The sequence below is a fragment of the Sardina pilchardus genome, chromosome 22 (genome assembly GCF_963854185.1).
Source record: "Sardina pilchardus chromosome 22, fSarPil1.1, whole genome shotgun sequence".
Taxonomy (NCBI): domain Eukaryota; kingdom Metazoa; phylum Chordata; class Actinopteri; order Clupeiformes; family Clupeidae; genus Sardina; species Sardina pilchardus.
Genome location: NC_085015.1, coordinates 9,101,290 through 9,387,757, shown reverse-complemented (window position 1 = coordinate 9,387,757; position 286,468 = coordinate 9,101,290). Strand labels below are relative to the sequence as shown.

Here is a 286,468-nt window from a genome sequence, read left to right as displayed (position 1 = left end):
CCACCAGCCTTCTCTCCCTCTCTCTCTCTCTCTCTCTATCTATCTATCTCTCTCTCTCTCTCTCTCTCTCTCTCTCTCTCTGTCCGTGTCGCTCCATTGGAACTTGACTCGCTGCTCCAAAGGGTTTGAGTCTGAGTGCCTCACCTATTGGAGATCAGTTAGATGTGTTCTACAGGCTACTGGTTGTATAGCTAAGGGAGAAAGGGGTGGGGGAGGGGTGGAATCTATCAGTGAGCATCCTCGAGCTCCCGGGCTGGTATTGACATATCAGATGGGATACTGGCAAAGAAATTGGCCTCATTTGTTTTCCCTGGTCCCCATAATGGCAGATCTCTTTCACGGGGGGCAAAGAATTGACAGGCCTGTGGTCCTTGTGAGCAACACCCTCCCGATTGCTTTTTATTGGCTTCCTCTTTGCGACGGCACCGGCCTAATGTTTCTCGGGGAGAGGCAACCTCCAAACCTGAAATGATATCCCTGGAAAATATTCATCATTCGGACCGGCCGATTGCTTTTGGTAAATCGTCGGAAAGATGGATTGTCAGGGAGTGGACGGATCTCTCACAATGGGAGACATTAATCACGCCTCCTAGGTTGACTAGGTAGGGAAGAGTAAAGATCTCACTGTATCACAATGACTGCAACATCTCCTCAGCCACGTCAACATGGTTTTCTGTTGGTATACATCAGTGCTGAGAGTCTGTTTGAAGAGCCTTTAAACATGAGATGATTGTTTATACCAGAAGACTATAGTCATAAAAATAGTGGAAATGTTGTACTGACGTTTTTGCCAAACATGTTTGACTCTATTTATTCATTTAGAAGACACTTCTCATAGGTCCTATCCTGATGTTGGACAGTGGACAGTGGACACCCTTCACAATCTCATTGGCCTTGCAGACTGGCTAACTTTCCCTTGTCAGGACGGACTTGCGCTCTGTCAAAATAATCATTCTTGTGCTCTGAGGACTGTTAAAGTCGCCTCACTTGTATGTCAGTGCCCATGAACTGAAATGACATGTTACACAGGGTTTTCAAGGAAGGTCATGAACATGGTAAATTTATTCAACGATAATTAATATCTCATCAGCATAATATTTGTCTTTATTGACGTGGTTGTGATTGGTTAACAACACTGATTGTCACCTTATATCTTAGGTATATTAGATTCTGTTTTTTAATTATTTTTAGAGATTGGTCTTATTTAGAAAACAATTGCACTGGAGCATCTATCAAGTGAAAGTAATGTACTGTAGCTCGAGAATGACTTTGAATGGCCTTTGGAGGTAGCCCTCACCCGTCACAACAGCCCCCCTCCCTTCCCTTTGACCCTCGTAAAGACAGCTGGATGGGAACGGACCACTGCTGTAAAGAACAGCAAATGTACACTCATAACAACTGGCCTAATCAGTTGCCTAAATTAACAAGTGTAATTAACCCTCGCTGAACTGCCATCATTAGCGTGGACCTGGCTATGACTGTCGGTTCAGGCCACTCAAGCAAAGGGGGCCAGACCCCCATGACTTCATTTAACCATCTGAACACCCAGTCAAATTATGCTGTTAAACAATAACATCGCCACAGTTACAATGGTGATTTTATCGGGTATGACGATTAAAAAAATTACAGATTTGTATGTCTCATTTTTATGAAGTTTTTGATTATTTGGAATTGTTCACGGTATTATAACTGTAATCTGCGTGCAGAGATATGAGACGATGTTTCCAAAAGGTTTCATTTAGTTTCATTACCACTGAGTAGGGGATCAACAAATAAGTCACACTGTGCCAATAAGCCCCACTGTTTTTGTTCGTATTTAACAAGCACCATTGCACTGTGGAAATAGAGTGATTCAATCAAAAATAATTTGCCAGAAGTCTCCGAACAAATCCAGGCCAAAGTTACAGAGACTTGTAAAACATTGATTAGCGAAACACTGTCACCCCATATTCACGTGCACTTGCAAGTACAGCACACTTGGTTGTAAAAGCTGAAAGGGACAAGACTCTTTCCTCCCCCCTTCAGTCACAAAAGCAGCTTCTCCGCAAGCATCTCTACTTTCATGCGTGAGTACCTCTCTGCTTTGTTTAAGCATGAGTTTGGTTTTGTGTGTATGTGTGTGTGTGTGTGTGTGTATGTGTGTGTGTCTGTATGCATGTGAGTGTATGTGTGTGTGTGTGCGAGCGTGTGCGCATGTACAAACATGCATGAAAATGTGGGTGCATGTGTGACAGACTAAAAGAGAGAGGATGTTAAACATTGAGAGAGACGCAGTGTGTGTGTGTATGTAGGGGGGGGGGTATGTATGGTTATGTGTGTGTGTGTGCGTGTGTGTGTGTGTGTGTGTGTGTGTGTGTGTGTCGTTGTTCAACGGAGGGTGTGTCGAGCAGAGGGGGTTTCAACAATTTCCTCCACTTAGAAATGAATCTCATCTAATCTCATTTCAGCGTGTCAAAAGCCAGCATGACATGCTGTTCTATTCCGTAACATTTGGTTATGCCGAAGCACTTGACTGCACCTCACGCTGGCCGAAGCCCCCTGGATATTAAGGGACCGCTTGTAACATTCTGTAGATGTGGAGTTGTCAGATTTATTTTAAAGAGAGAGAGAGAGAGAGAGAGAGAGGAAAAAAAAAAAAAAACTTTTTCGGACACGCTCTATAATTACTTACCTAAAACAAATCTTCACGTAGCATGGGGTTGTTTGTGTGGAGTAACTTTGACACTATTGCTGACGTGTGTGATATATCTACTCTCTTAACTCTGTGCCAATATGTCTTCTGTTTTGTATTATATTATCATTACTTTCAAAGTAATGACACCAGGCACACTTTAAAAATAGATAAAGTAACACTTGGATAGGCTGCCCACAAAGACTTAACAGATCATGTGTTTTTAGATTCAAGTTCAGGATGTAAAATTGTTGACATAACCAAATCCAACCCCTAACCTTCACCTTAACCATAAATTGCAGTTAACAGAGAGTGTCAACAGATAGTGTGTTGGTAATCAGAGCATCTGTGGTCGCCCTATCTAAGTAGAGTGTGACCACCGATACCACTGACAGAGGCGTTAGCCACGAGCGAGGTGAGAAGTAATAAAATGCTGCGCCGGTCAGGTGTCATGATTCATTATATTTGGAGGCCATTTGCATAATACAAGAGGCATCAAATTAGATTTGCATAATTCCTTTGATTACACTTGTTATTAAACGTGAGTGACATTGATTTACAAAATGGCTGGATATAAGGTTAATAGCCGATGTCACCTTCCCGGGGCCTGGGTGTCTGATCACTCACACACTGATCCAACCTCGTTTCCACTCTTCTGGAGACACAGAGCCGTCACACACACACACACACCTTCTCCACAGGAGGAGACGAGAAACATGGCACTCGAAGGCGAGAGCGCCAACACTGCAGAGATAGTAAGGAAATGGGTGTAGCGTTCGACAGCAGCACTGTGTGCCGTGTGTGTGTCCTATTCATGAAGCGGGAGCGAAGAGGTGGAACGAATCGTTCATGCGGGCCCTCGCTAATATGCCCGTAGCACGTAGCAGAAATGGCGGTGTCACCTCAGCGTGCGGATAGCGAGTGCAAATGAGAGGAGGAGTAGACTGCGTAGATCATTACCGTCTCAGCCACAAATGATGTGTTGATTTAGTGTTATTTGACAAGATGTGTGCGTGTGTGTGTGTGTGTGTGTGTGTGGGTGTGTGTGTGTGGGGGGGGGGGGATTATGCTGCTCCCCCTAAAAACTAAGAGAAAAATCAATACCACTGTAAAGCAAAGGCGAGCTAGTAAAGGTAAGCGATGGTGAAAGCCGGGGATTTTCTGTCAGCGATGCGTCACCAGCGAGAGTAGCACGTTGGACTTCCAATTTCAGCTTTTAATTTATTTACCAAATAGTCCAGATGATCTGTGGTCGCGGGGCGCCGTGCTCGCAAGCAATGAGGCCCTTTATTCTGTGATCTAGTCCCCTATTTTCTCCGCAAACTAGTGCTCCATTGTCTCAGCGGTGCGGGCAGTAAATCTGCTCTCCATCTCCCCTCCGGAAGCAAGACTTTTATTGCGCCGAGACAGGAGAGATGGGGTGGTGAAAAGGTGGAGAGGATGGTGGAGACAGGGGGGTGAGGGTGGAGGATTGGGGGGATGTGTGTGTGGGGGGGGGGGGGGGGGGGTGCGAGTAGAGGTGGGGTTGGCGTATTTTCCAGATAAAGTTGGAGGTTTACTGCTATTTTCGGGCGGTAATGCATTATTCGGTTAAAGCAATGATCAGGTAGTGTTGGATGAATAGGAGACGTTCAGCACCATTACGGTCCGGTACATCAGAGCAGGGCGTTATTACATTATTGCTGCTCTTTAGTAGGAGATTGGGTGTGTGACCGGGTTCTGAATACACTCATCCTGCTCGAGATGGCGCAAATTGCAAATTGGCTCATTGACTTCAATGATAAAATGTAAAAATGGCCTGTAAAGGGAACATAGACTTGGGTTACTCCTTTGCTGTTTGTCAGCGGCGCGGGTGTGACTTGCCCAGAAGCCAATTTTTTATTTTATTTTTTTTTCGTTTTCATTCGTTCCTTCTCTCTCTCTTTTTTTTTAAAGGCTCTTCGGAATGAAACCGAGCGTAATTTATGCTCTAAGGTATATGGCACTAAAGTGATATCTTACAGGAAATAAACATTGCGAGACCTATTTTGCCTCTGGTCAGTCGTAACAGCATATAGCAAAGTTTGCACCACAGGGTAAGATGGGATTTCCAAAAGCCATGGAAAACATCAAATTAAACAAACGACCTTTACACCGCTAACACAAGCCCATTTAGTACTAAGATATTTCCCCTAAGTGCTCATTGTGTCCTTCTTTTATCACATTCATAATGGTTTTCCTTACTACCAATTTGGTAAAATTACCAGAGATGTTTTGTCGAATACATACCAAACACCCATTTATAACCCCCCCCCCCCCCCCCTTCAACAAATGTAGATGACATAATGTCAAGAACAGGAAAATAGAATTCTAAATCCAATGGCCTCTTAATTCAACCGTGAGGTCACCACAACCAAACAGCATTAACAACATGTGTCGCCTGTCCCAAGGTTTCTGAACGTCATTGCTTTCTTTATTAGGCCAAGACATTCCATTTGGAAAATGGATATGGCTAATGTTATTTCTTACAACCCCTGAGAAAGGCATTAATCCTTGATAATTGCCTGTAAGGGAGGTAGATAAAGACAAACTAATGGTTAGTCTAATCATCAATTTGAAGTTCCGGGGCGAAGATGCCCTACATTTTCACACAGGAAGCCTCTTATTCTAGCATCAAGAGCTGGGGCGGCCTGGTTAAGTATATATTATCTTGTCCTTGGTTGGAAAAACAGTGCAAGAAATCATTAAAGCAAATTAGACTATTAACATTCTAAAGAGCATTTATCTTGTGGATCAATAGTCCTTCGTCTTCTCCATGGGCTCTGAAGTGTCTTTAGGTCATTATGAGGTAGATTATGAGGCTAGTCTATTTATTACATGCAGATGGGCCAATAATTATTGACACCACTGAAACCCATGTTAACCTTGTTTGAGGTGCACATCTTGCGTTTTTTATTATTTTTTTCGATGTGCAAAAATGCCGTTTTCTATTTAGACGGCATGAAATGTCATCTGGGACATCTCTGCAGGATGTCTTGAAATTTGCATATTATTTGACACTTTACCCCTGAATCAATAAGTAGAAAGCACATTGACCAATGTGGATACATGTTTTTTTATAGTCTGCAAGAGACAAAATAAACATGATCTTATCACCTTGGTTAGGTTTTCCATCGAACCGAGTATACTATTCACTTAATCAGGATATCATATTAAACACAAATGCTTCACCTTGTTGAAGTCTTTCTTCAAGTAACTTAAACCTATTTAACGCCTGCTGTATGAAAAGGCAGCCCGATCTGATAATCTAATGCGCTTGAGTCCCTCAGACGATGGTCTGGGGCTCCTGCCCTTTGACAGAATGAAGAAATGATGAACCCCACGTTTCAACCATTATCTGTCTGTTTTGGCCCAAGCTGGTCTGAGTAGTGTGCCATGTTGTTGAATCTCAATGAATTTCCACCACGGGCCTCCCCCAGTCGCCCCCCCCCCCCCAACCACCCCCCACCCCCCACCCCCCCAGCTCTGCTCCCACTTTCGCCCTGATCCAATAATAGCCCTAAATGGGAATAAAATGACTTTCCCCTTTTCACCAGTTGTTATGCTAAAAGCGGCTAACCTTTGAGTGACCGCTGCTGTGCGTATCTGGGTAGGCGTTCGCCACGCTTTCAATGGGGAAGCGGGGGATCCTTCTGCTCTCCATATGGCTGTATTATCTTGGTAATGCCATACAATGTGACCCCCCCTGCCCCCCCCCCCCCCCCCCCCCCACACACACACACACTACCCAAGGAGTCATGGCAGGCACCCCCCCTCGACCACCACCACCACAGCCGGGCGCGCTCCAGGCCTCACAGTCACAAAATAAACTGTTGGGTTCAAAGAGGAGACCAGCAGGGTGTGTGTGTGTGTGTGTGTGTGTGTGTGGGTCTGTGCGTGTGCATGTCTGTGCGTGCGTGTGTGTGTGTCTGTCTGTGTCTGTGTGTGTGTGTGTGTGTGTGTGTGTGTGTGTGTGTGTGTGTGTGTGTGTGTGTGTGTGTGTGTGTGTGTGTGTGTGTGTGTGTGTGTGAAAGATGCATTGCTCCAATCCATGTGTCAGGTTCTCTCGCTCTCTCTCTCTGTCTCTCTCTCTCTCTCTCTCTCACACACACACACACACACACTCTCTTTCTCTCTCTCTCTCTCACACACACACACACTGTCTCTTTCTCTCTCTCTCTCTCTCTCTCTCTCTCTCTCTCTCTCTCTCTCTCTCACACACACACACACACACACACACAAATCAGCTACCACTGTCAGAGAGGTACCATTTAAAGCACCCTCAGATCTGTCCATAATCTCTAGAGAAGAAATGTTCTACATTATTACACATCTATAACATAGTGCGCAGAATAGATAACCAGCTACAGCGCAGACAGTTATATCTTTACACCTGAGATGAGAGAGAGAGAGAGCTTCAAGAAAACCCCATGAGAGCCCTAGCTAGTTTAGGGGGTTAAATGTGAGCTATTGTTGTGCTGAAGAGTAGTGACTATCTATCAGGATTATCCAGTTTCAAAAGGATTTAAGGGTAATCCCTTTGGTTAATGATACTCTCTCTTCCCTAGAGTTTTGTCCTTTGGCATTTTGGCAGTTGCCTACAATATGGACGTCAACAAATATTTGTCAACATATAATAGTACCGTGGATTTCAGCCAGGTTGTTAAATGCAAAATAGTTAAGTGTATTGCACTGAACCATGCCACATGATTGACAAAAAAAAAAGTGAGACTATTGCCATCTCCGTAGCCTTATTTTAAACCCATACTGGAGGTGAGCCACAGAGCTACAGGCATCTCAGACTTACTAAATCAAACCCAGAATAGTGTTTTGTTTTGTTGAATTCTTTTATACTGATTGATTAGACTGCCTGGGCCGCTGTTCATACAGCATTATGAGGCTCCCTTTATTCACAAGTCATTCTGTGGGGTCCAAGCAAAGCCGTACACACATCCGTCTCGAGTTCTGCCAAGCAGGCTGCTCACATACAACACACTAAAAAACAAAATAATGTGCCGTGAAAACGCTAATTGGCCTTGAGGCCACAAGAGAGTCATCAGGTTTTGTGTGCCTCCTTTTTCATCTGACGCACATACACACACACACACGCCACACAGCAGCTTGGAGATGTGGTTTTAGACATCCCTCCTGAGTTTACCCCCCCTCCCACACACATCCACCAAACACACACCATCCTTAGCTCAGCTTCTTTTTTTCTTACCCCCCCCCCCACACACACACACACACACAAACACACAAACACACACAGACAAACACAAACACACAGACACACACATACACACATAACCCTTTTCTGAGCACCCAGGAAAAAAATCCTGTAAATTGTTGAAATATAGCTCAGGGACTGTGGCTGTCCAGTACTGTGCTATGTGGATATGTAGGGGTCATCTGGTCAATGAATATGAAGGCTCTTCTTATTATAACTTTGTCAATGACAAATAACAAACTGTTGGTAAATGAAATGCTACATTGCACCATTTTGTTGAGGACAAGGGACATTTTCAGCATGGCTGCCCATACCACAGCCTCCGAGCTGGCCCTGGAAAAGCGGTTTGTTTGACCCGGAGGAGTGAGAATTGACAAAGCAAGCCAGAAGCATTTGTTTCATCTGCTAAGCCAAAGATTGAAAATGATTTCCCAATGCCCCGTCTGAGATTCCCGTGAAGGGGATCATCAATTATTTCCTTATACGTGACACAATATTGTACCTATTTTACTGACCATGGCTTTACGCTTGGGCAGATAGCATCTCTTTTACCAGCCTGTTATTGATGGGCGAAGTGAGCACAGTAAACAGAGCCCTGAAGTCTATGGCCTTATTCCCACTCTTTCCCCTGAAAGGAACAGCTCAGTGGAAAATGTGTTTTGCTCTTCTACAAATAATAGCAGTACTCCCCCTCCCATCTCACCACTTGGCATTTGTAGGAGTGCTTCAATTCAAGCAGCAACTCATAGTACTATGGATTTAGGTTTATGCATATTTTTTATACCATCACAGCAGTAGAAGATGCTTTTGTATTTTTATTTTTTTTTTGTATCCTGTGACATACTCTATTTCTCTCTCTCTCTCTCTCTCTCTCTCTCTCTCTCTCTCTCTCTCTCTCTCTTTCTCTCTCTCAATTGTACAGGATTGTTTGAAGTATTTTGACACCAGAAGAGCGTTGTTATTGAATGGCCAAACGCACTGTACTTTAAAGTCTTCTTAAAGCTTTTACTGATTAATTTTCATTTGGCTGAGAGACGTGCGACTCCACCGAAAGCTAGCTGCTTTTTTTGTACGCAAATGGAGTTTCAAATTGCCTTTTTTTTTTTTTAAGCAGCACACGCCAGGGTAATGTCTAGAGGTACCGACACAGCAATCCAGTGGCAATGATTTATGGCGCAGGGCAGTCGCAAATTGACTTGTATGCAAGAAATGTAAATGGAACTGGGACACTTGATGGAGAAGCTCATTTCCAGACTTAAATGTTTTAAATTAACCACATACACTCACACAGCACAATGTAAATGGACATTTTTCTTCCAAGCAACTCCTTTTTTTACCCCCACCACCCACCTCACCCACCAACCCCCCCACCCCCCCCACCCCCCACCCCCATCAGTACCGGCAGTAACATAATCTGCATTATAAGTCAATTCATTATACAAACAGTGATATTGCTCTAGATTTGCAAGGATCAATGGTCTTGATGAAGAGGATTCATTTTGAGAAATAAACCTATGAAATTAGCCCTTCACTGAGGTAAATATTTGAATTGATGTGCGCTGGGTTCTGAGTTTCGCAAGAGGGAACCGATACTGCACTTAGATAGCCCAAAGGCTCTCGTGTTACGAAACACACACACACACACACACACACACAGAGGCAGTCTAACAAACATGTGAGCCCATAAATCCACCCTCATTCCATACCTAACCATGTAGCTGATTAGGAGTCTTTGCTAGCAGGAATTGCACACATGGTCTACTCCTGCTCAAAACTACTGGTGTTAGTTCTATAATCACATGATAATGTAATGTTTGTCCAGTTCATTAAACCCACACTATTCCCCTCTCACACACCCGCCCTGCAAAGATAAAATGATCCAGCCTGAAAGGAGCAAACAGTGCACACACGCACACGCACACACACACGCACACACACACGCACGCACACAAACACACACACACACGCACACACACGCACGCACGCAAACGCACACACGCACACACACACACACGCACACATGCACACACGCACACACACACACACACACACACAGGTTATACAAAAAGTACACTCACAGATACACACATATACATGCATGTGCGTGCGTACACTCATGCATAGATATAAATGCATGCAAATACGAAGGCTAACACACACACACACACTAGTCTACACACACACAAGTCCAATGATCCTTTGAAACCTCCAAGCCATTAGGTGGACCATTAACATTTTAGAAGAGTGTATCTCCTCAACCCTCTCCTTTCCCCCCCTTCTCCCTTTTTTCTTATTTTATTTAAAGCAATTTAAATAGTACAACCATTCCATCATGTCTATTTGCATAATTATACATTAATTATATGCAGTATGCAAATATATATTTATATGAACTGGCCTTTAATTGCAAAGTAAAGTCACGACAAAAGCCTTAATAAGACACAATGACACTGTTCACAGATGTCAGCCAATAAAGCAGACATTGAATATTCCTGTCAAACGGCAGTATGAATATGCTATGTGTTTGCTCTCAGCTGTTCCAACACAAGCTGGCTATTTAAAGTAGGAGTATTAGTTGTTTGTATTGTTGAAGAACAAATGATCATCCTCCCATACACCAGTTGGAGTTGGAGCACCTCTAATATCCTTGTTTGTTCTGCTTACCATGACAGTGTAGTCAGTCTGTCTTTCTTCTTTCTTCTATCCAAAGCAATACAAATGAACATTGAATTAGCCATTTCTGTCTAATTGTTTTGGTCTCTAATAAGAACCTCTGCTCCTAAGATTGTCATAAAAATCTTAGTCAGGGTCATTCCACTAATGTGCACAGCAAGAGAATATCTTAAAAAGCGGCACTTTGTTTTTTTTAAATTGTATCTTTGGGATCAGAGAGCCCCAGATTTTCTCTTTGTATCGAAAACCCTTTGAGTTATGATGATCTGTCATCTGATCCTGAAGATTCCTTCCTAAAGAAAAGAAACAGAATCAGTCAAGAATAGACAATTCATCGAATCACATAGAAGAGATAACCCTATTAAACCCTATAGAAGTGAAAACCCTGTATCCATAGGTGTTTATAGCACTAATATTTGGCAAAGACAGTTGTAACCTGTAGAAATACAAAAAAAAGGGTTGCTTGCAGTTTGCTCTGATCAGTATTTAAATATAATTACGTTTTTTCTATGTGTCATGTTTTTGATGACAAGGTAAATAGTTGCAATTGAGAACAGAATGGGAGAGCATGTCATTTAGTGAAGTGAAATGAATATTAGCTGTTTACTAATTTGTGAGGTGAAGTGTTTATTAGGAGCTATTAATAATTTATTAGTCCTTTATTTGATGATGTCTTACATTTCATGCCATTCATTATTAGTTAGCCCTTATTAATGAGCTATTCACAACCAAACAGCTAATAAAATCATTACTAGGAGATTATAATAGACGTGTGTCGTGAAATAGTTGTAATGTCCTCTGAAATATAGCATGTATTTATGTTTACATACAGTATGTATAGCATTAGACAAAGGTCCAGACGTAAAAAGACCTATACAGTACTGTAGCCTACTGTACACACTGGCTGTTGGTACTGCATGGTGCAGTGAGTGAGTGTTGCTCCATGCAGCTGCCCTTAATGCTCAAATAAAGCACCTCCAAAGCAGCTCTGGTGACATGACCAGGGGTCAGCAGAACAGGGGAAACCTTTAAACGGAAAAAAAAAAACATGTGCGGTGGTGTTGCATGGTGGGGGTGGAAGTGGTGTTGGTGGTGTTGTGTGGTGGGGTGGTGGTGGTGTTGTGTGGTGGGGGTGGTGGTGGTGTTGGTGTTGGCGGTGGTGTTGCTGTGTGGTGTGGTAGTGGTTGTTGTGGTGGTGGTGTTGGTGGTGTTGTGTGGTGGTGGTGTAGTTGTGTGGTATGGTATTGGTAGTTGTGTGGTGTTGGTGGTGGTGGTGGTGTTGCTGTGTGGTGTGGTGTGGTAGTGGTGGTTGTGTGGTGTTGGTGGTGGTGTTGTGTGGTGGTGGTGTTGCTGAGTGATGTGGTATTGGTGTTGTGTGGTGTGGTAGTGGTGGTGTTGTGGTGTGGTGGTGGTGTTGGTGGTGGTGGTTTGGGTGACTGGGGGGACTGAAAGCATATGAGCCCTGTGCCTTGGGGCCGCAGAAGTGGCCAAAGGGGACTAATTGTTTTCACATAAGAGGGGGTCCCCCCTCCTCGTGCCACAGGGGACAGATTAAGCGTTGTTTCATCAATGCAAAAGCAGTTTGCAAGCTGCTCATTCTATAAGGCTCCCCCGTTTGCCCTTGAGATATCCTTTTGTGGCACTTTTGTTTTTTTCTTCATTGCTATTGATACGGGGTGTCTATTTAAATGCACACTAGGGGGGATTAATTATGAGCCACAATTGGGCCCCCGTGGTTGCAGGCGTCGTGTCAAGGCCAGTGTGCGGCTCAGCTCTGCGTTTGGGTATTTAGAATGACACCGCTGACATGTTCTCAGACTCAAGAGGTGACACATGATGATGAGTCGTCATGAGGGAGAAGTCTGTGCACGTCTCGCATTAATGACATCAATGACAGGGGACTCCTTAGAAACCGGTATTTTTTTTGTTTTTCGTTAAGAACAATGATTTTGTGTCTTTGTCATCTGTTTATCACTTCTCCTCTGGATTGACTCATATAGACTGTTATTTTATTTAGATTCGTTTTTATTTAGATTTGTTTATTTCTTTTGAGTGTTGGGAGAGGAGGGGGTTAGGGGGTGTTTGGGGACAGGTAAACATTTGTAGTGCTTTAAAAAGACAGACTTAGTTGTTGAATTTGTAGACCTTAATCCAACATTTCCTTTAAAGCTCAAGCCCCTGGTTAATGCTGCAGGCTATTACAAGGTGTATTTTGGTAACTTTACTTGGATATTCTGCCCACAGAGATTTAACAGATAATCTGCCAAGATTCATGTTCTGTGTACAAAATTGCATTTGAACAATAACCAAATCCAACCCCTAACCTTAACCATAAATTGTAGTCAACAGAGTGTTAACAATGACAGAGTGTTCGTTTGCTGATAATCTGAGCATCTGTAGATCTGTGGTCTGTGGGTATCCAAGTAAAGTGTGACCATATTTCCTGTAATTAGCTGAAAGCTGATCAACTCAAAGGTGAGGTTTGTCTATTATTGGACACCGTAGGCACTATTCCTCACTTGGCTCCTATATCCCCAGCTAATGTTAGTGCAGAGGAAAGGATCTTTCCTGAAATTTGATTAAAAGTCCTCTGGTGCAATTTGACAAGCAAAGACCACCAAGGTAGAGAGACTGCCTAGTCATAGCTATGGGCCCATTGTATCTATGTGATCAGAGAGCCCCAGATTTTCTCTTTATGTTGCAAACCCTTTGAGTTATGAAGATCTGTCATCTGATCCTGAAGATTCATTCCTAAAGAAAAGAAACAGAATCGCTCAATTATGGATAATTCATAGAACCATATAGAAGAGATGACCCTATTTAACCCAATAGAAGTGAAACCCCTATAGGATGTATAGGTGTTTATAACACTAATATTTTGTATAGACAGTTGTAACCTGCAGAAATAATAAATAAAAAAAAAGAGAACACTTTGCGGTTTGCTCTGATCAAACCTCACCCATGATCCTTTGCAGCAGGGCGACAAGAACACATTGTACTCCCGCTCCCTCTTTAACTAGTCAGCCAGGGCATGCATGGGTAGCCGTGGGCCCGAGATCAGAAGGAAGAGGCTGAATAATGTCTTCCTAGGCTTTCAGGGGGAGGGAGGCACGCTTGGGCGATTACAGAGCGCCTTTGATAGGTCAGAGGAAGCCCTCTCCTTTTGTCCAGTCGCTCCGCATGGAAAAGGTGGACGCAAGAAAGAAGGGGCAGCCGCGATGGGCCTTTCAAGACAGATGCTTGTGATGTCTGCACAGCATGACGGAGGAAAAACGGCTACTCCCAAACCGCTCCCTGACCCAAGCAGGTCAGGATATGCATCGGGGGGGTCTTGCTATTCGCAGCGAAACGCTTCCTTTTGACGAGACCATATTGACCTCTTCACATCTTAGTTGGAGAGGCGTTTGGGGGTAAAATAAACATTTTGAGTAGGAATGTGATCCTAGGGAGAGAGAATACTGTTGCCAACATCTCTGTAAAAAAAAAAAACCTCATTGGCATGACAAGAGTGGCTCTGCAGTAACAGTGGAATGCTTATGTCTATTTTCATTTGAAGACATAACACGCACACACTCACTCACACACACACACGCACACACACACACACATACAGACATGCACATAGACAGTGCATGCACACACACTCCTAGCCATATGCATTTAGTCACATGCACATAAACCATCCCCCCCCTCCAACACACTCTTTTTTCAGGGCAACCAGACACATACATTAACATATACACACACACACACACACACACACACACAGACACGCACACACATACACATACAAACACACACACACACACACACACACACACACACACACACACACAGACACACACACAATTCTGGATAATAGCATTTCATCCTTTGTAATGAGGCCAATATGTTTTCTGCAGTGCTGCCATACTGGCAAAAGGCTTTTTCCTTCTTCTCTAGCGGCGCCTGAGGCAGTGCACGAGACTCTGGGGACCCTGCAGGACTCCAGAGCCTATTTGCTCTGCGGAATCTGTTATTCTCCTCGCAGCGCGCCTGTCACCAGGCCCCCGCCCGCACGCCCGCACACCCGCCCGCTCGCCCGCCAGCCCGCCAACCGCTGCCGCCGCCTCAAACTCGCCTCGGCTCGGCTCGACGTCCGGCTGGTGCTGTATTTAAACGGAGAGAACAGATGAGCGGCGCTCAGGATTTATAGTGGGACGCATTAGAGGTTAAGCAGCAGCCATTTAAGCTGCCGGTGGAGGGCCCCGGTCTTCAGGGAGCTCGTTTGGAGGAGTCTCCCGCCACGCAACGCTGCCCCACACAACCCACCGTGGACAAGGGTGGCAAGGGGAGACAGAGTGGGGGGGAGTGGAGGGGGGGGGGGATAATGAAAGTCAAGATTTTGAAATTCATATCCCAAAAATAAACCTCAGTCAACAATATCACAATAGCAATCTATTCGAATGCAGATGTTTGAGCCATGTTTTCATAAACAGGATCGTACCCACGAACTGACATGAAAAGCATCAAGCTTAACATGATAATAAGAGTACCTGCTGATTGAACAGAAACAGCAGCGAGCGCAGACAATAGCAACGGCATATGTTTTTTTTCTCCCAGCTATAGGAGGCCTCTTGTGAAAGCTTCAAAGGGCAACAGTGGTGTTTCTCCCCCCGTGCAGAAGGAGGCCTGACAACTCTAATGAAGGGACTGATGGCTAATGGATCTGCCACGGCTGGCTGGCTCTCAGCTGAGAGGGTATATAGGTCCCCAAACTAAAGACAATCAGCTACTTTGCTCCAAAAGTAAACAGATAGCCCACGGAACTATCTGGAACAGCTCGACGGCGGAGCCCAACCTTGATCAATAACATAATTTTAATCTGCAAGTGGAACAAAATGTGTAATTGCAGGGAGAGAGAAGAGAAGGGGACGGGGGGAAAACGGCACACTACGCAGACATTTGTTAGGGTGATTTCTCATAAACATAAAAGCGGTTTGCAATAATATAATCAATGGTGCAACGCGACCCACCACACTGATGAAAGCACATCATTACGGATTATTTTCCTTGAGTAATGGGACTACACCAGAGCAGATAATGAGATTCAATAACATATTTACTGCATTTTTAGTTAGTAAATAAATAAATAAATAAATAAAATATCCAAAACAATGAGGAAAATGGAAGCTACTGTAGGCTGAGTAGCTGGGAAACGTCAATAAAAAAAATGTGCTCTGCCTTTATCTATACAAAAATACAACACGATGTGAAACCGCTTTCGCACGCTTTTCTAAAACACAATGGACCCTATCAAAGACAAAAAAAAACAAAAAAACAAGTTGACTTCCACGCACCTTAAAAAAGCAAAGCACACCGAGTTACTACATAACGAACTAATAGTCCTGCCTATGAAATGGGTTTTCCACTGAACTCTTTGATATGATAATCAGGCCTAATCAGGGTCCAGTCCACTTGTGATGAACATACAGTTAGCGTTAGCCTAGAAGTGCTCTCCATCCACGCGGCCCTGTAATGGCTTCCCCCGAGGTCTGGGGATGGCGCGTCCTGCTGCTCTGTAGTAATAGCATCCCCTCATTTCCAGACTCCTCTTCTTAATATCCTGTAAATATACCCCAGAAATAAACACCATCATGATCGTCTCTCTCTCTCTCTGATTTCTTGCCATTCCCTAATTCCCAGGAGATGAACATTAAGCAAGACGTACAATAGGCGGTGGTTTTGGTAACGATAAGAGCACACACCATTCGGAGAAGGTTATTAGTGGGATCCTGGGGGAAAGTCCTATTAGCAATAAATGTCTGTAAGTGACAGAGATTGTCCTAAGCGCTAACTCGGTGGGGGGCACGCTTTAACTCTAATTCAAGCCGGGATGGAATCGCCCTGCTAAGAACTCATCAGCCTTATTGCTGCTGGGTTTTTTTTGTGCGTGTGGTTTTTTTTTTTTTTTTTGGTTGCCACTTTCACTGTTGTCCATGTGGGTCCTGTTGAGTTGCACAGGGGCAGAGATTTCTTTTTATCGTTTTGTCTCTTGTGTTGTTTTTTTTGTCCCCCCCTCTCCCTCTCTTCCTGTCATCATTGTCTCTGCTTAAAAGCACGGTCTCGGTCCAAAAGCACAGCTTGGTGTGGTCGTTGGGAGGGTGGAAGGAGGCCTCAGTGGGAGGTTTCAGGAGGAACAAGGACCGCAACTGCTTTTTCTTCTTCCTTTTTTTCTTTCTTTCTTTCTTTCCTTTTTTTTTTTTGCTGAATTCTAATTCCAGAATGCTGGGGTTTAGAACAGAGAAGCCAAACTGTTTCAAAGCTGTGATTACAGAAAACACAGTGTCTGTCTGACTAAACTAGCAGACTGCCGCTTTTTTTTTTTCCATCATGCGATAATCCAACATTTGCTCATCATGTAGAGAAAAGTATGAGGGTGGAAATGGCCATTCAGAGCAGGCTTTAGATTCCAGGATACCATACTCCAGGAGTTGAAATAGTCTGTATACGATGCCTAACCCCCTCGTCCTAAACCCTTTTTTTGCCCACCTGTATATTCAATAAAACACCTTCATACTAGTACAAATAATGATATTAGTCATAAATGTCACGTAAATGTCATATTGATGGCATGTAATATGATCAGCCCTCAAAGAAAAACTCAAAAGTCACTTAAGGTAAAGGAAGGAATATCAGTTTCATAAGTAATTCTATCTATCCTCACAAAAAAATATGACACGCCTTGTCGAAACTTACAGAAGTATACAGTAGAGCTTTTTTTTCTGCCACACTCCCAAAACTTGTACTCTCGTCACGTGCAACAGCCAGATATCTGCCACGCATTGCTACCCTCATTCAGATGAATTGATCTCCAGCAGGTCACCTGAAGCTCTGAGGCCTCACTAAGTCAGACAGGAGCCCGCAAGCAAACTGACGAAGCTTTCATCAATAAAGTGCCCTTGTATACATCTTCCGAGATATGCGCTCAATAGAAACCCGCCAGAATGCCAGGTCGGAAAGAAAAAAAAGAAGAAGAAGAAGAAGTAGAGAAGGAAAAAAAAGCCCATATAGCTCGAGCTCGAATGAAATTGTTGTACATAGTCAGTGGGGCCTGACCGACAAAATGGAGTGCAAATGTTAAATACTGCGGAGATGTAAAGTACAAACACATTAGAGGTGGGTATTAGCCTATAAACACAATGAAACAGAAAATTCTACCATTGGCACGGTTGACCCTGCAGACACGATTTTCGTGGCGGCAGAGAAGTTAAATGCTCGGGGAAATACACGGCGGAAAAAAAATACAGTAATTTAAAAAAGTGCAAAAGCAAACAATGTGTCGCTGGTAGACCTGAAAGGGTCCAGCGAAACAGCTGTCTCTCTCAAGGAATCGCCTCAGTAACTCTACCTGCCTTCCATTTACAATGAAGTCTCATCCAAGCCTGAAATGTGCTCTTTAGATCGTTAATAATAACACTGACAATATTATTGTACTTGAATCCACATACTAATGTACACTCTATGGAAGAGATAATGGCTATTGTAATGAATGGCTTTTAAAAAATAATTTGCTGTATAGCCATCATTAGCGTTTCTGTTTTTTTTTTTTTTTATGTAGTGCATGTAGACAACACCCACGCCAACCTACTTTTTTAATCAAACACAATCTCACAATAGTTTTGCCTTTGGAAGTTATTATTCTTCACTATCGAGAAGCTCAGAGACTTTCTAAGAGAGACTCTCTCTCTCTCTCTCCCTCTCTCTCTCTCGCCCTCTCTCTATCTCGCCCTCTCTCTATCTCTCTCTCTCTCTTGCTTTCTCTCTATCTCTCACATGTTGGGGAGCTATTAACAAATGCTCACTTGATGTGAAGGTAACTTTGTTACTCGTGCCCTTTAATGCCGCTTTATTAATGATGCCTAGAGTCTTTGGAGGAGCATAAAGTGCACTACATACTGATTTGTTGCATCTCCGCAGCACTTTTCCTGTTAATGAATTTTTAATATCCTTAATGACAGCAGAAGAATGATGTAATTAAGGGGGGAAGTTGGGGAAACGCTGACTTGGACTCTTTCTGGAGACTTATTTTAATAATAATTTGATTTAAATGAACTTATTATCGCAATGAACAAATTGCCTTCGAGGGGGCCTCTTTCTCCTCACCATGCTTGAATACCACCTTTATTTTTAGAATTTTTGCAGGAGAATGTATAAACGCCAAGGCGACGAGGAGACTTCACAAAACTCGCATTAAGGCACATGATGGGGGCATGAGTATCAGCGAGACACTTTGTATTCTCCTCATGAGCCCTTGGAAGTGTTTGGGTCTCTTCTTGTTTGTAGCTCTGAGCTATGTCGCTGGTGCTTGCGAAGTTGGGCTTCTGCTGTGGAGAAAGGCACGTGTAATTAATGCACTCCAAATAAAGTTGTCCTTGAGAGTGAGCAGGGGTGTGTGTGGGTGTGTGTGTGTCTATGTCTCTGTGTGTGTGTGTTGGGAGGGAAAGGGGGGGGGGGGGGGGTGAAGTGCCCTGAATAAAGGCGCACAAAAAAAACATTGAAATGGTCCGTAGTCTGGCCTTGACCATCACATTGCTGGCCAGTGACCTGTGACTCACCAGTCCCTCTATGGGCATTCACTGCCACTCTATCTGTGTGTGTTAGAGGCATTGTTAGGACTCTCTGCTATCGGTGTGTGCTGTCTGTTTGGCCAGGTGTGTGTGACCATTTTTTATTTTTCCAAATAATAAAAACTCGCCTCGCTGTTGTGTGGAAAAATAGCACGTCCATCACTGTCCTGTCCCAAACAAATAGAGTATTGTCACGCTCAAGCCACTGGCCAACGTCCCCACATGTACCCTCTCTCTCTCTCTCTCTCTCTCTCTCTCTCTCTCTCTCTCTCTCTCTCTCTCTCTCTCTCTCTCTCTCTCTCTCGCTCTCTTACTCTCTCTCTCACACACACAAAACTGGGCAGGTCCTGTTTTAAGGGGAAAAAAAACTCTTGACAAAGCAGAGAATATTATTTAAAGGGAGAATTAAGAGTGTGTCCTCCCTGTAATTTACCTACTGGACCTTACCCACCGCTGGAGTGTGAATCAATTTGTAAAGGATAGTTAAATCTCTATAACAACCTCCCTGTCTTCACACATGACTCTCCAACATCAGCCATTAAAAAATGAGAGCCCCCCCCCCCCCCCCCCCCCCCCAAAAAAAAATCACTTCCAATGCATCTTCTTTTCTGATAAAACTGTAAATGCTGATTGCTTCTCAACCTCTGTTGTATAGACTTATGATAAAGTCCTCGTAGGGATAAACAACAACATAGAAGCATCGAAATTAAATAAATAAGTTATATAAAAGAAACACCAAAAATAAAACAAAGTGAGATCATTCGATGCAAGCACATTAAGAAGCTGGATATCCCTTGGCAAAATGTTTTATCATATCCAGTGAAGGGGGAGCTTCTATTTTATTGATTTAAAAAAATCCTGCAGGCACTAAAAGGAACAGGCAATGATTAATGCCCCTCTCAGAGAAAGAAATTATATGGAATAAATTAAACTACTGCGGCAGCAAATTGAAAAATAAGGATGTAAATGAGGTCTGAATACTTAATATCTTATAAAGAAAAATAGTCAATGAGGCCCAAAAAATGATGAGGAATTGCCAAAGAAACACAATATTAATTCTAATGACCAGGGCTACAGTTTCTGTACTGTCAGAATTTACCTGTCACAGTTAATTTTTCTCACTTGAGACAAAAAATGGGGACAGCGAAGTATAGGGAATGATATAGCCAACCTGTTAATTTCATGTAAAGAGTCACAGATTGTAACACATGAAAAATGTACATTTATTCACTACACTTTAGTCCTCTTGATCTGGAAATCCTCTGATGAAGTATTGATTTTCAGCCTTGGCTTTTATTTTTTAAAGACAACCCTTCAACCTTGATGATGCCTAATTTCAAAAGAGAATGAAATAATGATGTATGCACTTTTGTAAGCTATTCATAACAATAACATACAGCTGATAAACACAACACATTTCACAGTTTCCTTGAAAATTAATGGTGTAATAGAATCTGTGCTTTCATTTATAACATGGGTGTACAAAGCACTATGCAGTCTATGAGAGTGCTTACAAAGGAATGTTATTAAACATTTATAGAGTGTTTGTTCCTTTTTTAAATAGAATAGGACCGTTGTTTACTTGGACATTTTCATGTTTTAATATTAGCTACATCAGGACTTGGTTATTGTCAGTGTGCAGCCAAGTTATTTGATAGAAAATGACGAAGCTGGGGAGGCAGAGTGGTGACTGAGGCACAAACAGATGAGAGTGCCTTGCGCCTCCATCAGTCTCCCCAGCCAGAGGAGAGGAGCATGCCTGCTCATTAAGGCAAATGATTTCTGATGTGAACGATTCATAATGTGATGAAGTTTATTCCTCTTTCTGCCACCCCGAAAAGGTCAAGCTATTCAAATATGGCGTCGATATGTCATGCCGGGCGTCATTAGAAGCAGGCGCCCTATTTGTCAAATGCCTCCCAGTCTTTTTTTGTCTTGGAGTGGTCCTGGCAACATATAAAACACCTCAAAACAACACTAGAGAGATGAGAGAGACTAGAGAGACTAGGGGGTGGATTTCATAGCGGCTACAGTACATCTTTTCAATTTGTTTTGATGTTTGTAAGTGAGTGACAGTGAGATTTTCTCTCCGAATTTGATGATCTGGAGAGGATTTGTTTGGTGTTCAACATCTGATGTGTACAGGGGTGTAGGGGTAAAATAAGAGGTGGGCAAACTATGAATTCTGTGATCACAGGGAGGTGCACTGCGCCATGCGGTATCAGATTTTTTTAAAAGGCATTCAGGGCCCCAGTCGTGGCGCGACTGGCTGGGGCACCTGCACCGCACGCCGGCGACCCGGGTTCGATTCCCGCCCCGTGGTCCTTTCCGGATCCCACCCTACTCTCTCTCCCACTCGTTTCCTGTCACCCTACACTGTCCTATCTGATTAAAGGCATAAAAGCCCCCCAAAAAAAATATCTTTAAAAAGGCATTCAGAATGTTTGATGATGCTGGAGGTTATAGTCCAATGTTTATAACAATACTAGTGGTATTAAATCCTTAGAGTGTTGATGAGTGTGTACATATTGTGAATGTGGATAAGACCGTGTGATTTTTTGAATGTTAAAAGTTGCAATTGGTAAACAAACTCTTTTGAGAAGTGAATAAACTCTAAGAAGAGGTGGATACACTCTATTTCTGAAATTAAAGGTGGATAAACAGTGTTTACTTGCATTTAGCAACCACTACGCCCCTAGATGTATATGTATATCATACATCTAATTGTCAGTCGCTACCATATTTCTTTATAATGTGGTGTGTTGCAGTCATTGCCATTCGTATGAACCTGTGGCCTCCGTGGTGGCAACACTGACAGACCGTGCAAACCGAAATGGCACAATGGTTTCATTCCGCTGCTTCAGTTTATACACACTATAGCTGCCCCAACCGGAATCCCATCTGTCTCAAATCCCAAAACATCCTCCCAAAATCTGTTATCGTACACTTTTAATTTCGGGGGCCCAGCCTGACATCCCAAAAAAGAGCCTTCACTCAGGGTGGGTTGTAGGAAAGGGGAGATGCGTGGGTGGGTGGGTAAGGGATGGGGGGGTAGGGAGTGTCATTCGGGGAGGGGTTGGGGGGTTGGGGGGTTGGGGGGGGGGGGGGTTAGACAGTGCACCCCATAACTCCAGCCGACTGGCGGAGGGGGTCCTGCATTAAATGCTGCTCCCTCGCTCGGAACCTTTAATTATAAGTCCTCAGTATCAGTTACAACAGCCCTGCACAGATGCTAAGAACCTCTCGCAGCTTGGCTAGCCTACCTTACTTAATCTCGCCGCAAGAGAAGGGCAAGGCGCCGGCGACAAATCAAGCGACGGCGAACTTTGCTAATCTCAAACAACACGCAGAGGTTCCGTGAGGATAGCCAGATGATGAATTGATGTCAGTTTTTTCTTTTTCTTTTTTTATTATTGGGGGGTGGGTGAGAAAGGTGGGGGGGGGGCATTTTCTTGATACATATTTCTCCCTCTTTCCCTCTGTCGTCATATTTACGACTCTATGTTTTTGTCTGCAATGCAGCATAACACGAGGTCTAAAGTCGCAATAAAAGCTAGTGAGGAATAAAATCAAATGCGCAGTGCTGGATCTTCTCACTGAAGGGACCTGTTTAGCATCTAGGGAGATGTGCCCCCTAGTCAAAGGCTCCGTAAATCAGGGCGCCTTTCAGCGTCTTTGTTTATATCTTTCTCTTTTGCATCTGCCACGCAAGAATGTGAGCCCCCTGTATCACCCAATCTCTGGTATGGGTCATAAAATGACTAGATGGGATGTATGTGGACATCTCCGGCTATGCCTCGCTGTTTGGCGCGGGGCTGCCACTCTGCCTTGATGGGGAGACAGTTTAGGGGAAAGCTGTTCATGCTACAAGCGTCATTGCTTTCACTGACGCCTATTTGAGTGGAACGCGGCCATTGAAAGATAGCTAATCAATATAGCGAAGGGGGCTGTACACGTTTGTGCTGTATACGAAATATGCCCCACGATTTTTTCATTATATTTTCCTTCTCTATATGGTCGTATGTCATGGCCTTTGCAGTGAATTGTGACAAAGCTTATGCAGTTGTAGAGCATTACCATAGACGCAACATGCAGAAAAGAAAAAAAACACGTTAAGATTATGTTGATGATGCTTTTGTTGAACAGTAAATAACAGTGATTTTGCAGTGAGTCCAGCACTTTCTCACATTGAAGTACTGTATCTCTTAAAAATAATTAAAAATTCACTGCCCTTCACCATACGGATATGCCCTAGATTGGGCCCTCTTCACTGGAAACAGCTCTGGATACAGAGCTTAAAAGATCAAAGTAAAGATTTTTGTGTAGTGGAGTGACCATCACATCTCAGTGACCTTCACCTTCATACCCACTGTAAAAGCAGTCACAAATAGCAGTCGAGCACATTCATATGGTACTCTCTACCAAATAAAAGGAACAGGAGCAATGTTAAGAGAGAACTCACAAAACACTCCGGTGTTTGGTTGGAGTTTTTCCCCCGTATAAACAGCTAAACTATAGTCCCTTTCCGGGGTCTATTGAAGACCGAAACAATTACTTTGATCAAAACGGACAAAGGTGTCTGTGGACACCTTTCAGTTAAAAAATCTGCTCTGTAGCGCGCTTAACAGGTCTCTGCACTGCTTAATAACTGAGAAATGGGACTGATTTGCTCATTGCTCTGTGTATTGTCCTGTAGCAGGTAGGTATTTCATTCTCAAGTGGCGGAGGAGAGTTACCCTCGGGCCATGGAGCTGTGTATATTTAATTGCACAGTGGAGTTGATGCCATTTCAGTGTTACATATATAGTGTTTTTCTTTGTTGATAAGCAAATACACACAAGTTGATCATTTACTTCAACATTTTGGGATAACAGTTAAAGGCAATTGCTCTGAGATTGTCCCCTGAACACCTAATACATATGCTTATTTGCTTGTCCTATCAGGCAGGAGCTGCTGTTTGCTAAACTTTCTTTGAATCTTTGTTGTTAGTGTATACGACATCTAATGACTCGCTCGTGCTCAATGGTGCAGATGGAACCTTGTGTCCATTCTCTGCGCTCGTTTCCGTCCGTCTCTTTTGCGTTTTCTCAAACCTGACGGACATGAATGAAACAAAGTGACAAATCTATGTTCGTAGGACAAGAGTGCATAATGAATCAGGCTTCACAGTGCTGGTCAGTACTGTGAATCCATCAGCTTGTGTGTATCATCACATTTGCTCAGTTTGAAATGCTTGTTCTTGTTTTTATCATCACAGAAAGACAAAAAGTTACTAGTTAAGGGTTGTAAGTAGTATTTTGCTGAATTTGTATTACAGTTAGGAGCAAAATGATTCATATCCCTGGCAAATATTGATTTAATGTTGATTTCCTCTTGTCCAGTGTGCATGTTCTGACTGAAAATGACATTGCCACCTGCCAAAAGGTTGTAAGACAATGTGGGACAAAAATGGAAATGAAAAAAAAAAGCTTTTTTAATTTTTTTATGAAAAATGGCATGTCAAAAATCTTTTGTACCCTTTTTAAATAATCAATTGAAACTTCTTTATTTGCGTTCACAACTCTGAAGTGGTTCTTACAATACCTACAAAGCCTCTCCATATCTCCATGATTCTAGACCGCACCATTTTCTTTTTAGCAGAGAACGATTAGCCTATTTGCCATCACTCTGGCCTTGTGCTCACTTCTTTGATGAATTGAGATCTAGACTCTGGCTGGGCCAATCTAAAATGTTGATATTGTTCTCTGTTAACCATTTCTTGCCTTGTTTGGCTTTATGTTTAGGATCATTGTGTGGTTTAATGGTCCAATGCCGCCTCTCAATCTTAATCTTAATGTAGTCCCTTGTTTTAGTGTTGCCATTGGCTCTACGTTACTACTGTAGGTCCCACTGTCTGAAAAACACCCAAAGCTAATACATTTATAGCTATTCTCCACTGTGGGTATGATGCTTTAGTGTGCGGACATTTCTGTCCTTTTTACTGTTGCTTTTTGAGTCCAGCACCTACAGTACCTTTTTTGAAATATTCAGATGTGCGCACCCGCTTCTACACTATTGGTGACATTTTCACCCTATCCCAAAATTGACCACTTGGCCATCATGGATACTGATCATGGATCACTCTTCTCCAGACATGCACAACTCAGCTTAACCTTGCACACCTGGACAAATAGTTAAGCTTTCACTGGATTTTTGACCCAGGGACATGGCCTGAGATTGGCTTAAAAAAAGAAACATTAAACCCCAATGACGCCATGTTCATTTCAAGTCTAAGGGTGAGATTATTCATAAAATTATTATTTTGGGATTTGTTTTTCAACCAGTGGGACCTGGTGACCTTCTGAAAGTAAATCGTAACACCAAAACAAGGGGCTACATTAAGAGACCTGACTCAGTAGGCGGCATTGGACCATTAAACCACACAATGATCCTAAACATACAGCCAAACACGGCAAGAAATGGTTAACAGAGAACAATATAAAACATTTTGGGTGGGCAAACCAGAGTCCAGACCTCAATCCATCAAAACAGTGAGCACAAGGCCAGAGAGATGGCAAATAATCGTTCCTGTCTCAAAACCCAGATTACTGCTAAAAAGGTGCGGTCTAGAATCATTGTGGAGACATCGAGAGGCTTCGTAGGTACTATAAGAACCATTTTTTGAGAGCTGTGAATGCAAATAAAGATGTTTCCATTGATCTTTAAAAACTGATACGATACATTTTGGACATGCTTTTTTTCATAAAAATTGTATAAAAAAGGATGAAAATGCTTCTTTTTTGATTCCATGTTTCTACCAGATTGTCTTACAACCTACAGTTTATGGCAGTGTCATTTTCAGTCAGAACAAACATACTGGTCAAGAAAATCAACATTAAATCAATATTTTCCAGGGGTATGAATAATTTTGTTCCTAACTGTATATTGTTGTAAATAGTAAAGCATACTACATGGATTTATTTTACACACTGAGTTTTAAGGGTCAATCTTAAGTGCTCACTTCATTCACTGATTAGTCAGCTGAAAGCATTAGCAACTCTTGTTGTGTCACTTTAAAAAGCCTGTAAATTAAGTCTTTGAACCATACAAGCCTAGTTACCTTCTCGAAGCACGTTAATACAACATGGCCCAGACACAATGTAATATTTCCTGCTCATTTTCATGGTCACCGGTGTTTGTAAATGTTATGACATTAATAATATATAAAAATACTGTTAATTGGGTGTAAAGCCTGACAATATAAGTTGGCGTTATTTTTTTTTTTATGACCAGCTGGCTGCGGCATCAAATAAAATGATTGATTGATTACCTTATTTGTTAGAGAATGAAAACAAAACAAAACAATCTTCATTCAGCACAGTGTTGCTGTAATAAAGTAGGCCATGCAGAAAATAATGCCTCTTGCTGTGACTTTGAGTGGCGGAGGAGGAGGAGAAGGAGGGCTGTGTGAGACTGTAACTCCGAGGGTATGGCTTCCTGGTGCCAGACGTACAAATGTAACTCCTGACACTGTAGTAATTTTTCTCTCTCTCTCTCTCTCTGCTGAAAAGACCCGCCGGAGTGGCTTTTTGTACCGTGTGAGCAGAGAAGAGACGATTCTTGTGTTTCTCTCTCTTTTTTTCCCCTGTCTGAGCCTCTCTTTCTCTAAGTCTCTCTCTCTCTCTCTCTCTCTCTCTCTCACACACACACACACACACACACACATACACACAGTTTTTTCTCTCTCTCTCCTTCTCTATCACACAAACATACACATTCACACACACACACACACACACACACACACACACACACACACACACACACACACACACACACACACACACACACACACACACACAGCTCTCTCTCCCTCTCTCTCCCTCTCACACAGACACACACATATACACATTCATACACACTCAGCTCTCTCTCTCTCTCTCCCTTGCACTCTCTTTCAGTTTCTCTCCCTCTCACACACACACACACACACACATACACACATGCGCGCACACACACACACACACACACACACACACCCCCTCACACAATGTGTTATTGTGTCGGCGGGTACCTGCGGCCGCCCTCCACATCTCAGTTTTGCCCCATTGGCCTCGTGAGGTGCAGGCGCGGTGTCAAAAAGACACAGCAATTTGCTATCCACACAAAATCATCATGTTATTCCCCCAAGTACAAGGATATAAGGTATTAAAAGGGATGCAAAGACAACATTTCAAACTGAGGAGAGAGCACTTTGAATGACTGCCTCATTCCCTTCCTCTGCTCCCAGCACGCCGCCCTATGCCCCCCCCCCCCCCCCCCACGCCCCACACACACACACACACACACACACACACACACACCCCTCCCCCCGCCCCCCTCGCTTGCTGCAGCACAAGGAAATAAACTATAATAACATCATTGAGTGCAGATAATGTACATGGTCTCCTCTAGGATTGAACAGGCCCCACACCGATCTTTACCAGTCATCACAGATTGTAATCAGACGCCATCAACAGTGCAGATTATCATTTACACTTTGCTGCATAGGCATATTTTGTTTGTGAATATGCACTCCTCTTAAATACAATCGTACAGCTTGTTATTATGAAGGGGAAACGTACATTAAAAAAAAACCATCATTAGTGAGTAGATATCCATTGCAGTCCATTGCAGTCCATTGCAGTCCATTTTTCAGCATCTGTTTTCTGTGAGTGAAATAAAAAGCACAACATATTTTGTTGTGGGATTGGTGGTATAATAGAGGTGACTCTGGAGCCGTAGTGTGCAAGGAGAAAACTTAACTTAACAGTCCTATGCATTAAACATATTGTAGAATCCAGCACCGCATTCATCACTGTCATTGGTGGAGTTTGTATAAATTTAAATGCACTGAAGCATGCTCACGACCCCCCCCCCCCTTCTCTCTCTTTCTCCAATTTCTCCTTTGTCTCTGTATCTGTGCATTTACAGGTAATGCCAGCTGAATGGACAAACAGGATGTTGTCCTTGCCTTGTCTTAGATATGACAACATGCTGTATTTGAATACAAGCGGTCCTTTCATACTGTCATACTATATAGAGTCATCTTAAAATTGTTTGGATTTTATCAGTATAGGGTAGAGTTTACTTTTGTAATATTTTTGCTCACCTTTGTCATTTTCGCTGCCATGGTCAAAACGAGCCACATAAGCCTTCTCAGTCAAGTTAAATATTACATAACCTCACAGGATATTTTTTGTCACCCATGTTACCCCCGGCCTCTGCAGTTTCCAGAATTCCAGCTCGTTCTGACCATGTCCACCCTATACCACAAAAAAACGACCGAAGTGGCTGTATGAAGTAAAAGCGTAGTGGGGTAAAAAAAAAAACAAAGCAGAAAAAGTGCATCGACGTGATATTTTGCAGTGGCCTGACTGGCCAATGTCTTGGCTGATTTAAAAAACAATCATGGCTTTAAGTGCAGAATGACGCATTGGGGGAGCCATGGCAATGTTGGGGGGCTTGACAATTTATACATTAAAATAAATTGCCTAACCTTTCCAACTTCTAGTGACAAAAACAGGAAAAATGAAAGATAATGGGTTATTATTCACAAAGGGATCCTATACATAATAATGATATCATCAATAATGGCCATGCTACACTACAGTTCCTGCGGCTTTTAAAAAAACATTTAATGGAATTACTTTTTTGGAGTCATCAGTCCTAGTCCAGTCTTTAGCCATTCAGCTGGAAAAAAGAAAGGGGAATAGGGAAAAGAGAAAGAGAGTGCAGGAAAGAAAAAGAGAGAGAGAAAGGCTGAGAGAGAGAGAGAGTGAGAGAGAGAGAGAGAAGAAGGGGAGGGGAGGCAGAGGAGGTGGCAAAGTGGGTGTCTCTGTGTATACGTGTGCGGGGAGAAAAATGTATCGAATTATAATTCTTTTGAAGTCTCTCACCAAGCGGCGGTCATGAGTCAATTTGCCAAATAATACAAGCAGAACCGGAGACAAAAAGAAGCCCATCAGTAGCTGCTTAGGGTGCGACGCAGTAAGTGGCCAATAGACTTACAAAGTATTGCGCCGCTCGCCCTGACAAATGCAATAAGCGACATTATCGCTCAGAGATGTGTTGCCGCTTGGTTGCGGTCGCCGCTCTCTGCGGCCTTTCCCTATACCCTGCTCCACACTCCGAGGGCTGAGACAGAGGCTCCGGGAGGGGGGGTGGATGGAGGAAGGGGTGGATGTAGGAGGAGGAGGAGGAGGAGGAGGAGGAGGAGGTGGTGGTGGTGAGGGGGGAGGTGTGGGGACACAGTCCTCGATGGGTGGGAGGCAACCGTGGAGAGAGCGAGACAGACGTGTAAGTCTGTGGTGGATGATGCAATCTCTTGCCGAGGAGCATATGGCGTGCATGCTGTATTTTACAATAAGCTATGGCGTCGAGAGTATTTCACACACTCGCTCGCACACACACACACACACACGCGCGCGCGCACACACACACACACACCATGTCTACTTTGTCTCTTCTTTTTGTGTGGTCAGCAAACTGAGCCCTCTAGAATAAGACCTGTGAGACCTTCCGTGGCTCTTCCGCGCTCGCGCCCAAGCGGCCGTAAATCACCGAGAAAGTGATTATGAGGAGGCAAAGTGATCAAGCAAATGAATTATCTGAGCAGAGGCGCAGGGCTAGTGGGGTGTAACTCAGAGAGAGGTGAGCGAAGCCTCACTGTCCTTGCTCAGTGTGTGTGTGTGTGTGTGTGTGTGTGCGCGTGTGCGTGTGTGTGTTTGTGCGTTGAGAGAAAGAGAGAAAGAGAGTGTTTATGTGTCCCAAACCTATTTGCTCAGTTCATTTCCACGAGCTGGTCTAGACTATATGCATGTAATGTGTGTTTTTGAGCCTGTGTGTGTGTTTGTGTGTGTGTGTTTGGTGAAAGTTGATGCTGTGTTACAATGGTGGACATTAGGGTGTCTGAGTGTGAGGGTGTGTGACTGTGCTGCAGGCATTGTGAGTGTGTGTGTGTGTGTATGTGTGTGTGTGTGTGTGTGTGTGTGTGTGTGTGTGCGTGTGTGTGTGTGCGTGTGTGTGTGCGTATGCCAGGGTTGATAACGCGTTACTGTTTGCTTCTGGTGACATATTTGCTAATGTGCGACACAGAAGTACATAGATAATGAGGAATTAATGTGTAATATCATGACTAATGATCCAGGTTGATAGAAGTATACACATACCTGATCACACACAGCAGTGAGGTAGAGGTTAGCAGTGTGGGGTGTCACTTATGAAACAAACAAGCAAACAAACAAACAAAACAAACCCACAAATAAATAAAAAACATCTGAAAATAAATGGCCACTTTGAATACACAGTGCCAGTCTCTGCTATGAGTTTGGGTCATTTAAGTGCTTTCAAGGGCTCCTTTTTTTAATGCAAAAATTGGTCACTTTGAAGACAAATTGGAAATGTAAGAGAATAAAATTCCAAACTCAGTACCTGTGATCTCGAACAGCTTGTGACTGACCGCTCTGACCGTTCATTGAGTATTCAGAGACCATCAAGTATTCCACTATAAAACACCCTTGATGGCCCCTCAAAAATGTAGGGTTTTTTTTCCAAGTTCGCTTCAGGCCTGTGTGGTTTCATAAATACTTAATCCTTGCGTTTAGGCCACCTCTCACGCGTCAGGGACAGAGATGAACCTTCTTTTCGGCAAGCTGCGCCATGTCAGTAATTCTGTAATTTGATCAGAGGAACTGTCACTTTAACAACTGCTGAGGTAATAAATGAGAAATATGCTGATTTTATGTAGTGTAAATGACTGCCCCTTCATGGATGGTTATTTTAGTGTCGGGACGTATTAAATAAATTTGAGGAAAAGGACCACTGATGCTGCTTTTTGCGGCTGTCAGCAGTACGGTTAGTTGTTTACCTGATTACCCTGACTCGTGATACAGGATCGTAATGGATTATCGTTAGGGCAACTTGTCTTTTTAGCGCATATTTCAATGTGACTCGTTTTAAAGTCAACGGCGTGCAGCTCTTCTCTGCCGCATTCTGTAGGAACAGTGCCGTTTTGAAACATCCTCCGACAATGTCAATGAGAGGCCTTGTGCACTGCACGACTATTATAAAATGACCAGCTAACTTATTCTTCCTGAAGAAATATTGATACACTATAGGAGAAAAAGAAAATGTGTGGTCAAACAATAGCTGCATTTTCCTTTTTTAATTGAAATATAAAAAGCAATGCAGAGGAAGCAAAGTGAAACAAGTGACATTAAAAGTGATTATTGTGGTGTGCCCACGCCATCACTTGATGTCGATGCGGGGCGATTCGGAGGCAGTAACAGCAGCCTAGGTGAGCCCATTGAAATGTGTCCTCCATTAGGACTGAAATTGGTTAATACAAAGACACGTCGGTAATAACAATGTCCTTTCCCGCAGTGACAAAGACAAAGTGCTTGCGTTTGGGAGTGCACCGGCGGAGGAGACAAGTGACGGCTGAAGGTAGACTTTGAGGGAGCAAGCATTTGAATTCCATGTCCAAGAAGAGGCAGGCCGTCATTAAAAAACCCTAATTTCTGTGTCAGGTGGAGTTACAGGTAATCGATCATCTTGTCAGGGCGATTTATTTTTTTTTCCCCTCTCCCTGCCTCTTCAAAGTGAGATTCTTTTTTTTTTTTCAATTAAACTTGTTGCTGAAAGAGGGAGAGAAAGGGGAAAATGTCTTTAGGTTTTTTTTTTTTTTTTTTTTTTTTTGAAGCTACATTTTGCCATGTTAGTTTTTTTACCCCCCCTCTCACCTCCTCCACTCGCCCCACTCTCCTGAAGTAATTTCCCTTGGTTCTCCAAGAACAAGCCCAGGAGATATCATGGCTCACGGGCCATTTTATGCGTGAAAGCTGCTCTGTCCAGGACATCAGCTGGTAGGTGACACACACACACACACACACACACACACACACACACACACACACACACACACACACACACACACACACATGCACTGCATGTGTGTGTGGTCATTTCAAAATCACCCCCAACCCCCTCCTGCATTACAAAACACCCCATCAGATGACACCAGTGCCACCAACCAACCACCTTTACATGCCTTCAATGGCACTTTGTCTTTTCCGTCGTTTACTTGACGTTTTATAAAAAAAACGCCGCTCTTCCCCCTCCAGATAAAAAAAAAAAAAAAAATAAGAGCAGGTTTGTGAGGACTCGGGTTTGCAGTCGGCGCTGGCTGACCCGGCAGTAATGACTGCGGGAGGGAGAGTCTCTAGCTAGCAGGTGAGCGAGGCACCTCCGGGACACTCTGGGGCTCGCATCTCTGGAAACCTCATTCGCTTTGACACAGTCAGTCCTTAAACAGCAGAGACTCCCAACACCGTCACCGCCGCCGCCGCCGCCACCGCCGCGAGCGAGCGAGCTAGCCACTAAAAGACATGGAATATCTCCGCATATAAAAGCCATTCATCGGTTACATTTTGGAAGGTTACCACCTGTCAGGTTCCATTTCTTTTAAAGAGGGGGTGGGGGGGGGGGGAGGCAGCGCACAGTCACTTGAGGGGAATGAGAGTGCCTGTGTGGTGTTGTGAAGGCAAGGGAGGTGGTGTGTGTGTGTGTGTGTGTGTGCGTGTGTGCATGTGTGTGGGTGTGTGTGTGTGCATGTGTGTGTGTGTGTGTGGGTGCGCATGTGTGTGTGTGTGTGTGTGTGTGTGTCGAGTGGTGTGAGACAGCACACAGTCACTTGAGGCGAATGAAAGTGCCTGTGTGATGTTATGAAGGCAGGGAGGTGGGGAGTGTGTGTGTTGGTGTGTGTGTGTGTTGGTGTTTCTCCAGTGTCTCTCGCTGACAGTGACAGAGGCTGTGTGTCCAGCGGCAGTAGCGGTGGTGGCGGCGGCGGCAGGGCCGGTGTGGGAGGGGCGGCCCCCTTTGTCCGCGGCTCTAATTTATTTATGTGGCTAATCTTCAGGGGGTGTGAGGGCCCGCTCTCCTGGGTGGGTCACGTAACCGCGGAAAGAAAAAACCCTGGGAAGATTAGTGACCTTACGGAGACTTATGGAGTTAAGGGGTCCTTCTTTTTTTTCAAAAATACAAAGATGATTTTACAGTGTAATTCTCTGTGTGTGTGTGTGTGTGTGTGTGTGTGTGTGTGTGTGTGTGTATAAACATATATACACACACACAAACAAACACGTAAACAGTGTTCTGTGGAAGTCAGTCTTAAAACATTCTACTGTATATACAGAATTGCTCATACAAATTACTACGATATTAATTCTAAAAGCACAACAAGCAATTCTTAGGTGTGAAGTTTTGTTACTTTTGTAGCTAAACCATTTTAAAATCACCCTCAATCGCCACATACCACTGGTATGTACTGTACATAATATCCATGTTCCTCCCAACTGCATGGCTACAAGGATCACATGCACAGCAATACGCTCATGTCACACTGTATTTGCTGTTGGTTGCACGAGGACCTGCCTCCGTCTGAAGTCTTCCTGGGTGTCATCCTTGAGCCTCTCGTTCATCTCCCACCAGCGCATTTATCTGGACAGGGATGCCATGGCAGCAAAGCGAGGAAGTGGTGCGCGAGACAGAGAGTTGATTAGCGGGGAGCCGCACCGGCGTGTCGCCTGATGACATATGATTGACTCGGAACAATATCCGAGGTGATCAGGACAAAGCACCGGCCATTTCGAAAAAGCCCCTGCAAGGAGGGGAGGAGGGGGGGGGGGGGGGGGATCTCATTCTAATTAGGGCCGATCATCACGTTCCAAATAAAATGGCTTTCTGTGGCATTTCAGGCCCGTTGGTTAATACTACTTCACTCCCCATCCCTCTCCCTTTCCCTTTCCCTCTTTTTCTTTCTCTCTCTTGCTCTCTCTCTCTCCCTTTCCCTCTTTTTCTTTCTCTCTCTTGCTCTCTCTCTCTCTCTCCCTTTCCCTCTTTTTCCTTCTCTCTCCCCCTTTCTATGCCTCTCCTCTGCTCTCGCTCTCTCTCTCTCTCTCTCTCTCTCTCTCTCTCTCTCTCTTGCTCTCGCTCTCTCTCGTTCTCCCTCTGACTCTGATTGATGTAACAAAACGAATAAAGAAAATGATTAAAGTGATAACAAAGGCATAAAATTTAAATTACAGAGGCACCACATCTGGGATCGGTATGCCACTGCACTGCCATTTTCAACCCCCCACCACCCTCAGCTCTGGCACTCCATTCTTTCTGCATGAAGGACAGTGGCAAACAGAGAGAGACAGAGAGAGAGAGACAGAGAGAAAGAGAGAGAGAGAGAAGGATTGAGAGCAGAGGAGGGGGGAATGGATGTAACATTAAAAGGTAGAGAGCGAGAACGCAAATAGGCCTTCAGCTTTAGTGTTATTAATGACTCCTCAAAAATCTCTCGACTTTTCCAATCTCTCCGAGAGGCGCTTGACGGAGCCCGCCGATGAAGCTGACCTTCAGAATGTTCTTTGGTCTTTAGTTAAGAAATTCTCTCGCCATTATGGCATCATTAAGGAAACAAGGATAAAATTACTCCATGTTTAATGACCTATAGGATCCCCCACCAAAATTTGCTTCAGATCTAATAAAACTGAGCTTAGCACAGACAAATGAATTATGAGGACTGTTATCCAGGGCATTAAAAAGTGGAAAATAGATTCTCAAGAGCTCGGAAGGGCTGGACTTTTTGAATCAGATGGCAGAATGGAATTTTCTGGACAATAAATTCTACCATGTCTCAATCTAATTTCTTTTCGCTGTGAAATTCGTGGGGTATGATTGACTAGCCGGGGACTCAATAGGCTTGAAAAATCTACTGTCAACTGTTATGTCTCCCTACGCCAGTTCCAACCACGTAAATAAATAAATACATTTACACACACTGTGCATCGAATTAAATAAACCGCTTCAAAGAAGAATTACCTTGTGTACTGTACAGTGTGTGTGCAACAAGCAAGCATGAATGAGAAGAATCTGCGTGGGCGATCATTTACTGTGAAAGTCTGGATCGGACTGAGCTGTCTTTCGTCTCTTCCACCAACACGGGGCCCAGACCACCCTGTGCCAGGGCTGGTAATTAGTACACCGTGTCACGGGGTATAGATGAAATGGGCAAAGGGCCGTTTGTGTAGACAAGTGTGACGTATGAAGCGGCAGACAAGCGCAGCGTTTCTGTGCCAGAGAGAGGGAGAGGGAGCCAGGCCTTGCCCCTGCAAATAGCTAGATTTGTCTCATAATGGGATTCAATCAGCACGTTTAGCTGCTTGCGCCCTGTGCATTACTAGCGCTCTCAATCAACAGGATGTGCTTGAATCCCTCCCAACCCTCCACGCAATGCTAGACGAGATCGTATCAAAAACAGAGAAACAAGCGATGTGGATTTTCGATCAAAAAAACACAAAACGAGTGTACGGATAATGCGTTTGCAGAGAAGCTGGACTGAGGTGTGTGTGTGTGTGTGTGTGTGTGTGTGTGTGTGTGTGTGTGTGTGTGTGTGTGTGTGTATGTGTGTGTGTGGTTCTGTGTATGTGGTTTTTAGGCGGAGGCATGGTCTCCCTTTAAACTTTAATCTTTCCTATTAATTCCCTGCAACTGGAGAATGTACGAGGGTTAATGTTCCATGAACGTGTTGCTCACTCCGCAATCTCTTCAAGCTAATTACATTCAGGTGCTAAATGGAGGGAAATTGCCATCCATTTGGACGAGGAAAAAATCTCACCTCCCGCTCCCTGGTGAAATATTTTTTGCCTCCTTCTCTCTCTCTCTCTCTCCCTCTCTCTCCCCCTTCTCTCTCTCTCCCTCTCTCTCTTTCTTTACGATGCTTTAAAAAACAAGGCGAGAACATCCAAACCTCCTCAGAGGTAAAAGAGTTTTTCATAGACCTTCGGCTAAAGAACCCACCACTTCTGTTTTCGTGTGTGTGTGTATGTGCACCTGTGTGTGTGCACCTGTGTGTGTTTCTACCTGTGTGTGTGTGTGTGTGTGTGTGTGTGTGTGTGTGTGTGTGTGTGTGTGCTTAAACATATATGTTTGTAGGTACATATTCTTGTGTGTGTCTGTTTGTGTTTGTGTGTATGTGTGTACACTTACATACTGTATACACGTACATGTTTGTGTGTATGTGTGTGCATGCACATGTGTGTGTGTGTGTGTGTGTGTGTGTGTGTGCGCATGCATGTGTGTGTGTGTGTGCACACAAGTGTGTGTGTGTGTGTGTATGCGCGCATGCATGCATGCATGTGTGTGTGAGACCACCTGAAACTCGACCCCCCACCCAGCTCGCTCTCATGCCTCTCAGCTCACCTTCAGAGGTCAAGAGGAGGCCAGCAGGTGCACCTCCTGACGGAGGGGGGTGGAGGTGTGTGTGTGTGTGGGGGGGGGGGGGGGTGCAGAACAGATGCTTGATTGGCATGAATCATCCAAATTGCCCATTAAAAACTTATGATGTGAACGGATAGGACTCCAGTTACTGAGAGAATTTTTAATAACTGTTTTGACGGGATAAACAGAGGAGAGATCTTTAAAAAAAAAATTTAAAAAAAAGTGTGAGAGAGAGAGAGAGAAATAGAAGAAGGAGGGGAAAAAAGACGTAATTTTTAATTAGATGAAAATGGTTATACTTCAAGGCCCGCTGAAGCCCTTATGGGCGAATATCAAATAACCTTTTCTGTCAATGTTGTCTGCTTTATGAGTACTTTGGCTTGCAGTGTTGTCATGGAAGGAGACGTTTAATGTGGCATAATAATTTAAGCGGTACAGGTTTGCACTGATGAGGCAGAGTAGATGATGATTAAATCTAAACACTATGTTTCTATGGACATGTGGTGCTGTTACTGCATCAGTTATCAATTACCTTGCAATGTGATATAGGTTCTTTCCTATAAGGGATTGGCACTCTCTTTGGGCAGGGACACAAATATACATCGTAAACAGTGAACAGTAGTGATGTATTTTAATCATAGAATATGTCTTTCCACTTACTACATAATAAGTTATTATTATTTATGCGTAATGTTTCATAAAAACACCTCTGATGCACAAATCAATCCTATTGGTCCCATTGGGACAGCAGAACTGAACTGAGTTTAAAATGTTGATGCACTTCATCACCACATTATTCAGCAGGTTGTGCAGTGCACTCAATGTTGTTGGTTAATTGTGCAGTGTTGTGCAGCCATAAAAGTGACTTTGATTTGGTTTTTTTAAATAAAAATAAATGGAAACGTTCTCTTATCACCACATTGTGTGTGGCGGGTGGTTGTGACGGAGGTGTGTGTGTGTGTGTGTGTGTGTGTGTGTGTGTGTGTGGTAGTGGGGTTCACTTGGGTGGGGGACTGATAGCAGTCAGACTCCTTCCTTGGAGAACAATGAAGCCATTTTGGATTTTTTTTTTTTTTGGTCAGGAAACCCAATCCCTGCCATTCACCTCCTCTTGCTCCATACGATATGCAGCTGAAGCCGAAGGAGGGAGGGACGCTTCAGCAGGCCATTTTTATCAGAAAGGAGTCAGCAGAGATGCATCACGGCGAGGCGAAGGGGAGTTTAAAAAGCCAGCTGGAATGGGTGGGCCCCCATCATCGTGATCACTCACCTTCAACCCAGATTTGTAGTCATTATCCTGACCAGCATTTGAAGATCAAAAACAAGGACAGCGAGAGTGATGAGCGGGACCGAGAGAGAGGGAGAGAGAGGGAGAGATAGAGCAAGAGAGAGGGAGAGATAGAGAGAGAGGGAGGGAAGGAGGGAGGGAATGGAGAAGGGAAAGAGAGAGAGAAAGAGAGAGAGAGGGAGGGAAGGAGGGAGGGAAAGAGAGAGGGAAGGAAGGGACAAAGAGAGAGGTGGAGTGAGCCAGTCCCAGACGGCGTCATGTAGCCCCCCCGTCATCTCCACTCCACCCCCCAATTTGAGGTTTGGGGTGCGGTATGTACATAGATGGCTGCGTTGGGGATGGGTGGGGATTGGGTGGATGGGGACGGGTGTGGTGATGGGGGGGTGGTGGTGTTGGGGGTGGGATGGAGGGGTGGAGGGGAGGTGGATGAGACCGATAGTGCCTTAAAACCAACCAAGCTGCAAAAGTAATGAATATTAAATTCACAGAGGGGTGTGGGAGGGGTGTGGGAGGGGTGGGGTAAATAGCTAGGCCCGAGTGTGGCATCGCTGCATTATACTTTCAGATTTGTCATCAGCGTCGTTCCGCCGTTGCGAGGGAACAACAAGGCGAATCGCTCTTGAGTTCCTCTCGGCCAATCGGGGGAGCCGCACTAAATATACACAGCAAGAGTGAGCCAATCGCGTGCGCGCAAACACTATCGAGAGTGTAGCTCCTGACCCCTGTCTTTCTATTAGCGACGTGATTCGCTGCGTACACGGCGACTACTGTCTAATCCAGGTGTGTGTGTGGTTTTTCGCCGCCCCAGGAATGTATAATAAATAAGTGCCACGGATTTAACTGGAGTGGGTGGGGATGGGGGGGTTTGGGATGTTAGGCTGCTGCAAATTGAATCTTGTGCCGAGCGCCGGGTTTACACCCCCGTTATGCCTCCCTTCATAAAGTGCTTATAATCAGTGCTCACTGTGACGGGGTGTGATCACCGCGGGGCGAACTCCGCCAGAGCTCGATGAGCACACCTGGCTCTCACCTGCCTGCCTCTGCTCTGGATTTATCGCCCTCGTCCTGCCGTCCTCGTGCACAGGCCTTCTGCTCCACACTTATCGCGCTTCCTTCCTTCCTTCCTTCCTACTCCACACTTCCTTCCTTCCTACTCCACACTTCCTTCCTTCCTACTCCACACTTCCTTTCTTCCTTCCTACTCCACACTTCCTTCCTTCCTACTCCACACTTCCTACTCTTCACTTCCCTCCCTCCTTCCTTCCTTCCTACTCCACACACTCCCCTCCTTCCTACTCTGCTCTTCCCTCTTCTCTACTCCACACTTCCTGCACTTCCCTCCTTTCTACTTCCTTCTACCTCTTTTTCTTTCGGCCACACCTCTCTTGTACTTACCCTGCTGCACTCTCATCCTCTGATAATAGTGTTATATTAGTAGTATTGCAATATTATTATTAGTTACTTTCGGTCTCATTTGCAATGTAGCTTGAAAGTCCTTCCTCATTTCATAAGTGGCTTTGGATGAAAGTGCTAAATTAATAAATGTAAATGTAAATGTTCTCTGCTGACACATAATAGCCTGAATCTGTCTGCCACAGCACATACCAAATTGCAAAGAATGCAGTCTCTGAATAGTGAATAAAAAATGTGACGTGTATGTTCAAAAGTACAAAAGTACAAAAGTTTAAATAACATTGGTGGAAGATAGTTTGTTCTATGTGACACATTGCCAATGGAAATTTACTACAAAATATTTCAGTATGTGAAAACTCCTAGAATGTGAGTATCAGTATATGTATTCAATTCTATCTTATCTGTGTTTAACTTGCAATTTGGTTGCTGAATCCTATGTCAGTCAAATGTCAGTTGTACACTTGCAGTATATGACCAATGTGACTGCAAGGAGTAAAATAGTTCAGCAAATATGATATTAATGTACTTATGGGACAGAGAAATGTCACATCGCCATGTTGTGTTGTTTTTAAAGTAATGCTTAAATCAGTCCCCTGTTCGGAATTTCATCTCGTCAGAATGCCGAGAATCCAGAGCAGTAATCCAACTGCGGCACTGCCGCACAGCCAAAGTAAATGAGAGTACCTGATTCCCATTGGGCTCTGCAGGGAGCGCCCGTCCCTAACTGTGCGAAAATCTCTCCCCAACCGTTTGCTAGTGAAAGCAAAGTTTTTTTTCTTTCTTTCTCTCTTTCTTTCCCTCCCCCTTGGATTTAATTGTCTTTTGTCATCCCTCTCTTTATCTACCTTCAGGGAAGCATCCGCAGCAGGGGGCTAAAAGAAAAGGAAGTGAAAAGACAAGAGAGGGTGTGTGTGTGTGCGTGTGTGTGTGTGTGTGTGTGTGTATGTGTGTGTGTGTGTGTGTGTGTGTGCAGGGGTGGATGGGTGGGTTTAAGCACACGCTCAGAGCACGGAGGATCGTTTTGTTGACTGTTTGATCTGTCTCCTCAGATGACACAGCAGGAAATTAAAGATGAAAAGGGCATTCACACTACTGTCTAATGAACAAGGAGAGAAACTGCTTCGTTTCCTCCTGTGTGTGTGTATATGTGTGTGTGTGTGTGTGTGTGTGTGTGTGTGTGTGTGTGCGTGTGTGTGTGTGTGTGTGTGTGTGTGTGTGTGTGTGTGTGTGTGTGTGTGTGTGTGTGTGTGTGTGTGTTAACTAAGCACTTTGCTCTTGTGTGGAGTTGTGTTTTTGGACGGGGTTCACAGCTTTACAAGTATTCCATTTCTTAAGTGACTCACCAATATACATAGGGGGCTTAGAGACTATTTTTATATAGCTTTCACTGAAGTTTTGTTAGATGTCATGAAAACAGTCTAACTCTTGTCTGGCCTTGTGTTATTTGGAATTTTGTATTCTTCCGATTTTTACTTTGGGGGGCGAGATCATTTATTTAACACTGCTGAGTGCACTGTTCTAGCTGAAGAGAAAGTGGGTCACTTTAAGATCAAACACATGTACGGCAGGCCGTCGGACTTTATGTACCGTCCAGCAGTGTCTGACTGTTTTCAAACAAATTCATTCCATTCCGTTGTGGCGGTATCGCGCATATATTGATTGAGCAAAGCTTTTCTGAGAGCTCGGTTACTCTCCTTGGAGACGTATATAACACATGTAGAACATTAGCTGGATTGATGTTGTAAATAATTCAACATCAACTTTGGTCTGTTGTTATTGAATTGAAAGCTGCACTGCACCGCAGGATGGCAAGGAAACGGTTCAAGGTGTATTTGGCAAAGGCTAAAGCTACTCTGGGTCCAAATGTTTTGGGAGTTTTTTAGGATTTCTGTGAAAAAATGGGCATGACTTTTTTTTTTTTTAAATAATGGAAAGTTAAAACAATTTCAGTTGAAGTATGGGTGCTTAATATATACAGTATTTGTCAAGGAAACATTTAGATGGGTTTGTAGAGACACCTTCTAAAATCACACCAAACAGCAAAAGCCCTATCTATTCCTTTATCATTCATATTTGAGCAGATAACTTTATGTGCAAACACAATGCATGTCATGAATCTTTTATTTATTTATTATTTTTCTTTTCACCCGGCTGTAGCGAGGGGGAAATTGACCACTGTAATCTCTCGATCTCGAAAGGCATGAGTTACAGTTTGGTTACATACACACCCCCAAACCCCCAACCCCCAGCCGCTGCCCCAAAAAAAAGACGAGAAAAAAAAAAAGAAAACGAAAAAGCAAACAAACGGAGCGGGGCGGCGAGCCTGGCAGGTGAACCAGCGGCCCTGCCAACCCGTCGGCCCCTTTAGCCGCTGATAACGCAGGTAATTGCATTTCCAGAAGAGCAGGACCAGATGAAACATGCCACGGACAGATACTAGCACTGGCACAGTGGCCCCCTTCTCTTGGGGGGGCAGGGAGGGGGGGGGGAGAAAAAAAATCGTTTTTCCACAAGGAAGCCATGAATGCTAAAGGTTGAATGTTTTTTTTTTCTTCTTTTTTTGGGGTGGGGTGGGGTGGTGTTGGGGGGGTCACCTTATCTGCACACAGCCCACCAAGTGGGGAGATGGGGGTGATTCATTCAACTGAGGCTCACCAACCTAATCCAATTTCCAGCCTCCCCCAGCAAGAGATAATTACAAGAATTAAAGCAGGTGGGACAGGGGGGACACCAAGGCCTCTCTCTAGCACTTCTCTCCTCTTCCTCCCTCTCTCCTGCTCTCTCTCCCTCTCTCCTCCGCTCTCTATCCCTCCATCTTCCTCCTTTCCTCCCTCTCTCTCTCTCTTACTTCTCCTCCTTCTATCTCTCTTCCTCTTTTTCTCCCTCTTGTTCTGTCTCTCCCTTCTCCTCCTTCCTCTGTTCTGCTCTTCCTCTTTTTCCCTCCCTCCTTCTCTTTTCTCTCTTTCACTCTCTCTCTCCCTCTTTCGTCCTCCCTCTATCTCCTATTCCCTCTTTCCCTGGCACCCCAACTCCGCTTGCGGGCCCTGCATGTACCAGGAGAGCAAAGGGATTTCGGCTAGCTGGTGGAGACACAGAGGGCGGTGGTGGGGCTGTGTGTGTGTGTGAGTGTGTGCATGGTGTGTGTGTGAGTGTGTGCTTGGTGTGTGTGTGCGTGTTGGCGGGGGAGGTGGGGGGTGGCAATGAGGGGGAACCCAAGCTAAGGCATTGTTCAAAACTAAGAAAGTGTGTTAACTAATGAGTCCCAGGGAATCCTCGGGCTAAAAAGGACATCCATAGTGAAAATGGCATAAAATAGCACAGGGCAGGTTCTCCCCGAGCACCCTCACCACACACACACACACAGACACACACACACACACCTCCCTCATCCTGTCCCGTGCTTCACTTTAAGCCCTCATGTCGATGGGCCTCCTTTGTTCGCAGAGGTACGCCGAGTATGCCGCACGACCTCTTCCATGCATGCCGATTGCCGTCGTGACCAGATTTCCGGAATTTTTCCCAACACAGCGTTTTTGTTTTCTTTTGTTTTTACCCCTGTCAGATAAATTCCAGCACAGTCCACAGTCCACAGTTCCAGCACAGTCCCCACATTTTTTTGGTCCTCATAATGTGTCCCAGTAAAGTGTATAAACTTGTGGTGAGATTCACCGCTAACACGGTACAATTGTGCCTCTCCCTTTTGTTTCTCCTCTGGGGTTGACCGGAGCAGCATACGCTCGCGGTAAACAGCACCTAAGTTCAACCCTTTGATGTCGCGACACGGGGAACAGGCCGGAGTCTCTGAAAAGATTTTGCCCCCAACAATAATAATGACTTTGTGGGAAGCGGATGTGGCCAAGAGCTCTAATTAATGGGGGTAGAGACACCATTCAGCTGCGCACAAAGGCCTGACCCGCGAAGCAGAACCTGGAATTGAATATTGAAGGGGGGAGCGAGAATGAAAGAGGACCCAAATAAGAGTCCCTGTACCACCCCTGTTTGTGTGTGTGTGTGTGTGTGTGTGTGTGAAAGAGAGAGAGAGAGCGTGCGTATACGTGTGTTCCTGTGTATCTGAGAGAGAAAGATTGTCTGTGTGCTTAGGCATCTCTCTCTCTCTCTCTCTCTCTGTCTCTCTCTCTCTCTGTCTCTCTCTCTGTGTGGATGTGCATGTGCGTTTGTAAGAGCATGTCTACAGCATGTGAGAGAAAATGTGTGGGTTTAAGCATACAGTGTGTGTGTGTGTGTGTGTGTGCTTTTCTGTGTATGTGTGTGTTTGTGTGTGAAGATCTTAGGATCCTGGAATGTCTTAAGATCCAACATTCTGCATGCATACATAAATTACATAAACATTTTGCCAATAGTTGCTAACAAATCTCCAATTTAGGCCGAATTGATGAATATTATTCATTCACTCTGCTGAGCAAAGGGTGTGTGTGTGTGTGTGTGTGTGTGTGTCTATGTGAGCGTGTGTGCTTTTGTGTCTGTGTGTGTGTGTGTGTGTGTGTGTGTGTGTGTGTGTGTGTGTGTGTGTGCCTGTGTGTGTGTGTGGGTGGATATGGGGGGTATGTTGGTAGTGGATGGTGAAAACACAAGTCAAGTCAGAAAGTTTGAAAGGCCTTCAGCTTGAAGTGTGGGCCCACCTGCCTCTACCCTGACCTCCCGCTGTTGCAGTTCAGTCATGACCTTTCCACCTCACAGAGAGCCCACAGCAGCAATCTGGTAATTAACCACAGGAAAGAAAGAAACGACAAGAGGCCGCTGTTGAGAGAGAGAGAGAGAGAAAGAGAGGGAGTGTTTGTGTGTGTGTGTGTGTGTGTGTGTGTGTGTGTGTGTGTGTGTGTGTGTGTGTGTGTGTGTGTTTGATAGAGAGAGAGTTGGAAAAAATGAGAGTGAAAAATGTGGGCCAAGCCGGATGTGTGAGACACAAACACACACACACACAGACACACACACACACAGACACACACACTTAATGGTATGAAGACCCACAGACCACTAGTACATGGTTTACTAAAATGTGCAAATATCCATCTCTCTCACTTATTTAGGCCTTAGTTTTAATATGGGAATGTTTTGCTATATGATATAGATTTAAATACTTTTGGTATAGCTATTTGTGGTATTTAAGTGATAAATAAAAGACATAGTTAATAAGTATCTTGTGTTCAAATATACTCTTAAAAAGATACTTTTAAAAACTGTTGCCAAAACTTACGAAGCCATTTAAATTTTCCCAGATATCATGTTTATGTTTGTTTGACATTATTTCTCCACTGCTGCGCTATTTACTGAATCGGTAGTGATAAGAAAATGTAAATGTTATCACTCTCTGGGAAGTAAAATCAATTAATTGAGACTATAAGTCATGATTAAGCCTCCAGTAGTGCCAGGATGCCATACACTTTGATTAACCTCGAGACCTTCAGGGGCTTGTATTGATTTAAGTAAATGTAGGAGTCCCATTATCTGTGAAGTGCTTTCACTGCTTTCTATGTAAAACTTGAAAGTGCTGCACAGTTCTTTCTCCGGTCGGGTGAAGCCCCCGGTTCCTCTTACTCCTCTGGATCACGAACACAGCCAGAGTGATGCTAATGCTATTCATGATTGTCGGATAGCAGATTGTTTTTGTCGTTGTTGTTGTTGTTGCTTTTATGTGCTATTTATCGCGTTCATGTTGGTGTGTTGATGTTTGGATTGACAGAGAAGGATAATTTAAAGAGGAACTTTGAGGTAAGCTGCAGATCTCTTAGATGAGTCGCCATAGAGGAACATAGTGACTAAAGCCCAGACAAAAATGAAAACAACTTTATTGTGTTGCTGATGACTCTCAAATGAACAAAAAAAGAGCCTGTTTTCGGATTAAGATGTCAAAGACTAATATGCCTAAAACCAAAATAGAGGATTTCCGGTGTGTCTGAAGTCTTCTGAAGGCTTCAACTGAGCAACAGCAACTTAGCATTTTGCCCCAAAAGGGATTGACTTAAGTAAGTGTTCTAAGCCGCTAATAGAGGAACCTAACTCCCCCCGAGACCCACCTCAGCTTTGAGGTCCCTGGCAAGTAGGGTCTTAGGAACCCAATGGGATTCCCATACAAAGAGAGAGAGAAAGAGAGAGTGGGTAAAAAAACGGCGCAACTTGCATATCCATTTCAATCACAGTTTTCTTTAAGTGCCAATCCAATTAATGTGCATCACGCTGGCAGCTTTGGCATGGTGATGGGGAGGCTTACTTAAGTTTGCGGTTCAATCAGATGCAGCCCACCCTCCCATCCACCCCAACCCCTGCCTCCTCCTTCTTCTAATTGCAATGTTGTTTGTCTCGGTGGGGTGTTAGAGGGTTGGGAGGGATTATTTATGCAACAGGTTCCTGAACAAAGAACCCATAATACTGCCACTGAAAGAGTTTACTGGAGTGAGGGGTCTCCACCATATTGTTTTGGCGGCAGCCCCAGTGTCGGGGTCCACTGAGGACTAAATACACAAATGTTTAAGACGCCAAACGGCGGCCATTTTAGGTGGCAATATAAAACACTTAGGTAGGTAGTGATGTTGTTTGAAAGTTTTGATTAGTGCTCTGAGTGTCCTGTATTTTTGCATTGCTGAGCTTTCTTCATTGAAAAAAAAGAATGAGATGGACAACCTTTTGCCATTGCGCTGAAAATATGTGCTTAGCAGTAAGAAGATTATTATCTGACTTTGTTACCTAATGGAGCTTTAATGCTAAAGGGTTAACATTCACATTCAAAAATCCCACATCATATCTTACCGAGTAGAAAAACATCAACAAAAAGTAAACAAAATCCTTCCTTGTAGAACATTTTACATCTAACCTCAGGAGGTATCTCAGTGCTTCTTCAATCCTCCTTTGTTTTGACTGAATCAGTATTCCCAATCAATATTTCATCATGGTTGAAATAAACCTACTGTAAGTCAGATTAATTATTAATGGAAGTTATGCATGAAAAAGTCACTATACCATATCACTGACTGTCTGGACTACCAGGGAATCCCAGCACAATTTCTAACAAAAAAATCCCTTTGTACTACTTCATATAATTTTCAATGAATGATTATTTATCTTGTACATATCTTTATTCTGATATCTGTACCAGAGTCTTAAATCTTGGTAAAGAGCAGACTGCTGGTTCTGGCTGTCTAACACAGAGCTGAAGAGTCTGACACAGCTGCTTTGTATTATATGTATAAAACGGAGTACTGCAGTGCATTATGAACATGCATTCGTTGCCTGTTTCAGGTTAAGCGTGATAATAGCATTTTTTTATTATTATTTTATTATTATTGCAGTCTCAATATCCTTTTATAGAAAATGACAAAAATCTGAATTAATTGTCCATTATTGTAAAGTATTACGGAGCTTTTTGAAAACAAAATTGAGTTTTCTACACCACAGACTGGAAGGGTTAGTCGGAGCATGTTCGCCTTCCAAACCATCATTCTGGTGACATTTAGCAGCTAATTTACCCACTGAATGTCGTGATTAGGCACACTGTACGCCGTATATGTCCCAGGCATTGTGTTAGTCAGTCAGGGAGTCCGCTCTGCTGTGCTCAGCCCCCCAATAAGCACTACTGCTCAGCCAGGCGCATACACTGACAAATGTTCCCAGCATTAAGTATTTACCTTGTGGGATGTAATGGATGTACAGGGTTTAAAATGCCTGCCGCACTAACGGCAGGGGCCAGTGGAGAACTGTTTCTAGATTACGAGGAGGAACGAGTGGCTCTCAGCACAGGGTCTATCCAGAGCACTTAAAAAGGCTTGTCTGTTTGTGTGTGTGTTTTTTTTTTAAATATGTGCTGTTTAGCCTGTTTGAATATATTATGTTATTCACAGAAGTGTAATTTGCTAAACCAGGTTGATTTCAGCTGTGGGTGAGGGCCTTCAGAAGTTTCAGTTAAACAGAAAAAAAAAAAATACTTTTACCACAGAGCAATAAAAAGAATTGTCTCCAGTGCCGCACCTACACGTAGATGACCTGCTATCAGGGTAATTCAGTGCACATCAAATGTCCTGTGTGTGCCAATAACCATACAGGACATGTTTTTTGTAGTTATTTATGTTTTGTTTTGTTTATTTATTTATGTGATCCCTAATGTTGCAGTTAGGTCACACTCACATATGGCACCATAAGAGTTAATTACTGTTCAATAAATGTTTTTACTCCTGTGGAAATGGGGTAAGCGTGAATTTGTGTCCTTATTTTCACTTGCCTCAGTTATATCAAATCAGACGAACAAAGGTCTGCTACAAACTTTATCAGAGTATTGGAGAGAAAGGGTGACGAATATTTTGCTCAATTGCTTATTTCTGAATACACAGTTTCAAATAAACAAAAGACCAAAAGGCCTAAAAAAAAGGACATAATATTGCCTTCTGTTAGCAAACGCCATGTCCAAAGCCAGACAAGAGAAAGACCAAACCTCATTAGTTAGCCAATCAAATCAAATCAAATCAAATTATGTAGTTATCAGGTTTGCGAGGCCCTCGCCACCTTGCAACTGACCCTGTGTTATCCATCTCTCTCACTTAGACCCGAGCACTCTCCATTCATCTGACTTCACACATCTGTGTAGCACAATGCAGAGCAGAGCAGAGCAGAGAGAGAGAGAGGATCATTGATACCTCATCGTTTGAAAATTGGCCCTGTAATTAAAGGCGGATTATAATAATAATAAGGGTACTCTTTATGGAATAATCCACTTGTTAATAAAAAAAAAGGGCAACTCTGACGGCACGGTCGTGTGGGAAAGTTCGTGGGCGGGGTGGCCGAGTCCAGGTCGCTGACTAGTCACGCAGTTCACATTAAAATGTGCTGACAGTGATGAGAGCACAAGGCTCCAAGAGAGCCACCCGCTAACCTCTCCATATCACCCTCCCCTCTCAATCTACTGTTACCTTCCCAAGGTACTTCCCCAAGTGGCTATAGGGTGCCCTCCAACAACAAGCAAACTTGGTGTGTTTCTGGTAAAAAGCCTGTAAAGTTGAAGAGAATGAGTGACCTTAGCCGGAGCACCCCCCCCCCCCGTCTCCTCCGTCTGTGTAATATGACGCAAGAACAGGTTGACCAGAAATGCATACGACAGCTACTTTAATACCGACTCTATTTTTAGTTTGGTATGGAATCCATACATCACAGCTTCCTCCCTTTTTTCTCCCTCATTTTTCATCTGACAGTGAGTAAACAATTTTGATACCTTTTCTCCTCAACAGTCAACAGCGTGTATTACCATCTACATCACACTTGCCATGTCCTGTATTTTGCATTTTGTGTTAAAAGTGCTACGCTGCTTAACCCTACGGAAATTTACCTTGCAAAGCTTGTTTGTTAGTGTGGTTTATTTATTTCTTAACGGGATATGTAAGGACACACTTAGAAAAACAAGGTAAAGGAAATTTAATTTGAGAAAACACACACACACTCACACACTTTAGGTCAGGGCAGCAGTGTGTGATGCTGGCAGTGTGTGGAGGTCTGATGCTGCCCCCCAGGGTTCCTTGGTGGTGGTACAAACCCCGATCAGCCTCTCCTGCCACAACGCACTTGTGCATCCAGGCGGTCTTTGGTATTATTTGCCCTCAATGGTGCCTTCCAGGCAGCGCTGCCTTCAAGGCACTATACTCCCCTCAGTTTAGGGGTAAGATGAGGGTTGTGGGGGTTAGGGTTAGGAATAGGGTAAAGGTAGTGCCTTTTAGGCTGTGCTGCCTGGAAGGTGCCGTTGGGGGCAAAAAATCACCATTGAGCGCATGCAGGCCACCAGCACAGAGCAGAGAGACCAAACAATGATGGGTGAAACTGCACTAAACACACACACACAAAAAAAACTGTTTTGGGACCGTGTCTGAAGAGTCACTGTGAGTTTAGTAATTTTTTTGACGCCAGAAATGAACTGTTCATATGAAGCATAGACTGTGAAGGGAGAAGTCAGCATTAGTCATTAATAATGATTATAATATATGCCATTTTTTTACTTTTCAAATCCAGTCAGTGTGTAAGCACGTTGTTTCCCACTGTTCTCACACATGCAAATATGTCTTTTCCTGGTTAGAGCCTTTTCAACCCATTGGAGAGCTTTACATACTGCTGTGTATATGCAACATTTGCATTGTACATACTGTACTTCCACCTTTCAGCTCTTCAGAGTCAGATTAAGAGTTTACAGCAAACTGAGGATGTCTGAAACATGGAGAGTATGTCAAATGTTTTGGAAGGCCTTTGGCTTTGTGGTGTTGAGAGAGCGCTGTTTGTGCTGCGATGTGATGTGTTGTGTTGGCCTGCAGGGACTCCAGTCGGCGAGACCCTGGTGGACCCAGAGGGGCTTAGTTCCAGGGAGAAGACTGCCACCAGCTGGACACAACATGTCACTGCAAGCTGTGAGAGACGACCACCAGTGAAGGAACGGTGTTCCAGCGTCTCAGAACAACAATAGAGGCATAACACCAGTGATGTGGGCACCTCAACGAGAGAATTCAAGAATGCTCATCACCATTCAGATATGCTTAAGAAACAGTGAACAGGTTCGTAATACTGTCTAATTTACATAGGTGATTTTTGTCAAAAGGTGTCTATTGCCCTCAAATCTTTAACATGATTGTTTTGCTATATCCACATATAGTCTGATTATGACACACATTTTAAAGGTTACCTTGCCTTTTTTTTATGTTATGTTGTGTTACATCGATGTTCAGGAATACACATGCGGCCATTTCTGCTACACACTGGTCATCAGACCATGTTGACCGCTGTGGTGGAAAGGTTTGCACTCGCAGCAGTTACTGTGGCCGCAGTGTCTCTCACAGAGAGACGCTTTATATAGCCCTCAGAGAGATCCGCAAACACTCCCGTCTCCGACTCACTCAGAGTTTTGTGGAGAGGAGTGAATAAGAGCTGGCCGACCATGTTTTAATGTTAGAAGAGTAGTACAGTTAAGTACCAAAACTTAAAGGACAAAATTATTTTGTATTCTACTATTTGGCCTTTGTTAGACACATTATTATTCCCTAAATTACCATACTGTATGTGTAGTACGGTGTTGAGGAATGTGTGTCTAACATGTCTTAGAATGATGGTTCAATAATGTCTGCCATTGATTAATGAAAGGAAAATCTAAGGTTTTAATTATTTTGTTCTGCAAATATACAAAAAGAAACAATACATCTGTTCATTCATTATAATCTTAAACACTAAGAACATAATGACGGGAGGTTATAGACTACAGGCTTATTTGAAATGCTTTCACCCATTCACTCAAAAAAGTGAATCAAATCCCTCAAATCCACCACAAAGTATGCCTCTAATCTGTGTCCAATAGGATCTGATGAAGAGGTACAGCAGATTAAGGTATTGTTGCTCTTGCCATTTGTAAGTTAAACGTATTGAGATATAGGGCGGGTGTCACTGACTGATTGTGCCATTACAGTAATAGCTCGTAGACTTGTAAAGCATGCATTGTGCAGTACAGGAATGTGTGAAAACAGAACATAGTTTTCAACACCTACCTCCCTCTCCCCCTTCCTCCCTCCCTCCATGTACATCTAACATGTGTTGAAAAAGATCCTGGTCATTGCAAAAACAAGCAGACATGAACTTCCATCTCTGCAATGACTGATCACCTACAAACAAACATCTCTCTCACACAAGCGCCTCTCATCAATCTTGTGCAGCCCTCGTGCTAAAGGGGAGGCGATTGCCGGCGTGGGACGAGCACATTTTCACAGGAATTTGGATTCCTAGTCTGTGTCCACACAGCCCAGACAGACTAAAATAAATAGCACTATTTTAGGATTCGGAGTGGTGCACGCATCTTTTTGGTGGTTGACTATGGAAAGGCACATTTCAGAGCATCAGTCTGTGTCGCCGAGGTGGGGAAAATTGGTGTGCTTGGGGGGGCGGGGGGTGGGGGGTGGTTGGTGGTGCTGGCTGGTTTGGATGGCCTCTGATTGGAATGGTCCATCTTTTGTTGAGAGGAGATAGCTGAGAGAATGTAAACGTTGAGTGAGCATGGATTAATGTCTTTTTTAGACTTGTCCCTAAATGGGCTTGAGAGGACGGTCATTTTTCAACGTTTAAAAAAACAACTGTGACAGTGGCCATTTCAATTTTCTATAGCTTCAGGTAACCTACAGGCAATATAGCCCATATATGAAACACTCTTGTTCAAATGCAGTTTTTGTGCCTTAAGCTTCTTGGTCGTCCATCACTGCCATGTGGCTCCATGGTCACAAATATGCTATTCTTAAATATTCGCTTTGATGCTATGTGGCATTTCATAAAGATTAAGACTATAACCTGCTAATATTTAAGTGTATATGCATGTGTGTGTGTGTGTGTGTGTGTGTGTGTGTGTGTGTGTGTGTGTGTGTGTGTGTGTGTGTGTGTGTGTGTGTGTGTGTGTGTGTGTGTGTGTGTTTGTGTGTGTGTGTGTGTGTGTGTGTGTGTGTGTGTGTGTGTATTTGTTTGGTAAAAGCACAGGCCTATATATTTCAGTGTCCCTTAAAAAATTGCGTAGCTGGTGTTTTGAGGCCTCTCTCTCTCGTGGCAGCTTGCAGCTTGCCGAGCCGAGAGAGTCGAGCGAGCGTGTGGAGCGAGCGAGCGTGTGGAGCGAGCAGCAGCAAGCGATGGGCCTCCCTCTCTCATTGTTCCACATGGGTGGGCTGCATTAACCCGGAGATGAGAGGGGAACTTACCTGGAACAGGTTAATGACCACACACTTTCCACACCATTTCATCCTGCCGAGCACGGCCGAGGGGAGCTAAACGCTCCACTTAGACTTCCCCTAAATTATGGATTATCCAAAAGGTGGCGCGATTAAAAATTCAGGGGTGGCAGAGTTTTTCTGCCCCTCCAACCCCCCACCTCCTACCCCTCACCCCCCCCCCTCTCCACCATCATCCCATCCACCCCCCTTTTGCCCACCAATTGGTGAGCGGTGGGGAAGGTCTGGAGAGGTTCTGCTCCTGCTGTTAGCTGAAGAAACCTCGCCCCAATATCTGTTACGTGGGCCATTAATATTGGAGGACGGAGACAAATAAACAGGAAATAACTAATCATCCCCAACAGCCACTTGAGAAGGGTGCACTCGGGCAGGTGATTGACAGTTGCAGGTGTCATTTAGTAAAAGGTCGATTTTCAGGTGTTTGCAAGGCTTCAGTGAAATTCATTTTTGTAATATATATGAGGGCTATTGGCTGTCTTTATTCATTTATGAACATATATCCCTTAGAGCCTTTGAATATTCGCCGACCATCAGCAAATTAATGGAATTAAGCTCCAGCAGGTATTTACTATAGGAAGAGTTGCTGCCAAAAAAAACCTCTCCATCCACAGGGATTCCAGTTCATTCCAGAGGAGTTATATGCTCCCGTCGAGTTGGATTATTTAAAGAGTAATTTGTATAAACTTCGGCAGAGCTAATAAAGCATTTAATTTAGTTTTATTTAAAATGTTCTCCTGTCGTTTCACATTTAGCTGTGTGCTGTAGTTGTATTTGCTGTTTACATGTATACTATTGTTACAGCTTTTAAATGACACAGTATTTAGGCCTATGCTACACGATTAAATACAAAATCAGTGAAGTAAAGACTGTTTGTTTGTCGTCACAATTTTAAATGATCACTATCATCAGAGGCCCTCTAGTTTGTCAGAACTTGGTCAGGAAACCTCCTGTGTTTAGCGATGGCTTGATAAGCTTCACCAGCACCATGAGGGAGCGCTGGGTAGATGGCGAGGCAGCGGGGAGGGATCAGTGACTGTGGTGTGAAGTGCGACGTTTCCCCGGGGCTCGGAGACATCTGCTGCACATGTGCTGGCTACCAGCTCCCGCTTTCCCCGCTTACTCCCAATTAATCTGGCCTGTGGTTCATATTTGTAAAACACAGAAGCAACTGAGGCGTATTGTTTTCGAGGAGAAAAAAAAAAAAAAGCCACAGTTTTAAAGTGTTATGATTCTTTGTTGATGTTTTTTGGGATGGAGACCATGCTGGCGGTTGGCTCTGTAGAAAAATCCTTGCCTCCGTTGCTCGCAAAAGATGATTAATGAGATGTTAGATCTCATTTGACACAAACACCCTTTGTAGAAGGCTGTCACATGCGACTACAAAGCCTTGGCCTAACTGGCCCAAGACTGTAAAAGTCAGTCACACAGTCACACAGTGCATTTTTCTCTCATTATGAGCCCAGCTTTGCCACTAGAGGGAGCCACACCCTTTTCTCTTAGTGGCTAAAATGGGCCGGGGTCCATTACACTATCATGTAATGTCTTGTTATCACTGTTTGGATCTGAGGTTGAGCCCAGTTTCTGCACTCTAATATCAGACAATATCTCCTCCATGTGTTCAAATATACATACATATATGCATATTAGCTAATTAAGTGGGCTTACATTAATATTTTTGCATGAAAAAGAATATGACATTCACATACAGTATTTTGAAAAAATAAAACACAGCAGGGCCAGAACATTGTATACCATTTAACCTCTAGTAAACAGACAGTTTGCTGGATTTGCAGTTGAAAAACTGTATCATTTTTTAATTAAATGTACTTTTTTTGATTATGTTACTGTTCTTGGAACCAAAGTTAGACTGAAAAAAAGAGAAGGCTGGTACTGTCTGCCATTAGCAAAGGATTAGTTCAGTGTGGCGGCAGTGGTGTTTTGGGGGGGGGGGGGGGGGGTGTCCTCACACTTCTATGTCATTAAAATCAGGAAGCCATCGTAAAAAAAAGGGGGTCAGGGTTAGTAGTCAAGTGGCTGGAGTTTGTAAAATACCTCCTTGTTTCTTTTCTCTTTTTGTTCTCACTAATTAGAGATAGCTGAAAGAACCGTCGTCGTTACCATCACCACGTCCCAGTCTCACGTATTCCCCAGCGCACACCGTGGCTTCCGACTGTGACCATACTTGCGAGAGATGATTGTCAGGTGGAAAAGAAAGTGCTTTCTTTTTTTTTTACCAAGAAAGGAAGAGAGAACGAGAGAAGGAAAGACTTCAAAGGCCGTCCAGCTATGTTGTGAAGTAGCACGGTCACCATGTGAGAAGATTCATAAGCAGGAACCAGTAATATATCTGTCAACACCATCCCTCCCACTGTCTTCAGGCATGTTCGGAGCTGTAAAGTACAGGCTCTTAAAAAACGAGAAAACCTTTGGATAATTGCATGCACTCCCCAGAATTCCCGCTGCAGACTTTCTTGACAAAATATTGTCTGCGACAAACACAATATTTCTACCTTCTGCCACATCATAATGGTTAAAAGCTTTCATTCGGCACTGCAGCGCTGAGCTTGGGAAAATCCCTGCCAAAAGAAGCACCACTTGGATCTCTGCAATGTCAGTCATATAGAAAGGAGTGTACTGACCTCTGTAGGAGACTAAAGGAATTACATGTAAATCTGAAGTCTGGGCTGTTGGCCACCAAAAAGAATATTTTGGCTTTTATTTACAGGATGGCGGCAAAGAGGGCATTGTTGATATACTTTGCAACCAAACTTTTGTGAGTGTTACTGTTTCATTAAAGCCCACAGAGGGAGACTGAGGTAGGCCTACACCCTTCTGGGCTTGTCTGATACACACCCATCCCTTGATGTCATTTCGGTCCCTCTGAATGAAGACTTCAGGGAGGAAACAGAGTGTTTTGTCACACGCTACTACGCCACACACCAGCAGCATGGAAAGTCATTGTGGTTTCCGAGATGAAACTTCAGATTTAGGCCATGCAAAGTTTCAGAATCAGATACACGTACCTGCCTGCGCACGTTTGATTCTCACACTTCCTGATTTTCTGGAGCAACAACAGCAGCAAAAAAAAGACATTTTTAAGTATTTAACAATTAATTAGTCAGATGCATTTAGCTGAAGTGGCATCAAGGCCAACAAGTTCAGGCCCCAGGCATTGCCAGGGAACTCGAGCGCTGATAAAAATGCATGTCGTGACAGAACCTCTATGTCACGTCTGCACACATATTGGCCCCGTGTGCAAACACTTCTTCACTGAAAGGAGTAAAAAAAAAGACTCGGTAGCTCTTTTCTCTTTTCTCCACAGTCAGACCTTACCGGCTCTGCAGTGGAAGTTTATCGCCCCACTCTTCAGACAGGTTGTCAAAGGAGTGGGCCCCCCCTCCTCCTCCGTGTACAATGGAGAGCGGAGGGGGAGAAAAGTGTTGGTGAAAAGTGCACTGCTTGCCCTTGTTCAGCCATCTGCCCACACGGAGAGGTGTATATAAATACACCAGGCGCGCGCGCTCCCCTCAGGCGAAGACAGAAAACCTCGGACCAAACCATGGGAGAACGCATTCGGCGCAGCAGCGCATAATATGAACTCAGAGGCCTGCTGATATCAGGAGAAAGCACGACCACCCAGTAATCACTCAAGAGATTTACACAAAAACACATACTTTTTGTTCTTGTACCGGTGTGTGTGTGTGTGTGTGTGTGTGTGTGTGTGTGTGTGTGTGTGTGTGTTCTGAGTTTTTTTAAAAATGGGGGGAGAGGGGGGTCTTCACTGCAACTGCTATGCCACGTATGGATAGTATATAGGTATTCCAGTTCTTGACTTCCTTGCTTCTTTTAGAGAGGGCTGGTGGATGCAGACAAAGCGCTGATGCCACAGACCACAAAAGGAGAAGCCTATTGGCCAGACTTGAGTCAAAAACCGAGCCACCATCCACCCACTGCAAATTACAAACGTAGCGTTACTGGTGGTGTCTGCCTGCAAGCCTTCCAGAACTCTCTGGGGCTGACACACAGATTGTTCCCACAGCTACAGTACCACAGCACAGCTGTCATGATTAGTGGACATTGCAGAAACGAATGTGATGATAAACCAACAATGACGCTAATAAATACTTTGCTACACTTTGTTAAACTTCAAGTCTGTATGCCATCTGCTTCTTTCACTGAGCTTAGTGAGACTTTACTTAACTTTAAGGACTTTTATACTTTAACCTTTTAATTGTCTTAGTTTTAGATCACTATTTTCATAAGTGACTGTTACAGTTACAGTTTGCCACAAGACTGACACGAGATGACCCTTTCTTGTGCAATGGAATACTACCATTCACGTCAGGGCTATTTTACATAATAGTATGTCCCCATTTTATATAAACCCTTATTAAGAGAATAGTACGTCCCAATTTTATATAAACCCTTATTAAGAGGACGATGCAGTCGTCTGCTTCAGGGCCCTCTGCCCACACGGCTTCTTAAACCTTTTAAGTACCATATGCACAAAGCTCATGTACTGTAATCAGAAGGGTGAAACCCATTCATTTATGTCTAAAACTAGTGCACATCATCATCAAGTGGCCTTTTTAAAGATTTTCATTTGGCCGTTAACGGGCCTTTAAAGACCTCCCAAATGCCGTTTCCCTGGCGATTAGGTCCTTATTTTCCTTCTCAGTATGTTTGAAATTGTACGGGGCATGGATTTTTGGCTCAAAACCTCAGGTGTCTGCTTTGTACGTCAACATGGTTGGTCTGGTGCAATAAAGTGGTCGTAAAATCATCGTTTGAAAAAACAACACTTAAAAACAGCAGCGGGAGCAAGACAAGTGGTTGACTCTAAGTGTTAAGCTCGAGAGACGCAAGAAACTGAAAGACTCATTTAAGTCCCTGGAAATGAAATGCAAGTGTGAGCTTGTTCCGTTTGTCCCTGGTTGGTTTCTCTTTCTTTTCTGAAACAATGAACACGTTCCCACATTAGCTGGACACGGCCAAGGACAGGAAAACCATCCGGTGGGACCTTTCATTCTCCTCTCAGACTTACAGCGTACAACTTTCCTCTCTCAAACATTAACGACGGGCACTACTTGACTCAGGAACTTGTTAACCTGCGTATTCTGTGACACAGCTCATAAGCAGGAACACCCCCTCGAGGTCAGAGGTCATCCCCCGTAATGAAAGGTGTTACGATTTAACCACCTGTTCGGTGTCAGTACCTGGACTGTTCCTAGATCTTGAGGGAAGATAGTAATTTAATGGGGTGGGGTGGGGGGTAGTGGACGTCTCTGAGATATCCTTTGTTTGAGGAAGACACACCTGTATTTATTACACACCCCCACCCCTTTTAAAAACTAATCTCCTAGGTACAGGTGCTCAACAGGAAATTCAGTGTAATTGCGACTGGTAGCAGTTGACATAACGGCATGTGATGATTGTAGGGACCAGCACTGCTTGACTGGTTGGTTTTGAGTATTTTAAGCGAATCAAGGGCCCTGATTTAGATGCTGGGCAAAGTGCAAAGTCGAATAAAAGTCTAACTAAAGCATGCTTAATAACAACACAAAATCTATTGGCAAATGTAATACCATGAGAAAGATCTTAAGCACAAACAGCAGTGGTTCAGCTAAAAGCTGTCTCGCTGTCTAAGAGATCGTGCTTACATACTTTTTGTATGCCTTTTCTGGAAGATCCTACTATTGAGTAACTTTAACGTTGGGGTATTCTTGTCCCGTTTTATTGTGCTGCTTCGCCAAGAGTAACTAGCTAGCTTTTTGGAGTTTATTGAGGTATTAAGTTTAACAGGGGGGCAGACAGTGCAGACTCTTTGACAGTGAAGTTGCCTTTCATTATACCGTTCTGGGGATGTGCCCAGCAATGTCCGTGAACATCTGAGCACACCACATAATCCAGTGTGTTGTTATATAATCTAAAACTATGTTGGGGGTGCTATTTCAATTCAACGCATAGTGAGGTTTTAAGTAGAATAAACACGTAATTAGTTATGTGTGATGCTCATTTGGGAAATGGCTGGATTCTTGAGAATCACATTCACCTGAACCTACTTAAGACTGTGTTCACTAAAGTAAGAACATTAAGAAGAAAAACAACTCGTAATACAACCTTGCAGTTTCTTCCAGAACAAATTGGTCATTTATTAATGACTCACACCAGATAAGATTTCTTAAAAAAAGGGGGGGAAAACAAAACAAAGAGTCTATTCACTATTTCTCAGAAATAAATGTGCTTATTTTTTGCGTAAGAACATTTACCTTTGCTTTGGCCGAAACCACAAACTTTCTGGCCCCACGGGTGCCTCAGAAGGGCTCTTTGTGGGCGAGGAGAGATCAAGAGTCGAGACCATGAATGTCCCGTCTCTCTCAAGCGCTGCCGTGACGGCGTAGCCTACTTGCTCTGAGTTCGGAGGAAGAACCCGATGTACCGGGAGCAGAGAGAGAGAGAGAGAGGGAGGGAGAGAGAGAGAGAGGGACGTGGGAGCAGATTTCCTGCTCCACCAAAACTCACATCAACCCACACTGCTTGCTTGTCTTAAGAGGGCCCGTGTTTTTCTTTTTTCTTTTACTACGACAGCATTGAGAGCTGAAGGAAAAAAACAACACAAGGGCTAAGATAAGCTATAGCAGCTCTGCTGAAATCAAACTCAGTGCCTAGAAGGCAGCCATTCAATATTGTACCGTGACGCAGTCGTACAAAATATTTCTCATTCCTTACCTTGTCAAATCAATCTTGATTTCCTGTGTGCTTGAATAACATGCGGCGCATGTAGTTTCTTCCATAAATGACCGTGCTATGCTCTGGACCTACCCCCATGGAGATCTGTGAGGGGACCCAATGTTTTCCTTGCCAGGCCTATGATAAACAGCAGGAAATGGTTGCAGTGTAGTAGATTTGGTTGGTGCATTCTATAAGACAAGGACATCTTACGAGATTTTGGTTCATTACTACAGTTTATTAAGATATGTTTGTTTTTAATCATCTGTGTTCAGTTTGTTTTGGCATAAGCATAACCTGCAGTCATCCTAAACCGCAATTTCTAACTGTCGTTGTTAGATAACAGCAAGCAGAGGGGAAGTTGAGAGTGATACTAAGGAACTTAGAACTCTGTGTGTCGCAGGCCTTCTCAGAGTTCAGCTTCAGAAATTGAACACTAACTACTGTATTATTTTCTTCTAATTTTTTAATTATTACCTCTGCCAAGGAGGTTATGTTTTCATCTGGGTTTGTTTGTATGTTTGTTTGTGTGTTTGTTTGTGTGTCTGTTTGCAAGATAACTCAAAAAGTTATAGATGGATTTTGATGAAATTTTCAGGAAAGGTCTGAAATGACCCAAGGAAGAAGCTATTACAGTAAATTGTGTGAGTGTGTGAGTGAGTGAGGTGGAGGTCTGTGCTCTCCGAGTGCTTTCTAGTTAATTTGATGTATCCTTGGTTTACCCCGGGGAAGTCAAAGAGGCAGAAGTTTCTTCTCCGAGCGGCCAAGAAAGGCAGCACCTAGTCAGAATACAAAAAACACAGTACAAGCAGGACGTAAATAGAATAAGGAAAGCAGGTGGGCAGGGCAGCACTGCGTAGGAACGGGACAGCATAGCATAGACACAAGGACGGGCAGACTCTGGTCGAAATAACAGTGTGGTAGTGTTGGTCAGATGACCATATAAGAGCACGGTGGACAGGGATGGAAAAGGCCTGGCATGCGTGTAGAAGTGAGTGTCGGTCTGTGACTGTGCACGTTTGAATGTGAATGTGTACCAATGTGGGTGTGTACACCTGTTGTGTGTACAATGTCTGTGTTACTATTGGTGTGCGTGTGCGTGCGTGTGTGTGTGTGTGTGTGTGTGTGTGTGTGTGTGTGTGAGAGAGAGATGAAGTGAGTGAGAGTGTGCGTGCGTGTGAGAGGAAGTGAGTGAGTGTGTGTACTGTATGTGTGTGTGAGTGAGTGTGTGTGTGTGTGTGTGCGCGTGTCAGTATGTGTGTGAATGAGAGTGTATGTGTGTGTGTGTTTCTGTGTGTCAGTATGAGTGTGCCTGTGTGAGTGAGAGTGTGTGCCCATGTGTGTGTGTGTGTGTGTGTGTGTGTGTGAGACACCGCTACTTTTCCACCCTGGCACTGAGTTTATTTAAGTACCGTTTCCTCAACCAGTGCGAGAGGTCGAACACAAGGCCTCAGTCTTTCCCTCCGGCGAGGCGAGCGAGGCACACCTCAATGCTATCTTTTGAGCAGCGCAGCGGCCGGTGCTCCTCTTAACGCCGCTCAGAGCCCTCGTCTGTGTGGCTTCCACTGCGCCTGCACATTTCGCAAGGGTCTGAGAAGAAGGAGAAAGAGTTGCCTCTGTGGCTCAGGCTCTCCGCGCTGTTTCGGTCTGGTCCGTTGCGAAAAACACCATCAGCTTTATTGAAACAAACCGAGGTTGCTTAACTTGTGACTCACGAGAGAGTTGGTTTTGACGTTTCTTGTTCCAAAAAAAAAGCAAAATATGTATATTTGACATGAAATTGACATTTTTTTTTTTACGTTTACGTACCTGCGCAAATGTTTGACTGTACATAGAGGCAAAGTGGGGCTTTTTTCGTTCAGCAGCTGGTGAATGTTTGCTCGAATTCTGTAAGCAATAATAAATGAGTTTGCTTCGATCCTGTCCAAACTCCAGGGTACTTATTAGCTGGCATTCCCCTCGGAGCCAGATCCCCGATGAGACGGGGGTGTCGGGCACAGTAGGGGCACCGGGGAAGTGAGACGGCCGTCTAACTAACTGACAGAGACTTTCAGAGGGGTAATTGAATCACTGGGGACTCACGCGGTATGCATGTGAGGTTAATTAAATAAGGACAAGGGAGGCAAAAAAAATACCAACGAAGTACCCAGTGTAGTAACGCAGGCAACTAGGCTACTTCCTTTACTAGACGTGAAACCACTGACCCACCACTGACCGAGTTGCTGTACTTCAAAACTGTTTACATTCAAGAATTTTTTACTCTCTATTTTAGAAGTGCATTGCAGTTGTTGCTTTGGTTGTTTATTTGGTTTGTATACGTATGTAGGTGTGGTGTCCTGGAATGACTGTCAAGCCACTGAATAATGTTTTATACTTAGTTCATAAACACAGACATTAAAATGAACCACGTCCCTTACAACAGTATGGGGACCCAGTGCCTCAAATAGTACCCACCACCAGACTTTAAACAGCGACTGTGCAGACAAATTAAAATGGAAACTGCTGACAGGGAGACAGAGAGAGAGAGAGAGAGAGAGAGAGAGAGAGAGAGAGAGAGAGAGAGAGAGAGAGAGAGAGAGAGAGAGAGAGAGAGAGAGAGAGAGAGAGAGAGAGAGAGAGAGAGAGAGAGAGAGAGAGTGAGTGAGTGAGTGAGTGAGTGAGTGAGTGAGTGAGTGAGTGAGTGAGTGAGTGAGTGAGTGAGTGAGTGAGTGAGTGAGAGCGAGAGAGAGACAGAGAGAGAGAGGGGCTCTTGTCATCCATGTTTGTGTTTTACCTGTTTACACATCGAGGTTGGCTGTTTACTCTCCTCCTCCTACTGCAAAACCATCCTCTCATTCTTCACATTTCAGAGTCTATCCTGCAGAATTTGTGTGGGTGCTCGAAAAGCCACTACATAAGGTCACAGTGTTGGATCCATGTGGGGCAGCGAACGGCCCAGAGTGAAGCGAAGGAAGGTCCTCATCTGCTGACTCCTGGAGTTTCTGGACAATCAGCAGTGGTCGCATTCAATTAAAGCATTTACGAATATGGGATGTTTTGAGTGGCTGACTGCTGCTTGACGAGTGAATCCTACTGAAGGACTGAGGGGATGTAGCCGTTTCTGCCTGCCTTTGCCCCTGCTTCTCTCTCTCTCTCTCTCTCCCTCTCTCTCTCTTTCTCTCTCTCACCTTTAATCTAAAACTTGGCTCGGACAAACGCTTTAGGCTGGTGCCTTTTGGAAAACAACAAAAGCATTGCCACTGACATCTGACACATTATTGGATAAGAAGCAGAACACAAAGTGTCTGACGGGAAGATTAGAGGAATGTGTGTGTGTGTGTGTGTGTGTGTGTGTGTGTGTGTGTGTGTGTGTGTGTGTGTGTGGTGGTGGTGGGAGTGGTACTGCAAGTTGTACAGGAGCCAAAGCCAGCCAAGCTATCTGTCACATGTTCTGTGTCCCATGACATCACTGCCACAGAGGTGTGTGTGTGTGTGTGTGTGTGTGTGTGTGTGTGTGTGTGTGTGTGTGTGTGTGTGTGTGTGTGTGGTGGTGGTGGTGGTGGTGTGCGTGTCTGGGGAGGGGGGTTATCTGAATAACCTTATATGGACAATTCTGGAGAGAAGCCATAAATTATCCAGAGTGCACTGTGGTATTACGCGTCTCACAAAGTTCATAAAAGAAGAATTTACAGAGAACCCACATTTGGAGAATGTGATTATAAGTCAGGCTTGAATGCCTTGAAGCCTTAGCAATGTTAGTTGGTCCAAGTACTGCAAGCTGTTTGATTCCTTTTCCAAAGCCCACCGTCTGGTACTTCATTGCAAATAAACCCCCAGTAAAGGACTATGGAATGTGTTGCATTATTACAGTAGATGTAGGATTATGGAAAATTAATTTTTACCTCCGCCAAGGAGGTTATGTTTTCATCGGGGTTTGTTTGTCTGATTGTCTGTCTGTCTGTCTGTCTGTCTGTCTGTCTGTTTGTCTGTCTGTCTGATAGCAAGATAACATTTTCTTTCTGTGTCTGTTTTTTAGCCACCCAAGGTGTGGCTGTTGTAGATACATCTGAAAGTAGAGAGAGCGTCTTCGTTTTTTTCCCTTCCTCAATGTTGCCCAATCTTTCTCACATGGGATTTGCGGGGGACACAAACCACTGTTGTGAAATTGTATTGAAGGTGAAGACAGTCAGTGATTGTGCACACCATGGGGCAATTGCTCTGTCACTATAGTTTGGAGTTCAACACGGTTTTATTTAAACTGGAGTTGGAGTTGGCAGTTGGAGTTTAAAACCGTGTTAAACTCCAAACTAGCAACAGAGCAATTGTTTGAGTATGTTTATATTTACATTTCTGGGCAGATGCTTAAAAAAAAACAAAAAAAAGACACATTTCAAGGACCAAACCAGAGACACACCAGAGAGGTAGCTCACTTCTGCCCTCAGTATTCCCTAGAGAAACTCTGCACAGTGTTTCATCTTTGTTTGGGGAACAGGCTGCCCCCCAATTGATCTGTTACCAGTTTCCAGAGCCTGGGCTGCCCACAGAGACCAGGTGTTTTCACAGTGTACTCATGGGATGAGCAGCAGGCGGATCATGGAGGGATGTTTGCTGAATGTGACAAAAAAAAGTTACGAAAATTGCTTGAAATTGCGTTCGATCGTTGGCTGCTCCTTTAAGTGAAGCCTCTCTCTAAGTGAGGTCCCTCTCTCCTTAAGTGAGGCCTGTCTCTCTCTCTCTCTCTCTCTCTCTCTATCCATCTTCACTGTATCTATATGGTCAGAGAAAGAGGACAGTGTCTGAAAAGAGTTGCAGCTGTATCCCCGTGGAGAATGAGGGGAGAGAATGATGCCACTCCTTTAAGCACAAGGGATTACTCACTTGTTCTCAAAAACCTGAGTGAGCGTAGCATGGTGATGTTGTTTCCATGGAACCAGCCCTATTCAGCCATTCAGTTGTTCATTCATTCTTTCGCCCTGAGAAGTGGCACACTGGGGTAGGCTATGAGTCTTAGCTGTGCGGTTCAGACATAGCCCTCTTTGAGAGATGTTTTTGGAAAATGGGACCATTCACAGTGCCAGCCCATGTTCTGAATACGGCCGAGACTGTTAGCCAGGTCCATCATGAGATCCCCCATGGATTGGACATTGTGATAACACAATAACAGGGAATCAATGTGCTTCCCCCTCCTTTATGATAAATACAATGTCAGCATAGTTTGTCTTTATAAGGATTTTTTTCAAGGGCTCAGTTAAAATACCGTTGTGTACATACAAGGCATGAGAAAACCCCATCCCAAATGACAGGATTGTTTTGGTGAATATTCTCCCTGTATTGTAGGCGAACTGTATCGCTTGACACTGTGAGTGCATTGAGGGCATGTTGTGTGTTTGTTTGTTTGTTTTTGGCGGGTGCATTCTGCATCTTTGTGTGTGTATGTGTAACTTACACAAGTGTGTGCATTTGTGGGATTGTGCAGTCGCTCGTGTGTATATTTGTGCATGTGAGTGCGTATGCGGTGGTGGTGTCTTGCAGGAAGTCAGTCAACATATAATTAGACAAATGTAAGTACAGATACATTTTTAGCTAGGAATGCATTTAAATTTTGGATCTAACCCCCCCACCCCACCCCAACAAAAAATTTCCAATTGCTTGTTTGCCTCAGAGGGGGAAATGGTAGTTGGTCAAGGAAAACCTTTTGCCCATGGTCTTATGCCTTACGATGATAAATTATTCCTCACGTGGATCAGTCACTGCAAGAGCTACCGACCCTTTGCACGTTCACTGAGCTCTATTTGTCTTTAGTGAACTCTATTTCCAGTAGCAGACAGAGGTCTACTATGCTCTGAAAATGCCTTCTTATGGTCTGAAAAGAGAGAGAGCTAGAGAAAGGCCTCTATTAAAAGCTGAAGTTTGTCTTAAGAGGGCGGAGAGGGAACTCGTATTTTAAACAGGGGAGAAACCCTGTTGATGTGACTACTTTGGGACGCGCAAAAAGCCAACGCTTGTGGTCGTCCCGACGACTTGACCTCCGCCATTTCTTTTGGCCGCCGCAGGGTTTTGGTCGCCTCAGCGGCGTGGACAGACTCCGGGAATGTGTGGTCCGGGGACATAAAAAAATCTGTTCAATCCCAGGAGAAGGTTAAGTAAACAAGGATGTTTGCTCTGTGTCTGTCGTGTTAGCAAGGTGCCGTTGCCTCCTTGTTTTAGTGCAGCTCCTATCCACTCTTTCAGGATTGATCTTGCCATATGTGACTACCATATGTGAATTGGTGTCATCTTTCTACAGTATTTTAGGTATATTATGTGAATGATTTAATCTTTGAATAAATAAAATGTAAAGAATTAGCATCTTCTTTTGTTTTACTTTTGTGCTATGGTTGTGGACTTCCAAAACAGGACTGCTGTAGGGTCATTCATATGTGCAGGAGAATAGCTATCCTGTTGTTTTTAGGGCCATATGTAATAACATCACATATCTGAGATGGTCACATTTGAACCTCATAAGATAGCTTTAGGTTTGATGACAGCCTCAAGTCTTTTCCCATTATTGTTCATCTCATAATCCTGTAAACCCGGTGGCTGATCACTGCATGTCCAGACAGAGTCTTTTCATTTCCTGAACGACTTGAAAAGATGTTCATGGTCCAGCTGTTTGTGAGTGCCTTAACTTCTCTTACTTAAGGGTATTAAGCGGCAAATGTAAGCAGAGCTCACTGTAGTTTTTTCCATGTTTGGGGTAGACTACACTCTTGCTCCTCTGAATGCGGAGCAAATGAATAAATATGACCATATTGAGTTTTGGGGTCATGAATTCAATTAAAAGATGGAATTTATTTGATTCTCTGTGTGCACAAAAAGTTAGTTTCTCCCAAACACCATTCACAAATTTCTCTGTGTAGTCTTAGTCATGGAATCTAAACCTTAGCCTAATCCTAAATTGCCTGATTTCATTGTATGGACACATCAACGCAGTAAAGTAGGCTATTTGAGATTATTCTATAGTCTTGTTCAGTGACATAGGAAGAATGACTCGACATAACAGCATTTTGTAACATTGCACAGTAGTGCAGCCTGAAATATAAAACACCATGCAGTCTTTTCCTTTCCAAGTCTAATTGACGTTCTCTCATCTCGTAATAACTTAAGGCCAGTCGGCAGCTCCCAAACTGCTTGATCCCGAGTCGTAAAATGCTAATACAAAACATGTTTTTCGCCACGAGTCGTTTGGTTAGACTGACACGGTCGCGGTGATCAAAAACAGAAGTGAAGAAAGCAGGCAGTTTTGGCCGCGTGAATCCTGTCAGAAAGAAATCAGCTTTTAGGTGAAATTATCAAAGCAATTTCCGCTGAATGGTAACCTTGAACCGGGAACCCCGAACCGGTAACCCCAGTGACCTACAGCCAAGTCTGTCCCCATGACGACAAACGGAAGCCACTTCCACCCAGCTTTTCCGTCGGTTGAATCAATTCCAACCACTTGTTGCTCTGTGCTATGCAATGGCACATATTAGCTAGCTATATTGAGAGTAAATGACATGCTGTCAGCAAAGCCACAGGCCTGAGCTGAAACTCACCACAAATGCTTTCTCTGGCTTTGATGGTGTTGCCGATGACCACCAAAGGGGATTTATATATTTCTGTTTATATATTTCTGATGATGATGATTGGATGAAGGTATTTCGGGACGACGACGACGACGCCACATTTCCGAAACTGAATAGCTTGACTGTGTGATGATGACTCATGCCCAAAGAAACAGACAATCTGTTGCATTGTATCACTCATGTGTCTGTGGACACCGATTAACACACACACACACACACACACACACACACACACACACACACACACACACACAGACACACACACAGACACACACACACACACACACAGACACACACACTCACAGACAGACAGACAGACGGACACACACACACACACACACACACACACACACACACACACACACTAATGTCCAATCCAACCTCTGCAGTGACCGCATGAAATCAGACTTGACACTCAGGCCCCCCTTGACCTCATGCATCCTGGTTCCGATGTGGTAGGGAAGGGCCTCTGAGTAGAACCAGCTGCCCCTGTTTTGGCTGCCGCGGTGGGGAAGAGGAGGTTTTTGGCGCAGTGGCGAGTGGTTTGCGTATTCTATATTTGCCCCGACCATACAGAAAGCTCCACCCTCGACTATAGTCACTCAGTAAAACCTTCATCTCCTCTCAGCTTCTCTCTGTCTCTGTCTCTCTTTCGCTCAGCCTCTTGCTACCAGAGCTTATATGAATTCCCTCTCTCCGTAAAACTCCTGTCTTCTCTTTCCCAGCCTCTCTCTCTTTCACTGTCTCTCTCCCAAAGCATTCATACATTTACAAGTTCCAGTAAGAACCCCATCTCCTCTCACTCTCTCTCCCACAGCAATTATGACTTCCCTGGCTCTGCTTATTAGTCTGATATAGGTCACCACACGCACAGCCACACGGGCATGTAGGTAAAATGTGTGGTTTTGACCTTGTGCAATGTTCAATTCAACGTCTAGAACCTTCTGAAACTCTGGTCGAACTGTTCCTGTATCCTCTAACAGGCAGTTTCGTAGCAGCACTGCGGTGAGTGGGCTAGGAGTCTTCAGACCTCCTAAGGCTACACAGCAGGTAGCCCTGGCCTGCTGATGTGGAGGTGTTAAGAGCAGATTTGCATGTGAACACACTCGTTTAAATATGTGTGTGTGGTATGTGTATGTGTGTGTGTGTGTGTGTGTGTGTGTGTGTGTGTTTGTTTGTCTCCACTGCTCTGAGATTATACCCTAGCAGGCTGACTAAAAGAGAGGGTGTGGTTGCGTGGGGCAGGATGACTTTGGGACCACGGACGCAAATGTAAAGTGGGGTGGCGATGGTGGGGGTGGGGCACCGGGGGTGAAATTGCTACTCTGGAGCTTTGTTGAGAGTTTTAAAATAGTTGCGTGACTGTGTGCGCTGCAGTAAACATGATCGGTCGGGAAGCAGCTGCAGCAGCAGCAGTAGCCCTCTTCCTCGAAAGGCACGATGGCCGCCGGGCCGGTGGCGGACCACAAGCACATGGTGCCGAGACCAGGCACACAGGCGGGAAAAGACACTCGGATTTAGACAAAAGGGGGGAAATAACAACAACAACGGCGGAGGATTGTTGTCAAACTGCACCACTAGACCAAGCTGGCAAGGAAGCGTCTCAATCAAGCTGCCATTCTTGGTTTTCTACGAAGCGAAGATGTGACATTAAAATGGCCAGCCTCTGAAAAATACTAAGAACACGGATTACTAGATGGGTACTGAAAAAGAACATTCTTTCCTCAAATTAAGGCGGTTAAGCTTCTTCTTTATACAATGGTTAGAGTGGTATATTTTTGGGCTAGGCAAACAAGTGCCCAGTAGCGTACCCTTTAGCATATGAAAACACAGTCATGAAAAGGCAATTGTCCATTAAAATGTTACATATTACTCTTGCCCATTCCCTAACCACCCACACATTCACTCATTCGCTCAACTGCAAACACACGCACACGCACACACACACATGAGCGCACACACACACACACACACACACACACACACATATATATGTGTGTGTAAGACATCCATCCATCACTCAGGAAACTGATTTTTTGAGCAGGGCAGTGGCAAATATTACAGCCTTTTGGCATCCATAAAATGACTCACTCAATTTAATCACAAGTAGACATCAGCAATATTTAATTTCATAAGCAATGAAATCCAGATGCGTCAAAACTGTGACCTCATAAAAGAAAAAAAAAAAAAGAAAAAAAATGAAGGCAGAATGTGTAAATTGATGTATGTAGAGAAGAGAAACAGTAGCGCTACACTGCAGACGAACAAGAAAGGCAAGAGAGAAACAGTCTCCAGTCTCTTCTAATCGTTTGCCAGGAGACATCTGTCAACAGGGACAAACAGGAGATAAATGTCACACGCTTCTGCAAGCCAGCTGCAGAAAGAATGTCAGAGGAGCACTCGGTGGAGTTGTAAACATCTGTTGTTACAGGGGAGGAGAGACCCCCATATGGACCTGCGGCTCTCACCAGCCACCTCAGTCGTAGAACACACACACACAAACACACACACACACATAAACACACACACACACACACACACACACACACACATCTCTGTCCTAAAGGAGTGTTTTCAATGAACTACACATTAACCATTCCTTAGTGTTGGTCAAGCTGTGTGTTTAAGCGTGCTTGTGATTTTGTGTGTGTGTGAGAGAGAGAGTGAGAGAGATAGAGAGAGAGAGAGAGAGAGAGAGAGAGAGAGAGAGAGAATTCATGTCTGTGTGTAAGTGTCAAACAGCGGCAAGGCAACTCCCGACATATATGGCAAGATGGAAGGATAAATCCTGATATCCCTTATTCATCTTTGAAAAAAATGGCACTTTTGTATAAAGGTTGCACTTTTGCACGTTGCTTTCGGCCTAAAAGCAGCTTGTCTCCACCGAATCTCCACGTCACTTAAGAACACTTTGGCCCTCGAATGCTCATATCCAAAAAAGATATATGCACCGCTTTGTTCTTTGTTTTTCTGATATGATAATGAGATCACTGAAAGATACCAGTCACCACAAGCCACATAGTCAATATCAATATCCTTAGACTACTCTGTAACAAAAATATCACTTAAATAAAGTTATGTTTCCCTCTTTCTTAAAATACCAAATACCCAGTACTCTTGTGTTCAGCGATTCTAATTTCAGCAATTATTCTTCAGACACAGTTACTTGATAAAACAATACAAAAAACATCAAACCATATCCCAAAATCTACCTCCTTACAGTTTTCAGATATGTTATACACAACACTGCATCAAGCATGTGTTGCTCTCAATAAATACCAAACAATTGTTAAATAACCTCAGCTAGGATAGCTTCAACTCCTTGAAGAAAAATAAAAAAAAAGGTTGTGTTTTATGAGAAATTCTTTTCCGCGATTAAACTGATGGACTTGTCCATTAGCATCTCTTTGCTCTCAGCAAATTTATACCCAAACAGTTTCATGGTGGGCCCACAGACCTTCTGCACAACCTGGGCTAGTTTGAACGGTATGCTAAATCTCCATTTCTCCACCTGCTCCGAGGAATTCTTCTGGGTGGAGTACACCCCGCTGACCTCCTTGGACGCCTGAGTGTTCTTCAGTATCCACTCTTTGACTTTGGACGTGAACGGGATGCCGGCGAACTGGTACATCTCGGTGGCCTTCCGCATGGGGAAGCGCGCGATGTCCTCGTAGCGCACTAGCATGTAGCGGTCGCGCAGCCACTCCGGCTGCTTCAGGCCCACCTCGGCGGAGAGGCGGATGTTGTCGCAGTTGCCCTTCAGCTTGCGGACCTCGTCGTCGTCGGCGGGCACCTCGCCGTCCACCGCCCAGCGCTTCCAGTTCTTGTACTTGGCGGCGAACGCCACCATCCGCGAGGCGAGCACGGCGCGCGGGTCGCGCACCAGCTGGATGAACTTGACGTCCAGCCGCGGGTCCTCGGCGAGCGGCCGCAGCGTCTCCAGCTGCCGGACGCGCACCGACTTGATGGCGCGGTGCTCCTTCCGCCGGCACGACTCGGACGCGGCGGTGAGGTTGAGCGGGCCGCAGCGGCGCGTTCGGCAGCGGTAGCGCTCGAACACGCCCTTGGCCACCGGCCCGCACACGGGCTCGTCGCACAGCGAGCTGCTGGACTCGCGGCGGAAGAGCGCCGGCGTGACGTGGTCGACCGGCGGCGGGTCGATGAAGCCCTCCAGCGGCGTGAAGTCGCACAGGAACAGCCCCTGGAGCACGTCGCGGTAGGCGGGCGCCGCCGCCGTGGCGTTGGTGCCGCCCGTCTCCAGGGTGAGCGCCCGCTCCACGTGCCACAGCGGCTCGAACAGGTAGAACATGTTGCCGCCCTGCTGGTTGAAGAACTCGCCCACGAAGGAGGAGCCCGTGCGCGTGGTGGCCAGCAGCAGGATGTGCTTCCTGCCCCACGACGGGAGGCGCTCGGGCTCCGCCTGCTCCGTGAAGTTCTCCAGGCGCCGCTTCATGTGCCGGGGCAGGCCGGGGTCCAGGCCGGGGAGCGGGAGCCGGGACTCATTGCGCGGCGACGCTCCCGCCGAGGCGACGACGCTGGCCTGAAGGGGAGTCTGGGGGGTCTGGCGGGGGGTGAGCTTGTCCGATACCCTACGGAACACACAGACGAGAATGTTACGACTGTGCTGGAACATAACAGCACAGCCTTACATTTCAGAATCAAGTGCAGGTTGTATAATGGTTTGTCGGTAACATAACCTGGGATGACCCCGATGAATCTCAATTGAGAAGCAGTCTGATGTTAGCTATGAGCATAACACTTCAGATCAACCACATCTCCAGTTTTTTGCTTGGCTGACTGTCACCACTCCAAATGAATATCAATTCTGCCACAATAGTAGATTCAACAGAAGCATTTAACACTCATGGCCATGTTTGAACATGCAGTTGGTGGGCTGTTAGTCTAGACATGATCGACCACAGAAAACAGCCTGCATCACTAAAACCAAGAACTGTTGAGTGACATTTCAAAGTCTTCGACCATAATGGGTGGGCTTACCGGGATATGATGTTGTTCTCCTTCTCGATGATGACGAGGGCCACAACAAACACAAAAAATATGGTGTATTTGATCCTCATTCTCGGACACACTTGGATACGTTTCCACATGCCACCAGGGGAGCAGATGAGCACTGAAACAGCCAGACTCTGCAGTGGCCTGACTGTTCCAGGGGTTCACTGGGTCATCCTTCTACCCATCACAAATGCCTCAATCTGCAAGACAAAAGCACAGGGGGGGGGCAAATGAGGCAGAAGGCTGGATAACGCTTAAAGCCTACCTTACACTGACAGACTTTGGCAAGATTTGGGAAAGATTCTTGAAAGATTGTAGTCTTTTCAGTAAAGCTTGAATGAGGGGCATTAGTTAAAAGACTACAGTCTTTCAAGAATATTTTCCCAAAGTCTTGTCAGTGTAAGGTAGGCTTTACTTGGATAGTCTGAGATAATCAGATTCAAATTCAAATCAGTTGATAAAATTGTTGTTGAACATTACATTATAGGCTCTTACATTACATTTGCCAGACGCTTTTTAACCAAAGCCACAACATGACTGAACATCACCTTAACCAAAACCATCCCCTAGCCTTAACCTTAACCACACAGTGTAGTTAATTAGGAGTGTATCAACAGATAGATAGTTTGTTGATGAACAGAACGTCTGTAGATAGTCTGAACTTGAAGGGAACTATCCAAGTTGAATGTGACCAAAGGCGGCATCAGCGGCACTACATCGCTGAGACATGCAGCCAGCACCAGCCAGGCTTACAGCACAGATTTCCCCAATCAGGCGGATTCTTGTCTTGGCCATATTGTGCCAAATCTGGCAGCAGAGCCCCCATATGGACATTGGTTACCATGTCTGCTTTCCCATCTGTCGCTGATAGATAGATCAAGACTATTAAGTTAACCTATCATGATAACATATTAGGCTAATGGTGATGTCCCTTGTGAGTTTCGTTGGTATATATCATGTTCCCTGTGATACAGTATGTAATTTGGCCCAATTCTGTTAAGGCAACGTGAAGAATTGTAACATTTCTGAGGGTTTTCTTTCCCCAACCAGTGGTGTCTTTTCCGAACAGATAGAAGCCAGCAATTGAAAAGGAGGGCCAGAAATGTCAACCACTGACAGTGCATAGCTTTCTAAGACTTTGTCATTAGGCAAGCCCACCTGAGCAGTTGTCATCCACCCTTCACATAACTATGCCAGCCTGTAATCAGTCTCAGTGAAAAGTGTCAAAGTGGAAATACCAGTGAAATTGCAACTCACTGCCGCCCCCCCCCTTCCATCCGGCCTCGGAGTCGGACACCACCTTATTCGGAGAGGCTGAACCCTTTTTTCCTTCGATTCTGGCTGTCTTTATGTGCTCAAGCTATATTTCAAGACACCCTGTGGGAGACAGCCGAGGTGCACTACATACCAGAGGTCTCAACAGGTCAGTGTCTGAGTCAACAGCACAGGGGCCGGATGAATGTCAGTGCTATCTGATGGATCGCTCCAGGGCCCCTTCTATCTGCCGAAGCCTCCGCAGTGGTCCAGGGGGAAGCCCACCCATTATGCCATGGGACCCCCCCCCCCCCCCCCCCCCCCCCCCCGCCTGGAAAGACCCGGGCCATTCACCCTCCATGTCTACCCCCCCTATCGCTAAGCTAACGTTGATAATAAAGACAGAATAGCACACAGTACTACCAGATAACACTGAAGACTGAAGTTAAGGCCGCCATAAAAAGAAACACTATCAACCGCCACTGAGTGGCTCCTGTTCTGCTGAACAAGTGTTGGGTCAAATTACACAGGATTCCATCTGTACGTGGCGTGGTGGAGCAGCAGTGATGTCCCCAACTGACAATCGGTCGACCCGTGTTCCATTCCTGTCGTTGTGAGTCAGCGTTGCGTTGAATAAAAGCGTCTGTTAAATATCAGTCAACTTTAACTTTTAACGTTAACAATGTGTCGCCTGTATCTCTAGTACTCCGTTTTGAGGGGTTAAACAGTTACATAAGATCCTGGCAAGAGTGTGGCATTTGTGTTGGCTCCTTGGATTCTCCAGAGAATTCACCTACATACAGTAAAATGTGGCCTGAATAATTACACTACAATTACATGGCTTAGAGATTAAGTGTGTTTGTTCGATCAAATACTTGTGGCCCTCCAGGTGCGAGGAGACAAAATGACTAATGGCGGAAAAGAATGTTTTAGTAAAGCGAAAAGAGGCTCTCCATCTTCTGGCCCGGCGACTGAGAGGAGGCCGAGAGACGCAGCTGGACAGCTGGAAACCCGACACCTGTCAGCGTGTTAAAGAGCGGCCTTTCGAGTGTGAGCAGGACATGCGCCATCTGCTCCGCAATCTCAGCTGTGGCTAAGGAGGCAAGATTCAACCTCCTTTTCCAAACACTCCAATCCCAAACCCATCCCCCCCACCACCCACCCCCCCAATCTGGAGGCAAACTGTCTGGGAAACTCGAAAGCGACTCCACTTCAAGCCCTCAGGCATTTTTGGTTGGTAGCCACCCATTCACTTTTGCCTAGTCTCTCCTAGTCAAAGTCATTAAGATGCGTGTTAATGAAGCTTACCGTAATTTCCTGACTATTAGCCGCGGCTCATACATTGATTTTGCAAAATTTCTTCAGCTATGAGGTTCATACAGGGGGCAGTTAATATGGTGTTAATATGGTTGTGTTTCTTTTAACTTGCATAAAATATTGTCCTGCGGCTTATATGCAGGAAATTACTGTATCCTTAGCCTACATTGGTGATCCAAGACTCTACTGTCCTCCCAAAGCAGAGAGAGCACCCAGGGCTTATTAACAATACCCTGACATTATGTGTTTATCCAAAATCACCTTTATCCAACGTACAAATCACAATAGCACAGGAAATGAAAGCTTGTACTACATTAAGACTGGCATGGTTTGTTTATGTTTAGGTTCCCTCGGGAGTCCTCAAATTAGTGATAACAACAACTGCTGAGACATTTGGATGAAAACAAAAACAAACATTCTCTCGTGACAGACAACAACAGGTTTCCTTGTTCCCTTTTTTTTGCCTAGGAAGGGACGACGACTGCGTGAAGAATGAGGACAGTAAGCTCAGCAGGAGACCAACCAAGAGGGAACACAGACATCGCTTAACAGAAACAGCACCTGTCTGCCTAGAGCCCACTGGTGCAATAAGGATGAAACGTCTGATTCAGCTAAGATCTGGCAGAATGGGACCCATTAGCTGAAAACACAGGTCAAGGTAGAATGCCATTCATTTATACGCTTTGAATTTCTATCCACATTTGCAATTAGCGTGAACTGGAGACACATACTCTTGTTCAGTAGTTAACTACATTTTCCAAAAATGTCCTCTCTAAAGAAAGAGGCTTACTGTTTCAGGGCAGAAAACTCATAATGGCTTATAAGGTCAACTTTTAATTTTGATCCTTTTGTCCCGCCTTTCCCTCTCCAGTTAATTATTCCAGTTGGTAGTGAGCGATGATACACCATCATGGATTTTAAATATTTTGAGAATTCTACATGGAGACGAAATTAACTCAAAATTATCATACATCACATAGACACATCACGAGAAACTACCCAGCTACCCAGACGGAAGAGAAAAACAGGATATGGTAGGAGATGATAACATCATATAAACAACATACTATAAAGGATGCACTGCATCTGAAGATATCAGTTGTTCTAAATTGAGGAAACAAAATTGCAGTAACAAGAACACAGTGTACCATGAACACAAATGTTTAACAAGTGTTGCAGTCAGACAGGCAAAGAACATTCTCTCGCTAACAGACCAGATGTGATTCTGTTTTCTGCAACAGAGCTTCACAGAAACAGCTCATCAGATCAGACTAAATCAATTGTGATCACTTCATTGCATCCTCCTACTGTGCATAACATACATCATAAGGTTTCAACAAAGCCATAATCTCAAGGCAAATCTCCCGGATGAAAATAATTGGAAAAAGTTCAGATAAGAAACCCTTTGACACAATGTATTTTGTATAGCAGTGAGACCCCACACAAAGAGCACGAGAGGACACGAGTAATCCAGGAAAGACTTCTGGCTGAATTAAACTAATGAAGCGCATGACTTTATTATTCCCCTAATTACTGAAATCGGCATTTACAATAGATCATATGCATGTTTCCAAAACAACTCAAATGCCAGGATCTATACTAACATGTACATTGTACATACATACATAATTACATGTGGGCCCGTCTAAGATAGCCTACCTTCAAGTTTATGTCTGTTCCATGTTGCAAAACTATAGGTGATTTAGTCACTCTGAAGCCATGGCAGTACTTGGTAGGTTTTCAATCTTCTACCCATTGCTCATGCTGGCAATTGTGCCAGTTAATTACCACAATCCCTCAACCACCATGAGTTTAAATATACTATATAAATATGTCGCCTACACTGTAAAAGTAAAACCCTCACCAGCCTTATTCTGGCGTGGTCCAAGTCCAACTGAGGACAAGGCTGAGGGTTGTGCCCCACAAGCCTCTTTTAGATCTACAGTACCACTGCTGTGGAGTTATAGCCTTGGCTTCTCATGAGACAATACTAACTGACTAACTATTTTTATTTATAGTCCCATCTCAAGCCCGAATAGACCAGGATGCTTAACTCCTTCCTTCCCTTCTAACAGATAACTAATTTCCTGTTATCACTAGGCCTTGGGGAGTATGGGAGGGGGGAGAGGTGACACAGAAGAGCATTGGCTGCTTAGAAGGTCAAAAATAAAGTGTTTGCCAGAGATAGAACGAGAGAAGAAGGGAAGCAAGCCCACTTTATCAATCTCACAGAGAGGAGGTATTTTGTTGGCATGTGAGACAACACTGTGGTTCTGGCTGGTTCCCATTGATATTGGGCAACAATTTATTTTCGTCATCATCTTATCATCAGTAAACAGACATATCATAATGATCATCCAATCAGATTAAATCGAACTGGTTACTGTTAAGCAGTAGAGACATTATCAGCTTTGGCTTAGGGCTAGGTTTAATTAAGCTTTGTGTAGGCTACAACCCCTAATCAGAAAAAGTTGGGACGTTGTGTTAACTGCAAATAAAAACAGAATAGATCATCTGTAAATCTCGTAAATCCATATTTAGCTGCAAAAAGGACATAGACAACATGTTGAGAATGACAAATTTGACTATTTCATGGGAAATATTGGTTCATTTTGAATTTGATGCCAACAACACGTTTAAAAAAGAAAAGTTAAAGGGGGACCAAAATGCTTGAAAATGTTGCAGATGACAAAATGAGTATTTTGCAACTAACTAGCAACATGATTGGGTATAAAAAGAGCATTAAAGAGCATGACAGAGAGGCAGAGTCTCTCTGAAGTAAAGATGTGGAGGTATTCAAATGATGATGGAAAAACAAGAAATTGCGAATAATTTGGGGGATTTCATCCTCTACAGTTCATAATATCATTACAATATTCAGAAAATCCAGAGAAATCTTTGCAAACAAGGGACAGAGCTGAAAAACAATATTGGATGCCCACGGTCTTCTTGACCTCAGATGGCATTGCATTAAAAACCAAACTTGTTTCTGTAAAGAAAATCACTGTATGGGCTCAGGGTTAACTTCCGATAACCATTGTCTTATTTAGGAAACCATGGACTCCTCTGGGCTAAAGAGAAGAGGATCTATCCAACTACGTATCTGACTTGCTGAAGCGCTCAGTTCAATACCCAGCATGATGGTGTGGGGGAAGGAGGGGAAGGTTGGCCCACTGCCCTGCATGGAGCCAGCCAGGGCCGAGGGCGTGTGGGGCACCCTCAGGCGGCTGTAGGGGGGGTAGGGAGCCCTGGATGGGGTGGGGCAGGGGGCTGCGCAGGGAGGCCGTGCTGGAGCCGATGGCCGAGAGGGACTGGGGGTGCTGGTGTGGGGATACATTAGTGCCAATGGCATGGGCCTCTTGCACATCTGGCAAGGCACATTCAATTCTGAATGATACAGGTTTTGAGCAACATATACTGCCACCCAGACCGTGTCTTTTTCAGGGGAAAGCTTGAATATTTCAGGAAAATGATGCCCAAATTAATTCTGCACATTACAAATCCCACACAATATTCCTCCATCGAGGAAGAGCCCAGGTGCTAAAAGGGCCGGTCAGCAGTCCAGACCTGTCAAATTAGGTGCATCATGGAATGAAAAACATTGGACCCCAGACTGTCGAGCAACTGAAATCCTCTATCGGGCAACAGTGGGACAACATTTTATTCTCAAGTCAAAACTAGCTCAGATCCTAAACATTCAGAGAATGTTGTTAAATGAAGAAGTGAAGCAGCACAGTGGTAGACATGCCCCTGGCACTACTTTTCTGAAACGTCTTGCTGGCATCAAATTCAAAATCGACATAATTGAAAGTCAATTTCCTTTTTTTTCAACATTTGATATGTTGTCTGTCCTTTTTGCAGCTCAATGGGTTTACAATATAGGCATATCATGATCACAATCTGTTTTTATATGCATTTTACACAACATCCCAACTTTTTCTGATTTGTGGTTATAGTTCTGGAAAGTACCGACTTGTCAAACCTCAAAGTATGGTGGGTTGGTAAACATGTTGAGCCTGGAGGGTACTCATTCCTTCAAATTTTAAATAGTCTTTTAAAAATAGCATGGCTGCGATCTTAGAAATTATGTGTAGAGAGGCAGCAATTATATATCAAGGTAGGCCTAGGCCTATGTCTACTTTGTTGGGGTGGAAAAGGACCCACGCGCATTTGTCAGGCGACAATATGAGGAGTGAATAATGCTCCACACAACGTGTAGTGTCAGGCCTACTTTATTACAAGGCACCCTTTCGAAATGTGTCACATTCCTTCCTTAAACTCTCAATACCGGACTGACCCCATGCTGTCACATCAGTCATTACAGGTGTGACCGTGTGAGTGACAGACAAGCAGCGTAAACCCAGATGTGCGTCTTTACTCTAACCCTAATTTCATCAAACGCTTCCACGACAGCCATCAGACATAGCACTCAAATCCCCCAGGCGACGATGACCGTGAGCTTGAAGCGGACACACCAAGGGTTGCTCAAACCAGCTTGCATCATCGGGTACTGATTTAAAACAGCGTTTTTACGCGCTGCCTGCCTTTTACATGACACCGAATCATCTCTGCAAATAATAATTTGATGGCAGAAGTTACTCCTTTAACCCCTTACTGATACAGGCGAGTCAATCTCCGTTTATCTGAGGTTCGTCTTCATTCTCGGCATCATATAGCGTTTCTATAGGCTAAGCTATAGCTTATAGATTGCATTCACCTCAATTAGCCTATATCCATTGTGACATTGGGCTACTTGGATTTGCAGTAGCTAACCTATACGTGGCTAACGGTATAATCCCTCAAATGAATAGTCTAAGGTGTTAGAGAAATCTATTGGAGACAGTGCATGAAGGTACAAAACAAGTGCTACTTTACCATTGGTAGTCGCATCGCTCGATGGCTTACAGCAGGTCCCGACGCATCCTGCATGGTCTAAAGCAGCAAATAGGGAAAAAGCACGCTTGCTGCACTTCTGATTATCCCAAAGTTTCTACTACGACTGCTAAACCATTGTGTATATTCTAACTAACAGGATCTGCCATTACTTTTTACCGATAATAAGCTTACAGTCTTCTTGAGCGCAAACAACAAAGGACGCAACGTTGTCCATATAATAGCCTTAACCAATACAAACAAGATATATAGCCCAACACTACAGGCTTCACAGGGATGTCCGAGTTAAAGTTAGAAAGGACTGATTGCGAATAGGTAAAATTATATTCTTAATTTTCATCACGCTGTTGTGAAGCAGGAAAAATATCCCCAGAAAAACTTAGAATTCAATTATTCCCAGTGCGCTGCGCAACCTTCAATAAGGCAATCTGCCGCTCTTCCTAACTGAATTCGGTCAGACAACGTATCACGTGGTGCATTGGTAGCGCTCTCCCGTGTCCCCTCCCCCCGTGAATCGGCGCTCAATAAGCACAAGGACCCCACTGTTACCGACAAGGTGTAGTGCAGTACACTATCCTACTGTATGCCAGCTGAGAGAGCCATTCAACAATTACTCAGTTGGGTCTATTTCCACGATGAATTATGAGAGTGAATTATTTCTGTAGTCTATAGGCCTACCTCTGCCAGTCCCTAAAGATAATTGTATGTTAACTGTGATAATCTACGAGGCATTTTAATATATTGTAACACAATTGTTAGCTACAATGCATACAAGCATTAGCAGGAAAGGCCAGATCCCCATGTTAGTCCAAGATAGGGAGAAATGACATTCAATGTGTAATACGCCCATGGACCATCATAAGAAGGTCTCTCAAATGATAGCATTTTGTTAATTATTTAAGGAAATGTATGGTGTAAATATTGTGTCAAGGGACCCTAGGCACCCCAGGACACAACACAGGGCAGCCCAATGACGGCCAGTTGGAGTAGAACTACACAGCCCTCATCTAGTTTTAGTGGCTCTATTACGCCCCCTGGAGGCATTGTAGGAGCGTCTTGAAAGTTGCCTTCTTGCTGTTCCATGGGTCAAAATGAATAACCCACCACGTACAGTAACTGACAATGCCAAATTCAAACACTGTGTTATCACTTAGAACTAGCTAATCTCATCACAATAGACAATCATCTCAGTACAGTACATCTCAGTACAAGCAGTGCACGAGTGGTCTTACCTGATGTTGCACCACAAAGTACATTATCTTGAATTGAAATATATTGTCATTTAGAATTATGTGTGACACTTGAATTGCGTCTGTAAGAGCCACACTTTTGCAGGAGTTCTGACACAAACCAAGCTGAGACAGGGGAAGTATTTAGTTTGTTTATTTTACTTGTAATGACGGCAGCAGCGTAATTGCAGAATTTTCCAGGGTGTGTGTGGGTCTCTCACGGGAAAATACAGGTTGAAGAATCTCCCCACAGGGAAGTGTGTGTCTGCCTGATTTGAGAGAGAGACACACACACACACACACACACACACACACACACACACACAAACACACACACTGAAAAGCAATGTGCATTCAGCATTATTCTAATAAGCTGTGCTTTTTTTACTTAGCTTAGTCAAGTCAAGTCAAGTCAAGTTTGCACTATATTAGCAAAAGTATTGGGTCGCCTGCCTTGACTCACATGTGAACTTCAATTACATCCCATTCTTAATCCATAGGATTTAATATGACGTCGGTCCACTCTTTGCAGCTATAACAGCTTCAACTCTTCTGGGAAGGCTTTCCACAAGGTTTAAGAGTGTGTTTATGGGGATTATTGACCATTCTTTTAGAAGCGCATTTGTGAAGTTGGTTGCACACTGATGTTGGACAAGGACACTGGCTCTCAGTCTCCGCTCTAATTCATCCCAAAGGTGTTCTATTGGGTTGAGGTCGGGACTCTGTGTAGGCCAGTCAAGTTCATCCACACCAAACTCTGTCATCCATGTGTTTGTGGGCCTTGCTTTGTGCACTGGTGCACAGTCATGTTGGAACATTTCATATGTGAGTCAAGGAAAGTGACCCAATACTTTTGCCAATATAGTGTATTATTTCTATAGCACATTTCATACACAGAGATCATTTAATGTGCTTTACATAAACTATACCAAACAGTAGCTAGTCTGTTTATCTTCAAATTAATTTAGATGATACAAGGTAAAAGAAAGACAACACCAACCCATCACTCCCCACCAGCTGCACTCTTGTAGTCTATGGTCAGGTGTTGCAAATATGCGAGAACAGCTTGGCAAACATGACTGCAGTGATTTCCCGCATATAAACTGCATTGTGTATGAGCCGCAGCACAGTGTTTTACACAAGTTTAAAGAAACAAAACCATATTAACACCATATTAACTGCCCCCCTGTATTAACCTCATAGCGGAAGAAATCTTTCAAAAATCAATGTATAAGCTGCGGCTAATAGTCGGGAAATTACAGTAGGCAAAATATCAGTTTGTAAATTCCCCAGCTTTGTCAGATCCTGCTCGGCAGTGGTTGGTGATGGCAGCCTATAGTTGGCTGATAGCTAAGCAGTTCTCGGATCTTGACCCAGTTCAAACCAAGGGCCTTGTTTATAAAATGTGCTTTGATGCCCAGCCACATGCGGGGCTTCCTCACATTGTTGAAAATGAAAAAAAAAGACATTACAAGTCGATAATAGCGAGTATTTACCACGAGCTGGTGTGTGGTGAGCATTCTGTTGCATAGTGTAAAGCGCTGTGCATCACCCAGGTGTGTGCTACACATTGGTGGTAGTTTGTCAGGTTCCCCCTTCCCTGTGAAGCGTTCTCAAGAGTGTTGAGGAAAGCGCTAAAATGTAATATATAAATGTAACGTTGTTGTTTCCAGCTCTGCAGCCCAGCTCAGCTCTCATATGTGAATGTAGGCTATCTATGGCCTATATAATATAGAAGACTTTTGTTATCTATCCACCTCAAAGCCATAGAGGTTCTCCTCTGAGAGCAGGGCCTCGCTTATTTAGAGTTGTAGTCATGTTGCGCAGGGAGCTGCAGTGTGCACCTGTTTGCTCTATGACTGGAGGAGATGTAAACAATACATGGCAAGGATAATGTTAAAGATAAAGATAGAATAAGGTAGAGCATGACATTATCAATAAAGGACACTGTCTTGGCCTCTGGACATTCTTCACAGAAACAATCTCAAAGATATTAGCTTGAATCTCTACATATGAAGTCGAGCACTGAGAACATTGTTTGTGTACACAGAGTATAAAAAGAAACGTTTTGAACCAATCAAACTTTGCAACCCCCCCCCCCCTCCCCCCTCCCCCCTCCCCCCTCCTTTACTTTACTTTACTTTACAACTTGTATCAAGTTGATTTGGAGCTTTTATCCTTATCACTGTTCCTTGTCCAAGTTTATAAGCGGCTTGTTACAACTATACACCAAATTCATAACAGTCAGGTCTAATGTTTTAAACGATTGCATTAATGACATTAATTGATCTTCAATTAGTTAATTCAATGCTATGTGTTTTGTAAACACATATATGCCAAAAGTAAATTAGTAGTGGACTCACCCCACAGATATGGAAGATAAACTCAGCCTTCACTTTCAGCGCTACGCACAGAAAGTGGTCGTGGTGGTGTTGGGATGGGGGGTAGGGGGAGGGTAGAGATTTCCCAGCATGCACCGCAGATTTCTCCCACTGCAACATTTAAATGTAATGTTTGCAAAACATTTATACACTTAAGATTTTTATGATAAAAAAAAAGTCAACATAATAAAGTCAATATACTTACATTAATTTATATAATTTTGCAACCCTGACTGCGAATTGTAGGCTCCGTTCTATGATACTGGAACAGAAAATTTCAAGGGTCTATACACTCTGGGTTCTCTTCAGATCGTATAAATCTTTCGCCTTTTACTAAAGATTCCCGTGGAGAGGACCATTATGAGTTTAAGCTAATTTTTTGATGCCCTGCCATGCGTAGGGCTTCCTAATACTGTTAAAAATAAAAAAAAAATGTTACGATATACCATATTACAGTCAGCAAAAACAAGTATTTACCACAAGGTGGTGTGTGGTGAGCATTCTGTTGCATAATGTACTGTATATATATGGCAAAGAAAAATTAGTAGTGGACTCACCCCCTTTACAAAAGAAGTAGCCTAAATGATAGTCCTATATTACTAACCACTCATAAGTCGAAGGTAGGGTATTTCGGAGAAAACAGATATGGAAGAAAAACTAAGCCTTTACTTTCAACGTTATGCACAGAAAGTGGTGGTGGTGGTGTTGGTTAACCTGGGTGTTCCCATCCTGCCTTGCGCAGTGATTTGATTGACGCTGCTAAGGCAGTCTGGAAACTACCGCCCTAATTTTTGCCTGAGGTAGGGGACCAATCACAGAACAGAGGGAATAGCAAGACGATGATGAGCTATCAGGGGGTCAAGGCCGTGTAGATTAGCTTCGGCATGTTAGCAAGCGCCATTTTCAAGTATGGCGCCTCATGGAGCATTTAGAACCAGCTCCGTGCACGAAAATCTGTGTTGGGCGATATGTGCATTATCGCCACCCTTTGAACTGGAGGATGACTCTTTCTACAGAATGTCCAATAAAAATCAATGTAGGTCCATGCGTCATTTCCAGCTTTGGAACTTTGCGCACGGTCAGAGCCGACTAGCGCTGGATCGGAGCTCCAGTGTTCAATATAAAGTTGACTATGAATTGGCTGGATTTACTAGCCTAGCCTCTGTCATTAATTTGAATGGAGGGCGGGACTTAGTCACGGGGGGGGGGGGGGAGGGGTAAAGATTTCCCAGCATGCACTGCGGATTTCTCCCACTGCAACGTTTAAATGTTATGTTTGCAAAACATTTATACACTTAGCATTTTTATGCTCAAAAATTAAGTAAACATAATCTTTGCAAGAGGGACAATATACTTACTTTAATTTATATCATTTTGCAACCCTGACTGTGAATTGTAGGCTCCGTTCTATAATACTGGAACAGAAAGGTTCAAAGGTCAGTACACTCTGGGTTCTCTTCAGATCGTATAAATCTTTCGCCTTTTACTAAAGATTTCCGTGGAGAGGACCATTATGAGTTTTAACAAATTTTTTGATGCCCTGCCATGTGTGGGGCTTCCTAACATTGTTGAAAATTAATAAAAAAAACATTACAATATATCACACTACAGTCAATGAAAGCGAGTATTTACCACGAGGTGGTGAGCATTCTGTTGCATAATGTACTGTGTATGGCAAATAAAAATTAGTAGTGGACTCACCTCCTTTACAAAAGCAGTAGCCTAAATGATAGTCCTATATTACTAACCACTCATAAGTCGAAGGTAGGGTATTTCGGAGAAAACAGATATGGAAGAAAAACTCAGCCTTTACTTTCAGCTTTATGCACAGAAAGTGGTGGTGGTGGTGTTGGCAGAGACGGTTTATAAAGCGAGACAAGTCATATGAGGGTCAATTCCGGTTACCCTGTGACGTAGTGCCACTCCCATTTAGGAGGCAAACGGGAGGCAAACGGGAGAAATAAACCTTATCTCGGATTATGACCATTCCCTTAGCCCTACATTCAGCAATGCAAGTGAACCCATATTCTACAAGGCACACGTCTTTCTAACATTCCCACATTGAAATCGTATTTTCCAGCGTGATAAATACATAGCAAAGTAACTTTGTTCACGACCTGTCCCTCCTGACCTGACCTGTCTCCGCTAATTGCGCAGGCCACCTGTTATCAACGGCACACTGCTTCTGCTGCTTCTACACTGGTCTGAACCGATTACTCGTCACTGATCACGCCCAGATAGGAGGCGGAAGTGGGCACCATTTCATTCCATTGAAAACCCCCTTTATGACTCATCTTCCTTACTATATGATCTTTGGTGTTGGTTAACCTGGGTGTTCCCATCCTGCCTTGCGCAGTGATTTGATTGACGCTGCTAAGGCAGTCTGGAAACTACCGCCCTAATTTTTGCCTGAGATAGGGGACCAATCACAGAACAGAGGGAAAAGCAAGACGATGATGAGCTATCAGGGGGTCAAGGCCATGTAGATTAGCTTCGGCATGTTAGCAAGCGCCATTTTCGCCTCATGGAGCATTTAGAACCAGCTCCGTGCACGAAAATCCGTGTTGGGCACGAGCTCTCATGCGCGCACATGTTGGTGGACGGGTACCTACAGCCAATCATTACTCAGTGCAACACTCCACTGGACTCAGGTGTGCGTTCCCGAGCAACTTTTTCTTCTTGTTACGCAGCAAGCAAGGTACGCTAGCCAGGCTAGGTGTTGGTATGGGGGGGGGGGGGGGGTAAAGATTTCCCAGCATGCACGGCGGATTTCTCCCATTGCAACGTTTAAATGTTATGTTTGCAAAACATTTATACACTTAGCATTTTTATGCTCAAAAAAGAAGTAAACATAATCTTTGCAAGAGGGACAATATACTTACTTTAATTTATATCATTTTGCAACCCTGACTGTGAATTGTAGGCTCCGTTCTATAATACTGGAACAGGAGGATTCAATGGTCAGTACACTCTGGGTTCTCTTCAGATCGTATAAATCTTTCGCCTTTTACTAAAGATTTCCGTGGAGAAGACCATTATGAGTTTTATCTAATTTTTTGATGCCCTGCCATGAGTGGGGCTTCCTAATATTGTTGAAAATAACAAAATAAACATTACAATGTACCACATCACAGTTGATAAAAGTGAGAATTTATCACACAAGTGGTGTGTGGTGAGTGTTCTGTTGCATAATATAACCGCTGTGCATCACCCAGGTGTGTGCTACACATTGGTGGTTAGTTTGTGAGGTTCCCCCTTCCCTGTGAAGCCTTTTGAGGGTTGTGAAAAGCGCTAAAATGTAATATATAAATGTAAAGTTGTTGTTTCCATCTCTGCAGCCCCGCTCAGCTCTAATATGCGAATGTAGGCACACACCAGCTCGTGTTAAATACTTGCTATTATGGGCTGTATTGTAGTATATTGTGATGTTTTGTTTATTTTCAACAATGTTAGGAAGCCCCACACATGGCAGGGCATCAAAAAATTAGATAAAACTCATAATGGTCCTCTCCACGGAAATCTTTAGTAAAAGGCGAAAGATTTATACGATCTGAAGAGAACCCAGAGTGTACTGTCCTTTGAAAGTTCCTGTTCCGGTATTATTGAAAGGAACCTACAATTCACAGTCAGTGTTGCAAAATTATATAAATTAAAGTAGGCATATTGGCCCTCTTTCATAGATTATGTTCACTAATTTTTGAGCATAAAAATGCTAAGTAAATAAATGTCTTGCAAACATAACATTTAAACATTGCAGTAGGAGAAATCCACGATGCATGCTGGGAAATCTCTACCCCCCATCCCCCATCCAAACACCACCACGACCACTTTCTGAGCGTAACCAAAGATCATTAAGGGCGGAGCAAGATACTTCATGAGAAGCCACTTCCTGGAACCCGAATCGCAAGAGGGAAGAGGGGCAAAATCCCCCTTTATGCAGAGCTGTTCCGCCTCTGTTCCATTGAAGTCTATGGACATGACACGCATGACACCCCCCCTTTATGCAGAGGAAGTGATCCCCGTTTTGAGCCCATAGACATGAATTACGACGATGTATCTTGCTCCGCCTTAAGGATCTTTGGCGTAACGCTGACAGTAATGGCTGAGTTTTTCTTCCATATCTGTTTTCTCTGAAATACCTTACCTTCGATTTGTGAGTGGTTAGTAATATAGGACTATCATTTAGTAGGCGACTGCTTTTTAAAATGGGGTGAGTCCACTACCAATTTACTTTTGGCATATATGTGTTTACAAAACACATAGCATTGAATCAACTAATTAAAGATCAATTAATGTCATTAACGCAATCGTTTAAAACATTAGACCTGATGGTTATGAATTTGGTGTATCGATGTAACAAGCAGGCAGCTTATAAACTTGGACAAGGAACAGTGATAAGGATAAAAGCTCCAAATCAACTTGATACAAGTTGTAAAGTAAAGTAAAGGGGCGTTTGTAAAGTTTGAGTTGTTCAAAACTTTTATTTTTAGTAAACTACACAATGTTCTCAGTGCTTGAGTTCATATGTAGAGATTCAAGCTAATATCTTTGTGATTGTTTCTTTGATGAATGTCCAGTGGCCAAAACAGTGTCCTTTATTGATAAAGGCATGATTTACCTTATTCTATCTTTATCTTTAACATTATCCGTGTCATGTATTGTTTACATCTGTTCCAGTCATAGAGCAAACAGGTGCACACTGCAGCTCCCTGCGCAACGTGACTACAACTCTAAATAAGCGAGGCCCTGCTCTCAGAGGAGAACCTCTATGGCTTTGAGGTGGATAGATAACAAAAGTTATCTATATAGGCCATAGATAGCCTACATTCACATATTAGAGCTGAGTTGGGGCTGCAGAGCTGGAAACAACAGCAACGTTACATATAGCGCTTTTCTCAACACTCAAAGCGGTTCACAGGGAGCAAGCACTTTGAGATCACTGATGTAAAGTGCATTATAAATACAATTTATTATTATTATTATTATTATTATTATTATTAGCGAGGAACCTCACAAACTACCACCAATGTATAGCACACACCTAGGTGATGAAGAGCGCTTTACATTATGTAACAGAACACTCACCAGCTCATGTTGAATACTTGCCATCATGGACTGTGATGTGGTATGATGTAATGTTTTTATTTTTATTTTCAACAATGTTAGGAAGCCCCACACAAGGCAGGGCATCAAAAAATTTGTTAAAACTCATAATGGTCCTCTCCACGGAAATCTTTAGTAAAAGGCGAAAGATTTATACGATCTGAAGAGAACCCAGAATGTACTAACCTTTGATACTTCCTGTTCCGGTATTAGTGAATGGAGCCTACAATTCACAGCCAGGGTTGCAAAATTATATAAATCAAAGTAGGTATATTGGCCCTCTTTCATAGATTATGTTCACTTTTTTTTTAGCATAAAAATGCTAAGTGTATAAATGTTTTACAAACATAACATTTAAACGTTGCAGTGGGAGAAATCCGCGGTGCATGCTGGGATATCTACCCCCCCACCCCCCTTTCCAACACTTAGGCTTAGTTCACACTGGCAGTCGAAATCGGATGTCTTGCATATCCGATCAGAACCTGATCTATCTGACTGACTGTTCTCATTGCATATTGCAAGTGATCACATCCGATCTTGGCGTGCAATGCTCAGATCCGATATAAATTACACACACCTGGATTCATTAGGTAGAGTTGTACACAACCAAGTCGTCATGGATGAAAGTGGATTTATTTTTTTATATTTTCCAACTTATTATGCGTAGCCGCGGCGCAAATACCTCGTCACCCTCAACAAAAATTATGACTTGAGTCTGACGTTGGTTTTTGTTTTGCTGGTAGCCCTGGCGCACGCGCTGAATCAATCTCAATCAATCACTTCCGTCACTCAGAATTACGTTGCAATTGTTTGTCGCAGTGCAAATGACGAAAAGGGCACGGTGAAATCCTATTCAAGTGGTTTGACTGTTCAGATTGAGTCATATCCGATAGTAAGTGATATTGAAACCACCTCCGTATGTGGTGCGAATCAGCATTGGAAAAATCGCATTTCATGCGGTTTTGTGCCGTTCAGACTACCCAAAATTCAAGCTAGATACAATCCAGATAAGCAAAAAATCGGATTTCGACTGCCAGTGTGAACTAAGCCTTAGCCTGGCTAGTGCCTACCACTTCTCGAATGAGACGTGGTCTGGCAACCAGACGTTCATTTTCTCGTATTTGAAAAAAAATGCCCAGATCTGTTCATTGGGCGCCACGGATGTCTATCAAATGCGTCTGTGCATAGCTCATCATCGTCCTGCTTTCCCCTCTGTTCTGTGATTGGTCCCTTATTTCAGGCAAAAATGAAGGCAGAGTTTCCAGACTGCCTTAGCAACGTGAATCAAATCACAGTGCAATGCAGGATGGGAACACCCAGGCTAACCAGCACCACCACCACCACCACTTTCTGTGCGTAACGCTGCAAGTAAAGGCTGAGTTTTTCTTCCATATCTGTTTTCTCCGTAATACACTTTGAGGTGGATAGATAACAAAAGTGATCTATATTGGCTTATCTATATAACTTTTGTTATCTATCCACCTCAAAGCCATAGAGGTTCTCCTCTGAGAGCAGGGCCTCGCTTATTTAGAGTTGTAGGCTAGTCACGTGTTTGCTTTATGACTGGAGCAGATGTAAACAATACATGAGAAGGATAATGTTAAAGATAAAGATAGAATAAGGTAAAGCATGACATTATCAATAAAGGACACTGTTTTGGCCACTGGACATTCTTCAAAGAAACAATCACAAAGATATTAGCTTGAATCTCTATGAACTTGAGCACTGAGAACATTGTTTACTCAACAATAAAGGTTTATAAAATAAAAGTTTTGAACAACTCAAACTTTTCAACCCCCCCCTTTACAAAAGCAGTAGCCTACTATATGACAGTCCTATATTACTAAGCACTCACAAATCGAAGAGAGGGAATTTTGGAGAAAACAGATCATATGGAAGAAAAACTCAGCCTTTAGTTTCAGCGCTATGTGCACAGAAAGTGGTGGTGTTGGGATGGGGGTGGGGAGGTAGAGATTTCCCAGCATGCACCGCAGATTTCTCACACTGAAACGTTTAAATGTTGTTTGCAAAACATGTATACAGTTAGCATTTTTATGTTAAACAAAAAATAGTGAACATGATCTATGAAAGAGGGACAAAATACTTAGGCTACTTTAATTTATATAATTTTGCAACCCTGACTGTGAATTGTAGGCTCCATTCACTAATACCGGAACAAGTTCAGTTATTCGTTAGTACACTCTGGGTTCTCTTCAGATCGTATAAATCTTTCGCCTTTTACTAAAGATTTCCGTGGAGAGGACCATTATGAGTTTTAACTAATTTTTTGATGCCCTGCCTCGTGCGGGGCTTCCTAAAACTGTTGAAAAGAAATGACCAAAGACGTGGAAGCAGAAAGACTAGTCAATGCGGAAGCTTCGCTAAGTCTCGGACAGTGAGAGTCAGGACTGTAGTGCAGTGTAATGCAGGATAAGTCGTATTCAGCTTCACGTTAACTCTTGATATCATCCGTGTGAAAAGTTGGGTTGGACACAGCCCTTGTAAACACGTCGATTCCACTACGAAATGCAATGTTTGTTAATAAACGTATGTCAACTACGATAATTGCCAGTTAAACAGCAATACCAATTCGTAACGAAACATTACATGGTATTGTCGCGTAAACCATTGTTTATTAACATAGGTAGATGGAAGTTGAATGCAATCGTTTCTAAGACTGATTTCACGACATGCATTTGACAAAGCTGCAAATAAACAGTAGCCTACGTACGGTTAACATGTACTATTTATGGGCGCAGCCATCTTGAAAAATCGTACTAGTCGGCTACTCGCACTCGCGGTACCATGCGCGGTACGAACGAACTGACAAGTAGACTTGTTGGGCTAGCAACACGTTGACTCAATACACACATGACACAATGTTGGAAGATACAATAGTGCGCTTCATGCGATTCAGTTTCATGCAAAGGTCCTCTCAACAACTACAAAAAAAGCAATTCCTTAGTACTCATGATAATCCTGAGGAGGCTTAGACATTGCATTGTGTCCCCACAGGGAGGCGCTCGAGGCTAATGGAAGAAAGCGGTACACGGAATGTGTGTCATGCTTCTCTCACGCGTCATACACATTTAGGATAATATATTCTTGAATACACCTTTTTTTTAACAGGAGAAGAGCAGCAACAGTTAAGATATAGGCCAGCTTGCGTTGTGGCAAGGCCACCTTGGAATGGTGAACAAGGTGTTGTGTTCTCGGCACAAGGGGTCAGTAGGCCTACACTGGTTTTTAGGGAGACTCGCCTTGTGTAAATTGTGATTTGATTGTGAATAGTTTTATCTTTAGTCTTTTTATGAGTACAATTTAATTTATATCACTTATGTTTGTTCAGATGTGTATTTAAACATATGAAGAGTTCAGATGCAAAAGCCTCTAAATCCACTTTTGTCAAAAATGAGATAGTGATGGTGAGTGAGTGAATGTGGATTTAGAGGCTTTTGCATCTGAACCCTTCATATATTATTTCCAATAAACAGTGCTTCCTCTTTTTTTTGTAAACAGGACACTGACTTGTCAGTCAGTCCTCTTAGGGGCTTGGAGGAGCAATGCCCCCTTGTGATACATGGGTTTTGAAAAGCTCTGATGTGGGTGGAGGTGGCGGTGCAGAGTAAAGAACAAAGAACAGAGCCACCTTGAGTCGTCAGGCCTTCGCGTTGTCTTGCAAGGAAGACCGGTCTCACTCCTCAGCCTCCTACCAGGAATGGCTTTCTGGATCTCTAGGATGTAGGTGTACTGCTTCTGCTCCACCATGGTATGCACAATCTAGGTCTATGGTGGATTTTTTGTTGTTGTTGGACGATCTTTTGTACCTAGAGCGTAAGGGCAGTTTAATATGGTTTTACAAAATGTACAAAAAGTTGGGCAAAAAATAAAACAAAATGATATGCTGTTGAAAATACTCTTCATTTATATTATAGTACTTACACTTTGTGTCCATCCTTGTTTTGTGCAGGAATGCAATGATTGTGTTATAAGTCCTGTACACAAATGGTGTGTAGGACATGCGCTTTGCTGTGTACATTAGTATGTGATTTTGGAAACTTGCTGTGGTCTATGTTAGAATAACTATGTTCTCAACACATGCCTACGAGTCTGATGTAAGCCCTTCCTTATTCAATTCAAATTGAAATAAGGACCTCAGCTCGATATGTGAAGATGGTGTATGACAAATGCTTTAGGCCTACCATTTTGCACTTTAGCAAGGGAGAGTGAGAGTGACCTTAGATAGTCTTTATTAGCCTATTTGATACAAAAAAGGCAAACTTTACACTTTGTCTGACATTCATTTTGACATTTGAAATTGAAATATTCAGATAAAATAAAATATACAGTGGAAAGCATACATAAGCAGAAATAGCACCTACTTTCTCACTGCAAATACAGTTAAAAACATGGCAAATGCTAATATGAGAATATATGCTTACCTGAAGTTTATGAACGTGTTCACCAGGTTCAACCATCTCTTATCCAGTACGATTGCAGTTGCACCCGGTGAGCTGCTGAACCTGTAATCACATCATATTCGGACTGAGAAGAGTGCATTCATAGGGAACTGAGTTGTAGTTATATTCTATAGTCTTGTCCAGAATTCTGCAACAGGCTCTATGCAGTATGCATCTTGGATTCGGTAGAACAGTTTTAAAGAATTGGATTAAGGTTACAGTACCGGCTTTCCCACTGTGAATAATTTCTCGTGGTCCAAAACATTTCTGTATCTAGAGCAGAAAACAGACAATGGTTTCAATCATAGATATAACGTTAGAGTATTTTCAATGTCCTTCAAACCATAGCTGCTAGCAGCTAAAGTTAGCAACTGCTTGGAAACTTACCTCCACAGCCCACTGATGGTTTTGAAATTCAGAAGGATCAAGAACAATGTTACCGTCAACGAGAGTGAACTACGATACATTTTATAGAAGCCACAGAAGACATTAATTGTTTTTGAATTAAAATGGTAGCAGCTACACTTGTGTTTAACACACAACTCTAATTAACCATCATAACAATGAAGGAAGAGACAAGAGAGATCATCGACCGCAAAAATCAACAGGGCAGCGAGCGAAGTGATATTCAGTGTTGCCAGATTGGGTTAAAAAGAAGCCGAATTGGGCGGGCACCCCCAATCTGGCAACACTGGATATTATGCAAATTTGTGTCGGCTGAAGGTGACGTAGGAAGTAGACGGTTGACAGCAAATATCTTTGTAAAAACGTGAAAATCATTTTTGAAATAACAGGATATTTACATGCTATACCGTGATAATCTCACATAAGCAATGCGCCACGTAGCAGCTAGCCCTTTCAATGCTGGGCCGGGTTCATTGTTTAGCCTACATTGTGAGATTACAATAAATAACCAAAATACTTTTTTTTTGGTCTCTGTGGTATTTTATGCCATAATATACCCAAAAGATATATGACATATGTTGTGAAATGTGCACAATAAATGAGATTTGATGTGCCAAGGTGCAAACAAAATAACCTCCTGTCGAGTAGTGTCATGGAAAAATCTTTGTTGTCACTATAATATGACACAATAATCTTAGACACTTAACCCTTGTAAAGTGTTTGGGTCTGTGGGAACAGTTTTCAATGTCTGCTAAAAAAAAAATATGCTATTCATTTAATTCTTCAAACTCAAACTCATTGGCCTTAGCTCATTTTCTGTGAAGAACATGGAAAATAAAGCATTTTCAATGACAGCACACAGCAAAGTTTAAGCTCAAGTCTAAGCCTGAAAAGAAAGTCATTAAATTCAGTGAAAAGTAAAACTCCTTATCACAAAACCAGCTCTCATGATGTAATTTTCTTTATTTGGTGAAGACGTGGTTTGACAATGCCAGATGGCACCAGTTAAGAGTTATGAGGGAAAAAACAACAAATCAACTTATCAATGCCACAACAGTGATTGATCATAGACTACTTCAAAATAAGGCAGTCTCCTGACACTGAGACCCAACTGTGTTGAGTAATCTGAATTTCCTGAGTCGCTTCCAAATATGAGTTCTCCCGTAGCTTACCTTTATCAACTAATATAAATTACAATGGAATAAATTAGGAGGAAGAATGATCTTCACCAATTTCATACTGTACCAGATCAAATAAATCACAACAACAAACTGAATTTCCATTGAATCGAAATGGGTACAGACAGCAGCTTCTCCTCACACGCACCCTTGACCATAAATTGCACATGCTCTAAAAAAAAAAAAAAAAAAAAAAATTTTTAACTGGGAGATTCTCCCTTCATGTGTACAAATTGAAAACACTGGATTGAATTGATATAAAAATATATGTGTAACCAAGTCTACACACAATATATACAAAATGTTTTTTGTTTCTTTTTTTATGGGAAAGAAGTTGGAAACGCGCATTGTACTTTTACTGGAATGTCCGATTTTCAGTTTGAACTTTAACAACGTCGTGCTGCTCAAATCAATAGAAAAATAACAAGACATCTGAGTTAGCAGAGCTCTTGACCACATACTGTATAAAATCCAAATTCAGGCAGGCAGACTGGGATGTTTGACAAGCTCATTCAACATCATACCATGCATGTAAAAATACCACTATGCTATTTGCTACATTGAGTCATGCAACTGAATTTGGGTAAAACCTGGAATGCTTTCTTTTTTTCCTTTCTTCACAGAACATCAATAAGAGGAATACAGAAGAATACAGACAGTGTTTCCTTCAGAGGATAAAATACAAACATAGACACTTGTTTGCATTTTTTGGCAGATAAAACACGCTTGGCTGCAGCGAGCAACACTCCACCAAAGGGATTCAAGCATTCCATTTTCCTTGGGCAAAGGTGGGCAGAACCCAAGTCACCTCTGTAGTACAAAGCTGAGGGTGCTTTGTGTCCATTGGCTATCGTGGTCCCCTCACATGATTTGTTTTCCCTCCCTCAATGTATTTGGTCACAATTTCACTTTATAAATATAACAACAATGACGACACAGGTTTGTTTCTTTGTAGCACAAACATAAAAGGCAAGGCACTCCAAGGAGTGAGCCCCAGATTGGCAAGAACTTCGTCCTTCCCACAGGGTGTTCTCAAGGCTCTAAAGTCTCCTAGTCAGGCAGAAGGTGAAAATGTCTTTTTGGCAGCAAGAATGAAAATGTGCTTGGCACATATCCGTGCCACTAAGTCTTTGTATGAGTGTGAGTGTGTGTGTGTGTGTGTGTGTGTGTGTGTGTGTGTGTGTGTGTGTGTGTGTGAGAGTGTGTGAGTGTGTGTCTGTGTGTGTGTGTGCTCGCACATGAATCTATCTGCTTTTCACATGTTCTTCAGTCAGCTTGGTTGACCATATTCTTGTCCCTTGGATTCCCACTCCCATCAGATGGCCTTGACATCCAGAGGGGGCCCCTGCTGGACGCCCTGCCTCTGGGCCTTAATGCCCTGCAGGCGCCGCCCGTGTAGAGTGAAGCGGGACCAGGCTAGCAGCTGCAACAGGGCACAGGTGATGGGCACGAACACCAGCAAGTAGAAGCAACCCTGCCGCAGGGGCATGGAGGCCGTCGTCGGACCCGAGACAACCGTGACCGCCACCGCATCACTCAGAGGGTCCCGCTCAAAGATGTCATAGCCTGGGGAAGAGGGGGGGGGAGAGAGAGAGAGAGAGAGATAAAGAGAGAGAGAGAGAAAGAGAGAGAGAGAGAGAGAGAGAGAGAGAGAGAGAGAGAGAGAGAGAGAGAGAGAGAGAGAGAGAGAGAGAGAGAGAGGTGAAATACAAATACAAAAAGTACAAATACAATTACTAATGCTGTATGAATAAATGCACTAAATACATAAACTACTGGTCAAAAGTTTGGGGACACATAGAAATGTCCATTCCACTCCATTATAGACAGAATACCAGCTGGCATAACCTGGGTAATACCGTAATGACCGGACTCATTGTCATTCACATTCACATGAAATGTACCTAGCTGTGTACACTCACCTGTGTAGACACACAGTAGCCACGTGCCAATTAGAGGTGCAAATGTCTGTCCGGGCTTGGTCACCAGGGCGACCATGCCGAAGAGCAGGGCGGACGCCGCCTGCTGACGCCGGTTCAGCACGTAGTCTTCGTCCACCAGGTCGCTGATGACCAGGTTGAGCAGTTTGCAGGTTCCCTCAGTGAACACTCGATTACTGACAGAGAGAGAAAGCAAGGGAGAGGTTTGTCAGAAAGCAATCAGCACCAAAATAAGGGTGTGCTCACTGCTCACTTTATGCCATCCGTACCGTACCAGAGTACGTTTGACCCCCCCCAAAGTCCGGTTCGTTTGACCAGTGTGATCGCTCCGTACCGTACCCGGGCATGGTACACTTATCCGTTCCCGGGTCCGCTTAAGGAGGTGGACTTGGGCATGTTACGGTTGGGCTTATGATCGATGATCATGCAAAGATTCTAGCGCACAGCAGCTCAACCGTGCTTGGGTACAGTTTGATAATATGTAGTGTGAGTGTGGACCAAGAACGGGAGAACTGAACTCTAGCACGGTGCAAGTTAAGAGACCTGTGCCTAGTGTGAGTATACCCTGAAAACACACACACACACACACACACACACACACACACACACACACACACACACACACACACACACACACACACACACACATCAAATAGGAAAGAATGGAATGAGTAGGATGTGTGAGTATTACACTTTAAGTAGGAAACCTTTCAGTTCCATTTTAACCCACAGGGTGGCACAAGTGTCATTTGACCATGTGTATGTGTAATAATACACGTAAGAGTAAGAGGCATTCTTGTTGTTAGTATTAACCTCTTGATATGCGACCATTGTCTTAACTTCCCCTTTTCAAGTTCCATTTCTTATGAAATCTACAGATGAGGAAGTGAGCTAAATTAATGAAAGTGACTAATTACTAGGTAATGGGTTACTACTTTGCATAAGTGCCTGTTGTAAAATGTCATTCAGAACTCTACTCTCAAAAACGACATTCCACACATGGCATGAGGCTCAGATGAAGGCAGAAGTGTATTTGTGTGTGTTTAATTGAGTGTGACCGTGCGTGCGTGTGTGTGTGTGTGTGTGTGTGTGTGTGTCTGTTTAATTGAGTGTGACCATGTGTGTGACCGCACACACACGAGTGTGTGTGTGTGTGTGTGTGTGTATGTGTAATTGAGTGTGACCACGTGTGACTTAGTTTGCTTGTTCAAGTGAATGTACCCCGTCACTCACCTGGCGATGAAGATGCACAGCAGGTAGATGTGGTCCGCCCCAGCCAGCAGCATGGCCACACTGAGGCCCAGCTTAAGCATGAAGAGCCAGCGGATCACCTGATACACCCCAAACCGCTGGCACAGGGTCAGGAAGTAGAGGTTGTTCAGGTGGGGGGCGATGTAGGACACACCTGAGGAGAGGACAGTGGCACGTTCAGATTCACGGTCGTGGATTGACAGAACGTTTCATTGTTTGCTCAAGTGTATGGTAGGAGCAGGTTTCACTCAGTCTCTAATGTTTCTTTTTTAGAGTGCTTGGCCAAACGTATATGCTTACTCAGAAAAGGAAAAAGGCCGCACTTAGCATATAAACGTCTGTGTATTGCACAGACGCGTTTCGGCTTAGCGCCTTCCGCAGTGTTGCTCGATTTTAGGTCATAAGTATACATAGAGTCAGTGAGTAAGTGAATAAAGGAGTAAGTAAGTAAGTAAACATTTACATGCGCAAGAGAATTTGGATGAATGACAGTCAAACTAGGACTAAGTTTCTGCATGATGCAAATGCCACACTCATGAATAAATGGTCCCATTGTGTATAAAAGAGAGCATGAGTACTGGGGCAGGACACAATGCAAAGTCACAAAATGTGGAAGTGATCACTGAAAGTGCTGACAGATCTCTCACATTTCAAAAAATGTCCACTGGCTGATTCAATGTAGCCAAATCATTTCCATTCATTTGCTACACAATGTGGTGAACACATCTTTTGCTTCAGATCAGTGGGATTGGCGGAGACCAAGGCAGAGATTCTCTGGATGGGGGGGGGCATCAGTTTAACTCTTACCCAGTAAGAAGGAGCCAGTGGAGGCAGAGATCCGGTCCGACAACAGGTGCTCCAGAAAGAGGGGAAAGAAGTTGCTGTTAAAGTGGCAGTGAAATACCTGCCAAAACACACAAAAAGACTGACGTAAGCATCTAACAGGAACAGAACAGTAACAAGTAAGCATCCATCGGGAAAGGGGAATGGCATTTGTATACAGTATCTGACCTGACTGATTTGCAGTCACCTATCTCAGATCTACTACTCGGATTTCTGTTGACCTTCTCTCCAGCATGTGTGAAAGCGTGATGCATTCAAAAGAGCTTCATTTGAATATCCAGTCCCTCCAGGATTTCACAGGCCTTCAAAAAACCCTGATACCTGATTTCACAGCAACTTTTCTAAAAACATTGCATTGGAATGGAATGCATAATTACTAATAACTTAAGTATATATTAATTTCAATATTTCATATTGAGTTTTAAACTACACTTACACTTCTCTTTAACATCATTACATTGTATTGGTGGTGTGTAGGTCTACAGTAGTTAGGTGTCTGTCACTTTAAGTGAGAGTAGCCTAATTACATTTCTGAGTAGATCGGAAGGCTTGCATCTCACTGTTTTCGTCTACATTTTGCTATTTTTTGAGTAGTGCAATATGTAAATGCCCTTTGGAATGTTTTCTGTCATTAGTTAAAATAAATGTTGAAAACCTCTAATTAAATATTTTTTGGATCATAGAAGAGATAAGTGTCTTGCAATGTTATTCACTTTGGTAAGCATTACCCGAACTACAAGCAAACAAGGACATCTCCAGAAGTAAAGTTTGCCAATGGGTTGCACCGCCTACTAAAATGTCAGTAAACCAAGTAGACCTACGTGAACTTACTTTCATAGTTTAGGTAGATAGGCAACACCAGGTTGGGAGATGCAAGTAAGCAAATCATTAACATTAAACTTCTATTCATTGACATCAAAAAGAGGAACAGACAATGTATAGGGCAGTCTGCAGAAGTGAGTGTGGCATCTGGCTCAATATTCTGTGCGAGGGACGTTGTGGTAGGAGTCATTTCGCGGGGAAACTGAAAAGTTGTGGTGTTTGGACAAAATTGCAAGGTCGTCCAGAAGGGATTGGTTGGCACATTGCGAACTCCTGTAGGGACTGAATATCCAACAGAAACATTCCATTCTGTTTTTAACAGAGGATTCTTGCATCAGTATTGTCAAGGTCAGGACCAATAAAACGGTGCCTGTGATATCACGTGTGATTGTGTGTGTGTGTGAGTGTGTGTGTGTGTGTGTGTGTGTGTGTGTAAGAGAGAGAACGCCGAATGTGTGCTTCCGTTTCAGGTGGTATATGTGTGTGAAAATCACAGCCGGTCTTTACGTCGTAACCCTTTACGGTACCTGGACAAGGTTCATGGCGGTGAACCACATGAAGTTCCTGTGCCTGGAGAGCTGCCTCAGGTACTCCCCCAGAGTCACTGGCCTCCCCTGGGGAGCCGTGGGGGCCTGGCCAATCACCAGCCTACCGACATGGAGAAAAGAGGAAGAAAGAAGTGAGAAGAGAGAGAGGAAAAACAAGGAGAACCGGCGTGTTTCACAGTAGAACGAGCACAGAGGAGCATGCGGTGTCTGGGAAAAGTGTGTAACCTGAGAATGTCTCATTACAGTGGTCACCCTGTCCACTAGACACCTAAAGTGGCTGGGTGAGTGAATGCCTCTAGTCGGCTTGTGTTTCAACAACAAAACAAATCCCCTAATGGAAACACTACGAGGAGTATATAAACATATCAATCAATCGTCTTGATTCTCCGATTCCATATCTATTACGCACTCTGGAAAAGAAACACTGGGCGTCAACAAAGACTGGACATCTTGGGAAAGCACTTTTGGTGGCTACTGTGGATCGGTTTTGGACAGATTTTTGGATCAAATCCATAACCTTGATGGGAGAATGCTCTACTCCGTAAGCTACAGTACAGTGAGCACCACCAACATGGGAGGTTTGCGGTAAACTATACACTGTATACAGGACACAATGTTACAGTTCAGGGACAAGCAGTTCTGCAGTCAAACTCTGGTACATTTTGGTCACATTTGGAAAAACAGGTGGCATCATTTTTTTTTTAATAGACTGAAATCAACTCACTCTTGCAGTCATAAACTGAAACATTTTGATCACGCTGACAACAACAAGTGTCTTTTTTATTATTATTATTATCTTTATTATTATTATTTTAAAAATGTAATAGGCTGAAATCAACTCACTCTTTGAGCATCTGTCCCTCATCCTGGCCCTTCCGCAGCCCGACCTCCGCCTGGAAGCGGACCTTCAGCAGGCGCGAGACGGTGGCGAAGCCCAACACGGACACGGCGGCCAGGCTCATGCAGAAGAGCCGGAAGGCCCCGAAGTCCTCCTTGTCCCAGAAGCAGTAGGACAGGAAGACGGACAGCGAGCCCAGGGCGCTGAACAGCGAGCTGTGGAAGTTGAGGAGCGCGCGCGCCTGCGCCGACACGGCCAGGTCGGCCAGCAGCGCGTTGTGGTTGAGGTCCACCACCGTCAGGAAGCCGTCGTACAGGCACAGGCACAGCAGGAACTGGAGCGAGGGCCGCGCCCACGCCACCCAGAAGGCCAGGAAGGAGAGGGCGAAGAGCGGCCCGCTGCGGGAGAGCGCCCGCAAGCGCTGCAGCACCACCTCCGGCCCGGAGATCTGAGGACCAGCCCTGAGCAGAGCAAGAGGAAGAGGAAGAGGAAGAGGAAGAGGAAGAGGAGGAGAGTCAGAGAGAGAGTCGTCGCTTGGCCCAACTCATCCGAGTGTACTTCCTCTCGTAACACTTCTAACAACCCAACACACCTATCATACACTTCCATTTCTTCCCTGTTAGTCTTCCTCCTTCTTCTTCAACCACTCTCTCCTTTGGCTACACTTTGAGTAGTACTCAACACAGCTAACATACACTTATCATGCACTTCCATTTCTTCCCTCTTAGTCTTCCTCCTTCTTCTTCAACCACTTTCTCCTTTGGCTACACTTGGAGTAGTACTTAAAGCTTCTGCACTCTGAACCTCTGGTAATAGCACTGACTGACGTGGCATTAAGTGCTACCCAAGCTCTTGCATTGTAGCTTGAGTGCTATTCGTCATTTTTGTAAGTCGCTTTGAATAAAAGCATCTGCTAAATTAAGGAATGTCAAATGTTGCTTGCACTCTGCCCAGACAAACACCAACCAACTCCAACAAACACCAACAGTTGGGTCAGTGTGCTCGGTCAGTCTGAATTTGTTGGTGTTTGTTGGACGGAGTTGTCCAAAAAGTCTGTCTAGTCAATTACTGTCTGGGCAGTGTGGACCTAGCAGTTAGTTTGCTGAACATTCTAAAGACTGCAACCAACAACTGCCAAGAATGTTGGGGTTTGTCTTGGCAGCATGCAGACCTTGAGAAGTAGAGACGCAGAAGAGAAGAGTTTCTTAAGGTGATGATACATGGGGCAACTTTTTAAGTAATGTTGCTGGGCAACCACATAACTCGTTCCAATGAGTTCTAATTGGACAATCATCGGAATTCGCCTACTTACGATTTAAGTTCTCCGGAGATTAAATGGTTGCCCACTCAGTATCAAAGGGAACATGCCATAACATCGGAGACTCAACATTGCCCAGCAACATGGCTCAAAGAGCTGCCTTGAATGTCATCAGCTTTACAGCTAGTGATGCATTATAATTCTTTTCAATTTGATTTATTCACATGATGACACCAATAACCATAACATAATAACCAAAAACCTGAACTTTAAAGACTACTACTACTACAAGACTACTAACCCCCAAACATTAAGGATATGGTTGCAAGGGAAAATATTCTGGCTCACTCTAAGCTAGTCACAAATAAAGTCAAGATGCTATAAATGAAGTTGGTTTAGGTGCAGGTGCAGGTGCATCAACCCTATAGGCTTGCTTGAGAGTGAAAACGCAACTTAACCGGTAGCTGAAAAGCAAGAAAGAGGAAGCAGCTTACTGTGTGGACCCAAGGAACGAGCGATCACTCAGCCATCCGAAGAGAGGGTCATTCAGGCTGTTCCATATCAGAAACACTGTCTGACAAGGGAAGGGAAGACAACTCAAAATTCAAGATACAGTTATTGTTACACCTCATTATATGTGTATCAGGAGAATACAAATTGTGTGCTTCTCCCCCTCTTGCAGCAATATAAATAAACAAACAAACAAACAAACAAATACATAAATAAGAAAGAGTATTACTCAGAGAAACGATTGCTAAATAATCTCAACAAAACTGAAGAGAGACAAATCTACAATTTCCTTATTGAGAAACATCAGTGCTGCACATGTGTGAACAAAATATATTTACAGTATAATCACTTCTTTATCAGTAGCCTTTGTGCTATTTACAGAATGGGTGGGGCACGTATTATATCAAATACAAAAGTGTCCTTTTGTAATCAAAGCTTTAGTGGTAATGTTTCCACCCTGCACCACCAGTTCAGTTAGAGGAACACAATGACAGGCTAAGTGTGTCATAAGTCATACGAGTTCCAGTGGCAGACAAAACCAGAGGTGAAACTTTAGGAGTACGTTTTTATCATGCATTGCCAAGTAGAATAAAGGCATTTTAACTTTCTACTTGATGAGTGCCTTGGTATCTTTTAAATTTTTTGATACTAAGTAAGCCTTTGACCAAAGAGCACCATCTAGCACTACAATTTCCAGGTAGCACTCCAGCTCAACAATCTTTCTTTGTAAAACCAGAGGTGCATTCAAATTGGGCCAACAGTGGCGAACGTTGGTGGTGAACATGTTTTCTTTAAACAGTTCCATTTTAATGATTTGGTGCTAACATTCCACTCTAACAGTTATTGTATTGTCGCGTTCCTCAAACTCACGTCCAGTTCCACTGTATGTTCACGGACAACTACCCTCTCAGACTGTTTGCCATTTTTTGCAAACGTTCGCTGAAAACTCAAGGCTAACGGAATACTGTTTGCAAAGATTCGCAAACGTTTGCCTATGTTTGCGAATTTGAATGCACCTCAGTACTGTGTTAGTATTTTGTTAGTATTGTATTTTATGAGTGTTTGTCTGTCATACAGGGTCTTGTCTGTTTGACTTGACCTAAAGAAGAATACACTCACCTCTCCCACCCAAAAGGACAGCTTATCGATCTTGTAGACGGACACAAACGTCTCCACATAGTAGAGGAGGAAGACGTTGTGTAGGATAGAGACGAAGAGGGACAGCGAGCCGTACAGCAGTGCCGTTGACAACCCCAGGCACCAGCCCCAAGGTCTTCTTCCCATCCTCTTCCTCCTCCTTCTCTCTCTGCCCTGTCTGTCGCTTTCCTCCTCGCTCTCCTCCTCCTCCTCTTCTCTGGGCTCTCTGTCACTCGCTTACACAGACGTCGAGACTCAATCATCCCACAAGCGGAGCAGCCGGGCTGTGGGGATTAGCCCCACTCCCAGTCCTGAAACACACACAGACACACAGACACACACAGACACACACACAGACACAGACACACACACAGACACAGACACACAGACACACAGACACACAGACACACAGACACACAGACACACAGACACACAGACACACAGACACACAGACACACAGACACACATAGGTTAGGGGCAGACAGACAGAGACAGCAATAAACCTTTTAAAAACATTTTAAAATGACTTTTTCCAGCGCTATGATTCCGGGATGTCTCCCAAGCACAGAAAAGCACAAATGAAAAGCCTTCATAGCCATTTTCACTGTGCCACTCGTTTGCTTAACATGCAGGGGCCCACACATAACATCAGTCCAACACTTAACAACTGCCAGTCTCTGTCTCAACAAGTCTCTGAGATTAGAACAGAGGGAGATGGAAAACATTAAATAGTTCCCCTCTGTCTCTCTCTCTCTCACACAGTGAGAGTGAGAGAGAGAGAGAGAGAGAGAGAGAGAGAGAGAGAGAGAGAGAGAGAGACTCTCGCTCTCCCTCGCTGTGTCTCACAAGGGTGTGACTGTCAGATGGCCACTGGTGTCTGTTTCTGACATCAGGGTGTTGCTGTGTTTTCCAGGCGACAGTGGGCTGGAGCGGGTGTGTGCTTCTGGCAGGGCCATGTCCGTCCGAGGCTCCCGGCAACACTCTAACACAACGCCGAGGACTCCTCCGAGGAAATCGGAGTTTAAGGTTCCCATGGAGACAGATTAGCCCCTCTTCAGTTCCAACAAAACAATCACGACCATGCTCTCCCTGCCAAGAGCCGGCTGAATGATGGGTGTAATAACATACGGCTCTTCACTGAAATTATAGTCTCAGCACACACACACACAAGAGGAACGGAAGTATCATAAAAGTACCTTATTTCTTGCCAAAGCTGTTACAAAATATTATCAGGAGACATACAGTTCGCCTGACATCAACTGGTAAAAATCTATGAGAACAACTGACAACGATAACAAAAAACAGACAAAGCGCCAGTGCACCACTATACTGATGTCATCCGTATATGTTTGCTGTGCCTCTAGGACTGAGAGTCTGGTTTCTCATTCCCTTGTCTTCTAGCCACACCTGCAAGATTACATGTGAGGGTCCAAAAAGGGGGGTAGTCATGATGCACATTTGGCTCACACAAGACTGCACATGTTCAGGCCTCTACTAAATACAGCGCAAGAGAGCAGTACAATACATTTGGTCCGACAATATTACCATGACGTAGGCCCATCCCCCTAGGCCTAGCAGATCAACTTTGACTGCAACTTGCAACAGAGTTTATAAATATTTTTAAAAAACCACCATATTTAGTCTACACAATCTCATGGGAACCGCCACACAGCCATTATCGAGTACTACTAGTACTAGCCCTACATTTCGGGAACGGTGCCAGCTCTCCGGCGCGCTCCACACTACCTGGCCTGTTCCCATCAGATGGGAGGCGAAGCAAAACCGCTCTTTTCTCCCTTTCCACCTGTATCGCGTTGCGCGCGCGCGCGCGCACACACACACACACACACACACACACACACACACACACACACACACACACACACACACACACACACACACACACACACACACACACACACACACACAGAGATTCCCATCTCACCTCGGCTGTTGGGAACAGGTGGCTGTGTTCCCTCCACGCCAGACCGCAGAAATGCCCCAGTGTCAAGGGAATGGCCAGAGGTGATGACACCGTGTTCTCTGATCCGAGGTAAGATTACAACAAAACAAAGGCTCGGTGTCCTGGCAAAGGTCTAAACGTTAAGACTGAGGCGAGCCACCCTCCACGCATCTTCCCCATCAAGGGCTGTAGCACATATTGGGTCACGACTTCTCTACGCAGACATGGTAGACAGCGATCTTTTACAATGTACACAATGACCACAATGTAATTCACCATATAGCAGCCCTACATACTGTACGTCCCGGCAACTGCAGGGAAAATCAATAGACATACAAATATAATTTTACTCCTTTCAGCACACACACAAAAAAATGCATAATGGGTTTGATTCCTGCTTGAGCAACATATCAAACTGTAACAACCATAGACTACAGTCTATGATAACAACAAAACTCATTCTTCCTTCACACTGGACATTCCAATAAATAAACAACATGTGGGTACCTACGTGGCATTAGCCCACTATAATGATGGGCATTAAAAGCCATGTATATATCCTAAAGTAATGTAAAAGCTACTCCATCAAAACAGTCTGGCTGAGGTGCATCAGGCATTGATTACAAATAAAATCTTAATGTGAACTAACTTCAGAGACCTTTTTTAAGTCAGCATTCAGGTCATAATAGCCCTTCGGTGAAATTTTTTCCAGGCTTAACGTAAATGTTAACCAAGCAGCAGATTGTTTCACTTCAGCCTCAAGAAGCCTGATAAAATGAAACGTTAATTAGTCAAGCGGCGGGTGTAAGCTATTTATGTTGGTAGAGGTACTGTTAACGTTATGCCTCGATAACTAGCTGTCCTGCTAGCGATATCGTGTGCGATTCACCAAATCTAGCTGATAGATTAGATGTCTAATTGCTCCACTTCATTTACTTTATACTACCGCCCTCGTCTAAAATTAATAGGAATCCATCAACCAGATGACGACCAACCCAGGAAAGTATTGCGTTGTTGGAGAATTGTGATCAAGATGGCTAGCTGTAATCGCTAAGAAGAAGACGTGTAAGTTTTCGTAAGCCATCCAAACAATGTATGACCACCACCAGCTGACGTTAATGTTAGCTCGCTAGCTAACCAACTAGCTTGCTGGCTAACGTTACCGGTTAAGAAATGGGTTAACTTTATCGACTTCAAGTAGTAACTCTACCTCTTGTTGTTAACTAATTATATCAACAATGAGCTTACCATCACCGGTAGATGTTCACACAGACGATTCCCAGATTTCAAATCCCTCAGTTGGCTTGTTGCTTCTTCCAAGCTATGTGCGTCTGTCGTAGACTACGATGCCAGACGAGACAGGCAGACTCTAGCAAGGCAAGGCGTGGGGTAGAAGCGTAGCTTGCCTGCTTGCCTACGTCATTATCAGACGCTCAACGCCATCGTAGGCTACCACAAGCACACGCTGCCCATGGACTTGGACTTGACTGTTATGGACACATAGTGATGTTATAATCAGGGTTATAATAACCTAGAACATTCCCAGATCAATGCTACTTACTTCCGTGCAGTGGCAGGTCTTTTTTTATAGACAAGATAATATAGTCTGCTAAATATATAAGCATAACCATGCAACAGCAACACAGCAATGAGTTGTTCCTGTATTAATATAGCAGTAGGCCTATGCCCAATGAGGAGTTTTGGCCATTAGAATCATGTAAACATAATGATAGTAGCCTAGAAGCCCACAGCTTTTAACCCATTTGGCCCATATTAACATGTGCCAGCAGGCTTGTCCCAACAAGCTCCTGACATTTCAGCAGGCAATGAAGCAAATATCCATTGAGGAAAATTCTTCTTAAAGCCTAACCCACAAATATGTCATGGATGACCGACAGGGGCAGTCAAAAGAACATCAGCAAATAAATGAATAACACCTTCTATATCTGACTTATCAAACTTTTGAGTTCCATTGTTTTCTGGATACACAAACACACTTTTTTATTCTATTTTATAGAGTGTAGGGCTTGTCTTTTTTTCAGACAGACACATAGCCTACAGTATGGTCACACCACAAGACAACAAGCCAAGAGATTGAGGTTGCCCATGTTACACAGCTCTCATGGCATCTCTATTGTTCACAGGCCCCTTTCCATTTTGCTGACCAAAAACGGTTATGAATAAGAGATAAGAGGCTTGTCAATTTGCTATGTAATCCTACATACAGCCTGCCTTTATTTACCATTTTCAGATTTGGCTTAAAGATAAACCACCAAATGTTGTTACCGATGAATATAGAAATTGTAGGCCTAATTGTGAAAGCCTATGCATCGTTCCAACAAATCTGCATCCGTAGTTTGGCCCTGTTCATTTCTTTTACTGTCTATAATCCCACCCTATCTCTCTCTCCTGCATACTTCCTGTAACACTTCACTGTCCTATCCAAATGGTAAAAAGACCAAATATAAGAAAGTATAAATCTCGCAAAAAATGAAAAGTCATAGGCACATTTTCTTTTTTATTCAAGAGCTACAAAGAGCTACCCTGGAAGAAGAATACAAAATTAGAAGCCACCAAATAACAATACAGTGCATTGCTTTACATGCACTGTAATACTAATAAGAATATTAATTCAGATAACAGTAATACCCCCTAATACCCAATATTTTGGAGTAACCAGTCCTGTAAGAAGAAATCACACCTCAAATAATCACCAGAGGATTGGGGGGAGAAGCCATAGTCTTTTTGCGACATTACTGTATAATTTGGCAGAAGTACAGTATGTGGTCAGCAGCGCAAAGAGGTGTTTAGTATTCGGCCAGCAGGTGGCACTCTAAGCAAGTATTTCATTGACATCTCGGATTGTCCCTCGGCAATCCAGATGTCTCATCGACCTCTTTTGCAAGTGACCCCTTAGAATATTAAAAACCTAAAAGTCGTTTAAAATGTAATGATATAATGTGACATAATATATCAGAAGCCAGACCTAGGATAGACCCCCCCCCCACACACACACACACACACACACACACACACACACACAGGTCTTTGTGTGTCCAGTGATAGCTAATTGAGACCCTGAGAGAAAGATGATAGATTAATTGGCAAACGAAACGGATGTATATTACGTTTTATAGTTCACTTCATTGCAAAAGACAACAGCATGGGCGAGAGAGGTTCATATTAATAAGTTGGGGGCGTGGCTGCAACACCTGGGACGGTCCACGATGCGACTACAGTAGCATGTGCATGCGGTACCCCAGATACCCCAGCAGCGCATCAGGAGCTGGCGTGTAGGCTACGTCGGTTTAACCGCGAAGAATTCTGCGTAAATGCATACTGAGAGGTTTTCTTCAAATACAACACCAGAAGCAGCGGTAAGCACTGCGCATTGCTTACTTTATGTTCTTCTAATTAGCCTGATAACGTTGTGAAATAATTACTGTTCTGACTGTGTCAAGCTGCAGTGTATGGTATCTTGGCAGAAAGGGACACTGCATTTGACAGGTCCCGTTGGATAAAACATGCTGAGGGTGACTTGAAATCTGCCACTGGACTGTCCTTTAAAATGCCGCAGTGTTCTACCGATAAGTCTAAAAGCCAGTTAAGGCTCTTTACATTTGTTTTTGAAGTTTCACTCGTATAACAGCATTATCACAGAATGGTATGCTGCCCATACCAAGGACGCTTTGTTCAAAAGTAAGTCACTTGATCTAATGGCCCTGCATGGGCTATACGTGTTTACTCTTCTTGATATTACATTATTATCTGAAATCCTTTCAGATGTTTTAGCTCTACAATTCTGCATAAGAGCCTAATCTGTCGCGTTTAACTATGCGCCCAGACCACAGAGCCAAGCTAATATGCTTTATTAGCCAACGAAACATTCAGATATCATTGACTATTGAAATTCACCTCGCTGCTGCAGTGCTGTCCAAGTAGATAGGCTACTCATGCCGGTGAAGACGCTTTGTGCAGAAACGCGCTATTTTGTGCCTGATTTCCCGGATTGTGTAGACGGCTCTGAGTGTTTTTGTTTGCTCTTCTCAAATGGGTTTAGACTGGCTATCCCGTATCTTTTTCTGTGTACAGCAGAGCACTCGGCCGCTGCAGGTGCAAGACACGTGTTCGCATCTCCGGAGAAGATTGTTATGCGTTGACAGAAGTTGACATGTCAACCGGAGGGTATAGGCCTTGGGATAGGAGAAAGGGACTGTAAATTATACCCATTAGTATTGCATCATCTCACAGCCTGTCCTTCATAACAGTGTGCCATTGAATTGTCAGGCTATAGACAACAAGTTCAGGGTTAGTTTATAGAGCTTCCTCAGTAGGCTACTTAGTTATAGTCAGTATTCCATACACCTTTTTGCAAAGCAAGATTCTACATTAAAGTAAAAATAGTATGTGGTATGGTATGTCACTAAATGTATTAGCCCACTGCAAACTTTCATCAAGGTCATTTGGTGTGCTGTCCCTCAATTGAATAAAGCACACACTAACTGATGAGATTGTAGTGCTCTTTGAGAGTTTGAGATTTTGTACAGCCCAGCCTGGGGATGCAGGAGAATCCATCTTAGTAATGTTTAAAAAAATAAAAAATAAATAAAAAACCTTTGGATCAGGAGAAGTCTCGCCACGCTGTGGCTATTGTAGTTACTGGCTGGTGAAGCACATTATGCCAAAGTCAATGACCTGAGAGACTTGGGGAGCTGGATCCCCCACTGAAATGATCTCCTGTCCTTCATGTCCCCTAACGTGCACAATGATTAAAATACAAATGGGAATTTTATACCATTTTTTTTTCATTTGCCCATTTTGTTATCAAATGACAGACGGCATCAGAAGTTCCCAGAACTGCTTCATTAAGGTGCGATGATGAATAGCTCAGGGTACTTTAACCCTGAGATGCTGTGAGGGAGGGCTGAACTCCCTGACTCTGATGCATATGAAAACATGTTTCAAGGTTGCTGTTGGCAGAAAGGGCAGAGAGAGAGAGAGAGAGAGAGAGGGAAAGAGGGAAAGAGAGAGTGGTGGACAGATTGCAGATGTAGCCGGACAGAAGAGAGCCCCTGTCACGGTCCCCTTGTTTGAATATCACAGATCAATGCTTCAGGACTTTGCCCCTGGACACCACATGACTGCTCGACAAAATTAGGAAAGGACTTCTGGGTGAGAATGACATTACAATACACACCAGGAATTCTATTGTACATCTAATTTAGTGGTTTGATGGTTACGACACAGCAATCAAGGAGCTAGTTTTGACAATCTGTTGTAGACCTGTGGACGACCTATTACATCTTGCTGTCCCTGTCTTCCTGTCTTGCCCAGTCTTTATACTGTTTTGATGCAGCCTGTCTCTGTAGTCAGCGAGTATTGGAGTTGTTATGGCATTTAGCACAGTGATAGTTGCAGCTGACATGCTGTGTGTTGTGATGCTAGTGTTGGAGATACACACTAATGGATAGCCACACAGTTTAATATCTTTCTGCAGTACTTCTGGCATGTAGTATGTAGCATTTGCTAGTATACAGGTTTTGATCCTTGGACACTTTGGTCAAATGCTGCACAAGCCTAGAAGTGAATCATTTATTTTTAGGCCACACAGAAGTGACACTGGGCAGGGAAAAAAAAACATGAAAACCATAACAATTGGATTTAGAGCCTCTGTTTGCTTTCAAACTGCTTTGGTGTAAGTGGATGTCTTGGGCTCGCTCCCCAATTTCATGCTTTTCACCTCAATATAGCCGAGACTAACAGCCGTGTCAGTCAGATATCCTTAAATATTAGAAGATATCCCCGGGCAGCTGTTTCACGCCGTCAGTATAAGCTGTCAGTGCAATTAAATGCACCCAGATATAGAGCACACCCAATCTAACTATGTAGCCTATGTGTGTACTTGTGTGTATGTGGCAGCCCAGTATGTCAAGCATCACTAGAGTGAAACTACATGAGTGTGTGTGTGTGTGTGTGTGTGTGTGTGTGTGTGTGTGTGTGTGTGTATGCTTGTGTGTGTGTGTGTGTGTGTGTGTGTGTGTGTGTGTGTGTGTGTGTGTGTGTGTGTGCGTGTGTGCGTGTGTGCGTGTGTGCGGGCTTGTGTGTGTGCTTGTGTTAGTGTGTTACTAGAAACGGAAATCTAAAAAGTGTGGGTAACCTCTCCACATCTAAAGTGTATAAGCTCAGATATGTGTGAGCAGCACCACCAAGTTGTGCTTATCACGGTTGCTCAGAATGCTCCCATGTAATGCCCTGCTGGCTAAGCAGCCAGTGCTAATGCTCTAGCCACCGTTTGGATGTTTATGTCATATTTGGGGACTTTGAGGCTCATGTAAAATTAGCTACTTACGCACAGTGCCGAACTGGCTCAACACTTCGCCGCGCGCGCACACGCAGTTGCTCAATCTGGGCCGAGTGCAGAGCCATCTGCAGAAAATGTCAGGTTGGATATCATGCATCCTGACGGGGCTTTAGTCAGTTTAGACAGATGGGCTGACGCACGTATTGTTATGTCGTATTGTCAATACTTTTTCAAAGGGGGCAAATGAGGTGAGGAGGTGAAAGTTTGTGTGTGTGTGTGTGTGTGTGTGTGTGGCTGTGTGGCTGTGTGTGTTTGTCACACTGACCTGGGATCTGTAGATACTGTGTAAATCACTCTGAATCTGTCGACACAGATTTATGCTCTCCCGTAATGGGCCAGAGTTTGGGATTTCGGGGCCTAGTTTCTTACCTAACACCACCTAGTCATATGAATGTGGTCGTATTATTTAATAAGTCTCGTGGGTCAGCCTCAGTGTAATCCACAGCCTGCGGGGAAGTTTGAGGATTTAGGTTGAAGATTTTCTCTTGACGCACCACTCCGTCAGTCTTTAAAAAATCAAGCGATATCAAGAAGCTTTTTTCTCCTTTGCACGCACGCACGGGGCAGATGTATTTACCTTTCCGAGGGGAGTTTCCACTTTGTCGTCACGGTGACGCCTTGTTTGACCAAGCCACCCATAGCAGGCCACACAATACCCGTAGGCGTGTGAAAACAAGCTTCTGTTTACATTATACCATAGGACAAGAGGTGCTGATGAAAAAAGCCTCAAGCTCAATGTTACAGAGACATTGTACATTATTATTTAAAGGTGAATACAGTAATCCTTTTCTTTTAAATCTGAGGAAGAATATAGGAGGGGATGTATACATTTAGATCAATGACATAATTACTAGTTAGACTGAAAGAATAACAAAGGACAATAACTACAGTAGTTCCACTAATGCTGCTCACATTTATGAGACAATGAATGGCGTTTTGTTCACATTTCCTTTTTGTAAGCCGCCATTGTACATAAGATTACACTGTGAGTTATCGCCCTCTTTCATCAGAGCTATCTTATGCAGTAGGGTGGAAGAAGTTACCCTCTGACCAGTGTGTGTCTGTGTGTGTCTGTGTGTGTGTGTGTGTGTGTGTGTGTGTGTGTGTGTGTGTGTGCGTGTACGCGCGCGCAAGCATGTGGCCAAGAAGCGTCTGGTAGCATTACGCTTAATCACCGGATTAGCGATCAGATGCCACAATTTCAGAGGCACACAGCTAATTATGGGTAGTCACAGAGAGAGAGATGCTGTGGAGTTGTGGAGCAAAGCTGGATTGTAAAACGCTATCTTTATGCACAACATCTAACAAAACCTCAAGCAGAATATAATTATTGTTGAGTGTGCCTGATGTGGAATAAGTTTTCTTATTCAGTGTCGCTCAGTGGCACGTATTTTAACCATCAGCAGCTTGACAGGTGTTTGATGCATTGGTGCATTGAGGCTGAAACAATTGCTGTTGGATTCTTTTGTCACATGTTACAAATTAACTGACGAGATATTCCAAGTAAAATCCATTTTCTCACCCATAGTTTGTACAGATGAATGAAACCACTTACTGTTCTAGTCTAGTGAACTTAGGAGACTTTTTTTGTGTTTGCGAGCCACAATCCTTTTTTCTGGTCGGCACTATCGCTAATTTCATCCAACTGCTTAGCCTTTCATAACTGTTTGCAGACAAGAGGAAAACAAATGCATCTTCCTGTTTTTCTCCCTCCCCCCTGCAGACGACGCCTATATGATGACAGATTAAAAGCCCATTCCTGTGTCCGTGGAAACCCTAGCCAAGCCAAAGCTAAACAAGAAGGACTCTGGGGCTGGACAGTGCTGGCCATCGCTTCCTTTGGAAATGGACCCCAGGACCTGTTATGCCCCCTGCGTGCTGCTGCTGGTGCTGTTGCTGCTGGGCAGTTTCCCCGGCCCACTACGGGGTTTCCCTTTCGGTCCCGAACTCCAGCTGGACGCTACGCCCAGGACCACAGTGCTCTTTGATGGTAACGTTTTAAAGCTTGGTGGAAGACACGTAATGTGCATGGGCGCTGTGCACTGTATGTGCGGATGAAATGTGCTGCGTTGTGTGCTGCTGTGTGTTGACCTTGGGAGAATTTGAAGACCTGTTTATTTTGGACAAAGTTTTTGTTAACTGTATTTGTTTGGAATATGCTATTTGTAATAGCCATAGACTGACCAAATATAGTTTCAGACACAGGCTATCATGTATGCGGTCGCACCGTTACACACACATATGGGTAACCTCACAGTTTTGCTCTCAAACGTGCGTGGCACAGTTCTGCCGCTGAGCCTCGGAGGACAGTGGCAGCAGGCTGGCGTCTCTCCCTGGTGTTATTAATGTCCCCCTCTCAAGTCTTGTCCTAGTTCACACAGTTCATAACAACACGCCGGGGCTCTGGGAAAGCAGCGGAAAGAGAGAGGGAGAGAGAGACAGAGAGAAGATGGGGAGGCAGAGAGATAGTTAGAGAGGGGGAGAGAGAGAGTCAGAGAGATAGAGGGAGAGAGAGAGACAGAGAGAAGATGGGGAGGCAGAGAGATAGAGAGAGAGAATGAGAGAAAGGAGGGAGAGAGAGAGGAAGGGAGAGAGAGAGCTAGCTGGCACCTTTGGCCGATGTTTAGCTGAGACCAGGTCAGGGTCTCTGTGGAGAGGAGTGCTGAGCCCAGCCTTTATGCTATGAGAGGGATGTTTTAACACGGCAGAGGCTGCTGCCTTTCACAGATTGTCCATTGTCCGAGGCTTTTGTATTTTAAGATTCCCTCCAGATTTATACTGCAGTATCCTAAACTATTCCTGAACTTTAATTTAAAAAAAATGCTCACTCTTTCTCTACGAGTGCACGTAAGCACACTGTAGCATCATCGCAATTTCCCTCTAAAAAAAAATAAATTCTGGCATCATGTCATCGTGAGATTTGTGCCTTTTAATTAAATCCTATCTAAACACGAGTCTCTTAATTACATGCACAAATGCAGTAGGTGTGCGACCTGCTGGGAATAGCAGCAGCAGCAGCAGCAGCTTGTCGCATCCCCTCCAAAAGCTCCTGTGCCAGCTGCAGGCTTGTCAGCGGGCAGCTCCCCTTCACTGATGTTTCATTACCTGACTTGCTACGTTAAACGCTTCTCCTGGTGGTAAGAGGAGACTGTTTGTCTTCCCTCCCACCCGTCCCCTGGAAGCAGCCATTAGACCTTATCTTATTTAGGATATCCGCTATATAAGAGTGCTATTAACTTATCCTGACATTATGGTATTAGTGAGTTGTTGGATCAATTGATTTATGAGAACTTAGCATGGTGGCTAAGATGAATTTCATTGCTGCCCAAAGCGTGAATAGATGGATTTTTTAACCTGCTTTGTATGTCTGCGTAGTTCGAAGTGTGTATTCTATTGAATGTTATGGATATTCAGCATGGGTGGAGTAGAATGTAGAACATTGCCTCTGTTTTTGGGGATGATTCCCACAACCCCCTACTGTATCATTTAGCTTAAGACCTGGTTGAAGTGCTTGCCCTACATTCTTATTCTCATGGGGTTTTGTGTGTGGGTGGGTGTGTCTGTGCCTGTGCCTGTGTGTCTGTATTTCTCTCTCTCTCTGTCTGTCTCTCTCTCTCTCTCTGTCTCTCTCTCTCTCTCTCTCTCTCTCTCTCTCTATGTGTGTGTGTGTGTGTGTGTGTAGGTCCGTTTGTGTGTGGACTCTCATGTGTGGCGCAGTCTCAGATTTGATCAGACATGTAATGCAGAATCTTTCAGAATGAAGTAACCTTAGGAACAAAGGCAAAGGCAACTCAGCTGTTCATGCAGATCAAGGATAAGATGATATCATTCATTACTGTGATTGTGTCAGGGCAAAAAACATCTTTCATTAGTGTGATTTTGTGGGAGGGTGGCAGCCAGGCAATCTAAAGCAAGTCTCAAAGGGAAAATATGGGGGCGATCAATTTACCCAGCATTGTACTGTTGCAATGTACGTGGGCGGGCTCAGAGGTGTCATATTGACCAGAACTGCACAATAAGATATAAAAGATATTGTCAAGGAGTGGGCAGCTTGCTGAACTGCCCTTTCTGATCATATGGTAATCCAGCAAAGTCAATATGATGGGCTATATGTAGGAAGGGTGTGTGTGTGTGTGTGTGTGTGTGTGTGTGCATGCGTGTATGCGTGTGTGTGTGTGTGTGTGTGTGTGTGTGTGTGTGTGTGTGTGTGTGTGTGTGTGTGTGTGTGTGTGTGTGTGTGTGTGTGTGTGTGTGGGTAGGTGGGTGTGTGTGTGTGTGTGGGGGGGGGGAGTTGGTGAGGTGACAGACAAGTCAAGCAGGAAGACAGAAAGGGTTCCAAGAGCGATTGAAGAACAAAAAAATTGAGCAGTTGAGGAAAAAAAATGAACTCTCTGAACTCCGATGTGTGCCTCATGCTCGTAGTGTAGTCTAGCCTTCTCCACGGTGGCTACCAGACCTGAAGTAATTCGCTGCTGAAATATTGATGTATGTGTATCCTGCTGTTGCTTGTCGCTTTAAGAGGTGATAAGTTCATGCGAGGCCCTTTCTCCATGAGCTCCGTGACAGCAACCCGAACATCGGGCTCAGATGAGCTCCTTCTCCTGTCAAAAGAGGCTGCCTTGGGCGGGAAATGGCATCAGACTCTCTGTGGAGTATCCAGTTCCTTGTTTTAAGTGAATACAGTTTTGAAAAGCAGTGTTTGAATGACAAAACAGTGTGGTGTTTCACTGTGGGAAAGGATTACCTAGCACCTAGTACACAAAGAACAGTGTCTGTGCTTTTAAATGATGCTCTGTTTGAACGGCATAAAATGATTCGCAGCTCCAAGTTAGCCTACGCAGCTAACCTCTTCCATGTCATGACATCGGCGTTCCTCAGAGACACAGTCGAGTAGTAATGTGGCAGACTCCCGTGAGAGACCACATGACCTCTGTGGTGTGACCGCCGTCATGTCGTGTATGACACTTACGGGGCAGTCACACGCTTGCGTCCGCCAACGTATGCCTCATTTTGTCACATTTCCATAAAGCGAACTGATTGGTTTGTCAGTGTTCGAAAATTTGCATACACGGAATTTCATTGGCTGGCGCTTGCGCGATCCGTCAAAAGTTGAACATTTCTCAACTTTTTAGCGGAGGCAACGTATCTCAGGCAACGCATCGGACCCACAATTCAGTGCGGCATGAAATGAAGTCCAGCCAATGTAAAGTGAATGGGAAAACAACGGACGAACGTTGGCGGACGCAAGCGTGTGAAGTAATTTTGGCACGTGGAAGGTATCTTGAGTCATCTAAGGCTACGTTCCCTTTCTTACACATAGTCATTTCAGATGCACTTGTACACAGGACAGCAGATATATTAAATTGCGAGTTCTATAGGTAGAGGTTTTCTCACTGCAGTCAATCAACAACCATGCCTATTACTGTAACCGTCAAAAACAAGCATTTCACTGGAGTAGACAGTAGACAGTAAGTTGAAGACCTGTGAAGTGTTATATGTCATAGAACTGCTGCTAACTGAATTTTAGTTGAGTCACTCACCCTGTTTATCAGTTATGTGTACAATTCTTTCACCAGTTTTTGTAATGGGTTGTCATACTTTGTAATGATTTTTTGATGTTTTCATGCAGCTCCAGGTTGGTATAGGAAACAGTCTTTGTCCCTCTGTGAGTTTCTCTTTTAAGTAGGACTCCTTTTTTTGCGATGCGGTGGGTCGTTAATCTGCTGGGAGGGGATGGGTGCGCCACTCAGAGGGGCCCCCATGTCTGAGGGAGCCTTTCATGGGTTCCTCTTCATCCTCAGCTCAGTCATCATGACTGGATATCTGGCACAGTGCCTAAAATAGAAGGGAAATAAAAACAGGAACAACACGATCAGCACCGCCATTTCAACTGGACTGGGTGGGTGCTGAATCCTCATGAATATCTCCAAACTTTTTTTTTTATTATTATTATTGCCCCACGAGTGCCTAAAATAGAAACAGGGTTGATTTCAGTCTACTAGTAGTTACATTATGATGGATAACGATAGCTTACAGTAAAGTCTAGGTTGCAGCAACAGCATTTCTTCAGCACTTTGAATGTAGTGTTAATTATCTGTGAATGTGCATGCAAATGTGTTGAAAGAAGGGCCAGAGAGCATATTGATAAAGACCAGTAGTTCTAACTGTAGAAATGGCAGTATGCATTAATGCTGTAGAGATTATTCCCTGAAAGAGCAGCTATATGTTGGTGCCTGCAGGTCAAAAGTATCATCCGTTTGATCATTATTGATAAAGATCTTTCAATTATCAACCACAGGCCTCCAGCATGAAATGCTGAAATGGTGAGTTTTTGTTCTTTCGGCCTTCTGGCACGGTCGGTTGTGTATCCTTCCTGTAGGTTCTCAGTTTCTTTCTCTCTCTCTCTCTCTCTCTCTCTCTCTCTCTCTCTCTCTCTCTCTCTCTCTCTCTCTCTCTCTCTCTCTCTCTCTCTATCTCTCCCTCTCTGTAGTGTAGTTTCTTTTCTCTCTCTCTCTCTCTCTCTCTCTCTCTCTCTCTCTCTCCCTCTCTCTCTCTGTAGTGTGGAGGGCGGTAGGCCCAGCATGTGGCCACTGCAGTGTGAGTGTTGCGTGTGGTTGCACAACATGGGTCACGTTCCGTGCAGATGACGGTTCTCACCCCGTGTCACTCGTGGTTAAGTCACAGCCGGCCCCAAGAAAGCGCGGCCCGCCATGGTGTTGGTTCGTTGCATTAGTCGCGTGTGGCGGCTTCCTGCTATTAGTCAGTGGGGAACTGTGTGTGTGTGTGCGTGCGTGTGTGTGTGTGTGTGTGTGTGTGTGTGTGTGTGTGCGTGTGTGCGTGTTTGCGTGTGTGTGGGTGTGTGTGTGTGTGTGTATGTGTGTGTGTGTGTGTGTGTGTGTGTGTGTGTGTGTGTGTGTGTGTGTGTGTGTGTGTGTGTGTGTGTGTTTGGGAGGCAGTGACTCAGCACAAGCACACACACTGACACGCACATACTCACATGGATAGACACAAACACACAAAAACACACAGACACAAACAGACTCTCACACACACTCACAAACATGCACATTCACTCTCTCCCTCACACACAGATCCAAGCATACAGAGACAGACAAACAGACACACACACACACACACACACACACACACACACACACACACACACACATGTAGAAACAGTACATAAAGATGCTCTCATATATGAACTGACAAACACGCACGCACGCACGCACGCACGCACGCATGCGCACACACACATACACACACACACACACACACACACACACACACACACACACACACACATACAGACGAACGCATATACACACATACAGTCACCGAGACAAGCAGACAGACACAAGCACATAAGCCCATGGCAGCTTATTCATGGATCAATAGAACCCACACACATTGTCACGCACAAACTCAATAGATATTGGAAGTATGTGTAAATCCACACCATGCTGTCAGGTTCAGAAGAGGAAGGGAGCAGGTTGCAGGGGGATGGGTGTTTTAAAGGGTCAGGGTACGGTTCCAGCTGAGAATTTATCAGACACACACAGAGACACACACACACACACTCATGCGCACGTGCACACATACCAAACAGTCATAAACAAACATACATGCACACACACACACACACATACAAGCAAACATTTACACACAAATGCACAAACAAAACATACACTATTGCACACTATTACACAGTCAAACACCGAGACACACAGACACAGACACACACACACACACACACACACACAGACTCAATTGAACACACATAAAGCGCATGTCATAAAGCATTATGAAAAACACACACAGACATACAGTACAAACACAACACAGCATACAGGTGTGTGGGATGCAAACATTGCCCCCCAGCCCAGCCCACCCCACCCCACCACCCCTCCAGCGTGTGGAGTTGAGGTTGAAGGCCATGTTTGCCGTCCTTTAGATCAATCTATTCTGTCAACACACTGTTCTAGTCGACTCAAGCTTTATGTGTAGGGGGCTGGAGGTGTGGTGGTTCCCCAGTGTACTCTACCCACTGATGGGTTCTCTACCCACAGATAAAACGGACGCTTGTTCTGTTTTAGTTTCTTTCCCATCTGAAGAGCACCTCAAACATACTCCTTTGAGCCCATGAAGTGCTCTGCTATAAGCTCTTTAAAAATTCATTTTGTGAATATGAATATATATATATATATGAAGGGTTCAGATGCAAAAGCCTCTAAATCCGTCTGACCACTTTTCTTTTAAATGAGCATTTTGTATCAGGCTCTTATAGGGTTTCGCCTATAAATCAATATTTCAGACCAGGAAGAGAATGGTATTTAGTGAGTTTTGGAGCTAAATTATTGAACTAACTTACACTATATGTGAAGAGCATTCACTCACCATCATTATCTCATTTTTGACAAAAAGTGGATTTAGAGGCTTTTGCATCTGAACTCTTCATATATATATATACATATATATATATATATATACACTGTATAAATATATATATATGCGCTGAACGGCAGCACAATTTACCTAATCACTCTTTTCCATGCTCTCTTAAATACACCTTTGTTCCCCCAAGGCGAGATTGCCGAGGGTCTCTCTCGTCTGCGGCAGCAGTGCCATCGCGAGCCGAGTACTGATGAGCTCAGTCACAGGCGTTTAGGAGATATTAACATATTTAGCTTTGGAAAGAAATCAGGGAATGAAAGTGCTTGGCTAGCACTCCAGCCTGCCGCAAAGTTGCTCACATAACCATTCTAGAGTTTATTTGCAGTGGGGAGATTTTCAACACGACAACTGCTATATTTGGGTGCATCTTTGAATCTCCCCCCCCCCCCCCCCCTCCCATGCTCTTATAGCTGCATATGTGTTTTGTGCTTTCAATTGACAGTTTGAAGGGTCACAAACTGTGTTGTCACGATCCAGACATCCCAAACCGCCGCCGTGCAAGAATGATGCTACACTCACTCGTAGCCTTGGCAACGTGCAAGGCCGTAGACGTTTCATCATTCGCCTTGGGCTCGGAGCGCCATGCGTCAGACCCTCGCTAGCCTCTGTTTATGTTATGTCAGAAGGTCGCACACTGTTTTTTTTTTTTTTTTCATATTCAGATCAGGCCTCTGTACTGGAAACGTCACGAGTTAGCCCGGGAACAACGTGAGATGAACGTCACTGTGCCTGGAAGCGGGATTCGTGCTCATGTTTGCGTAACTCCCAAGTTTTTTTTTTTTTTTTTCTCGCTTAATGGAAATGACTTAAGGAATGTTGTTGTGTAGAGGACACCTTACTGAGTCATTGTCCGTGACGTTGTTTGGTGAAGAATTGGAGGGTAGAGAGAGAGAGAGAGAGAGAGAGAGAGATGTACACGTGAAAAAGAAAGAAGAGAAAGAAAGAAGAGAGAAAAGAAAGAAGAGAGAAAAGTTGAAAGAACGAGAGCAATAAAAGAAAGCGAGAATGTGAGAAAGAGACCCTGAGGGGAGATGAAGAACACGTATAGAGAACTAAAGGAGTTATTTGCTGGACACAATACTGAGTCATTGTTATTTTATAGGGGAAAGAAAGAAAAAAAACGAAAGAAAGCCAATAACCAAGGAAAGACCAAAGAAAAGGAAGAGACAGAAAGCGAGGAGCGAGGAATGCACACACAGACATCCAGGGACTTTGAGATATGTATACATGGAGATGGTCTGCACGTCTGCGTGACTTTGCACCCCATCGTCCACCCCCCCGCCCCCCCCACTGCTCGCCCATTGCCCCCCAGCGAGTCCTGACCTTTTAGCATCCCCAGACACTCATGGCTTTGACACGGGCGTTCCTGATTGGCTCCCAGCTGGCCAAAGGGATGAGAAGGGTGCATGCTGGGAGCTCTTGGGGACTGTGATCTCCCCCTCCATCACACTTGGAGTGAGCCTGCACACACACACACACACATATACATACAACAACACACACAAACATGGAGACGCATTCATGCACACTCACACACACACACACACACATACACACACACACACACACACACACACATAAATACATACAACACACACAAACACGGAGACGCATTCATGCGCACTCACACACAGTCAGCGAGACTGACACGATGAGCTGTGTGTACAAGGCCGTGTGTGCCGTGCTTTGAGTGCTCGTGATCTCCATAATACAAAGCACAGATCGATGTCGGAGTGTACGCCGCTTTTGTTGTATTCCATTCCTTTGTTGAACCACACACAGTAGCATCTTCAGTCATAAATCCAATTCATATCGAAGCTCTCCATGCACTTCAATAGGACTTCGAAGGGAAGGTTATTTCTGTGGGACTTCAGAAGAAGGTCTAAGTGGCAGAATGATACTGAACGGAGAGCTCCTCGTGCACACCATACCAACAACACTCTTTCACTCATTACTGTACTCCATCGCTTTTTTGAAGCACGGACACATGAAATACGCCTAAAAGCATTTTTTTTAACACATTATTTCTCGGGCTCTGGCCGTCTTGGCATGTTTGTCTCCCCCCATGACATTGCGGAGAATTTGTTGTGTCTGCAGTTTTGAGGGCTTTCGCGCTGTGTGGATTTTTCAGGCAGCGATTTATAGCTCGGGCCACAGGATCAAAGGATGGGGACGGATGAGGTTTGGGGGTGCGGGGTGGCCACGTTAGGGGGGCCATGGGGGTGCCGCTTGATGGAGATACGACGTGATGGGCGAGACATCGGGCATTTTATGGGCCTCCCTCATGAAGTGTGGCCTAGTAATGCCAACTCTAATCACAACTCGAACCCCCCTCAGATGTTTTAGTGGGTGTATGTGTGTGTGTGTGTGTGTGTGTGTGTGTGTGTGTGTGTGTGTGTGTGTGTGTGTGTGTGTGTGTGTGTGTGTGTGTGTGTGTGTGTGTGTGTGTGTGTGTGTGTGTGTGTGTGTGTGTGTGTGTGTGTGTGTCGGGGGGATTGTGAGGCATGTGTGCCTCTCGGTGTGTATGAGTTTTTTTGCACATCTGTGTGGTTGAATGTGGCTGTCCCACTGATGTGTGGTGTGTGTATGTGTGTGTGTGTATGTGTGTGTGTGTGTGTGTGTGTGAGGGGTGGGCTGTCTGTCTGTCTGTCAGATGCTAGTCCTCTGTTGGTCCCTGTGTTTGTCCTAAATTTGTGTCAACAGACCTGCCTGAGACTAAATAAATATTTCAGTAATATGTGACCTACTGGAAAACAGAGGAGAGATAGCAATGACAAGAGTGAGTGAGAGAGTGTGGAAGAGAGTGAAAGAGAAACAACAGAGAGAGAAAGAAAGAGAGAGAGAGAGCGACAGAGAGAGACGTTTTTTGCTCTGCTTCTGTGAAAGAGGGTTGGGAAATGAGAGTCAAACCAGCGTTGGTTCCAATATTCATAGTGGCACACTGCCCAGGTGGGAAGAGAGAGAGTGTGTGAAAGGCAGAGGGAGAGAGAGAGCAAGAGGGAAAGAGAGAGAGGGTGAGAGGCAGAGGGAGAGAGAGAGAGATACGCTGTGGGAAATAGAGAATTAGAGCTCGAAAGCAGAAAAGGAGAGAGGAGCTAGAGAGGGAGAGAGAGCTGGTGTGGAGAAGAGAGGGATAGAGAAATAGATAAGAGAAAGAAGCAGGCCACAGCGATGCACATGGGAGGAGGAGTGAATCAGCACAGTGCAGGTCCCTCTAATTGGTGCGCCTCCTCTCCTCTCTTACCTCTCCTCCTCCTCCTCTTCCTCCCTCTCTCCCTCCCTCCCTCCCTCCATCAGCCTCAGTGCCTGGATGGCGTCCCAGCAGCTCTCTGAGTGCTAAAGCGCTCCCCGTAGTGATTTAAGCGAGCCCTTCCTGTCCCGCGGTGGTGATGGTGGCGAAGGCAGGCAGACAGGGCTCTGGGTCGTCTACCTGCCTACTCCAGCACCCTCTTCATTCACTGAGCCACGCGCCGGCGTGAAGTCGCGAAGTTGTGAAGTGTCGCCACTGTCGCCGCCATCGCGTTCCCGGGCCAGCCGACGTAACGCTTCGCGACTTGACTCGCGCCGGCGCTTTTGGCGGGCCGGGTCGGCTTTCATCACGGCGATGTGATGCGGAGTACAGAGGAGAGACGTGTCCCCCGGGTGCCCGTGTGTGTGTGTTGTAGTGAGTGACCTTGATGTTGCCGTGGTGCCACAGCATCCCAAAAGCGCCCCCCCCCCCTCTCTATCTGATCAAGGGGACGGATACGATCAGGCTGACTGGCAGACCACAGGAGAGTGTGTGAGAGAGAGATGAGAGTGGGAGAGATGAGAGTGTGTTGATATTGCTGGCAAGTTGCAAATATGCAGTACAGCACTACATAGCTGTTTATATATATTCATATATTTATGTACACATATATAAACAACAAATATATTATGAATGCATTTATAAAATGCTACTGTATAAAAATATGACAAGTTACATTTAAGGCCACACACGTTTTGATCTCACATTGTCTGTCAAGGGGTTATTGTAGAAGGTAGGGATGTACTGTTGCGCTCTAGATGATAGTGTTAGTGTTTTAAACAGGTGCGTCAAACCAAAAGACATCAGAAAAAAGCAGGAAAAGTTGAAGGCACAAGTCTTTGCTGAAAAAGATTTTTACTGAGGGGGAGCAGACGTTGAAACTTTCAGCCATTAGGCTATTCTCAATGCTCGCAGAGGTTATTGTAGCACAGGCTATCATGCACTACCGTATGTACTGTATGTGCATCTCAGAGAGAGATGAGAGTGGGAGAGATGAGAGTGTGTTAGTATTGCTGGCAAGTGGCAAGTTGCAAATACACATACAGCACTGCATATAGCTGTTTATATCTATATTCATATATTTATTTATGTATAAACATATATAAACAACAAATATATGAATGCATATATTTATAAAATGCTATAAAAATGTGACAAGTTACATTTAAGAGCTCATATTGACAAAATGCCTGTCAAGGGGTTATTGTAAGTGTAACACACGCTATCATGCACTACTATGGCAAGCCATTTTATCATTATAATGTTAATTCCAGATAATCAAATTTGGTGTTTCAATGTTAAAAGGGCTTGCCATAGCACTACCGTATGTACAGTATGTGCATCTCAGAGGCTGTGCTGCATGCTTTACTGTAGGTGCGTGTGTTCTGGTCCTGCAGGGCTGCTGGGCTGCAATCGTTTCCGTGGGTCAGCGCTGAACTACAGCGCCCTGCTCCTGGAGGAGGAGGCCGGGGTGCTGTACGCCGGAGCCAGAGAGGCCATCTACGCCCTGGACATCGCCAACATCTCCGCCCCCCGGGCCAACCACTCGGTGAGTACAGTACACAGCCGCGGTAGACGCCAGGCTCGGATTATTTTGGGATGTGTTATATTATTAGTTTGGAAAATACTGCCTTGAGAGAAAAGTCAGAAAATATTGTCTGTTTGACATCCATGTACTGTAGCTTATAACATGAACAGGTATTCCTCCATTTACTGTGTAAAACCCTGTTGTCCTCCAACCTCTTCCCCATGAACCACACGCTTTGACGTGCATATTTTCTGCGCGTTTAATTAATTTTGATTACCGATCACTCCGTATATGATTTATGTGTTTGTTTAAGCGTTAAGCCGATGTGACCTTTTGTTTTATAGATCAAGTGGCCTGCAACGGCTGAGCAGAAGAGGCAGTGCCAGAACAAAGGCCGAGACAATCAGGTGAGGGGATGACACCTGTCCACCCTCCGACCCCCTTGTCACCAGGGAGACTCTCAGGGAGACTCAAAGGGAAAAAAACTTGAGTACAAACATGTCAGACGGGGGGAAAACTGAAGACGCCTACGTGATGTTCGTCTTCCTCTGTGTGTCTCTCTCCTCCTCACCACTGTGTTTTCCTTTGGACTGTGTTGTTGTAACGTAGGTGCCTGATGGCTGTTGCTGCAGCTCCTGTTTATATACACCTTGTGTTCCCATCCGTGGAGGCATAACAGCACCTCGCAAATTGTCAGTGGCCGACTGTGAGGGTTTTCTCCTGGTATTTATAGCCTGGCTTTAGGCCTCACTTTTTTTTTTTAACGTCCTGTAAGAACCCCAAGGTAATCGCGATGAAAAATGGTCCCTCTTCCCGTTTTAGAAACAAGAGTGTAGCTGTCTGGCTGGCAGCCCTGGCTTAATAAACCTGTAACTCTTTAGGGCCTGTTCCGTTGAGGTCACTTCACGTCTGTCTCGATCTCCTCTTCTTGTCCTACAGACGGAGTGCTACAATCACGTCCGCTTCCTGCAGAGGCTAAACGAGACTCACCTGTACACCTGTGGCACGCATGCCTTCAGGCCACTTTGCGCATACCTTGTAAGAGCTTTAATTATAATGTTTAAGAGCTTTAAATATGATAAGTATTACCTTAGCTTTAGATTTGCATTGACTGTTGTTATTATGTACACTCCAGCACACACGCCTATGTTGTAAGACGTTTGATTGAGATGAAGTATCACCTTACCTTTAGATTTACATTGATTGTTGTAATTAAATATACCTTAATTGCAGATATTATGTATATTATATTTTTATCTTCACATACTCCTTTTGAATGCACACAGAAGACTTTTAGAGCCCAGAATGTCAAGTCAAGTGTAATGCACCTGCTTCCACAGCCCTGGTCTCAAGAGTCAGGGCAGCCATTAGGATCATCTCGTCTACTTACCCTTGTCCTTTTCATCTGTCTCTCTCTCTCCGTGCACTGTCCTCTGATAGGATGTGGAGCAGTTCCGCCTCTCGCGCACGGAGGATGGCCGAGACAGGTGTCCCTATGACCCAGCGAAAGGCTACACAGGCCTCCTCGTGGGTAAGCGGTACCAGTCCAAGCCGTGTCTATGTAATCGGGTGCTGGAGAGACCTATAAAGTCTCTGTGTTGTTATTATGAGTTTCATGTGTTCATTAGAGGAGTCACAGTTTACTCCAGTGGTGATTCATATTAACACTGTTGAAACTGCGATAGGAGAATCAATCCTTACAATTCAAAACCAGGGCATGATTTCATAGATCTGAGCAAGGTTATTCAAGGTCATTCACTCACTCACTCGTATTTCTAAGCTATTTCTTGAGTACCCTGTGATAATGTAATCCAACGCCTCTTGCTCTCTTTCTGCACATGATCAGATGGCGACATGTTCTCCGCCTCTCAGTACGAGTTCCGGAACACACCTGACGTCCGACGCAACTTTCCATTTCCTGTGCTGAGGGCAGAAGAGGCTCCCACCAGATGGCTTATGGGTAGGCAAAGCAAGTGGCAGTGCCAGTCACTCTCTTGTTAAGGCTGTTTGCATTTGCGCTGTGCCTCACATCACATGAGTTGCATTGGTTAAAGTGATACATGTTTGGATAAATGTTATGGAAATGGAAATTGCTTGACGCTTATATCTCCTTAGTCAGATCTGATGTTATGAGGAATGGATTTATTTTCATTGCTAAAGTATCGCTAATGTGCGTGAGTGGGACAAAACTCACATCCACATCTTCTGCCTTCCCTCTGTTCCAGAGGCTGACTTTGTGGACTCAGCCCTGCTGAGAGAGAGCGTCAACAGCTCCATCGGGGACGACGACAAGATCTACTTCTTCTTCACGGAGAAGAACCAGGAGCAGACGGCGTACTCCAGCCAGAGAAGGGTGGCCCGAGTGGCACGAGTGTGCAAGGTGAGGAGAAGCAACTCATTTGTTTATTTTCTATTCTTCTAGATCTAGTGCCATTGGACTTCTTTTAGTCTCTCGTCAGACAAGTTCTCAGCCCTGAAGACAGCTTTTTGAAATACTGAACAAGAAGCACATGCCTCTCCCTGCACACTAAGCCTAAGATTTAGTTTGTTCGTAAACCAATGTTAGCTAATAATATATAGCTATAAACAGCTAATCATAATAATGATAATGACCGCAACAATAATAATGATTAAGACTAAATGCACACTAAGCTATACTGTTTTGAGCAAAGTTCATACAGCCAATCATTTTATGGCTATATTTGTAGCCCAATTTTCTGGCTATATTTATAGCTATATTCAATAATTGTAACCCTCCTGGGCAGTAATTTCCCTAATGTGTTCGTGAAGCTATTTCGTAATGACCTTGGCATTGGCACCACCGCTACTGTACCTCGCCTCTGCCGAAAAAAAAAAAACAGCAGCAAAGTGAACCTGCACCGGTCAGCACTACAGTAAAGTCCAGTCAGTGGGATGGCAGGGCAGGTAGACGACCCTTGTTGCCCGGGAGACATGTGCACATGTCGGGCTCAGGTGTGGGAATACGGGATGACACCGGCGCACACTCTTCCTCTGGAGGTGTGAAGACAGTCTTCCTCCTCTTCCTCCTCTTCCTCCCCCCCCCCCCCCCCCTGTCTGAATTATTGAACCTCAGACTGACCTCCTTCTTGTGCTGGGTTCAGCGGCTTAGTGTTGTGGGGGTGGGGGGATGGGGGTTGGAGGTGGGGGCGTTGGTGGGTACTGATGCCACTGTTGCCAGGCAGAATAGAGCCCACCCCTCATCCCTAGACAGTAGTTTCACTCCCTCTCTCTCTCTCTCTCTCTCTCTCTCTCTCTCTCTCTCTCTCTCCCTCTCTCTCTCTCTCTCTCAGTTCCCCCTTGCTGTTCATCCCTTCTTCCCTCTCTCTCTCTGTCTCCTACTTGGCTTCTTTCCATGCTTCTCTACTCCTCTCTCAGTTTTTCATGGTTCTCTCTTACTTTTCTCTCTCTCCCCTATATGACTAGTTCCCCCCAGTCTCAACACCCTGCTCTCTCCCCCTCATAGTTTTTTTTCTCTCTCTCCATCTATCTTACTATCTTACTTTTCTCCCCATCCTCCTCATCCATCTCATCGCATCTCATCTCATTTCTCTCAGCATCCCTCTCCTGTCCCTGCCAAACCACTCTAGCCAATTCTCCCTAAATCTCTGCACTTCGTTTTTTTTTATCAACACACTCTTGAGTTAATGTTAACCCCCCCCCCCCCCCCCCCCCCCCACCTTGTTGCCTCTCGTCTCTGTCATTTTGGCACCCCTGGTTCATTATTAATATCCATTATTTCACACTCACAGTTTTCCACACCATTAACAATTCAGCTCCTGCAGGATCCAGGTCAAGTCCCTCACTGATCTGTCTATGAGCACAGTGCCGCTCAGCTGGGGATGGGGATGGGGACTGGGTGGAGCCTTTTGAGTGGGGAAAGGTGTGTGTACTGTATGTGTGTGTGTGTGTGTGTGTGTGTGTGTGTCTGTCTGTCTGTCTGTCTGTCTGTCTGTCTGTCTGTCTGTCTGTCTGTCTGTCTCGCTCTGTGTGTGTATGTGTGTCTGTGTATGTGTGTGTGTTTGGTTCTGTGTTTGGGTCTGTGTGTGTGTGTGTGTGTGTGTGTGTGTGTGTGTGTGTGTGTGTGTGTGTGTGTGTGTGTGTGTGTGTGTGTGTGTGTGTGTGTCTGTGTCTGTGTCTGTGTGTCTGTGTCTGTGTCTGTGTCTGTGTCTGTGTCTGTGTCTGTGTCTGTGTCTGTGTCTGTGTCTGTGTCTGTGTGTATGCGTTCGTGCATGCTTGCGCGTGTGTTGTCAGACACTTGTCAGATATGTAGCTTCTGATAGTGGATGTGGGCAGGACTGATGCCAGATCAGTAGTGGTTGAGCTTTAGAACATTCTGCAATCAGGGAGGGGATGTGGGGAGTGGACTGATGTTGAGGTGAGCAAAGCAAGAAAAAGAAGCAGGTGGAGAGTGCGTTTGTGTGTGTGTATGTGTGTGTGTGTGTGTGTGTGTGTGTGTGTGTGTGTGTGTGTGTGTGTGTGTGTGTGTGTGTGTGTGTGTGTGTATTTGTGTGTGTGTGTTTGTGTGTGTGTGTCTGTGTATGTGTGTGCATTCTTTCGTGCATGCTTGCGTGTGTGTTGTCAGACACTTGTCAGATGTGTAGCTGCTGATAATGGATGTGGGCAGGACTGATGCCAGATCAGTAGTGTAGTGGTTGAGCTTCAGAACATTCTGCAATCAAGGATGTTGAGGTGAGCAAAGCAGAAGCCCCGAAAAACAGAAGCAGGTGGAGAGGTTGACCGGACGCGTGGCATAAGAGCACGACGCTCGTCCCCCCTCCAGAGACAGGCGAAGCCACCGAGGCTACGCTATGGACACGGGATTTGCATGTGCCAGAGACGGTTAGAGGGCACCTTGTTAACTTGGGGGCTTCTGCACACGCCACAGGCAAACATGCATAAATATGCATTCACTCTCTCTCACTGTCTGTCTCTCTCTCTCTATCTGTCTCGCTCTCTCTCTCTCTATCTATCTCTCTTTCTCTTTCTGAATCATCATGCACACAGACAGAAACAAACACAGACTGTCGCTCTCTGTCTCCTTCTGTCTGTCTCTAACTTTCTTTCTCTGTCTCTCTGACACTTGTACACAAAAAAGGCAAAAACTGTCTCTCTCTCTCTCTCTCTCTCTCTCTCTCTCTCTTTCTGTGACTCTCTTAGTGTAGTCCTTGGACTCTACTGAGATACAAAGCCATGTGGATCTTCTTGTATGTAACATCCTCTCCAGTGTCCGGACACACACACAGACACACACACACACACACACACACACACACACACACACACTCACACACACACACACACACACACACACACACACACACACACACACACACACACACACACACACACACACACACACACACACACACACACTCATTGCCACTCAGCCAGCGCCAGTCAGACCTGTGTGTTTAGAATGCAGAGCGTTTCTCAGTCATCAGCGACCCCCCCCACACCCCACCCCACCCCACACTCCTCCTCCCCCCTGCCGATGTCCCTCTCAGCCCCCCCAGGGTGTGAAGGCTCCCTGTCCCCCTGTCCCTGGCCTGCTTCATGGGAATGTGAGCTGACAGCCCTGGTACCCACAGCCATCCATGCTGTGCGGTTGCCTCAGGCCCCTTTTTAGTTAGCTGGCCGTGTAGATGCCAGTCTGGGGCACCCTGTCTATTTTTTTCTGTCCCTGCTATTCTTTTCTCCTCTCCCGTGTCTGTCTTCCTGTCCATTTCAGTGGTGCTGTTTCCCTCTTTCTCTTTCTCTTTCTCACCCCTCTTTCTCTTCCTCTTTCTCACCCCTCTTTTCCTGCTTAGCTCTGTTTCTCTGCCTTTTCACCTTTCTGCTTTTTTCTAACTTTGATGTCTGTTGCGCTCTCCCTCTCCCCCTCCACACCCCTCTCTCTCTCCCTCCATCCCCTCCTCTCTCTCTCCACCCCCCCTCTCTCCCTCCATTCCCTCCTCCCTCCCTCTCTCCCTCCACCCCCTCTCTCCCTCTCTCCCTTTCTCCCTCCGCACCCCCCCTCTCTCCCTCTCTCGCTTCTCCCATCTCTGTCCCGCAGGGTCTTGTCTCCCATCCATGCAGAGAGACATCCAGCTCTCTCTCTCTCTCTCTCTCTCTCTCTCTCCCTCTCCCTCTCTCTTTCTCTCTCTCTCTGGAGGTCGGCCACGATGCCCCTCCTCTCTCTCCCTACGTGGCGGCGCCTGCCTGCCTGCCTGCCTGCCCGCTCGCTCGCCCGTTTGCCTGCGGCTGCTTAATTCACGGCAGGGGGGATTAACCTTCAGGAGCCGCCGCCGCCGCCGTTTAATGGGGAGGGATATTTACAGAGTGCGAGAGAATGGGGGGAAAAAGAAGCCCGTAATTGGATTAGCTGGCTCGGGGTCCGCATTAGCTTATCTCCACCGCTGCTGACGTGGCCGAGGCGCTAACGACGAGCCAGGTTTTTTGGGAAACGTCATCGGTGCCTAAATGGGCAGGTAATACCTGCGCGTCAGATCGACATCTTTCAGGCAACGTCAGTCTCCCCTGCCTAAAGTCAGCCTTCCTTAGGGGCGTGCATATTATAACATATGGTGTACGCTGAATGTATTTTCAACTAGAAACGTACTCAGAGAGTGCAAACCTCCGCCAAGGCGAAAACATAACCGCCTCCTGGATCCAGACGGTGATACAGATCACTCCCACTTCCTTTGGTCATTTCAGACCTTCCCTGAACGTTTCATCAAAATCAAAATCCATAACTTTTTGAGTTATCCTGTGAACAAACAAACAAACAAACAAACAAACAAACAGACAGACAGACAGACAAACCCCGATGAAAACATAGCCTCCTTGCCGGAGGTAATGAAGATGAAAGGTCTGTGAGAGGCATAATCCTCAGTGTAATAGTTTGTGTTGTGTAGTTTGCATAGTTTATCACGGTAAGGGGGGAACGCAGGTTTGATAAAACAGAGAAACTGTAGTTGCTGCTGGAGGTCTGTGTGAGATGAGCAAAGGGATTTGTGACGCCGTGATCCAGATGAGATATTAAAGTGCTATTTTCCCACGCAGCAGTGTGTGTGTGTGTGTGTGTGTTTGTGTGTGTGTGTGTGTGTGTGTGTGTGTGTGTCTGTGTGTGTGTGTGGGTGTCTGGTCTCGGCATGGTAAAAAAAAATATAATTAGGGGGAATCTGCCAAAGTAGGCCCAGCCAGGGCCAGACCAATCACAGTCAGCGCCTTGCTGACAGAATAAGAAAAGCAGTCAATTTATCCCAACTCCTCTCTCGCTCACGCACACACACACAGAAAACTCATAAGATGTCCTTTGTTTATAGTGAGTGTGTGTTTTGGTGCTCGATCATCTGCAGTGCAGATCTCTGTTTTTTTATCCTACATGTGGATGGATGGATTATGCTCTGCAGTAAAGATATAAGCACATACTTTACAAACACACACACACACACACACACACACACTCACTCCTACACAAGCACACTCACGAACACACACAAACACACAGACACACAGACACTCACACACATACACACACACACACACACACACACACACACACACACACACACACACACACACACACACACACACACACACACACACACACAGTGATTCCCATCCTGCACCTCTACCTTTCTCTGCCAATGTTTAAGCACTGTGTAATATGTGCTCTGCAACGTTTGACTACCCTCTCCTATTCCCTCACCTCTCTCCTTCACCTCTCTCTCTCTCTCTCTCTCTCTCTCTCTCTCTCTCTCTCTCTGTGTATTGAAACACTCCTCCCTCACCTCTCTCTCTCTCTCTCTCTGTGTATTGAAGCGCTCCTCCCTCACCTTTTTCTCTCTCTCTATCTCTCTCTCTGTGTGTGTATTGAAGCGCTCCTCCCTCACCTCTCTCTCCCTCTCTCTCTCTCTCTCTCTCTATCTCTCTCTCTGTGTGTGTTGAAGCGCTCCTCCCTCACCTCTCTCTCCCTCTCTCTCTCTCCCTCTCTCTCTCTCTCTCTCTATCTCTCTCTCTGTGTGTGTTGAAGCGCTCCTCCCTCACCTCTCTCTCCCTCTCTCTCTCTCCCTCTCTCTCTCTGCCAGGGGGACATCGGTGGGCAGCGGACCCTGCAGCGGCGCTGGACATCCTTCCTGAAGGCCCGGCTGCTGTGCTCCATCCCGGACTACGAGCTGCAGCTCAACGTGCTACGCAGCGCCGCCCTGCTGGAGGGAGCCCGTGCGCAGGACAGCGTCTTCTACGGCGTCTTTGGACTGGAATGGTGAGAACGCCACCATAGCATTGATTGAAGTACAATAGAGTGTAGATGTCACAGCATACTATATTTATTATGCTGTTGTTAGAGGTAGAAAAGTCCAGCTTCAGAAAGTAAAAGTCCTGCCACATATCTGTGCCAATCATTCACTTAAACCAGCTGATTCTAATTAGCACAAGTCTCTTGATTCTAATTAGCACAACTCTTCAGCTGGGTAGAGCAGCTAATTGACGAGATCACCTGTGTTAAGTGCACAGGCAGAACCAATATATTATTGGATTTTTACTTTCTGAACCTGAGGGGTATTTCACAAAACCTAGATAAGGGATTAAGCCGGGATTTTTTGGTTATCCTGGATGAACTTACCCTTGACTCGGTTTCACAAAAGAGATGCTACATAAGTTGCCATGGGAATTTATTCTCTGAAGCTAGCCTGCTCCCGACCAGGCTAACAGCCAAGATAAGTTAATTCTAATGGTAATTACATTATCTGATTGGTTCAGCTAGCTGTCATTCAAATCAGACCTGCATGCGATTTTTGAAAGAGCTGTACTCCATTTATATACTATTTGCTACTTGCATTTACTCGCAAAACACAACAGAATGTCTGCCCAATACCATTTAGATATCATTTAAATTATGGTGGCCTTATAATTAATTACAAAATCGTTGTTTGCATCTTTTTTTGACTGACGTTTGATGAATAGCCTACTGTAGTAGTTGATTGGAAGTGGAGGGGACATATTTCGAAGGTGTTTTCAACTAATTTGGTTTAAAGACAGAATAAAGATATATATAGTCATACTTTGTGCATCTTTGCGGAGGCAAGCACTTTCTTAATGACGTTGCGTGCCGAGACAAGGAAGCTCTCACACGTGGGTACATACGTAAATTTGCATTCACTTGGTCTGCCACACCTACTCCCGCTATGTAACAGAAATAATCATGATTCCCCATCCAAAAAAAGTAAAACTTTACCTCGTTGTTGTCTATATCAAAAGCGGTTGTTAACGTTGTGTGCAAGATGCTATTTTTGGCGTCTTTTTTATTCCAACCGTGAGTTATTTGGGGGAGAAACGAGAACGCGCACACATCCCGAATAACTTACACCTGGCTTGACATAGACGCTCCTGTTCATCCTGGATTGGCGTTAGTGAAACGAGTTTAGCAAGGATGACTAGAGAACGCTATGTCAAACCTGGCTTTATCGATTATCTTGGATGTCTTAATTCTGCTTTTGTGAAATACCCCTCTGGAGTTTTCTACCTCTGGCTGTAGATAGTTACTGGATATTTGTACTTTAAGTACAGTTTGTTTATGTAGGAATCATTTGTTTACTTGTTCGTATAAAAACTGTGAAGTTAGCATGGCTGTCACCAACTGTATCAGCCCCTGTGATGTAAACAGAGTCATATAGTTCACTGCTTTGTGGAACAGGTTGCTTGACTCTCACCAGGCCAAGCTCAATATTTTAAGATGGAACATTAGTCTGGGGAGTCTGCGCTGTATTTCTACTGCAGAAGGGGCGTGATCAGTGGGCATAGTTCAAATGACCCTCTACGCTTCAACCAATCAGACCAACGATCGGGGTGTGCCATGTGCATAAGCCAGTTTGTGATTGGTCCCCACAAATGTGTAACGGAAACAGGAGCGTTGAATGTGCAGGTTTCCAGTCTGAGCTGCAAGGCAAGATTTCGCAAGATGTCTTGTTTGTTTGTGTTTATAATTATGTTTACATTCATTAGCAGATGTGTCTATGCAGAAAAACATGCATTATATTTTAACCAAGGTCCAAAGAAAACACACCGCAGAAGTAGCTCACCCCTACCTTCAGCATCCCCAGAGAAACTCCACGCAGGGATTCGTTTTTGTTTGGGGCCAGTCTGCGCCCACTTTGTTTGTTTCCAGTATTCGGAGCCTGGGTTGCCTCCTGAGACCGGATTTTTTTACAGTATAATCACGCAATGGGTAGTTAGAGATCCTGAGAAGATGATTGCTGAATGTGACAAAAAAATGTTATGGTCTTGAAATAGCATAAGATCCTTCACTGAACTTTTATGTTAATTCATAAAGTTCAAACTAAGCTCATTGATATTTTGAGTATACAAAGACGCCAACTGTTATTATTAGTGTCTGTAGGATTACTCATCAGACACGTCTAAAGTTATAACTGAAAGCATTGTCCGAGGAAAGGGCATTGGCCCTTGGCTGCTTTGAGGCTCGATTGGAGCTCTCATGAGACTCGAGGCTCCAGGGTGTTGGGAGATTCCCCTCCTCTCCCGTGTGAGAGGCTGCGACAGGGGGAAGAGGTAATCCACAGACATATGACTGTCCTGTGATGAGGAGAGGCTCAGCTTGAGGTTCATCAGTGGGATGGTTACTGACACGAAGCGAGTTTGTTTCTCAAGTAAACGTTCAGTTGGAGATGGATTTTTTTTTTGGTGAAGCAAACAGATGACTTTGGGATCAGTTTATTTTTAGAGAGGATGGTAATGACTATCACAGATTGTGTGAATTGTTCTGAAGATGTGTTTGTGCGTGTGCCTGTGTGTATGTCTGTGTGTATGTGTGTGTGTGTGTGTGTGTGTGTGTGTCTGTGTCTGCGTGTGTGTTTGTGTGTCCTTTTCATATCAGAGGAGGAAATACACAGCAAATAAAAATGTGAGATAGAGAAAGTGAAGAGATAAAGCACAAGCACAAAGAAGAAGAAGAATGGATCTGAGTTGAAAAGTAGCATAATGCCAGACGGCCTGAGGAAGGGAGGAGAATGGAAAGAGACAGGGAGGAAGGAGAGAGAGTGAAAAAGAAAGGGAAAGAAAGAGAGGAGGGAATACTAATATGCAGAGTCATGCTGCATCAGTCATTGGTTTCAGTGACTAAAGATCACGGCGAGAGAGAATGTCTCTGAATGTTCCCCTCGCTGTCTCCCTGTCTGGGTCTCTCTCTCTCTGGCTCTCTAAGGCGTTTTGTGTCTTTCACCGTTGTTCTGCTGGTGGGTCCCTCTCTTTCGCTATTTCTCTCTCCATCCCTCTTTCTCTCTGTCCCCCCACCACCACCTTACACCTTTCTCTCTCCCCCCACCACGTTACACCCCCCTCTCTCTCTCTCTCTCTCTCTCTCTCTCTCTCTCTCTCTCTCTCCCCCCACCACCTTACACCTCTCTTTCTCTCTCTCAATTTCACTCTGCTTCTCTATCTGTGCCTCTCCCTCTCCACATTTCTCTCTCTCTCTGTCTCTCTCTCTCTCTCTCTTAGTTTTATTGCTGGACAGGGCTGGCGCCTCTGTGTGCATAGCCCCAGAAGGGGTGATTCGGTCATTGTATCATTAAGCTAAGCTGCATGAAAAGATAACACCGTTAAATGTTAATTTGCTCCCATTGTCTGCTTTTTTTGTTTGACTATTAGCCGCCCGCTGCGAGCATATTTTTCGCCACAGGAAGACGATGGCGTCCTCATTATCAGCGAGTCCCATGTGACATCGGCACAGTCGCGTCATGTGACAGGCCTCATAGGGCCGCAGTGAGAGTTCTAACAGCGGCGCTACACTGGGCGCCCAACTGTTCCATTCGTGGTGCATAAAAATTGTTCTAGAAGACCGCTCAATTTGTATGTGTGCAGTACTCTCACAGCTGCTGTAGCCAGTTCCATTGATTATGGCGGAAGCTGATTGTTGCAGGATACACTCGGATACACGGGGCGCCTCTCATTTGTCTTTCATACATCCTCCCTTTGTTTCTCTGTCCTCGTCCTCACTGATCTACATAGAAAAACAATGGGATAGTCTATCCAGTGTTAAGTTATAGATCAGTGGGAACGAGCCTGGAGGACCGAGCGTCGAGGATCGAGGAGGGATGTTGAGAGAGGCCCACGGAATGCTCCAGTTGAGCTCCCGGCGTAGCCCCGCTGTACAGTACTGTAAGTGTGTCATGTGCAGTAGAGAGACACCAGAGAGGAAAGAGGGGATTCCACACAAGCCACGAGCTGGTTCTCCAGCAGGCGTTGTTCTAACTGTCTGTCACCATAGAAATACACCAATGAACAACTTGGCAGTTCCATGAACTGTCCTCAAACTTCTTCAACTATTCCATAGATCAATATATTACAGCCTACACTGAGCACTACTTAGACACTCTACTTAGTGCTTATGCTGACAACTGTTCCTTAGAGAATTTGGGCAATTACTCCTGCCCTGCCTTAAACAACCTTGCGTGTTGTCTCATTTTTTAAAGGAAAAATGTGAAGGCGTCAGCTGTATGCCTGTACTCCGTCACTGACATCCAGAAGGCCTTTGATGGACCCTTCATGGAGAACCAGGACTCAAAATGGAGAGAGTTCACAGGGAAGGTTCCAGAACCAAGGCCTGGTTCGGTGAGATTTAAGAATACAGAATGTGTGTTTATAGTTCAGTATGTGTGTGCGTGACTTAAGTGATTGGTGTACGTGCGTGGCTTGGGATGCATGCATGTGTGTGTGGGTGTGTGTTTGTGTGCATGTGCATGCATACATACAGTACATGTGTTTGTGTGTCACAGACAGTGTGTGTGTGTGTGTGTGAGAGAGAGAGAGGGTATATGAATGTTGTCTCTCTCTCTCTTCAGTATCCAGCCGTTTCCTCATTAATTGGTACCAGTGACCCCGTCCTTCCCTTCCCTCTAGTGTATAACCAACCAGCACCGGGCTCTGCTCATTAATTCGTCACGTGACCTCCCCGACAACGTTCTCACCTTCGTGCGCCGCCACCCTCTCATGGCCTCCCCAGTGCTGCCGGTCAGAGGGCGCCCTCTGGTGTTCAAGAAGAGCGTCAACTACAGCAAGATCTCCGTGCTTCCCGTGGCTGCTGCAGACGGGGTTGTTTATAACATGCTCTTCATTTGCACAGGTGAGCTTGGTCTGATTGATTGGTCTTTATGGGGTGTTTATTATTACATAGGAGTAATGCTTTGATTATTATTTTTGTCTGAAATTGTGGCAGTCGCAAGTAGTATCCTGTTTCAGAGCTGATACTTAATTCTTAATAATATCTTTGAAATGTTAGTTTTTTGTTTTAGTTTGTATTATTATTCATTTTATTATTATCATTATTATTATTATTATTATTGCTATTACTGTTTGTTTTTTGTTTATGTAAAGCGCTATATAAATAAACTTGACTTGACTTGACTTAACTAGTATGTGGGGTTAACTTGTGTGTGTGTGTGTGTGTGTGTTCAGATGAGGGCTGGCTCCACAGGGCAGTAGAGGTCGGAGATCACGTCCACATCATCGAGGAGCTCCAGCTGTTCAGTGAGCCGCAGCAGGTCTACAGCATGGTGATCTCTCAAGCGCAGGTAGCAAGAAGTCGCTCCCTACACACTGTCACTGTATTTACTGTTCATCTGCCCATGTCCAAACCAGTGGTTCTCAAAGTGTGGGCCGCACTCCACTAGTGGGGAATAGAGACTTGACAAACGGGGCGCAAAGAACAGGAGGAAATTTGTTTCGTTTTTTTGTGCCTATTTTTAATAATGCTATAGATCATAGATTCAAGTGCAATGAAACGGGAAATGTAAGGTGGAACCAAAATGCAGAAATTGAGCATAAAAAAAAATCTGAATATTGAACAGTTTCAAACTGTCTGGTTCTCTTTTGCTCCCTCCCCTCATCCTTGCCTCTCTCTCCTTCTTTCTGTTTCTCCCTCTCTCTCTCTCTGACAGAGGAGTGTGTACCTGAGCTCTCAGTCTGGCCTGGTGCAGGTGCCTTTAGCCACCTGTCAGAAATACATATCATGTTTCGACTGTGTGTTTGCCCGGGACCCATTCTGTGGTTGGGATGGCACGACATGTGCTGATGTTTCCCTGCACACAGACAGGTACAGAGGTCTCATCTACTGTCATTTCTCTCAAGGAACTCTACATGCAAAAAGATAGCGATGCACACATCCAAAAAGTAAAAGTGCTGGACAAAAAAAAAAACGTAGACTAATGAAACAGAATCAGAATGAAACAGAAACAGAATGTCCGCACACTTGCTCCGGTTTCCCCTGTCTCAAGGAACTCTACTCAACAACTTTTACATACATTGTATGTATGTTATATTTTGCAACTTTGCACTGCTGAAGTTATGCTTTTTGCTCTCTGCAGGTCCAGTCTTGTTCAAGATGTTGAAGTGGGGAATAGGGGTTGTCCCAGCATCTCAGGTGATGGTGAGTAGTGAGTGCACTTGCTAAAGTGGGCAGATGTTCATGTCAACTGTCTGCCCCTACTTTGTAGTCAAGTCAAGTTTATTTATATAGCACATTTCATACACAGAGGTCATTCAATGTGCTTCACATAAACAAAAAAACAAACAGTAATAGCAGATAAACGCATAGATGGGCAAAGAGTAATAGTAATAATAATAATAATACAAATAAAAATAATAATAAAAAGATAGAAAATAGAAAATAAAAAGAGAGCATGTAGTGTGTAGTGTGCCCTTTGGCCCAATTCACACCAAAGATCCGCAATGAAAGACGAAACCGTTGCAGAAATGCAGAGGTGTGAATTAAATGTTGTACAGTATGTCGTTGCAAGCCATCGCAAAGCTTTCACCATGTCTAGTCACAGTTGCAAGGTTTACGAATGTTGCAGCTCATCTCGTCGCGAGTCTTTGGTTTGAACCCTTTAGATGTTATGTACTGCAGTTTGCATTTTGAAGTTAACATGCCATACATACTGTATGGGCTTAGATTAGAACCATTGTTATTGTTTACATGTTACTGTGTTTACTTAATCAGATGTTCTTAAGCACACTTGAGCTGCATTTTAGTTCTCTAGTTACACTTAAGTACACTCAAACATCTGTGGAAGTTGTACCAATTATTTCCACTATTTCCACTTATCAGTAGCAAGCTGCCTCTGTTCTCTACAGTTTTATTTTAATTACTTCCTGTTTCATGTGTTTCATCTAAAGACTCTACTCAGATTTGTTTTTATTTTTGATTCAGCAGATCCATTAGTCTTATTCAGTTGTGAAATAAATGTTCATTGATGTAGCTAAATTAGTTTCAGTGTAGCATACTAAACACCATTATACATTCTCAGTTGCATTCCGTGTACTGTATGAATGAATGAATGAATGAATGAATAATTAAGTAGATTCCTATGAGTATTGAGGCCATTGACTATCAGTTAAATGTGAATGTAATTGTGCCAGTACTTTTTAAAATACTTACAGTTCTGTGTCATTCCCCTGTGTGGTTTTCCAGGTTCAACAGTGCACCGTGCCCGATCCGTGATGGCGGGGGACGACGTGCTCCTTCAGTGTGAACTCCTCTCCAACCTGGCAACCCCGCTGTGGACGCTGAATGGCCTGGACCTGCCGAGCCCCGGGCTGGGCTCCAGCTACCGCGTCGGAACCGACGGCCTGCTCCTCATCGCCGCCCGACCCAAACAGAGCGGCTCGTACCGCTGCTTCTCCCAGGAGAACGGCGTCCGGGTGCCGGTGCGCCGGTACACCGTCCGGATCCAGGCCCCGGTTCTGCCCTCGCCGGGCCCGGGGGATTCGACGGAACCGCCCTCGGAGTTCCTCGATTCCCTTCCGACTCCGTCCGTCGGGCCCTCGGAGCAGCCCGTGTCCTCCCCGCCGGCGCCGCTCCCCCCCGGGCCGGAGTCGCAGGCCTACAGGCACATGGAGGCGCTGTACGTGTCCCTGGTGGCGGTGCTGGGCGGCCTGTGCCTGGTGCTGACCGTGGTGCTGCTCTACGTCAGCTTCTGCGCCCGGGGGAGGGCGCCGAGCCCCGACAGGAAGTACTCGTCGCAGCAGCAGGGCGGCGTGATGGCGGCGGCGGCGGCGGCGGCCACCGAGCGCAAGCGGAGCTCCCACCTGGAGCTGAAGACCATCTCCAGCCACTGCAACGGGCGGGTGTCGCGGCGGGGGACGGCCGCGGGAGGCGAGGACGGCAGCCTGCTGCAGATCGTGCCCGGCGACGGCCAGCTGGGTTCGCCCGGCGGCGGCGGCAACAACAGCGACCGGACGCCGCCCCCGGCCCCGCCGCTCCCCATGCCGCCGCCGCTGCCCGCGTCGGACTTCGCCAACGGGCTCTCGGCCACGCTGCCCAGCGTGCTGCGCAAGATGAACGGGAACAACTACGTGCTGCTGGGGCAGGCGGAGGGCGAGAGCACCTCGCCCCTCTACCACTCCTTCACCGAGGAGCTCAACCGCATCCTGGAGAAGCGGAAACACACTCAGCTCGACGACGTGCAGACGGATGAGAGCTCCGTGTAGCCCCCTCCACCCCCCCTCCGCCCCGCTCCTAACCCCTCTCCCACCTCCACCCTACCCCACCCAACTCCACCCTTACCCCTCGTCAGTTTGTGGTGGTCGTGGGTGGACCCGCTGTGCAATAAGATCCTTGTTTTGTTTCTGTGAAAACCCCCTCAGTGTAACAACGGAGTAAAACTATTGAAATAATGTACCTCTGTTTATTGCTCACGCAAGCTGAACTCAACTGAACTGAGCTGAACTGAACTGAACTGAACTGGCCTGAACTGAGCTGGCATTACGTTTCAATCACATATCGGATTAACCCCCCGTAAAGGTAGACAATTTGTTCATGACGTTATATTTATTTAATGTAATTTACCTGATCTCTGGGGAAGAATATTAGCAGTTCCTCAAAACGGCTAAGGCATTTATGTATGATAGTGGAAGAGGAAAATGGCCATAAGCGTTGAAGCCTAAGATTCTGTCTGTGACATTGGATCATTGGTTTGACTTGAGAGGTCAAAGATAGGCACTGGACTCGTATGGACTGAAAAACACTTTGTTTGATCCTTTGTGGAATTGTCTTTTGTACAGTATAATACATTCAAAAGTAACCAAGTGTGCAAATGCAGCCAACAGTAGCAACTTAATGACACTATGGTAACATTACAGCAGGTAAACACAGTGTAAACTACTCCTGTACAGACATCTAGGTGTTTGACAGGGGTGCTCAGATGAAGAAAACCACAGTATTAAAGCCCAGGTTTGGCCCTCTACATATACAACTAGACTAAGATGTCTCTTTGAGTTGACTCTGGCTAAGTACATCCAGAAAGGGAGAACAGCAGGGGAAATGGGACCCCCTGATGAAGAGGAATCATCTCAGATTTGCACCTGAAGGTAAGAAGAACCAGCCACATTTTTGCCAGGAGACTTTGTCCTCTTACTGAACTCAGTGTGTTCCGTATTACAAATACCAGCCATTTAATCCATTTTAAGTACTGATTATTTTAATGTAGAATTTTAGTTATTGCACTTCATTGATTTCAATAGAGGACACAGAATACCTTTACAGCAAGCGATAGTATGTGCATGGACCAAGAGAAGTGTGAACACTCTAGGTGAAAATGATTGGTCTAGAATAGAAAAGTCTATTCTAATCCATAATGCTATTACCAATGCACCTATCTAATCACGGGATAAGCACGCCTGGCAGGGGCCTGTGGACTAAATTATACGACGTTACACTGTACACTGCTTGTGGAGGAGAGGCACATTAACAATGGACAGCTCTAACCTCCCCAGAGGCGACACAATGAAGAACGCAATAAAGAGACCCAGACCCTGCACAATGCTGTGGGAGAATCATAAAACACACACACACACATACACACACACACACACACGCACACGCACACAAACAGACAAACAAACACGCGCGCACACACACACATTTTCAGGTTCAAATATTTATTTACACAACCCCATTTTTTCAAAAAAGTTGAGAAGCTCTGTAAAATGTAAAACAAGAAAGAATGTGATTGTCTGCAAATAAAAAGGACATAGACAGCACATCATATGTTGAAAGTGACTAATTTGACGAGTTCATGAAAAACTCATATTGGGAATTTATGCCAACAACACATCTCAAAAAAAGTTGGGACAGGGCAATAACAAGCTGGGAAAGTTGTGCAGTGCTAAAGAAAACAAGGAGGAACATTTCACAACGAATTAGCTTTATTGACGCCATGATTCTCTGAAGTAAAAATGCAGAGGTAGTCATATTTGGGGACAAATAATGCAACAATATAAGACTAATGATCCACAATCTGATATTGCAAAGAGTTTGGGGATTTGATTGATTGATTGATTGATTGATTGATTGGTTGATTTCTGGATTAAGACAAAAAAAGACAAATCCAAAGGATGACATGCTAAAGTAAGGTACTTATTTCCAGCATGGTCCATCATACCTATAGTGCATGATGGCATAAAAATACTGTGATCGATGGGGATCTCTGCAGACCTACAGTACACAGAAATCGTTGTACCGCCTCAGGTTAAAATAAGAGGTGATGCGGTGATCTACATGCCACTGTTTTTGAGACGTGTTGCTGACATCAAATTAAAAAATGAGCATACAGTATATTCTCCAAACAAAAATGTCTGTTTCAACAATAGATACTGTATAAATCCACTATCCACAATTAAATATAAGATTTATAGTATTGGCAAACCATAGTATTTCAGCCTTATACATTTTACATAGCATCCCAAACGTTTTTGGAAACGGGGTTGTACTATCAGGAAGGGAGAGGACAAGGAGGAAAGGTGAGAAGGTACAAAGCCATGAGGTGAGGATCCAACACACTCATCAACCTTTGGAACCTGGAAAAACCTGCTACATACCTGCTATAAAATCAAGATTCATCTTATCTCTTTACTCTTGTGTACTGAATAGTATAAAGTAAAATCATTTCCCTGACATACAGCTCTCCATGTTGACACTGACAGTCATTCAAATTTGCAGTGTTCTTTTAATTTTGAATATGACTGTCAACTCATTCGAATGTCACTCAGTAACCGCAGTATGACATCAGAAAAAAGTGTCTTCATTTTTTCCAGAGCTGCATACTGAATGCAATGTTGAGGAGCATAGTTTTGTATTATAGAAATACAGGAGCATTATATGTTGTGTTCTTTCACATGTATTTTTATGTTTTGCTTCCCACATCAGATAAGTCACGAGTCACGACAGGTGCATATTACCAAACACATTAGTAGTGGAGGAATCATAAAGGAATTACTTGTGATCATGGTATGACAAGTGTAATCAAGGTAGATTTTCACACTAGAAACATAGAAAACTGCATTTCAAAATTACTATCTTACGATATAATACAAACAGTGCCTACTGTGCACAATTGTACAGTTCAGAGAGACATACAAATGACATTGGAAATAGTTTTTTAAAAAAAACTTAAAACATCTATTCCTTTATCTATCCTAATGGCAGCTTATACTGTACATTGTTGTTTTAACATCACCACAAGCCCGCTGAAAAAGAGCCATAATGTACGCATGACTGTTGGATCAGTAACTACACTGGTGTAAAGACACCTATCAATAGAGTTGTGCTTTGAACATCAATAACAGTCAAGTACATTTGAAGTTATTTTAAGGAATTTCGGACATGATCACTCTGAACCAGGCCCTGTCCGACAAGAGTTTTTGCTAAACTACAAGGCTATCTCATCCCTATGGCGATACTTGAGATGCGCATCATCACATGACCTCTCTGGCTCAGGCCGTGAAGTCTTGAGTCACCATGTTGAAGTTGTTGCCCTCAGTCTGTGTCCGACACCTGCTGACCGCCTTTCTGATTTCGTTTTGTACCTGCACAGTGAAGCAGTGATCCTCGTATCACAAGAAGACAAAGAAAAAGCCGCCACAATGGGCGCACTGATCTGATACAGAATGCACAAGGAAATAACACTGATTACCTCAGCATTCAGGAAGCAGTACAACAGTGCCACAATGAAGCCCTGTTAAGAAATATGTACAAAGTAGTCAAGTTGTTATATCGTGAATGCAAGCTTTCTTGTCTAGGGCATTGTTTCTCAAAGTTTTTCAGGCCAAGGAGGACCACTTAACCAATAACAAAAAAGTCTCACATGCATGACTAACTATGGATTAGCAGAAGAAATAACACCTTGGGTGCCTCTCATTCGTCTTTTTATCTATCCTCCCTTCCTTCCTCGGTCCTCGTTCCCACTGATCTAGATAAAAGAATGATGGGGCGGCGACAATGGGATAGTCTATCCAGTGTCCTTTATAGATCAGTGGGGACGAGCTGGAGGACCGAGGAAGAAAGGAAGTGGGGATAGATAAAAAGACGAATGAGAGGCACCCCGTGACATCTTACCTGGAAAGAGCCAAGAACAAGTTCAAAGAGAAGCCGAGCCTTAATCCCTACATGCTCGGGAAAGAGGGCGAACACGATGTAGTGCACGCCAAACAGCGGGATCAGCAGCAGCGTCGATTTCGCTAGTCGCCTGCAGGGGGCAGATAACCGTCACCGATTAGAAAGGACACAGAGGATGAGAGGGTACAGAGAGGCTGCCATTCACCTGCCATTCACCTCTGTTGTCATCTGATCGTCTTAAGACACACTGAAAAAATGTACTATCCTCAATCCTGTTTGTCTGAGAGCCCCTGTTCATAGACATAAGGACTGCACTGTGATCATATAAACGTAGCCAGTCTGTTTTTGTCTGTATATTAAAATTACACTGAAGGAATGGTATCTTCAGTTGATGTGTAATATTTAAGTCCTGTAGCTCAAGTTTAAATTGTGGTCGTATTCATTTTGTGAGCACTTGATGTTCAAAAGGAACATATATTTTGTGTCTTTTCGAAACCAGATTTTGGTTGCATGCTGCTGACTGACTGAAGGTCTCACCTGCACATCGGCTTGTCTCCCCCAGAAGAGTCAGATGCCTTGGTCTTCATCACTATGATCCGACTGATGTTCACAAACACCATGAAGTTCACCTGAGGAGCCACAAGGAAATTAACCAAAGGACAAAAAAAAAAAAAAAAACTTTTTCTTATGACTCCTGTTTTTGTTTGGTCACCGAGACATTTTTGCCACGAAGACAATTTGATTATGCTTACAAACACAGATATCAGGATGGGTGTTTTAATGATCCACCAGAGGGCGCTATCCAAATCATCCCAGCACCTGAGTGGTTTCAGACAAACAGCACAAGGAAGATACTTTGGTCAGTCATTTAGTGCGTGAAGAGAAGAGAAGTGTGATAGAGATGTATGACTAAATACTGTATGTCTCACCCCAAATTGTCATACTGACTTTTAAGCAAGGTCCAAATCAGAATTGTTACTGAGGGCGTTCCTGCAAGTTTGGCAACACAAACATACATTTGAAGCATTACAGCTCAAAGTACTGTATGTATAGTTCATATTTCTTAGCAAATTATTTTGTCAGACACAATGGACTGCATAAGAAGACGTTTTCAGATCTTACCCCATCCTATGAAGGTATACCACCAGAAGAATGTTCTCTTGTTGGCAAAAGAGAAGATCAGAAGGGTCTGTAGAAACAAGCCTTCCACAAGCAGCCAGAAGAAGTTGGCCAGGACACAGTACTGGAAGAACGTCACCGCCGCCTTGCAACCTACCTGGGTGGGGAAGACATAATGCACCAATGCACCATTTTCAATATCCACTGCCTTTCCTACAGTGTTAGATTCCAGTATATGTAATGGATAATGTATAGAACACCGGTCATTGTCGGGAAATAGGTACTGTAGCAGGTAGCCCTGAAGGGACCAATTTCCTGGCAATGACCAGGCATTCTACACATTATTCCATTATTCCAGTTTATTACACGGTTACACACTGGAGCATTAATCGGTTGTGGGTGCTTGGACATATCGTCATTTCTCCTGAACATGGAGCAGACAGAGGGATATACGAGTACACTGACAAAGTGCTTTATGGATGCAAATATTTACGAGCAATCCCTGAGAAATATTCTTAAAGGTCCTCAAGTGATGTTGTGATGTGATGTGACAACAAAAAAGATCAGAGTTTCAGGTTACCGTGGAGACAGTACAGTGGTCCAGTGTCTTGTCCTCAAACAGAACGGCGTCCTTCACAAACACAGCGACTCCACGCAGGATGAACGTGGAGAACAGGTTCAAGTGGATGTAGGTGCGCGTGCATAGGAGTCTCCTGTTAAAGCAACAACATGACATTTTCTTTGGGGTTCTGGGGTTATTATATAGTAATATCATACAACGGGCCAATATATTTCATATGGAAATAGCCCAAAAACTCTCCGAAGTACAGCGGATGAGGCGTCTAGCATAAGGTCAAAAACAAACTTTATTTGAAATTTGCTTGTATATCCCATAGTTCATAACTTCAAAAACACTGAGCCCATCTGTGTCCAGTGGAAGTGCCTTTAGTTAGAATCCATGATTATCACCTGAAGCTGAGGAAGACGAACACGGCCACACACAGCGAGCCCAAAGATACTCCGTATCCAACAGAGTACATCAGCTTAACTAGGGCAAAGTACTCCTGCTGTGGGGCAGAACGGGATAAAAGAGATCAAATGGGATAACATTCTTCACATGGCATACTGTAGCTTGAGGTAAAGTATGGTCAGAGAGGGTTAAAGCGGATAGTAAATGAAGGATCTTTGTTATTAGGCTACATTAGAGGGGACGCATGGGCGTTGGCTGAAAGGACATTGTAAAATCGATAGGCCTAGGTATACGAGTATTAGGGCCGCACATGATAGTAATGAAGGATCTTTGGTATGGTAGGCCTATGGTATGGTATGGCCACCACATATCTCCATGACATGCTATTAAATTGGCTAAACTGTGGTTGTAGTGGGATCTGTAGAGTTCAGTTTAACAGAAGTCAAAATGTGTGACGTCCTTTGTGGTTGTGGCTGGTGGTGTTTAGGGAGGTTCCCCTTTCAGTGTAAAAAAAAAGCTGTTGGTGTTGTTGTTGCTGTTGATTTTAGATTATGAGTGCCACTCATTCCTCCCTGATACCTGGTCTGCTGTGTCGTCCTCTTCGATGCTGCTCTCGTCTTGAAAGCAGGCTCTGTAATAGGACAAGCTTGGTCTGCTCCAGCCCTGACTGGTGCAGTTCCTCCAGATGAGAACTAGCCATGGAGCAGAAACATGGTAGCCATTTTCACAAGCAAAACCGATTCATATAGGACAAAATGACCTCAACTGAGTCACTTAATGATAATTGAAATGAAATTCCATTTTTATGTCTTGGCAAAAGTTAGACATTTTAACACAGAAAACGTCAGCACAGAGATAAACTTTTTTTCACAACACCCTGCTGGCATGGAATATGCACGTCCGGTTCGAAAATGGATGTGGAAATGAATTCTAATTGTGTCACTCTGATATAGGAAGTGACTGATTGCGCCTGCAGGGATTCTCTCCGACTTCTGGCTGAGAGGGACATTGCAGGTGGAGATGAGCTTGTTTGATTGGCGCGTCGGTTTTTTACCGTGTGGGAGGCTGTGGTGCTGCAGAGGAAGGGGGCAGGAGACGGACACGGTCTCCCCAACAAGAGCCCACGGCCAGCAGCTAACGCCGTCCCACTCCACTGCACAGCCTGGACATGCATAAGAATAAGGACACATACACACGCACGCACACACACACCACACACATACACACACAAACACGCACATACACACTCACACACACAAGCCCACAGAGAGAGAAAGAGAGAGCGAGTCATACAATTGTGCGCGTGTGAAAGAGAGAGATTCAATATTTGCACCCCAGTGAAGCTGAATTTTCCTATTAAAAAAAATAGAATTTATGTTTTTCTTTTGGACTAGAATCCAATCATATTTCTTATAACTGATATCATACAAAAAAAATAAGCAGGCCTGTTTTTCGCAATAGTTGCACTGTAGTTACAGCACACACATAGTTATATACTGTATTTTTATAAAACCAATTACTTTTAATGGTAAAGTAGGTCTTATAGCTGATATCATATAAAAAATTAAGTAGGCTTGTTTTTCGCAATAGTTGCACTGTAGTCGCAGCACACACATAGTTATTTTTTTTTAAAAAAAAACAATTACCTTTAATGTGCTTTGGTTCTTCTCAATGCCACTAATGCATAATTGATTTGAATACATACTGTAAGCCCATAGAATGCATATTAAATATTTACATAGAGAGTGACAGAGTGTATGTGATCAGATCATCAATATTCTGTGCTCGCACAACTGAAAGCAAAAATGAAAAGGTGTGCGACGTTTTGTGTTTGCGTTTACAGTAAATGTCATGTGCAATTTCCATCGGAGGCTGTTACTTTCCCCACTCGTCAGACCATGTGAGAGTTACATGATTCGAACACACTTTTGCAATTTAGAGAAACAAGAAGTGTGTAATGGAATGAAATGTGTCAAATTTGCGCTCTGCACTGAAAGATGTCCTATGGGGAAAGAGGTCGGAGTAATTTTTGTGAAAATGCAGGTCTTTGTGAATCCCTTTGTCTTAATGAAGCCACACAAAACAATATTGACATACTTTTGAATAAGAAACATTATAATATGAAAGGCATGACAGCCATTTAGAAACATGAGGCTGTCACCGAAGTTACCTGCAGTCCTATTGGATGAGGAAGGATTCTGTGCTCTGTGTTTATTCATCTCTAGCCTGCACTTGTTCTCTTGTTTCTGCAGGTGATGAATGATCGAACACTCTGCATGTGTGCTGCTCACCTGTAAAGATGACACATGCACAGACACCTTTCAACACACAAATACATGCATACCTGAATTCAAGGTACACAATTCCATTCTTAAACAGAAAAATGTAAAACAAACAAAAAAAATATATTTAAAAACCTTAAAAATGAGCAACAACATACTTACCACTCTTATCCATCCCATAAAAGATGAAAACAGCAGTACACTACAGATGTCCATTGTCCCCATCTTTGGCATACAGAACCACAGTAGCAGTGGCAGAGTTTAATCTAGTCCTCGAAGTTCTCTCCGTGTCTAAACGCAGTGTCGCTCTCTGCCACTGCTTCTCTGTCCCCCACGTTCTCAACGCAGATAAATTAGAGCTGTATCCTAAATGGTACTGCCCACTAGTGCAATCACACTCTAGCTGTCCTACTTAAAACAGGACTCCTTCTTTTACAAATATCGTACCATGACAATGATAAAAAAAAAAAAAAAAACTCAGCATTTATGCTCAGTGCAAGAATGTGATATGCACAGGTACTGAGACAGTATGCACGCACTCTTACAGTGAATTCAAATTACCTATGTGCTTTCACTTGCTCCCACTGCAGAGGCTGTGGCACCTCTCTGGTCGTCCACTCCCTGGAGGTACTAAACGGGTTTCTCTCTTCTCTCTCTCTCTCTCCTTCTCTCTCTCTCTCTCTCTCTCTCTCTCTCTCTCTCTCTCTCTAAACTCAGAAATCAGGCACATTTTTACAGCTTGGCTGAACTCGTGTTACATCTCCAAGATAAAAGCATGACATCACCTGGGAGCTATGCAAATGAACAAATCAGAAAGTGAAGAATGCAGGAGAGAAGGACTAGCAGACAAACAGGAACACTCAAGCATGACTCAAATCCAATGGGGCGAGAAACGAAACAACGGATTTCCATAAAAGAGCACAAGGATTTTTTTTTTGTGCTGTTTGACAACGTATGCTGAAATACAACTACTGTCTCTTTCAGAGAACTACTTTTTGGTTTAGTATTTTCAGGTACAGATGGACCATGACATTCACTCTATCTATTATTGAAATATGTCTCCTCCCTAAGGACCAGTGAAGCAGAAGGTAGCAGATATCGTGAGTGTCCCTTTCCCCCATTTAACAGAACAATCATACAATATTTAATGAGTGGCATCATTCAGGAAGTCTGCAGAGCCTGAGGCAAGAATAGAATAGAATAGAATAAAATACTGTATATACTTTTTTGATCCCGTGAGGGAAATTCGTTTCTCTGCATTTAACCCAATTTAGCAGAATTAGTGAACATACACAGCACACACGCAGTGAGGTGAATCACACACTAACCCAGAGCAGTGAGCTGCCTGCCCAACCAGCGGCGCTCAGGGAGCAGTGAGGGGTTAGCTGCCTTGCTCAAGGGCACTTCAGCCGTGGTGGACTGGTCGGGGATCGAACCGGCAACCCTCCGGTTACAAGCCTCAAGCACATCACGTTGATACGTATTGAGATGGTCTGCAGAGGATTTATCACTCGATTGTAACCATTTCACTAAGGCTAAGATAACACAAGTTTACCTTTGCATATAAACCACTCAGCAGAAGTCGTCATGGCAGCTCTGGAACAAAACTTTTGCTTCTGTGGCTTTCGTGACACACATAACCTGCACATAAAATCACACAGTCTTTTCTACTTCTGAGAAATGTCAGAGGTCACATACAGTATGAATTGTGTTAGTTGTTTGACATTTCTTCTCTGTTGGCTGTTAATGTTCATATGAGAGACAAAATCAGCATCATTCCCAATTGTCCTATGCTGAACCACAAACCTTCCCTGCATGGATGGTACTGACCACATACTGTACAAGTCTCCAGAACACTGGAAATCACTTAAACCTTAACATGACAAGTACTCATTGTATTCAGTGTATTTATTTATACATTTATATAGGCTACATGCATGGATGACTAAGATTGTTCCAGGTCCAAAAGTAGTCAAAAGACGCTCCATTCATGAAGACACTTCTGAAACGTTTATCACTGGATACACCAATAGTGTTTAGGTCACTTTCTTACTTTGGCTCCATTCTTTACTTGAATCTGAACTCCAATTTTAATCTTATTAATCTGATTTAATTCTTCTGCTATGTCCTGTGACAACTTGGTTGACGATTTTAACCTCTCAGACACACAAATTATGAAACTATGAACCTTTGAAAACCAAATCTCTTTCAGGTAAAACTTAGGCACCTTGGAGAAATTCAGAAAACGTTAAAGTGCTAAAAAGATCCTGCTGCATATCTGAACGTAAAACCAAACTGCAGACTGACTTAAATAACTAAGGAGCTTAGGCCTTATCATTAGTACAATATTTAGGGTCTAGGTTCCAGTCTGGAATTCCCTGCCTCCTGGAATAAGAACTTCTCCGACAGTGTTTATAATCAGACTAAAAACATGGTGAATTTTCACAAGCTCTTAATTAGGCCTATCAGGCTATATAAGTAATTTAATTGCTATTATTATTATTATTATTATTATTATTATTATTATTATTTTAAACTCAAATTACACAACAGGAGGATAGGTTACAATGGAACTGGGTTACATTTTCCTATGCTATTATGTAGAAAGCTTGTTGTCAGCTCCAGTAAAGAGATCAGAGTTTTTAAAATAATAATAATAATAATAATAATAATTAAATGCTGATGTTCTTAGCTGTGTCTTCTTGGAAGAACACCCTCAATATCATCCTGAACTTTATGGAGTTAGGGTTAGGCTATGCATCATATGACATTTGACATTTGTTTATCACAATTTTTGATCTAATATCCTCTACATTTGTGAGTGAATGGCAATACAGCCCAGTAGTCCCACCCACACAATATGAAAATAAGCTGTCTGGCTACGGTGGGTGAAAGAGGGGATTTAAAAAATGAAATGATATATAGGCCAAATGTGAACTCCGGCCACACAAGAAAGCCAAGTCTCGATCTGAACACTGCAGCCTGGGGCTTCGTAACAGTGGCAGATTTCGACCGAAGGAGTGGGAGTAACCATATGGGAGGAACCCAATCGTAAATGCTGTGGCAACGCAATTTACTGCTAGCTTGCCATCTCTGTTGGCATAAACAGGATTTCTCAGATTGATCCTGCTTTAAACACGTTCATGGTACAACGCCGTTAACAGAAGACACAATCTTTCGGGTAACTTCCTGCAAGTGACATACTCTTGTATAATTGTGGGGGGATGTTCTTTCTATGTTGATTGTAGATATTAAAACATACCAGAGATAGCCTAAGCGTTGTTTTCCAAGCACCGAACAGCTAGCTAACTAATCTAACGTCACGTCCAACGCAATGGCACGATTACAGCTTCTTGTGTAGAGATTTTTCAAATGAATATGTTTAGCGAATGTTACATGTTTGACATTAGCAACTGTGCATTTTCAGGCTTTCTTGTCTTAAACTCTTAAGCGTTGCCAGTTCGGATAGCAAGGAAATGTTGCTTGCTTGCAGCACCATGCACGGCTAGCAAGCTAGCTAGCTGTCAGCCCAAGTCATTTCCTTGATTTTTGTAACTCCAATATGACAATTGTTAACTTAGTGAATGCGTTCTGAATCACGTGAAAGTACATACGGATCTGATTACAAGATGTGTAAACATTAACAGTGATTCTGTAATGTATGTTTTTCACTGAGAAGAAATGAACTGTCATGTTTGAAATGTTGTGCAATTCAATTCCCATGGGCTGCTAGCTAGCAATATTAGCATCTTACCGTTATATAAATGGGTAGGATGCTATTGGTGTGTAAAACTTATGCTAAAACTTTTCTGCTGACTCTAGACAAGATTCGAGCCAACGTCTGTGTGTCTCTATGCAGCACTTAACACGGATGCTTGCACCTTAAACTTACATTTTGTTGTGGAGTTATTGGACAAACTAACTTGACAGCTAGGTAGACAAGTGGTGCATTAGCTGCCAGACGAGGCAAAATACAACAAGTGGCTGAATGTGGAACTAGCATTCATCCCCAGCACGGAGTTAGCATGAGCTCTGGGCACAAGATTCCTACACGACTCCGAGCATAACAATCTGACCTTGCGTTCGAATTATTTTTCCCAATCGGAGGTCGGGGTTTCCGAATTTCCGCCGTATTATAAACGTAGCACAAATATTACAAGTAGCTCATAAACATCTCAACGCGATTAATCTCAGTGTATTCAGCTCAGTTCAATTGCCATTGAATAGTTGGTTGAAAGTGAAACAACCTAACGTTATAACTGATGTTCCACCCCAAAATCACCAAAGCCGTAACAGAAACCCGCCTTGAACGTAAGGTCACAACTAATTGTTCTATTTTAAATGCATTTTCTGTATGTCTTCATTTATTTAGGTCTGAATAGATAGACATATAGCCTACATTAGTCCCGGTGGTTATAGTAAACGTTGACAGCAGTTCAGTTTCCCTTTGCTTCTCAAAATCGTAATTTTGAAATGTAACGTAATATGCTTAATGAAAGAGATCAGCAGCGCTTAAGAGCATGCATGCACTGTAAACCCGAGATGAATTTCAAAATGAACATGAAAAATCAGCAGTATTTGAAAGCAGTCTGATGTGATGATTCTAGTGTTAAAGCTCAAATCTGTGTAGGCTACTTCGTATTCAGTGTGGATTGTAGATGATTACACCTGGCATAGCCTATAGATTTTTAAATGATATTATTGAGTATTAAGTAGGATATTATAATCTTAACCACTTACTACAATATTGTACAGTTTTCATTAAATCTTAATCATATCTGTATGTCAATTCATATCTGGAGGGCATATGCCAAGGGAGGACATGATCCATGTTAGATCATGTTTCAGGCTTCCAGAAAATATATATTTTATGTGGTTTAATGAATGCTAAATGTCACACAGTACGGTCCAACATGTATCAGTTGTACAACTGATCCACTTAAGTGTGAGTGCCATTTGAAGCATGGTTTTGTTTGACTAGACTAATGAACTGTATTTCACACTGCTGGTTTGGTAATGGCATAGTGACCATTGCCAAGGCTTGGCTCATGGTGCGGCAGCGGCACACTGACTCAGCATGTAGAGTGGCCAGAATCTTAAGTCAACTCCAGGGGACGCGTGTGGACAAAGTTCAGGAAACTATTTTAGCCTACATTTCAGTGTCAATCGGACCTTGCCATGTTACAGGAAGAGTTTTAAGGATATGGAAATTCTTGTTGAGTCGTTGCTGTTGCCAAGAGATCTGAGCTGTGACTCATGAAAGCGAATGATGCGAGTCTCAGTAAAGGGGCCAGAATGTGCTTGCATCAAGCAGACAAATCCTGGCCCGCATGAAAGAAGGGTCCCTTTTTCCCGTTTCCCCAATGAAATGCACGTCCTTTCCATGCCTGTTTTTGGCAAGTGTTTGGTTACGTAAGCGGTTGCAGATGAGTGTGGTAAACACTTTCTCCCAGCTGAGCCACTAGCTTCTTGTTCAGTCTGTTATAAATACGCTTGACTCATCTGTTTTTTTTTCTCTCCACGTCTTTCCCTCTCCACCTCACCCTTTTACTCGTTCTTTTCCATCACCCCCGCCTCTCTCGTACCTCTGTCTTACTCTATTCACAACCCTTTTTGGTCTCTTTCACTCCTGGTCCACGCCCCCTCGTCTTGTCTCCCGCTGGCCTTCTCCATCCCTCCTCTGTTCAGGAGATGGCGTTGTGGGCGCAGACTCAGCAGCTGCAGGGGGAGGCTCTGCACCAGATGCAGTCACTCTACGGCCAGCACTTCCCCATCGAGGTGCGCCACTACCTGGCCCAGTGGATCGAGGGTCAGCCATGGTGAGTGAGAGAGAGGGGCTAAGTGACTGGGGTGAAGGGTGTGTGTTTTGGGGGGGGGGGGATCACACTCTGCCCTTGATGACAAATGTTGATGCACACCAAAAGAGGGAGAGAGTAAAAGAGTTGTCTTTCTATCTACTGTAGAAAATCATTGTGAATATGTATATGTCGATGCACACCAAAAGATGGAGAGAGTAAAATAGTTGTCTGTCTATCTGTACTGTAGAAAATAATTGTGATAATTATATATTTTTTTCAATCAGATGTGTGTGTACAAGCATACTGAGCCTCTGAAAGGGGCATGATGGGAATTCACTCCTACTGAGCTTTCTTGCAGGAGTTTTGCATTCCTTCGCAATAGCTTTTGGCATTCAATCACACATATTGTCAAACATATTGCAAAGGACTGCAAAACTCTAAGGAGCTCTAAAAATACATTTTCATGGTGTGAAGCTAATTCACACCATGGCCCTTTCGGGGGGCCACGTACATAGCATGCATGTTAATGTTGTTGTTTTCTTCACCTGCCTAGGGATGCCGTTGACCATGAAAACACACAAGAGGAGTTCAAAGCCAAGCGCTTGTTGGAGAGCCTGATCCAGGAGCTGCAGAAGAGGGCAGAACACACTGTGGGAGAGGATGGCTTCCTACTCAAGATCAAACTGGGCCACTACGCAACCCAGCTGCAGGTGGCTTAAACAGCATATGCACAACTCTTAAGTACCTAGCGCTGCATACCTGTAAAAGCAAATTATACACACATACACCCACACACATATATTGAAAGTTTTGTTCACGACATTCCTGAGATTCACGTAGCTGCACCAATCCAATTTTTTTCCCTTTTTAACGTTTCTGGTTTTACAGTTGGCTGCATGCAGTTAGTCCCCAATTCATTTGTTATTGGCGTGTAATTGGTTTGAGCAATTATTTGAAAGGTCCGTCTGATTTCCCTTCTAGACGGCCTATGACCGCTGTCCCCTAGAGTTGGTGCGGTGCATCAAACACATCCTCTGCACGGAGGAGAGACTGGTGCAGGCTGCTAATAATGTGAGTTAGAATGAGTTAGAGTGTCACATACACGCATAAACATGTATTTGTATGAACACACATACAACACATTATGCCATGGTTATACAGCACAAACACACAACACACTACATAACATATTAGATACTGAGTTAGTGTTGCATACATGCATACATGCATAAACATATGTATACGTATATATACACGTACACAACACATTATACTATGGTTATACAGCACATAGAGTACACACAACACACTACATAACATATTAGATATTGCGTTAGAGTGTTGCATACATGCATAAACATATGTATACATATATGTATAAACATACTGTACATACACATTATACTGTGGTCACAGCACATACACACAACATACTAAATAACACCCCTACTACATAACATGCTACATACTGAGTTAGAGTGTTGCATACAGTACATGCATAAACACAATAACAATGACACCTCGCACAAGCAGCCGCTCATCGGTGCCCGTGTTCTGGTGTTTCCCTCCGTCTGTGGGTTCAGGTGAACTCTAGCAGGGGCGGGCTGGTGGACGGCACATCTCAGAGGTACCAGCAGATCAACCAGGCCTTTGAGGAACTGCGGGTGATGACTCAGGACACAGAGAACGAGCTGCGCAAGCTCCAGCACAGCCAGGAGTACTTCATCATTCAGTACCAGGAAAGCCTGCGCATACAAGGTAACACACAAACGCACCTGTCACCAAAAAGTTTAAGGGTGCGACTAAACGTTTGTTTTGGTCATACTAGTGCACCTAATGTCAATGTAAGGGTAAGCGCCTAGACTTTCCTCACATCTGCTGTCTTTCCACGAACTAAGCGTTTGTTCTTCTTTGACTAGTGTTCTACCGTGCACCAATACCACAAGTATTGCAATACCCTGAAATTAGACCTAATTTTATTAGTATCGATTTGACTGTTGGTGCTTCCTGTGGCTTACAGTACTGTATGTGTCTTTACTCCTCACACACAGCTTTCCACCCGTAGCTGTCTGTGATAAGTAGCGAGGCATGTCAGAGTAGGTTAGTGTTAAGTTGATTTGCTGACTTGCACCTCTCACGTTTGTGTTGCTAACCTACCTAGGCTATGGAATTTGGTTCATTTAGGCCTACTGTTGGGTTTAATAAAATGTCCGAAATAAGCTACGCAACCTATTGGCTAACTTTTACTGTACCTCAGGAGATACTTCTATCTCATTACCCCATTAGCTCATACGTCATGTCTCATTCATGTAGTGCTCACCAAAGTCACAGAAATAAACATTGCAAGACACTCTTATATGATCCCAGAAAGATTTCCTTTGTGTTGTTGAGTTTTTGAACATTTATGTCTAAGGACCTAGAAAACATAATGAATTGTATGTGCGACTAGTTTCCTTTAGCATAAAAAACGTTTAGTTTAACCGCTAATTACTTTCACCTTCTTCTTAAAGTTACAGGCACTCAATTAGCTCTACACACTACCACTGTAATGACATTAAATACAAATATAACAGTTTACAATTTAATATGAAGTATTATCATTTTAGCCATTAGGTATTATGCATATCATAACATTCTAAATTATTAACAAAATATATAAAGTAAATGAAATGTATATGAAGAACAATAAAAATTGTGGCATTGAAGGCGGCGCAATGAAAAATTGTGTGCACCTAAATTCTGTGCTGGTGCACCTATAAAAAAAAAAAAAAGGTGCACCAGTGCAACTAAAGCAAAAAAGCCCTGCTTCTGTCTATTCTTTGAAGTCATTGACACTGCCTCTCTCTCTCTGTGTGTGTCTCTGTCTGTCTCTGTCTGTCTGTCTCTCTCTCTCTCTCTCTCTCTGTCTCTGTCTCTGTCTCTGTCTCTGTCTCTGTCTCTCTCTCTCTCTGTCTCTCTCTCTCTATTCATCTCTCCCTCCCTCTCTCTCTCTCTCTCTCTCTCTCTCTATCCATCTCTCTCTCTCTCCCTCTCCCTCCCCCCCTCTCTCTCTCTAGCTCAGTTGAGTAATCTGGCCAGCCTGCCCCCAGCGGAGCGTGTGCAGAGAGAGACCACCCTGCAGAGCAAGCGCACCACACTGGACGGCTGGCTGACCCGCGAGGCCAACACGCTGCAGAAGTTCAGACAGGTACAGCAGCACAGAGGGCAGCTCGATTATGGCAAAAATCATCACCATGGTGTAATACCTTATAATAATACAGGATCCTGATTATTTAATACAGTAACACAGTGATTTTGGAAATGCCATTAATTTTCTAAACGGTGAAAACATTTAACTGGAAAACAAATTTTAAGAAAAATATTTTAAAAATGTGTTGCTGGTTAACTCAAGTCATATGCTGACAAGCATATCATGCAAGAGACTTAAGCTGTGCAGGGGTAAATGCGTAGTTTATACAAACACACACACACACACACACACACACACACACACACACACACACACACACACACACACACACACACACACACACACACACACACACACACACACCGTGATTAACCTGTGCCAAGTTCCATGATTCTGACGGCCCCCCCTGTCTCTTGCCTCAGGAGCTGGCTGAGAAGCAGCAGACGACGCTGGCCCTGTTGCGGAAGCAGCAGACGGTGATCCTGGACGACGAGTTGATCCAGTGGAAGAGACGTCAGCAGCTGGCTGGAAACGGCGGGCCCGCGGAGGGAGGCCTGGACGTGCTTCAGTCCTGGTCAGTCTGACACAAACAACAGGGGCACGACGTACTGTACACAGTGGGTGCCTCCTAACTTCTCCCCTCGATCATCGATGCTCGATCCTCCAGGCTCGTTCCCACTGATCTACAACTAACACTGGATAGACTATCCCATTGTTGCCGCCCCATCATTCTGTATGTACTGTAGATCAGTGAGGACGAGGACCGTGGAAGGAAGGGAGGATGTATAAAAGACTAAATGAGAGGCACCCCCTCTCTCTCTCTCTCTCACAGCACAGCAGATGTAGAGAAGCACACAACCAGCAGACTGACTGACAAATCGTGCATTTTACTGTAATGCTGAATGGCAATTGATGTGAAGTGATATAAGCCACCCACCCACTCACCCCCCTGTGTTGCCGGTAACTTCAACATCTAAACTGTGTTTGTGTTTGTGGTTGGCGGGGTGGGCGTGTGTGTGTAGGTGTGAGAAGCTTGCTGACACAATCTGGCAGAATCGTCAGCAAATCCGGCGAGTGGAACATCTTACCCAGCAGCTACCCATCCCAGGGCCCACTGAGGACCTGCTCAAGGAGCTCAATGCCACTATCACCGACATCATATCTGCCTTAGTCACCAGGTGTGTGTGTGTGTGTGTGTGTGCTGAGCCTAAAGTTCTCAGGCCCTGTGCCTGATTTCAGACATGGACCAGGCTCTTAAACATCTGAAAACCGATAACCGCATATGACTTTCACAATGTTTTATATATATATACAATGTACATATTTTTCTCAGTTTTGGGATGTCTTAAGGTCTTGGTTTAATTGTACATCTATATGTGATTGTCAAAATGTTTACATTCACTCATTTGTATCACTGTATATAAATCATTAGTTGTCTACTGTATGGTTTTAGGTTCGGTATCCTTTTTAACATCACATTGAGATGCAGCCATTAACACAATGTCTGAGAAATGTACGGCGGTTAGGTCTATGCTGGTTTCAGCTCATTGGTGTTAAATGCAGTGTGTGTGTGTGTGTGTGTGTGTCGACAGCACTTTCATCATAGAGAAGCAGCCTCCTCAGGTCCTGAAGACTCAGACGAAGTTTGCGGCAACAGTGCGTCTGCTGGTGGGAGGCAAACTGAACGTGCACATGAACCCGCCGCAGGTCAAGGCCACCATCATCAACGAGCAGCAGGCCAAGGCTCTGCTCAAGAACGAGAGCACCAGAAAGTGAGCTGGTGGCGCACACATATGTATAAAATGCAGTAATTTCCTGTGTATTAGCCGCATTGTGTACAAGCCGCAGGACAGTGTTTTTTGCAAGTTAAAAGAAACAAAACCATATTAATACCATATTAACTGCCCTCGGTGTATTAACCTCATAGCTGGAGAATTTTTGCAAAATGAATGTATAAGCCGTGGCTAATAGTAGGGAAAATACGGTAGATAGATTGATAGATAGATCATTTTGTTAATTCCTCAGACGGGAAACCAGTTTGCTACCACACAGCCACATGACAGCAATGTGACAATGATGGTGCAGTACAATGTATAGCATACAAGTACCCTAATTTCCCAACTATTAGCCGCGGTTATACATTGATTTTTGCAACATTTCTTCAGCTACTAATATGGTTTTGTTTCTTTTAACTTGCATAGAACACTGTCCTGCGGCTTATACACAATCCAGCTAATACGCCAGATATTACTGTACAGTACAATATAATATTATTATTATTATTATTTATTATATAATAATAATAATAATAATATTAATACAATATGACTAATACATATTATTTTGACACCATATTTGCTCAGCGGTAATGGAAATTGCATTTTGTTGTCTTTGTACTGCTTTTTTTTTTTGTTGTTGTTTTTTTTATTAACCTAAAAGTTGGCTACTGCTGATAAATCAAAGCTCTTGTGTGTTGCAGTGACAGCAGTGGGGAAATCCTGAACAACAACTGTGTGATGGAGTATCACCAGACCACAGGCACCCTCAGTGCACACTTCAGAAACATGGTAAGCTGTGTCCACCACTGTGAGACCATTGTGCGACAGAGTTGCAAGCTCCATGATTAATTGCAGCCTTCGCGATTGCCTATTTGCGTTAGTTCGACCTGCAATTTCAATTAAAAAAATTGATTTAATTGTGCAATCGTGCTTTGCTTTTGACATTAGTCCGGACATCAGTGGTGTGTCTCCACAGGATGGGGTGAATCATAGGGTGGACCCTATTGCATTACCCGGCTGCAGCCTGTGCGTGTCTGCATGTAAAGGTGTTGGTTTCTCTTTCAGTCTCTGAAGCGCATCAAGCGGTCCGACAGGCGTGGGACCGAATCTGTGACTGAGGAGAAGTTTACCATTCTGTTTGAGTCGCAGTTCAGCGTGGGGGGAAATGAACTCGTCTTTCATGTCAAGGTAAAAAAAAACAAAAAAACAACAACAACAAAAAGCTGTTACCCACCCACACATACGCTCCCTCCCACAGACGTTTACTGATGTCTCTCCCCTTATTAGATGTGTCGTTGTTAACGCTGAAATGTTCAATTCTGAATTGCGAAATTGATAATGAGTAATGGAAACCTGATTTGTCGATATCACGTGATAGCTGTCTGTAATACAGCTCTCCTAAAGGCCAGACAACGACTCTTAAAGGGATATTCCGCCATTTTTGGAAATACGCTCATTTTCCACCTCCCCTCGAGCAAAACAATCGATATTTACTTTGTTCCCGTTCATCCAGCCATTCTGTGAGTCTGGCGATACAACTTTTAGCTTCAGCCTAGCATAGATTACTGAATCGGATTAGACCATTAGCTTCTCGCCTGCTAGCTTCATGTTTAAAAGTGACTAAGATTTCTGATAATTTTCCCATTTAAAACGTGTCTCCTCTCAAGTTAGAAAGTGCAATAAGACCAACTGAAAATGAAACCTGGCGTTTTTCTAGGCTGATTTGACATGGAACTACACTCTCATCTGGCGTAATAATCAAGGCAACTTGCAAACGTACCATAGGCGCAGTGATATCGTACGCAGCATCTGAAAATAGTCCCCATAGACATCAAGCAGTAGTAGTGCCAGTAGCTGCAAGTTGCCTTGATTATTACGCCAGATGAGAATGTAGTTCCATGTCAAATCAGCCTAGAAAAACGGCAGGTTTCATTTTCAGTTGGTCTTATTGCACTTTCTAACTTGAGAGGACACACGTTTTAAATGGGAAAATTACCAGAAATATTAGTCACTTTTAAACATGAAGCTAGCAGGCGAGAAGCTAATGGTCTAATCCGATTCAATGATCTATGCTAGGCTGAAGCTAAAAGTTGTATCGCCAGACTCACAGAATGGCTGGATGAACGGGAACAAGGTAAATATCGATTGTTTTGCTCGAGGGAAGGTGGGAAATGAGCGTATTTCCACAAATGGCGGAATATCCCTTTAAGATCTTTTTTTTTTTTTTTTTGAATCCTAATTTTGACCTAAAGTGTGTGTATATTTGATTTTTTATTCAGACTCTGTCTTTGCCTGTGGTGGTGATTGTTCATGGAAGTCAAGACAACAATGCCACAGCCACCGTGCTTTGGGACAATGCTTTCTCTGAGGCCGTAAGTGTGTGTGTGTGTGTGTGTGTGTGTGTGTGTGTGTGTGTGTTTCACACTCTTTTGCATGTATGTTGATTATGTTCTCTGTGGATGTCCTGCTTTCTCCAAACATAGCAACATTTCCATGTGAATATCTGTAGTGGCTTTACGCCAGGATGCGTCTGTGTGATCTCTTCTTCATGGAATGATGGAATTAAAAAGAGCATTCTGCTCTTTTAACATGCATGCCCTGACGTATATATTTGCTGTCCCATCATGTGGGGGCCTTCTTACAGGGAAGGGTGCCCTTCGTGGTGCCTGACAAGGTGCTTTGGCCCCAGCTGTGTGAGGCCCTTAACATGAAGTACAAAGCGGAAATGCAGAGCAACCGGGGCCTGTCGGAGGAGAACCTGGTCTTCCTGGCGCAGAAGGGCTTCAACAGCACCGGGGTCAACGCAGAAGACTACCGCAACATGACCATGACCTGGTCCCAGTTCAACCGGGTAGGACACCTAACGAAGGCTTCAGAGCTCCATTTGACCTGTTACTGTGGACGGGAGCTTTATTTGAAAATGGTGTATTGCGTTAATAAAAAACGGCTGCATTCGGTATCCTTTTTAGCATCACATCGAGCTGCAGCCAATAGCACAATGTCTAAGAAAGTTACGTTGGTTATGTCTATTTCAGCTCATTAGTGTTTGGGTTGTGTGTGTGTGTGTGTGTGTGTGTGCGCGTGTGTGTGTGTGTCTCTTTAGGAGAGTTTACAAGGCAGGAACTTCACTTTCTGGCAGTGGTTTGATGGGGTCATGGAGCTGATGAAGAAACACTTGAAGGCCCACTGGAATGATGGGTAAGAAATCTGATGTCTCAGCAGCACTGAATCTGGAAACTCCGCCAATAATGATTGCAGTCACTAAAAGTGTGTGTGCGTGTGTGTGTGCGTGTGTGTGCGTGCGTGTGTGTGTGTGTGTGTGTGCGTGTGTGTAGTGCAATCCTTGGCTTCGTGAACAAGCAGCAGGCGCAGGACATGCTGCTGTCCAAGCCCAACGGCACCTTCCTGCTGCGCTTCAGCGACTCTGAGATCGGCGGCATCACCATCGCGTGGGTGGCCGAGAACCCCAACAAAGCTGGTGAGATGCAGTCGCAGTGCTCGATGGTGTTTTAAGCCCCCAACGTCGTCTTCCAGGCAGCGCTGCCACTGTTGACTTAAAGGCACTTAATCCTTCCCCTAACCCTAACCTTAACCCATGCCTAACCCTAGCGCCTTGAAGACAACGTTGGGGGCTCAAAACCTCTAATCCCCGTTTACGTTACGTAAATTCATTGAACAGACTCTTTTAGCAGAGGCTTTTTCCCCCCCTGCTAAAGCGACCAAGCGTAATCCCTGTTTCCTGTTGAGGCAGAATTCTGATTGTCAAGATAAATGAGTGGCAGTGGGTCGAGAATCACTGGGTCTGATATGTAATTCCAACACAGACAGATCACTGTGAACCAGTTGCCAAAATAGTTTGATTAGATTAGATTGATTTAATAGTCGCAATGAATCGACTTATCATTAATGAAGCCCTAGACATCCATTTGGAATCAGAGGATTCATTTTTGAGTTATGTGTGTGTGTGTGTGTGTGTGTGTGTGTGTGTGTGTGTGTGTGTGTGTGTGTGTGTGTGTGTGTGTGTGTGTGTGTGTGTGTGTGTGTGTGTGTGTGTGTGTGTGTGTGTGTGTGTGTGTGTGTGTGTGTGGCAGGTGAGAGGATGGTGTGGAATCTGATGCCCTTCACCAGTAAAGACTTCTCCATCCGCTCCTTGGCTGACCGCATCAGTGATCTCAATCACCTGCTTTTCCTTTACCCCAACCAACCCAAAGATGAGGTCTTCTCCCGATACTGCACACCTCCTCTGTGTAAGCATTTCTTACACACTCAAAACACACACACACACACACACACAAAATGTTGACAAACTGTTGTGTACACCTTTTATTATAAATATTGTTATATATTATATAGATATTATGATGATTTGAGGGTTGTTTTCAGTACCTGAAATTCGTGGGAGGGGAGATCCTGTATTTTTTATACTCTATTTATTGCAACATGTTACTTTAATTTGCTTCTTTTTTTTTTGTCTCTCTAGCAAAAGCAGTAGATGGCTACGTCAAACCGGAGATCAAACAAGTTGTTAAAGTGGAGTAAGTAGCTGCATAGAATGCTCTGTACTAGTGAATTTCAAGAATTTGTTCCATGTGTAAGCGTGCACACACACACACAGCTATGTATATTCACGAACAAAGAAACTCCAAGGCACTCTCGGTTGAAAAAGTTTAAAAAGCCTTTATTGTTATGGCTTGGTCATATTAACCCTCTAAAAACTCTGACGCGTTTCGGCTACATATAAACAAAAGTGTCGTGGCACACTCGGAACTTCAAGATTTTTATTCCAACATTTCGGCTTACGCCTTCATCAGGGAAATTTTCACATACAAGTCATTCAGGATTTCCTTTATGTTATGTCTTGACGCAGTAGCTACATTTCTTGAACAGCGAGACCCAGACGCACGGCCTTCAAAACCATCTATTTTAACATTGGCTGAAAAAGTATTGTCTCTTAATTACTTCCGATTTGAAAATGAGTTTTTTCTTCAAACAAAAGGGACGGCAATGGGCTCACCAATGGCCCCTAACTTTGCCAACCTCTATGTTGGACTATTGGAGAGGAATGAGATCCTGAATCCAACTATGAACTCATTCTTTTCCAATATACTTTTATGATGATTTTGATCAAAATATGCAAATCATGTCTAAGAAATTCAAAGAGAGAGGCTACAAAGATGCACAAATTAAGAATGTGTCTTCAAAACTGGAAAGAAAAAATAGAACTGAACTGTTAAAAAACAGAAATCGAGAAAAGGGAAGACACGCGCCGGCACTAATAACTCAATATTCAAAATGCGCAGAGGAAATTAAACCTGTCTTACGGAAGTATTGGTATATCCTCCAATCTGATCAACAACTAAGCGGTGTATTTCCAGACCCCCCACAAGTAGTATATTCAAGAGGAAAAAATCTGAAGGACCAGCTGGTCCATTCAGATTTAATCCCAATCAAAGACGTTCAAACAGGCCGACTAGCTCCAATACGGCCGGGAAATTATAAATGTAATTCATGCGCACTGAGCACCTCACAAGGTGTGCGTTTACTCATTCAAACTAATGTGTTTCGGCTACATGCCTTCTTCCGGGAGTTAAGCGTTAACCGAGAGTGCCTTGGAGTTTCTTTGTTTGTTGGCATTCAGTATCCCATCCAAAGAGCACCTCAAACTTAAGCAACCTTTTGAGTCCAGGAAGCGCTCCTCTACCCCTATTTTATGTATATTCACGGTTTGTGAGCATGTCCCGGCGTCGTAACCGGTCCCCTTCACTCCGCAGGTTCTCGTCCCCGAACCCTGAGCCGTCTCCTGGGACTCCGTCCTTCATGGACCATGCAGTGTCCCCCACCGTCAGCCAACAGCAGACCTTCAGTCTCTACCCGCCCGTGTAAGTACAGAGACCTTCAGTCTCTACCCGCCCGTGTAAGTACAGAGATCTACAGTACCTGCCCCAGAGAGTCCAGAGAAAGGGCACTACCCACTGGTATATGACCAGAGAAAGGGCACTACCCATCAGCATAAGTCCAGAGAAAGGGCACTACCCACCGGTATATGACCAGAGAAAGGGCACTACCCACCGGTATAAGTCCAGAGAAAGGGCTACCGTAATTTCCCAACTATTAGCCGAAGCTTATACATTGATTTTGCAAAATTTCTTCAGCTATGAGGTCAAGTCACAGAGGCAGCTAATATGGCTTTAATATGGTTTTGTTCCTTTTAACTTCCATAAAACACGCAATGCAGCTAATACACAGGAAATGACTGTATGTTCTAGTCCTAGTAGGTATTCTAAAGGAGCACTTGGGTTAGAATATTTATCTGATTTCCTTTTTTTTTTTTTGGTTTAGCTAATCTCCCTAGCGTCCTTCTCTTTAGTCAGTTTATTTTTGTCCTGATCCAGTCTTTGTGTTGTGTGTGGTGCTGGTCTACAGGAGTGACTCCATGCTGGATGCAGATGGCGACTTTGACCTGGACGAGACCATGGACATGGCGCGGCAGGTGGAGGAGTTCCTCAGGCAGCCCATGGAGACTCGCTGGGGAGGACAGCAGTCATGACAACCTTGCATCAGTAATTGGCCGGGTTTCCCCAGAATTGTTAAGAAGCTCTTAAGTGCTAAGAACTTCTTAGGAGCGTTGTAAGAATGTTCTAAGAACGCTCCTAAGAAGTTCTTAGCACTTAAGAGCTTCTCAACGATTCTGGGAAACCCGGCCCTTACTCGTTCAACTCATAGACCTCTTTCTGACCCAAATCTTGTCCAGTGTATGTACTGTACGTCACACCTTTTAATCTAAACTAGCATGTCCCTTCCTCTAGCCTCTTACCTGAGTCGTTGAATGTCCATTGTGCAGCCTTCCTCACCCCTCTCCACTCCACAACACAACGAAGACAATTGAAAATTCCAATTGTTTTTTTTAATGTATTAATGTATTTTTTTGATTTTCGTTTTTTGTTTTGCTGTTTTGTTTTTATTAATGTGAAGCAGGGAGTTGGAATTCTACTCTGGTTTGTTGCAATGAAGTCAGGAAAAGGGAAATCAACAAACATAGATGTTGAGGATCACTTGATGCAAGTGATGGCATACCTACCGAGTTACAGTATTATAATGCTTCTGCAGTTTTTAGAGCTTGATGTAACAACAAAGTTATCTCCATATCACCATATTCTTGCCAAAAACAGTTTAATTCACTTCCATTTCAAATGCAACACAAGTTTCAAGACTTTAAAATTGGAAAGGATATGCGCTGCATTAGACGCTGGTAGTAGTTGCCACCAGGCACAATAGTCAAAGTTTAACAATGTTGAACTTTGACCGTGGTGTGTGTGTGTGTGAGGGCTAGCTGAGAGGTAGGCTGATGCCTGCATCACACTTTGTTCAGTAAAGCGGCAAATTGTTATTGCGCCACACAAGCCATTGAAAATAATGGGTTTCAGAGCGCAGCGTTACTGTTGTCGTATCCTGTGTGTGAGGCACTTCAGGAGTAACTAAAAACAAAGCACTTGCTTCTAACAGCGCAGAGAATAATCATGATTTTATTTAAACCGGCCCTTCATCAGATTATCACAATGGTTGAGCTGATTCTTGATTTAAAAGTACAGTACAGTGGGGTTTTGTTTGTACGTTATTTGTTTGTCCTTAGACTTTCCACACCGTATGGCAATCCAAACGTCCCTTTAACCTGAAATGTGCCTGCCCCAAAGTTTGCTGTTGTCCTCCGTACCTCTATAGATACACACACAGACACAGACACAGACACAGACACAGACACAGACACAGACACAGACACAGACACAGACACAGACACAGACACAGACACAGACACAGACACAGACACAGACACAGACACAGACACAGAGCGCTTTCTCTCTCCTCACCCCTGTGTGCCTTGAGAGCCGAAGTTTATCAAGTACTGAAACCAAAGTCGAGTTGTCCGATATTTCCTTCTTCTATTGGCATATTCTGTGCTTTTTGGCAGAAATAATCTTACACTATTTTGGGAATAAATTGCAGTTTGTTTCACGGGATGTGAAACATCCTTTGTAAACCTTGATACCTATCGTACAGAGTGACCAGGTGACCAGGTGACCACGTTCATGCCCTCATGTTGCTGTTATAAATTGAGGAATGAACAATTTGCACAGTCCTAGATAATCCGAACGAAAAAATTGACTTGGCAGATAGCTATGTATTCTGGGATTTGCCCCACGTTGTGCAACTTTGTTGACTAGTTTGCTGACTGCTAGTGCCACTGAAGTTGTATATGGGTGGTGCTCTGCTGCTAGTTCCCAACAGTCTTTGTCTCAGTGTTTCCTTGGAAACAGTCTTGGATTGGACCATTGAATTATGTCCATGAATGGAAACTACAGCCATATGGCGCCACCAGCAGGCCTTATAGTGCTACTGTATCTATGCACTTACACACCACACCAGAGGATATCCTGATTGTGATATGGCAGTGAAGGACTCAGTTGTGAGGTGGCCTTCTGTGTGGGCAATTTCCTACAAAGTTCAGAAGGGTATCTTGGTCAGATCTGCACTCTGGTCGAGGGAGGTTGGTCTTGAAAGTCCTGAGTGGTGCAACACTCCCCCCCCCCCCCCCCCCCCCCCCCCCCCCCCCCCCCCGAGGCTAAGTCAGGAAGTGCAGGTCCGTCCCTGTTTTCTAGATGCATCACTTATTAGCTGCTTCATCACCTTGGAAACCATTAAGCTCAGCACATGCCTACAATGTGAGGTCTGTAATCAGAATAATTAAATAAGTGAAGTAATCGGTACCACAGCCAAATATTCAGATAATTAACAAGTTATTTTTTTCGCAGATCAAATCTTTCCATGTTATTTTTTTTGTGAAGCCCTTTCCCATGTCCAAGTGTTAATTGTTTATGAATGCACCATTCCTTGAGACATCACTCTCCTGTGAGTTTACTGTGGATCGCTCCTTTACGGTTAACTTGTGTTTGCAAAATCATCCGTTTGTATACATTGCAGCCTCAGGAAAATGCTGATCACTGATGGATGTATGTATGATAAATTACCTAAAAGAAATACCAGTAAATTTTTTAACTTAAAAAAAAAGTTACTTAATTAGCTTAGCGCTATCATATTAAAAACATTTTATCTATTGAAATCATATTTTACTAACACAATGCCTTTTATATCAGTGATTTATTAGAGTGTTTTGTTTTCTTGAGAGTATTGTTTTCAACATGTTGTATTATTTTTGGCAGAATCATGATTTATATCAGATTGTGTGTGTCCCCGTTGGTTGATCTATCAACTCCCCATCATGTGAAGTTTCGTAATGTCTTGTTTATTTAGTGTTTAGCATGTGTCGTGTTGTAAGATGGGAGATAACAAATAAAGTTTTATATATATTTTATCATGTATTCAACACAGAGTTATCAATAAAGTGGATGAGTGAGTAGTATGATCTAGTAGTACAGGAACAAACAGTTTCATTCATATAAAGCCCTCTAGCTAGACAACAGTTGGATACTGGGCCCTAATTTAAATGGCAAGCAAAGTTCTCACACATGAGCTATACAGTGATGTCTGAAAGTGTTGGCACCCATGCTAAAGTTGAATAAAAAGAGGAATATAAAATTAACTTTTAAAAATTGATTATACATTTGATACATTATTCATTCACATTCATTCTTTTTAGTAAATTTTAGTGTGGGGTGCCAACACTTTCAGCCGTGTGTGTGTGTGTGTGTGTGTGCGTGCGTGCGCGTGTGTGTGTGTGTGTGGCATGGCAGCAGACTCATCAGTGTTTACGGTTATGCTGTTTATGGTTAAATTACCAAGTTGATTTTGCCTAGTTATTAAATTAACTTGAGTTAGACTAAAGACATTGCGCTTTTCCCGTTGTTCAAAGTGGCCTATAATGTGTTTGTCTTTACAGTCATTCCCATTCAAGTCTTTGTCTATGATCCTTCTGGGCAATCATTTTACAGTACAGTAGATTCATATTTGTTGCTGTCCCAGACTGATGTCCCCTTGTCCCCTTTCAGTCATTTGTGAGTGCTATAGTGAGGAACGTGAAGATGAGGACATGGAGTAAAAACCAGGTGGAGGGTCTGTTGGCAGAAGCTGCTGTAGTTGTGGCTGGTGAGCTAGTTGGTGGTGCAGGTGTGGTCACGTTTCTGGGGGACCCAAACCTGATGAAGCCTGGTCGGTCAACCGACATTCCGATGTGGGATTTGATCCAATCCTCATATCCAGAGACCCTGGAGTAGACTCCAGGTAGCCCAGGTCGACCACAGCCTTTCCCAAAACTCACCACCCCAGACTGAATACATCGAGAGTTCTGGTAGTTCACCATTGGACCTCCAGTGTCTTCCTGTTTTGATAAAGACAAAAAAAAAAAAAAAAAACATTTCTCATATATATATCTGATGTACATGTAGCTGTATGCATAGTTTATGCCAAGATAAACCCACAGCATGCCCCTTGCCAAAGTTTTATTTTGAACTATACCATGCATGTGTCCTTCCCTCCCTCTAGTGCGCCAGCACACATCATGTCATCAGTTACATCAGCTTCAGATCCCAGGAGACTTCTGCAAACATCATTTTCCACCACTGAGATCTTCACTTCCTGAAGGGCTTTGGGTGAGGGCAAAGGCTCTGGAAGAAAAGAGATGTTAGGTGTAGAACATCAGACAGTAGGTGTCTTCTCATTTGTCTTTTATACATCTTCCCTTCTAGTCTATCCAGTGTTAGTTATACTGTAGATCAGTGGGAACGAGCCTCGAGGATCGAGGATAGATGTTGAGAGGCACCCAGTGGCTTTGTTTAAGTTTGTTGGATTTTTAGGTAGCCATATTTAAAGTGTATGTACTGTACATCAGCCACCATTCGTTCTTCACTGTCTCACACCGATACCGCTCATATGTGACGGTCACACTTCCTGGCTCCGGGCTACTGAGCTACCACTCCATGACTCCTCTCATCCAAACCACCAGCATGTAGGCCTCCCAGCTTCTTACCTCTGAAGACACTACAGACGCTTCAGACTCCTGAACACAAAACTCATCTGGACTATTTATTATTTATTTAACATTATTTTAGCGTTTATTTTTTCGTTCCTTTTCTCCCTTTTTGATTTGACCTAGCCTACATTCTGTGAGCAATTACCACCAACATTGTTGTGTTGCAATAAAGTATATTTATCTATCTATCTGCATTAATGACACAATGATGCATGGGCTTCAGTATCCATTCAACACAAGAAAACAGAGCAGTCACCAGTAGACTCCAGACAAGTTAAACCTGTTGTAGCTACTATAAACTGGATAGGAACAACCTCCAGATAATGATGGCCTATAAATATTTACACATAATACTTGCTCTATAGGCCTACTAACTCATCCATGGATGTCATTGGATCTACCATCCATTTAAGGCAAGGTTTCTCAGTGGGTGTAAGAAAGCCCCCTGGGAGCGTCACAACTTAGTTTGTGTAGTGGTCATTGAAACGTTCATGGTTTTCAAATATTCAGTGCAAAAATAGTCTTATAACTGAAATAAATAGGCCTAGCATTCATGTTTCTAACCCCTTTACCGTTAACTGTCTGGCATGTTCTACTGTCATGATATCTACAGTAACCCTGATAAACAGTACCCAAATGTGCGGGTTAACAGTTTAATAACCATGCAATAAAAATGCACAGTAGAACAGTAGATTTAAAGTTTGATAATACATACCACAACATAATCAAAAATGGCAGAGAGCAAAAAAAAGTGCCGACAGTACAATGAAAATTACATTAATTATGAAATTATTTCATCACCCTCAAATAGCATTTTACCTATATGTGGGGGGTGGGGTTGCTCAAAAAAGGTTGAGAACCACTGATTTATGGTAATTGATGTGTTCTTGTGATAGTTTTGGGACTTTCGAGAAATGGTTGAAGACTTATCTCATTATTTTACAGTCATGGTTTGTGTGTTTATGGTCTAAATGAAAACTCATTCTTATCTTTACTTGAAACTGTTATTTTTATAATGTAATATTAATATAAGTGACTTTGGACAAAAGTGTAACCAGATATCATAACCATAACCTTAACCATGAACAAGTGCATCAAATAAGTGCACCTACCAACATCTCACCTCCTTCTTTGATGTAGCCCCATCCGCTCACCCAGCTGTCGGTTCCATTGAGGAATGTGCTGTTTTTGTCTGCCAAACACACAGGTCGGATGTAGTTGGTGAAGGAGACAGGACTGCTGAGTCTAACCAGAGCCACGTTGTGGTGGAACGTGTTTCTGTCCCATTCGGGATGCAGAACGATCATAGCCACGTCTCGGGACGTTGCATGCTCACTGCTGTCCTGTTGGGTGTGCCGTCCCAACTTCACCGTCCAGTACGAGGGATCATTGCTGAGGAGACACAAAAGGATATTATTCAACAACAATATAGGACATTGATGGGACGGATCTAAAGTGCTTAATTTTGTTTTTTATCAGAGATGATTTCTTTGAAGATCACCTGCTGAAGCAGTACGCAGCAGACAGCACCCACTCCTTGTTGATGAGGGAGCCTCCACACACGTGACCATAGGGTCTTTGGAGGCTGACCTGCCAGGGCCAGCTCCCTACGGGGGCGTCTTGTCCTCCAACTATCCTGTTACTTAGAGGAACTGTGCCACAAACTACACAGGAGAGGACACAAAACATTATCAATACTTCATTTCCCATCTCATCCAACCCGATAGAAAAAAATAGGGCTGTCAAAATAACTTTTTGATGAATTTTCTGGGAAAAAATAACTGATTAAAAAAAAATAATGTAGATTAATTGATTCCATATGACCTTTGACCCAGAGCTGTTCTAGTCAGTAACCTTTAGACTGTAAAATGAAGGAGAGAGAAGAGCTGCCTAGATCATTGGTTAGAACATTTACTTTTAAAAAACAGCCTGATGGTGTTGATAAAAATAAAGTGTTGATTAAAAGTGTTGCTCTGCAATGTCTGAAGGAATTTGCATATCACCGGAAATCGTCAACTCTACCACATCAATGCAAAGAAATAGTGTTGACATTAAGGGGAGTGTTCATTTATTTTCATTGTGTCCCCTAATACTGTAACTGTGGCCTGAAATGCCTTGTATGTGAAAGAAAGCTTCTTTTGCACTTTTGAATTTATTTCCTCATCATATTACTGTAGGTCATATTATAGAATAGATTGTTATGGCCATTATTTGAACAGTAAAAATAATAGCCTAGTAAAAAAGTTTCTGAACTCACTTGAATGTCATTAATGCTGATTATTCAATGATTAATTTGAATTTAAATATTTAACATACTTTAACAGCAAAAATTATATATGCGATTCACTTAGACTAATTAATCACAAAGTAGTAATTAGATTGATTTTTTTTAATCGATTGATAGCCCTGACATATATGTAAGGGGCACACCAAGCAGGCAGAATTATCATGGCGCCTTAATGGATTGTGCACTCAAAGGTGCTTTATAGAACCAAAAATCCATATGGTTCTTTAAACCATTTTGAAGGGTCCATAAAAGGAACCCTAGGGTTCTTTGAAGCCTGCATGGTTCTACAGTATATAGCACTGATAGTATATGAGCCTGATACCTCTTGTAGAACAGCCTTTACCTCCTGTTGGCACTCTAGAATGTACTGGATAGATACTCCTTTTCAATGTGCTGCCTGTGTTGCGCCTATCAGACTGCCCTGCACATTGAAAAGTTACGCTAAGGGGGTGAGATCGAGATGCATATGAAAGTGAGTCTATGTAAAGTAATTTATAAGACATTGTTTCCCAGATAATATTGTTGCTTTGAAGGATCTCTGTGGAATTCCATTGACTTTGTATTGTACCGCATTGCACTGTATTTAATACAGCAGCCCTGTGGTACAATGTGATACTGCAAGAGAGCCAGCCCAGCACTAGTTGGTTTGCATGCCAGTTTCGGTGGATATCTTGACAACACAGAGCTTAGATGTTTTTGATCTAGTTTGAAAACTGTTGTTTTTCTGCTGTTATTTACAGGTAGCCTATTTGTAGAAAAAAAAAACACAGCAAAGCACCTTTAATGTCAGAATGTCATTGATAATCTGAATGCTACAGACAAGGATGATACTCTTGAATCCACAGTTATACTTCCACAATAATTTTTTGTTAAACAGTGAAGTCATCCATGCTGCTTGAGATTTTGAGTTGAGTTGATCAAACAAAGTTGAGTTGATCAAAATAGCTTGCTGCTAGAGAATTGAGATATTAGATTGTTGCACTATTGTGTCTGTTACACAGAATATTGACAGCACAATAACCAGCTATTATAAGGCACTTTGGGCAGGGCAAATTTTGAGTCGACTGCCAGGTTGAAATGCTCCTCATAATCAAATCAAAATGGCAAGTTTGCAGACTCTGATAAGAATTCTCACTCGTTGCCTGTTGATACGTCATAGGAAGCAAACATAACTTTGTGTCAGTACTGAATACAATACTGTTGAAATGCCTGATACCATAGACTGTATGAATGACTGATACTCACCATCAGTGCTGTTAACCTCCTGTGTGATTGAAGAGGCTGGACCTATTTCAACATACATGATCAGACAAAAGTAAAAAAAAAAAGCATTTGTGTGTTCCATCTGGGCCACAGAAGTTATAGGCCGCATTTTCTTAAATGTAGCCTACTGTACTTGTTCACACTTCAGGCTAATCATCTCACTGCACTGGAAACTACTGTATACTAAATTCACTAGCCTATCTAGATGTATGGTGAAGTCTGAAGATATCTACATTCTCTGTCTATCACAGAAGACATTTCAATCTGAACATTATAAAACTCCAATTACTTACCTTGCACATATAAAATTGCAGCCACAATGTAAATGTATTCAGCCATCACAGCCATTCCAAATAGTGGTAGAAAATATATCCTTTTGGATCCTGTATAGCAGACACCTAGGCTCCCCTTGATACCATGATTCACAAAGTGTCTCCTTCAGACCAACCTGCATATAGTGTGTCACCTGAGTGGCCTGTTTAGACTATAAATACTCGTCATTTCCTTGAAACCATGTTGAGACTGGTTGGCATACAGGAATCTCTTGGTGAAAGGCACCTGTATTTAGCATCTCTTTAGTACATCCATTTGCTCATAAATTGCTAATGGTTTGGTTGGAAACACTGCAGTCTTTGTGTTTCTATTAGCCTACTGTTGTTTTCTCTGACAACAAAAATGATCGGACAAGTAGAATTAGAAGTAGAATTTCTGCAGAAATCAACTGTCATTTTTTAAACAAAAGTTTCTACAAGAAACAAGCATTCTTACAAAAATAAAGAAAAGTAGCCTACCATGATGTCAATGTCAATTTAATGTCAATGTCAATTTATTTATATAGCACATTTAAAAAACAACCACAGTTGACCAAAGTGCTGTAAAATAAAATAAAATAAAAATAAAGTAAAATAATTATAAAATAACTTTAAAGAAACGTAGTAAAGATTAGTAAGTAATAATAATAATAATAATGAAACCAAAATAGCCATGCAAAATGATGGTAGAGTAGATACAGTGAGAATAATATGTAAGTAAATATTAATAGTAAAATAAAGTAGAAAAAGAAGAAACCCCATAAAAACAAAGCAATAAAGATAGATAAACAGAGTAAAGAAGTTAAGCATCTAAAATCTAGGGCGGGGGGAAGGGAGGCTAAGATGGGAGTGATGTGCTCTCGTTTACGTGTACCAGTTAAAAGGCGAGCTGCTGCATTCTGAACCAGTTGTAGGCGGGATAGTGAGGCGTGGTTGATACCAACATAGGGAGTTACAGTAATCCAGTCTAGTTGTTATGAAAGCATGGATTACTTTTTCAAAGTCTAAAAAAGACAGGAAAGGCTTGATTTTGGATAAGTTTCTTAATTGGAAGAAACTAATTTTGGTTACTGATTTGACTTGTTTGTCAAATGTAAGATCTCCGTCCAAGATCACACCCAGGCTCTTTACAGAGGACTTTACATAGGGTCTCAGGGTGTCTATGTCCATATTTTGGTTGGAGTTTCCATTGGGTCCTACTGTAGTAGGAGGATTTCAGTTTTGCTGTTGTTTAGATTCAAAAAGTTTAAGGCCATCCAGGCTTTGACATCATCAAGACAGTCTAGAAGATTTTTTTAAGGAGTCTTGACTTTTTAGGGGAATGTAAATTTGGGTGTCATCTGCATAGCAGTGAAAAGAAATTCCATATTTTCTGAAAATGGTACCTAAAGGGAGCATATAGAGGGCAAAGAGGATGGGCGCAAGAATAGATCCTTGGGGGACGCCACAGGATAGGGGTGCTGAGGAGGAAACAAATTCGCCTAAGCTGACAGAGAAGCTTCTATCAGAGAGGTATGATCTGAACCACTCTAAGGCCGTACCTTTAATACCAACACATTGCTCAAGGCAAGAGAGAAGGATGGAATGATCAACTGTGTCAAATGCCGCTGTGAGGTCTAGTAGGATAAGTATAACAGTATCGCCAGCATCAGTCGCTAATAAAATGTCATTACAAATTTTCAGAAGTGCAGTTTCTGTGTATGATGATGTGATGATGTGATGTGATGATGTGATGTACTCTAAACAAATTTTTAAAAATGTAGCAGGAAAAAGGGGAAAAAAATACTGGAGAAATTGGTATATTGCTTTGGTCTAGGCATTACATTTTAGTGTGTAAGCAATGGGCAAAAACTGTAATAATGTGATACAGTGTGGCCTGTGTCCTTGTTGTACAACATAATACCAAAAGTCTTATGCTAGAAAGTGAAAGCCCATATCAAGTTGCATCTTTGTTTTGTGTTCATTTCTCTGCCTCATTTAGTTGCATTTTTCAGTGCCACCCCTCCCATGGAAGGTTTCAATGTTCTCCACTTGAATTAAAATAAAGTTTCAGTGTTTGCCAGGAGTCAGGACTGATATATTTCAGAACTCAGGACCTTTGTTGTCCTTCGTGTCAATTCGGTGTTGGGCAGTTCCAGCGTTATGGATGTGACAGTTGGATTCATATTGTTTAACATCACATCCATAACGTACCATTGAAAGTGAGATAAGAAAGTGGCATAATTTGTTAATCACACTTAACACTGATATAAATCAGCTTTGCACAGACATTTTGGACATTGTCACATCAACACTGTATGCGTAGCATAAACTTGTCCTATTAAATGTTTATATGTGACATGGTCACTTGCTGACTTATTGAAGAGCCTCACAAATTGAAGGAGCTGTGCTCCTCAGGCAAGCTGAGCATATACACATTGCTCTACCATTCCTTGTCAATTTGAAATTTGTGAAATGATAACATTGTGTTTAAGCTATGGATTCACAGTGTTTACAAGTACAGTATGCAACAAGCAGTTGAAGTATTGAGGCTTTGGTCTAAGCATTTGATTTTAGTGTGTAAGCAATAGGCAAAAACTGAAACAGCCACATTTATTTTGTGTCCACAAGGAGGGGTCATGAGTCCATGTACCAAGTTATGGTACAGCTATACAACCACTGCCTCACAGCCATCTGAGAACCAACCTGAACCTGCGGCTGGATTCCTCAAATATAAATGATGAAGCTGTTGGGGAAAGGTGGTGGTGTTCAGAAAGGGAGACTTGGACATGAGGTACCATTATGTGCACAACCTCAACCATCAGTTGCATTTGGTTGTAGTTCATGCTATGTCTGCAGTGGCCGCATGTTGGGTTTTTGATATGTGCAATTCCCTCCCAGATAGCAAGAGGGCGGCGGACCACTGTCGGCCCTCTGAGGGCAGATCTGTCAGTCCGCTGGCGTTTTGCTCATCAGTTCTCTGGCAGTTGTCTGGTGGACCGCTGGCAAGTTGTCAGAAAATACCCCAATATCTTGCCATTATTGGTCTAAAAACATTTATTTTAATTTTCAAGTAGCCTACAAGTGATGCGTGCTTCAACCCATTCTACCAAAGAGTTGTGTAGGGCGCACAGGGCATCTCTGCTGTATAGGTGACCCCAAGCTTCCCCACAGCAGCCTACTGCACACAGGTTGAAACCACCACCAACACGCATACAGTACATACTTTAGTGTCAAGGAGTACTTTCAGATTTGTATTTCGAGGTGCTTGATATAGCTGCATTGCCTGTTTGAATGATTCACTATGGTTCATATCAGAAGCTTTAAAGCATGTCAATTTAACCAAACCTGTGGTGGTGCCAAATCAACAGTGAATTCCCTTCCTTGTACTGTTGCTTCCCCTTCTACATTCCACAGTGGACAGAAAATCCCCTCGAGGTTGAAAACATTTACTGTAGCACATCAAGTTTGTCACAAACAGGAACTTCAAGATACCTTATGATTCTCTTGTTCAGTTTTGCACTGGACTTGAATTAGGAACCTCAAGCACAGATATTGTAAAAAATGGCCTACTGGCCTATCAATTATGAGGTTCATTGAAAACTCTGTCACTTGTTTCTGTGGAGGATTGTTGTAGGTGCCTGATACAGTATTCTTAATCTACCTGATATTACAGTTCCAGTGGCTAATCTGGTTCCTGCACTTTCATCCTCATTCTGGCACCAATGGTATTGCACTTCCACAACCTTCCCAAGTTGATGGTACTTCATTTTCATCAACAAACCATCACCAACACGCACTTTAGCGCTAAGGAGTACTTTCAGAGTTTGTATTGTGAGGTGCTTGACAGCTGCATTGCCTGTTTCAATGATAGGTTCACAACCTTCACAACCTTTCAAGCGTGTCAAATTAACCTTGCATGGCGGTTCTCCTCGTCTTATACGATTCCATTTCCTCATTAGCTGCATACTTGAGGTTGGAGATATTTAGCACATCAAGTTCATCACTTACAGCAACTTCAAGATACTTTATGATTCTCTTCAGTTTTGCGCTGGACTTGAACTAGGAACTTCAGACTAGATATTGTAAACATTACATATGAATTCTATTCTATTCTATTCTGTCCCTGTCAAGGTATACCATGGTCGTGGACACCCCAACAGGCAAAGGCAAGACGAAAGATGCAATATACAATTGAAGAGAGGTTTTAAGATTAAATATAGCCGCAAGCGGCGATGGCGGGCCCGAGCACCTGCGGTGCGGAGACCTGTGACATTTCGGAATCTAATAAAGTACCATGTGCATGTTGATGGGCATGTGCTTGAGCAACACACATGCCCACCAAATTTGGTCAATTTTCATGATTGTATGTGTCAACCACAACAGACAACGCACTAGGTGGCGCTATAGAGTCCCTAAGGCCACACACCCTAGGCCAGAACTGTAAATCTGACTATCGATAGCAATAACGCACAAGCCCATCAAATTTGGTTCATTTTCGTGAATGTGTGTGTCAACCACAACAGACAAAGCGCTAGGTGGCGCTATAGAGTCCTTAAGCCACACCCTAGGCCAGAGCCCTGTCTCTGACTAGCCAAAGCAATAACACACAAGTCCACCAAATTTGGTTCATTTTCGTGAATGTTTGTGTCAACCACAACAGATAACATGCTGCTAGGTGGCGCTGTAGAGTCCCGAAGCCACACCCTTGGCCAGAGCTCTGTCTCTGACTAGCCATAGCAATAACACACATGCCCACCAAATTTGGTCAATTTTCCTGAATGTATGTGTCAACCACAACAGACAACACACTAGGTGGCGCTATAGAGTCCCTAAGCCACACCCTAGGCCAGAACTCTAAATCTGACTATGGATAGCAATAACGCACAAGCCCACCAAATTTGGTTCATTTTCGTGAATGTGTGTGTCAACCACAACAGACAATGCGCTAGGTGGCGCTATAGAGTCCTTAAGCCACACCCTAGGCCAGAGCCCTGTCTCTGACTAGCCAAAGCAATAACACACAAGTCCACCAAATTTGGTTCATTTTCGTGAATGTTTGTGTCAACCACAACAGATAACATGCTGCTAGGTGGCGCTGTAGAGTCCCGAAGCCACACCCTTGGCCAGAGCTCTGTCTCTGACTAGCCATAGCAATAACACACAAGTCCACCAAATTTGGTTCATTTTCGTTAATGTATGTGTCAACCACAACAGACAATGCACTGCTAGGTGGCGCTATAGAGTCCCTAAGCCACACCTTAGGCCAGCGCTCTGTCTCTGAGTAGCAGTAGCAATTCCACATGTAGCTGCCAAATTACATCCAAATTAGTCACTGTTTTCTGCCTATAACACCAACTTCCTGTTTCTTTAATAATACGCCATAATTCAAACCTTCGCCATTTCAATATACTTTTGAAATTCAAAAATCTGGTCGCAATTTCTCTTGGGCAACCCCTCAAGATCATTTTACTGCTGAAATGACATGATTTCGATAAACCGTCTAGGAGAAGTGTTTCAAAATACATGACGTGCAAAAATCATAATCATAATCATAACTCAAATTCTTCTAAGATTCACTGTGTTGTTTCAATGTAAAAGTTGTTCAGATTAATACAACACATATGTCCACCAAATTTGGTTCATTTTCGTGCATTTATATGTCAACCACAAAAGACACCGTGCTAGGTGGCGCTATAGAGTCCCTGAGCCACACCCTTGGCCAGAGCTCTGTCTCTGAGTAGCGTTACCAATTCCACATCTAACTGCTAAATTTCAAGAGTTTTAGAGCATGCCAAGTTGGTGAAAAAAGGCCAAACATGACCTGTAAGAGGAATCCACAGACATAATAATAAATATAGCCGCAAGCGGCGATGGCGGGCCCGAGCACCTGCGGTGCGGACCCGTGACATTTGCGGAATCTAACAAAGCAACACGTACTTGTTGGTGGGCATGTGCATGAGCAACACACATGCCCACCAAATTTGGTTAATTTTCATCAATGTATGTGTCAACCACAACAGAAAACAAGCTAGGTGGCGCTATAGAGTCCCAAAGCCACACCCAAGGCCAGAGCTCTGTCTCTGACTAGTGGCAGCAATAACACACAAGCGTACCTAATTGTCGTGTATGTATGTGTCAACAATAATAGACAATGTGCTAGGTGGCGCTATAGAGTCCCTAACCCTCACCCTAGGCCAGAGCTCTATCCCTGACAAGCAGTAGCAATAGCACACATGCCCACCAAATGTGGTTCATTTTCGTGAATGTGTCAACCATAATAGACAATGTGCTAGGTGGCGCTATAGAGTCCCTAAGCCACACCCTAGGCCAGAGCTCTATCCCTGACTAGCGGTAGCAATAACACACATGCCCACCAAATGTGGCTCATTTTCGTGAATGTATCAACCACAACAGACAATGCGCTAGGTGGCGCTATAGAGTCCCTAAGCCACACCCTAGGCCAGAGCTCTGTTTCTGACTTGCGGCAGTAATAACACACAAGCTCACCAAATTTGATTCATTTTCGTGAATGTATATGTCAACCACAACAGGTAACACACTAGGTGGCGTTATAGAGTCCCTAAGCCACACCCTCGGCCAGAGCTCTGTCTCTGAATAGCTGTAGCAAATATGCCCACCAAATTTGGTTCATTTTCGTGAATGTACATGTCAACCACAACAGACAATGCGCTAGGTGGCGCTATGGAGTCCCTAAGCCACACCCGAGGCCAGAGCTCTGTCTTTATCTAGCGGCAGCAATAACACTCAAGCCCACCAAATGTGGTTAATTTTTGTCAATGTTTGTGTCAGCCACAACAAACAATGCTCTAGGTGGCGCTATAGAGTCCCTAAGTCAGACCTTTGGCCAGAGCTCTGTCTCTGACTAGCAATAGGAATAACACACAAGCCCATCAAATTTGGTTAATTTTCGTGAATGTACGTGTCAACCACAACAGGCAATGCGCTAGGTGGCGCTATAGAGTCCCTAAGCCACACCCTAGGCAAGAGCTCTGTTTTTATCTAGCGGCAGCAATAACACACAAGCCCACCAAATTTGGTTCATTTTTGTGAATGTTTGTGTCAACCACAACAAACAATGCTCTAGGTGGCGCTATAGAGTCCCTAAGCCACACCTTTGGCCAGAGTTTGTCTCTGACTAGCAATAGGGATAACACACAAGCCCATCAAATCTGGTTAATTTTCGTGAATGTATGTGTCAACCACAACAGGCAATGCGCTAGGTGGCGCTATAGAGTCCCTTAGCCACACCCTAGGCCAGAGCTCTGTCTCTGACTAGAGATAGCAATAACACACAAGCCCATCAAATTTGGTTCATTTTTGTGAATGTATGTGTCAACCACAACAGACAACCCGACAGAGCGTTCTTAAGCCTTCTTTAATCATTGTCTAATATTAAGGAAAGTTTAAGATCTATTAACCAAGGTGTTGTCACACACACACATGGCAAATAAGTTGCAGGATTGTGGTGCCTTCTCTCATCCTCAAGTCTGTTGGCCTTCTTACCACCACCAGAGAGGCATGGGGGATGGGTGAGAGAGTGTGTGGGGGGTCGGTATGCAAATGAGGGGGGGGGGGGGGGCATGGGGCTAAGATAGAGAGAGAGATAAGCCGTTAACTGACTGAACGCCGCCTCATCCGCGGCTAGGTTTAACCGGCCATTCCCCGGCTAGGTCAGTGAGGACAAGAGGCGCGATATTCCAAAGCCGCCTCGGTGTAGGCGTAAACATGTAAGAACTGGGTGTGAAGTTGAACAGTGACGTACAACAACATAGGCGTCGAAGTCTCGTGACACTACTGTCATTCTCAAAACAGTGGTGCAGCTCTCTGTCAAGTTCTCTGCTCCTCCGTTTGATATTTCTAGATCTTCTGACTAAGTTTACTCTACTTATCCAAACTGACGACATCACCACTGTCACTAGATATAAAGCAAACATTGATTTTCACTCGGTGCTATTCACTGACCGTAAAAAAGTGTCATTAGTAGCCTATGCAGTATGCACCTGTTCTATCTGGTATGCACTGTTGTTTGTGGCTAGCTAGACTTGCTAGCTCGATGTGACACAATATTGTAGCGCGGCTCGGATATGCTTGTGTTACGTTCATGCAAAGGGGAAATGTAGCCTACGGCTAAGATGGTTAAGCAGCCTGTTGTCATAAGATAGTTGACGGTTACGCATTATATAGGTGTACTAGACCAGCTGATGTGTTGTGGGATAAGGGGTTTATGTTACGGGATGCCACCCATATTGTGGGATATAGCCACGGGGATCTTAAACAGGCCACTTCCATGTAATGTCATTCCTCATATTCATCTGGTAATAAACATTTCCTAACAGAGTAATTCTTGCCTCGTCACAATATCAACTCTCCACTCATTCCGCTTGGACTATGCATTATACCTTTCACTGCCTCACGTCTGCAAGGTTCCAAACTGTCTTCCTAACAGCAGTTACAATCAGTATTTTTGTGATAACAACAAAACAGCTCTGCAAAGTTTAAACCAACGATGCTAATCGCGACTAGCGATTAGCCATTTAAAATGCAGAGCCTACCCTCATAAGGAGACCTCTCCAATTCAGAAAAATGCATTAAACTAAAATTGGACAACGTTGTTATGTTTCTTAAACCTTAGGGTGGGTATGATATAGGCCTAGCCTACATGCTTTAACGAAATACGTTGTCAATGGTTATTTGAGCAAGCTAGCCAAGGTCTAGCTAATTTATCCTGGCTGTAGATAAAGCAGGATGGCTATGTTTTCCCAATATGTTAGCAATTAGCCTAATAAATAAATGCTGAGATGTTTGGTGATTTAATTGACATTTGAAAGAACAGTGTGCTAGATGGACCACAAGGACCAGTGTTAATATGTGAACAGTATGATGATGATCTGACAGCTGTGCTCAGCATACAGTCAGTCAGCTGTTTGCTGATTTTAAGTTTTTTTTTTTTTTTTGCTGATTTTAAGTCTTTCAGCAGTGTGTGCACAACTCTCGTTGTTGACAGCTCCGCCCATGTCTCAGCTAGCCGCCGCATAGCCGGCTCGCGTGCTCACTGCAGTCGCCCCGGCGATATGTGTACCCTCAGGGGAGGACAATTGGCAGCGTAAATCACCTCGGCGATTAGCCGGCTATCAGTGAGTACAATCGGGACTAGCCGGCTAAAAGCCCGTGCATCGCCGGCTATCTGTGCAGTCAGTAAACGGCTATAGAGAGAGGGAGGGAGGCAGAGGGGTCAAGGGGGATGCCATGTGTGTGCGTAACTCTCTGGAAAGCTTGCGCGTGTGTAATGTGTGTGCGGTTAAATGTGGTTCTGTGTGTGTGTAACAGGACCAACATGAAGGCGCGGATGAGAAAAGATCGTAACACAGAGCCATCTTCATAAGAAAACCTAAATAACTCACTTTCTGTTAATGTGGTTAAAGTCAAAATTGCAGCATAGGTTAATATGATTATTATTATTCATCAACTCGCTTCAAAATATTCTAGCTAAAACTGTGTCCACCAAAATCATTAATGCGCTTTTAAAAATCACAAACAACACCAAATTCAAAACTTTGTATATGACTGTCACTACAAACACACTAACTAATACTCCATAAAATTTCATCCAAATTAGTCACTGTTTTCTGCCTATAACACCAACTTTTTGTTTCTTTTATAAGACACCTAGATTCAAACCTTTGCCATTTCAATATACTTTTGAAATTCAAAAATCTGGTCGCAATTTCTCTTGGGCAACCCCTCAAGATCATTTTACTGCAAAAAGGACATGATTTCGATAAACCGTCTAGGAGAAGTGTTTCAAAATACATGATGTGCAAAATTCATAATCATAACCATAACTCAAATTCTTCGAATATTTACTATAGAGTGTAAATCTAAAAATTGTTCAGATTCATACAACACACATGTCCACCAAATTTGGTTCATTTTCGTGCATGTATGTGTCAAACACAACAGAAACCGCGCTAGGTGGCGCTATAGAGTCCCTGAGCCACACCCTAGGCCAAAGCTCTGTCTCTGAGTTTCGATTGCAATTCTACAAATGGCTGCGAAATTACAAGAGTTTTAGAGCATGCCAAGTTGGTGAAAAAAAAAAAACAGGTAAGACGGAAGAAGAAGAAAAATAATAATAATAATCTGAGCAAAAACAATAGGGCCTTGCACCTACGGTGCAGCCACTTTCAGTGGCCGCACCTCGGTGCAGCCACTTTCAGTGGCCGCACCTCGGTGCTCGGGCCCTAATAATAATAATCTGAGCAGAAGCAATAGGGCCTTGCACCTACGGTGCAGCCACTTTCAGTGGCCGCACCTCGGTGCTCGGGCCCTAAATATAACACTTTGTTCGGTGTAAGGGTGGTTGCTATTTCTGAGTGTTAATCAGATTGACAGCTTGGGGGAAGAAGCTGTCATTGTGTCCTCTGGTTTTGGCAAACAGTGCCCTGTATCGTGGAAGGAAGTTGAACAGTTTGTGCCTGACAGTTGCATTGCCTGTTTGAATGACAGGCTCACATCAGGCTCACATCAGGCTTTCAAGCGTGTCAGATTAACTGAGCATGAGGTGGTAGCAAAACTCAAAAGTCAGTCAGGCACTCCTGTGTGGAAATAGAGCTTGGGCCATTTGGAGCAGCTGCACATGCTAGGTGATGTCTGCAGAGCATGCAGTGTCTACATTAAGTTCATGCATGACTTATAACAATATAATAATAATAATATTTCAGAGTTGAAGTGGGATTAAAGGAAATGTTTAGCAAGTTAAAGCAGGGACTCTCTAATGAGGAGTCACAGCACCCTCTAAAATTCTCCATAGAAATGAATGGGTTTAGTAACAACCTCCCTATTTTTAAGTCTAGTGCTTCCCAGTTGTACAGTAGCCTAGTTGCCAGTTTGTGTGGCTAGTTATTTTGCCCATTCTCTGCATAATGAAACATTTTTCGCATATACAGTATGTTCTTGTTCTTGGTGGCATAGCTGATCTACAAAGCAAAGGGCAAAGGGAATATTAAAATGTTTTACACTGGCCTTCTTTGGGTTATGTAGGCCTATTGGTAGACACCCCTGATAACTCGCTCGCTGCCGGTGTCATCACAAAGTGAAGCCATGCCAGAGACACTTATATATGAGCTTTAAAAAGACTATGCTCTGACGCTGTTATTTCAGCCAATCAAATGACAGCGTTTCTTTTACTGTCAATCTGTCCATTGGAATCAGTCAAAACAGCACAAAGGAGTTCGCTAAGATGTTGGTGGGGACAATTTCGTCATCTCAGAATATTGATCGGGACTAGAATAACATCTCAATAATTGATGTACGTTTGTATATGTTGGATGCTGTGTTTGTATAGCTGCTGAAACACTGTAATTTCCCCTTGGGGATTAATAAAGTATATCTGTCTATCTATCTATCTATGTGGTAAATCCTAGGTAGGCTATGGGCATCAAGATATGGTACTTTTGAATGGATGAGCTACATGTAGATTATGTATTAATTAGGGCCTACACATATCGTGTTGCTAAAAGATGCTGTCATTGATTGTAGGTTACAGATGACAGCAATAACTGTAATTCAGCATTGTGATTGGTTGGCCTTTAGGAAAAGGAGTTCAATCAGATGTTTCTCTATAGGGCGGCTGTAAGCGCAAAAATCTATCACTTTGCGATAAAAGCATGAAATTTGGTACGAAGGCTCACAAAGGGGGTCTGATCAGATTTAGGACCGTAGGCGCTCAAAATCTGACTCCTGGGGGTCATGGCGGCCATTTTTCAAAATACTAGTCTGGCTATCAGCTCAATCTTTTAAGATTGAACATCAGGCTGGGGAGTCTGCGCTTTATTTCTACTGCACAAGAGGCATGATCAATAGGCGTGGGCATAGTTCAAATGACTCTGTACGCTTGGATACTTCAATGACAAATGAATGTGTCACAAACAGTTATAGCAGATGGGCACAGGGAAACTTACGGAACCATGCTCTCTCGGAGGAGGGGCGGGACTGTTGCGTTCTATACGTGTTGCCACTTAATATCAGATTCCTCTCAAAAGCTTTAGCATTTCTGGTCATCGCTCAGACTCAAGAACGTAGCATAGGCCTTGATCTTACAGAACAAAAACAATCAGAGGACGTTTAGAGGCACTGATTTCTACCTGATACACAACGGACAGGTAAGCAATCAGCAGAATGTAATTCAACATGCTTTCAGCAAAAATTGGATTGTTTTGTTGTTGTTGTTTTTAAGTGCTGTCACATGTATGCATAGTGCTTTCAGAATAATATTAGTTGATTAATGATTTTGATTAACATTTTGAATTTATGACATTGATTAACTGCAACAACAATATAGCAGGATTTGGCCATGACTATTACATGTAGATATTAAAGATACGGTATGTGTCAAGGTCATAATTTTTCATTGTCTGATCTAAAAAAGGTGATTCTGAATTGATTGAACAATTACTTCGTCCTATGAGTAAATTACCAAAAATGTTCAACCTACTGTTGTTCTCAGGTCTGTACACTTACTCATTTAAACATTAAATTAAAACATTAGTGTGAATTCCAGTTACAGTGCTATTTTCAGCTCCTATCAACTATTTGTCCTCTTACATTGCAGGACTTTTTGTGTTCTCGCTATGCATTCCCACCAAAGTCCTTTCCAGTCAATCAGACAGCAGTTATTTCTACAGTGACCTGGAGAGCTCCCAGTTCTTACTGACAGACCAGGACCCCAGTCTTCCCTCCAGGATCTCCCCTCTTCAGAGTGGAGAGCATAACAGCACAAGGCCCTCTGTGAACTCATCCAGTGGACTGAAGTCCTCTGAGACGAACGTCCAGAGAGCCGCCGTGCAGTTGCTTTCTGAGGATGGCTCAGGCATGCTGGAAGGTACCAGTTCAGTCCAGTTTTAGCTTATTTGCAGATATTCACACTTCACACACATGTTCTCAGGACATTTCTATGACATGATTGTTCACGTCTCCAACAGATAGCACGACAACCAGTCCCGCCGCCACCACTTCTTCCTCTGGTGACGTCAGCAGTAAAATCAGCCTCTTCACCACCTGTGGCCTCACGCTGCTCTCTGTGGTTGTGATGCAGCCATGGTAGGAGCTGGTCACCGTTCAGTCACTGATCAGCACACCCCACATTGTCTAGGGTGGAAGACCAACTCAGAATAAGCATGTAAACAATCTAAAGTCTGTGTTTAATGTCTTTCAAAAGGGCCCTAGATTTTGGAAAAACTATTTTTTTTATTTGGTATCAGGCATTTTCTCTTGAAATACATCAGTTTAGTAATGATTTTCCACAATTTGAAGTCTCCAAAACAAATTACCATGATAATAATAACAATAAAACAAGGCATGTTTGTATTTTTGTGTCATTTTCATGCAGCTGCAGTAGGGTAGCAAGTAGGACCTACTGTAGTATGTGGAAATAACAAAGTTTATGGACATGTAGTGCGTAAAGTGCCAATTGTACGAAGTCCCATTCACAGAATAAATGCATTGTTACAGGTGTTTTCGAACACCAAAAAACACATTTACAATTTTACAAATATTTTCGCACCCCCCTCATGTAAAACACAGCATTTTTTTTGTATTTCCATAAAAGAGATTTGAGACCCTCAATATGCCTTTGTTGTTCTTGTACTTCTATAAAAACCAATGAGACTGTGGTACAAATCTTTAACGGTTGAATCGTACTAAGAATATGTTTGTCTTACATTCTATAAAGGTTTGTCAGGCTAGGAGTAATACTTTTTAAGATATGAATGTCTAAACATGGCCTCCAAGATAAGGACCAGAGACTGTAAACAATCAAGGGCAAAAAGACTACAGGCCTAGTGTTCGAAATGTTCACTCGTTCACTCACTCACTTGTTCACTGTGTTTGCTCTATAGGGTGCTATGCACTGTAGCATCCCACCAAGAGTCAGGGTTTAATTAACTGCTTTATTACTGTAACCAAGTAATTTCACAAGCCAAAGAACAGCGTGGCCCAAGTCTGGCGCAGAACCCACCAGACCCCGAACTTCCTAAAACAGTAGCCTATCAATCTGGGGGTTCTGCCCATAGACCCCCACTCTCACCAGGCTGCCAACCATGAGCGTGCCCGGGGTTATAGGCTACACAGCGCGGGCACCCCATGATTGACAGCCGGTCGCTACAGTACTATAGGGGGCTAGTAGTAGGCCCTAGGAGACCAGTGAGCCTGGTCATCATTCATTTCGGGCACTCGGGTTGTTACTGCTGTCACATATTCATGCTCCGGATTTTCGTCAGTTGTCTCTGTCGCATAAACAAACGCAAAAGCACGTTATCACACGTGTAAAACCATGGACAACAAAGGTGCAAACCTAGGCTAAACGGGCTGGGATCTTTCAACTCTTTCAATAGCCTATATGATAATAGAAATAAAACCGTGTAATACGTAGGCTATCTGTGTAGCCTATATATTAACTTTATTTTAGTCTAGATGGAAAAAGGTCCACGCGCACCCCCGGCTTTTTTTTATGCTACCTGATTTTTTAAAAATCCTTACAGGAACACTTCACGTTTTTTTTTTTTTTTTCATATTATACTAGCCTACATTATTCCCTTAACTAAGACGAGTTTATAAATACCCCTCACGTTTCAATGCGTGCACTCACTGGCTCTGGCGTGCGGCGCTACTTTGATAGCACTTAGCCAGTTCATTCAGATCCAAACAGAGAGGAAGCGATCACACACCTCCATGTTTTCCCAGTTAGGCCTACACGAGTAAGTATGGTGAGACAAAATAAAATGTGGTCCATTTTTAAGCAGGTAAGAGGGATGTTGTGTGGCGGAATAACACTTGGTTTTAGCACTTAAACTCGGCGCAGTAATATCCTCACTCCAAAGTGAAACTGAAAGTGCAAGAGTGATGATATACTGCACCGAGTCGAAGTGCTCCCAAGTGTTATTCCGCCACACAGCATACTCTAGTTATCCCTCTTACCCACTTAGAAATGCACCACGTTTTATTTTGTCTCACCATACAGAAAAATTGTGGGACACTAACCATTTTTTCCTTTACTGTCTTTTTAAGTTTCCTAGTCAAGGTTGGCACGTGCTCAGTTGAGAGAAAGGGAAAAAAACGGATATTTTAAACGACAAAGACCAGTAGTGCCCCCTGGATGGGCATCAGCAGGTGGAGTCAGTGGTTAGGGTGCAAGGAGAGATGATTTCCTTTCCTGTTAGCAAATAATCTCGAATGATTTACTGACTGCCGTTTGTGCATTAAATCAACTGCAGTCTACTACCCTACTAAACCGTTATGGATGAGGTGAGAAGCCAGTGCTTTCATTGATGGTTGAGAAAGAGGCTTTGTTTAACTTTTCAGTTTGTAAAAATCGTTTAAATGGTGTGATCCATGTTGATCAATTTAAGTGTTGCTGATGGGATATTAATAAATATGAGTCAGTAAAATGTTGTATTAACAGACTTGCATTTACTTCAGGAGAATTTTGACTGGAGAAAGAGCCTAATGCAATAGGCTACATATGCAATATGCAATACAGTACACATTAATAAACAAAACATATCATAAAGGCATCGTAGAAATGAAAGAAATACACAAATGCCATATTTAGCTAATACTATACATTGCTGAAATAAAGACATGAACAGTAAAAATATAACTACAAGCACCAGTGAGGGAGCCAAGCTGTCAGACAGGAGTTGTCAAGGCATCAGACACATGGCTGTAAGCAGTCACAGCAAAGATCCTTAACCCTCTTTGGTCATATAGCAACCGAAGATTGGCTGAGTTATAAAGTCACTTTCTGTTTGGCTTCTGTTTAGCTTTGACAGGCACCTTTATTTTGTGTCCACAAGGTGGGGTCATGAGTCCATACCATGTGTGTAAGTTTGGTTTTGATACTCATAAGTGTTGCTAACTATAGTGCCCCCAAAGTTCTCAGTCACTCAGTCATCCAGTCACCAAAGCTATCACTTTCTGACGTTAAATAAAAAGTCATTGTCATTGTCATTGTCCATACTGTGTAGTGTGATGTCAAAGCGAAGTGATGCGTACTTCAACTCATTCTACCGGAGTTGTGTAGGGCGCACAGGGCATCTCTGCTGTAGGTGACCTCAAGCTTCTTAACACTTGGAGGTCCGGGGCCTTTTCAGACACTTTGAGGCAGTCAGTTATACCTTGAGATTTTTTCATCTAACTAAAAACATCTATGCAAAAGTGGCACATATGGTTATATTCTAGAGGTCCTCTACAATAATTATGTGAGAGTAAAGTGGATGTAATGAAATTACTTTTTATTATAATTCTGTATAAACACAATTATTTAAAAAAAATATTTTCAAAGGTCAGAGGTCAAAGGTAAAAAACACACTATAAATATATTGAGCTAAGACTTTTGAAGTTTGAACCTGGAAAACAACGGTGTTGGCTCCATATAAGTAAAAAGAACATTCAAAAGTGTTAAGTAGTTTCACAAATTAGGCTCCAGAGGGTTAAGCCACAGCAGCCTACTGCACGTAGGTCAAAACCACCACCAACACGCATGCATACTTTAGTACCAAGGAGTACTTTCAGAGTTTGTGTTGTGAGATGCTTGACAGCTGCATTGCCTGTTTGAATAATGGGTTTACATAAGAAGCTCTCAAGCGTGTTGAATTAGCCAGATTTATCGTAGTTTTTCATAACATGTACACAAACCATTAGGATGAGGGGTAATGTTAGGCCAACGAGGCTGTATGGAGTCGGTGCTGGTAGTGTGGTTAAGGAGCTGGGTTGACGTGCAGTGTAGTCTTTGACCAAGGCAATATATCCCCTTGTAATGTAATTGACATGTGAAGGTCACATTGGATAAGAGTGTCTGGTAAGTGTAAACGTCTGTCATCAGTTTGACATGAGGAAGTTTGCGTTTGCGGGAAACGATTCAGGTCGGGCGAACAATGCCCCCCAGGCTAGTACCCCAGCTTAGGTTCCCAGGTGTGATTAGTAAAAACTGGAAAGTTGCTGACACATTGACAAATGTTGTATGCAAATTACTCAATAAAATGATACCCATATGCAAATTGGCTCTCACAAAATTATGTGCAGTGTGTATATTTACACTAATTAACTAAAAACATCCATAATTGCTTTGGCGTGATGCTCTTGTAAAGGTGAAGTTGCACATGAACGAAAAAAGTAAAGGTAAAAAGTGTCCTAATTTGCTTAATGTAACTGCAATATCTAAAAACATACTTTTGTATGATCATTTGCTATATTTCATCAATTTGAATATTATCTGGACTTAAAGCCATTAACCTACAGTATCTACTTACAGCCATACATTTATTTATTATGCATTTATATTCGCTAATGTGTTCAAATATGGAAATCATCTCGTTAACAATGCATGATATAAAAATGTCCAAAGCAGAAGCGTTCTGGGTTTTGCCCTGTCTATTAGTTCTTGCTTCCGTGGCCAAAAGTCGACATGTGAATACATCGTGGCAATAATCATGTGGTGTGTTGTGATTTCACCGCTGTAGTGAAGTTGGTGTCGTGAAGCCTCACGCAGGCACAGTTCTATCCCAAAATAAATGCCCGATAAGTGCCCAAAGTGCATTGCAATATGGCCGCCGATTGGAGGAACTTGCCTGAAAAGACTTTGGTTAAAGTCATTAAAAAGGAACAGTGGCGATTTCTTCACTGTTTTCTCGTAATCCGCTCCCAGGTTTCTCTGCAGAGCTTTCCCTATAGCTCTAACATGTATATTTTACACAACTCCTCAATCGGTTACTCTACCTTTTCATGAGCATGATTGCGAGGCTGCGAAACTTTCTGTTTGTCATGCCACCGGCCCACTCACAGGCGCTAGGGGGAAGTGAGACAGCCATCATTCAACTCGGAAAGTGTCAAATAACCATTCCAATGATTCTGAAGCTGATCAGTTAAGGTAAATTAAACAAAAAAAAACTTTCACCTTTGGTGAAAATGGACCAAAGGGTGTTTTTCTGAATGAAAATACATCAGCCATAAGCCATGGAGACAGTATTGTAACCAGTAACCAGTAATATTGCTCAAAATAGCACCAAAGCTCGTCAGTAGCTTGCTGAGTGCCGTAGGTAACTACAGCCATGGCGATATTGCCCAACAACACCACGACCACGAGTGCGATAATGCTTTTATACAACAGTTCCATTGCCAACAAAAAAAAGATTATCCTTCCTAAAAATGCACTCGGGTATCTTTTTTTGTTGGCAATGGAACTGTTGTGGTCGTGGTGTTGTTGGGCAATATCGCCACGGCTGTAGTTACCTACGCTACGGCACTCAGCCTTCGGCTTCGTGCCTGCGGCGAACCACAGCCGTGGCGATATTGGCCAACAACACCACTCCCACTCGTGCGATAATGCTTAAATCTATATATGGCTATATGTCATGTGTTGGCCCTTCAGTTGAGTTAAAAATAAAATGTACACAACAAAATAACGAAAACTTGATTTAAAAAAAAATAAATAAATAAATAAATAGTCGCTGTTATAGTTACTAAATAGTTGTTAGTGGCAGCACTAAAGTTCATTTAATGAATGATAACTACTGTAATAGACACTCCGCTTATTCTTCTCCACGTAAAGTTAATCCTGCGCAACAGTCAATTACTGTAACTTAACACGCACGTAAATGCAGGGTCAGGTCTGAGCTATGAATATTTAAATGAGGACTTCTGAGCCAATAGGAAAGCTTCGAATTGGTGATAGTAATTAAACATGACTGAGGCCACATTTATGAATGGGAAATGTTGATTTTGGTAACAAAACATTGGAAATCTTACACAATGTCCCTTTAAGATAAGTACATTATAACATTTAGGCCTAAATAGTAACAGACATGTTGATGCAATATGCAAGGCCTAAATATTATGATGGTGTAAATGTTTTTAAATAGCCTGTCAACCAGTGGATCTCAATGAACCACTGACATTATTACAGTTACTGTAATGTAAACACACTGAATACCTTGCCATTTACTGTAAATGGCGAGGTATTCTGTGTGTTTGAACTTCCTTCCTTGTAGCATCCCCTTCTACATCCCCAAGGGGAGAAGCTCACCTCGTCCAATGAACTACTTTCTCATTAGCTGCATACTTGAGGTTGGAGATATTTAGGCATGTCAAGTTTATCACATGCAGGAACTTCTATAGGCCTACTGTATGCACAGCCTCATGATTAGCAGTTGTGCCCTGGACTTGAACTAGGAACCTCAGGCAAAGATTCCATGTGAAATCCTGCGCAACCAGTTAACAAAGCATTAGCTTTGTCACTTCAGTGTATTGGTGCATTTACAGTAAAAATGCTTGAGTGTCACTTTCCCCTCCCATCAGTTCAGTTGTGAAGAAGACATACCTTTCATGTTTCTGTTCAAACACACTACACTTACAGTAAAACATAATATTTGGGGACATTATGCCATGGCTCAGACATCTCAAAGTGCTTGGAGGACAATGCTAGCCCCTGTAGTTCTGCAATTGTCAAACAAGTTTGTTGACACCCCAAGCTATCTCAGCAACAGACCCGAAACTGCTCCAACTCAGAGACGTGGAAAAACATATTGTGTAATACTGGTGAGAGCAATAAGACACCTTTTAACTGTATAAGTCCTCATTTCCTCATCCTTTATTTAATCTTAAAGCTTGTGATGAGTAGTCTTGCCTGTTCTTGAAACAAAGTCTCGACTCCAGTCCTCTTTGCCCAAGACAAAGTCCAAATAAAATTGATAAGAACACGTGAAAGAGGTCTCGAGACCAAGACCAGTCTTGAGTATAGAGCGCTACTTACAGTATCAGTAGAGGAATCTCAAGTGTCATGCATTGACCGTGACAGATTTAAGAACACTTTTGCCTTTTTTTTTTTTTTAACATACTGTTTATTGTTTTTTTTTTCCAACAAAAAACAGCAAACAAGCAGACAACATATACAATACACAACATCCCTCCCTACCCACCCCCAAACACAGTGACAGGACAGCAGTTAAAAAAAAAAAAAAATACTGTACATATAAAACACAAATAAACAAATAAATAAATTAGTACTAAATAAGTAAGACAGTTACTGTAGAAGAGGAAAAAAAGAAGGTCCACAGCAACAACCCATCAACACAATGTGATAGCAGACAGGTAAGTAGCTTGGGTCAGATGGGGCTATGGAGAAGATCTAGTCTGAGACCAAAAATTACTCAATTCCCCTCTAAAGAGAAGGGATCTCAGATCTTGTGGCAGATAGTCTATGAACGGGGACCAGATCTGGCAAAACATAGGCTACCTTCTTTTCCTTTTGCCATAACCATGAGACCATGATTATTCTTCAGTGCCGAGGGGTTCATATACGTAAGTAAGCCTTTTGGGTAACCAACAGGCCTGGGGAGTCTCCATAGGGCATTTTGCAAAATTCACAGGCATACCTTTACGAAGAATTGTGTTGACTACTCTTCTTTTCTTCTATGTTGATACTTTTACACACAGCTTCACAAGGGAGAGCTAGGGCTCACAGTTGTGTTTCTCAAGTGATTCAAGTGACTTAGAGGGATGAATTGTGGTAATTTTAGAGATGTTTGTAACCCCGTAGAAAGAAAAAAAAACAATATTCTAGCCTCTGTAACTCTGTTCCAGTACAAGTACCTTCACACAATTATTCAAATTATTTCCCAAGACACTACAGGGTCTCAGCTTTCTACAGAGGTCAAGCATTTGATGGTAGGCCAAAATAGGAGGGAACAGTGCCCTCTGAAGGCACAGTGCAATGTCAGTGGGGAAAGCAAATGGCATATTCATGAAGATAAAGTGAAAGCCCATAGCAGGATATGTCTTTGTTATGGGTCCTTCTTAATGCCAAATTTAGTTGCAGATTTTTGTTATCTTTCCCATACTATACTATATTCCCCACTTAAAAAATAGAAAAATGTCTGAATCTTTGTCATGATTGATATACTCCACAACTAGCCTACTGTTTTTTTGTCACTTGTTTTTATTTTTATTGATAGATGTGTTTATTTAGAGCCAAAAACAAATGTCACAGCCAGTTACTGAAAGAGTTTAACCTGATATTAAACAAGGATTTCTGTTCAATCAGAAGAAAGAAAGGAGGAGAAAAGACAGGATGATGTAGAGGCAGAATGAGCATGTGACTTTGGTCCCACTGCTGAAGCCTGGTGGGTCACTGCTGATGTGGGATTTGATCCAGTCCTCATATTGGGAGACCCTGGTGTAGACTCCAGGTAGGTCAGGTCGAGCACAGCCAAACCCAAAACTAACCACCCCAGACTGGACCCATTCGTTCTTCAGATTCGTCACCATCGGACCACCTGAGTCACCCTATTGAAAATGCAGTAAAACATGTTAAAACATATTATTGATTAGAATTAGGTTTAATAGAATGTTAATAATGAACAATAATATTGAAAGTCAAGCATATGTACCTGACAAGAGTCTTTCCCTCCTTCAGGAAGGCCAGCACATATCATATTTTCTGTGATTGAAGCGCTTAAGAGCTCATCACACTGTTCGTTGTCAACCACAGGAACTTCCACTTGCTGAAGAACATCTGAAATAGACCCTGAAAGAGAAGTGGAATGGAGAGCAGGTAGGAGGACAGCAATTAAAGGGTTAAATATTTCATTTCACTAGAATATTGTAAGTCCATTAGTTATTCTTTATCACTGATATGTATACAATATGATATGTATAAGAATGTATATGATATGTATAAGAACTGTCACCTCCTTCTTCAGTCCTCCCCCAGCCAGTGACCCAGCTCTCTGTTCCCTGGGGGAAAATGCTGCCGCAGGCCGCCAGACAAACAGGTCTGATGTAGTCGGTGAAGGAGACAGCAATGCTCAACCGGAGTAGAGCCATGTCATTGTTAAATGTGGAGGCATCAAAACTAGGATGTAGAATGATCTCAGCCACGGTTCTAGATGCTTCATTTGGATTAGAACCGAACAAGGACTGCCGACCCAGATATATAGTCCACCCACTTGTGCTGTCACTGAAGGGGGAACAGATGAACAGGGAGAACCATTAACTGGATGATAATAGCAGAAGACAAAAGCAAAGTTCTTCAAGTGCATATCACACAGTGGGAACACTTCTCTGTCACCAAATTGTTACCATAAATCACAAGCTGGACAAGTTGATGGACCAGTGTCCAGAAACAATGCCAGAGATATGTATAGATACTGTATGCATACAGTAGATATAATAGACATATCTATGGAGATAACTGTCTGTTGTAGAATGAACATGATCAATATAAACATCAGCAAAGGTCAACTAGTAGAAAGATGCCACATCCCTCACCTTTTGAAGCAGTGTGCTGCAGACAGCACCCACTCCTTGTTGATGAGGGAGCCTCCACACAGTGTTCTTCCTGTCGGAGTGTCTGGTCCAATAAGATTGACCTGCCAGGGCCAGCTCCCTGCAGTGGCGTCCTCTCCTCCAACTATCCTGCTGTTGAGAGGAGCTGTGCCACAAACTACACAGGAGACAAAACAAAACTTTAATGAAGACCAAAGACTTCTGTAATTCACCTGGCTCTCACTCTCTCAGAGAAGAAGGACTCCTACGTCAGATTACTATTCTTGGACTTGTCCGCCTTCAACACCATATTTCCCCAAATATTGGCGAACAAACTGTCTTGACTTAAGGACCATTCACAACAATAACCAACAATAACCAACAATAACGTGTAAGCCAACAATAAGGAAACAATAAGACCAATAATAAGGAAAGTCTCTCCTAGCTGTTGATGAATGTGATGTCTAACATTTGATGGATTCTGTATGTAAATCCTTCATACTCACTGTACTTACTTCTCATAAAAAATGTGATGAGTCAAGTCTATGTGAAATAATTTCATATAGCAACATTAAGTTTGGATAGGTTACAGATAGTAATAACTTCTGCATTCTTCATTTGAATTGAACATGATGTATTATAACAAGTAAAATGTGAACTTCAAAGCATTGTCATAAAGCTGCTGCTCTCAATGATCAGGAGAAACTTACTGTCTGCAGAAGCTATTTCTGTGTTGACCGACACAAAGCCTGGTGGATCACTTCTGATGTGGGAGTTGATCCAGTCCTCATATTGAGAGACCCTGGCGTAGACTCCAGGTAGGTTAGGTCGTGCACAGCCAAACCCAAAACTAACCACCCCAGACTGGACCCATTCGTTCTTCACATTCGTCACCATCGGACCACCTGAGTCACCCTATTGAAAGGAAATGCAGTAAAACATGTTAAAAACAAATATTATTGATTAGAATTGAGGTTTAGAATGTTAATAATGAATCTATAATATTAAAAGTCAAGCATATGTACCTGACAAGAGTCTTTCCCTCCTTCAGGAAGGCCAGCACATATCATATGTTCTGTGATTGAAGTGCTTAAGAGCTCATCGCACAGTTCGTTGTCAACCACAGGAACTTCCACTTGCTGAAGAACATCTGAAATAGACCCTGAAAGAGAAGTGGAGTGGAGATTAGGTAGCTGGACAGCAATTAAAGGGTTAAATATTTCATTTAACTAGAATATTGTAAGTCCATTAGTTATTCTTTATCACTGATATATACAATATGATATGTATAAGAATTTATATGATATGTCTAAGAACTGTCACCTCCTTCTTCAATGGTTCCCCATTCCATGGAGATACTGTAACTGTCTGTTGTAGAATGAACATAATCAATATAAACATCAGCAAAGGTCAACTAGTAGAAAGATGTCACATCCCTCACCTTTTGAAGCAGTGCGCAGCAGACAGTACCCACTCCTTGTTGATGAGGGAGCCTCCACACAGTGAATCTCCCAAAAGATTGACCTGCCAGGGCCAGCCCCCTGCAGTGGCGTCCTCTCCTCCAACTATCCTGCTGTTGAGAGGAGCTGTGCCACAAACTACACAAGAGACAAAACAAAACTTTAATGAAGACCAAAGACTTCTGTAATTCACCTGGCTCTCACTCTCTTAGAGAAGAAGGACTCCTACGTCAGATTACTATTCTTGGACTTGTCCGCCTTCAACACCATATTTCCCCAAATATTGGCGAACAAACTTCTGCATTCTTCATTTGAATTGAACATGATGTATTATAACAAGTAAAATGTGAACTTCAAAGCATTGTCATAAAGCTGCTGCTCTCAATGATCAGGAGAAACTTACTGTCTGCAGAAGCTATTTCTGTGTTGACCGACACAAAGCCTGGTGGATCACTTCTGATGTGGGAGTCGATCCAGTCCTCATATTGAGAGACCATGGCGTAGACTCCAGGTAGGTTAGGTCGTGCACAGCCAAACCCAAAACTAACCACCCCAGACTGGACCCATTTAATGCCGACAGCCATCACCAATGGACCACCCGAGTCACCCTATTGAAAGTAAATGGAGTAAAACATTTAAAAAAAAACAGCTTTTTGTATATATAATGTGCTGGGAGAAATTAGTAAATAGACTTCACTGTTGACTAGTTGCCTAACCAAATATTATTGATTCACAATATTGAAACATCTGGGTGGTCTGAGGGTAGAAGGTATAATATTGAAAGTCAATTCAATTCATATGTACTAGATGTACCAGAGCCATATAGATACATGTATTTATATGGCTCTGATATGTACAGTACCTGACAAGAGTCTTTTCCTCCATCAGGAAGGCCAGCACACATCATATCTTCTGTGATTGGTGGAAGAAGAGACTGTAAGAGGTCAGCACACTGTTCGTTGCCAACCACAGGAACTTCCACTTCCTGAAGAACATTTGAAAGAGACCCTGAAAGAGAAGTGGAGTGGAGAGCAGGTAAGAGGACAGCAACGAAATGGTTAATTATGGGGGTAGGTGTTAAATATTCACTTACTATACTGATGATGAAGTTATATGGTGAAACTGTAGACCTATGTTACTTTTTCTGAACGTTTATTTTCAGTAGACTATTGTAAGTCCATTAGTTATTCTTTTGTCATTAAACCATTAGTTATTCTTGATCACTGATACTGTATGTAAATAGGCTCCTGTGAAATGTTTTAGAATTTACTGTATATGATATGTATTAGAACTGTCACCTCCTTCTTCAGTGTCCCCCCAGCCAGTGACCCAGCTGTCTGTTCCCTGGGAGATAATGCTGCCGCTGGCCGCCAGACAAACAGGTCTGATGTAGTCGGTGAAGGGAACAGCACTGCTCAACCGGAGGAGAGCCATGTCATTCTCCTTTGTGGAGTCATCATAATTAGGATGTCGAATGATCTCAGCCACGGTTCTAGATACTTCATTTGGATTAGAACCAGCCAAGGACTGTCGACCCAGATAGATAGTCCACCCACTTGTGCTGTCACTGAAGGGAGAATAGATGAACAGGAAAAAAACATTAACTGGATGATAATAGCAGAAGACAAAAGTAGAGTTCTTAAAGTTACCATAAATCAGAAGCTGGACAAGTTGATGGAGCAAAGGTCAACTAGTAGAAAGATGCCACATCCCTCACCTTTTGAAGCAGTGTGCTGCAGACAGCACCCACTCCTTGTTGATGAGGGAGCCTCCACATAAGACTGGTCCAATAAGATTGACCTGCCAGGGCCAGCTCCCTGCAGTGGCGTCTTGTCCTCCAACTATCCTGCTGTTGAGAGGAGCTGTGCCACAAACTACACAAGAGACCAAACAAAACTTTAATGAAGACCAAAGACTTCTGTAATTCACCTGGCTCTCACTCCCTTAGAGAAGAGGGACTATTACATCAGATTACTCTTCTTGGACTTCTTGTCTGCCTTCAACACCATTTTCCCCCAATACTGGTGAACAAGCTGTCACGACTTAAGGACCATTCACACCAGGAACAAGAAAGATAAATATAACAATATAAGCTTTCACACTGACCAACAATAGGAAATTCTCTTCTGTTGATGTCTTGAATTTTCCCTTGGGGATCAATAAAGTATCTATCTAGCTATCTAGCTATGTATCTACAGTATGTGATCTATGGTCTAACATTTTTGATGGATTCTGTATGAAAGTCTTCTCATAAAAATTATGACGAGTCAAGGCTAGTGAACTAATTTTATAGCAACATGAAGTTCAGATAGGCTACAGATAGTTCTAACTAGTTCTACATATTCTTCATTTCATTTGATCATTAAGGATTATTGTAAGTAAATTGAACTTCAAAGCATTGCTGTGAAGCTACTGCTCTGAATGATCAAGGGGAACTTACTGTCTGCAGAAGTTCTTTTTCCTATCATGCCAGAGGTGGTGGCTGTTGTCGTAGATCTTACCTCAGGAATGGTATTTCCATTCCCAGGGTTTGTGGTTTCTGGTGTGATATCTGAAGACGTGTAAATTGTAGAGTGACATATATAGCATGAGTAAATAAGATGGAGAAAAATAATAAACGTTTTTTAATTACAGTCTTTTTATTACTTTCAACATGTTTTCAAATATGTTCAATGGTAGAACAAAATATGTCACTCATATGTAAACATTTACAACACTAAAACAAATATAATATCTACAGTACACAATATATAGTATTTACATACTCACATTAACAAGTTAGACCCACATCACACACATACGTATAAAACACACACACATATACTTTACCAGGAAAAGGCGTAGTGATGTTTTCATTTGGAGCAATGGTGACATTTTCAGTACACAAAAAGCCTATAAAATGCAATAAACACAATGCCATTTTAACATTTTCCACATCTGGCAAATGATGAGGACATATTACATGCCAGGTGTCACAGAGTTATAGACACCTGACAGATGTGATACAAACCACCCCAAATAGAAGGGGTTTTTTTTCTTTTTACATCATTTTGTATTTCATTATACCTGATGAGAGTCCATTAGCCTCATTTACATAGACACCCATAGACGTTTACTATACGCTCTATGGCAAGACATCTCTCCCTGATCAGTGTCAATATATCACTCATTCACTCACACCTGCAAAAATATCTATTCCCAAAATCAAAAGTTGAAAATGAGACACTCACAGTTGAAATTCACAATAACAAACGCAGCAAGGATCCATGTTCTTGATGCTTCCATGGCTGCTCAGTGATGGAGTTGAAGTTACCTGCTCTCATTTTCAATCTATATATTGGCACTCCTTTTGGCCACACCTTTAATTTGTCAACATGTGACCTCACAAGTGACTGAAGACATGGTTTGGTATGATATGGGCTGATATTTTGCTTCTTGAGTGTAAGGTTTCACTTTTGATTTTAGTGTTTAAGCATTTTTTTTTTTTTTTTAATAGTAGGCTAAAGGGTAGGCAAGGATGTGCTCTACCTGTATTTGCTTTGGTGTGGAGAGAATAATTTTACAGCAATAGTCATTTTTAATACCTGTGAGATTACATAAAATGTGGAATCTTGAGAAATGTTTCAATACGCAGATCCACACCCACACAAGCAGGATGTTAAAACTTTTCCCACATTATCATTGGAGGACAGGGCTACAGGTTTTTAAGACTGTTTACACACACTTTCAAAACTGTCTCTATTTTTTCAAAACTCTACACACAAAACCCACAATTGCTCACATACAATGCAAATTTCCCCTTGGGGATCAATAAAGTATCTATCTATCTATCTATCTAAATGCCTTCATTCAAAATGACACACAACATTCAACATGTCATAAATACAGTATATTTCTAAAGCAGTGGTTCTCAAACTGTGGTACGGTACGGGTACCACTGGTGGTACGCAGACGGTCTGTTGTGGTACTCAGGGAGTCTCCAAGATTTTTTTATTTAATAAATAATCACTTCAAATTATATAAATACATATCTAATGAAAAATTGTTTTATTTTTCTTGAAAATAACTAAACAAAACAATGCAAAACAGTATGTACAATGTAAAATATATTATTGGCCTACACCACTGTATTTTAATACTGGTCAGAATGGTGGTACTTGGAGAGTCAATTGTTCTCTGAGGTGGTACTCATTGCGAAAGTTTGAGAACCACTGCTCTAAAGCAAACATTCACCTCTCTTTATAAACCTTTTCAACTGCAGAAACAAACATGTGCGTTCCTAAGGCATTTCCTGAGGCACAGAAAACAACATTGAGCCGGTAACTTGGGGACAAAAGACAATTTCTCCATAAAGACGACTTTTTGTAGAGCATTACACTAAAGTCCAATTCATTTTTGTTTCATCTGCAGTGGTTCTGAACATTCCAACTGTAAATCCTCTAGAAACAGATTGAAAGGGTCTATACCTATACAGAGAGCATATCTATTCATAGCCCTATACTAAAGCAAGGATCGGATGTTTACAGTACATTGAGGACTGAGTGTGAATAAGTGGTCCATAAGTGGACCAGTAGTGCCCCCTGGAGGATATCAGAGACAGTGATTGGGGTGCAAGGAGAGATGAGTACAACCTTTTCTTTCCTGTGATAAAGTGATTCAGCGCAAAGACAGACAATAATCTTGAATAATTTACTGACAGCAGTTTTCTGTGTGTTTGACAGTCTGCAGTACCCTACCAAACTGTTATGGATGAGGTGAGAAGCCAGTGCTCTCAATGATGGCTGAGAAAGAGGCTTTGTTTAAGTTTTTAATTTATTTGTATAAGCTGTCTTTGGAAAAGCACTGGTGGTCATTGTTATGATTTTTTTTTAAATAATGTGATCCATGTTGATCAATTTAAGTACGTTTCTGATAGGAAATAAATATGAATCAGTCAGTAAGTTGTTATATTAGCAGAATTGTATTTACTTCAGGAGAAATTTTACAGGAGAATGAGCCTATTGCAATGCAGTTACAGTATATTAGTAATAGACATAATATAGATGCATTTCAAATCAAATCTGTTCAATCAGAGGAGAGAAAGGAGGAGAAAAGAGAAAAGGATGTAGAGGCAGAATGAGCATGTGACTTTGGTCCAACTGGTTGTGGAGGAAGCAAGAGGCAGTGGGGTGGGAGTGAGGACCTGCACAAAGCCTGGTGGGTCACTGCTGATGTGGGATTTGATCCAGTCCTCATAACGGGACACCCTGGCGTAGACTCCAGGTAGGTCAGGTCGAGCACAGCCAAGCCCAAAACTAACCACCCCAGACTGGACCCACACAGAGTCATCTTTCATCACCATTGGACCACCTGAGTCACCCTATGAAAAGAGATGAAAATGTGTGAAGAGTGTCTTTCTGTATATCAATGTGCTTGTTTGCGAGAGAAACAGAATGACTCAAGACAGTAACCAGTCTTAATCATCATCGTCATTATAGGGTGCTGTGACGTTAATCATTTCAAAACAGATCAGTAATGTTGAAGAAATCCAGATACCTGACAGGAGTCTTTTCCTCCTTCTGGAAAGCCAGCACACATCATGTTTTCTGTGATTGCTGTAAATGGCAAGAGCTCAGCGCACACTTCGTTGTCAATCACAGGAACGTCCACTTCCTGCAGAACCCCTGGGTATGGAAGAGGCTCTGAAAGAGAAGAGGGTGTAGTGGAGAGCAGCGAGGGGGGGTTAAGGGGACACGTTTACATAATGGCTGACAATACTGATGATGTTACAGCTGCACAGTTCTGTGAGATTGATAATAGCAAATGTATCATTCAGATTATAAGAGTGCAAGTGTGAATAATTGCTGATACTGATGATATATTTTTCCAAATCAATAAGGCATGTTATTCTTCAGTCTACTTGACCAATATTCCATTGTAACATTTTGCCTAACAGAATTGCCTTCTGTTCAGAGCTCTTGCGATTTTACATTGGAAATGTACAAGCCCATTAGTTGGCTATTGCCGTTCTTGTTAGTTAGTTTAGTGATAACCACACCTTCTTCTTCGATGGCTCCCCATCCAGTAATCCAGCTTTCTGTTCCCCGATGGAGAATGCTGCCACTGGCCACCAGACAAACAGGTCTGATGTAGTCGGTGAAGGTAACAGCACTGCTCAGTCGGAGGAGAGCCATGTCATTATCACTTGTGTAATCATCATAATTAGGATGTAGAATGATCTCAGCCACGGTTCTAGACACTTCATTTGGGTTAGCACCGTATAAAGACTGTCGACCCAGACGGATAGTCCACCCACTTGTGCTGTCACTGAAGGGGAAACAGGTGAACAGGGAGAACCATTAACTGGATGTAATTGTCATTGTGTCATGTGGTCCAGTCACCACGAGTCTTGCCCTCCTTTCACAAAGTCGTGAAAACATTACAGTAACTGTCTGTTGGTGAATACGATCAATATGGGGAGCAACAAACGTGTACTACTGTAGTAGACAGATGCTGTGGCCCCTCACCTGCTGAAGCAGTGTGCAGCAGACAGCACCCACTCCTTGTTGATGAGGGAGCCTCCACACACGTGTTCATCAGCTTCCTCAAGGCTGACCTGCCAGGGCCAGCTCCCTGTGGAGGCGTCTTGCCCTCCAACGATCCTGCTGCTGATAGGAACTGTGCCACACACTACACAAGACAGAAGAAACGTTGATTGTTGGCAGCTCAAAGATCTGTTCATCATGTTTCCTCATATCTTCATTGATAAAATACTGACTGACTGAATGCTGACGCCTCCAATATACAGTCTAAAATATTTTTTTCAAATCAGATTATTTGTGCTTTAAGAGATGAAGATGATGTGACAGCCCAAAAGTAGTGAGATAGCAGCAGTCACATCTGAATAGAATAGACTCTCTGGTTCATCACTTCATTTTATGGTTGACTTGAATGTAGGCACAAGCGGCAATGGCGGGCCCGAGCACCTGCTGTCTGCGACCCGTGACATTTCGTGATCCAACAATGAGCCGTATCAAGCAATGCATGACAAATTTCCACATATTATGACATATCGAAAAAAGCTTCACAATTTAGAATCAACAACATCTCGTCATGATGTATATTTAACATGAATTGGACTAATCGACTAGGAGAATTATGTTAAAATTGATCATGTAATCATGTGATCAGCGCACAAAATCCCAAATATCTCACTTCCTGTTGAGTGTGATCAATGAAATGTACATATGAACGTTGTTTGTTTTGGAGAGTTACACACCCCCTCCAAATTTGGTGTGCAGCTGAAACTATAGGCAAACCAAAGTACGTCATAATTGTTCAGGTGTACATTGCACAACATCCCAAATATCTCACTTCCACTTAGATGTGGTGGCTAATGTACTGAAGCCCTGAACCGCAAGTGAAGAAAAAGAAATTGAGATGTTATCTTGTTATTTCGAGATCATATCTTGTTATTTCAAGATAATATCTCATTATTTCGAGATAATGCACATTATGTAAAAAAATGAGAATTTAAAAAAAAAATCTTTACATTAGTAATTACGAGATACTATCTCGTTATTTCGAGATAACACACTTAGGTAATAAAATATTATTCTTTTTTGCTTTCAGATATTATCTCATTATTTCGAGATACTAAGTTGTTATTTCGAGTTATACCACTGCTTGGTCAAATTTCCTATTGTGATGCGATATTTGGAACGTGCATTACCGCACGGCTATGAAGTAGTTCCTTTTTTTGGGCTTATTACACTTGAATATCAATTCGCCCATGTGAATGTAACGGTAAAAACAGCAACGTTGTATCTAAGACAGCGGCAATATAAACGAAAATGATAGTAGCAGTGGTATAAGCGGGATAATCAACTCCGCGCCCTGTGCGTTTATAGGAAAATAATGCACTTATCGAAGTGTAAAGTCCCCTCCGCCTGCGGCGTCGGGTCCTTATTACCACTTCGAACGTGCATTATTTTCCTATAAACGCACGGCACGTCGTTGATTATCCCTTACATATTATCTCGTTGTTTCGAGACAATATCTTGATATTTCGAGATAATATCTCGTTTTTTCAAGATAACTGTAACATCTCGAAATAACGAGATAATATCTCAAAATAACAACTTAGTATCTTGAAATAACGAGATAATATCTGAAAGTAAAAAAACATATACGTGTTATCTCGAAATAACGAGATAGTAACTCGTAATCTCGAGATATTATCTCGAAATAACGAGATAATATCTGAAGAAAAAAAACAATTTGGAAGATTTTTTTTTAATTATTCTTATTTTTTTTTATTTATGTGTATTATCTCGAAATAATTATCTTGAAATAACAGGATATGATCTCGAAATAACAAGGTGACATCTCAAAAAAAAAATTCTTCACTTGCGGTTCAGGGCTTCCGTACATTTGATTAGAACATCTTAATTAATGTTACTTAAGAAAATATGGCCATTTTCAGACAAGTCCTGTTTCTCATACCCATTTCCAGTTCAAACACCAGTCCTCAACATGAGAAAGAGAAAGACATAGTACACAATTCAAATAAGGAGAAAGTGTATTGACCTTGGATGGCGCTGTAATAGTTCTGCAGTCATTTGATATGCACTTGGGAGTATCTCAAGTCTATTGTCAAAAACTTTGTGTTGAACTTGCTGCTTGGAAATGGAGTAGGACTATAACTTACTGTCTGCAGCAGGGGGTGTCATGGGTCTTGAATCAGGAGTGGCACTAGTTATGTTTTCACGGCTGATACCTTGAGATGGATAAAGTGACAAACATTGCAGAATTAAAAGCATGGATGAATGACAGAAAGAAAATGAATTAATCTCTCTTTACATTGCTTTTACATTGCTAAAAGAAAGGTTTCATTTGCAATTGTGCTGTTTTAATGAATGTGCATGAATTGTAACTGTCTAGACAAGTAATATAAATAAAACAGAAGTTTTGCTGTTTTGATTAGATTTATTTTTACTTTGCCTTATTGAAACTAAGCTGCTACAGTTTGATTGATATTACCTGGAATTGCCAATATGGAATGTGTTTAAAATATAGGCTATATAATGAAAAAAGGAGACATTGAAGGTTGAACGAACATATTTTGAAACATATTTCTCTCAGCACTCACATAAACACACATACATGCCATATTCACAGCAGCACACATGCCACTCATTCAATCACACACACACACACACACACACACACACACACACGCACACACACACACACACACAAACACACACACACACACACACACACACACACACACACACACACACACACACACACACACACACACACACACACACACACACACACACACACACACACAAAGGCCTACACTTTACCAGGACTGGTGATGTTTTCATTTGGGGCGGCAGTCATGGCGTTTTCAATGCCAGAGAAGCCTACAGATGAAATGCAATTTCATAAAATGCAATGACAAAGGCTTCACATGTTTGTGTAAAACAATTGAGACAAATCTGGAGCAGTTAATGTCTTTAAATCATGGAAAGATATCTCTCATCTATCATTTAACACCTGCAATATCTTATCATTATTTCAAATCAAAGTTTAAGACATGAAAATGAGACACTCACAGTTGAAAGTCACGATAACAAACACAAGGATCCATGTTCTTGATGCTTCCATAGCAGACCACTGATGAGAGTCAGAGTGATCAGTTCTTCTTTTCAATATTTATGTTGTGACACTTTCCCTCATCTTCTTGGGCTATGTGATGAATAGCTTTTGACACAATCCCTATTGGTCCAGTCTTTAAACGCAGTAAAGCTGTTCTATCTGTCGCTTTGGTGTGAAAAAGAAGCATTTACTGTGAGGTTCCAGTGTCACTCTGTGTGGTGGCCACTATGGAGCCCATGGGCCACACCCGGCGCCAAGCCTTTGTCCGTGACCGCTTTATCAGGCTCCTGTTGTGTGCCAAATTTCATGAGTTTTCACCCATGGGAATCACCTCAAAAAGGGCAAAGTGCGGCAGGCTACCGCCAACTACGATAATAATCCTTACAGAAATAATATGGCCTTCCCCCTTTCGGTGCTCGGGCCCTAAGAAACACAACATGAGATGACTTCTTTTGTCAAATGGGTGTGTTCCAAAGTATTGTGGGTTGTCGGGAATTAGTATGGGTTGGGTTCCAATGGGTTTTAACCAACCATACAACAATTAGAGTTTAATTAAACAGCAAAAGTGGATTCATAAATAAATATTGAACATGAATAATTTGTAATCAACATTAAGCTATAGCTTGTGGATAATGAAAATACAAATCAATTTAGTAACACATTGATGCATTCGCCTCTGGTAAAGATGAGTACTAGTTCACATGGCATTTCACATTGACAATAATGAGGGAAAAAACAATCCCTTTGCATTCTCCCCTTATTATGCTCACCCCACTAGTTTTCTACAGCATCTTTTTTTTCTGGCATGCTTTTTATATCTTATAATCTTTATAACATTTTATATCTTATGTATCTTTATAACATTTTATATCTTATGTATCTTTATAACCCCTTTTTATCCTTTTGTAAATCTTCCTCACCATCTAGGGGCAAGATATGGAATGGATCCTATATTGTACTTTAAGCTATGGCTTGTTTTGTTTTGTTTTGTTTTGTTTTGTTTTGTTTGTCTGTTTTTTGTTTGCAGTTATTTGTTTTTGTCATTTATTAGAATGTCTTAATTAATGTTGCAACAGTACATATGGGCATGTTCACACAAGCACCTATATTTGTCATGCCCATTTCCTGACTTATCACAGGTCAAACACCTTTCTTCAACCTGGGAAAGACATACAGTCGCACACAATTAAAATAAGGAGAAAGTGTATTAACTGTGGATGGCACTCTTAATGTTTCTGCAGTCATCTGATATGCATTTGGGAGTATCTCAAGTCTACAGTGAATTCAAAAGCTTTGTGTTGAACTTGCTACTTCAAATGATCAGTGGAAATCGAATAGGAGCGTATCTCAAAATTGTGATTTCCTGAGACGCAGAGTGGATTGCTTACTGTCTGCAGCAGTCATGCCTCTTAAATCAGGAGTGGCACGTCTAAGACTAGTTATGCTTTCACGGCTGATATCCTGAGATGGATAAAGTGACAGTGCAGAATTGAATGCTTGACTGAATGGATTCATCACATTGCTTAAAATAAAGATTTCATTTGGAATTGTGCGGTTTTAATGAATGTTCATGAATTGTAAATTCCAAGTAAATCAAACTGAAGTTTTGCTTTTTTGATTAGATTTATTTTTACTTAGGCTAATTAAACTTAACCTGCTCCAGTTTGATTGCTATCTGGAATGACCAATACAAAGGAATGTGCTATAGACTGATGTAAAAATGAACAATGAAGGTTGAGCGAATTTAGAACAAACAGTCACTCAGCACTCATATAAAAACAGCCTACATAGACATGCCATATTCCATGTCTATAGCTGAACACCTGCAATAACACCTCGGCCTATTATTATTTGAAATAATAAGTTTAAGAAAATGAGACACTCAGTTGACACTTAACCTGTTGAGGGGTACGGTCACAAATATGTGATTAGAATGTTCGGTGAACTGAGAGTTCTGCATTATGATGAGACCCTCCGAGATTTTCCCCACAGACTGTATACAGAATACTGAAACTATAGATCATTTGCATTGAATTCTAGAAGGAACTTGGAAAATAATTCACTCCTCAACAGGTTAAAGGGACACTTCACCGATTAGCATTAAGCATAATATCTTTAGAAAACCAGTCATGTTTTGAATGGTCGTGCATCATTCCCTCAGTTTGCCTTGTTAAACAGTTAAACTCTCGCGGGGATGAAGAAATTGGAAATGCAGATGTTTTGCACTACAAAGTTTTATCCTCTGCCCTCGAGTGGATACTGTGATCTTTGGTAGGCGAAGATGACACACTTTGCTACCCCAGAGCTAACTTACAACTTACAACTTAAATTAACACCCGGATCTCCTTATATGGGCAAAGATGGTGGCTTTGGATCCTTTTTGTAGGCGAACTTCAGAGGTCTATGAGAAATCTGCCATGCAGAGAATCTGTCAAAGATTGGTCTCATTGCGTCAAGTTCAAGTAAATGCAGCCTACCCAGACTTTTCTGTCAGTATAATTATATGGTTTCCTTGTTCTGCCTCATTTTGTTCAAATAAAATTATGTCTTTGTTAGGATTGATATACTGTATACTTCAGACCAGCAGTTTTTTGTTGTCCTTGTCAATTTGGTGTTTATTGAAAAAAAATGGTGTATTTATTTAGAGTGAAATTTCACAAGAGAACGTTGTTAAAGTACATGCATCGTAAATACAAATAAATAATTATACAAAATGTCACAGCCAGTTATTTAAAAGGGTTTAACCGAGTGATAAACAAATATTTCTATTCAATCAGAAGAAAGAAAGGAGGAGAAAAGACAGAAGGATGTAGAGGCAGAATGAGCATGTGACTTTGGTCCCACTGGCTGTGGTGGAAACAGGAGGCAGTAGAGTGGGAGTGATGACCTGCACGAAGCCTGGGGGGTCACTGCTGATGTGGGATTTGATCCAGTCCTCATAACGGGACACCCTGGCGTAGACTCCAGGTAGGTTCGGTCGAGCACAGCCTACCCCAAAGCTAACCACCCCAGACTGGACCCACACAGAACCATCTCTGTTGACCATTGGACCACCCGAATCACCCTATGAAAAGAACAATCAAAGGTGTAAATGGTGTAAAGTTCAATATCTTTAAACAGATTTATAATCCTGAAAGAAATCCAGATACCTGACAGGAGTCTTTCCCTCCTTCACGAAGGCCAGCGCATATCATGTTTTCTGTGATTTCTGTAAATGTCAATAGCTCATTACACACTTTGTTGTCCATCACAGGAACTTCCACTTCCTGAAGAACATCTGGGTGCGGAAGAGACTCTGAAAGAGACGTGGAGTGGAGAGCAGGGAAAAGGACAGCAGTCAAAGGGTTAATATTAGGCAAAGGCTATTTACACCCTGGTAAAAATGGCAATGTATGCTTTTCGTACCTGTGTATAATCATAAATGGATGCTATTTGTATCCTGGTCTATAGTATTTACTGTATACAGTATGTGTGCTATTTGCACCCTGGTGTAAGTAGGCCTACTGACGGTGACGGGCAAAGGCTATTGTAACCCTGATACAAATATACATGTATGCTATTGCTGTCCCAGTGTATAATTAGAACTGGATGCTATTCATTGGTGTATAGCAATGTGTGCTATTTAGACCCAGGTGTACATAATGCTGCTTTGCAGCAAGGTGGAAAGAAATGGTGGCGTGACAAACAGAAAGTCTCGCAGCCTTGCGATGATGCTCATGAAAATGCAGACTGACCAATTGAGGAGTCTTGTAAAATATACACACTAAAGCTGTAGGGGAAGCTCTGCAGAGAAACCTGCAAGCGTAAAACAAGAAAACAGCGAAGAAATCGCCAAACCTGCATAGTTCCTCTTTAACTATCTGCTTCCACATCCTGTGAGAAATTCGCAAGCACACATCTTACAGGGTGTGAATAGCCCAGCTGTGTGGCCAAGGCTAATTGTGCCAGGGGTGCAAATAGACACTCCAGTAATATTACGCGGCCAAATTTAAATATTCACTGATGATATGGATGAGGATAATCATGGTGAGAATGTACACCTACAGTATGTTACTTTTTTGAACATTTCTTTTCAGTGGAAGTTTGGAAGCCCATTAGTGATTCTTGATAATGTATATGAGATGATATAAGAATTCCAATTTGTTTGATATGTGAAATAACTGTCACCTCCTTCATCGATGTTTCCCCAGCCAGTGATCCAGCTGTCTGTTCCCTGGTGGAGAATGCTGCCGCTGGCCGCCAGACAAACAGGTCTGATGTAGCCGCTGAAGGTAACAGCACTGCTCAGTCGGAGGAGAGCCATGTCATTATCACTTGTGCCCTCATCATAATTAGGATGTAGAATGATCTCAGCCACGGTTCTCGACACTTCATCTGGGTTAGAACCAGCCAAGGACTGTCGACCCAGACTGATAGTCCACCCACTTGTGCTGTCACTGAAGGGGGAACAGATTAACAGGAAGAACCATTAACTGGATGATAATAGCAGAAGACGACCAAAGTAAAGTTCTTAAAATGCAGGTCATACTGTGGGAACACTTCTCTGTCACCAAATGCATACGAACCCTACAGGTGTGAATAAGCTGGGCAGGCTCATGGACCAGTGTCCAGAAACCAGTGTCAGAGATATTTATCTGTTTGGTGAGCGATCACGATCAATAAACATCAGCAGAGGTCAACTAGAGTAAAGATGCTGTGGCCCCTCACCTGCCGCTGAAGCAGTGTGCAGCAGACAGCACCCACTCCTTGTTGATGAGGGAGCCTCCACACACGTGACCGTAGGGTCTCTCGAGGCTGACCTGCCAAGGCCAGCTCCCTATGGAGGCGTCTTGCCCTCCGACTATCCTGTTGTTGAGAGGAGCTGTGCCACACACTACACAAGAGATAAAAAAATTTAACTTTAAATGAAGACTTGAGACTTCTGATTCACCTTGCTCTCCCTCTCTTAGACTCCTACTGTACATGAGATTACACTTTTTGGATTTGCTCACCTTACACCGTGCTGGTGATGCTGGTGAATAAACAGTCACAACACTCACAAGAGCCAGTGACACCAGTCATGCTGTTATCGTTTATGTATGGATGTCATCATTTATGAGCTAGACTAGAGCGATGGAAGACTTGTTAGTCATAACGATGAGTTAGCATATAGGTTGATAGCTGTGTCGCTCCTGCATATGAATCCACTTGACAACTCCACTTGACAACTCCTCCTCAATTGGCTAGTTGCACAAAATGCTCTCGGTGAGCTCGTTTATTTCCTGTGGAGCCAGGTGTGTTTGAACCTGCCACTATTCTGAATGTAATTAGCATCTACACGGACCCGGTTGGGTGTTGCACCTAGTGAATTAGCACGCTGCGATAAAGAAGGGCGTGTAGACACTAATTGCATTCAGAATAGCAGCAGGTTCAAGCACACCTGGCTCCCCAGGAAACAAACAAGCTCACCGAGAGCCTTTCGTGCAACTAGTCAATTGACAAGATCTGTTCATTATGTTACTTCTCAGAATTATCCAACACTTGATCCATGATCTGATAATTTAAGACATAAAATGACAGTTCCTCCTACTGCAGGTTTATGTCCTCGCAATCCAATTTTGGGAGTGATCCGTATCACCGACAGGATTCCGGAGCCATTTATGTTTTTCGCTTAGCGGTGTAATGGCATGGTATGGCCACGTGGTGGCGATCTGAATATAGTTTATGTTCAAATGTATGACAATCTAGGAAGAACAATACAGGCGGAGGTCTGCGCTCTCTGATTACATGGCACAAGTAGATACAGTAAAAAGTTTACTGGAACATTTCCACTTACTGTCTTTACTCTGCTGAGGGCAGCTGAAATCATTGTCTGTGTCTGTGCCATTGGAGGTGAATTTCACAAAGCCAAGACCTGGTCCAGCTCCCACATTCTCCATGATCCAAGACTGGTACGCAGGCACACGGGCAAAGACATCTGGGGCTTTGCCAGTGCCACACGGGACTACAAAGTTGGTAATGCCAGCTTGCACCCACGCAGAGCCCTGTTTGCACAGCAGAGGGCCTCCAGAATCTCCCTATTGGGGTCACGGGGTCAGAGGAGAGATGATAAAGGTGTACTATGAGACCTTGCATGGTTTTTAGAGCAATTTCATTTTTCTCAAATCATAGCCATCTCCCTTTGATCAGCTTGCTGCCTGCTCCCTGAATACATTGTGAAAAAATCTGGTCTCTGGAGACAACACAGGGGCTGTAAAACGTCAAACAAACACTAGGGCACAGGATGTGTACCAAAACATAACAAACCATATTTCAGCCAAACACCAACAAGATGTTTAGGGGAGGGGTTGGTAGCTGAACACAGGCTGGTCGATTGTCTGACATTACCGTTGCTCCGCCAAGCCCAGCCAAACACACTGAGATACCTCTTTTTTATATTGTATAAAACAATTGCCCTACCTGGCAGACAGCTTTCCCCTCCCTCCCTCCAGCACAGAGCATAGTGGGGCGAATGAGGTGACCCAGAATTGGGTTGCAGGCACACTCATTGTTGCCCACCACGTTCAGCTCCACTTCCTGCAGTGTCTGAGGAGCTGGAAGTGACTCTGGCAAAATCACAATATGCAGTAGATCACGTTAATTAATAGGCAACTATTACATTTCTCTTATTCTTCTCCAATGACTATACAGTGTACATTCATTAAATAGCTCCTGCGAAAAAAGTACAGTAATTTTTATTGCATAATATTGTTAACTATTTCTTTATACTGTTAAACCAAGTAAGAGTTGCACGTATATTGGGGATGGGGCAGAGGGAGAAGTGAATAGATCAGACTGTAAAAGCATATTAAGGGGCTATGAAAGGAGTTTAAAAACAACAAAAACAACAACAAAGACAATATATATAGGCCTACATAATGTATGTGTGCTCTGAGATGCATTTTAAGGGGTTCAAATGGCTGGAGTGCATTGTGACATCGTATGCAAATAGGACTTGCTTATAATTTCAGTCGGTGTGTGTTAACTTGAAATATAGCCTACCTCCAGCTCCCACATTGCCCCAACCAGTAGTCCAGCAGTTGGTGGCGTTGTGGAAAGAGCTTGCGCTGGACGACAGGCAGATGGGTCTGATGTAGTCGGTAAAGATGACCGGCTCATCCAGCTTCATCAGAGCGATGTCATAGTTAAATGTGTTCTTGTTGTAGTCAGGATGAGTGATGATTAATCTGACTAGGCGGATCTCTTCATTGGGGTTACCGAGGATACTTTGTGTCTGTCTGCCCAGGTAAATGGTCCAGAAAAAGGTGAACGGGCTGGAATATGAAAAAGGCATGCACGGGCTGAGTACCTCTCATTCTTTCCTTAATGTATATGAATGACAATGTGTCTAAAATGTGGTTAATGTATCAGTAATATACAGTACATTATAGTTACTAATGCCATAGTAATTCATTGGATATGTTTGCTTACCTTAAGATGCAGTGGGCTGCAGTTAGAACCCATTGGTTGTTGATGAGAGTTCCACCACAGACGTGTTTATCTGCAGGGTCATAATGGAGGCTCACCTGCCAAGGCCAGTGGCCAGGTGGGGCGTCCTCTCCACCTACAATCCGGCTGTTTAAGGGGGCTTGGCCACAGTCTGATAGAGAGAAGAAAATGTGTTCATGTTCAACTGCAGAAAATCAGCCATGCAAGTCCTTCATACTTGCTGTACTTACCTCATATAAAAACTGTAATGAGTCAGTAGGCTATGTAATTGTATGTAATGTATATAATTTCATATACTGTACTGTAGCAACATGAAGTTCAGTTACAAGTAGGTCTTATAGGTTACAGATCATTATAACATACTGTAATTTCCCGACTATTAGCCACGGCTTATACGTACATTGATTTTGCAAAAATTCTTTAGCTATGAGGTTACGGGGCAGTTAATATGGTGTTGATATGGTTTTGTTTCTCTTAACTTGCATAAAACACTATCCTGTGGCTTATACAATGTGGCATATATGCGGGAAATTACTGTAAGTTATTTAGTTCTGCATTCTTCATTTGAATTATAGAATCATGACAAGTAAATTGCCGTAAAGCTGCAGCTCTGAATGATCAGGGGAAACTTACTGTCTGCAGTAGTTATTGTTCCTGTTGTGCCAGAGGTGGTGGCTGTTGTTGTGGGTTTTACCTCAGGAACAGTACTTCCTTTCCCAGGACTAGTGGTGTCTGGTGTGATACCTGAAGATGTGTAGACTGTAGAGTGACATAAAGCGTGAGTAAATAAAATGGGGGAAAATAATACAATTGTGCTTATGGTTACAGTTATACTTATGGTATTTAGCAGACACTTTTGTCCAGCTGATGTACTGTAACCATCTACAAATACAATATAGGCCTACTGTATTTACATACACACATACAGAGTTGTGTAAAGTATCCGAAACCCACACAATCACCTTCATCAGGTGATATTTTGAGAGCCTAATCTGATCGTGCAGGTATTGCTCAGTGTAACTAGGGGCTGGCGTCAGGTTCCATTCTATTTGGAGAAATTTTACAATTGCAGCCAAGCCAACCACCAAAAAAGACACAAAGAAAAGGAACTGGGGGGTCAGAAATGTTTTCATATGTAGCGTCCCCTAGTGTACAACTGACCACACCACCCCTTGGGCTAGACTGGTATTGTGTGAATGTTAGAGCAAGGGGAACTTTGTCCCAAACAGTGTACAAACACAAGTTCTTTAGAAAAGTATAAAAATCCAATCTTTATTAAATAGTTGAAGGCGTTGCTTTGGTTGGTCAACAATTACATACTGGGGGATTACCAAGGGGGTTGGTAAACATTCTGAAAGCATTGTGTCTGAGGCTATTAAGGCTTTATTGGGAGTTCGCAGTACATTGAACCACATTCATTTTGTCATCACTTTGACAGCGAATTACTTTACATCTGAAGCATTTTAAGCCTCTATGTGAACCATTTTTATTTCTAGAGAAAGACAATATAGTGTGACTGACTTCAATCTCGTATCTTACGACTCTATAATAAACTTTTTTTCAAAACCAATGCTAAAATGACGCACGACAGATCCTCCCCATTCAAACTTAAGAACTGTACTTAAGTATTTCTAGTTACTTTGCATCTCTGCACACATATATACACAGGCTACATACAAATAAACACACTTTACTTACCAGGAAAAGGAGTAGTGTTGTTTTCACTTGGAGCAATAGTGACATTTTCAGTGCAACAAAAGCCTATAGATAAATGCAATAAACACAATGACATATCGATAGATAGATATACTGTAGATAGATAGATAGATAGATAGATACTTTATTGATCCCCAAGGGGAAATTCATTGTGGTGTGTGTAGACAAGTGTATTTAAAAAAAAAAAAAAAAAAAACATCCAGCACTTAATGACTGTAAACTTGCTTTCAGAAACCAGGCTGCACCAAGTGTGTGGATCTTGTGGGATTTACTATTTACATAGCCAGATCCTATAGCCATATAAGCTGGAGGCAAACAAATTCACCCTCAGTACATAGTCAATATACACTATATACATACATAATCATAATATACTTTGAGAAAGGGAGTGCAGAGGTGAGATGATCTATTGTGTGGATAATTATGTTTATAATAACTGCATAATATTAAGCATGTATTAAACATTTGTAAACTATTATTAAATGTGTTGTTCCTCATTTGTAAAACATTGTTTTACAATACATTAATACATGTAATAAACTACTACTTCCTAGAAAAATATAAGGATTTTCATAGCAATCATTTACTGAGCAAGTAAAGTGTAGAATGTCAAATGTCCAATGTTTCTGAAAATGTCTAGATATGAGGTATTAAATTAACTTCTGATTGTTTACGGTGTATCAACATCTTCATCTATATCCATATAGATTTTTGCCGGATTGTATATAAGCTATGACCATTATGGGACTATATTAGGGACAATATATGTTGCATCTCAAAAAATTAAAACGTCATGGAAGTTTTTTTTCTCCGTATTCAATTTCAAAAAGTTAAACTTTCATATAATCTAGATTCATTGCACTCAAAGTGAAATATTTTAAGCCTTTTTTTTTTTTAAATCTAATTATTATGATCTTGATTATTACAGTTCACAGCTCATGGATTCAGTAGCCTATATCAAAATATTACACTGAAGAATTACAGAAATGTACAGCTGAGCTGATTAAGTCAAAAATCCAATGGAGCCTTTAATCTCTCAGTCTGCACGGGGCAATGGACTTTTCCATGATATTGGATGACGTCGTCCCTTAGATTGACAAGGTTCTACGTTCTGAGTTCTGAGATATTGAGCTTCAAAGTCTTAGCATTCCATTATACGATAAGTGGAACACACCTCTTTATAATGTCCAAAAATGTATACAGCTCCAAAAAAACACCTAACCTCACATTCTTAAAGCATCCCAGAACAAGAATATGCCAATAACTCAATTTTGACAAAAAGGTCAGATATAGGCCTGACTTTATAATTCGAAGGTGACGATAACGATAATACTACTGTAAGTCCACTCCAAATAGTTGTTATGTTTTTTATGTTCTGACTGGACGAAAGTCCTGGGAATATTTAACTTTTTTTCCATACAGACACCCAGCGTAGATGTTTACCAATGTAATGATGCTCTTTGGTAAGACGTCTCTCTATGATCAGTGTGAGTAGGTCACACTCACATCTGCGATAACAGCTATTCACAAAATCAAGGAGCCTACTGATAAAATTCCATTTTAAAAAACGTAATGGCAGGCTACAGTATGTTTTTGAGTAAAACAATTAACACAAATCAGTTCATGTCTTCAATAATCTCCATGGTAAGATGTCTCTCTGTTTATCTATGTGAGGAGCCTATCACTTAACACCTGCATTAACCTAGGCCTGTTATTAGGCTATTTCAAATCAAAGTTTAAGACATGTAAAAAAAAAAAAAAACACTCACAGTTGAAATTCACGATAACAAACGCAGCAAGGATCCATGTTCTTGATGCTTCCATGGCAGACCACTGATGAGAGTTGGAGTGATCAGTTCTTCTTTTGAATCTCTGGCACTCCTTACAGCCTCACCTCATTTTGTCAACACGGGGCCTCACCTTACTCTGTCAACGTGACAGATAGCTTCTCGGGTAATCATCAATCCATTAATGCATAATAATGCCTTTGAACACAGCGTATGCATGTATTAATAACCAGGGAGTAAAGGTTAATGCTGTTTTCTATCTTTATTTGTTTAGGTGTGGAAAGAATCATTGTACAGCAATTCCAAAGCCAGTGAGATTGCATAAAATATGGCACCTTGAGAAATATTACGATGTTCCCAAATCCACACCCAAGCAGGATGCTAATTGTTGAACTTTCTCAAAGTACAGAGGTCAGGCCTAATCTAATCCACTCCTGGTATCTTGACATGGATATATAATAAATAATATAATGGATGACCATATATATCAACATGTATAATGATCATACATTCAGGATATTCATCACATAATAGGCTATCCTGAGTAGTACACTTATTCACCATATTTTTCCTTTCTTCTTCTTAAACGATGATGGAAATGCAGTGGAGTTCATGAAAATCTCTTCCCAGAATCTCCTAGGTTTCCATGCTGCCTTGCACGTGATTTGATTCACACTGCTAAGGCAGCCTGGAAACTACCGCCCTCATTTTTTTCCTCAGATAGGTGACCAATCACAGAACAGGGGGGGGGGGGGGAGCAAAGACGATGATGAGCTATGCACAGACACATTAGACATCCGAGGCGCCCAATGAACAGATCTGGGCATTTTTTTTCAAATACGAGAAAATGAACGTTTGAGAAGTGGTGGCACTAGCCAGGCTAAGAATCTCCATTAATCAAGTAAACAGAAACATAAGGGCTACGAAGAACCATTTTGTTCTTTGCTGTTGTTTTAAGTTCAAATTTCCCTGTCAAGGTCAAGAGTGTGTTCAGAGATCTTTAGTTGAGAAAAAAATTATTGGAAACCGGATATTTTACTCTGCAATGACCAGTGATGCCCCCTGAAGGGTATCAGCTGGAAGTGATTGGGGGTGAGAGGAACAATTGACGATTTTCTTTCCTGTGAATAACTGATTCAAGTTGTCTGCACTATCCTACCAAAGTGTGGATGAGGTGAGGCTGAGAAATAGATGTTGTTCAAGTTTTTAATTTGTAAGCTGTCTTTGGAAAAACATTAGTGGTCTTTGCTGTGATTTTGTGATCCATGTTGACGTTCAATTTAAGCCTATGTCACTGACAGGATATTAACAAATATAAAACAGTCAGTTTTAGTTGTTGTATTATCAGAATTCTATTTATTTCAGGAGATTTCTTTACAGAAGAATGAGCCTATTGCAGTGCAGCTATTGTATGTTTAGCAATAAACGGTAACACTTTATAATGACGATTAAACATGAAAGCATTGTAAACTATTACTAAATGTTTTGTTCCTCATTTGTAAAGAATTTTTCACATCAATTCTGAACAGTAAAGCACTTGTAAACAAAGTTAAATATGCTTTGTTGTATATCTTTGTAAATCATATTACATTATTTTAATACTCAATAAATTATGCAATAATAATCTGTTGAAGCAATATTTCCATTACATTTCCAACAGTTGTTACATGCATTATTGATTAGTTTGGATGTAGATACATGTTTTTATAAGCCACTTCCAAATACTGTAATACATGGCAATACTATACCTATAATGAATTACTATAATTATAAAGCAGATAAGGAGCTGAGCTAGCACGCAGTAGACGGAAAAGTTGGGGGGTTATTGTGCCATTGTGCCTGTGTTTAGTCATTATATTTATAAAGGCATGTTACATGTAGGCCTACTCTTTCCTTCTAACTGATCTCATAAACCATAGACAACTCCTTAACAACTGTTAAATAATGGAAATATTACTCTTCGAATTATTATTGCATCATTAAGTAGTAAAAACAATTTATAAACATATTTTAGATGTAGACTTATTCACTATGAACAAATAATTTATATGTGTACAAATGCTTTACTGATAAGAATTAATGTATTGTAAAACAATGTTTTACAAATGAGGAACAACACATTTAATAATAGATTACAAATGTTTAATACATGCTTAATATTATGCAGTTATTATAAACATAATTATCCACACAATAGATACTAAATGCATCAGAATTCAAAGAACTATACAAATGGCACATTTAGCACATTGCTCATAATTTAGAATGTGAAAGCCGGGTGTGTTCTTGTGCTAAATAAGAATTTCTAATCAGTGGAGAGAGAGGAGGAGAAGAGAGAGAAGGATGTAGAGGCAGAATGAGCATGTGACTTTGGTCCCACTGGCTGTGGTGGAAAGAGGAGGCAGTGGGGTAGGAGTCATGACCTGCACGAAGCCTGGGGGGTCACTTCTGATGTGGGATGAGATCCAGCCCTCATAACGGGAGACCCTGGCGTAGACTCCAGGTAGGTCAGGGCGAGCACAGCCAACCCCAAAACTAACCACCCCAGATTGGACCCACACAGAATCGTCTTTGTTGACCATTGGACCGCCCGAGTCACCCTAAAAGAAAAACAAAAGTGTAAGTGGTGTGAAGTTAAATCAATGTCTTTAAACAGATGTATAATCTCAAAAGAAATCCAGATATACCTGACAGGAGTCTTTCCCTCCTTCACGGAGGCCAGCGCATATCATGTTTTCTGTGATTTCTGAAAATGGCAAGAGCTCAGCGCACACTTTGCTGTCAACCACAGGAACGTCCACTTCCTGAAGGACATTTGAAGCAAACCCTGAAAGAGAAGTAGAGAGGAGAGCAGGGAGGAGGACAGCAGTCAAAGGGTTAATGTTAGGGGGCAAGTTTAAATCATTAACCTATTGATAATACTGATGATGTTACGACAGTGCTAAACTTATGACGATTGGAAAATAGTGCTCAGCTTTGTGTGACTGATAATAGCAAATGCTATTATTGTTCCCCATTTATAAAAGTGCAAAGTGTAAATAATAATAGAATTTCTTTCTATTCAGAGTTCTATAAACGTAATTGTTTTTCTATTAAAGTGTACAAACCCGTTAGTTGGCTATTACAGATCTTGTTAGTTAGCAGAAATGATAACCAACAGTATACTAGTTTCAAGTACTTGATCAAGAACTGTCACCTCCTTCTTCGGTGGCTCCCCATCCAGTGATCCAGCTCTCTGTTCCCCGATGGAAAATGCTGCCGCTGGCCGCCAGACAAACAGGTCTGATGTAGTTGGTGAAGGAGACAGCACTGCTCAACCGGAGTAGAGCCATGTCGTTGTCATTTGTGTAGGGATCATAATTAGGATGTAGAATGATCTCTGCCACGGTTCTAGACACTTCATTTGGATTAGAACCGTACAAGGACTGTTGACCCAGACTGATGGTCAACCCACGTGTGCTGTCACTGAAGGGGGAATAGATGAACAGGGAGAACCATTAACTGGATGTATTTGTTATGGTGTACAGTCATCACAGGTCTCTCCCACCTCTTTGAAGTTGGCACCCCATATGACGAAAATATGAATACAATTATTTTGATTCATTTGTGCATCGTTTGTGCATGTTTATGCTGGCAAAATAAAATTTGTGCACACACCGTCTTAAACATATTTGTGCACTAATGATGTACAAAAACTTTTATTCATATTTTCATCTTATGGGGTGCCAACTTCATAGAGGTGTATTTCCCTTCTTTCATTAAGTCAATGAAAACATTGACTATTGGTGAATACGATCAATATAAACATCAGCAAAGGTCAACTAGAAGAAAGATGCTGCGGCCCCTCACCTGCTGAAGCAGTGTGCAGCAGACAGCACCCACTCCTTGTTGATGAGGGAGCCTCCACACACGTGACCGTATGCAGCTTCCTCAAGGCTGACCTGCCAGGGCCAGCTCCCTGCAGTGGCGTTCTCTCCTCCAACTATCCTGCTGCTGAGAGGAGCTGTGCCACAAACTACACAAGAGATAAAAAATTTAACTCTAAATGAAGACTAAAAGTGCTAACAGGTGCTGGTGAACAAACGGTCACTATACCACTATCTAACGATTGTTTTGCCAAAAAGGAACGAAAGGAACAGTGCTAAGACACAAAATAAGTAACTTTGTTGACCACTCTAACATCTGTTCATCTTGTCTCTTCATATCTTTTTGAATCAAATTACTGAAAGTTTCGTGGTTAAAAAAAGTCTGATACGGATATATAGTACAGGCATAAATGTTGTAGTGAGGAAATCTTAATAATGTTACACTTTGTATTTAAGACAGTTTCAAGTGTAACATAAATTGACAGTTACTGACGTCTGACGTCGCAGGGAGTATGGCCTAGCCTGGTAGTAAACCAGACCCTGGAATCTTTCAGATTAAGGGTCTGGCCACAAATAACGAAAATGGCCCAACTCGAGGGATTTGCATTCGAAAATCTCACTGCACGCAATTGGATAACACACTATGACCAATGTTTACTCTGACTGATTCTGGACTTCGACACAAGTGGATAACACTACGACCAAAAATAAAAGTTGTAGCGCTGTCGTTTTATCAGTTTAGCTCGCCCACTCCTTTTTTGGTTCCCCCCGATGCCTGGGGTAAAAGTAACGTGCATCATTGTTTATTGCCAGAGTATCTTGCGGACAAAATTCAAATTGTGCTCTCGCGAGAACTCTGGATTTCCAGGGTAAGTCTGGCCTAGATCCTGGTTAGTGGATGCTTGTCTGAAGTCTGAAAGCATTTGAGTTCCTTAAAAAAATCAGTAACGTTTGGCAATGACGTACTGTATGTTAACCAGGGGAGACACAACGATAACGATAGGCTTGCAACTTAAACGTGATTGCTCTCAGAAACGCCCTCTGTTCACTGGTTGGACGAGCGTCCTGAACCTGAAATAAACGAGGGCAGATCAAGCTATTCCAGACGGTGTACAGTAGGGAAAAGGAATTGAGCGGAAGTACGTAGACAGGCGGAGCCAGGCCAGTTGCATCCACCATGATGAGCAGATTAGATCTGGTTTGTGTTATAATGTCTTGAGTAACTGAACTGCACTTACTCTCTCTGCTGTTCGATGTGCTGGCTGTGGTGGAAACAGGAGGCAGTGGGGTAGGAGTGATGACCTGCACGAAGCCTGGTGGGTCACTGTTGATGTGGGATTTGATCCAGTCCTCATAACGGGACACCCTGGCGTAGACTCCAGGTAGGTTCGGTCGAGCACAGCCAAACCCAAAGCTAACCACCCCAGATTGGACCCACACAGAGTCATCTTTGTTGACCATTGGACCACCCGAGTCTCCCTATTGAAAGAGAATGAAAATGACCTTTGTTCACCAGTTCTCAAGCCATTGTGTATTTTTTCACAGCAGAGATATTGATGCAATCATTAGGGTGGTGCATGGGCTGGGTTAAACATTCCAATAGATCAGAAATGTTGAAAGAAATTCAGATACCTGACAGGAATCTTTCCCTCCTTCAAGAAGGCCAGCGCATATCATGTTTTCTGTGATTTCTGGTCTCAAGAGCTCATCACACACTTTGTTGTCCACCACAGGAACGTCCACTTCCTGCAGAACACCTGGGTACGGAACAGACTCTGAAAGAACAGAGAGTGGGAGACCAGGGAGGAGGACAGCAGTGAAAGAGTTAAGTGTAAGGCGGGAAGTTGAAATAATTGCTGATAATACTGATGATGTTACGACAGTATGTTCTCACATTTCTAAGATTTATTTTTTACTGAAAATTGTAAACAATTAGGCCCTATGTTCCCACAGCCCTATGCACAGTCCTATGTTCTCCCAAGATTGTTCTAATTTCAAAGATAGGGTTAGGGTTGGGTTTTGGGTTAGGGTTAGGGGTGTAAGTGACTACCAAATTGGGAGATATTGGGATAAAACTCAGATGCAAATTGATGATAAAGCCCTTGGAAATGATGGAACAAAGGGCTGTGGGAACATAGGGCTGTGGGAACTTAGGGCTGTGGGAACATAGGCACGCTCTATGTCACCTCCTTCATCGATGTTTCCCCATCCAGTGACCCAGCTCTCTGTTCCTCGATGGAAAATGCTGCCGCTGCCCGCCAGACAGATAGGTCTGATGTAGTTGGTGAAGGAGACAGCACTGCTCAGTCGGAGGAGAGCCATGTCATTATCACTTGTGGAGTCATCGTAATTAGGATGTAGAATGATCTCAGCCACGGTTCTAGATACTTCGTTTGGGTTAGAACCGTACAAGGACTGCCGACCCAGACGGATAGTCCACCCACTTGTGCTGTTACTGAAGGGGGAACAGGTGAACAAGGAGAATCATTAACTGAGTGTATTTGTTATGGTTAACATCATCACAGGTCTCTCCCACGTCTTTGAAGTTCTTCTTTGTCAGCACAAATGTGCACAAATTATGTACAAAAAATCTAAATACTTGTATTCATATTTTCATCTTATGGGGTGCCAACTTCACAGAGGTGTCTGTCCCTTCTTTCACAAAGACAGTGAAAACATTGACTGTCTGTTGGTGAATACGATCAATGGAAGCAGCAACAAACGTGTACTCCTGTAGAGTAAAGATGCTGTGGCCCCTCACCTGCCGCTGAAGCAGTGTGCAGCAGACAGCACCCACTCCTTGTTGATGAGGGAGCCTCCACACACGTGACCATAGGGTCTCTCGAGGCTGACCTGCCAGGGCCAGCTACCCACGGGGGCGTCCTCTCCTCCAACTATCCTGCTGCTTAGAGGGGCTGTGCCACAAACTACACAAGACAGAGGAAATTACTTTAATGAAGATGTGAAGATGCCAACTCATCTTCTCTGTTTTAGGACACCATTTTAATCAAATGCTTTTTTGCACATGCACAATTAGCTGAGCAATTGTCTGCAGGTGTGGGACTGGGCCACACCTATTTTGGTGCTCTTTAAAAGGACCAGGGCAGGCAGAGCCATAGAGAGAGAGAGAGTTGCAACACTCTTTGATGTTGCCGCCACACGATCAAAAGTTCCAAAAAACCTGTGCTGAATGGCTGAATCGCAGGAGGGTGGGATGTACTTCTGGATGCTGGAAGGTGTAATCAATTAACTCATTGACTACTGACCAAGAGATTGGCTGTAAATAGTTCCAAAAGTCCCATAACGAGGAAATAGCCTGGAAAAAGTGCTGCCATTTTTTCCTATGGAGGTCTATGGGAGTGTCGCCACTCTGTTTTATCTACCGATCTGGACCAGGGTTTTGCTTTGTGGGGGCCCAGTTGGTACATGTATGCAAGTTATTATGTTGTCCATTTTTAAACATTTTGATAAATCATTGAAAGATGTTTTCTACTGTTTTATCTTTTTAAAAAACAAGATGATGGACTGTTTTTTCACAGAAGACTAAAAGTGAACAGGTGCTGGTGAACAAACTGTCACTACCACTACCTACCTATTATTTTGCCGAAAGTAAAAGGAACTGTGCCACAAGCTAGACACAAAATAAGTTGTTGACCACTCTAAAATCTGTTCATCTTGTCTCTTCATATCTATTTTTATTTAAATTACTAAGTAAGAGATTTGTGATTTAAAAAAGAGCCTGTCCACGGATATACAGGCATAAATGACGTAGTGTGGAAATCTTAATTATGATACAGGTTATATTTCAGACAGTTTTAAGTCATAAATCAAATGTCAGAGTCTGACTTTATTTGAAATATGGGAAAAACTGTTTTTCACAAGAAATTGTCAAAAAATAGCAAAGACAGTTCATCCAGTAATTTCATAATTCTTGTGTACCGTGCAGTTGCATCCAATATGATGAGCAGATTAGGTCTGGTTTGTGTTGCACTTACTCTCTCTGCTGTTCGATGTGATGGCTGTGGTGGAAACAGGAGGCAGTGGGGTAGGAGTGATGACCTGCACGAAGCCTGGTGGGTCACTGTTGATGTGGGATTTGATCCAGTCCTCATAACGGGACACCCTGGCGTAGACTCCAGGTAGGTTCGGTCGAGCACAGCCAAACCCAAAACTAACCACCCCAGATTGGACCCACACAGAGTCATCTTTGTTGACCATTGGACCACCCGAGTCTCCCTATTGAAAGAGAATGAAAATGACCTTTGTTCACCAGTTCTCAAGCCATTGTGTATTTTTTCACAACAGAAATATTGATGCAATCATTATAGGGTGGTGCAAGGGCTGGGTTAAACATTCCAATAGATCAGAAATGTTGAAAGAAATTCAGATACCTGACAGGAATCTTTCCCTCCTTCAAGAAGGCCAGCGCATATCATGTTTTCTGTGATTTCTGATGTCAAGAGCTCATCACACACTTTGCTGTCCACCACAGGAACGTCCACTTCCTGCAGAACACCTGGGTACGGAACAGACTCTGAAAGAACAGAGAGTGGGAGACCAGGGAGGACGACAGCAGTGAAAGAGTTAAGTGTAGGGCAGGAAGTTGAAGTAATTGCTGATAATACTGCTGATGCTACGACAGTATACTTAAGATAATTAGTGATTAGCGAAATAGTAATTTTGTGAGATTTATAAATGCAAATGCATTATTCACAATAAGAACTGTCACCTCCTTCGTCAATGTTTCCCCATCCAGTGACCCAGCTCTCTGTTCCCCGATGGAAAATGCTGCCGCTGGCCGCCAGACAAACAGGTCTGATGTAGTTGGTGAAGGAGACAGCACTGCTCAACCGGAGGAGAGCCATGTCATTCTCATTTGTGGAGGCATCATAATTAGGATGTAGAATGATCTCAGCCACGGTTCTAGATACTTCATTTGGGTTAGAACCGAACAAGGACTGCCGACCCAGACGGATAGTCCACCCACTTGTGCTGTTACTGAAGGGGGAATAGATGAACAGGGAGAACCATTAACTGGATGTATTTGTTATGGTGTACAGCCATCACAGGTCTCTCCCACCTCTTTGAAGTTGGTACCCCATATGATGAATTCATGAATACAATTATGTTCATTTGTTTGTGCATGTTTGTGCTGGCAAAATAAAATTTGTGCACACCCTGTCTTAAAGATATTCATATTTATTTTGCCAGAACAAATGATGTACAAACAAATCAAAATACTTTTATTCATATTTTCATCTTATGCGGTGCCAACTTCACAGAGGTGTCTTTCCCTCCTTTCACAAAGTCAGTGAAAACATTGACTGTCTGTCAATGGTTGGTGAATACGATCAATATAACAAACGTGTACTCCTGTAGAGTAAAGATGCTGTGGCCCCTCACCTGCTGAAGCAGTGTGCAGCAGACAGCACCCACTCCTTGTTGATGAGGGAGCCTCCACACACGTGACCGTATGCAGCTAACTCAAGGCTGACCTGCCAGGGCCAGCTCCCTGCAGTGGCGTTCTCTCCTCCAACTATCCTGTTGCTGATAGGAACTGTGCCACAAACTACACAGGAAAGAAGAACGCTGACAGTTCAAAGATCTGTTCAACATCCTCATATCTTCATATCATTGATAAAAACATGATCCAAAATTGACTGAATGCTAATATATGTCTGAAATGTTATTTGTGCTTTAAAAGATTGAGTCGGTCAGATCCCAAACTAAATACCCAGATGATAAGGTAGGACTGGACTCATTTCTAGTCCACAACTTTATTTTTGGCAGAGTCAAATCTAAACATTCAGATCTTGGGTTGAATTCTAAGTGAAAAAAAAAAAAAAAAAAAACACAACATGAGTTGACTCCTTGGTCAAATATGTGTGTTTCAAAGTATTGTGGAGAAGTTAAACAAACTGTGATTTTGTAAAAGGCAGTCAGAGGTCCGAGGCACACCGATTGAGTGAAAAACATTAAAAATCCTTTATTCCTCTGGATTGCCCTGAGGAAGACTCAGTAGAGTCGAAATGCATCGGCGCTAGCCTAATCCAATTAAATAAAGGATTTTTAATGTTTTTTCACTCAATCTGTGTGCCTCAGACCTCTGACTGCCTTTTACAATTTTTTCACCAAGAAATTATACATATATAGGACAGTCACAGTTTGTTTAAATTCTATTTTTGTCCGTTTCCGAAGAGCAGCTGATATTTTCTTTAATAAATGACCCAACGCAGCACTCTCCTTCTCTCTTTCTATTGTGAGGAAGTGTTTTGGGGAATTTGTTTGGGTTCCTATGGGTTTCACTCAACTCTACAATTAGTGTTTGGACAGTAAAAGTGTGGATTTATAAATGAATATGAAATGTGCATGATTTAAGTCAACACTATACGGATAATGAAAATATGAAACAATTTAGTTACAGCAACTTCCACCAACCCTAACTCTAATCCTGAGTGAAACGCACACATGAAACACTGTAGTCACTCTTCAACATGGGAAAGACAAGAGAGTACACAATTCAAAACAGGATAAAGTGTATCGGCCTTGGAAATGTATGTGTGGAGGGTGCTGTAATACAGAAGTTTTGATTTGCATTTGCGGAGTATCTCGAGTTTATCGTGAATTCAAAAGCTTTGTGTTGAAACGGCTGCTAATGATCTGTGGAAATGAAATAGGACTACTTACTGTCAGCAGCAGATGCACCTGCAGTGCCAGTGGTGGCAGCTGTTGTCGTGGGTCTTGCATCAGGAGTGCTACTTGTTGTGGTTTCATTAGTGATATCTTGAAATGGGTAAAGAGACAAACAATGCAGAATTACATGCATGACTGTGACATAAAGAAAACGGATTAACCTGTGTTCAGAAGAGCTATGAATTCGATAGCGCAGTCACACAGCCCTCCTCCATTGACTTACAGTGCACAATAGCACACGTACAGTACATCATACAAAAGAGCTGCCTGATCCCCAGATGATGGGTTTTTATGCTAACTTACAACTTACAACACATGCACTGTACACATAAACACGCTGTGCCACTACTCACACTCATGCAAACACACATGCATACTTTACCAGGACTGGTGGTGTTTTCATTTGGGGTGATGTAGGCGTTTTCAATGCTGGAGAAGCCTACAGATAAAATGCAATTAAAAAAAATTAAATGACACTGTAAACAGATGAGAGAAGAGACAAACAGTGTTTTGGACTGAGACTAGTTGTTTGTATCACTAACTGTGCTTTACCCACCTTTCAAAAATATTGACCAAACCTTACAGTCATAATGATGAGCTATGGATGCATGACCCGTAATGGCTGTGCAAGTTATTTTTCTCGGTCATACTGACATGTATCATGCAATGTGGTCTATCGTCAAATCATCAAGTCTGAAGAGACGTGCTTTAATGTGTAGTTTCATAGAACAGGTCATTATTCAACATGCAGAGCATTTAGTCAAGCATGCCGAATTTAGTATATTTTTCATATTAAGCGTGATCAGACATGTGGGAGTATTAGTTTTGGTACAACTACAGTAAATGGCAAAAAAAAAAACTAAACAGTGAAATCATTTCCTGAGGACATTATCTTTTAGCAATTACTTTGGACAGCTGACACATGTCCTTCTTTTTGTAGCCTATATCTCAGGTTGGAAACCTGACGGACTTCAAACATGGCACTTGCTGCTATCTACCTTATCTTATGTTAGTCTGTCAGGCCTGATTTGTAACTTTCCCATTTGACATTTCCATTGACCATTTACCATTATGCTCCATGGTAAGACTTATTATTATGTTTTGAAATGAAAGTTTAAGAGATGATACTCACAGTTGAAAGTCACGATAACAAACACAAGGATCCATGTTCTTGATGCGTCCATGGTAGACCGGCGATGTGAGTTGGAGTGATGAACTCTTCGTCCTTTATATTGTAGTACTTTACCCCCTTTGGCCATATCTCTTTTTGTCTATGTGATAAATAGCTTTTGAAATAACCACCACTGGTCCAGAGCAAATATAGCCTATAGCCCAGTTAATTAAAGGTTAACTACATAACAAAGCTGTTCTGCGCCCCTCTATTTGTTTTGGTGTCAAAGACCCAATCCAGAATCCAATGTCAGTTCAGCATGTATATTTAGTGAATCCATACAGTATATGAATAATATATTCATTACATAATATTCTTATGAAGTTCACACACATTTTGTCATCTACTTCTGCATGTTAAGCAACTTTTTTTGAAAGATACATCGATTTGTTTTACATGAAAGATGTCAAAAGTAACACTTTTTTAAACACATGTTAACATAAAGCTAAAAAAATCCTAAAGCGTGTTGGTTTGCTGTTTGTTTAGTATGTCATAAAATATCAGGATTGTAATAAAACATGGGTAACACTTTGAAGGGGCCTACATAAGGGTGACATTCAACTGTCATAAGAATGACATGACACATGTCATGCACATTAATGACACATTATTGATGTTTATGGCTGTTGTAATGTGTCATTCGGTTTTGCTTTAAGGACATACATTTTCTTTGGGAATGAATAATGTATGGTAAATAAATAAATGTTTTCCTTAGAATACAGGGGTCATAGGTATTGGAACGCCTATGTTAAATTCCCATAGAGGCAGGCAGATTTTGATTTTTAAAGGCCAGTTATTTCATGGATCCATGGCTGGTTTCATTCTCATTGAGCTCAATGCAATTCAAACCAGCTAGTAGGCTAACTGAAATAAAGGGCACTGTATGTCTAATGGTCAATTGTATCATTACATAACGGACGTACAAAGACAGAGTGATAAATAAAAAATGTAAATAAGAGACATGTTTATTAAAGCAGACTCTACCACTGTACAGTATGATAAAACACTCTTATGTACACTCTTATGGTCACAGCCAATATAGACTATTCATTGACCACTGGTGATCCTGCATCCATCCAGTGGTGCTTTTAAAAACAACTACAACGTCCACAGGCAGTGTGAATGGATCATGCTTGTGGCAGTGGGGAGGCAAAACAATTTGGTAAAAATTAAAAGAATCAAACAACAAATTTCCATCAGTACAGAGCCAGAGCCAGAGCCAGAACCAACAAGTCATCCATTATTTCCTTCAAGACTGGAGCCGAAGAAAACTGAAGAATGCAGAACTACTGACCACTAGCTGTGTGGCTTTGAAAACACATCAGTGTGGGCCACAGTCAGTTTCTCATGTTTATGCTTATGTTTATGCTTATGTTATTTAGCAGTCACAAACACAAAACAGGAATATGAAAACAGATCAGTGTGGGATTCGGTCCCTTTTGAATGTTCGTATGTTCCACTACATGTCCACTCACTCAACAACTTCACCGGCTGGTGTGAGTCTAATGATTGGTCAAGATGACTACATCCGTTGTGGTGGTCAGCCAGATAACAACATCATCTGGGTCATGCTGGCAGCATGTGGGCGGGTGAAAACTACAGGCTGGCCAATCATAGCAGGTCAGAGATGAGGCCTGTGTCACCACGAAGATGCCCCCGTTCCTGTAAAGCGTTAGCGGTCACCGGTGCTTTGGGCTTGTCTAAAATACAAGAGGAGAGGGAGAGTGGGAGAGGACACAAGATGGTGCATGAATTTAAAAGATCACAGAATGGTTTATTTATGGCTCATCTGTTAACTTATGCAACACAAATATTATGAGATGTTTGAGTGACGTATGTGTGTGTGTGCGTGTGTGTGTGTGTGTGTGTGTGTGTGTGTTTACGGTTACCTGTGTTCCCATCATAGGAAATGTTGTGGTGTGACAACAGAGAGCGTAGTCTTTCGATTTCAGCATTTTTCTTATCAATGTCCTGTCAACAAAACACACACACACACACACACACACACACACACACACACACACACACACACACACACACACACACACACACACACACACACACACACACACACACACACACACACACACACACACACACACACACACACACACACACACACACACACACTTGAAGCTTACAAACACCAACGAAATCTCATATGCATAACAGTCTCTTCAGCCAATTTCACACACTCTTGTACACACACCTGTCTGCATTGTTCCAGTGTCTGCTGGGTCTTCTGGGGGCGTTTTGACTCATCTGGTTTGGGCTGTGTGCGCTTCAAGAAGCCTGCCTCCTCAAAAAGGTCCCTCAGGAGCTTACTGTAGCCCTACACAGGCAGACAGACAGACATAGAGTCCTAACTGAAGTGAGTGAATCCAGTTCAATTGAATGATGGGCAAAGTGCAAAGCTGTTTGAAAAATATGCTAATATGCTAAGACATTACACGCTAACACCGATGAGTCTGATATAGGTCAAATAAATAAATAAATAAATACGTTATAATATATACAATATATACATTGACAGATTCTGCACGTTGCTCTCCTTTTAAAACATAAAAAAAAATAGCATAAGAATGTGGAGAAACAACCGCTTTGACATAATGTGAAAAACCAGTTACTGTATCCACTGAAGTTGGCATGCATACAAGCTATCGCCAGGACAGCTCTCTTGTAACACCACACTGTACCATAAAATGCAATTCAATGGAAGAGTGCTGCACGGCTGTTTCTAAAGTAGGGTTCAGACCAAAGATTCCCGACGAGACGAGACGAGACACAACGTTCTAAAACCTTGCGCCTGTGACTCAATGTGTTTAATGCTCTGCGACGGCTTGCGACGGCTTGCAACTACGTGCAACTTCTAATTCACACCGCTGCAACTCAGTCTCGTCGCGTCGCGTCGGGAATCTTTGCTGTGAATTGGGCTTAAGACAACTTCAAGCCTACAGAATACCACATAATTCCTATAAACTAAACAATACAGTTCTCATGTAGCAGTTGCTGGGTGATGGTGTCACTGTATTTAGTTCTACTGTATATGCACTACCGTTACCTGATCAGTGACGAGACCGTCGTATCGAGCCTGCTCAGCCTCATCCCACTCCTTCTGCAGTTGCTCGCTGAGAGTAGGGTAAACTAGATGGGGGGGGGGGGGAGTAATGTTATGTTATGTTGATGTGGTTACCGTTATGATTTGCGCACACACACACACACACACACACACACACACACACACACACACACACACACACACACACACACACACACACACACACACACACACACACACACACACACACACGATATGGGACAATAGTATCTATCAAGCTATCTATCAGGAAATATTTGTACAGTGATATATGGATATAATATCTTATTTCTTATTTCTGAGCTTACCCAATAGGGAGTGCTGGTGGCAAACTAATGGTGTCTCAAACGTTAGAGAATAGACACAGGTTTGCGGCTCTGACACCCGTGCCAGTTTACTGCTGTTTCCACAAGCCAGGAGAACCTGGGAACACACACACACACAGACACAGACACAGACACAGACACAGACACAGATACAGACACAGACACATCAAACACCCATAATAAAACCCCTATGTAAAATGAGAGGCCTGACATGCACAAAAACACACACACTTCACCTTGGTTTGTCTGTTCTTGCTCCCACATGAGTCTCCCTCCCTCATCCACATGCCAGTGAAGGAGTTATTCTCAATCTCCCACTCCTGCCAGATCCTACACACGGAAGGGATACACCATGGAATAAATAAGACATCCGATTATTGGATTAAATCATACAAAAACCCACACAGCTCCATATTCAGCATTAATATATAACATTGCTTAGGGTTGTCACTCTCAAGGTCTTTTTCCTGGATATTTCCAATGAGGATCTAGCTAATATGACTGAGGTATCATGGAAATACAATAATATGTGTAAGGCCCAACAACCCTGTTCGGGTTGAACTACTCAGAGCATTCAGACTATGAATAAATTGTTGCCAAATAAATGCTTTCAGTTTTGTGAAAGTTATTCCCCTGCCTGAGCAATCTACTGAATAGGCCTATTGTTGTTTGTGCTTCTGAAATGAGCTCAAACTTTATGTTGAACCTTCTTCTGTGTACATTTTGGAAATATCAACTTATGCCCCGTCACTCATGTTAATGTTGTTAACATTAATCCCACCAGGTTTCAAATATTTTGCATTAATCCTCAGTTATCAGTTGTTGAATCTAAAGGCAATGATTTGTGTGAGGTGAATGAGTTGTGTAGTGGGTATGTAAGGTTTAATGCCTAGTTTCAGAGGTGGCTCACAGTTTGAACAATGTGTTCCTGTTGTGTGATGTTTGCATGTCATTTCAATGCCCTGTATGTTTACTCACCCCAGGATTCCACTGTAGGCGTTCCATCGGAATGTCTGTTCATGCTGTGTTATGTTATGGAATGGACAAAACTCATATTTGTACCTGTGAGTAAAGAACACATGTTGACACCGCCACACCTTTAGAGGTCAGGTCACACACATTAACAGTTACATGAACCAGTCATGGTCACTAGCACTCACGTGGATTCGATGTAACTAAAGCACTTTCCTGCCAGATGATGTAGGTGAGGGGGTCCTGATACAGGAGAAGGGTTGGTCCTGGCTTGTAGCCTTGTACCTTGAGCAAGGAAGTGATTGTTTAGCCTGAAAGAAAAGATATGACAATTATCTACAGTGTAGGCCTATGACCTGTTATTAGCTATGTTATTAGGGTCAGTGACAAATAAGTTTTCACCCATTAATTCAGACTCATATCTACTCCATGCGATCTGCTCCCAGTACAGTCTGCTGCTGATGCATTACCAAGGCGTTAGGCCATCAAGACATCGAAAGTTATTTGAGGAACAGCCATGTATGAGAAAGTTGACAGATTTTGCACTTTAAAAGTTGCAAGAAATGTTGTGACTCACCCAAAGGTATTGGGCTCCTCCACTATCTTCATCTTCCCAGAAAATGCGACATCCACTAAAAGTCAAATAGAGATTGAGAAATATATTTATGGAGATATATATTTATGGAGGCCGATAACGACATACGACGCATGAAAAACAATAAGGTGGTATGAATTATTTCTGTAGGCTAGTTGAGTCCCCCAACCTTGCCAAGTCGTTAACATGAAACAAAAACATGGACACTCACCCAATGCAATCAACCATAATCGGTGGAAATATCGCCAATATGTATTACACATAGTTAGATTGTATTCTTTCACACCGAGCTGTGCTGTAGGCTACATCCGTATCAGAATGTCGAAGCCATGTTTTTGTGTTACTAAAGCACGTGACTCACACAACCAGTCAGCTGACTACACGAACATTCTTTAATTTTATTTTTGATAGAATCCGGGTACATTTCACGAAATAACAGTGAATGTATCTTGAATAAACGACCCATTGGTAATCTGATTTTTTGTCAAGAGAATAAAGGACTCGTTTCTGATACAAACATTACAAAGATTGGCATCGTTGCGCATGCTCAGTGACAGCTGGCAGTGACAGATCCACAACGTGCGATTCCCTAGTTAGCAAGAAAACAGGTTATGTGGAGAGGAGTCGTCGCCCGTCTTCGCTACTGTAAAACAGAAACATATGTTGAAACAAGATCAGTGCCGATAGTGAATCGTATGTTTGCTGAACATGAAATTGGCTCTTAATAGCTCCCTTGTGTTTCAAAATGGCAACCTCCAAGTGGACTGTCTAGGTAGCTAACTTGTTTAGCTACTTGCTCGAACTTCTTCAAGCTCTGCATGTCATACTGTATACATACTTTTGACAATATTTGCTACCGTTGAGGGCTTGTTTTGGCTTGCAAGCTCTTTATTGCAAGCTCTTTACACTTTCGGTTGCCAGTGGTCGAGATAGCTATAACTTTGCTGAGTGGGAATATTGAAAGAGCTTAAGAATGGGAAAGAAGAAAACAGGGAAGATTGAACGGTCTGGGAATCGGGGGAAAGATACACGACACAAGATGAAGGGGAAATCATTGGAGACTTTCACTGAGGAGATGCATCACGCCTTGCAAGGTCTGTCTTGGTCTTCTCTCCGTTGCCCTCACACCAAAATGCATTGTTCGTCTCTGCATTCAACTATGCAACCTGGTTCAGTGTGTCAAGTTGTCATTGACCTGTGTGTGTGTGTGTGTGTGTGTGTGTGTGTGTGTGTGTGTGTGTGTGTGTGTGTGTGTGTGTGTGTGTTCTGCTGCAGCCAGCGAGGAGGCTCATGCAGAGGGGGCAGAGGTGGTGAAGATGCCATGCCCGTTGGCAATGTGGGACCTGGGCCACTGTGATCCAAAGCGCTGCACAGGCAGAAAGTTGGTGCGCAAAGGCCTGGTGCATGGGTTGCGTCTCAACCAGCGCTTCAATGGCCTAATCCTCAGTCCCATGGGCACCAAATACGTCACGCCTGCTGACAGGTGAGCCTAGTAGTTGGTGTCACTGGTTAACACACATTGGGTGGCTCTCAAAGTCTCTCCTTGATGCTCGGTCCTCCAGGCTCGTTCCAACTGATCTATAACTAACACTGGATAGACTATACCATTGCTGCCGCTCCAATGGCCCTCATTCTTTATCTAGATCATTTGTTTGCCTTTTTCAAATGTGTATACACTCTACCTTCTGTGTACATTTCAGAAATGTCAGCCCTGTCAGTTCATATTAATGTTGTTCCAAATTGTCAAGTGTGTTGTGTAAAACTTGATCCCATCTGGTCACCAGGGAGATTGTTGCTCAGAGAGGCCTTGCGGTCATCGACTGTTCGTGGGCTCGATTGGAGGAAACGCCCTTTAATAAGATGATTGGCGCACACCCACGACTGTTGCCCTTTCTTGTGGCAGCCAATCCAGTCAACTATGGTAAACCCTGCAAGCTGTCCTGTGTAGAGGCTTTCGCTGCCACTTTTTGCATTGTAGGTGAGCATCTTTCATCTTTCATACTAGTCATGAAAACACCACACTCTAATAAAAGTGCTCCACATCAAAGTACTGCATATTGGGTTGGATGTTCAGTGATATTTGATACATACAAACATTTTCCTTTATGGCTAAGCTTTATGTGTTTATTTAATTTAATTTAATAATTACTATTATTTATTTGTTTTACTTTATGTGTCTGTTTAATTGTTAATGTGTGTGTGTGTGTGTATGTGTGTGATTTATAGGGTTTCGGGACCTAGCAGTGATAATTCTCAAGAAGTTTAAATGGGGAAATGTATTCCTGGACCTTAACAAAACCATACTGGAACGCTATGCAGCTTGCCAGTCAGAAGAGGAGCTGCTGGCTGTGGAAAAAGAATACCAAACCGCAGCCCCCCAGGAGGAAGAGGAACTAGGTAAAGCTGATATGTAACATGATGGATATCTTTGCTTTACTGCTCAACCAGTATCTGTGCTGTCACAACCTTGCAACCCAGTGCCACTGTTCCTGCCAACACATGCTATGGGTGCCTCTCAACATCTCTCCTCTAGCCTCGGTCCTCCAGGCTCGTTCCCACTGATCTATAACTAACACTGGATAGACTGTCCCATTGTTGCCGCCCCATCATTCTTTATGTAGATCAGTGAGGACGAGGCCCGAGGAAGGAAGGGAGGATGTATAAAAGACGAATGAGTGGCACCCTATGTATAGGGCACCAAGTGTCAGGAGTGGACTCCAAAAATCCCAGTTGAAAAGAGTGGCTTTAATGCAAAGTGCTTCTCATTCTTACTTGGGAACGTTTACAATTTCAAAATGCACCAACAGCTTGTTACATTAGGCTGCTCATGTGTTGCTGCTCTTATACTATTTTGTTTATTATTCACACTCGCAACGCACCAATCCTTCAACAGAATCTATTTTGGCTACCTCAACATGCTAAAGACCACTGCATTGCAATGTCAACGGCGCAATTAGGGCACGGAACAGGGGAAATATATGGAGCTCGATTGCAAAACAGTCTGTGACGGGTTGAACATTGGAGAAAGACGGTGTGCAAATCTTTTGAAACATGGCAAGTTGCGTTCCAATTTTAGCTAGCTCTAAAGTAGGGTTCATTCCAAAGATTAGCGAGATGAGCTGCGATGCTCTAAAACCTTGCAAGTGCGACAAAACATGTTCAATGCTTTGCGACGGCCTGCGGCGGCTTGCCCGACGTGCAACATTTAATTCGCACCGCTGCAACTCGGTTTCGTCCCGTCACAAATCTTTGGTGTGAACTGGGCCTAATACTAGAAAGCTAATGATTTTATGGAGACAATGTAATGCCGCAAGCCCAGTCAGCAAGACACCAGAACTAACACTAGCCAGCATGTAAAAATGTGTGAGTGATTTATGTAACAAATACCGTCTGTTGACAGACTAGCCTACACATTAGTCTCACCTGCTTCAGATGTAAACTTCTCAGAGTATAGCATACATTATAGCACTCCTGACCTAAAAAAAAACAAAAAAACAAGTCCATGTAGTTTACTACAATATTCAAAGGTCATTCTTTTGCAGTAGCCTGATACTAGATTCGCATCACTTCCACTATGTCCACAGCCAGATGTACTGTATTATCTTGGTAAAACACAAAGCACCACAAAGCAGTTCCACTTAGGGCACTTAAATAGCCAGCAGTGGTCCAGTTGCAACCACAGTGATGACTATCTGTTTTTGCTGTTATTCTGTTATTTCCTGACCGTGTTTTTTCTTTTTTTCTTTTCTTTCATGTGTGTGTGTGCACAGATCCCTTTGATGTAGACTCAGGCAGAGAGTGTATGAATCTGAATCGGCCCATGAGGTGAGTAACTCCTTGGCATAGACACCAAATCAATTAATGCAATGTAATTTTTGACCTAATCAATTCATGCAGTGCAAATTCAGTACATTGACAGTCAGCATATCAAATCTGCTTTAACTGGCACAACAGACATCTTTACTTTTAGCCAAATCGTATCACATTTGATATTGGATTTGTGGTTGAATTGACCAAGATGTACAGTACTTGGGAGGGTTGGTTGTGGGTTTTTGTTTTTTTAATCAAGATAACTTGCACTCAAAATGTATCAATAAGTTTGCTGCCACCAGTTGAACATAAATGTGTTCAGTGAAGTGGAATGGGTACTCTAACCAGGGTGCACTGCTGCCATATGATCCTATTCTTATACTTGTTCATTTGGCCATGGCTTTCATCCTCAGCGACAGCGACATAAGTCATACATAAGTCTATTATTACAAGATTCAGTCTCCCCAGACCAGCTCAGGTTTAAGTGCCTTGTTCAAGGGCACAACGATGAGAGCCAGGACTTGAACCTGCGACTTGTCCGACCACTGGTTACTGCATGCCAGCCCAGCTCCTTAGTTCCTTACACTACCACCACGTGAGGCACTAATGGGACACTGCTATCCCATAACCATCACCAAGTGTTTTTGCCTGTCTAGAAAAGCGCTTTTTTATCAGTATTATTTACAGTTTTCTGTCAACTGAACCACCATAGTTCAGACCAGATTGGTTGGCCCTAACATTTAGGAGATGTTTCAAACCTTCAACAACGTCAGCTAGCCATATTAGCCCTCTCCCATTACATTTGCCCATGCAATATTATACATACTGTATAAAGATACAGTATTTATAATATGCATAATATGACACACTTTCCAACAAGGATGACACCTTATATCACTAATAGTCACTAGGTATAGACCTACAGATGTATGGATTGAGCTTTTTATTTGAGCGTTAAGTCTGCATGTGTTTACATTTTAATAGGAGAGATGATGACGAGGATGAGTGTGATGAAGCCGAGACATCTGAAGAAGAAGAAGAAGAAGACCCAGAAGAGGAGGAGGAGGGTGAAGCAAAGACTGATGGGAGTGCAGAGGACCGTGATGAAGAGGCTTCCTGATCTCTACGCTGTTAATGTCTTTCTTAAATAAGATGGAGGTCATCACCTGAGGTTGAGTTCAGTGTCTGTCCCTCTGAAAGGAGTAAAGGACCTGTGTGGACTGATCGTGGGAATTGAGAATAAACCTTATAGTGTCAGTTTTATTATGCCAAGCGCTCTCAGTGATGTCAAATCAACCTGAGCTATGTAGTAAACAATGCACAAAGATGTTGTCATTTGGAGTGATGCACAGACAGTAGGTCCCATGTAGGTGAGCGATGAAAAGTAATAGAAGCAAACTTGTGCCTCAGATCTTTCATATTAGTTTAAGTGTATGTTGAAAGAAAGGAGAATTGTGACTCATTGTGCTAATATGTTCAAAATGTTTTTATGACATAAGCTCATAAGCACGTTTTCATCGAATTGAGCATCACTTTGAGTGCCTCTTCTGGTCTGCAAGTTGTATGAGACATCATTTTGTATGTAAACCTGCCATCCCGAAATTGTGTTCTTTTTAGCTGAGCAGTCTACATGAAAATACAGCAATTTTCTAATGAAAAAGATATATGCTATGCAGTGTTGAACACTGTTCGATTTGCTGCTGTACCACTACCAAGCGGTCTGTGTGGAGAAGCTCAGTTAACATCAAGATGCTACATACTGTATAAGGGGAAGAAAAGTAGACCTGGGTTGATATGGTAAAAAAGGGCATCTCTGTCTGACAGAGAAACTTGATATGGTGTTTGAGAAGTAGGCTAAATAATGTGTCCATATTGTATTTTTTTTCCTGAAATGATGTGTCTTTTAAACACCCTGAAATAAATAAAACAATTTATGTATTTCCTCTTTTATCTAATTACTTCCTTACTTAATTGAGTTTTAAATTACAATGAGCTTTTCTAGTACTCTGTTCAGCTCAAGTTAGTCTTGCATGACAACTCGTCTGCAGTCAGCCTCGCTCCGGACTTCACCACAAGAGGGCGCAAACAAGCAGTGGTGCTAGAGCCGCTCGACTGCGGTAACATTGTTGTGGAATGACGTCACAGCTGGAAAATGAAGGCGCAGAGGCAGCCATGACTACAAGCTCTGTAATTATTTAATCCAAATAAATACTCGCGGAAAACTTCCATGGCAAGAGCCACAAGTCAAATTGTAAGTATTGTGACTTTTAGATAAATGCTGATTCGAAGCCGTTGCCCATGGTAAATAGTATGGCAGCTGTAAAATAACATTTTCTGTAGGCCCTTCTTCGAGACTCGATGGTTAGCATTAGCTAGCTAGCTAGCTAACCTTACATAGCAAGCCAAAACCTAGGACCTTCGGCGAAATTGTTGTGCTAGTTGCTAATGTTTAAGATCTTACTTTGCTTTAGCATATGACAAGTTCCTAAAGCAGTTCTAGAAATGTTCCTCTTTTCTGTCTGTTGAATACGTTATATTGTAGTCTTGGCTGATCTTGTAACCTTAAGCACGGGGTTTGCCAGTGTTGTGTTTACAGTAGGTCGTGTGTGTGGCCTTACCTCTTTTATCCTATAAGCAAACACTATTTAAGCTAACTCGAGCTAGCTAGCCTGATCCAATGCACTTGTGCGAACTTACGAGTCAACTTTAGCATACACGAAGGGGCTAACGTTATGTGAAGTTCATAAACAGTCAAGCTATGCAAATAAATCAGCAATTGATGGGTTTCGAAACACAAATTGATGTAGTTTGTGTTATCTTAGGATCAGAGGATATCGATAATGTAGACAACATAATCTGCTGACATAGATTGCAACTTCAAATATCTAAGATCGCTTTTCTAACTAGCTAATTTAATCGTCAAGGTAGTGTTCATGTCAGATGTGCGAGCGAATGATACTATGCTTGCTAGTGTAGCTAACTTTAGCCACCATTGAGTAAAAAAAAAAAAAACATACTCTCAACATTCATTACCTTTCTTCGGAAATGAAAGTTCCTCTATGGTTAGCCTTTCCACGGTTTACTTATGTTTGATTGATATATGGTTGACGTGATTTTAATATTCAGTTAAAAACTTAGCCTGTGTGTACTTCAAGTGAATTGCTATTTTCACGAAATCGGTGGCTAGCGGTTGTTATCTGGTATGTTAGCGATAGCTAACGTTACCTTGGGCAGCTAGCGTTCGCTAGTAGTGTAGTAGCAGTAGCGCAGAACTTATAACGGCAGCAATCCGTCCTGTGTGCTAAGGTTAGCTCACCTCTGGCCTATTAGGCATTCTGTCTAATAAGGAAGTTTTGCGCTTGAGTCATGCCGATTTTTCAGTGTGATGTTTTATGTTTGATTCATTTTTAGAAAAGTTAGCGAGGACTTTGAACATGACCTACCAGCTGGCTAATATGGCCAACGCTAGCCAAGTTGTTTTTACCAATAACAGTGCTGTATCGTGGACGGCCTCATGTTAAACTCGTCACTTTGCTAACTAGCCACCTACGACATTGTAATTCGCAATGGAGGGCTGCCAACGGCAACATGGATGAGACCAGGTAGCCCAGGCAAGCTAAGCTGTACAATCACATAGCTAACGTGACGTGTCTCTTGTCCATAAGAAGCTAGTTGTAGGTAGGCTAAAATGTATGCTTAACCAGCTAAATCTCCTTGAATGGCATTGGCACGGCTCCCGCCTGCATTTGTGCTCAGTGCTCATCTCGTTTATTGTTACCGTCAAAGGCCGTTGCTGACTGTTGGGCCAAAGTTCTTAACGGTTAAAACCTGTAGCTGGCATGATGGCACAGGATGGCTAATGGCTGCACTAATGGGCAGATAAGGTTTTGCATGTCCATGTGAAATGGTGATGCACCTGTTTGCCTGTGGGTGTATGAAACTTAGTCTGTGTCCTGGAAGTGTGTTATGTAACTAGGCATGTTTGTGTGCGCGCTACATAGTATGTCAATTTCTGTCTCACGCTTTTCTTCCTCTCTCCCTTCCTCTTTTTTTAGTATGATGTTGCACCCCTCCACTCCTCTGTTGTTCACTGCCCCTGTCCATTCATGGTAAGAGGTCAGCAGGACACGCCACGTCTCCCAGGCAACAGCATGGAGGGTCCAGTCGCACCTCCCCAGCCCGCCCAACCGAAGAAGAAGAAGTCTGAGGATTTCAAATTTGGCAAAATCTTGGGAGAGGGCTCCTTCTCTACTGTACGTACGCCCATATACCCAAATACACACGTACATGTACACGCACACGCACATGCACGTACATGCACACCCCAGTCTGTGAAACCACAGTGTTGTTATCTTCTATACACCATGTAGTTCCCTTCTCTGAAACTTTGATCACTCCTTTTTGTATTCTGTCAGTCACGGGTTGTTCAAGGGTTGAAATGTTTTATTTAGTCATATGGTCTGTGTTTTGATGATAAAATTGCCATTTTTGTCCTTTTTCCTGTTAGGTTGTCCTTGCGAAGGAACATACAACAGCGAAGGAATATGCCAGTAAGAATATTGATAGCAATTTACATTTGGCCATTTTTAAATATGAGTCGCTGTTTCTGTCTGGTGAATGTCTATGATGTCCGTGTCAGTTTGCGATTGTAAACCTCCGCTGTTCTGTTGTAGTTAAAATCCTGGAAAAGCGTCACATCATGAAAGAGAAGAAGGCCCAGTATGTGAAGAGGGAGAGAGACGTAATGTCAAGCCTCGATCATCCCTTCTTCGTCAAACTCTATTTCACTTTTCAGGACGAAGAGAAACTCTGTATCCTTCACACACCCACACCAAAAGACACACACACCTGCCGAAGCTCTTGGTCACCCTCACACCCATCTACTGATGCTATTTTTAAGCTTTAAGCAATGCCCAAGGTCCAGTTCTTTTGTTGTTGTTGTTTTTTTTTGTCAGTGTAAAGACAGAGCCTTGATATTGATATAATCCTTTGATGAGATTATCTATTGATCATTTGATAATGTTGCATTGTTAAGAAAAGGGACTTTGCCCCTTTCTTTCCTAATGTAATTGTTCATATTTCATCATATTTGACATGTTGGCAACACGCAGATGACCAATTTGCTTAAAACTATGCCGTATTGTACCACAGCACTGTGCCCGCTCTGAAGTCTATGTTCCTTAACCACTATTTTAGACTTTGGCCTGAGTTATGCTAAAAATGGGGAGTTACTGAAATACATCCGTAAGATCGGCTCATTTGATGAGACGTGCACAAGATTCTATTCAGCTGAGATTGTGTCTGCGCTGGAGTACCTACACGACAAAGGAATAATACACAGGTGTGTGGGACATGGAATATATATTGTATGTATGTTTTATGAATGTTTGTTTTGTGAATAGTGTTGTGATGTGTTATAATGTCTTTGCGGGGCAGAGACCTCAAGCCTGAGAATATTCTGCTCAGTGAGGAGATGCACATTCAGATCACCGACTTTGGCACAGCAAAGCAGCTCTCCTCCGACTGCAAGCAGGGTGAGTGCACGCAGACATTCCCACACACACATACACACACACACACACACACACACACACACACACACACACACACACACACCTCTGTTGTGGTCGGTCAGTTCCTGGGTCTGCTCTGTCGTGTGTGGTGGTGGAATTGACTTGTGATTTTGGTTGTGTGCCACTCTCGCTCCTGTGTTGCACTGACTCCGTGTTCTTGTGTTGCAGCAAGGGCAAACTCTTTTGTTGGAACAGCTCAGTATGTGTCCCCGGAGCTTCTGACTGAGAAATCTGCCTGTAAAAGGTGAGACTTGTACACAGATACAGTCAGAAATATATTATTGTGCTAGTCGATGCCTTACAGTACATGGCAGCCTACAGTATACCAGTGTATGAATGGGTGAATGTGAGGCATTACTCTGTTAAGCAATTTGAGTGGCTGGAGGAGTAGAACAACACTATAGATATTATAATTATGTTATGACATTATAGATAAACGCAGTCCAGTTACTGTTGTCATTCTTTTAGAATTAAGTCTCTGGCGTGGGAAAAATCTGGGTGCAAGGATGACGACCTTTCATTTGATTATAACCTCAATGTTATATGGTTTACCAAAACTGCCACTCATCACTCTGTCTTTCTTATGCATGTTTATGAGTGTGAGAAAATCATTAATCGAAATCACTTCCTGTTTTTTTATTTATTTTTTTTTTCATCCATCTTCAATATTTTCAACAAGGTTAAGTTTTACAGAGGTTTACTGGCTTCCATTTTATTTTAGCATGATGAATGAACATTGAACAACTACATCTAATTTATTTAATATGTTTTTGTGTCCATAACAAAGTTTAAGTGATGGATGTTTTGGTAGGAAAACCTACTAATGAAGGATTTCATGAATAGTTGCCCCAAGGTTTTCTGTAGATCACTTTAATGGCCCTTGTTGTTTTACAGTGTAACCTGAATTACTATTTCACTTGTAGGTGCAGCTTATCAACACATTTGATATCAAGTTGTTTAGATATATTGGCTAATCAATAGGTCTGATTTGTCAGTATCACATATACTGTAGTTCTATCGTTTTCTTGGTGAACATGGTTGATGTTTTGATGGTGACTCATATCTGCTTGGTTGTTTTTCTCTTCCACAGCTCTGATCTTTGGGCACTAGGCTGCATCATTTACCAGCTCGTTGCTGGGTTACCACCATTCAGAGCTGGGTAAGTCCACTTGATTTTTCTCATCCAGCACTGCAAGAGTGGGGTGGTTTCTACTGCTGAAACTATTGATATGTGCCTTTTTCTATTCTGATCTTTTCACAGAAACGAGTACCTAATATTCCAGAAGATTATTAAGTTGGAGTATGAATTCCCTGAGAAATTCTTCCCCAAAGCCAAGGATTTGGTAGAACGACTCCTGGTGAGTATAGCAACACCTGTGTTAAGTTGCAGACTCCAGTCCAGTGTGTGCATATGTGTTACTTTTTTTCACACTGTTTTTTTAAATATTTTCACTTGTAGTCCTTGGATCCTGCAAAGAGAATTGGTTGTGAGGAGATGGGTGGGTACGAGCCTATTAGGACTCACCCCTTCTTCGAGTCAGTTTCTTGGCGAGACTTACACCTTCAGACCCCACCCAAACTCAACGCTTACTTGCCTGCTATGTCCGAAGATGACGAGGACTGCTACGGCAACGTGAGTACACCCTACTAGCTTCTGACCCAGTATATGGGGACATTCAGGATAGGTGGCCCACCAGAGCTACAGATAAGCAAGATAGATAGATAGATAGATAGATAGATAGATACGTTATTGATCCCCTGGGGAAATTCAAGCTACCCATTAAAGCTAAGTCCAAGTCCAGAGGGAGCACACCATTGTTGTTCTTAAGTTCCCTTTATTATTATTCCCGTCAGCCCACTTTTTTGGCCAGCACCTGCTCTTATAGCTTTTGAAATATTGCCGCCGGTCCAACTCTGCAACGTGTGGCCAGAACCAGTATAGTGTGGATATTGAAGATGGCATCACTGGCCCTTGTCGTTTTCCCGCCATATTGGAATTTATCGAAAGCGAAACTAAACTTTCGCAGGTCACACACTTGACATACATGATCCTTAGACCAAGCCTCACAAAAGTCAGTGGAAGGATTTTTGATTTTCAAAGGCGTTTCCCCACCCCTAACCCTATGGCTTAGCCACCAAACAGGAAGTAGGTCATATCTCAGGAACGCTCTCGTATGAAAACCAAACTTTTTACATCGACTCAGAACCTTAACGCACGTTTTGACCGTTACGCCTGATTTTCAAAAATGAGGTACAGCTACAATCCATATTCCATTCACTTTACCCGTTTGTGAAAAGCACCTGAGCAAGCACACTTTGCAGTTCCTTGGAAATGTCCTGTAGTTGTAATTGCATCATAACAAGTGTTGCCAATCCTTCTATTTGCTCCCTTTGATAGCTATGGGCATATATATCTAAATCATACTACAAACTCAATTTTCTAAATGCAACGCTGCGATTATTCTGTGCTATGTGACTTCACTAAACCACATATACTTGCACTTGCCGGTCGCACCACCAACTCTGCAAACCGTCAAAGAAGCAAAAATGTAAACAAAAGGACCAGCTAGCAGTGTTAAATAAGATCTGAGCAGTAGAGCTACTTTGGTTGAAGATAAACCTCTTCATTACCTTTTGATGGAACCCTCCATGTCCCTGGTTCTAGTTCCTTTCTCTTAATCATCCTTTGCTGCAACTCATGCTGGTAATTTCGTGAACTTCTCCAGCTGACTATTACAACTATTAAAACTTCATGACTGTTAAGGCTACACAGCCGCCATTCGCCTGTGCTGGTAACTTTGTCTACTTCAGTGCAGTGACAGAGGGGGCATTTGCGATGCAAACATTTGATGTCACAATTAATGAATTAATGCCTATCCGGTATAAGCGTATAGTTAACACAGCTAACCACCAAAAACACAGCTGTTTTAAAATTACCTTACCAGGGCCCCAGCTGTGGCGCGACTGGCTGGGGCACCTGCACCACACGCCGGCGACCCGGGTTCGATTCCCGCCCCGTGGTCCTTTCCGGATCCCACCCCTACTCTCTCTCCTGCTCGTTTCCTGTCATACTCTCTACTGTCCTGTCCAATTAAAGGCATAAAAAGCCCAAAAAAATAATCTTTAAAAAAAAAAAAAAAAAAATACCTTACCAGTCGGTTCTTAGGTTACATGCATGCTGCTAATCGCTGATAACTTTGCCTGTTTTAAGAATTTTGTCTCCGCAATTGACCTTGTCGTGATAAGAACAAAGTAGTTGATTTGCATGCATGTGTTGAACTTAATGTGCACTGCGGTGTTCATGATACTATCAATTCATGCACCACCTCATGTCATAACGTAGGCTTGGGCTTTGGCAAGTAGAATGCTCCATTCATTGACTTGAATGGGATTTCCCAACATTCTGCCGGTCATTATTTTCGACTAGAGGACCTCTGATAAATGAATGACCGCTGTCAATGGCAATGGAGGTTGTGCTTCTAATTCAGGTCTTTCATATCACTCTGCAACAAGTCTGGTTGCTTATTGCAAAGGAATTTATTTGAAAGTGAAAGTTCGCTAGTAAGACATTGTCACCCAACACCTGAAACTGTCAAGTTCTATCTGTGTGGTGAACTATTTATTTGGTTAGCAGAAGCCAGGAAACGGTAGCAAAATCATTGCTAAAGACACATTGTGTCAAGTTTCTTTTTCTCGTTTTGGCAAATAGTTGCATAAAAAGCAGGTTAATGAGTACCTTCGGGGCAAAACAAGACCCCCTCGCTTCGCGTCGGGGTCCGCTTCGCCCTGTCGGTACTTATTTTCCCGATAATGACCCCATACATTGTCCCTTACTTAAAGTAGCATTTGAACACCGAAAGGAACTAAGCAGGTTATTTACAGAGGATTCTAAAATTTTTACTAAACATGGGAGCTTGGAGATTAGTCTGTTATTCAAATCACTAGGGTCTCCTTTATGTAGAGAGGAATCACTAGCTTTTCTTGTATTGACTCTTTAAGGTGTCAAAAATAACCGGATCTGGGGCCGTCATCCTTGTACCAGTCCAAAGTGCATGTGCATGCCCACCTGCCTATAATAAGCCCATCTAGAAACACAGGATACTATTATTATACACTAATTACGTCCTTAATTAAATGACCTCTTTTTCTGCCTTTCCCTCTCGTCTCCCTTCAACCTCTACAGTACGATGACCTCCTCAGCCAATTCAGCAATATGCAGGTGACTCCGGCGGTAGAGGGCTCTTCCCCTGCCCCCCCTGCTCCCGGCCCTAGTCCCGCTCCCATCTACAACCCGACCCTATCTGTGGATCAGTTCATACACGACCTGGACAGCAACAGCATGGAACTGGACCTGCAGTTTTCTGATGAGGAAAAGCGCCTGCTGCTTGACAAACAGTGTGCCGCCAACCCATGGTATTCAGATAACCAGCTGATGTCTTTGTTATATATATTCTATATTCTATATGTTAATATATTCTATATATTAGAATATATGTTAGAATATTCTATATATTCCCATGTTTTGTTTTTTAACTATTTATATCACCCTTTTTAATGTGTTTCAGGCACCAGTTTGTAGAGAACAATCTTATTTTGAAGATGGGCCCTGTAGACAAACGCAAGGTAAGGCAAGAAATTCACGCCCACTAAATGTTGCCAAACTAGCTCCTGGTCATCCAATGCCTTCGCCTTAAAGTACCGAATAGCTGTCAACTAGCTAACTAAATGATTAGGCCTCCCACCCTGAGGGGATTGCTAATGGGTTTGTGTGGAATGTAAATAATTTAAAATACCTCAATCTCTGATTGCAGCTGCTTAAACTGAAATATTCTGCTTTACCTGTGATGACAAACTAAATATCTGTGATGTGTGGACAAAACAAGGGCATTTGAGGACATAGCCTAGAGCTTAAGGAAGCGCTGAACAGCAATTCTTCACCATTTTCGGACATTTATCTATCAAGCAACAAAATAATGAACAGATAAATTGACTTTGAAAATAATTGTTAGTTGCAGCCCTAAAGTAGTCTGGAAAATCCAGACCCTGGTAATCTAGAAAGGTTAAGGTTCTGGCTACGAGTAATGTAATGACCCAACTCGAGGGGCGGCACCAAACATGTATTTGGATGCCTTACATATAACACCTGTCCCTGTGACCTGTGTGTTTATTCAAATGTCATTCTGTTTCTAGGGCCTGTTTGCACGGCGAAGGCAACTACTCCTGACTGAGGGTCCTCATCTGTACTATGTGGATCCAGTCAACAAGGTTCTAAAGGGGGAGATTCCCTGGTCTCCAGAGCTTCGGCCAGAAGCCAAGAACTTCAAAACGTTCTTTGTTCATACGGTAAATAGATTATAAAATGTTAAATAGTGCTCAGGAAGTTCGAGTTCAATGTTTGAAGGTGATCATTGGGGTCTGGAATTCTAATTCAGTGGAAAACTAAGTCCAAGGCACTCTTCTTTTTCACAAATACTTAAATCTATAAACATATATTTAATACAAAAGCCTTTATTTCAATGGCTATTTCGTGATTGAGACATTGACATTTGGAAATGGGTGTCAATGGGATCCTTCCCAGAGCAAATTTGTTGACTGTTTTGGCAGGGTTAGCCCAGGCGAGACTTATTTTGCATTCATTTAATGCTTGTTCTGTTATTCTCACAGCCTAACCGGACATACTATCTGATGGACCCCAGCGGAAACGCTGACAGATGGTGCAAGAAGATCCAGGAAGTCTGGAGGAAGATCTACCATAAGCACCAGAACCCTGGCCTATAGGAGTGCAGATTCTCCTCGGCCACACCTCCCCGCATCCCTCTCGGCCAATTACAGAACAGAGACGGTCCCAAAACTGCACATTCAACTCGTGCAGTTTCTAGAGTAGACTCCATCTCCTCTCATTTTCATTGTTGCTCTCTTCCTTCTATCCTCTACCCCTTAGTCCCCTCTCTCACAGTGCATCAGAATACTCTGGAATACTTTTTTTCCCTTTTTTTTTTCTTTCTTTGTGATCCCATTCTTGCTTTCCTGTATGCCGAGTAATTTTTTTAGTGCACAGGTCCGATCTAAGGTAGTGTGGCATTTGGAAGTTAGGGTAGTATGGCATTGAGTCGGTAGTCTTGATGTTTCTCCATTTTCCTAGAGTTTCACACTTACCGACCCAGCCAGAAGAGATGAGATGACTTATAAAGTAGAAGTAATTAAGAAATATGAACTGTCATCCTTATGTCATCACATTTTCTGGATTGTTCCTCTGCCCTCTCTTTTTCTAATTTTCCCATACCTGTGTGTAACTTCTGTCATTAACTTCAGCCTCCTCCAAGAACACAAAAGCCCCACCCTCAGCTCTGATCTGATTGGTCACCATTAGAATAAGGCGGGTCCTTTCCCTTCATTGGCCACCATTGATGGTCTTACTGATATGATTGGATGAGTGTTTAGAATGTTTTCTGGTCTTCATTTTGTCCCTTCCTCCAAACAGCCTCATCCTGAACAAAACTCACCCCAGGAGCAAAACCCAACTGTAACACCCATGCGTCCCAATCATCCAATCACCTCCCCCCCTCCCCCTCCCCCTATAACAATCACTGCAGAACTCTGGGAAATGTAGTTCTATAGGGGTGTATCCACAAGGGTTACACATCAGCCCTGAGCCAATGGCACGACTGATTTCATTGTTTGGTTTTTTTTTTTCTTTTTTTTTTTCATCCCCCTCTAGTCTAAGGCTCTACGATGGGGATGGGGGGAGGGGGTGTGTAATGGTTGTGAGTGTGAGCGTGTGAGTTGATTGGTGTGCCTGTGAGCAGCGAGTGCACTGTGTATAAGGTTGGTGGTATGCGCTTGACTGAGTGTGTGTCCTGTCTCCCTGGGGGCGTTTTAAAGGAAAGGCGGCAGATGGTTGCGTTTGTGTATCTCCCCCTCTCCTCTCTTGGCTAGAGGAGCAGGGGGAACTGTGATGTACAGATGATGTAATATTGAAATCTGACGTGAGAAATGCAACGATGCTAGGATCCAGGTTTTGTATTTTTATTCTTGTATAAGGTTATTGGATGGCTAATTCTAGCCTCTAGTCATTCTGTGTTATTTAAATTCTAATATATGAAAAATCATATTTGGATTGAAGTCATATTCGGGGGCCATGCTGTGTGTATGTTTTGAGATGTAAAGCCTTTGAATGTGAAGAATTATTGTAAACTATGATATTTTACAGCTTTTTTTTCTTACTATATCATATACATTTTCTATTTGCTCAGTGATTTAATCATATTTCTGATCATTTGAAGCCTGTCTCGTTGCCACGGTGAAGTCTGCTGTTCTGCAGCGCCACCTAGAGCTGAAATAAAGCATGTAGGGGTTTAGGCCGACAGACCATGTGTCTGTGTGTGTTTGTTACACTGTCTTTGATATCAAAGATTGGGAGGTTGATTTGAGGTTTAGGTATATATATGATGGTTATGAAACAACAATGCTAGGTGCTAGCATTTAAGTGAAATGTATATGTTTGTCAGAGTATGTATTTCTTTAACTTCATTATGATGTGCTACAATGCACTGATGGATTTAACAGATGCCCATGAGTTGACACGTCAGCCAGTTTCTCAAACAAGTTACATATATTTATAATTTCCTGTTTAAATTCCTTAACTAAAGGGACATGTTACTGAGTAGATTCATTGGTTTCACAAAAGAGGCAGTCTTACTTACTTAACTACTTGTTAAAAAAAGTAGTAGTTTGGAAGAACGGATAACTTTTATTGTTGACTTGGACAGAAATAGGTGTATTTGGCTATTCAGAACATTTTCCTTTGCTCTAAAGGAAACCAGCCTCAACTGGTCTCTTCTCTACCATTATATTGATTGACCGAAGGAACTGATTTGAAAGTACAATTTAAACCTCTGTATTTCTCTCTCTTTTCAATTCCCCAAAATGTCTCCTTTTCTGAAGGTTAGCCTTCGTTAGCCTGAAATTGTTAGTAACTGTGATGATTGCACAGATGGACTGTGTGTACTGTTCTTTTGGCTGTGTTTCCCTGTCAGTGTTTGCTGCCACATTTAAGCCTACCTTACACTGATAAGATTTGGGAAAGATTCTTGAAAGATTGTAGTCTTTTAACTAATGCCCCTCATTCAAGCTTTACTCAAAAGACTACAATCTTTCAAGAATCTTTCCCAAATCTTGTCAGTGTAAGGTAGGCTTTAGGAAGGAAAACACACAAAAGCCTAGGCTGGGTAAACCCTTCCTGATCTGCCGGTGATCTGGATTTCGCCTGGCAGATCTATCTCTCCTGCTTCCTGTCCATGTTTGCTGGGTCCAATCACAAACTGGCTTATCCATCAGGCGCATCCGGATCGTTGGTCTGAATGGTTGAAGAACTATCTAAATGTACAGAGTTGTTTGAACTATGCCCATTGATCGCGCCTCTAATTGTGCAGTAGAAATAAATGGACTCCCCAGACTAATGTTCAATCTTAAAAGATCGATCATGGTATGGTGATAGCCAGACAAACAGAAGCCCTGCCTAGGTAAAAACATTTCAAGAGAAGATATGTTTTCAACCAGTGTTTTTTTAGTTTACCTGTATATTAGCCTTCAGAAAACAGTCCCCAGGCTTCAGCTGGAGTTGCCCTACCTCGAGCCTATCTTCAAGAATATCTTGGAAGACTCTCTCCTACCTCTCCTCCTGTCCTAAGTTGCATAACTGTGCACTTCTCAACCTGTTCCAATTCACACACAGTTAACGCTCTGCTGAGCTTGAGCATTGTCCCTCACTGAAAGTTGCTTTCGAGCAATTGCTTGATGTAAGTTACCGTACTCAAGGTAAATTAGTAGGTTATTATTTAGTTATCACTATTATACCTTTATGCATCTTCCAATACATTGCTTCACCTCAACAAACCTGAGTACAACTTCACTACTTGAAATGATTCATTATTTTCATGTTGCCACGTAATTTTAAGTTCTAGTCTCATGATGCTAAAGCCATCCTTACACCAGAAGACTTTGACAAGATTTGGGGAAGATTTATTAAAAGACTTTTAAAAAATAAATAAAAGAATTACAACAGAAAAGGCAGCCTGTGTGGGCGGGGTTTCCTCAGACTACAGCCCTCTGGCGGTCAGTTCAGGAATCTCCAAGTAGCCCAACCCCCTGCGGGAAAGATAATGACCGTATGCACGGGAGCTGTCATGAGGAATTTGCTGTGTTTACCCCTAGACCACAGCTACCCCGTATCATACCGGACAGTTGGAAGTTGTTCGAGGACTCCAAAGTGAAGAAGATCCGATGCTTCCTTCAGAGTACGTTCGTATACAGAAATACATTACAGCTAACGACCGAGTGTGAAGTTTTGAGTGGGCTCCATTGTGTCTGTTTTTTCTCATGTAAAATAAATACAAAAGACACTCCCCGTCCTTTCACATCGCTGCTTATCTGCCGAGCGGAACGCTCGCATTGGCCGTTTCCTGCCGGCGCCCCACTCACCGAAGAGAAGGCAAGGAAGCGGAATGGCCGAGAATAGCTGCGATATCAGCGGACAAGACTGCAGAAGGTGTCCGGTTCTATCCTCCCCAGGAGGTAAACCCCCAACGTCTTTCAACGGAACGTCGAAATGGGTCCGTCTGAATGTCGGTGGCACGCATTTCCTAACGACACGACAGACCCTCTGTAGGGATCCGAAGTCATTTCTATACCGACTCTGCCAGGCGGATCCCGATCTGGACTCCGATAAGGTAAGCAAAGTCTTCAGTCTGAAATCGACAAAGTCGGTATGCAATTTACGCTTAAGATCTTTCAAACAAAGTAGCCGAACTGTTAGAACATCTGCAACACTCAACAAAAGTCTATCTGACATTTGAAGGGAAATACCACATAATTCCACGCTTCAGACTCCCATGAATAAGTTAAAGGAAATGTTGAGTTCCTTGTGAACTGTAGCACATCGCCCAGCTACGAGGGGATAGACAAAACTCCGTGTGTAATCTGAATTGACGCCATGAACGTAACCTACTTTTCTCCAACTGCCCGTCGTGCTGCTATTAAACTCGGTGAAAGTTTTTAGAAATCAATTTGATCTGGTGTAGGTGGTTTGGACTGTGCAGTGTCAGTAGCCTATTCCACGATGGCCTGTTTAACTCGAGGGGAAACCGCTTCACATTATTTAGCCCACATTTCGTCCCGTGTTAGAAATGGAGGCTGCACTTGTAATGTGAAAATGTATCAGAGCACATGTGGGATCCAGTTTACAGGGTGTTCAAAGTGTCCTCTTTCTCTTTGTGATAGGCATAGGCTACGACATTGCGTGAGCATGTACAACGCCAATTAGACTGTTAATAGCTGTGCATATCTAAACATATAAAACAAGTCTGTTTCCCTGTGCTTTTTTCTTCAGATACTTTGGGCATATGATTCCATTTTTTGGTCTAAATATGACGTTCGACCTTTGAGTCTTGATAATCCGCTTTCACTCAGTTTGGGGTTGACACAGGGCTCGTGCTGACGCGCCTGCGTAGTGCACGCCGTAGCACACAGACCCTCTGTTGTTGTCTGGGGTGCTGAAGTAACCCAAGCTTTGCGCGCACACACACAAGCTGCCAGGAGTATGGTGGAGCTGGACGGTGGGGTGTACACTTAAGTGGTAGGCTACTCACATTGATATGGCCATGCATTAAAGAATGCATAATTCATGAGATAATTTCTTCATTAACGTGCACATTTTACCAGCAGTGGTGAGTGGAAGTCTTGACAATTTCAGTAGGTGCTTTTCATGGACATACATGTGATGTCAAGAAGCCCACCATAATGTGTGTTGGGACATTCTCTTCTGCTCATTCACAACTGGTCAGACATGCTGTGCGTTCTCTCTTCACTGGCTGAATAGCCTGTGTGGGGATGGGGGTCTTGATGAGGTCATCATGATGCTTCTGCTGAGCCATCTGTCTCTCTTTTACTCTCTAATCTTCATGTTCCCCTGCATCTAAGGGAAACACTCAACTGCATGCACACAGTTTCCTACACCAAAATAGAATTGCATTTGTTGTACATAAAAGGAAATAAACCAGAGTGAAATAAATGGGCGATAAATGAGCAGTAAGGGTTAGCAGTTTGGAGTGTGTGTGTGTGTGTGGTTGGCTGTGTGTGTGTGTGTGTGTGTGTTGGGGAGGTATTCCCCAGCATTTTAGTAGGCATCCTGCATACTTCTGCTCCCCTACTAGGTCTCTCACCTACTCTCATAATTTAATCTCAGACGGTAATCTCAAAATAATCTCCTAATCCAAAATAATCACATGGTTTAACCCAAAGAGAGCGGCGGTGGGATTAGCTGGTAAAGAGCTGCCTCTCTCTGTTTTAGATTTCTATAATCCCCCTTTTATTTGGCTTAACGTACATATAATGTATAGAAATTGCTTTTATTGTTTTAGGGATAATGGGGCGTTCTCTATGAATGTCTGCAATGTATTTATAGGCCTACCTCTGACAACATATGTATCAAAAGGTTTTTAACTTCAATTTTGCCAAGATATATTGGTATAATACACTATTGAAAAAGCAGAAATTTGAACGAACGTGACATTGCTAATTTCTCTCATTACTGGTACAATATTATTAACTTCTACCTCCACTGCTGTTAAAACTACTATGTTATTCGGTGTAGGAATTTGTGTGGCATAGACAGAGGACAGCAATATGTTTATGTTATCTTGTTTTGTTTCATTCATGACTGTCCACTGGAATTAACCCCTCACTTTCCATTGTACTACATCCATCCATGGACAGCCGTGGTGTACTGGTTAGGGCTTCGGGCTTGTAACCGGTTTGATCCCCTACCAGTCCACCACGGCTGAAGTGCCCTTGAGCAAGGCACCTAACCCCTCACTGCTCCCCGAGCGCCACTGGTTGGGCAGGCAGCTCACTGCACTGGGTTAGTGTGTGATTCACCTCACTGTGTGTGTTCACTAATTCGGTTAAAAATTGGGTTAAATGCAGAGAAACTAATTTCCCTCACAGTATCAAAAAAGTATATATTCTATTCTATTCTATTCATCCAATTTGTGCAAACATGAGGTGGGGATAATAGAGTAACGGACAAATCGATACTATCTCAAAATTTTTCCCCTGATTACGATCGTGATACATGAATTTTGCAATGCTCTCTACATTGCAAAAGATTAATCTGAGATACATCACAATGTCTGTAAATTAAGAAGAAGAAGAGGGCAGAAAGATGGAATTATGTATTCACTGAATCCCGTTATGGATTTGAAACAGTTTAAAGTGTACAGAAATTTAGCTCAGACTCGGAGCCTCTTCTAAGAAAGTTTTTTTTTAAAAATGGACAAAAATATGCCTCTTTCGAGAAATATTTTTATAAAAACTAATATTCCACTGTTTGACTTAGACACATTTCAGTTCATGTTTATTTTTACGAATGAAGTAGTAACTGTGTTGCTTTGAATAAAAGTGTCTGCTAAATTAATACATGTCAATGTAACATGGCAGATACTATTTTACATTTTACAATTTTGTTGAAAAGTTTTGGTGGGAAAAGCATGAATATTTGGTAGCAGTGCATGAATAATGTATGGCAATTTAGTCATGCGATGTATTGGCGTATTGATATTTTGACTCATCTCTAGCGCTAACCTGCTCCTCAGTGGTTTGGTTTGTTATTAGTAATGACGTGTCATGAAGTAGAAGCCTAAACCTACAGACTACCAGACACACAATAGATTTGGCGATGATGAGTAAAATAACCGGGTCAATAAACATAAAAAATATATACTATGTTAGTAAGGAATGGGAAACAGGGGGTGTTTCCTTCCACACATCTGAATAACAAGTCTGTCCACAGCAACTTTTCCAGAGACTTTCCAGGTAGCAGTTTACAAGCAGAGAAGGCAAAGGAGTTGAAAGGAGCTTATTCAACTGGCATATGAATGTGGCTCAAAGCTCATTATGTTTCATATCAGTAGTACTGATATGAAACATAATGAGCTTTGAGCCACATTCATTCAGTCAAAGTAGCTCTCAGAGAATAAACGGTTGGAGAACCCTGACGTAAGCTGTGATATGATTCTAGTGTGAGCTCAAAGCACCAATGATATGTAACTATTTGCCCGATAACTGATGCTGAGACCAAATGTTTTTTATTGTGTACCCTTTAGTAGAGTGAAGATAAAAAATATTCATAGAAAAAATACTGTTTTCAAGTCTTAATCTTCAGGAATGATGTGAACAAGTTGAGGAGCTACATCTAGAATGCTGTTTAATACCATCATACCCTTTCCCCTAATAGGCTACAGCAGGCACTTAAACTTAAGCTTTCCGCTTGCAGAGCATATACAGCAACAATTACCTTCCACGAAAATCAATCAATCACGACATGACAGTGGCACGTACATTAAAAAACCCTACCCTTTCAATTTTACCGCAAACAGAATACCTCAACTGCCGACCCGGTGTTAGCCCAGCTTGTGTACTTTCTTGTTTTTGAAATGGCAAATGTGACTGCTGTTACTACTATGTCTTTCCTAAGCATACACGCGCAAGAAAGAGAATTGAAAGATTTGGAAAGCAATATGCTTATTCTGTGCCAGGGTCAGAAGATTCCAGACAAGTGTGTTATTTGACCAGAGCTGAGAAATACTTGGGAATTTTGAAATATCCCCTACCACCATGTCTTTTAAATGCATGTGGTCTTATTGGACCTTTGGTAAACATAAGAAGCATGGCAGGGCAGTAGGGATGTTTCCTCCTGTGGACCACATTGCACAGGCCTACATTGTGTTTCCACTGACTTTTTTTCTTTAGCAGTAATATTTATTTGAAGGTCAATTTTACTGATGTAACCTTTAAAAAGATTACATACAAGGAATACTGAGGCTGAAAGTGTGTTTGAGCCCAGTGTGTGTGTGTGTGTGTGTGTGTGTGTTTAAGCATGTGCTCAAATGTGCCTCCATAATTCATGAGAAGAGCCTGACTGCACATTAAGAAGGGAGTTACTGTTGGGCTATGCACGCACACACAAACTCTCTCTCTCACACACACACACACACACACACACATACGCACACAGACACACACAGACACACACAGAGACACTTGCACACACAGACCTGCTCTGTGCATCAATATTTAAACCCATTTAAGCTAGAGAATGCCTCCTGCCACTTCCCCTTGCAGCTCTAGCTATAGACCACAGAATTATAGAGTGTGTGCGTACGTATGTGTGTGTGTGTGTGTGTGTGTGTGTGTGTGTGTGTGTGTGTGTGTGTGTGTGTGTGTGTGTGTGTGTGTGTGTGTGTGTGTGTGTGTGTGTGTGTGTGTGTGTGTGTGTGTGTGTGTGTGTGTGTGTGTGTGTGTGTGTGTGTGTGTGTGTGTGTGTGTGTGTGTGTGTGTGTGTGTCAGAGGGGGCACTGAGGGGTGCCTGTTAGTGTGCATGTGCCATGTGCACCAGCATGTGTGAGTGTGTGTATATTTTTAGAGTGATCTCTTGGGGTTCTCATGTGAATCCAGCTCACTTCTGCTTTTTCTTTCTGTGCTACTGCTTAAAGTTTAATAGCTTTAATGCCCCCCCTCCCTTCTCTCTCTCTCTCTCTCTCTCTCTCTCTCTCTCTCTCTCTCTCTCTCTCTCTCTCTCTCTCTCTCTCTCTCTCTCTCTCTCTAGGATGACTCTGGGGCATATCTGATTGACAGAGATCCTGTGTATTTTGGGCCCGTGCTCAACTACCTGAGACATGGAAAGTTGGTGCTGAACAGAGACCTTACAGAGGAGGGTAGGAATGCCTGCTCCTACACACTATACACACACGCACACACACATTTAAACATACACGCATACATACAAATAAACACACTCTTTACACAAATATTCACATGTACTCTAAAAAATGCTAGATGCATTTGATTCTTTTTATTATTATTATTATTGAATATATTTGATTAAAAATGATTCATAATGTGCTTGTGTGTTCTGAAGGGGTCCTGGAAGAAGCAGAATTTTATAACATCACGTCATTAATAAAACTCATCAAAGACAAGATCAGAGAACGAGACACCAAAACCACACAGGTGAGATAATAACACACCCCGATATCAAATTGGGGATTTTAAATGCAACTGGGTCACCTCCTCCGGTGTTTTTTCTTTTTCCGTTTCCTTGACTTGAATCCAGAGTCATTTTGCAGTGGTAGTTTGCTAGGCTTAGTTGAATGTTAGTCTGCTCTGCTCCATGTTGAGAAAGATGGTCTCTTATTGATCTGTCTGAAAGCACTATCGGCACTCTTATCGGCACTGAGAGAGAGAGACCGGGAGAGAGAGAGAGACAGGGAGAGAGAGAGAGAGAGACAGGGAGAGAAAGAGAGAGAGAGAGACTCTTTAGCTGAATAGGCACGTGTGGGCCCGGCCTCCTCTTGCTGAGTGCACCACTCACTCGCATCACGCACCAGGTTGGCTCTAATGGGATCAGTCCCAGTTCTGATAGATGTCAAATTAACTCGACCAAAATATGAGCAAGAAAGGGATCGGAGTCGCAACATTCAGACCCAGGTCAGTTTGAAATTAGGCCTGCAACAATTAATAAATTTTTTCAATTAGTCGTAGACTGTTAGATTAATTGGCAACTATTTTGGTAATCGGTTCATTGGGAAATACCTTACGATTCTCTGATTGGAGCTTCTTGAACTTGAATGTTTTAGCCTTACTTACTGCTCTATACACCGTTAATTGCAATCATATTTGAAATAGATATGTGGCTTTGCATTTTAAAGCACATCTGTGTATAGGTATGCAGACATTGTGGTGTACCATGATATGGAAGTCCATTAGTGTACAATTGCTTAATACTGGTATTGAAAAAAATGCAAACTGAATGGGTACAAAGTGCCTGGCAAAAGGGGAAACCTCAAACATTGTGGTAATGGCTGACTTGCAGACACACACTATAGACAAATACCAGCAATTTTGAAACTATGTGTTCTAACACAATCATCATGGCGAAAATCTCATACACCTGCAACCCTGTGTGTGTTTGTGTGTGTGTTAGTCAAAGTGCACAATTTGGGTGGAAGGACTGCGTCTACTTTGACATTTGAATTTTGTTGTTTTGCATTCATGTCATCATTTTTTCCCCCTCTCTCTCCCCCTTCCCTCCACTGCGGCGGTTGTAGGTTCCGGTGAAGCATGTCTATAGGGTGCTGCAATGTCAGGAGGAGGAGCTGACACAGATGGTCTCCACAATGTCCGACGGCTGGAAGTTTGAACAGGTAACTTTTTGGCAAAAGTCTGCTTTTGCCGCCACTGCCCCTTCCATCTCTCTCAGGGAATCACGTGCTCTTGATGACGTGGGCCTTGCTTTTTTTTTGTGCTCTGATTGGTTGTTGCAGCTTGTCAGTATAGGTTATGGGCGGGCCCAGAAGTCAGAGTTTCTGCTGATTGTGTCTCGAGAGGTGAAAGGGGAGGAGTCTGTTCGACCCGCCCAAAGTGGAGAGGTGTGTCCCACAATCCTCTCTGGCCTCCCGCCAATCACTGCATGCCCCCGCCCCCTCCAAATGGCGGACATTAATTGTTATTTTTCTTTCTTTTTTTTTTCGCCAAGATTTCTGTTTTTAGGTTATGTTGGCTGAAGTAAACATGTGTTAGTGTTGTGTAGAACTCATCTTGTAGGTGTGTGTGTGTGTGTGCGTGCGTGTGTGTGTGTGAGCGAGAGAGAGAGTGTGTTTCTGGTTCACTGCTATCAACCAGCTGGAGCCACCACCTGGCAACAGGTTCACTGTTGCTAAGGCCAGGCATGCCTGAGCATGTCACTGCACCACAGAAGAAACTGTGTAATGTGTATGTCTGTGTGAATGACTCGTGTGGTTGTGCTGGAAATAACTTAAGGAGTTTACAACTGTCACTGACAGTTCTTTTGTCGCATTGCATGTCTTTTTATTTATTTTTTTTAATCACATTGGTCACTCTTTGTCTTTCTTTTCTAATCTCTTTGCAACAAGAAGAAAGGAGCACCATGCAACAGATTGAGGTGTATCAATTATATTTTTGTTTATTTTAAAATCTGCTTCTCTTTCTCTCCATGTGTGTGTCCTCTTCTTGTATTGTGTGTGTGCGCGTGTGTTTGTGTGTGTTTGCGTGTGTGTGTGGCACAGCTGGTCAGCATTGGTTCCTCCTACAACTATGGCACAGAGGACCAGGCTGAGTTCCTATGTGTCGTCTCAAAGGAGCTACACAATCAACCATATGGTCCCAACAGCCAACCCAGTGAGAAAGCTAAGGTGAGTGGTGTGTGAGCATGCTGTGTATCTATCCTGTGGACATAACAACTGTAATGTGTGTGTGTGTGTGTGTGTGTGTGTGTTATATTCTGACATCGGACCGATACCGATGTGTTTAAAAATGACCATATCGGCCAATAATATATCGGCGGCCGATATATCGTGCATCACTAGTGTGTGTGTGTGTGTGTGTGTGTGTGTGTGTGTGTGTTTGTTTAATTGTTTACATATTCATAACTACAGGGTGATTCATAAGCCTATATCTTCTTGACCCGTTACTTTTTCTTTTTCTCTTCCTTGCACAGATTCTACAGGAGCGTGGCTCCAGAATATGAGCACAGAAACTTGTCACAACTGAAACATGCAAAAAACACATATCAGCTTCCCCGTAAACATATCAGCGCACAACGTTAAAAAGAAAAGACAAAAAAAAAAAAAAACACACACACACACCACGAACACGAGCCAGAACATGCCAAGGACACGCCCAAGAAACCCAGGGACACACAAAACATATCAACAAGCCGACAGCATGTCACCACCACCACCGCCACCACCACACTGAGGACAAAGTGGGAGGACTCCACGCTGCTGTCCAGTGTCTCTTCTGCTCACATGACTGTAAACATTTACCTGTAAATACCAGGGAAACGGTGTAAGGGTTGGGTGAAGAGATTTCCTCTCTGTGCCTGTTAAACTGGATTTGCTTCTTTTTTTTTTTTGAGTGAGGTGGGGGGGAGATTGGGGAGGGGGGGTCTTGCTGTGTAGATCAGGGCCTGTGTTCATCAAGCATCTCAGCATGGAAAGTACTGATCTGGATTATCTGAACCTTAACCTCATCCAATATCCCCTTATCTTAGCTGTGCTAATTGTCAGTGCTTTTGGTCCTTTGAGATGCTTTATGAATACCATTCCAGGGATCACGAGCTGGGAATACACAGGTTTTCCCAGCTTTTCTTAGAATCATTCCGTTCTCTCTTATGGATAGCATACAACTGTTACTGAGGAATATCATAATGGTGAGCACAAGAGCTGGCTGGCTATGTGTGCTCTGCCTGCTGCAGTGGAAAAACGTTTGGTCATTTAGCACACTGACTAAAGTTGCTCACGTGAGTTTAGCTCACATGAGGAGGAGGAAAAGTTAGTCAGACAACCGAAGAGATTTGTAATGCTTACTGCCTCATCAATGAGACAAGTTCCTAGCACCAAAGCTCGGATTACTGTTCAGCAACCGAGGCTTCAGTGGTCTGTATTGTGAGTAAATTTGCTGCAGTGCTTCTGTCGATCAAGCTATTGGGGCAATGGCAGACTGATTTACGGAATGTCGATTGTTTGTAATTATTACATTTGAGACAATCTTTGGTCTTCTTGCGCCCCTCAATCTTAGCATTGTGGCTATTTCAAGTGCCCCCAGCAGACTGCCGTGCCCTATAAATAGTATTTTGTACATACATTTAACATATTTTAAGGTCACTTTGCTGCACAGATTACCAACAAATGATATCACATGAACTTCAATTTACAATTAATCTACGTATTTACTTGTTACTTATTTAATAAGAAACACATAACCATTCATGTGGTCTGCCTTTAAGCGTAATATATTGTAGTTTATTTACTCTTGTCAAGGTTAACTTTATACTTTATTATGTTTTGTTTACAGATGTAAATACTGATAACAAAAGGGACCATGATCAGCCAATAATTATCTCCTAGTGACTTGTATTGTAAGGAGGAAAAAAAGGAAAAATTAAGTCGTTGCATGGGTGACAGACAAAATGCCTGAAAAAAAAGTGGTTGATGGAAATAGACGGATGAGTGTTAAGTTGTGTATAATCATGGATGGCATTCCAAGACTAGAGGGCTGTACTATGAAGCAAGGTAACTGGCAAACTGGGGTAACCTTGGGAGTAACCGCCGGTCTCTATAACAACACAGCGCTGAGCAGCTATTGTTTCTAAAGTAGTGTGTTGTTTGGAGATAAGTGGTTATTCCTGAAGTTACTTGGGTAAGCAATTAACCTTGCTTCGTATATACCCCTCAAGACTAGACAGAATCATGTGCTTTCAGATGTTGTAATGGTAAAGGGGTGTTTTATGTCAGACTATGAGAGAGAGAGAAGAGAGTAAGCGGTGTTAATTCTGCATTTCTTATTGGTTTCTGGCAAAAAAATATATATATATATTTTAGTGTTTCATTTTTTTCCACTTCCATATAGACAGTCTCTTGTTAGTCTCTCACTGACAGGACGCGGTAAATGCACTACACCCACTTTGCACGTCACAGAAATATCCACTTACAACTTTGAAGACAACATAGCCCATTTCCTTAGACAGCGTACCTTGCTGGGATGACTGTTTGTACATAACTTTTCTATGTATTGAACCTTACCAAACTATCCTCCAATGATTTAAGCTGAATGTCTGTTTTATATATTCAGGCAAACTTGTAGCTGAACACAAACTGGACTGTTATATGCTATAAAGAATTTTCCACATTGGTTAAATGTTTGTCTTCTTTTCATTCCAACAGTCTTAGTAACAATCATGGTGTAACGATAGGAGTATTTCACTGATAGTGCTGATATAAAAAAAAATGTGTCTGGATGACATGCAGTACCACCAAACCTTTGTTCAGTTATCCTCATACCATATTAAATTAATACATTAACATAAGTATATTTAAGTAATGCCATAGGTTAATTATCAGAGAATGACACAAAACAAAGTTTCAAATAAATTTCAGATATGACAGCAATTCTATATGATACTCTTAGAGTAAACAAAAGATTATGATCAAACTGGTCAAATTTTAACAGTAGCTTCATTTCCAGACATTCCTTATGAAACATTATCTGTGTGACAGTCCTGCTCTTTATTCTCCTTGGACAGTGTAAGTTTTTGTTGTCACAGGAGATGAATTTCCACATGAGCAGACAATAAAAATGCTATTCTATACCAAAATTACTAACTAGGCCTATAGGCTTAACGCATCACGCCAGTATGGCACCAATGGCAATAACCTAAAATATCTGCAAATAAGAGTAAGAGTATCTGCAAATTTGGTACCTAAAACCTAGATTATTTGGAGATCATTGACTAGTGGTACGGACAGTAAAGGATATGACTTGAACAATATAGCTATTTAGGTCCAATGTAAAAATACACTTTATAGGCAATGTGATGTGATTCTACGAATGTGTGGAATTATTAGTAGTGTGTGCATTAATTTGTAGATCATAGTCTACTCTGACTCCCCCCATTTGTAATCGAATCATTAAACCCAGCACTAACTTAGACCTACGACCATTTGAATATTAGTATGATGCTTGCACATGAAGTTTGTGGTTCTCTGTAGGAAACTATCACCATAAAGTGGAACCTCGTCCAAAACGTGCGTGATCCGCACTGCGCGTGATGCGGAACCGTTGGGCAAAGGAGAACGACCAAACGTGACTTTACAACCAACCCCTCAAGATACGTAGATAGTCGATACTGACATCTTGTGGCGCTTCAGAGTACACACACATACGCAAAGGTACTGCTAGTGAGCTTGAGTAGTTCTGTATGCAGGATAACGGTAAACATCAAACATGGCATGACTTTTTCCAAAAGATTAGCAGACATCTGACATTTTGTTATATATATTGTTTTCCAATTATATGCGCATGGCTTTACGTTCGATCAAATTAGAGACACAAATTAGAGGCTTCATAAACGTTGGTTACACCAGGCTGTCCAGACTGAAAATGTGCAAGCAACAAATCGACATACAGTGAATCGCTCAGCATGTAGCCTAGCCAAGCTGGCTAGCTACAAGCTATTTAGGCATATAGCTTGTCTTTTCACACGAAAATGGTCGTCGTTTATCTAACTGAGTCGGGTATCCTTCAGAGTTACGTTAGCTACCATGTTGTAAAGATACAGAATTTAAATTAACCAGCCAGCATCGATACTTCAATGAAATCAAAGCAAGCTACTTCAGCTACGTTGCTTGTGGCCCTTTAAATGGTTGGTTGCTCCGGGCTATGCCTGATTGGAAATGCACACACCATGCATTTCGTAAGACGTCTGTGTTCCCTTATTTAACACTATAACTAAAACGTGGAGCATGAAATGCGAGGAAGGATTAGGAATGAAGCCATTTGAAAAGCTCGGGAAGGTTCTTTTTTAGCCCTTTTTCAGGCAATCGAACTGTGGTGCTATATGGTCCTACATAGATAGACTGGTTCAGAACGGGTGTTCTCTTCGGGAGGGAAACTTCATAGGATTTTGTCCCGAGACAAACACGGGTTCCGTCACAAACGCCATAGCAGCCACGGAACAGTCTGGCATCGAAACGGTAACAGTATTTCAATACGTTAGCATTATATGTAAACCTTCATATACCCGTAAGAGTCAAGTTGACTTGGTGGGTTTGGTTTTTTGTTGTTTAGTCCGGTTGCTGTGTGAACGCGCGTTCGTAACAAGGGAAGTGTGGTCTTTGTGCGGCACCGTCATGGATGCCTTTCCTACGAGACGGGTGCACTTAAAGTCACAGTTAGGGGAAAACAACAACACTAGTGACCGGAACGATATACACGTGAAAAGCAGAATGTCCTTACTACCGTTCACATTTAAATGGCCAGACCAAACACACAACTCCAGGTTATCTAGCCATCTTGCATAGTTTGGGCTGTAGCCGCGGAATAATTGCTAGCTAGCTACATTAGCAAGCTAGTGTTACCCAGAAAGCTGAAATTTGCTAGCATTTAGCAGTACCATTTCGTGAGTCTTGTTGCTACCCAAGAACCCTTATTGCCAGTGATTTGTTATTGCTAGTTTTATGTTCTGGTTATCTGTGTACAACATGTTCCATTATGTATCGTAATGTGTCTTTTTTGTAGTTACAAAAAGATGTTAGCCGAACATTCGCTACCTATCTCGTTTTACGTTCCCGTTAGCGGAGTTACCGGTGCACTTGATGTTTATAATGCTAGCTAGCTACTGTCAGCTAACGATGGCCAAAAGTTTCGTTCTGTCCTACTTCGCCATACAGGCGTACTACTCTGCAGTGGCTCTGTCAACTTTACATGATATACCTGATGTTGATCATGCAGTAGGTTGCTTCTTGTTGCCAAAGTATATTACTTACGTTTATTTTCTCTCTCAGCTACCATGTCTGGCATTGCTCTGAGTCGACTTGCACAGGAACGTAAAGCATGGCGGAAAGACCATCCTTTCGTGAGTACAAACTTGTTTCTATTACATTACAAAACGTGATGCTAAGTCGCATCTACAATGCAATTGATAAGCACGTCTCCCCCTTTGCCACAACATTTGACAGACAGACCCGTGCAGATATTTCGTGCTGAAAACATCTTTGCATATCTCTAACGGACATGCACCCCAGGTTTAAAATTAGGATATAAATTAACAAGCAAATAACATGTATGTAATGTTAGCCCAACGCTGAAGTGATGCCTGTGACGTTTGGTTTACTTGGTAGGTTCTGCCATCATATACTCTACTCTCCATGATGTAGTAGCCAGTTATTTGTTTGCATCTAATTCATGCACACATTGCATCAGTGAGTCTATAATAATAAGTCCTGGTATTTTCAGGGTTTTGTTGCTGTGCCAACGAAAAATCCAGATGGGACGATGAACTTGATGAATTGGGAATGTGCCATTCCGGGGAAGAAGGGGGTGAGTGTTTAAGAGAGAATGCACACAAGTCTGTGTGCTTTTATGTGTTCTAAATACTTTCTTGGCAGTGCTATTGTGTGATGTACTGAGATGGGGCATCTTCTCCTTACAGACCCCATGGGAGGGAGGTCTTTTCAAGTTGCGGATGCTGTTCAAGGATGACTATCCCTCATCACCACCAAAGTGTAAGGACCTAGATGCACCAAAATACAGGGCATTAAGTCATGCTTATGTCACTTGTGTGCCCTGAGAACTTGGACAAATAATTTTGATAACGATTTTTGTAACAAATAACTTTTTTAATACTGCAGGTAAGTTTGAGCCGCCTCTGTTTCATCCGAATGTATATCCCTCTGGAACGGTATGTCTCTCCATCCTGGAAGAGGATAAAGACTGGAGACCGGCGATCACCATCAAACAGGTAGATGAAAAAGAATCATGCACATTGGCTGGAGCAGTGCTATTATCATGCACGCCTTTCAAATATAATGCTGACTTGTTGCTTTCAATTTGACAGATTCTGTTGGGAATTCAGGAGCTTTTAAACGAGCCCAACATCCAAGACCCAGCTCAGGCTGAGGCCTACACCATATACTGGTGAGAAAGTATTTACAGTATTACTCATGTGGTTAAATACTCTTTTCAGACCATGGTTTATTTTTTTGCATTACTTTTGCTAACACTTTACTTGGATAGTCTATCCACAGAAACGTTCATATTCAAGTATGTAAAATTGATCTTGAACAAATACTGAACATCGTCTTTACCAAATCCATCTGATGTAAAATAATGTAAAACTTCTTTGCAAGATGCAAGACCTTATTTTTTGGTTGAGGTCTTCTACAGTTTCTTTTTTTATTATTATTATGATAACCAGATGTCCAGCTGAATATTTGGTACATGAGGTTATATGAACAAAGCATACATATCCAGTGTGAAAGTAATTAACCGAAGGAAGGATATAGGCCTAACTTCTCTAAAGCCTGTGGTGACCATTTAGGAGAGTGAGTTAGTTACTAGATGTATTAGATTTTTATAGTCTTGCATGCTATTATGAGTCGTCTTGTCTCATTAAAATGCTAGGGATCCTGCTCCTCAGCTGGGTGTATGCATGGGCTTGCTCTTTCTCAAACTTTGCTTATGGTTGCCATTACGTGCTTACTCAACACAGCCGAGACTTTTGATTACCTGCATAAAATCTTGTCTGCGTTGCATGTTAGGCTGGCTCAGAGCCATCTACTTTGACAGGAAGGTGTCCAAAATGCAGAATGGCTGGCAACAGATGTTAATTTAACAGTCAATTCTGAAATGCATCATAAACTTACCCAGTGATGGGATCAGACCTTTGACTAAGGCCGAACAGTTTGTATTTCAACTTTATTTCGACCTGTTTGACTTGCGGAACACTTACAGACCTACACCATGAGTTACGGAAAGAGCACAGAAAGTAGGCGAGCAAGCCCACATGCTCTTCACGATTTTACAGTAGAACAGGCCTATGTCCTTGCAAACTTTGCTATAAAACGTGCATCAAAGTCTTTGAGTGTGGAGAATGGTATTGAGCCGAAACCTGTTGATACACACTTGCCAAAGTTGCCTGACTTGAGAAGACAATCCTGTTATTGGCCAATTACAAATTGGGCTAAAATATGTGAGCCTTTCATAGTCCAATCCCAGCTTTACTAAGTAGATGACTGCTGGCCATCCAGAAATACAAGAAAGAGGAACAGATTGATGACTAGTATCGTCTTTTGGGCAGTCTATAGTGGGATTAATGTTTATGTGTCAGGTCAAGTCGTGTGGGCACCTCATGGATAGCAGAGCAAGAAACAAATTGGTTTCCATCAACTTCGGTCACATTGTACATGCAAATCAGTAGTTAATCCTCTAGTGACAGTATTTTTTCTGCCTATGTGAGTTTTGTATTCAGATGGTCAAATTCACATTATAGTACTCTATGCAATATTTGTTCACCTTAATATAGTCTTTACAAAGCCTGATTTGGTGTTTAACAAATTTATAACAGGCGAATCGTTCACCTACCATAGCTGTGCAGCATAGATGTAGCGAGTCCCTTCCAAGAAAACCAGCCATGCAATTTCATGAATGATGGCCCGACCAATCTGGCAAGAATCGTGAAACATTACTGTGTCAGTAGATAGAAGACAGCTCTTTGGAGATTGTTTTTGCCGTTTAATCCTTCACCTCCACAACAAAAGCATTTTCATTGTACGGGGGGGGATCAGTCAAGAGAATCTAGACAACAGCAGACTAAAATATAAATATATCGTTTCTCTTGAGGGAGCGCTACAGTTGGCAAAAATGCCTAAACTTGCATAGTGTACATTTAAAAGTTTAGCGGAATCCAAGCTTGTCACTCACACGTGATCTGAAGGAGCTAGTTAGTTATGACTCAAAATGATTTCAATATATTATAATGTTTTACTGTAAGTATACTAAAATGATACCATGGTAAAAAAAAAAAAAAAAACCTTAATGGACGATATGACAGAATGAGGGAACTTTTGCATTGTTCAAAAAAGAATTTTACTTTTAATGAAAAGCAGATTAAAATTTAAATGAAATCAATCGCAATGGGTGTGTACAACATCAGTTCATATTCCACAGATGCCATTGCATTCATGAATGCCCTACATCAGTCTAATTGTTGTTTTCTTTTGTGTGTCTCCAGCCAGAACAGAGTGGAGTATGAGAAGAGAGTCCGAGCACAGGCCAAAAAGTTCTCTCCGTCGTAGGTGTGATGCCGGGGGACGCGTTAATACAGACGGAGGGAGTGTGCGATGGCACGTCCCTCTCTCTCTTTCTCGCTCTCTCTTGCCGCCCCCGACTCGACTCCCCCACCCCCCCTTTTCCCCCCCGCCCCTTTCTTTCTGAGCACATGTGTTCTATACACACCTGGACTTCAGACTTAAAAATTTGAACACGCTCTGTGCCATCCAACTGCATCTTAAAACCCCCACCCCCCCCAACCTACAAAACGCCCCAATCCAGCCCTGCCCAGGCCTCCCCTCCCTCCATTCAACCTGTCTTGCTATCTAGCTTTCGTTCATTCTTTTATTCCTCGCCTCCCTCATCTTTGTCAGCAGTGTCATGTCAGAACTGAAACTCCCAGAAAACCCAGCGGCGACATGGCTTCACCTCCCCCGGTGCTTTTCGCCTTGGCCAAACCTAGCCAGACACTTCTGTATGTTGCAGTTGACCTCATGTGACTATGTTTTGAGTTTGACTCTTAAACGTGTGAATGTGTGAGTGAAAGTGTTAAAAGTAAGTGTGTGCATGAATTTTTTTCCCCCCTTTTTAGTTTTTTTTTTCTTTGTGTACGCACATTTTTTTTTTTTTTTTTTTTGTATGTTAGGGTTTTTTTCTCCTTTCTTTTATTATTGCTTTCCTTGGTGGGAAAGGGCACCATTGCCTTTATCCCTCCTCCCCCTTCTCCTTAAAAAAAAAAAAAAGGAAAAAAAAAGAATCAGAAGTACATACGTATTTGCCCCTCACAGGACCTGCCGAAGACAGATGCGTACACTCCTGTCTTTTCAGCCTGTGTTCTTGTCCCCTTGTTTTTGTGTTTGTTTGTCGTTGACTTTGTTTTAAATGATGGGAACATTAGGCCATGCACTCTATCTGTTCAAGTGCTTAGTCAAAATAAAGCTCTTTCTACAAAAGTTTACCCGAGTCTGAGTGCAGTTCTTTCAATAGGTGGCTACGTCAATGTTTTAAGGTCTGTGCGCATGGAATCCAATTTTTCGCATGCCAAATTTCGCATCTAACGAGACTGCTCTGGAAGTTTTTTTTCATCGCAACAAACTTTGTCCTCGGTGTGTACAGGCTAATTAGAATACATGTGTTTAATAGCCTGCGTCATTTTGTGTGAATATTTCAGACCTGTTGTGAACGGCCATTAGCATGGAGCACTTGTGTCATTAGCCAATGAGATTATTCATGTAATGTGTGGCCTCTCCAGTAGAAGAAATTGGATGGTAGAAGCGAAATAATGTTTAGCTTTTTGTTTCCTATCCTTGCTCTGCAATAGTACTTGCCTCCTATATAGTGCATTCTTGCATCCCGACTTCTAACAACTTGTAATAACTGAGTCAGGTGTGCTGAATTACAATTGGTGTGAATGTCAGTGTACAGCCCAAGACCCACAACAATGATGCGCAGGCAGTCCTTAAATTTGTTTTCTTTGCCGAGGGATAAGAATGTGTTTGACGTCAAACGTCTGAGTGTGTAGGTGAAGGTAGAGGCTACTTTATATTGCTACTGAATGAGGGTCAGTCTGACCGCATACAGCTACTGTAGCTGGATGTGTACATTATGCTGTTAAGGTAGCGACAATGCCGTGGTCCCACTGCAGTGCAATCTGTCCATCTCTGTTGCCATGGAGTTAGTCAGCTCACAGCCAGCATTGCCTGTGAAGCTCTCCGGCTGATCCTTGTTGCCATTGGTAACCACCAGTTGTGCGTTTGGGTTGATCTTGGTTATGGATGTGTTTCGTGACATCATGGTGTCTATCTGAGAAGACGCATGTAATGGAATCCCAACTATGCACGGATGTTCCTGTTTACAAAGACACATAAACAAAATGATCATTCATACAGAATATGGGTTCAGAAGATATGGCAACAATGAGGTAATGCAAGGTTGAAATCTCACAGGGGAGTCTCTGCACCCAGTGATGTAGATGACAGGTTGTGGGATCACACAGCATCTTCTCTCCGCCTGACAACACAATAAAATGTGTGTGTTGTATAAAAGCTGTCTTCAATTCATATTATGATGCACAGTAAACTGCATACATTCTCAAACAAATTCATGCCATGTGTGTATACTGTAAACAGTCTTCAACTGTAATAAATATATCAATGGTAATTAAAAATACAAATAATACATTTGATGGTGTTTCAGTTCAAGCTAATGAGGGCTGGAGGGCTGACCTGACCAGTTGGACGCTGATTGAGAACAGCGCAAGAAACAGGAAAATGCAGATCACTGGACTAGTCAGCAAAACTATGTACACTGTAGTACACTGAGTTTACCTAAAATAGATATGCAATGGAAATTAAGTGTCACTTTTTTTATACATCTTAATTTGAACCTACGATTGGGTGCTTGCCAGTGGAGAACAGGTGCCTATTGGCTCCACACTCCTTAAAAGCAAATCTGATTGGGCTGCGATCACACTGTTGCCAAGTACTCTGAGCCAGAGGAGAAGATCGACATGGCCACTGAAAGGTCTCTGTTTGGTGTGAAGATTTCTGTCAGTCACACAGAAACAGATATCCATAAATAATGCATTACCCTCACATCAAAATATAAGAGTGAGACAATTGTATCCTTACTGGCATTAGATCCCGTGCAACATCAGATCCAATCTATATCGTATCTCACATCAATCCTGTATCTGTGTTTGTGTTTGTGGCAGACTGGTGATCTGTTTAAACATGGTCTTGACTTGCATGGCTCAGTTGGTTACCGTGGCCCTGTTTTGACACCAGGCGGAGCTGATACTGGAGGAGAGGAACGAGAGGAACATGTGCACTGTACACACAAGACAATACTCCATTTCTCATACCCACACTGCCAGCTTAACAACGGCATCCTCCCTCACCGACTGCATGCTGAGGTTCTTGGGAGGGATGGGGTTTAACTGGAGGAGGAAAGAAAAGCCGCAAGTCAGACTGTGCCATTTAATCTTACTCTTGCGCGTATCAATTGGTGTGAATTATGTGTCAAGATAAGTGTGCACACACTGAGCGTAATGCCTGGATGTTAGTGTTTAGTGGGTGAGCACTGGTGAGTAGAGTGCATGTGTGGGTTATTTCTGTCTGTTTGCTACCTCTCTGTGCTTCCTTGGTCAGTGCTTTGGCTGCAGCACCACAGAGCTGTTGTTGCCATGGAGACTGGTGAAGAGTGAGATCTGGCATCGGTCTCCTTCGGTAAATGAGAAACCACCAGGCACATACGTATACACTACAGTGTGCTCAGACTATACTCCCCTTGCCTGCTCACACATAAAATTATCATTTAACGCATACAAATAATCAAAATTATGATATTTTTTAAAATAGAAGACATATGGTCAGCTAAGTCAGCCAAAAAATTATCAGAAAATGATGTCCTGTCCTTGCAGTGTAGATGGAGGATATTTGACTTAAATGTATGTATGCAAGTGTGTGTGTGTGTGTGTGTGTGTGTGTGTGTGTGTGTGCTTGCGTGGGTGCCCATGTACAATTGTCTTAGGCTATACATCGTCCTCACCACACATAATTAACATAAATATAAATTTGAAATTCAAGAAAGCTCAAAGCTCAAAGCAGTCAATGGACTGACAAGTCAACTCAGTGGAAAGTGTATCATCAAGAAGGTCCTTTGTGCTGCTTAAAAAATGGCACAAAAGCCTATCAAATTAGACAACAGAATAGCACAGAACATACTGTGCACTGAAAAGATTGCAGACAAAACACAGCAACATGCCACCCTATCATCTGACTATGATTCCAAGTGATTTAGTAGCAAACCTAGATATGATAACACAAAGGAAGCTGTAAACCAAGAGCCCCAGGGGCTTCAAACTAAACAAAGCCAAGGGGCTAGAAAGAGAGAAGGAGAGTACTGTGTTGGGTCACTTATTTAAAAAATCAGGTGCTCTTCGGGAACGAGCAAAAATGGAATTTAAACATACTGCGACGACTGTCCTGTATATGTAAAATTTCTTGGTGATAAAATTTGTAGAAGGCAGTCAGAGGCCCAAGGCACACAGATTGAGTGAAAATATTAAAAATCCTTTATTTCATTGGATTAGGCTAGGCTGTAATAATGTGTATACAAATGGAATGAATATGAGCAAAAATGATAACATTATCCATGTAAAAGACCTAAACAATACACTAAGTAAGTGAATTACAATATATGATTTGAGCCCATATTTCTTTCTGGACAAAGTATAATGATCACTGTAATATGGTGACACCCATGTTCACAAGCACAAAGCATCACTTTTATGTGAGAACTCTTGCGTGCAGGGTGTCTCACAAATATGCACACCTTCTCTGGGTGTTTTTGTATCACCCCGAGTGTGAATATAACGGAGGCTATTCTTCCACAGTCTTAGTGTGAAGCCCTGTGGTCGCATCTCTCATCTGCAGCAGAGTGATGTGAGCGTTTCAATTTAGTTTTAATTTTGTAATCGTTGTTGTTGTTGTTGATGTGTGGGTGTGCACGCATATAATAAAGCAAAATCATGTGTCTTGTTTACAGTTCACAATCTTCCTAGATGTCTATAGTCCAGATTTTTTTTATCATTATTTTTGAATTAGGATATAGGAGTGAAATTGAATTAGACTTACTCCAATGAAACAGAATCAACGCACATTTTGGCCTAGATCTTACTACACTACTTACTACATAAGTTAGGTTAGAAATCACCTAAAATGATTTTTGTGCTTTACCACTGTGTTTGTGTTTTATGTTACTTTGTGTGCTACAATCGGGCCATTTTGCTGCACCCAAACGAGTTCATCCAAAGCTTAACTGAAATCAATCAATTAATCAATTAAGTAATTAATTAAGTTTCCTGTCCTTTATTAGGCTAGTTATCATTTTATGTAGCCTAGGTCTATGCCACATCACAATTTCTTATGCAGTCAATGTGACCAACAAAAAAAGCTTAGTTTAGGAAAGAGTAATGCATAAAGATGATGATTTCTTTATATTTCAAAATGAAGTACACATTGAGATTTTGTAGACTATTTTATATCAGTATATTTGTTTACTTTCCTGATGTGTATTGGTTATTTTTACATTATTAATTATTTTCAGACTAACTTAGAAGAACATGTCTCATGTAGGCCTAATGTAGTAATTGTGTATAGAGCAGGGGTCAGCAACCTTATCTCTCAAAAGGGCCATTTTTCTTTTACCAGAAATGAGAAATAAACTTGTCTGGGCCCGCAAAATATCAGAACCGTTTAAAAGAAATCAGTTAAAAACATCTTTATTAGCCTCAGGCATATGGCATAGGCATACTTGCATACACTGCGCATGCTGTAGTAATATTTCCACTAACTGTTAATGTGTTGGGACAGCTTGAAGCTAATAACGACTATATTAAATTGTTAGAAATATTTCATAACTTCCACATTTTTAGAGGAAGCCTGGGAGTCACTAAGGAGCTGAAGGGCCACAGGTTGCCTACCGCATGTCTAGGCAGGTTTATTTTGGGATAAGCCTGCCCTGGTCAGTTATGTACAGTACACAGTTAGGCTACTAGAAATAAACACAGATTGTATCAATCAATAACGAATTATAACAATAACAAGAAGAAAATTCGGCAATATCATCATGTATGTTAGGCTATAGCCTAGCCTACTTGTCTCCTGTATCAGCAACATTCCTCCTATGGTTTTCCACCGGACGATATTTTATGTAACCCTGTGCCACGTCAAAACACACAATCTTCAGACAGTGCAGTGTCGTACAACTCTATCACCATATATCTTTTTCATGTATTACGAGGCCATATATGTTGTCATGACCACAAATGTGTTCATTGCATTCGTTTTAAGACGTTTTTTTATCATCAAGAATAGGCCTACTTGCAGTACGGAACCTTTAGTGTAAGAAGGTTCTTTGCGGGAGTAAAATAACGTGTGCACAACCAGGAACTCACTGTAAACATTGGGGATTTTTTGCTGATATTCGCTTCTTACATTTTATTCACCCTGGATTAACGCTGGAGGAAGCTGTTGCTTTACTTGAACTGTATTTAGTTATTATGATCATCTCCTTCTCCTGGGCACTGTATTTTTTGTTCGTTTCCAAGCCAGTGATGGGGAAAATTTATTGAAACGCTTCCTGACGTACCGCCGTCACGTCATCCGGCACAAGCTTCCTTGGTCGTTTTTATCAGAAGGATTACGGTTCTCCATTGACTCCCATTGATTCTGACTGACCATTTCGAAGGAAAACGTCAATTATGTGCTCAAACAAACGCCGCTGACATATGACAGTAATCATTTCACTTTGATAATAACCTACATATTTGTCCGACATAATACAGCAAGAATTGCGAAATTTTATCGACGCAACGTGGAGAAACTTAAGGGAGAACAAAAACATTCCACCCGTGACGCATGTTCAATGTAATTCCCCATTGACCCTCGGTCACGAAAAATGGCAGCCGTTATTTCTTCAATGTCAGAGTAATGACATTCAAAATGGTACCTTAAGAATACACCACCATTCATAAAGTAACGAAGTATGAAAAAAAAAACACAATTTATCACATGGATCACCCAAACGACTTTAAGCAGATTGTCAAGGCGCAGCTAAAAAAACGGTAAGAAATGGGTGTTAAATATTCCATGACCACTAGATGGCAGCATGACACAACAAATAAAGCGCACTGCCAAATGAAGGACGGTGCTCCTGCACTTCGGGCCTAAAAGCGGGTGTATTGTATGACCACCAGGTGACGCCATTTCACCGCACCTCGGCCCTCATAGCTGAAGCACAGGTTCTTATATATATGTATTATATATATATATATATATATATATATATATATATATACACACACGTGTGTGTGTGTGTGTATTATCTCTCTCTCTCTCTCTCTCTCTCTCTCTCTCTCTCTATATATATATATATGTATGTGTAGCAATACAGAAATAAACATAAAGATCAGGTGTATTCGTCTTTACTGAACTGCTTATATATATATATATATATATATATATATATCAATACATAAATAAACATCAGGTTTATTCATCTTTACTGAACTGATGTTATTGCTGTATGTAAACACACTTGTGGTGCTACAGTCATATGTGTGTGTGTGTGTGTGTGTGTGTGTGTGTGTGTGTGTGTGTGTTATATATAAATATATATAAATACATAAATAAACATATCAGGTTTCTTCATCTTTACTGAACTGATGTTATTGCTGTATGTAAACACACTTGTGGTGCTACAGTCATATGTCTGTGTGTGTGTGTGTGTGTGTGTGTGTGTGTGTATTATATATATATATATATATATATATATATATATATATATATAAATACATAAATAAACATTTCAGGTTTCTTCATCTTTACTGAACTGATGTTATTGCTGTATGTAAACACACTTGTGGTGCTACAGTCATATGTCTCTCTGTGTGTGTGTGTGTGTGTGTGTGTGTGTGTGTATTATATATATATATATATATATATATATAAATACATAAATAAACATATCAGGTTTCTTCATCTTTACTGAACTGATGTTATTGCTGTATGTAAACACTTGTGGTGCTACAGTCGTGTGTGTGTGTATTATATATATGTATAGCAATACAGAAATAAACATATGAAGATCAGGTGTATTCGTCTTTACTGAACTGATTATATATACATATATATATATATATATATATATATATATATATCAATACATCAATAAACATATCAGGTTTATTCATCCTTACTGAACTGATGTTATTGCTGTATGTAAACACACTTGTGGTGCTACAGTCATATATGTGTGTGTGCGTGTGTGTGTGTGTGTGTGTGTGTGTTCAGGTTTCTTCATCCTTACTGAATTGATTCTTCTTTAAGAAGAGTAGGCCTAATGCTCTTCTGTTGGCCATGTTATAGCCTACTGAAATTTGACTATCAAATAGGCCTACTCAGTGCTACACAGTGTGTTGCTATAGGCTATAGGGCTATCTGTGTCAATTTACTGCAACAATATGGCTAATTGGTAACCACCAGCATAGATAGCCTATCACAATTTGATGTGGACCTATTTTGTTTTGTTTTATATTATAAACATGTTATAGGCCCCTATAAGCTGCTCAATGGTCTTTAACGTTTAGGCTACACGAAACACAGTCAGTCTGATCATTTCCTGCCTAATTGATCAAGGAAGCGCAGGCCCACACAAGCAGAAAACAAACGTTTCTGCAATCAGGAGGAAATAGCCTATTAGCCTTCTAATTTGGTGTCATCAACATAGAGGTATATATTACGTGGTGTTATAAGCGTTCATTCAATGCGTGTGCGACATTAACCCACTCGATGACGTTGGTAGAAGATCTTAACGTTGTTGGAAGGCTATTTAATTATGTAACGACATTTTGAACGACGTGAACTTCCATAACACCAGCACAGATAGCCCTATAGCCTATAGCAACACACTGTGTAGCACTGAGTAGGCCTATTTGATAGTCAAATTTCAGTAGGCTATAACATGGCCAACAGAAGAGCATTAGGCCTACTCTTCTTAAAGAAGAGTGAATCCTTACATCCAGCCATTCATTACAAAGTATGCCAATGAGTTTTCCATTTACTCTTGTAGGCTATTTGTATGATGCTTGCATGAGGTGAACATCTCAAAACAATATAATGTCACTCAAATCATTACTGTTGCTTTGTGAAGTATTTGTCATGCAAGCATCATGCATCATATTGTTGGCGGTTTACATCTGACAACTTTGCACACAATTAGGCTACTATTCCAAACACTATCATGCCAATATGGCATTGCATAATAAAAAGGCTCAAATTATGTTCAAGCCTATACATGCAAATAAGCATACCTTTAAGCTATAGGTAGTAGCATTTGGCTGAATTCCGTTGAAGTAGGGTAGTCACACCATGAAGAGAGAAATAGATCATGTAAGATTCACCACGTCTGCAATTCTGTGAGCCAACAGTGTAGTTATTACTTATAGCCTACAAGAGATGTCAGAGGTCCAGCCCCACATTTTTGCCAGATGTGACCACAATCTCCAACAGAACAATCCCAGGAGGTGTGACCTTGTAGCAAGACCCACACAATCTGAGTAAGTTTATCCATTGCCTTTTGAAACTATGTATACAGTAGGCTAGTGGGTTTCACAAGTATTACACTAGTATTGTCTGTATGTATGTCTGTAGTAGTGTCTGTAGTATTGGCCGAAGTCTGTATTATTGGACGAAGTTACATACAGCAAGAACATCAATTCAGTAAGGATGAAGAAACCTGAACACACACACACACACACACACACACACACACACACATATATGACTGTAGCACCACAAGTGTGTTTACATACAGCAATAACATCAGTTCAGTAAAGATGAAGAAACCTGATATGTTTATATATATATATATATATATATAACACACACACACACACACACACACACACACACACACACACACATGACTGTAGCACCACAAGTGTGTTTACATACAGCAATAACATCAGTTCAGTAAAGATGAAGAAACCTGATATGTTTATTTATGTATCTTTATATATATATACAGTACAGGCCAAAAGTTTGGACACACCTTCTCATTCGGACACCCCTTCTTTATTTTCATACTATATGACTATGAAAATTGTAGATTCATACCGAAGGCATTAGAATTATGAATTAACACATGTGGAATTATATACTTAACAAAAAAGTGTGAAACAACTGAAAATATGTCTTATATGTTAGGTTCTTCAAAGTAGCCACCTTTTGCTTTTAATACTGCTTCGCACACTCTTGGCATTCTCTTGATGAGCTTCAAGAGTCACCTGAAATGGTCTTCCAACAGTCTTGAAGGAGTTCCCAGAGATGCTTAGCACTTGTTGGCCTTTTTGCCTTCACTCTGCAGTCCACACGGTGGTTGGAACCAAAGGTCTCCGATTTTGACTCATCAGACCAAAGCACAGATTTCCACTGGTCTAATGTCCATTCCTTGCGTTCTTTAGCCCAAACAAGTCTCTTCTGCTTGTTGCCTGTCCTTAGCAATGGTTTCCTTGCAGCTATTCTACCATGAAGGCCTGATTCAGGCAGTCTCGTCTTAACAGTTGTTCTAGAGATGTGTCTGCTGCTAGAACTGTGTGACATTGACCTGGTCTCTAATCTGAGCTGCTGTTAACGCGCGATTTCTGAGGCTGGTGACTCGGATGAACTTATCCTCCGCAGCAGAGGTGAATCTTGGTCTCCCTTTCCTGGGACGACCAGTTTCTTTATAGCGCTTGATGGTTTTTGCGACTGCACTTGGGGACACTTTCAAAGTTTTCCCAATTTTTTGGACTGACTGGCCTTCATTTCTTAAAGTAATGATGGCCACTCGTTTTTCTTTACTTAGCTGTTTTTTTTCTTGCCATAATACAAATTCTAACAGTCTATTCAGTAGAACTATCAGCTGTGTATCACCCCTGACTTCTGCACAACACAACTGATTCCCAACCCCATTTATAAGGCAATAAATCACACTTATAACCTGACAGGGCACACATGTGAAGTGAAAACCATTTCAGGTGACTACCTCTTGAAGCTCATCCAGAGAATGCAGAGTGTGTGCAAAGCAGTAATCAGAGCAAAGGTGGCTACTTTGAAGAAACTAGAATATAAGGCATATTTTCAGTTGTTTTACACTTTTTTGTTTTCCACATGTGTTAATTCATAGTTTGATGCCTTCAGTGTGAGTCTACAATGTCAATAGTCATGAAAATAAAGGAAACTCATTGAATGAGAAGGTGTGTCCAAACTTTTGGCCTGCACTGTATATATATATATATATATATAATACACACACACACACACATACAGAGACATATGACTGTAGCACCACAAGTGTGTTTACATACAGCAATAACATCAGTTCAGTAAAGATGAAGAAACCTGATATGTTTATTTATGTATTTATATATATATATATATATATATATAATACACACACACACACACACACACAGAGACATATGACTGTAGCACCACAAGTGTGTTTACATACAGCAATAACATCAGTTCAGTAAAGATGAAGAAACCTGATATGTTTATTTATGTATATATATCAGGGCTGTACGCTGCGAGCACCTCGTCGCAAATGCGAGTAAATATAGATTAGTGCTAATTGAAAATATGAAATGGGAGCACAGGTGCGAGTACTGAATTCAACCCTTTTATTCGCATTTTGCTCCTAAAAATCCACACCAAGTGGATCAAAGTATAGGCTACTACAATTTTCGCGCATCTGTATACAAATTTCATAGTTGACAACTCTAACGCTCCTGGCTGGAAACTCACGCTTTCAGCATCAACCTCGCTGTCTCTCACACACGCAAGAAATGTCACTATACCATTCTTCTTTTTCTTCAATCTGTTCGTTATCAGTTGGTGACTTTGTAGCGATTAGCCTACCGTTGAAACGGCAAACCATGATAAGAATGTTGACTATATAGCCTACAATTACCGTGTTCATTTCAAATATTATTATTATCACGGTTGATAAACACGGTGTGGAAACCGTGTTACAGTAGCTTCACCCCAGCCTGCATTTCACATAGGCCTGGTTGACTTATATGAAAGAAATCCGACTGATTCTGTTGTCTAAATTATGGATTTAACTACGATTTGGTGTAGGCTACACCTGCTTTAAAAAGGCGGAACATTTTCATTGCAAATGTGCGCATAGCCACTCTGCGTCTTTGTATGGAGGTTAAATTCACATTAATTCCATTCCACTAACGTTATCAGGAGAATACCGTAACGTTTTATTTTGAGCTCTGGTTGTCACTCATTGGATATAACAGATATAGCCTACCAAACTCCAAGACGAGTCATGGTAGAGTAAGTTGCACCCAGCCAATTAAACATGACCAAGGAAAAAGTGACAACTCACTATGCCATGCCATGGTAGGCTACCTAAATCATAGAAGTTAACGTTACTGGACAGTGGACACTCATCTTTTCTATTACACCAGAAATATTTGTCTTTACCTTTGTTCGTTTTTTGAACATTTAAGTTATTTAATGAAAACATGATGTATCCTTGAACTATGCTTGGCTCTTTTCCTAAAACCGAATGAAACCTAATTATGATCACGTACATCTTAAAGTGACAGTCACTCAATTAGACCTACACACCACCCCTGTAATATCATTACAGTGTAATCAATATGAAGTATTCAGTTTACTGAATATTTTAAGCTATAAGTAGTTATGCAGATCCTAAAATGCTATAAATTGATAACAAAATGTATACAAATTCTGAATTCAAAATATGAAATAGAAACAAGACAAGCCATTTTCTGTGTTTGAGCAGAGACTATTGCCACTGCTGTGAATGATCTGTATCCTGCTTAAGGCAATAAGGTTTTCAAGGAAATTTCATAGTGCTCCTAAATTTTTTTCTGTGCTCCTAAACTTTTTCATTTAGTAACACCTGTGCTCCTAGTGAAAAAGCTTAGCGTACAGCCCTGTATATATATATATATATATATATATATATATATATATATATATATATAATACACACACACACACACACACACACACACACACAGAGACATATGACTGTAGCACCACAAGTGTGTTTACATACAGCAATAACATCAGTTCAGTAAAGATGAAGAAACCTGATATGTTTATTTATGTGTATATATATATATATATATATATATATATAATACACACACACACACACACACACACACACACACACACACACACACACACACACACACACACACAGAGACATATGACTGTAGCACCACAAGTGTGTTTACATACAGCAATAACATCAGTTCAGTAAAGATGAAGAAACCTGATGTGTTTATTTATGTATATATATATATATATATATATATAATCAGTTCAGTAAAGACGAATACACCTGATCTTTATGTTTATTTCTGTATTGCTACACATACATATATATATATATATATATAGAGAGAGAGAGAGAGAGAGAGAGAGAGAGAGAGAGAGAGAGAGAGAGAGAGAGAGAGATAACACACACACACACACACACACACACACACGTGTATATATATATATATATAGATATATATATATATAATACATATATATAAGAACCTGTGCTTCAGCTATGAGGGCCGAGGTGCGGTGAAATTGCGTCATCTGGTGGTCATACAATACACCCGCTTTTAGGCCCGAAGTGCAGGAGCACCGTCCTTCATTTGGCAGCGCGCTTTATTTGTTGTGTCATGCTGCCATCTAGTGGTCATGGAATATTTAACACCCATTTCTTACCGTTTTTTTGACAATCTGCTTAAAGTCGTTTGGGTGATCCATGTGATAAATTGTGTTTTTTTTTTCATACTTCGTTACTTTATGAATGGTGGTGTATTCTTAAGGTACCATTTTGAATGTCATTACTCTGACATTGAAGAAATAACGGCTGCCATTTTTCGTGACCGAGGGTCAATGGGGAATTACATTGAACATGCGTCACGGGTGGAATGTTTTTGTTCTCCCTTAAGTTTCTCCACGTTGCGTCGATAAAATTTCGCAATTCTTGCTGTATTATGTCGGACAAATATGTAGGTTATTATCAAAGTGAAATGGTTACTATCATATGTCAGCGGCGTTTGTTTCAGCACATAGTTGACGTTTTCCTTCGAAATGGTCAGTCAGAATCAATGGGAGTCAATGGGGAACCGTAATACCTATGACAGCAGTGTACCAAGGAAGCTTGTGCCGGATGACATGACGGCGGTTCCTGACGTCTCTGGTAATGTCAACCAGCCACTTGACTTGCTAAGTTGGTTTGTCAGTGTGTAATAATCATTTACGCCCTTTAAACGGTTAGCAATATATGTATCATCAACGACTTATTACATTTAACGCATACAGACTAACATTGTTTGTTTTATGAGCGCTTGTCTGAGGATTAGGTTACGTTATGGTTAAGGTATTGAACCAGTGTGATATTTCAGGTAACGCGATTGTCGATGATGTGTCATGTCTCTCACGGGACTAACTGACAGCCAGTATCTGTAGGTGAAGATTATATCAAAAATATAAGTTTTGAGAGATCTTAAAAAGAACAAGGCACGCGAGCAAATGCATTATGAGGGATTTGCTTACTGAGGTTTATGTGGTTATTACTGTTCGACTCGTGGGGTCATTAGGCAAAATGGATTTCTCCAAGTTCCTGGCGGATGACTTCGACGTCAAGGACTGGGTGAATGGGGCTTTCAAAGTGGCCCAGAAGGATGCCCCAGGGAAGGCAGACGCACATGCGGCCACACTGGTGATGAAACTGCAGCTCTTCATCCAAGAAGTGAACAATTCCATCGAAGGTGGGGCAATGCAGTCAGAAAGCATGACTTTATGCTGGCTAAGCTCATGAGCAAAGCATGATGATTGCATTATTCCTTCACTTTCCCCATCTCGCTGTTTGTGTATTTGCATCCGTGTGCCTATAGTTGTGTAATGGCTGCATGTTGTGTATTTATGTAGAGAGTAGTATTCAGGCTGTCCAGAACATGCCACGTGTGCTACGCGACGTGGAGGCTCTGAAACAGGAGGCTTCGTTTTTGAAGGAGCAGATGGTCCTGGTCAAGGAGGACATCAAGAAGTTTGAACAAGATACAGTGCAATCTATGCAGGTATGCACTGGGCCAGCCAGCCTCCCTTTCATTTCCCCTCTCTCCTCTTCTCTCTTCTTCTCTTCTCTCCTCTCATTTTTTTCATGTCCAATTTTGGTCTGTGCAAACATTTGTGTGAAGTCTATGCAATTATGTTTGACATGTGTATCTATCGACGGTTTTAGGTCCTAGTGGAAATTGACCAGGTGAAGTCTCGGATTCAGCTAGCAGCAGAGGCCTTGCAAGAAGCAGACAAGTGGAGCACGCTCAGTGCAGACATTGAGGAGACATTCAAGACTCAGGTGAGCGTGCACTGTGCATATGCCAGTGAAAAGTCAGTGAATACTTAGGTTGGTGGGGTTGCACCAAACCTGATACTGCACGACACTGGATAGAAGACCAGCCATTGTTATAGAGGATGTTGTGAGCTTGTCTCTACAGCCATGAAGCCATAGCCACAAAATCAAGGACTCTTAGCAGGCCTTATCTTTGACAGTGTGGGGGTGGACTTTTGTGTTGGTGAGAGAATGACACATTTAGAATGTGTTATTTGTTATTATGGAAGGCAAATAGAAAATGCTCACAAAATGTGTGTGTGTGTTTGTGTGCGTGTGCGTGTGTGTGCGTGTCTGTGTAGGATGTGGCTCTGATCTCTAGCAAACTTGCAGCGATGCAGGGCAGCCTGACAATGCTGGTTGACACACCTGACTACAGTGACAAGTGTGTCCAGTTGGAGGCTCTGAAGAATCGTCTGGAAGCACTGGCCAGCACTCAAATCGTGGCCACCTTCAACTCCCAGTCCATAGGTGAGAGAGGGCACTACTGTTTGCCCCTGTGCTTCAGAAGCATGTGCATAGTGGTGTGTGTAGTAATGTGTGTTTGTATGCATCTCTATCTTCTTCCACAGACCAAGCCAAACTGTTTGTCAAAGTCTTCAGTGAGATGGACAGAATGCCACAGCTGTTAGCATATTATTACAAGTGTCATAAGGTAAGACACACAAACATGCACACACATACATACACACATTCAT

The 286,468-nt window shown here is 42.7% G+C and overlaps 17 protein-coding genes, 1 long non-coding RNA gene and 6 other non-coding genes across 30 annotated transcripts in view; 11 read left to right on the top strand and 13 right to left on the bottom strand.

The window, feature by feature from the left end:
* Positions 1-68,338: 68,338 nt before the first annotated feature.
* LOC134070548 (carbohydrate sulfotransferase 3-like) lies at positions 68,339-79,102 on the bottom strand. Of its 3 annotated transcripts, none has more exons than XM_062526935.1 (3): positions 78,691-79,102; positions 71,230-71,444; positions 68,339-70,850 (listed from the first exon to the last, which is right to left on the bottom strand). In XM_062526935.1, the coding sequence occupies exons 2-3, from the start codon at positions 71,337-71,339 to the stop codon at positions 69,584-69,586; spliced, it is 1,377 nt and encodes a 458-aa protein (XP_062382919.1). In that variant the 5' UTR covers positions 71,340-71,444; positions 78,691-79,102; the 3' UTR covers positions 68,339-69,583. The 3 variants fall into 3 exon arrangements, with proteins under 3 accessions (XP_062382919.1, XP_062382920.1, XP_062382921.1); XM_062526936.1 differs by having other exon boundaries at positions 68,339-70,820; XM_062526937.1 differs by having other exon boundaries at positions 68,339-70,820; positions 71,322-71,444.
* Positions 79,103-82,068: 2,966 nt separating this feature from the next.
* Positions 82,069-84,303, bottom strand: LOC134070409 (uncharacterized). Of its 2 annotated transcripts, XR_009936931.1 has the most exons (4): positions 84,020-84,303; positions 83,677-83,733; positions 82,524-82,580; positions 82,069-82,429 (listed from the first exon to the last, which is right to left on the bottom strand). It is a non-coding gene; the product is annotated as an uncharacterized LOC134070409 (long non-coding RNA). The 2 variants fall into 2 exon arrangements; XR_009936930.1 differs by having other exon boundaries at positions 83,677-84,303.
* LOC134070732 (U5 spliceosomal RNA) lies at positions 82,608-82,722 on the top strand. Its single transcript, XR_009936970.1, has one exon. It is a non-coding gene; the product is annotated as a U5 spliceosomal RNA (small nuclear RNA).
* Positions 83,761-83,875, top strand: LOC134070741 (U5 spliceosomal RNA). Its single transcript, XR_009936978.1, has one exon. It is a non-coding gene; the product is annotated as a U5 spliceosomal RNA (small nuclear RNA).
* A 981-nt stretch (positions 84,304-85,284) lies between the features above and the next one.
* Positions 85,285-85,399, top strand: LOC134070744 (U5 spliceosomal RNA). The gene has a single exon (XR_009936981.1). It is a non-coding gene; the product is annotated as a U5 spliceosomal RNA (small nuclear RNA).
* Positions 85,400-85,773: 374 nt separating this feature from the next.
* Positions 85,774-85,888, bottom strand: LOC134070742 (U5 spliceosomal RNA). The gene has a single exon (XR_009936979.1). It is a non-coding gene; the product is annotated as a U5 spliceosomal RNA (small nuclear RNA).
* Positions 85,889-87,486: 1,598 nt separating this feature from the next.
* Positions 87,487-87,601, bottom strand: LOC134070743 (U5 spliceosomal RNA). Its single transcript, XR_009936980.1, has one exon. It is a non-coding gene; the product is annotated as a U5 spliceosomal RNA (small nuclear RNA).
* Positions 87,602-89,618: 2,017 nt separating this feature from the next.
* LOC134070731 (U5 spliceosomal RNA) lies at positions 89,619-89,733 on the top strand. Its single transcript, XR_009936969.1, has one exon. It is a non-coding gene; the product is annotated as a U5 spliceosomal RNA (small nuclear RNA).
* Positions 89,734-93,229: 3,496 nt separating this feature from the next.
* mfsd13a (major facilitator superfamily domain containing 13A) lies at positions 93,230-105,958 on the bottom strand. Its single transcript, XM_062526512.1, has 9 exons — positions 105,823-105,958; positions 102,594-102,922; positions 101,459-101,538; positions 99,712-100,167; positions 98,848-98,968; positions 97,463-97,559; positions 96,638-96,809; positions 95,387-95,580; positions 93,230-95,030 (listed from the first exon to the last, which is right to left on the bottom strand). Exons 2-9 carry the CDS (start codon positions 102,756-102,758, stop codon positions 94,780-94,782), a joined length of 1,536 nt encoding a protein of 511 aa, XP_062382496.1. The 5' UTR covers positions 102,759-102,922; positions 105,823-105,958; the 3' UTR covers positions 93,230-94,779.
* A 1,874-nt stretch (positions 105,959-107,832) lies between these two features.
* Positions 107,833-141,755, top strand: sema4gb (sema domain, immunoglobulin domain (Ig), transmembrane domain (TM) and short cytoplasmic domain, (semaphorin) 4Gb). 3 transcript variants are annotated; one of them, XM_062526130.1, is made up of 16 exons: positions 107,833-107,951; positions 112,659-112,925; positions 124,076-124,227; positions 124,551-124,613; positions 124,816-124,929; positions 125,146-125,244; positions 125,647-125,737; positions 126,053-126,166; positions 126,432-126,586; positions 132,297-132,472; positions 136,695-136,833; positions 137,122-137,344; positions 137,677-137,792; positions 138,159-138,313; positions 138,585-138,646; positions 139,691-141,755. In XM_062526130.1, exons 2-16 carry the CDS (start codon positions 112,781-112,783, stop codon positions 140,707-140,709), a joined length of 2,823 nt encoding a protein of 940 aa, XP_062382114.1. In that variant the 5' UTR covers positions 107,833-107,951; positions 112,659-112,780; the 3' UTR covers positions 140,710-141,755. The 3 variants fall into 3 exon arrangements, with proteins under 3 accessions (XP_062382114.1, XP_062382113.1, XP_062382115.1); XM_062526129.1 differs by lacking the exon at positions 107,833-107,951 and adding an exon at positions 109,579-109,746; XM_062526131.1 differs by lacking the exons at positions 107,833-107,951; positions 124,816-124,929 and adding an exon at positions 109,581-109,746 and having other exon boundaries at positions 139,691-141,753.
* A 1,657-nt stretch (positions 141,756-143,412) lies between these two features.
* ghrhr2 (growth hormone releasing hormone receptor 2) lies at positions 143,413-149,281 on the bottom strand. The gene is made up of 13 exons (XM_062525609.1): positions 149,147-149,281; positions 148,873-148,993; positions 147,769-147,864; positions 147,282-147,394; positions 146,702-146,796; positions 146,313-146,445; positions 145,736-145,889; positions 145,543-145,603; positions 145,366-145,432; positions 145,151-145,242; positions 144,614-144,743; positions 144,192-144,233; positions 143,413-144,084 (listed from the first exon to the last, which is right to left on the bottom strand). Exons 1-13 carry the CDS (start codon positions 149,216-149,218, stop codon positions 143,992-143,994), a joined length of 1,269 nt encoding a protein of 422 aa, XP_062381593.1. The 5' UTR covers positions 149,219-149,281; the 3' UTR covers positions 143,413-143,991.
* Positions 149,282-152,009: 2,728 nt separating this feature from the next.
* LOC134069610 (signal transducer and activator of transcription 5B-like) lies at positions 152,010-168,342 on the top strand. Its single transcript, XM_062525606.1, has 19 exons — positions 152,010-152,165; positions 154,673-154,803; positions 155,336-155,492; positions 155,764-155,853; positions 156,366-156,540; positions 157,839-157,969; positions 158,395-158,546; positions 158,995-159,150; positions 159,565-159,744; positions 160,452-160,539; positions 160,816-160,938; positions 162,030-162,122; positions 162,395-162,601; positions 162,854-162,948; positions 163,086-163,228; positions 163,842-163,997; positions 164,231-164,285; positions 165,522-165,629; positions 166,174-168,342. The coding sequence occupies exons 2-19, from the start codon at positions 154,676-154,678 to the stop codon at positions 166,295-166,297; spliced, it is 2,361 nt and encodes a 786-aa protein (XP_062381590.1). The 5' UTR covers positions 152,010-152,165; positions 154,673-154,675; the 3' UTR covers positions 166,298-168,342.
* A 4-nt stretch (positions 168,343-168,346) lies between these two features.
* On the bottom strand, positions 168,347-174,717 carry LOC134069611 (serine protease 27-like). Its single transcript, XM_062525607.1, has 6 exons — positions 174,575-174,717; positions 174,264-174,305; positions 172,233-172,395; positions 171,855-172,123; positions 170,218-170,366; positions 168,347-170,080 (listed from the first exon to the last, which is right to left on the bottom strand). Exons 1-6 carry the CDS (start codon positions 174,627-174,629, stop codon positions 169,748-169,750), a joined length of 1,011 nt encoding a protein of 336 aa, XP_062381591.1. The 5' UTR covers positions 174,630-174,717; the 3' UTR covers positions 168,347-169,747.
* Positions 174,718-195,685: 20,968 nt separating this feature from the next.
* LOC134070568 (trypsin-1-like) lies at positions 195,686-198,263 on the bottom strand. Its single transcript, XM_062526957.1, has 7 exons — positions 198,236-198,263; positions 197,938-198,074; positions 197,623-197,827; positions 196,916-197,090; positions 196,330-196,604; positions 196,036-196,172; positions 195,686-195,931 (listed from the first exon to the last, which is right to left on the bottom strand). The coding sequence occupies exons 1-7, from the start codon at positions 198,261-198,263 to the stop codon at positions 195,686-195,688; spliced, it is 1,203 nt and encodes a 400-aa protein (XP_062382941.1).
* An 86-nt stretch (positions 198,264-198,349) lies between these two features.
* LOC134070567 (serine protease hepsin-like) lies at positions 198,350-200,381 on the bottom strand. Its single transcript, XM_062526956.1, has 6 exons — positions 200,348-200,381; positions 200,090-200,246; positions 199,671-199,939; positions 199,235-199,380; positions 198,776-198,980; positions 198,350-198,510 (listed from the first exon to the last, which is right to left on the bottom strand). The coding sequence occupies exons 1-6, from the start codon at positions 200,379-200,381 to the stop codon at positions 198,350-198,352; spliced, it is 972 nt and encodes a 323-aa protein (XP_062382940.1).
* A 3,059-nt stretch (positions 200,382-203,440) lies between these two features.
* LOC134070566 (testisin-like) lies at positions 203,441-207,083 on the bottom strand. The gene is made up of 5 exons (XM_062526955.1): positions 207,062-207,083; positions 204,879-205,041; positions 204,410-204,678; positions 203,908-204,053; positions 203,441-203,731 (listed from the first exon to the last, which is right to left on the bottom strand). Exons 1-5 carry the CDS (start codon positions 207,081-207,083, stop codon positions 203,441-203,443), a joined length of 891 nt encoding a protein of 296 aa, XP_062382939.1.
* Positions 207,084-210,774: 3,691 nt separating this feature from the next.
* LOC134070565 (transmembrane protease serine 9-like) lies at positions 210,775-216,837 on the bottom strand. The gene is made up of 10 exons (XM_062526954.1): positions 216,819-216,837; positions 216,121-216,246; positions 215,470-215,638; positions 215,041-215,312; positions 214,459-214,604; positions 213,836-214,076; positions 212,728-212,893; positions 212,182-212,456; positions 211,170-211,315; positions 210,775-211,084 (listed from the first exon to the last, which is right to left on the bottom strand). Exons 1-10 carry the CDS (start codon positions 216,835-216,837, stop codon positions 210,794-210,796), a joined length of 1,851 nt encoding a protein of 616 aa, XP_062382938.1. The 3' UTR covers positions 210,775-210,793.
* A 4,462-nt stretch (positions 216,838-221,299) lies between these two features.
* On the bottom strand, positions 221,300-230,808 carry LOC134070564 (transmembrane protease serine 9-like). The gene is made up of 15 exons (XM_062526952.1): positions 230,796-230,808; positions 229,932-229,988; positions 229,544-229,639; positions 228,260-228,425; positions 227,586-227,854; positions 227,248-227,390; positions 226,852-227,092; positions 225,618-225,783; positions 225,043-225,311; positions 224,489-224,631; positions 224,095-224,335; positions 222,840-223,005; positions 222,181-222,455; positions 221,678-221,817; positions 221,300-221,590 (listed from the first exon to the last, which is right to left on the bottom strand). The coding sequence occupies exons 1-15, from the start codon at positions 230,806-230,808 to the stop codon at positions 221,300-221,302; spliced, it is 2,676 nt and encodes an 891-aa protein (XP_062382936.1).
* An 861-nt stretch (positions 230,809-231,669) lies between these two features.
* Positions 231,670-236,060, bottom strand: gnptg (N-acetylglucosamine-1-phosphate transferase subunit gamma). The gene is made up of 10 exons (XM_062527039.1): positions 235,922-236,060; positions 235,693-235,747; positions 235,304-235,426; positions 235,122-235,205; positions 234,380-234,473; positions 234,126-234,240; positions 233,782-233,864; positions 232,930-233,052; positions 232,610-232,691; positions 231,670-232,420 (listed from the first exon to the last, which is right to left on the bottom strand). The coding sequence occupies exons 1-10, from the start codon at positions 235,971-235,973 to the stop codon at positions 232,332-232,334; spliced, it is 900 nt and encodes a 299-aa protein (XP_062383023.1). The 5' UTR covers positions 235,974-236,060; the 3' UTR covers positions 231,670-232,331.
* A 215-nt stretch (positions 236,061-236,275) lies between these two features.
* On the top strand, positions 236,276-241,458 carry tsr3 (TSR3 ribosome maturation factor). Its single transcript, XM_062527038.1, has 6 exons — positions 236,276-236,804; positions 236,986-237,193; positions 237,495-237,688; positions 237,937-238,107; positions 239,481-239,535; positions 240,505-241,458. Exons 1-6 carry the CDS (start codon positions 236,684-236,686, stop codon positions 240,638-240,640), a joined length of 885 nt encoding a protein of 294 aa, XP_062383022.1. The 5' UTR covers positions 236,276-236,683; the 3' UTR covers positions 240,641-241,458.
* Positions 241,459-241,648: 190 nt separating this feature from the next.
* On the top strand, positions 241,649-252,459 carry pdpk1b (3-phosphoinositide dependent protein kinase 1b). The gene is made up of 14 exons (XM_062527037.1): positions 241,649-241,771; positions 243,576-243,773; positions 244,028-244,070; positions 244,194-244,331; positions 244,717-244,861; positions 244,957-245,054; positions 245,262-245,337; positions 246,184-246,252; positions 246,355-246,451; positions 246,553-246,726; positions 249,277-249,506; positions 249,659-249,716; positions 250,284-250,436; positions 250,758-252,459. The coding sequence occupies exons 1-14, from the start codon at positions 241,748-241,750 to the stop codon at positions 250,869-250,871; spliced, it is 1,617 nt and encodes a 538-aa protein (XP_062383021.1). The 5' UTR covers positions 241,649-241,747; the 3' UTR covers positions 250,872-252,459.
* A 1,791-nt stretch (positions 252,460-254,250) lies between these two features.
* kctd5b (potassium channel tetramerization domain containing 5b) lies at positions 254,251-264,860 on the top strand. 2 transcript variants are annotated; one of them, XM_062526045.1, is made up of 7 exons: positions 254,251-254,821; positions 259,756-259,864; positions 260,068-260,159; positions 261,257-261,352; positions 261,473-261,577; positions 262,235-262,360; positions 262,666-264,860. In XM_062526045.1, exons 1-7 carry the CDS (start codon positions 254,597-254,599, stop codon positions 262,693-262,695), a joined length of 783 nt encoding a protein of 260 aa, XP_062382029.1. In that variant the 5' UTR covers positions 254,251-254,596; the 3' UTR covers positions 262,696-264,860. The 2 variants fall into 2 exon arrangements, with proteins under 2 accessions (XP_062382029.1, XP_062382030.1); XM_062526046.1 differs by lacking the exon at positions 261,473-261,577 and having other exon boundaries at positions 254,256-254,821.
* Positions 264,861-266,484: 1,624 nt separating this feature from the next.
* Positions 266,485-271,732, top strand: ube2ib (ubiquitin-conjugating enzyme E2Ib). The gene is made up of 7 exons (XM_062526227.1): positions 266,485-266,701; positions 267,512-267,582; positions 267,963-268,046; positions 268,159-268,231; positions 268,358-268,467; positions 268,564-268,643; positions 270,739-271,732. The coding sequence occupies exons 2-7, from the start codon at positions 267,517-267,519 to the stop codon at positions 270,800-270,802; spliced, it is 477 nt and encodes a 158-aa protein (XP_062382211.1). The 5' UTR covers positions 266,485-266,701; positions 267,512-267,516; the 3' UTR covers positions 270,803-271,732.
* Positions 271,733-284,561: 12,829 nt separating this feature from the next.
* The window catches only part of cog7 (component of oligomeric golgi complex 7), a gene marked incomplete in the record, with an annotated part of 10,902 nt that continues 8,995 nt past the window's right edge, over positions 284,562-286,468 (top strand). The window contains 6 exon segments of the mRNA XM_062526599.1: positions 284,562-284,576; positions 284,977-285,147; positions 285,308-285,456; positions 285,621-285,737; positions 286,073-286,241; positions 286,343-286,425. Coding sequence (XP_062382583.1) covers positions 284,982-285,147; positions 285,308-285,456; positions 285,621-285,737; positions 286,073-286,241; positions 286,343-286,425 — 684 coding nt within the window.

Coding starts and splice junctions, on each gene's coding strand:
- LOC134070565 (XM_062526954.1), bottom strand. Junction 214,605..215,040: donor GGGCAATGTGGGAGCTGGAG/GTAGGCTATATT, acceptor TGATTTTGCCAG/AGTCACTTCCAGCTCCTCAG. Junction 214,077..214,458: donor AGGGGAAAGCTGTCTGCCAG/GTAGGGCAATTG, acceptor TGACCCCAATAG/GGAGATTCTGGAGGCCCTCT.
- LOC134070564 (XM_062526952.1), bottom strand. Junction 223,006..224,094: donor CACATCGAACAGCAGAGAGA/GTAAGTGCAGTT, acceptor TCTCTTGTGTAG/TTTGTGGCACAGCTCCTCTC. Junction 221,591..221,677: donor GAGGGAAAGACTCCTGTCAG/GTATATCTGGAT, acceptor TTTTTCTTTTAG/GGTGACTCGGGCGGTCCAAT.
- ube2ib (XM_062526227.1), top strand. CDS start 267,517: ATGTCTGGCATTGCTCTGAGTCGACTTGCACAGGAACGTAAAGCATGG. Junction 268,047..268,158: donor CCATTCCGGGGAAGAAGGGG/GTGAGTGTTTAA, acceptor TTCTCCTTACAG/ACCCCATGGGAGGGAGGTCT. Junction 268,644..270,738: donor GAGGCCTACACCATATACTG/GTGAGAAAGTAT, acceptor GTGTGTCTCCAG/CCAGAACAGAGTGGAGTATG.
- LOC134070567 (XM_062526956.1), bottom strand. CDS start 200,381: ATGGTGTTGAAGGCAGACAAGAAGTCCAAGAAGA. Junction 200,247..200,347: donor AGACAAGAAGTCCAAGAAGA/GTAATCTGATGT, acceptor TCTCTTGTGTAG/TTTGTGGCACAGCTCCTCTC. Junction 198,981..199,234: donor GAGGAAAAGACTCTTGTCAG/GTACTGTACATA, acceptor TACTTTCAATAG/GGTGACTCGGGTGGTCCATT.
- LOC134070566 (XM_062526955.1), bottom strand. CDS start 207,083: ATGACACCCCCTGCTGCAGACA. Junction 205,042..207,061: donor GACACCCCCTGCTGCAGACA/GTAAGTTATAGT, acceptor TGTCTTGTGTAG/TGTGTGGCACAGTTCCTATC. Junction 204,679..204,878: donor GCTGCACACTGCTTCAGCAG/GTGAGGGGCCAC, acceptor TTTCCCCTTCAG/TGACAGCACAAGTGGGTGGA.
- tsr3 (XM_062527038.1), top strand. CDS start 236,684: ATGGGAAAGAAGAAAACAGGGAAGATTGAACGGTCTGGGAATCGGGGG. Junction 237,689..237,936: donor TGCCACTTTTTGCATTGTAG/GTGAGCATCTTT, acceptor TGTGATTTATAG/GGTTTCGGGACCTAGCAGTG. Junction 238,108..239,480: donor CCAGGAGGAAGAGGAACTAG/GTAAAGCTGATA, acceptor GTGTGTGCACAG/ATCCCTTTGATGTAGACTCA.
- gnptg (XM_062527039.1), bottom strand. CDS start 235,973: ATGTGTAATACATATTGGCGATATTTCCACCGATTATGGTTGATTGCA. Junction 234,241..234,379: donor GCAAGAACAGACAAACCAAG/GTGAAGTGTGTG, acceptor GTGTGTTCCCAG/GTTCTCCTGGCTTGTGGAAA. Junction 232,421..232,609: donor TTCCTATGATGGGAACACAG/GTAACCGTAAAC, acceptor CTTGTATTTTAG/ACAAGCCCAAAGCACCGGTG.
- LOC134070548 (XM_062526935.1), bottom strand. CDS start 71,339: ATGTGGAAACGTATCCAAGTGTGTCCGAGAATGAGGATCAAATACACC. Junction 70,851..71,229: donor GAGAACAACATCATATCCCG/GTAAGCCCACCC, acceptor GTTCCAGCACAG/TCGTAACATTCTCGTCTGTG.
- mfsd13a (XM_062526512.1), bottom strand. CDS start 102,758: ATGGGAAGAAGACCTTGGGGCTGGTGCCTGGGGTTGTCAACGGCACTG. Junction 101,539..102,593: donor TGTCCTTTTGGGTGGGAGAG/GTGAGTGTATTC, acceptor TTCCCTTGTCAG/ACAGTGTTTCTGATATGGAA. Junction 100,168..101,458: donor TCGTTCCTTGGGTCCACACA/GTAAGCTGCTTC, acceptor TGCTCTGCTCAG/GGCTGGTCCTCAGATCTCCG.
- LOC134069610 (XM_062525606.1), top strand. CDS start 154,676: ATGGCGTTGTGGGCGCAGACTCAGCAGCTGCAGGGGGAGGCTCTGCAC. Junction 156,541..157,838: donor GGAAAGCCTGCGCATACAAG/GTAACACACAAA, acceptor CTCTCTCTCTAG/CTCAGTTGAGTAATCTGGCC. Junction 160,939..162,029: donor AACTCGTCTTTCATGTCAAG/GTAAAAAAAAAC, acceptor TTTTTTATTCAG/ACTCTGTCTTTGCCTGTGGT.
- sema4gb (XM_062526130.1), top strand. CDS start 112,781: ATGGACCCCAGGACCTGTTATGCCCCCTGCGTGCTGCTGCTGGTGCTG. Junction 137,345..137,676: donor CATGCTCTTCATTTGCACAG/GTGAGCTTGGTC, acceptor GTGTGTGTTCAG/ATGAGGGCTGGCTCCACAGG. Junction 138,647..139,690: donor TCCCAGCATCTCAGGTGATG/GTGAGTAGTGAG, acceptor GTGGTTTTCCAG/GTTCAACAGTGCACCGTGCC.
- ghrhr2 (XM_062525609.1), bottom strand. CDS start 149,218: ATGCCAAAGATGGGGACAATGGACATCTGTAGTGTACTGCTGTTTTCA. Junction 148,994..149,146: donor TTATGGGATGGATAAGAGTG/GTAAGTATGTTG, acceptor TCATCTTTACAG/GTGAGCAGCACACATGCAGA. Junction 147,865..148,872: donor CTCATCCAATAGGACTGCAG/GTAACTTCGGTG, acceptor ATGCATGTCCAG/GCTGTGCAGTGGAGTGGGAC.
- pdpk1b (XM_062527037.1), top strand. CDS start 241,748: ATGGCAAGAGCCACAAGTCAAATT. Junction 243,774..244,027: donor GAGAGGGCTCCTTCTCTACT/GTACGTACGCCC, acceptor TTTTCCTGTTAG/GTTGTCCTTGCGAAGGAACA. Junction 244,071..244,193: donor AACAGCGAAGGAATATGCCA/GTAAGAATATTG, acceptor GTTCTGTTGTAG/TTAAAATCCTGGAAAAGCGT.
- LOC134070568 (XM_062526957.1), bottom strand. CDS start 198,263: ATGGAATGGGGAACCATTGAAGAAGGAG. Junction 197,828..197,937: donor GAGGGAAAGACTCTTGTCAG/GTACATATGCTT, acceptor TCCTTTCAATAG/GGTGACTCAGGTGGTCCGAT. Junction 195,932..196,035: donor GAGGGAAAGACTCTTGTCAG/GTACATATGCTT, acceptor CATTTTCAATAG/GGTGACTCAGGTGGTCCGAT.
- LOC134069611 (XM_062525607.1), bottom strand. CDS start 174,629: ATGGCTGTGATGGCTGAATACATTTACATTGTGGCTGCAATTTTATAT. Junction 170,367..171,854: donor GGGCTACATCAAAGAAGGAG/GTGAGATGTTGG, acceptor CTTTTCTTCCAG/AGCCTTTGCCCTCACCCAAA. Junction 170,081..170,217: donor GAGGGAAGGACACATGCATG/GTATAGTTCAAA, acceptor TTATCAAAACAG/GAAGACACTGGAGGTCCAAT.
- kctd5b (XM_062526045.1), top strand. CDS start 254,597: ATGGCCGAGAATAGCTGCGATATCAGCGGACAAGACTGCAGAAGGTGT. Junction 261,578..262,234: donor GACCCGCCCAAAGTGGAGAG/GTGTGTCCCACA, acceptor TGTGTGGCACAG/CTGGTCAGCATTGGTTCCTC. Junction 262,361..262,665: donor AACCCAGTGAGAAAGCTAAG/GTGAGTGGTGTG, acceptor TTCCTTGCACAG/ATTCTACAGGAGCGTGGCTC.